We start from the raw sequence: 288,358 nt of genomic DNA, 5'->3' as shown, positions 1-288,358 counted from the left end.
GTCCTGCTCTGAGCAGGGGGATAGACTAGATACCTCCTGAGGTCCCTTCCAACCCTGATATTCTGTGATTGGACCCGGGGGCCCCGGTACCAGACTCCTGGAGCTAAAGGAGTAACTCCATCAGCTGGGAGCCAGTAGAAGGCTCTTAGGCCACTGGGGCTGGCCAGTAGGGAGAGACACGAACACACATGTCCTAGGAAAGGAACAAAGCATGAGCAGAGGAACCCCCAGCCTGACTTCTTGTGCAGCATCACGCCTCTTCCGAGGAGCCAGCTCCGTGCCACAGCTCAGGACGCTGCTGCCAGGTAACTACCGGGAACGGGTGCCCTGGCTCCACCTCGCACCATTGCCCCATGATGGAGACATGAATCAAGCCAACTCCCAGGGACATAAACAAACAAGAGGCTGGGGTGAAATCCCAGGTGATTCATGGGCCTCTCAGCCTTGACCCCATGAGCAGCAGCCGCTTGTCATTTGGCCGGCCGTGCCCAGGTTGCACAGGCTGCTTCAGGCTGGGGTTTGCCAGGACACCGTTGGCTCTGGTGGTTGGCCCTGGGTCTGATCCCCTGTTCGCCACATGGGCAGGGTGTGACTCCACACCCGAGCAGAGGAGATGGCTGGTCAGATCCAGGGGTGAGGCCTGTGTCTATAACCAGAGACTGGCCTGGCACAACCCTCCCTCCTCCCCCCACCCCCGGCTGGGATCTCAGCACCCAGCAGCACCATCTGAGGCCTGGATCTGAGCTCTAGGATGCCAGAGTCCACAGATCCCTCCCAGGGCTGTCGTTGGTTCCCCTCCCTTCCCCGGGGGGTGACTCACGAACCGATACCCGTTTATCAGCCAGCGGCTGCTTCCCAGCCCTCTGCTTGTTCTGTTTGTTGGTGACAGCAAACACCATTGCTAGGCAACGGGCCAGGAGGAGGTGGCAATGCAGAGGGAGAGGAGTGGGGGTCTCTGATCCCACCAGGAAGAAAGAGGCACCTGCCATTACCCGAGACCCCTGCCATTTCATGGGAGGGCGGGTTAGTTTAGGGCCCCGGCAAACCCCTAGCATTTGCTCATCAGGGCAATCTCCTGCTGCCCTTTGCCTTGCCACAGGTTTGCCCAGTGACAGGCGGGGGTGGGGGGCACTCAAACAGCATTTCGCTCGGCTCTGCCGGTGGCCTAGGCTGCTGCCAAGGAGAAGAACGAGCTCTCACTTACACAGCTTCTCCCTAGTCGATCTCAGAGGAAGGCAGGATCATCAGCCCCTTTTTACGAATGGGGAAAGTGAGGCACAGAGTGGGGCCATGACCTGCCTATGGCCATGGAAGAGAGTAAATGGGAGAGCTGGGTGCAGAACCTACAAAGCCAGCTTCCCACGGCCCAGCTCTGCTCACTAGAGCCCCACCTCTCCTGAGCTTAGCCTCTCCCTAGGCCCCCCCCCTTTGTACACCCCTCCCCTCCAGAGGGAAGGGGCTGCAGAACACAGGCAACGTATCTGGAGAAGGGACTCATGCAACAGTCGCCTTCTTGGCCGACTCCCCGGGGACCTCCGGTGCTAAAAGCACAAGCTGCTAAAGCTCGAGTCGCAGCTACGTAGCTGGGGGTGGGAAGAGCCTCATGGATGGGCCACGAAGGGGGCCTCTAGCCCACCCGTGGGTTCCAAACGCCACCTAGGTTCCCTCCCAGCTGATTCCACAGACCAAGCCATGCTGCACCGCAACCAGCACATTCCAGGGCCGGAGAGAAAACAAGAAAAATGAACTGAGAAGCAACCGTCTGGTGGCGCCCTGTGCTGGGCGGACTGGGAAGCACGTATACCCCGGCAGGGAGCTGCTGAGGCGCGTTTGCTGCTCCGCATGGCGCTCAGTGAGGGGTCTAAAATCCCCCCCCCCCGCAGCAGCAGAGCAGACCTTGCTTTCTCGCTGGCCCGGAGCGTTTCCATTTGTCGGGAGCCGATTTGCTCCTGCCAGGCTTTCGAAGTGGGGCTTGCAGCCCATGCTTGCCGGCACACGGCAGCCCTGCGAGGCCATTTTCCAATCACGGGTCAGTGGCTCCTGTGTGAAATGAGTCTAGAGGCTGAGCCCCCCCACATGCCTCCCACAAGCCTCCGGAGGCCTTTCCCACAGGGCAGCACTGCACCCCCTTTGCAGATCAACATGGGTGACGCTGCCTTGATGGGCCCGATTCTAGGCTCCCCGCTGGGCTGTAGGCAGGGGAGCCTAGGATATATGGTATACTGGTATATTTTTGATATTAAAATACTCTCTGGGAGCCCTTTTCACAAGCCTCCATCAGAATTAATATTTTCAAAAATGAAAACATTTGACATTGGTTTTTGAGTTGAAATGCTGATGCAGCCGTTGGTTCAGTGTTTTCTTTTCTTCGGGATCTTAACTATCACATCAATATAGTCCAGCAACCCAGCATCTTCCTCCAGAGGTGTGTTCACTCCCAAAAGGTCAGGGTGGGTGATCTTTTATCGGACCCACTTCTGGTGAGGAGAGAGACAAGCTTTCGAGCCCCCAGGAGCTCAGCTTCAGGTCGGGGAAAGGGGCTCTCAGCGAAATGCAAGGGGGGAGGGACGATCGCTTAGCATAAGTAGTTCAGAAGAGCTCCCAATGGTTCAGAAGCTGGTCTGTCTCCCCAACAGAAGTGGGTCCAAATAAAGATACGATCTTGTCTCTCTAATCTCCTGGGCCTCACGCGGCTCCAACAACACAGCGAACAAATCTAACCCGCTCAGTCCGTTGCACTCAGCTGTTTGTGGTGGCTCAGCCCAGTTCTGGGGCAAACCTCTCCCTCTAACTCTGTCCACTGCAGCATGTGGGGTTGTCTCTTGTTCTGAGGAGCATCTCCGCCTGCAGGGGAAAGACCAGGGCCACCACCTCAGCCAGGCCCCAAACCAGCCACTCCCCGTCTTGTTTTGGGTTGCACTCACACAGTCGTCTTCACAGCTGAGCCACGCAGACACACGCCTTTGGCACACACACCGTGTATCTGGTCTGCACTTCAAACGCTGCAGCAGTAGCTAGGTTGACAGGAGAATTCTCCCAGTGATCCGGTGCAGTCTACACCAAGAGTTAGGTTTTCCACCCCTACCCCCGAGCGACACAGCTATACCGACCCATTTCCTAGTGTAGAGCAGGCCTCAGACCCACACACCTTGTAACACCAGCTACCTACACTCAAAATAACACCTCTCGAGTTAGCCCAGCTCCCGTGAGAGCACGCTGTGAAATAATGCTCCAGCAGTCGCATTAACAGCAGAGTCCCGAGTTCGCATTAAAGTCGAGTCAGCTAAATCGGTTTCTTCAGCTGACTTGACTTCAGCTGCCAAGGGGACATCCACGTCAGCTGACCCAGGCTCAGTTTAAATGTATCCTTTGATTGCAAAGTAGGTGCATGTCCGTCCAAGCCTGCACTGCAAGAACGGATTTTAGGGAACTGATTGATCAAGCCATGCAAGTCTGTCTGGGGCTCACCCTCCGCTACCCCTGGGTGGCAGCCACCCTGCGGGGATCGGTATGAAACGATCATGACACATCCTTCCTGGTAGCTGTCTGAGAAGTGTCCCTCCTGAGGGGGAAACAGCAGCAGCCTCTAATCCCTTCCTCAAACTGTGTCGCAAAACAAACACACACCCCCTTGAATTAGCTGCAGTGAACTGTGGATGAGAAAAAGCAATCAAACCAAGTGTTTCAGGATATTTTGAGAATGAACAGACAAAATGATTTATTATATACTCATTGACTCCCTGTCCTATGCCTCAGCCAGCCACACAAAACAAACACACACACACACCCCCCAACTATACTGTCCTGTAGAATACTTGGACCGCTGACATGCTAAAAGAGTGATCCTCTATAGCAGGGGTTCTCAACCTTTTTCCTGCTGAGCCCCCTCCCCCACAACATGCTAGAAAACTCCATGGCAGGGGTGCCGGGACAGGAGGGGCCAGGAGGCCATGTCCCCCTTCCCCCCCCACTTTTTACTGGCCATAAGGGTGAGGGACAAGGGGAGGGGGCAGAGCGGAGTGAACAGGTGGGGAGCAGGGCCTCAGGGAAAGAGGAGTTGCAGGGGCTTGGGGAAAAGGGGAGGCACCATGGGGGTGGGGAATGGGGGGGTGGGGAGGAGAAGGGGCCACGGTTTGGGCGCCTGTAGCCCCCCACTTTCAGGGTGCTTCTGCCGCTCCTGCTCCACGGCCCACTTGTGCCACAAGAACTGGTTTTCTGCATATAAAAGCGAGAGCTGCCATTAGAGTGTAGCAAGCAGGGCAATTGCCCCGGGGGTCCCACGCCACAGGGGCCCCCACAAAGCTATGTTGCTCAGGCTGCGGCTTCAGTCCCAAATAGGGGGGCTCCAGGCCCTGGGCTTCAGCCCCATGCAGTGGGGCTCTGGCTTTCCGCCCTGGGCCTCAGCGAGACTAATGCTGACCCTGCTTGACAGACCCATGAAACAGACTCATGGCACCCCTGAGGGCCCCTGGTTGAGAACCAATGCTCTATAGAAGCATGACCTTGTCATGTGAACCCCATGTAAGTCTAGGAGTCATGCTAAGGGCATACAAGCAACACACATTTCCCATCAGACACTCATGTTAGCCACACTAAGAGCGTGAGAGCCACATACATGCCTCAGGTGTTGTCATGTGAACAACACACTTAGGTGACGTGAGTGACACAAACGCAGTCTGGTCCGCATGAAAGCCAGGCTGGCCACATGGCTTCTACCTATGAAAACCAGGGGATTCTCCCCAGTTGATCACTGGGGTCAGGGAGGAGGGCGCTGTTTGGGATACGCTCTTTGTACCACCCAAGACCCCAGCATCACCGTGATCCATTAACAGAGCTCTTTCCCTCCTCGTCCCCCCATCGCCAGCTGCCCCCATACTGTACCTACGTTGTTTTCCAGCTGGCTAATGTAAGTGATTACCGGCTCACCCGGGACGGTGACATGCTAATTGCCAAGTATGAGAAGAATGCTGGGCCTGGAAGCATGCACGCTGCATTCCGGCACGCAGCGAGATGGGCACGCTCCAGGGCAAAGGGTGTGGGGGAGGTTTGCCCATTGCAGCTGCTTCAGCTCCAGGAAGGCCAAGGGTCCCAGCTTAGAGTGAACCTGGCCCCCACGAGAGAGGGGTCCAGAGACATGTTTGGATCTGGAAGGGAATGTTCTCAGCATCTGCAGGGGCTTCCTACTCAGGAGTGGGGCTGGTGGTGCCGTCCTTTTGCTAACAAACTCTGGAGTCTGCATGAAACACTCGTGCAATGAGTGTTATGGTCTCAGCTCAGATTCTCAGGACAGAGCATTGCGGGGGATCTGGCCTAAGGTTCTGGCCACCCTGGGTACCAGGACAGACAGACCATCCCATGGCAGTGCCTGCAGGGAAAGGCTTCCCCAGCGGTGGAGCTGGCTTCCCTTGGGAGGTAAAGGTGCTCAGCTGGGCGGCTGGGAAGCCCCACAGAGTACCAGGCTGCCCTGGCCTGAACCCCTGAGCCGGTGGCAGTGGGTCCTGCTGACGAACTCTGCACCCCTCCACTCCCTTCCCAAATGCTGCAGGAGAGCTGGTGGCTACTGCTGCACCTGCCTGGCACCGAATCACCGTACAGCATGGCAAGGCTAGCACGCAAGAGACGGGCCATCTCCTGAACAGCAAGGGCTGTGGGTTGGCACTGAGGGGCAGGGCGGGCGTGGTGGTGTCCCCAGACTGTAGTAGCAGGGGCTGTGGGTCAGCACTGACGCCCCTAGACCTTGCTGAGAGCTCAGGCGACCTAAAGCATGAAGCGCGCATACCCATGTTCCCTGTCATCCTCACATTTCTGCCAACTCCGCTCACTCCCGTCCCGCAGCCCCCTTACCCTCACACAGGGCCGGCGCTTCCATTAGGCGACCCTAGGCGGTAGCCTAGGGCGCCAGGATTCAGGGGGTGGAATTTTGTGCGCTCCCCACGGGCTGGCTCTAGCCATCCAGGGCTGGCTCTAGCCATTTCACTGCTCCAAGCACGGCAGCACGCCGCGGGGGGGGTGCTTTGCCGCTTGCCTGTCCCGCGGCTCCGGTGGACCTCCTGCAGGCATGCCTGCGGATGCTCCACCAGAGCCGCGGGACCAGCGGACCCTCCGCAGGTATGTCTGTGGGAGGTTCACCAGAGCCGCCTGCCGCCCTCCCGGCAACCGGCAGAGGGCCCCCAGTGGCATGCCGCCCCAAGAAAGCGATTGGCGCGCTGGGGCCTGGAGCTGGCCCTTGTGCCACTGAAGAAGGACCTTCTGCCGACGTGCCGCTGAAAACAGTGGCAGGCAATTGAGCAGTTCAATGACTGCCGCTGTTGCTTCTACGGCATTTCGGTGGCGGGTCCTTCTTCAGCGGCACGATGGGAGTGGAACCAGAAGCTCCCGCGCGCCCTGTGTAGAGCGCACAAAATGCCACCCCCAGAATTCTGCCTAGAGCACAGCTCTTCCAGAACCCCTTGGCCCTACTGCGCAGCCCCTCACAGCTCCACCAGTGCCCCTCGGTCCCCTCGTCCTCACAGCTCTGCCAGCGCCCCTCGGCCCACCCCCCGCAGCCTCCTCGCCATCACAGCTCTGCCAGCACCCCTCGGCCCCTCCGCAGCCCCCTCGCCATCACAGCTCTGCCAGCGCCCCTCGGCCCCCCCCCCGCAACCCCCTCGCCATCACAGCTCTGCCAGTGCCCCTCGGCCCCCCCCCGCAACCCCCTCGCCATCACAGCTCTGCCAGTGCCCCTCGGCCCCCCCCGCAGCCCCCTCGCCATCACAGCTCTGCCAGTGCCCCTCGGCCCCCTCCGCAGCACCCTCGCCATCACAGCTCTGCCAGTGCCCCTTGGCCCCTCCACAGCCCCCTCGCCATCACAGCTCTGCCAGCGCCCCTCGGCCCCCCCCCGCAACCCCCTCGCCATCACAGCTCTGCCAGCACCCCTCGGCCCCTCCGCAGCCCCCTCGCCATCACAGCTCTGCCAGCGCCCCTCGGCCCCCCCCCGCAACCCCCTCGCCATCACAGCTCTGCCAGTGCCCCTCGGCCCCCCCCGCAGCCCCCTCGCCATCACAGCTCTGCCAGTGCCCCTCGGCCCCCTCCGCAGCCCCCTCGCCATCACAGCTCTGCCAGCGCCCCTCGGCCCCCCCCGCAACCCCCTCGCCATCACAGCTCTGCCAGTGCCCCTCGGCTCCCCCCGCAGCCCCCTCGCCATCACAGCTCTGCCAGTGCCCCTTGGCCCCGCCCTGCAGCCCCCTCACACTCAAGGCTCTGCCAGCACTGCTCGCTCCCGTCCCGCAGCCCCCTCGCCATCACAGCTCTGCCAGTGCCCCTCAGCCCCCCCGCAGCCCCCTCGCCATCACAGCTCTGCCAGTGCCCCTCGGCCCCCCCGCAGCCCCCTCGCCATCACAGCTCTGCCAGTGCCCCTTGGCCCCACCCTGCAGCCCCCTCACACTCAAGGCTCTGCCAGCACTGCTCGCTCCCGTCCCGCAGCCCCCTCGCCATCACAGCTCTGCCAGCACCCCTCGGCCCCCCCGCAGCCCCCTTGCCATCACAGCTCTGCCAGTGCCCCTCGGCCCCCCCGCAGCCCCCTTGCCATCACAGCTCTGCCAGTGCCCCTCGGCCCCCCCGCAGCCCCCTCGCCATCACAGCTCTGCCAGTGCCCCTCGGCCCCCCCGCAACCCCCTTGCCATCACAGCTCTGCCAGTGCCCCTCGGCCCCGCCCCGCAGCCCCCTCACCCTCCCAGCTCCGCCAACACCCCTCACTCCTGCCCCACTGCCCCCTCACCATCACAGCTCCGCCAACGCCCCTCACTCCCGCCCCACTGCCCCCTCACCATCACAGCTCCGCCAACGCCCCTCACTCCCGCCCCACTGCCCCCCGACCATCACAGCTCCGCCAACGCCCCTCACTCCCGCCCCACTGCCCCCTCACCATCATAGCTCTGCCAACGCCCCTCACTACCGCCCCACTGCCCCCTCATCATCACAGCTCCGCCAACGCCCCTCACTCCCGCCCCACTGCCCCCTAAAGCTCCTGCCCCACTGCCCCCTCACCATCACAGCTCCGCCAACGCCCCTCACTCCCGCCCCACTGCCCCCTCACCATCATAGCTCTGCCAACGCCCCTCACTCCCGCCCCTCACTCCCTCACCATCACAGCTCCGCCAGAGCCCCGCGGCCCCGCCCCGCGGCCCCCTCACCCTCAAGGCTCTGCCAGCGCCCCTCGCTCCCGTCCTGCAGACCCCTCGCCATCACAGCTCCACCCTGCCCCTCGGCCCCCTATCCCTCACCGCTCCACCAGAGCCCCTCACTCCTGCTCCGCAGCCCCCTCACCATCACAGCTCTGCCAACACCCGTCACTCCTGTCCCGCAGCCCCCTTACCCTCACAGCTCTGCCAACACCCCTCACTCCCGCCCCGCAACTCCCTCGCCATCACAGCTCCGCCAGAGCCCCTTGGCCCTGCCCCATGGCCCCCTCACCCTCACAGCTCCGCCAATGCCCCTCACTCCCGCCCCACGGCCCCTTCACCCTCACAGCTCCGCCAATGCCCCTCACTCCCGCCCCACGGCCCCTTCACCCTCACAGCTCTGCCAACACCCCTCACTCCCGCCCCGCAACTCCCTCGCCATCACAGCTCCGCCAGAGCCCCTGCCCCATGGCCCCCTCACCCTCACAGCTCCGCCAACGCCCCTCACTCCCACCCCACGGCCCCTTCACCCTCACAGCTCCGCCAACGCCCCTCACTCCCGCCCCACGGCCCCCTCACCCTCACAGCTCCGCCAACGCCCCTCACTCCCGCCCCACTGCCCCCTCACCATCATAGCTCTGCCAACGCCCCTCACTTCCGCCCCACTGCCCCCCGACCATCACAGCTCCGCCAACGCCCCTCACTACCGCCCCACTGCCCCCCGACCCTCACAGCTCCGCCAACGCCCCTCACTCCCGCCCCACTGCCCCCTCACCATCATAGCTCTGCCAACGCCCCTCACTTCCGCCCCACTGCCCCCCGACCATCACAGCTCCGCCAACGCCCCTCACTACCGCCCCACTGCCCCCTCACCCTCACAGCTCCGCCAACGCCCCTCACTACCGCCCCACTGCCCCCTCACCCTCACAGCTCCGCCAACGCCCCTCACTCCCGCCCCACTGCCCCCTCACCATCATAGCTCTGCCAACGCCCCTCACTCCCGCCCCACTGCCCCCCGACCATCACAGCTCCGCCAACGCCCCTCACTACCGCCCCACTGCCCCCTCACCCTCACAGCTCCGCCAACGCTCCTCACTCCCGCCCCACTGCCCCCTCACCATCATAGCTCTGCCAACACCCCTCACTCCCGCCCCACTGCCCCCTCACCATCATAGCTCTGCCAATGCCCCTCACTCCCGCCCCACTGCCCCCCGACCATCACAGCTCCGCCAACGCCCCTCACTCCCGCCCCACTGCCCCCTCACCCTCACAGCTCCGCCAACGCCCCTCACTCCCACCCCACTGCCCCCTCACCATCATAGCTCTGCCAACGCCCCTCACTACCGCCCCACTGCCCCCTCACCCTCACAGCTCCGCCAACGCCCCTCACTCCCACCTCACTGCCCCCTCACCATCACAGCTCCGCCAACGCCCCTCACTACCGCCCCACTGCCCCCTCACCATCATAGCTCTGCCAACACCCCTCACTCCCGCCCCACTGCCCCCTCACCATCATAGCTCTGCCAACGCCCCTCACTCCCGCCCCACTGCCCCCTAAAGCTCCCACCCCACTGCCCCCTCACCATCACAGCTCCGCCAACGCCCCTCACTACCGCCCCACTGCCCCCTCATCATCACAGCTCCGCCAACGCCCCTCACTCCCGCCCCACTGCCCCCTCATCATCACAGCTCCGCCAACGCCCCTCACTCCCGCCCCACGGCCCCTTCACCCTCACAGCTCCGCCAATGCCCCTCACTCCCGCCCCACGGCCCCCTTACCCTCACAGCTCTGCCAACACCCCTCACTCCCGCCCCGCAACTCCCTCGCCATCACAGCTCCGCCAGAGCCCCTGCCCCATGGCCCCCTCACCCTCACAGCTCCGCCAACGCCCCTCACTCCCGCCCCACTGCCCCCTCACCCTCACAGCTCCGCCAACGCCCCTCACTCCCGCCCCACGGCCCCTTCACCCTCACAGCTCCACCAACGCCCCTCACTCCCGCCCCACGGCCCCTTCACCCTCACAGCTCCGCCAACGCCCCTCACTCCCGCCCCATGGCCCCCTCACCCTCACAGCTCCGCCAACGCCCCTCACTCCCGCCCCACGGCCCCCTCACCCTCACAGCTCCGCCAACGCCCCTCACTCCCGCCCCATGGCCCCCTCACCCTCACAGCTCCGCCAACGCCCCTCACTCCCGCCCCACTGCCCCCTCACCCTCACAGCTCCGCCAACGCCCCTCACTCCCGCCCCACTGCCCCCTCACCATCACAGCTCCGCCAACGCCCCTCTCTCCCGCCCCACTGCCCCCTAAAGCTCCTGCCCCACTGCCCCTTCACCATCACAGCTCCGCCAGCTCTCTTTGGTCTTGCCCCCTCGCCATCACAGTTCTGCCAGCACCCCTCACTCCCGCCCCACGGCCCCCTCGCCATCACAGCTCCGGCAGCACCCCTCGTGCCCCGGGACCCCCTGCCCCTCCAGCCTGTTCGCCGTCCTCCTCTCCCCTCCCAGCAACATTCACACTCATGTGCTGGCACAACAATTGCACCGTGTCCTGGCAGCTGCATAAGGGTAGGTTACACTGGGCTCCTTTCCTATGGGCCGCTATCCAGCTGCCACCATCCTCCCCTTTTCCAAAGAGCCCTGTCAGCGTCGCTCGCATTCCTCACCAAGGATCAGCTCACAAGGCCCATCTCTAGGCTTTGATGTTGCAACCCGAGCCGGTTAATAGTATCCCTGTGTACATCTCGCTGGGCCCAGACGGCATAATTACCCTATCAACCAGCCCTCCCTGGCCTTACACAACCACCCCTGGACACATACCAGCACCAGCAGTCCACAGACCCGCCCTGTCTGCCACCACTGCAAGCTCCTCTTGCATGGATTCACTAGACTTCCTCCAGCCTGCCCCAGAGCCTTCCTCCTGTAGTCTTTCCTCCAGCACTATGGTCCCCAAAGTCCCTCCCACCACCAGATTCCTGGTCCTCCTCCATTTTTCTTTTTATGTCCCTATGTAACATACCGGCAACATGTGCATTACATTCCAATTTAGCATCTGGCCGCTGGAAGAGAGCAGCTTACTACTGCAGCTGGTTAATGGAGTTACTCCCATAGCTCAAACAGGAGAGGTCTGTGGCAATGATCCCAGGGTTGAGGCCCAGCTGCTGAGCCAGGTGGGGATTGGTAACACATGCACTACGGTTTATACCTAGAACACATTGACCACCAGTGAGTCCCTGGTCAGCTGCTCTGGAGGAGAGCAGAGAACAGTCCCTGCCTTGGTTAAGGGCCAGACCCTTACTAGATATGAAGAATATCTTAGTGCACAGATAGCCGTACTGACATCAATGAACTAAGGTGTATCACAATGCTGCCCTAGGATGGGGCTTTCAGAAGCATCTCAAGAGTTAGATGCCCAACTCCCTTAGGCACCATTGAAAATTCCACACAAAGGCTCCCATTTCTAAATGGATTTTAGGCCCATGTTGCAGCAGTCTGGACCCTAGGGTCGGAGTTGTTTGGGTTTGAGATGTTAGCTCGGACCCATCTCTGGTTTCAGGCCTAGCGGGAGCATGGCTGAAGCAGAGTCCCAGGCCTGAGTCTCTTGAGTCAAGACAAAGTAAAGCTTTGGGTAACGGGGGGAAGGCAGCGCGGAGGGGCGGAATCTCCCACCCACCAGGAAAAGAAAGAGCAGCTGAATCGTCTTCATTGGGACCCAACTCTAGTTGGCCCAGCCTCCCAGCCAAGCGGTCAGCGTCAGGCAGAGACCGTGCCAATTAAAATCAGACCTGAAATGGCTTAAAACAAAATCAAATCCCATTGTGAATCAGCGAGGCGAGAAACGGGACGCGGTGCTCCTTAGCATTTGCTCTGCTGCTGTGAATGTGAATTTGGCACCTCAGCTAGGCAAAGAGGAGGAGTGGAGAATTTTGCACATCAGTAAATCTGACTAAGCCCCTACCACCAGCCATGGGCTTCCACGTTCCGCAAGAGTTTTGCAGCTCTGGATGTTGCACTCTGTGGCATTCCCACGGCACCTTCTAGCAGAGGATCATTAGCACTTCAGCGTTACGGCAATGAGCTCGAAATAACAGCTGGTAAAACTAAGCAACAGAGCAGATGCACTAGCTTGATTTAAACCAGTTTAGTTAATTCAGTGCAACATGTGTGTGCAAACTCTCCTGCTGGTTTAAAACTGGTTTTCTCCCAGTGCAAGCTAATGTGATAGGAGAATTCACCTACAAAGCGGCACCAATTATAAAAATCTCACCTTTAGCTCAGCTGGTACAACTTTGCGCCTGGACTAGTCTACAATGGAATTGCAAAGGGCTATACAAATGCTAATGAAATAAGCCCAGGGCTGCCCAGAGGATTCAGGGTATCTGGGGCAAAGCAATTTCGGGGGCCCCTTCCATAAAAAAAAGTTGCAATACTACAGAATACTATATTCTCGTGGGGGCCCCTGCGGGGCCCAGGGTCTGGAGCAAATTGCCCCACTTGCCCTCCCCGCCATCCCAGGCAGGCCTGAATAAGCCACAACCCAAGCTGTGAAATGGGATCACCTTAGGACAGATGGGGACTTTCTGATTAACCAAAAAAATGCTACTTGGGGGGGCAACCCAAAACTATTTTCCCCTCCTCTGCTGTTTTGGCTTTGCCAGAAACCTGAAAAAAATCAGCTATTGGCACAGCTCTGCTGCAGAACAGAAATGGTCCGTGACTCAGTTTCTCTCCCCTGGAAAGCTGCGAGGACACTGATGGGATCTGAATCCTGTGATTGGGTAGCATCCACTCCTGAGGCCCTAATCTCACTTTCCTTTCTCCCGTCCCTCTGTTAAACCTTCTGAAGGACAGAGCCCAGGAATAACCAGCCAGCCACACGATATCTGGACAATACAGAAAGAAAGCATGCTCTCAACGGACTAAGGTAGAGAAGTGAATTTACTTGGGGGCAGACCGGGGCCCGGGATCCAAGCGCTCTGGACACAAGCTTGTTTGGGGCTGATCATTTCAAACACTAACACACACGTTCTTTGCCTCTCCAGCCTGGCCTTCGCCCCTTGGAGACTGGAGGCAGCAGTGGGGTTGAGCAGTTGCCCCCCAGGAACAGAGGCTGCCATGACAGTCACAGCAAAGCCTTTTCCACAAGGGTCATTTCTGCAGTGCAGCAATGCCCCCTGCTGGTGAAATGCAGGGACTGGCTGGGATTCAGGGGCACTCCCTTTGGCGAGGCTGGGTCAGGAGAAGGTTGCAAAGAGGCTGAGTTTTGCAAGTCCCAGAGGGCAGAGGCAAGGGCAGTGTTATCTAGCAGCTAGGGCAGGACACCTGGGTTCTCCTCCTGGCTCAGACATTGAGACAGGGCCAGAGGAAGCCACTTGCTCAAGGTGCAGGTTTCCCCACCTGTGTAAGGGGTTAGAGGAATCCTGCCCTTGCAGGCTGAGTGTTAACCCATTAATGACTGTCAAGGGAGAGTTGCTATGACTGTGCAGGAATCTTTCTACAGCATGTGTCCCAGCAGTTAGGGCCTGGGCCCTGTCACTATGTCCCATCACTGTGTGTGTAGGTCTGGCTTGGCCACCTGGCTGGAAAATTCCTGCCTTGGAGAGGAGGGCAGGGTTGCAGTGGAAAAGATGGGCAAAAGCTAGTTTTGCATCATGCTCAGAGATCTCAGAAAGGGCCAAGCTCAGGTTTGCAGGGGGTCAGGACAGAGCCTTGGAAACTTACAGACCCCATGACACAATCAGCTGACAGCAGCAGGGCTAGAGCGGAAAGCAGGTTCTGACCTTAGTGAGAACATCCACCTCCGGCAAATGCTACAGGGCAGATTCTCAGGTGCATCAGGAGGGGACCGGCAGGAAGCTGCTTACAGATCCTGGATTCTCTGCCTCAGCCCCAGAGCAGGTTAAAAAGCCAGGGGCCCCTGTTCCAATGGCCTCATCTGCTTACGGTCCCGTGGTGAGGATTTGCCAGCTGGGCACTGTGCTCCAGCCGCATCCTCTCTCCACCCTGGCGTGCCCCTGACACCAGGGGAGGTGCTGGCTCCAGAGAAGTGCCAAGCAAGGGGCTTGCAAGTAGCTCCCACTTTCTTGGCCTCACTCTGCTCCTCTGTCATTACCCCTTGGGTGAGCTGGTGCTTTGCAGGTATATAAAAGACACGAGGCTTGGCCCTCGCAGCTAATCACCTAAAGCCCCAATCCTGCTGTCACGGAGTATGGAGGAGTCCGGCCCTGCACCCCTCTTCCTGGGACTCACAGTGACTCTCAGCCAGCCAGTAAAACAGAAGGTTTATTGGACAACGGGAATCCAAGGGCTGCCCTGCTCTCCCGGAGTGGGGCAGCCGCCCCGCTACAGACACCAAGTAACTTTATTTTAAAAGTTACTAAAAATATTTAGCGAAACAAGAAATGATGGGCTGGCTTTAACCGGCTCTCCCTCGCTGTCGAGTGCGGGTGCGGCTTTCACTGTTCAGCCACAGGAGTTACTTCACATACCCGCGGGCTGCCATGACCAAACAAATGTCACGTCCGTTAACTGAGGCTATTTTAGTATTAAAGAAAGCGGGGGAGCCAATCAAACACAAGCCGACAGAATACAGGCACTGAACTGGCGACTTCCGTTACAATCGCAGCCATCTCTCTGAGGAGAGCTTAACGGCAATTATAGTGCGCAAGTAACGGCCTCTGGGGGCGCGTCTCTCTTGATAAGAGAGTGCCCAAGTCTGTTATGGCGAATCCATTCTTTCGTGTATCGTCAGTCAACTAAGCATGTTCACTGAAGGGCAACCGAATTTTGTTTCAGGGCTGGTGGACTTGCTGGTGATTAATAACTACCCAGCCAGATTAGAAGTGGCAAGGTAAGCAGTCTTAACAGCATCCAATGACACTGAAGCAAATGTTTAAATCCGTTGCTTAGAAGAAGCCATCGAAGGAGCTGTGTTTAAAACAGACCAATTACAAATCCTAAATCCAGCTTCATTCTCCTGAGTCTCTTTCCCAGTGTTTCAGCCCGTCTCCTCTCCAGGAATACACAGTACAACAGCATTCCAGAGTCCAACCCCATTGAAGTCTAACCTCTTTGTAGCATCTCAGTTAACTCCCTCTCACCAACCCACACTGAAGTCTTGGGGTGGTTTCTCTTGAGATGGTTTCTCTGCCTTAGCCACAAGCCCATCATTCCTTCCTCTGTCCTGCCACAATGAGCTGCTGCTAAAGTCAGCTAGCAGAACTAATCCCCCACCCTCCTAGGGCGGAGATCTCAAGTAGGGCTGGGCAGAGCTATCTGCACTGAAGGAAGGGATCCATCCTCAATCCAGTTTCCCAGCACAAATAACTTTCTTGGGTCCTGGCCACATGTGGCGTCTGACATTTGGGCCTTGGCAGAGCTTTGTTAGTGTATTTGTAGGATAGGGGTTTTACATTGCATGGTTGTTTAACACAGTGCAGCCAGAGGGTCATCTGGAGGGAAGGGACCCCATAAATGGGCACGTGGGGGCATGCAGAGCAGTGACTCACCAGCCAGCAACACCCCCCTTTGCGGCAGGGCCTGGCATTCCAGAATGTCCTCTGCTGATGTCCCTTCAAGACAGCTGCTCCAGCCCTGCATTGAGCCAGCTGCTTCTCCCTCCGGCCAGCAAATGTACAGCCCCTGTGTTCAGGGGGGGACAGGTTCCACCACCCAGCAATCCAATAACCTCCTGCCAGATCTTCAGCCCAGTTCTGGGCTCAGTTCCTTACACCCCTTGAATATGGGGACGTAGGTCTCACAAGCTTCCTCTGGGGCCAGTTCTAGGCCAGGGACCCTGAAGCAAGCCACTGCAGTCTGCTCCCTCAGGGTCCTGGCTGCCTCCCTGGACCACTTCCAACCTCACCCCGTCTCTAGGTCCTTTTCCCCAGCGCCTGCCTGGGCCTCATCCTCCACAGACCCTTCACTCCTTCCCAGAGCCCCTTCCTGCTCTTGGCCCACATGCTGCCTGTCAGGGCTTTCTCCCTGGAGGGCCAGCTCCTGTCTGCCTCTCCCCAGACTGTCAGCGTGTCCAGATCTGTCCATTCCCCAGCACTCCCATCAGCAGAGAGTCCTCAGATCAACTCACCTCCTACCTCCCCCTAGTCCCTTGGAATCCTTCCTTTATTAGCCACCAGCTCCCCTCAGCTGGGCCTGGCCCACCCTCTGGGTGCACTAATTGGCCTCCTGCTCCAGTTAATTCTTTCTCTGCCAGTGCGGAGTGTACGCCCCATCACCAGGCCCGCAGGGACATTCCCTCCCTCTGCTTCTGGGAGGGCAGAGTCACATCCGGAGGGGGCAAAAGCAGCCTCTTCATCCCGCCCTGAGACACTGGCAGGGCAGAGCCTGCAAGCTGAGGTGGGGAAGGGTTCAGGAGAGATGGCAGAGATCAGGGCAGCTCCCAAAGAGAACAAATACAACAAAGCAGCTTAAAGACTAACAAATGAATTTGGGCATAAGCTTTTGTGGGTAAAAAACCCACATCCCAAAGCGGACGTTTATCTGCTGCTTGTCACTGGGCTTTGTAACTTGGCTGCCCCGATGGATCCCGGCTGCTCCCAGATGCCCAAAGCAGCAGCAGCCTTAAAAGCCCAGATCCTCAAAGATATCTAGGTACCTAACTCCCATTGAAATCATGCACCTTTGCGGATCTGGGCTCAAGAATTTGTTTTCCAGCTGCACTTGGGTAGAAAGCGGCACTCCTTCCATTCAGCCATGGACCTCATCCAGTTCCCCCCGCTCAGGCTGGGGTTTAACTCAGTATGTTTCTAAAAAGCTTTGAGAGAGAAAGAGCAAATTATATTATCGGTCAGCACACCGGCTGTATGCCATGTTCCTATTGACCAGGTGTGCCTGGCAGCAGTAAAATGAATGCACATTGTTGCAACTGCTGTTCTACGTAGTGCCTGCCTGTCATTGACTGGCCTGGAGACAAAGCTGGGCAGGGCAGCTGCTAGTGCAGAGTGAGAGCTTCTACCATGCTTTGACCAACCTCGAGATTGCACTTGCTGGAGTTTCTAGTCTACAAAAATTAAAAGGCAGATCCTCATCTGGTGCAAATCCGCGTTGCTCCATTTAAGGCAGTGGGCCAGATCCCCAGCTGCTCTAAAGTGGCACAGCTCCGCTGGAGTCACCGGGGATTTTCACCAGCTGAGGATCTAAGGATTTTGTTAAGGAGAAGACAAGCTGGTGCTTTGCGATTCTTCAGCCCCCAAGGCAGTGCCGCCAGCCTCGTGAGTCCAGGTCCCCCCAAAACCACAAGATTGGCTTAAAAATAATGATTTTTTTAAAATAAACTTGACATTCTTTATCTTTGCCTTCTCCTTCCGGAGCTTTTAGGGTACATTGGGGTCACATTTCCATGCTTTCCTCCGCAGCCAGGCAGGCTGGAAGCTTACTGGGAACAAAGGAAAGCTGAGATTCCCCTGGCTCTGGGAGCTGGGGCTTTCAGAAAAACACCAAATATCACAAGACTCGCAGTGCTTGTCACGGACTCACTGATCGTGCCCACTCTTGGCCCTGTGCAGTTCGTAGGGGGTGCCCCTTTCAGTGAGACAGTCCTTCTCCGGGGTCCACTCTCTCTCGGGGTCAGGCCCCTCCACCTCCTAGAGCTGCACCTCTCTGAGCCTTAGCACGTCTGTCTCTGCCGTGGGCCCCCTCCGGGAGTCCACATCCTCTGGACCCCCTGGGCCTCTTCACCCCCAAAGGGGCTGATGCAACCCTGTTCTCTAGACCAGAGTGACTCTCAGCCAGCATAAAACAGGAGGGTTTATTGAGAGTTGAACACAGCACAGGAAACTCTCATGGCCTCAGGCCTGGCTTCTCACAATAACAGCACATCCCAGTCTCCCTGCATCCAGGTGGGCTCTGCCTGCTTCCCCTCGCCAGCCCCAGGCCCCCCTGCTTCCCAGCTGGGCCTCTGATATCCCCGGCCTCAAGCCCCATCTCTGTCCATTGTCTTCTCTCCAGGTAAACAGGGTCGTAAACAGGAAGGCCTGAGTCCCATCTCCTTGCAGCTCTCCTCTGGCTGGAACCGGCTGGTCAGGTCACTGGGGTCCTCTCTCTGCAGCCCTTTGTCCTTCCACTGGCCAGAACCGGTTGTGTCTCCTGGGCTGGGGTCCCGAGTCCCTCTCCGGTCCTCTGTAACAACAAACTCCCTCTCCCCTCACCTCGTTAAACCAGTAACACCCAGGTACATTGAGTTCCACCCCCTGTGCATGCAAACCCTGGAAAAGACTGAAAACCCCAAGAAAATCCCCCCACTTGGTCACAGTGCTGTAAAGGGAATTTCTCCCAACCTCTTGGGCCAGGTGATTTAGACCAGAAATATCATAAGCACAGACTATGCCTGAAAATCTCCAGTGCTGGTTGCTTCCAGGGGGTTGCCCATAATCCAAACTGAGGGGCGGGGAGAGTGCTGGTTGCTTAGTCCTGTCTTGACAGAGAGACCTTGGTACAAGCAAACAACCCCTTCTGCCTTCCCTAAGAGCCATCAAATTCAGCAAAGCTGCCCCACCATCACCCCCACAATCCCTGCCCCCAAGCGAATGCCAGAGCCGAGGGGTGATCCCAAGGCCGTCCTTACCCATAGGCAAAGTAGGCAGCTGCGTAGGGCAGCAGGAAATTTGGGGCACCCATATTTATCAGTGCACTGCGCAGCTGCGTGCCACTCCAGCCCCTGCTCCAGCTGTTCCCCAGGCCTCCACTCCAGCCCCACTCCCACTCCCCTGAAGATTGCAGCCAGGCCTGATCCTGCACTCACCGCATGGTAAGTGGAGCAACCCGGCCCCATCCTGCTCTGCTCCCCTGGTTCACAGCTGCAGGTCAACCCCCCCCCACACACACACACCCTTTGTGGAGCCCTGGGGGCTGCATAGGGCACCAAAATAGCTAGGATCAGCCTTGGGTGATCTGCACTCTTTGCCCTGGAAGCAGCAAAGTGCAGCTCACTGGGCAAGTGGGGGGAGTAGGAAGCAAACTCCAGCATCAAGCCCCCCCTCACTGAGACACCCCTGCCCCCTGGCCCTGGTCACTCAAGCCTCCCAGCCTGCATGCAGCCGATGGAGACATGTGTTAGTTCTGGGGCCCCTGCAAAGTGGTTCAGTCACAGCTCGGGGGGTGGGGGGGGCTGGTGTTACATTGTCAGGAGCCTGTTTGTAACCCCCCTCAGCATCACCGCCGACTCGGGGGTGGAGGCAGCGCCTGGGGTCAGGGCGAGGAGAAACAGGCCGGCCGTGCTGTCAGGGAGCCCAACAAGTGGGCTCCTCTCCACGGGCAGGGAAGGACAAAGCCCCCCCCTCGGCTTCCCAGCTCCAGCAAGCGCTGGCGGGGAGAGCAGCCAGGCGAGAGGGGAGGTGGCTAAAGCCCGGCTAATCCCCCAAGGAGCCCTGACTGGCAGAGAGCTGCCTTTTCTTCCCTTCTGTGTGTGCACGTCCGTCTGGCTCTCCTCCGCGCGCCGCGCCGCCTGCCTCCTCTTTCCCTGCGGCTCGCCGGAGACATTGCCACGGTCGCCTGCGAACTTGGGGAAGGGGGGAGCGGGGCAGGAGGAGTAACCGAGCACCAAGGAGGAAAAAAAATAAAACCGGGGGGGGCTTGGGAGGGGGAGCTGGGTCTTCTGTCCGCACCTCGGGCAGGCGGCGGAGCTGGCTTGGGAACAGACGAGCCGGGGAGAGAAGAGATGAGCCCCCAGCTGTCCAAGAGGTGGATGAAGAGAAGCCCCCCGTGATGGGGTCCTGCGTGTCCCAAGGTGAGTGCCATCCAGCGCGGAGGGAGGGCTGGGGCTGGGGGAGGGGAGAGAGAAGACGACTCGCACCTGCCACCCAAAGGCAGCTACTCTCTAGCCCAAGGATTGTTTACTTAGTGTCTGCCCCCCCCCCCGGGGGTGTCTGCCCATTCCCCGTCTTGCCAGCCAGCCCCTCGGATGCGCGTGGGGGGGGTGTTACTGAATATGACAGAGACTCAGGACAAGGAGTCAGGGAATGGTTTTCTTCTCTGCTAGCCGAGGGCTGTTGGCTGAGGGGGGGGGGTAGGGGTAGATCTGGGCAGGGGGCATTTAGCTTTTGCCTTTGCTACAAGACTCCCCTGGGACACTGGCTGGAGCTTCACTCGTGCACTGGGTAAAAGTCCCCATGCTCCAGGGCATAAACAGGACACTAACTGAGGCGGGTCAGGCAGAAACCGCCCCTAAAGGCAGGTTATTCCATCTGTGTTCACTAGGGGGCTTCTTGCACCTTTGTCTGAAACAGCTGTTTCCAGCCACTGTCTGGAGGGGGCCCTGGTCTGAGTGGCATAATGTTCCCAATCTCCCACTCCTGAACCCCAGCCTCCTGCATCTCGGTCAAGCCCCTTCGCGTCAGCCCTGGTCCCAGAGCAGCATCTGCCCTGCACAGCCAGGATGAGACAGAGACTCTGCCACGGCAGGTCCTGGCTTGCTGCATGCAGACAGCCAGGTACCTGTCTTCCAACCCCAGGGCAGCGACAACTTGCCACGTCTCTGGGACGGTCACTCCAGGAGGAGCAGGCAATAAAGGGAGGCATTTGGTGCTAAGTGGGAAGCCTGGGGGAAGTGAGCATCATCAAGCTAGAGGTCCCACTTGTTTGCACCAGTGTGAGTCTGCTGAGATTGGTGGGATTACTCCTGATTTACATCTGCATACACAGGATCAGAACCGGGCCCAGAATCTTTCCTGGGCATTGCCCCAGGGTGATTTCAGATGGTAAAACAGCCCTGAAGCAACCTGGGTAGAATCATAGAATATCAGGGTTGGAAGGGACCTCAGGAGGTAGCTAGTCCAACCCCCTGCTCAAAGCTGGCCCAATCCCCAGGCAGATTTTTACCCCAGTTCCCTAAATGGCCCCCTCAAGAATTAAACTCACAACCCTGGGTTTAGCAGGCCAATGCTCAAACCCCTGAGCTATGCCTCCCCCCTGTAGGGGTGATACAACAGGGGCAGCAGTGTTCTGCGTTCTAGTCCCAAAAACCCTGGCCAGTCCTCAGCTTCCATGGGCAGCCTGTATTGAATTCAGCCCAGAGAGTCGTATTTTCCCTTATAACAGAGGCTTTCATCCTAAAAGCTGCATTGCAAAGCAATTTGGAGTGATCGTTTCATCCCACGCCAAAAGGCAACCACCTCTAGGGTGCAGTGCACATCACCACGGAGGAGGGGACTATAGCCAGCTGCACGCTGGGACTAGCCTCCCTGTGCCAGTAAGAGCCAGTGGTGAAGACCTTGGGGCTTTGGGACTCCATAACGCACAAGGAAAGCAGGTGTTGGCATGTTTTCCCCATGTGTTACTGAGCTGCTTTTTAAAGTGCGTTGGGTGTTGGTGAAAGATTGGAGCCTATTTGGTGATTGGGACAGGTGGGCAGAACCCATCAAAGCAACGGAAGGCCCTCGGGTGAGGGAGGGGCCCCAGGCCCCAGAAATCAACTGAATACTGGGGACAACAAATTACCAAACCAGGATGGGGACACACCGCTGAGGACACCAGCACCCACCATGCTGAGAAGGAGGCCAAGGAGATAGTGGATGCTGCACATAGAAACCCCGCCTGGATGGACCAGGGACTGGAAAAAGGCTCCCACTGGCAGAGACGCCCCCCTGTCCAGCTCCCTGTTCCTGGACTGATGGACAATCACAGGGAGGTTGATGGGGAGGTCTTGGGCCCTTGTGGTACTGGGATGGGAATATGGTGACCAGACAGCAAATGTAAAAAATCGGGACAGGGGATGGGGGGTAATAGGAACCTATATAAGAAAAAGTCCCAAAAAATCAGGACTGTCCCTATAAAATCAGGACATCTGGTCACCCTAGATGGGAAGGGCTTAGAGGAAGAGGTGTGGGAGGAAGAGCAGCCAGGACAGGTGACAGGCCTGTACCAGTAGGGAATTCTGCTTAGCTACAACACCTGCACCGCAACGCCCTGCATCCTCTGCCAGCACTCCCTTGCCAAGCCAGAGGCAACGCTGGTGAGGGCAGGTACCACTCAGGGTCTTGGCTTCTCTCCTGGAGACTGCTGGGTGTGCAGGTGATAATTTAGGATGTGGAAATCAGTCTCATGGGAAAATTCACGCCACACCAGCCCTGAGATAGCACCAGCTTTTAAGTCAAGACTGACTTGATCTGAATTCAAACTAGAGATGAAAGGCCCGTTACAGAGTCCAGGAGACACTGGAGCCAAAACAGACCAGGGCCAGATTCTCCGGGGAGTGCCATAGGCCAGATTCTCCAAGCACATGGAGTTCTTTTGAAAATATGGCCCCGCGCTCACAGCTGGGCCTAGACAGGCCCTTGTCACGACACACATCACCTTACATCGCGAAGGCTGCATACCGATATCGGTCTAGCCCTGAGAGTGACACAGAAGTCAGCCATGCCTCCCCAGGAGCCATCATCAGTTTCCCTTGAGTCACGTACGATAGATGAATCGCTCGGGATCTTCACAGCCAAACGGGGCAGGTACAAACAGTCTGCAGGGCAGGGCTTGTCCATGGCTGTATGGCTTGGTCCTTCCTTTGCTTTCAGAGCAGCGAAGGGACAGCTTGCTGTTGGCTGCTGGCATGGTGCTGTCACACCAGGGTTCTTGATAGGGCCTCAGCTCCAGGTGGACCCAGGTGACAGGAACAAAGGGATCCACACTCGCACAGAGCCTCCCAGGAGCATCGTGAGGGGAAATCTGTAAATATCTGTGCGGCACTTAAGTGGTGTAAGTTTAAGGGAGACAGTGTGGCCTAGTAGCTAGAGTGCACTTCAGCATACCAGTGTTCTAATCCTGGCTCTGCTGGGTGACCTGTGGCAAGTCATTGCCACTTATCGTACCTCAATTTCCCTGCCTGTAAAATGGGGGCAATGCTACTGATCTCCTTTGAGATCCACATCTCTTGTGCTCTGTCAAGTTGCCTGGGGTGGGACACCCCTCAGAGCTCAAATCTCAGGTCACATTCATAGGATCTGAAGACAAAAACCAGCTTCGTCAAAATAATCCACTTTTTCAGTTGCTACGGGATTTCAGAAAATACAAATCGACCCAAATCAACACTGCCCCAAAGAAGGACAAAAAAAAGCCCACCCAATTTTGCTTTTACATTATCCCAAAACACCAACATTTTGCAATTCCTCTTAGTGGATGGTTGTTACAGACGCTTCTAATTTCACACCCACCCACATCAGAGCAGACGAATTAGATCTGGTGCAGTTCAACTCCAGGTGGGAGCTGGATATTTAAATGCTTCCACTCTATTTGGAAAGCTCTGGTTTCTCTTTTAACTAGATCCAGACACACTTTATATAGAGAGGGATGTGTGTGTGTGTGTGTGTGTGTGTGTGTGTGTGTGTACACAAAGACCTTGTACACACACACTTAAAAGCCTTCAGTGCTGCCGGAACCTGCAGAGGAGAGACTGCTTATGGAGAAGCAAAGCCTTTGAAATGCCCTAGGTTTGCACCAGACCCCATGGCACTGTGCATATACACCCCCTATACACTCAGTATACCTATCTGTAGAGAAGAGGAATTTTATTCTCTAAGGGCCTGAGCATCAGTCAGCCTGTGGCATCCTTCCCTAGATGTGGCCTTGTGAGGCTGGGCAGGAGTGGCACGCTCTACTTGTGTCTATGACTCACCACCCAGAACTGTCGGTTACACTCCATAATATTACTGTCTGCAGAGCCTATTAGGTGGAGGATGCCGACATGTGCCTTGCACTAGGGCTCTGCCCGCTGGGAGCCCGGGGGAAATTAGCTGCTGGGGAGAAGGTGTGGAAAGGGAGAGCTCTAGCAGGCTCATTATCACCTGCTGCAAGGCGCTGCTTGCAAAGGAGCCCTGAAAAGGGAACGGTGCTGCCCCCAGCATGGTGTTCTGAGCTCTGCCACCAGGAGCCAGGCTAGGCAGGGGCCTGAAGCTGGAAAAGAGACTTGGCATAAAATGTAAATAAGAGTCATAACACCCGCTTCTTAGCTGGCACTTTTCACCAATAGAGCTCCAGGCACTGCAGTCTCATTATCCCATTTTACAGATGGGGAAACTGAGGCACAGAGCAGGGCTGAGACTTGTCCGAATTCACCCAGCAGCAGAGCTTGGACTAGGGCCCAGGTCTCCAAAAGCCCAGTCCTGATTTCATGCTACCAGGCCAAACGGTTGAGAAATTCTCCCCTTCACTTTCCAGAGTGGGTTACGTTATCCCAGGATACTCTGCTCAGAGCCCGTCTCCAGGGGGGAGATTTCCTGTGTTTGTAGAGTGCTTAGCACAGTGGGGCCCTGTTCCATAGCTGGAGTTTCTATCTGCTGTGAAAATACAAATAATAAACATTAACAAAAACCCAATTCAGCTAAGCTGCTTAGAGAGTCCTTGTGTGGACCCTGTTTGCGGTGGTTCAAAGAGCCCTGATCTGTTCAGACTTCACCAATTTCCAGAGGACTGAACTGCTTTCAGGACCAAGGTGGTTTTGACCATTTGCATGCGGGAGCCATTCACAAGCGCTTTGCTCCAGCATCGATGGCTGCACAAGGTGTAGGGTGATGGAGAATCCCACCCTGTTCGCTTCAGGGACACAACCACGTTCAGCTCCAGTTCGCCCTGCACGAGCCAGCACGGAGTGAGCTGGATTCAATCCTACCTCCTGCATCATCGCCAGAGCTGGCCACTCTGTTCCCATCCACCCCAGCTGTGCAGACCCATGAAGACGAGGGGGCTGCCCAGGTGTAGAATTTGCCAGCTGATCCTTTGCAACTGGCAATGGTTGGGGAGAAGGATGAGAACCCCCAGCGTGACCCTCAGATCCTGGAGGAGTTTGCAGGTCCAGGAGCTAGAAAGGAGGTGCCTGAAATCAATAGAGGATTTGCCAAAGTACCTTTGAGGACAAATGAACATCACACCTCACAAAACCCTTTATATCCAGGCACATCTCTGAGCAGAATCACACTTGAAAGCTAATTTCCTCCATCCATTATATTCCTCCCCACTGTCAGGCAGCTGGGGTTATCAGAGTCAAAGCTGTGAAAGGGCTGCCTTGTCTGAGGGAGGACAAGGGCTTCCCACTGAGGAAGCTTGCAGGGTTTCAGCGGGGCAGGAGAGGGCCCTGAGTTGAAAGCAGGACCGAAGGGGCAGCGGGGCATGAGAATATGGTTTCCAGGAGGAAGTGCCAATGGCTTTTCAGGAACTGGGGATAAAATTCATAAAATCAGCAGTGAAAGGCAACGCGGCTGGCCATCGGGTTCTCAAAGGGGATGAGATTTTTAAGAATCTGAGGTAGGGTAACCAGATAGCAACTGTGAAAAAACGGGACAGGGGGTAGGGGGTAATAGGTGCCTATATAAGAAAAAGTCCCAAAAAACGGAACTGTCCCTTTAAAAATGGGACATCTGGTCAGCCTATGAGGCAGATGTTAAAATCAGATGGAAAACACAGAGGGCTGCAGGGCAGGATTTGCTTTGAACAGTGTCTTGGTGACTCTAGGGGCTTCACGCGTCATTGTAGCCTGGACCCCCGTGCCCTGGCCAAACCCCAGCACGGAGAGTTGTTCTAAGCCTCCCTACATTCCCTATGTGGAAGGGACATACGGGTTCTCGTACAGACCAAGGCCCTGTCTAGACTAGGGTCTGGAAGGTGTTCGCTAATGTGTTAACAACCTAATGTAGACAAGGCAATGTGCCTTCAACATGTGTTAAATGGGCTGAGTTAAAGCCTACCTGGCATGACCTAACGCCTTCCAGACCCATGTCTAGACAAGCCAAGACCTTCACTCTTGCACCCATGAGCTCCTGGCCCTGGTGCGTGTCATGCATATGGAAAGTGTTGTCAAACTTAGGGTATTTCGACCCCATAATCCAAGTGCGAATGCAGTGTAGGTAGAGGTACACGCACTCGCTTTGATCTGTCCAGCACGGCTGAAAATAGCCATGAAGATCATAGAATCATAGACTTTAAGGCCAGAAGGGACCATTATGATCATCTAGTCTGACCTCCTGGCCAACACAGTCAACAGAATCTCACCCACACACGCCTGTATTAAACCTGTGTCTGAGCCACTGAAGTCCTCAGATCATGGTTTAAAGATTTCAAGGTGCAGAGAACCTTCCAGCAAGTGACCCGTGCCCAATGCTGCAGAGGAAGGCAAAACCCCCCCAGGGCTTCTGCCAATCTGCCCTGGAGGAAAATTCCTTCCCAACCCCAAATATGGCAATCAGTTAAATGCTGAGCATGTGGGCAAGACTCACCAGCCAGCACCCAGGAAATAATTCTCTGTAGTAACTCAGATCCCACCTCATCTAACATCCCATCACAGGCCATTGGGCATATTTACTGCTAGTAGTCAGACAAATTAATTGCCAAAATTAGGCTGTCCCAACTTACCATCCCCTCCATAAACTTATCAAGCTTAGTCTTGAAGCCAGATATGTCTTTTGCCCCCATTGCTCCCCTTGGAAGGCTGTTCCAGAACTTCACTCTGATGGTTAGAAACCTTCATCTAATTTCAAGTCTAAACTTCCTGATGTCCAGTTTATATCCATTTGTTCTTGTGTCCACATTGGTACTGAGCTTAAATAATTCCTCTCCCTCCCTGGTATTTATTCCTCTGATATATTTAGAGAGAGCAATCATATATCCCCTCAGCCTTCTTTTGGTTAGGCTAAACAAGCCAAGCTCTTTGAGTCTCCTTTCCTAAGACAGATTTTCCATTCCTCGGATCATCCTAGTCCTTCTCTGAACCTGCTCCAGTTTGAATTCATCCTTCTTAAACATGGGAGACCAGAACTGCACACAGTATTCCAGATGGCATCTCACCAGTGCCTTGTATAACGATACTAACACCTCCTTATCTCTACTGGAAATACCTCGCCTGATGCATCCCAAGACCACATTAGCTTTTTTCACGGCCATATCACATTGGCGGTTCATTGTCATCCTGTGATCAAACAATACTCCGAGTTCCTTCTCCTCCTCTGTTACTTCCAACTGATGCGTCCCCAGCTTATAACAATAATTCTTGTTATTAATCCCTAAATGCAGGAGGGGCCTTGGCGCAGGCTGTACCAGCCTGTCGGAACCCTGGATACGCCCTCACATTTCAGGTCCATGCTGGCTAGACAAAGCTAGGGCGAGTATGCCTACTCCTGTGGCAGGGCCAACCTCAAAGGTTGAAAAATCAGGAGTTAGGCTCACCAGAAATCATGAGATTGGCTTTAAAATCATGAGATTATATAAAAATAATAGATCTGGGGCTCTTCTTATTTGCCTTCTGCTTTTTGAACTTTTAGGGGTCACATTTTGAAGCTTTTTCTGCAGCCATGACGGCAGGGCCGGCGCAACCCATTAGGAGACCTAGGCGGTCGCCTAGGGCACTGACATTTGGGGGGCGGCAACCGTGTCAGCCTAACATCCGGCCGCTGTGGTCGTTGGCGGTATTTTGGGGGCGGGACCTTCCACCGCCTCTGTCCGGGGAGCCATTTTGAGGGTGGGACCTTCCACCGCCTAGGACGCTAGAAAGGCTGCTGACGCTTCTGCATGAGGGCTAGAAACTGTCTTACGGGGCTGTTCCCAGTAGGAAGTCATGTGATGGGGGTGTAGGAATTTTGCAAGGCCCCACAGATCTGAAGTTCATCAGAGCAGAGAGCTTGTCATCTTGCATTGGCCTGCGGAGCATCAGGCATGGCGGTGGTGAGATAGAGATCATAACAGAGGCAGATGTGGAGAAGGTGCCCTCTGAGCAGGCTGGGGAGGAGTAGGGGACACCTTCCCCGAGCAGGTGGATGAGGGTGGAAGAGAACCAGGCCGTGGGCTCCCTTTTCCAAACTCAGCATGGTCAGCTGGCTCCCTCAGCAGCTCTGCTAGTTTCCCCTGCTGGGTAGCTGTGGCCCCACAACACTTTCTGAACATGCCACATGGGCTAGGAGCACAGGAACATGCTGTGGGGACTGTACCTCCTTAGCCGATCCTCTCCCTAGCAAACCCCTGGGAGGGCATGGCCTGCGTGGACAGAGGCAAAACTGGTTGTGCACTCAGACGTTGATGAGCACTGCTGGGGAAGGACAAGGCAGCACAAGTCCTTGCTCTATGCTAATGCTGAACCCAGACTGCTCCAAGGGGCCTTGTGAAGGGAGAAGGGGAAGTGGTTGTGGCCTTTTTGCTTCCTGAGGATGGATAAAGAAGGCTGGAAAAAGTCCATTTCCTAACTCTGTCCCTTTGAAATATCTGCTCATCTCTGGTTCTGCTGGAGAACTCCTTGGAGATCCTAGAGACAGAGGGTGTCAGCGCTCTTCAGTCTTAAATTCCAGCAGAGAAGGTGTCAGAGCTTTAGCAAAGACACTTCAGTTCCCAAGCGTTTGCCACGTGTTTGACTCAAATGCCTGTTTAACACAACGCAAACCCAAGAGGTTTAAAGAGTCTGAACAAAATCACCTCTCCCCCCCACCGCCTGCGAAGTTAATCAGCTTTTATTCGCATGACGCTCCTGAGGCTAGGGTCTGACCAGGTCTCCAACCAGCCCTAGGGTTGTCCTGGAAACCCAGAGTGGACAAGACCTGAATTTTGAATGCAAAGTAAGCACCAAAGAGAAAAAATCCAAAGCTGCCTTCCGGGACCTTGTGTGTTCATCCCAGCATGAAAGGGCCCAAGGGCCCAATTATATTTCCTAATGCAGGGCACCTAGAAGAGACAGCCCCAGCACAGGGGCTCTTGCTCATCTCTGTTACACTCCACCTCCCTGCCTGTCTTCCTGATCTTTTCCTGCTGCTTGCCTGGCCGTGCAATTTATTTTGTGGGCCACAAACACCACTGTGCCTGGCATTTCCCACGAAGGGCCCTCAACTTTAAAATGTGTTCTCCTCTTGGTCCAAATGACTCCAAATGCATTGATGTGCGGGGAATGCTGTAGCGTGCATGGGCTTTCTTGCCTTTGGGGATGGAACCAGGGACAGCTCTAGGCATTTCGCCGCCCCAAGCATGGCAGGCAGGCTGCCTTCGGCGGCTTGCCTGCAGAGGGTCCGCTGGTCCGACGACTTCAGCGGACCTCCCGCAACCGTGCCTGCGGGAGGTCCAGAAGTCGCGGGACCAGCGGACCCTCCGTAGGCATGCCGCCAAAGGCAGCCTGCCTGCCGCCCGTGCAGCGACCGGCAGAGCACCCCCCACAGCTTGCCTCCCCAAGCATGCGCTTGGCGTGCTGGGGCCTGAAGCCGCCCCTGGATGGAATTAGCAATGGCCAGGAGCTGTCTAAGTGGGCTTGGGTAATTCTCTTCTATTTGATTGCCCTGGCGTGTGGCTACACGGGTCGAAGTTGTATCTGATGTATCTGTTATATGGCCCAGGTGTGTCAATTGCTGTCCTAGCTCCCAAAGCTTTAAGGGCAGGTGTTTTCTCATCATCACCAGTCTGTGCACGCTATTAGGTTCATCAGGCAAACAGCCCAATTACCCCCATCCTGCACTCATTACCCCACCATTTTTATATTTGGATGCAGTAACTCTCCTTCAGCCATTATCGTGCTGTGTTCCAAACACATCCACCCTTTCTCCTGCGACATTTGCATTGATGTAGATAGTTGTGCCTGGTCTGGGATCTCTTCGTTGCTGATTCTGTCACCGGCACTGAAAGCTGCTTGGTTTGCACTAGAGGGACTTATTATTTTTCCAGGCCTTTGCTCCATACAGGACACGTAGAACATTGGTTCTAAGGATCTTGTGTTTGGCATTTTTGCTAATTGTGTTCAACTTCCACCTGTGCTGAGTTTTTCATTTGCTGTTCCGGTCTTTCCATCAAGCATGCAATCACCAGGAATGATGCCGCCCAGTTAAGTACATGTATTAATGGTTTTCAAGCCTAATTAAATAAAATAAGCCTATCAATTTGAATAATTATTATCAGCACTGAGGCAGCACCTAGGGGTCCAGCCCCATGGTGCTAGGTGCAGTACAAAACAGAACAAGCCAAAGTACAAACCGCCTGGTCAAGGGCTGGGATTACTAAAGAGCACTGCAGCAGGAGGGAGGGAGGTGGCCATTCCTGCCAAGGAACACTCCTGGCAGGTTGGGCCTCAGTTTCCCCAAATACTGACAAGCGGAATGTGAGGCCAAACCATTAATGTTTGTGGAGCACTGTGTGGCTGTCAGGTGGAAGGGGCCAGAGAGGAGCAGAGGGAATAGATAGACACAGTATTAAGTGGCATAGAAGCCACTGAGAGAGACTCTGGATGCCCACAATGGCATATTTTGATCCATAACTTAGGCCTGTGTAACAGGCTCCCTTCTCCACCCTTGGGATCACCCAAAGAGGCTGGATGCTTCCAAGTTTATAAGCACCTGTGTGTTATTTGTTGGATCTCCTCCACCAGTCCAGCAACGTGCCAGGGAAGTAAGCAGCCTCCTTCGCCCTCTCTCCAGAGATCTCAGGATCCTGTCTCCCACAGCTTCTGCCAGCCACCCCCCTTGCACTTCCTTCCTCGCCTTTACCTGTTGGCAGCTCGTATGTTGATTGCTCTCTTAAGCTCATCAGCCTCGTACCTAACCAAACCATTGAGCACCCATCCCCCTGTTAAATCCAGTCCAGTGGGGACTAGCTAGTGTCTCAGCGAGCAGAACGCTGGGTCTGCTCTCGGCTCCTAGCACTCTGTCACACTTAGTGGAAAATTTTTCACGTAAGCTGTTTTTGATGGAAAATTAGGTCTTCGACTAAACAAAATTTTTCACAACAAGTGTCTGCTTTCCTTGAAAAATGGTGACATTTCATCAAAAAGCTGAACACCTGAAAATCAAAATATTTCTATTGGAAATACTGCCCCAGTGCCCTATGGGAGTTGTAGTTTGGCTATTTCATGCCCTCATTCACCTCTGTGGGCCAAGTTCCCCATCAAACTACATATCCCATGAGGCACCAGAGCCATGGACTCCCATGATGCGCTGTGGTGGCACAGCAGGCGAGACCACGGTGTATCATGGGCGATGTAGTCTGGCTTAAGAGCTTGTCCTATAGACAAGAATGGGGACATGAGGCAGCTGAACTACAACTCCCGTGAGGCACCGCAGCACCATTTTCAAACTGAAAGTTTGGGGGTTCAATTTTGGGCCAAAAAGTTGAAATTTTCCATCTCTCCCATCCCCAATTTTCCAAGCCTCTCTTTTATAACTGCCCTGTAAATAGACAGCAAAGTAAGGTTACTAGGCCCAGCCCGTCTCTCTCTCTCAACCATCTCTTTTCTCCTTCAGCTGCAGAATTCTTCGCAAGTGCTCAGAAGGAATATTCCATCACCAGCCACCCACAGTGCCCTCCTTCCATCCGCCATGATAGTCAGCAAGTGCCCGCAGCTGCCCTGGAGAAAGACAACAGCAAGGTAACCAAAGACTCAGGCCCCCAGGACAATCATCACAAGTGCTACAGGGATATATGCAACATGTGTGTTGTGGCCCCTTCCAGTAGCTTGGCCTCAATGAGATGAACATGCAGCAGCAGCTGCTGCTGCTACCTAATGGAGTTCGCCTGCTCACTCCAAAGAGCTGTACCTTGCTGCTGAAGGACCTGGGTTCAAACCTTGCCTGTGAGGGTGGTTGTTATAACTGACTTCTAGTTGCTGTTTGGCAAACAAACCTTGACGCTTGTAATGGTCTGGTAGGGTGACCAGATGTCATGATTTTATAGGGACTGTGCCAATATTTGGGGCTTTTTCTTATATAGGTGCCTATTACCCCCCACCCCCTTCCTGATTTTTCACACTTGCTGTCTGGTTACCCAGGGCAGCGGGGATTTAAACATTTTCTGCAGCCCGAAAGGTCACTTTGAGAGTTCTCCTGGCAAGGAGTGCGGATGAATCAGGAATGGAAAACAGGCAAGGAAGCCACTCACTCATTCATGAGGGAGTATCAGCTATTATAGGCTGTTCAGTGGGCCATGTAACAGCAGCTTGGTGACTCAGACAAAGGCCAAGTGGCCAGGGATCTGTATTGCCTGTGCTTCTTGACAGCCTCTCCAGTAAGGCCAAGCACCAAATGGGCCATGTTATCAGGGACGGCTCCAGGCCCCAGCACGCCAAGCATGTGCTTGGGGCGGCATGCTGCGGGAGGCGCTTTGCCGGTCGCCGGGAGGGTGGCAGGCAGAGTGCCTTTGGCGGCATGCCTGCGGAGGGTCCGCTGGTCCCGCGGCTTCGGTGGACCCTCTGCAGGCACGCCTGCAGGAGGTCCACCGGAGCCACGGGACTGGCAAGCGGCAGAGTGTCTCCCGTGGCATGACGCTGTGCTTGGGGCGACAAAATGTCTAGAGCCTCCCCTGCATGTTATTATTATTATAACATCCAGGACCCCATTGTGCAAGGCTCTGTACAAACCCAGGACACAATGACAGGCCCTGTCCTAAGGAGCTGACAAGCTAAGCCATGGAGCCCTCCCCCAGGTCAGCACCAGCAGCACAATGTTACCTTGTGTGTGTGGCAGGGGAAGCTGCTGCTACCTGGCCAGCCCAGTGCTGGGTTCAGGGCTGTCCATCCAACACAATTCTATAAACAACCATGAAGGGGAGTTAGAGAGGTAGTGTTGTCTAGCAGCTAGGGCCCCTGCCTAGGAATCAGGATACCTGGGTTCTATTCCTCACTCTGCTACTAACCTGCTGCGTGACCTTGGGCAAATCACTGCCCTGCTCCGTGCCTCAGTTTCCCCATCTGTTAATGACCCTGACCTGCATTCGAGGAGTCAAGCACTATATCAGAGCTGAATAATACCGCTGGATACAGTCTCTCTATGCCAGGGAAGATGGTGCTGTAGGAAGAACAGCAGGAATGGTATAAAGCTTTCATTGGCTGGCGTTTAGGGCACTGTACAGATTATTCCAAACAGCCTCCAATCTAACCTCCACAGCAGGCAACCCCCGCATCCATTTATATGTTTTAGGAATTAAAAAAAAAATACATTTGTGCCTCAGTTTCCCGTGAGTAAAACAGAGACAATTACTCTGAGCTCCTTTGGGAAGAGCTGGGGGTTCAGCTGCCCCTCTCTGAGGGAGAGAACAAGCTAGAATCATCCAGGATGATGTCTCCTCCAGCTGGAACGCACATTTCCTGCTCCAAGTGCAGGCATACCCTCACTCCTGCATCCTGCTCACTAGGCCGCACTGCTGTCCCCCACACTTAGAGAATTCTGTAGCTTTGTGTCTTTCAGACAAGCTGTAGGAATAAAGAATTATCCACCTGCAAACCCCAGTCAAGGTTAAGGGGGAAAACAAGACAAAAGCAGAGACTTGCTGGAGTGGAGATGAAGGGAATGGGGAAAGGAGGGGAATGAACGAAAAAAAGCCAGGAGGAAGGAAAACAGAAGAAGAAGCCAGTGTGCTAGGTGCTGTACAGAGAAGACAAGCCCCAGCCCAGAGAGCTGCCTTGGGCTACAGGAATCTCAGTTTCCCCTCCACCCTGTGACCAATCTGCAGCAAAAGGGGGGCTGTGGCTGGGGAGCCCTGGGTTTGGCACCGGTTTTAATTCGTTTCCTCCCGTGTTTTAGGAAAACCAGATGGATTTCTGCTGGGACCCTGTGCAGGTCAGTGTGAGTTGGGTGGCCCTGGGGATACATTGCACTTCTACAGCCTGGGAACCTACGCTGAGCTCCTGGGAGAATGCAGGGCAGGCGTGGCTGAAGTGGTGCCCCCTAGTGGATGCATGTAGTGGTTGCTATGCAAGAAGCTGCGCTTTTGGGGCAGGGGTTGGCCAGGTTGGAAGTCCCTCGAAAACTGTGGCAAGTGGAGGGGATAGGTTCAAGGTGATCACATCAGCTGGCCTTTGCTCAGCTCCGGCGGGGATGGGGAGGCTGTGGTGGGCCACAAGGCCAGCACAGGGTCCTCACACTGAATGGGACCAGTGGGCTTTCATGGGACAGTGAGGTCCTGAAGACTCTTGCCATCTCGGGACTCTGTGCCAGCGGGTGTCGAACCAGCCCTGCAGACTGGGCACAGCCGGGAGGTACCTGACAGACACTGAGCATGTCCCCCCTCCCCAGCACACATCTCTGTGAGTTTTGTAGGATTGGCTCAGCAACAAAGATCAGTCTACTCACCCACCTGCAGGCTGGAAACTTGCTGCTTTATTTAACTGCATCATATCAGATCATGGGGGGGAGGAGCAGGGGACAGCTAAGCCAGACTAAGTCGGAAAGGAAGGGAGGTGTGGAGCATGGCTCCATCCCATAATACTCTGTGCAACTCAGTTAACCCCATGATGGCCACTTAACTACAGTTGCCCCTGGAGTTACCAGCATGGGAACTTCTGCAACCACCTTTGCAGCAGCAGAGCACACTAGACATGGTCCCACGAGCCCCCCTCACAAGTCTACAGCAAAATGCCACCCAGCCGTTGCATTTCATATCATGAGTCCTGAGTGCCCATGGGCTGCTGGGTCCTCTGGGGGCTCCCCCACCCTGGAGGCCCCCATCCTGGCCTGCATGGGTCCCCTCTCTTATACGTGGGGCTGGCTGAAGGTACTCGGCTCTCTCCCCGCTGACCCAGCCCATCTTGCCAGCCTTTGCGTCTCTCCTTCCTCTGCAGAAGTGTTTCAAGACATCCAGTGGGAATCTCTCCGATTCCAAATCTGGCTCCAGCGGTTACAACGTCACAGCCCTGGCAACCTCCTCTCTGGTGGGTAGGTAAAGACCATCCCCCCCTCCCGCCAGGCGCCGTCACCCCTGAGCCCCGGGTCGACATGACAGACTAGCACAGCCTCCCAGAGGAGCACTGGTGCAAAGATGCAGGACTGGGCAGCCAGGCCAGATTTCCAGCCGAGATCCCAGTGGGGGCTTCTCTGCCCCCCGTGTCGTTGGCAGGGGTGAATCCCGGCTTTCTGACGAAGCAATCATGGTGATTCAGATTCGCCTGAGGGGGTCTCCTCATTCTTCATTCAAATGGAGCAGGGGCCCGATCCCACCCCCACTGAGGGGATGTCCAGGGGCGCCCATACTCCCGCCGACCGGGCCTTGGGGTGGACAAGAGCCATGCCTTGGCTCCAGGGAACAGAAAGGGGATTCTTTAGCGAGGCTGTAGGATAAACACGGCCTCTCTGAGTCCCAGACGGGCTAACACAGCCCGCCCCGCCTCATCAGCGCATGGGCAGTCCCTAAGTCCTGATCGAAGGCTGATGAGACTAAAGGGTCCTTGGTTCTGGTAGGGGTAGGGCCACTGCTCGGCCTAGTGGTAGAGCCATCCAAATCCTCTGGTCAATGCCATCATGCCCGTCACATCTCAGATCTGCCCGTGGCTCTTGCAAGAAGCTAATGCTGCCCATGACAACAAGCAGCCTCACCCCCTAGGCCAGAGACCAGCGGGATCCCACAGGCCAGGCTGAGCGGCTCTAATTGCCTTGGTCCTGAAGCGGGAAGAGGAGGGAAGGGAGTTTATCTGCTTCCAGCAGCAGCCACATCCGTCCACCCCCCGCCCCCACCAGCTCGGGCGTAATTAATTGTGTGTGGTGGAGATTAATAAAGTGTTTGTTTCCATGGAAACCACCAGCCGGCTGGCCCTGCTGGCCTGATTCCCTTTTCTCCACAATGCTGGTTGTGCTGGAATAATGCCCGAGGCTGCCTGCCCAGGGCCCGGCTCCCAGAGCCGCCGCGGAGAAAGGGCCCCAGTGCCGGAGCAGGACGATTCTGCTCGGAGCACAGCATGGGGCGGGGGAAGGGGCAGACGTGGCTCTGGTCCATCGTCTCAGAGCATCACGAGAATCCATTTGTTTGCCTCCAAAGCCCTGTCCAGGCTCCCACCCAGCACTGCTGGTGCCCCTCAGTCCCAACCCACCTCCCCATCCTACTCAACAGCCATTCACGGAGCTGGTAGGGCAGTCGGACACAACACCTAGCTCTCTCCATGCCCAGCCAAGGGCAGCACCTGGATGGCGAGCTGTGGGTGAAGCTGGCCCAAGTGACTGAGAGGACACTGGTGGGAAGGGGAATCTAGCGTCTTCTCTGTCATCCCCCACTGCCGGGGACACTTGGCCTCAGGTGATTGCACAGCTCCCCCGGATGCTGTCAGAACCCCACCCCCATCTGCAGCTGGCCAGGAGATGATGCCCCATCCCACCAGACACACACTTGCCACAGGGACCTCTACATTCCCGACTTCTGGCCTGAACTCTGCAATTCATTGTATCTAGTAATGGAGCCACATGGCCCGTCAAAGCCCCAGATGATACAAAATACAGCAGTCCGTCTCCCTCCTGAACACAGAGTCTGGTTCAAGGTCTCCAGAGCCCTCCATGGGACTGGCCCTGGCTCCCTGGGAGATGCCCCTCCTGCCATGGCCTCCCGCCACGGCTGTGTTTCTCCATCATCAATTAGCACAACAGACAGAACCTGCTCAGGAGGTGACCCAGGGCAGACAGATTTGAGGGAACACGGCTCACCACTGGGGCGATGCAAGGGGTAGTACTGTGACCAGGGGTCAGGTCTTCAGGACCCAGAGCCCCTGGAAATCCCATGAGACCGTGGGGAGCATCCTACTGGCTTAGCAAGGGGAAAAAAACCACCGTGAAGTTTATGATAAAAATGGTAAAATAAGAGAAATGGTGATTTTTGGCAAGGCACCAGAAGCTAATGGTCAAGAGGAGCTGGAGAGCATGGGAGAGACGCTTCGCCTCTTCCTCTATCCACTTAGGGCTGGGCCAGCAGGTCTCCTAAACAACCAGGTCACACTAGAGAGACAGCAGCTGGAGGCGTTTATTATCTGCTCACCAATTCTGGGTGGGTCTATGGCCATTCAGGGCCATGGCCAATGCTTTAGCCATGCCCCTTCCTCAGATTTATAAAAGTGGCTGCTTTCTCAGCCATGGCTGCATACGAGGGGCAGCTCTTCCTGTTTGCCCTGCTGCAAGAGCTCCCGGCAGAGTCCGAAAGGCCTGGAAAACCAAACAGCCACCTAGTCCGAGCCCTGTGAGACCGAGTCAGCTGGCAAAGACCAGCCCCGAGCGTCTAACTGCAATGTAGACATTCCCTCGGGGGCTTCACTTGGCTTTGGAATCATCCCTGGGTGAGCTGTCCAAAATGTTAGCACCAGTAAATTGGGATCCAACCCAGGTCTGACTATCTGAAGATTGGCCCATATGTAATGATGAGTTTGAGGGGTCCCAATCCAGTCCCTAGTGAACTGGTGACCATCTTCCCAGCTGGCAATCAGCAAGAAGGCCATCGAATGGATGAGCCTTGGAGTCTGATTATCCCTCTGGCCCCAGAGGCAGATTCTCCAGGACAGGGCAGAGGTGTATGGTGCTGCTGCTGTTTCTGCTGTAGCTGTGCTGGGGTCAATGCTAACTTCACTCCTCCACCTCGGGTCCCACCCGCAGCGCTGCCAGTGCCCCTCAGTCCTGACCTGCAGCCCCCCCCCCGCTCCTCCACCTCGGGTCCTACCCGCAGCGCTGCTGGTGCCCCTCAATCCCAAACCAGGCAACATCTGATAAATATCGCTCTAGATTCCTGACCAGCTCCTTAGGGAAGGCCCAGCAGAAATCCAAGCCAGTTGCTGTAGGAGAGGATTGTGGTGAGTGGGGCTGGTTGGCTGGGGCCCACCCAGCATGGACATGATCACTCATGCAGGACGTTCCTTCAGCACCAAGTCTTGTTGCGTTGATCCCACTGGTCTGAATCCCACCCGCTTCAATCCAGCTCTTTCCGTCTCTGCTTTAGGGTTAGTCCAGACCATAAAGGACCACATCACCAAGCCCACCGCCATGGCTCGCGGCCGGGTGGCCCACCTCATCGAGTGGAAAGGCTGGAGCGCCCCCCAGGTGGGCTGCGAGCCGTGGCTGACGGAGGAAGAGCACTATTCCTACCTCACGGACGAGCTGAGGGAGGCACGCTTTGCAGCAGGTGGGTGGGCAGGGGGGAGCTGCCAGGCCAATGAGGCTGCAGGGGATAATCTGTGGTGGGCGAGGGGGGGCAGTGAATGCACGAGCAGCGACTCCGCTTGTGCAGCCGCGTGACGGAGCACTGCAAATGGCTGAGCACTGGGGCATCCCTTGGGGAGAATGGCAGGGAGCAGTGCCCGTTGTGACGAAGTGGGGCTGTTCTTAATGTTTCCTCTGAATACTGTGTGGAGGCCTCAGTTTCTGGCCAACACTATGGCTCCTGGCAACTAATGGCCCAGCCCTTCCCCCCTGCCAGGGGATGCTACAGGTGGGGGAGAACAAAGAGGTCAGGTGACCTCCTGGCCCCAGGAAAGGAGCTGAGCAGAGGAGAAGGGGCTGGAGGGGGTTTCAGTCTGGAGCTGGCTGGGGATGGGAAGTGAGTGCAGACGTGGGGGTCTGGCTCACTGCCCCCTAGAATGGACCCACCTGAGGGTACCTACAAGCTCTGTTTTAAACCGTATTCCTGTCATCTAATAAACCTCTGTTTTACTGGCTGGCTGAGAGTCACATCTGACTGCAAAGTGGGGGTGAAGGACCCTGTGGCTTCCCCAGGACCCCACCTGGGCGGACTCGCTGTAGGAAGCGCACGGAGGGGCATATGCTGAATGCTCCTAGGAGAGACCCAGGAGGTGAAGCCATGTGAGCTTCTTGCCCTGAAGACAGTCTGCTCCAAGGGAGAGGAGGCTCCCCAAAGTCCTGCCTGGCTTTGTAGGGAGCAGTTCTAGAGCATCACCCGGGGACTCCGTGACACCCATGCATTTGGCATGTCCCTTAGCTGTCTGCCAAACAGTAACCCATGCAGAGGACTCCTGGGCCTGACCCAGCTAGAGCTCCCTCAGCCTCGCTGCCATCCAGAGGATCCCAGCATTTTCCGTACTGTGATCCCCCATCACACCTTCCCTCCGAGCAGAGTGCTGGTCTCGGCTGGAGACAGGGCACTGGACTGGATGGAGCATGGCTGGATCCCCTCTGGGACCTCCTATGTCCCAGCGATAGAATTCTGCTGGTTTGCCGGGGACGAGCCAGACTCTTCTCCTGGGAACACTGGTGTTCATCCAGATTCGCTCTGATTTCAGTGCTGTCACTCCAGATTTAACTTGGTGTAGCCAGGTTCAGGACACAGTCCGCTATCAATCCCCTCCCTTTGTAACCTGTGTTTGGTTTCCCCCGGTCCTGCCCAGGGGTTGCTGAACAATTCGCCATCACCGAGGCCACCCTGAGTGCCTGGTCCTCACTAGACGACGAAGAAATGAATTATGGGGACAGCTCCCAGGAGATCGTACAGCTTCAAGGTACCTTCCCCATCCTCTCTGCCATGAGCAGCCCTGCAGGGCTCCTGATGCTCCCCAGCCCTTCCTGCATGTAACAGATTCAGGAAGATCCCTCGGGGCCATCCTTGCTGGTGTCCTGTATCAGTCAGGGATGGGTCCCTGGCTCCATGTCTGTCATCTTGTTCCAAGGGGGGTGTTTGGGCAGCTGGGGGCCATGCAGCACAGGGGCAGCCTTGCCACCCTCCTGCACTAGGCCAATGCTGCATCCCTGGGGGATCCCCTTCAGCAAGCCCCAGGTGACACCTGGAGCTGAGGGCAGGACTGGGGCCCTGGATGGACTGAGGACCCAGCAACTCCAGCTGGAGCCACAGGCGATCAGCACCTCAAGGAATCAGGTGTCTCAAGCTGGGCACCCAGGATTGGTGACCACTCCCGAAAGTATTGTCCTTGCCCATTCTCCGGGCCCTGCCAGCTGACAGCCGCCTGCCCTGCTGAGTCCCTAACATGCTCTTCCCCTCCCCGGCTTTGCTTTCAGACCTGGAGAGCATCTACCTGCAGGAGAAGCTGCTGCTGAGGCCCCAGGTGATAAGTAGCCCCAACCTAGAAGGCAGCCTGCCCGCCTGCTCCTCCTCCACACACACCTCCCCCATACCCTGGGTGCACTCCGGAGTGGACAGGTGGAATTCGCCCCACCCCTTCCCCGGGGCTCTCCCCTGCGGCTCCCCCCAGACCAGGAGCTCCCAGGCAGACAGCTTGGAGAAGGAGCAGGCCTGCGTGGGGAGAGAGCAGGAGAGCACGCGGCTCAGCAACTCCTTGCACTACGTGGACAGCAGCTCCCTCTCGGAGGACGAAGTGTTTTATAACTAGGTCCTCGACCCGGGACAGGAAGGGGGATGGGGCAGCCCTGAGGATGGAGCAAGGGGCCCTGCCAAGGTGGCTAGTTCCAGCTCTGGATGCTGCTGGGAGCAGGGATTAGAAGCCATCTACTGGTTGACACCAATAGCATCTCTCCGAATGGTGACCACTGGGGCAGTCTGGAGGGCTGGGGCTGCTGGGCCCTTTAGAGGCGGCATTCACTGGACTGGCGCCATTTGCACCAAAGTCTGGGGCTTGGATTGATTTTCCTTCAGCCAAGGCTGCTGAGCTGCGTTGAGGAGAATCGCTGCAAGACCAAGACCCATTCCTTCCCCCGGTGGGTTCCCCAAGGGCTGGGACAGCGGGGGAGCAGGGGAAGCATCCACATCCAAGCATGTTCAGTGTCCGTGCTTCAGCCAGCAGCCGGCCACCCGCAGCGCTCCCAGCTAGCCACGTGGGCGTGTGGTCTGTGTGCAAGCCGGCACCCACCGCCTTGCCTTCTTGTCTCCATGTAGTTCGGACGAGCTCCCAGCCAGCTTAACAGGGACGCGTCTCTGTGCTCCCCCCTGCAATTCCAGCTTGCTGCAGAGCTGCGTTCTCAAGCCACTCAGGGCCAGGGGCTTTGGTGTTTGGCTAGCGAGCAGCTGGAATGTACTAGGAAGTCACCCTGGTCTCTGAGGCTGGGTGTTTCAAAGGCGCCTAAGGGGGTTAGGTACCCAAATTCCATCGAGGCAGGCGGCTGAGGATGTCTAATTCCCATAAGCTCCTAAAGGCGGAAATGCTACAAACTCACTCAGTTTGGTACTTCCTCTCTACAGGACTGTAGTTAATTGCAAGGCCCAGCTGCCATGTGGATGCTAGTTATGTCCCTCAGCCACAGCCATGCCCCCTTACTGCGCTGCAGCCTTGGGTAGGGCCGGGCCACAGCTCAGTTTGAGGACCATGGTGACAACAGGGTCAACCTCAACTACACGCCAGGACCTACCTCCAGCCAGCCCCACCCCCCACCCTTGCTGTGCACAGCTGCCTGTGGTTCTCTGACCTCAATGCACAGGCCCTACAGCTGCCCCCACACACCCGGACACATACCTCCAGTTTGCAGAGGCAGGAGGAATGATACAAATGAGAAAAATCTCAGCTAGCCCACTGGGGAGAGGGGGAAGAGGGGAAAGGTAAATGTTATATTTTAATTGCAAAGACTTTGTATGTTGGCACCGCTACATCTGGCACCTTTGGCAGGTTCCCGCCCATCGCTCAGGGCAGGGGTTGCATCCCACGGGTTTTCCTCCCATGCAGGGGGCTTCTGTAAAGCAGGCAGCTGGCACGTGCAATGACTGTTGCTGCTGGGTGCCGCTGCCTCGCCTTAGGGCTGCTCCTAAGCCCACCTCCCTTCAGCCAGCCACTGCCCAGCCGGCAGAGCGGGCATCATGCCTGGCACTGTGTTTTGTCACCTAGCTGGTTCCTACTGTTGCGTGGAGACTGTGTGCACCTTGGCAACGCTTCCTGCGTCAGCGGGGGCAAGGGGAGCGGGTCCCCTGGGGGCTGCAACAGCTGTGACGCCTTTTCCCCGCTGCGTTCTGTGTCTCCAGAGAAATACAAAGGATCAAGAGCTCCGCCCCTGCCGGCCCTCATCTCTGATTTACTGCGCGCCGTGACTGGGAACAAGGGATTTCAAAGGAGGCCCCCCCCCCGGCTGTGTAGGCCACAACAGCCTGGCTGCTCTGGGGACAGGCAAGGGGTGGTGTGGCTCCTCGGGGCTCCTGGCTTACCCTGCACTCTTGCAGTTAGGGAGCGATTGCACAGTGAGGGCAGCACGTCATGTTACAGGAGAATTCAACGCAGGCAGGTCTGTGATGAACCCAGATGTACACGGCAGGAGCCAGGCCCTTTCACTGCCCGAAGCACAAGCCCCGAGCCCTTGAGCTCAAGGAGCATCTCTCCTAGGGCTTGCTAAGTAGCAGACTCTTGGGCCGCTGGGCCCGGCCCTGAGAGGGCGGCAGGCACTAAATTCAGGATGACGCATGCACATTTCACAGTGCAATAGACCCTGCAGCCTGGCCTGCCCTCTGCGCTGACAGTCTGTGGGCCAAGGTGTTTGTCCCTGGGTAGCTCTGTGTTATCATGTCTCCAGGGTGGGCAAGGGCTGCCAGCGGCTGGCAGGGTCCCTGGGCCAGAGAGGTCCAGGTGTTGCCCCTGCTCTCACAACCATGGCTTCTTGCGGGGGGAGCAGGAAGGGTGGGGGAGCTTTCAAATCCATTTCCATTTACAAAAAATAAGTGGGGAGACGCCTGCCAGTACCGCCCCCCTACTGCTGAGATCTCAGGGCCCCAGCGAGATCCCCTGTCCCACACTCTGCTGCGCGGGGGGGAAGGGGCTGCTCTCCCAGGCTCCGAATCGCTCACTTCAACGTCTTCGGATTTGCCAGGTCTTCAATCGCCTTCTTCATCTGGAAGAGAAAGCGGCAGGTGGGCAAGGCCGTGTCCCCACCTGGCTCCTTGCTCCTCCCTGCCCCGGGGACTCGATAGCCATTCAGTCACCTCCTCAACGCCCAGGATGGGTCCTGGAGCCTCTGGCCATCCCCCGCAGGCAGCTCTCCCCCAACCCTGAGTCCCAGCTGGCCCCAGCTCCTACCTCGCTCCGAGAGACGGCCCCGACGACCCTCCCCAAGGACGTGACGAAGACACGCTGCAGGTTCAGCAATTCAAACAGGTTGTGAGCCTGGAAGGGAAGGAGAGACCAGTGTGACATGGCAGGGCAGCGTCGCCCAGTTCTCGGCAGAGTCCTCCTGCCCCTCTGCACCCAATGGTTCCCTCTTCATATGGAGCTGGCAGGGCCCACACAAGCCTGGAGCTGCCCAGGGTAGCAGGGCCCTGGGCTTCCCCTATTGCATCCTTGTGTACCCTCCCCAGGCGAGTTCAGGGCATCCAGCCGCCTCTGCTGACAACAGTGCAGGGAGCAGCCCCTGCAGAGGACACGGAGCCCATGTAATAAAACAAATCCCGGCAGGAATCAGCACTTTGTAACGGGGGGGGCATGTTGGCAGCTGGCCCAGAGCCTTCCTGTCTCTCTTGCTGAAGCCGATCCATCTAGCTGGGTCTTTATACCACATTCATGCCGTGGTGACCCAAGCTCACATGGACAATCATCTGCACATGAAACAGACAAGCTCTCCAAGCAACCAATGCACCAGGTCTTAGCACGTGGCCGGTGCTCATCTCAGCCTGAACAGAGATGGTTAGACGGGACTAGTACAAAGGGCAGACAGCAGGAGGACAGATAGGGGGCAGGCACCAGGGCCACCCAGAGGATTCAGGGGGCCTGGGGTCTTTGGTGGCAGGGGGCCCCCGCTTCGGCGGTAATTCGGCGGTGGGGGGTCCTTCCGCTCCGGGACCCACCGCCAAAGTGCCCCAAAGACCCATGGCGGGGCCCACTGCCACCAAATTACCACCGAAACAGGACCCAGTACTTCAACGGCAGGTCCCACTTCGGGGGTAATTTGGCGGCGGGGGGGTCCTTCCGCCCTGGGACAGAAGGACCCCCTGCTGCCGAAGACCTGGAGTGGAAGAAGCTCCGGGGGCCCCAGAGTGAGTGAAGGATCCCGCTCCAGGGGCCCTGAAAAACTCTCGTGGGGGCCCCTGCAGGGCCTAGGGCAAATTGCCCCACTTCTCTCCCCCCCCCCCGCCCCGGGCGGTCCTGGCAGGCACAAACATGGCCTGGGGCTGTATTTCGATAGCCTTTGGAACCCCTGAATGGTTTGTCAGCTGCCGCCTCTGCTCAGCAGGTTCGGGCAAGGCAGGCGGCTCCCAGCAATCAGTCTGATCCTTGTTAGCCCCACCTCTCCTGCCAAGCCTGGCCTCTCCCCAGAGCCCTTCCTCCCAGGCCCTCTTCCTGCCCAGTTACCTGGTGCAGAGATGTCCAAGGTGACAGCTGGAGAGTTATTGGCTCGATGGCGCAGTCGTCCCCCAGCGTCCCGCTGGAGCAAGGCTGTCGGGGAAGACAGCGGGAGGTGGGCACTGACAGGCCGGAGGAGGCCATGGCAGTGGCACCACTTTCGTAGAGCACTCTCGGGGGCATTTCCCACCCACACCCTGCCTCCCACGGGGACAGGACTCGGTGAAGTGCCTTTGCGGTCGGATACCTTACGGATTGCCAGATGCTGCCCCTTTAAGAGTGTGGAGCCTCAGCAGTGGGCATGGTCTCAGCAGGACAACAGTGGTGATATTGGGGTAGGGTCGAACGCCCCCGCAAGCCTCTTGCCTGGGCCGGCGTCTCTGGGGATGTGGCCTCGGTGTCAGCACATCGTAGCCTGAGGCACTGAACCCCCCATTGCAGAAGGGGCTCTCCAAGGAGATACAGCTCCGGGAGGGCCACGGGTGCGACATGGAGCCATCCAATAGTCTCGGAAGGAAACTGGGACTGACCCATGGTGACCACCTGCCCTGCCCTCACTAGACTGGAGTGAGCACTCTAATGGACCGCACTGAACAATCCAGCCCGGGCTGCCGGGACTGAAGAGCCTCTCCCATCGCTCATGGGCTGAAGCGATGAGAAGGGAAGAGGCTCTAAGGTGGGGCTGACCGGACAGAGGGGACGACCTGCAACCTCTAGCCCAGGGATCGCACCAGTTCCCTCCCAGGTCTGGCCGGACACTGGTTCCCCAGCACCCACACCCTCTCTGTGCTAAGAGCTGCTGGCTGGAGGGGCTCTCCCAGGGCCGTATGCGCAGCAGGGGGATGAGTGCTCTGAACCTACCTTCTCACCTGGCTCCTGGGGGGATGGCTTGGCTTCATCGTGGGTGTGGAGATACCTGACCAGCTCAGTTCTTTGCACCATGCCCACCAGCATCAAAGACTCTAGGGGGGAAGGAGACAGGAGATGGGAGGAGCTGGAAGGGTAGCTCAGATCCCTCGCACCAGTTGAGCACTTCATGGTCCTGGGCCCAGGCTGATGGCACATCTCTGCCCACCATGGGGGCTGCATCCAGGGAGGCAGCTCCATGCCACGGGCTCTGTTAAGCCACAGATGCTCCTCTGCCAAGGTAAAGCTGCTCATGTCACCAGCTCGCTCCCACCCTTCTGGCCCGGGGCCCTAAGTAGCAAGGAGAAACGCCAGCCACATCAATAAAGAGAACCGCTCCAGGTGCTCCATCCCTTCCAGACTAGGAAGCGGGTCTGTCTCTCGCTGCCCAGGGCAGCAGGGCCCAGCTCCGGGGGAAAGGGAGAGGGGTGAGGAGAGGGAAGGAGAAACAGAGATGGCCATGGGCCTGGGGGACAGAGGGAAGTGGAAAGGCCAGCAGGACCCGTGGCCCCGTCTCCGGGCGCGGTGTGGCACGGTACCTGTGCTCTCCACAATGGGGTACTCCAGGTCATCGGTAGAGGTCACGACCCTGAGGACCTCTTCAAAGCTGGCGCCCTTGGCCAGGACTGCAAAGTGGGTGTTCATGAACTGGCAAGTGGTCACGCTGTAGGAGCTGGGGGTGGAAGGGCCGAGGGTCAGCCAGGGCAAAGGGGAGAGCGCTCTCCTCTGACCCAGCACCGAGGCCTCTGGACAACCATCACCACGGGGGGGGCCGGGGTAAGCCAGAGCCAGGAACCAAAGACTGATGCGGGGATCGCCGTGGGAGCTGAGGACCCTGTGGTTGATCTGTTAACCCACGGTGCACCAGGGCCCCTCTTCTGCCTCAGCTCTGTCTCTGTGCCAGGCGCTGCATTCGCTACCCAGCAGCGGTGGTGTGGGGCTGCATCCCCTCCGGCTCTAGCTGGCTGCCTAACCTGCCCCTCTTGCACCAGCGCCAACCCAGCGCCAGGCCAGTGGAGACGCCCGTCCGAGGGGCAGCAGGTGGCAGCAGCATCTCCCCAGGGGCTCACCCGATGTGTCGGCTCCTGATCCGGGGCAGATAGGGCAGTTTCTTCACGATGATGGTGCCGTCGTAGAAGGAGGGCTGAAACTTCTGGGCTATAGCATTGGCAACCAGCACAGCCAGGATGACGGGCAAGATATGGGTGATCTGCCCGGTCACTTCAAAGGCCAGCAGGGCAGTGGACAGGGTGTGTGTGACCGAGCCCGAAAACGCTGCTGCCCCTGACAGGAGGACAATACAAAGGGCAATTACTTGCCCAGCACCTGGGGCAGGAGGGGTGGGTCTGCCAGGGTGCTTGTGTCCAGCTCCAACATCCTCCTGCATTATTCTCGCTGGCTGTCATGCCATTCAAGCCATGGTGGAGTGGAGCTGTGTCCAGCTCGCAGCACACCAGGGCCTCGGAAAGGGAAAGGAATGGAGGAAGACACAAGGATCCTGGAGACCACCCCAGAAACATGGGGTGATACACTAAATTCTGGAGCCACCCTGCGAAGGCACCTACCACTGCAGCCTCATTCATTATTCGAAGCCTGTAGCCACACTCCTGAGTTGAGATCACGTGCTAGAGACTTACCGGCCAGCGCGTAGCCTCCCGGAGTGATGGTGTTAACTACGCCCTCCAACTGGATACCATGGGGGAAGAGAAAGGCGACCACTTCCCCCACCAAACGCCCGATTGCAGCACCTGGAAAAATGTTCACCGCTGGAATCCAGCCACTCTGATCTAAAGGTCAGGGACTCACGTTCCCACCCCCCAGTGGGCCCCTCTGGGTCAGAAGCGCAAATGCCCAGAACTTGTCGAGTGTACGTGCCACCGGAGCAGGAACCAAAGTTCCCAGGAGCCAGGGGTGGATCTTGCTGGTCTAAGCACTCGCTGCTTTCCCCTCTCTCCACCACCCTTCTGCAGAGCAAGCGCTCTGCATGTCGAGAGATCCCAGCAGCCTCCTCTGAGCGATAAAGGGCTGGTCCAATGGGCAGCCCTTATTCCCCGTTATGGTAATAAGGACAATCAAAGGGGCCAATCAGAAATGGGTGCAAAGGCAGGGCGAAGCGGTCTCACCGTATACAAAGAGCGGCATGAAGTACCCAGCTGGCATCGGCATGGTGGTGGCCAAGATCAGCATCCAGAACTTGAATGAACGAGAGAGCAGGAGCGAGTGAGATCCACCCACCTGCACCCACTCCAGTCATCCCTAGCCTGCGATGGTGTAGGGGGGTCCAGCCAGCAAACCAGTTTGCAGAGTCCTCCATCCAGCAGCAGGCTCTGCTCCATGCATACACCCAGCACATTACCAGACCCTCATCGCCCAGAGGTGACAGCTCTGCCAGGGGACCCAAAAGGAAGCCTTCCTCTGGACTGGCTAAGAGGAGCTGTGCTGAGCTGGTCTCAGCTGACCTAGCCAGACATTACATGGGAGATCTGGTTCTTCTGGCCCTCAAGTCCTTGCCAGAAGACACAGAGAGGGAACACTTCCCCTCCATCCAGTGCACATGGCACAACCTTGGAGCCCTCTGGTTACGCAGAGGTGCTGCCACCTTGTATCCCCTATCAGACTCCACTGGGTCCTTGACTTTCCTCTCCCATCTCTGCGCCATGAGGCTGCACGTTCTTGGCTTTCCCTGAACCTAGGGGGTGATCCAGCAAGGGGCTCCCGACTCCTCAGAGCACTGAGGTTCCTGTAGAATCAGACCCATGGTACCCAATCTCATGGAGACCTTGACAGGGCCGATACCTTCATCACCAGGAAAAGCGCCAGGCTGCCATAGATGGTGATGCTGGGCTCCCACCACTCAATCCACAGGTTTTCAGGGTCGACTTGAGGAGGCCTGGCCAGCGATGCGTTCTGGGACAGAAGGCCCCACGTCTGGTTGTCAAAGAGGGAGGTGAGGTGCTCCTTCATGCTGAGCTGGGAAAGAAGGAGACAGGTCTAAGCACTTCCCTGCACAGGAGGAGGAGATGCTGTGAATTACTATCATGTTCAGACACAGTCTGACTCTCTTGTCACCTGCACTGGCGTAAATCAGGAGTAGCTCCATAGATGGCCCCAGCCTGCTACACCTACCAGCTGTATTAAGCCTGGAACACCAGACTGAGGGAAAATACAGGCTTCAGGGGACTGCTGCCCTGCCAGAGGAATCTTGGGTGGGAGGCAGAGAGGACATAGGGTGTGGGTGAGGAGTCTGACAAGAGGAGCCAAGAGAGGTGCAGCCAAGCCTGAGGAGAGGGTTGGAGCTGGACTTTAGTGAGAAGATAACAGTTTACTTTGTTAGTAAAGCCAGACCCTAGGAAGGGGGGAGTTTGTATCTCCACAGTGTGGCCTGTCTTTCAGAGCTGGTTGGGAAAGGCCCCCCCTCTCCACCCTGGAGTGAGTGCTTAGATCCCCACTGGTCAGAGAACAGGCGAGGGGATCCTGAGATAGGCCAGTACTTACCCTGGATGCCATGAAGTGCCCCAGGCTGGGAGGGAATGTGATGGAGGCGAGCAGGAGGGCCACCAGGGAGGAATAAATGGGCTTGCTGAAAAAGGCAGATCAGTGACATGTAACATTACATGGCGACCCTGGAATAGGGCTCTCTGAACGACAGGGGAAAGGGAGGGGCAGGGAGATGGCAGGTCACACAGGCTGGGGTGCCAAGTTGCAATGGGCCCATGAATTCTCCCCTAGGGTGAAAAGCCAGCAAAGGTTCTGAGCAGGAGGGAGGTTTTCTTTCCATCCTGCAGCAGAGGAGGAGGAGGAGGAGACAAACCATCCCCTTGTGGGCAGCGCTGAAGCCGAGCATGCCAAGGATGCTCTTGGGGGCTGAGCCAAGGAACCATGACGGATCCGGTGGGAGATGACATCCAGCTCAGCATGGAGGGTGCGGAGGCTGGAGGGACAAGATGACAGGGCCAGGGCAGAGAAGATCTTCGGCCACACACGTGGCTTGCACGCCTCCCGTCCTGCTGCACTTTGGGAACAGCCCCCACTCCTGAGAGCGTCCTTCCCTCCAGAACACCTACTCTGTAGCCAGCAGCTTGGCGGTGATCATGTTCCTCCGGACGTATCCCAGGAGCCAGCGCTGACAGAAGAGATACGCACAGCTTAGAATCCCACAGATCCCCCTGCCGAGATAAGAGAACGAAAAACAGGAATTGCCCCCTACTTCTCCCCTGAGAGCAGCCTGCGTCCTCCAAGACAACCGGAGGTCTGCGCACGTGGTGATTTCATCACCAGACATATTCATGCCATAGCATAGAGAGACCATGAATGTAGCAATTCCCAGGTTTGGCTAGTGACTTTATCTACAGCACCTCCCAGCTCCTAATAGATTTCATCCTCACACCCCCGGTGCGGTAAGGCTCTGCTAGCATGTCCATTGTACAGATGGCAGAGTGTTGCCTCAGTAACTTGCCCACAGCGGCCGTTTGCAGGCCCCAGGGCAGCAAGCTCTCTACTGGACTGTCCCCCCTTCCTTGGAAAGTGACACCTCTGCACCGAACAAAAGAAAAAACAGACCAGACTGGACCTGCTCTTACCCGAGCACCATGAAGAAGAAGGTCTCTGGGAGATCAAATGGGAAATCAATCTTAAAATTGGTCTTGAATAGAGCAGTGATGGTTTCTGGGAGAAAGAGTCAGAAGTCATGACTACGGACCCCCAGGCCAATTCAACATGCACCCTCCAGTTCTATTAGCATTAGCCATGGGAGTGGTGGAAGCGCCCTAAAAGTGGGGGGGCTATAGGCATCCGGACCGTGACCCCATCCCTGCCTTGCCCCTTCCCCTGAGCCACTGGCCCCCTGTGTTCTGGTGTCCCTGATTAGCCAATAGGGAGCTGAGTGTATATCACAGATTCCGTCAGCGGCGGCAGCAGCCGGACTTTGCCAGCAGACTGGCCCGAGTGGTGCTGGGATGGGGACAAACCAGAGCCCAGCCTCCGTGGTGACATGATATTTACATCCCCACCTGTGCAGCAAAGAACAGTACCTGCTGACCCACAGCCCGGAAGAGCCCGCCCCACCAGTGGAAGATGATTCCCAGCCACATGTCGGGGGGATGCCACCAGCCCATGGATGGGTTCTCAGAGCACGGCTCTACCGTTAAGGCATCCGCCCAAGCCAGCCTGCAGTGTTGGGGGTTAGCCTGGCTGGCGGCTTTGGATTTCCATGTGGAGCTGGCATCTCACAGCCTCCCAAGACATGCTACAGCGCCCAGCACTTCCCCATCCCCCCTGATCGTTTCGGTGTGACTCAGACTCTGGCCTTTTCTTTGACGGTTTGAAGGCAAGGGGAGAAATGAGGTGACGTTTGATGCTCACAAAACTGCAGGAGACAGAAACACATCTGGAGCTCTGCAGTCTGCCACACATTCCTCTTCCCAGGCACCTCAGTCGTGACCTGCAGCTCCCCCATCTCAGCCCCCTGTTTCAGTCCACAGACATGGCTCTGCCGATGCAGCTCAGCCCTGACCTGTGGTGGCACCGACGGCGGCCAGTCGTGCCAAATGGCTGATGCTTTTATGTTGCGAACAAACAGCCGTTAGATCCTGGGCTGGCAGAGTCATTTCAGTTTCACTGCTGCAATATGAGCCTCATTTGGTCTGCCTGGAATGCTTTGGGCCAGCACGGCAGGTGGCTTTATCAACTGTTTTCAAGCAGGGCCATGTCTGAAATTGCACCGCCGGGGACCAGACCGTGGTTCTGTCAGCCGCATCCAGAACATAAAAGATGCATCATGCACTATTAACGAGCTGATCTTAGCAGGATATGGGACCAAAACTCAGCCTAGAGCCTGCTAGTCTGCTTTCAAAGACCAGTGTTTTTGCTGGATTGTTCTGACCTCAGTCAGGAGAAAGATGAATTCTTTTCTGGTCCAGGGTTTTGTTTAAAAAAAGAAATGCCGTTCTGCCTGAACAGAGCACCTTTCATCCTGAAGGACAGCAAGCACTCTGCCAACTACAGACTGCTTTACAAAGGAATCTTTCAACCACCATTAAAATGCAGCTACTTCTGGGGTTGGGCACAGCAGTTGTTTAACAGCATGTGACAAAAGCATACACACACACACCCCACTTTTGGGTAGGAAGAGAATACTGTATGCAAAGTGCAGGAGGTATATAGTAAGATAGAATGTAACTAGCTGAGATGAATTTGAGCCAGAATATCAGGTTTGTCCTTACGAGTTCTCTACGGTCCCTTCCCCTTGCTCCTTCCATTTTAAAAAGGACCCTTGTCCCTTAGATATTGCAGAGCTGGAACTAATATGATCCGCCTGATCTGACTGCCAGTGTGAATCAGCAGAATAACTCTGCACTAAGTATCTGTGGCTCCTGACACAACCTCGCAGCCAAGGTCTCACCTCCAAGTTCTGACCCAGCCAGATGCTGCTTATCTCATAGGCTCCCAACACACAGTGGTAGGACTGGAGGAGGGATATTTCAGTGATGGGGCAGCCCAGTTTTGCACACAGATACCCATGTGTGGTTTGACCTTCTCTTCACTCATGGGCTATCCCACCACTCCTTGTGCCCCTCTCCAATCACTCAGCTAGTGCTGGTCCTTGTACCTTGTTCACTGTTGAAGACGGCGAGCAGGCGGAACATGAAGGCTCCACAGGTGGCAGAGAAGAAGCCCCTCCAATAGTCCCTGACTGCGAAGTGGGATGACATCACCTCAATGCTGAACAGGACCCCTGGGGAAAGAGGTCTCAGGTTACTAGGGTGGCAAATGAGAGGCGAGAACTCGCCATAGGCATCTGAGCAGGCCCTGGGGGAGCTGGATGCCAGAGCAGACCCAGAATGAGCCAGGTGCTTGTGCCTCATCTCCTGGCAAACTCTCAAGCGCTTGTTAAATGCCCTGGGGAAAACGTACAGCAACAAGGGCCCAGGTCCTCACACCAGTAGTCTGGGCTATTCACAAAGAGACCACTTAGACTCCTCCACCTCCAGCACCACAAATGACAGTGTTACATCACGGAGAGGAGATACTGATCTTTGAAATGCAGAAGACTCCCTCAACCTGCTGCTGTGAGGCCACTGCCAATTTCATGGCTCAGTGCTGATGTTACAGAGCAAGGCCCTGTGCGCGCTGACCCTTGGAGACTTTATATTTGTTCTTTCTTTGTCATAAAGTGCCTTAGGCTGAGCAATACATAGCTGCTGTCAGCGTAGGGGGAAAACACAGCACTGGAGACATAGCAATGCAAGACGGGCTTGATTTAAAGCTCCATGGAGAGTCGTTCCATTGACATCAGAGGCCTTTGGAGCAGAGGTGGGATAGCTCCGAATCCACCCGGCATCTAGTGACAGAAATTCCAGCGGGGACATTGTTTCCGCCTACTGCTGCTGGAGAGCTCAGTTCTGAGCTTTTCTCCTCAAAGGACCCACATTAGCATTTGTCCTGTTGAAATTTAAAAGGGGTTTCACAGAAGCTAATACGCATAGAAACCCTAACTCATAAAACCCTAACCCTGGTTTTCCAGGTAGGGTCATCATGGTTTTGCCACCTGGTTTTCCTTCTTAGGGGACCTCTCACCTTCCTGGGAGCTCTCTTCTGGGTATTCCCATATGCAGTTCAGGGCAGACATCCCAATGCCTGTCTGTGCACCCAGCTTCCGCCAGGTGCCATTTTGTTCTGAGTTACTGACTCGCCACGGTAACAGGCTCAATTGCTATTCATTGAGCAATAGCAGAAAGGGTGTGAAGACAACAGGAGGTGAATTCCTACCTCCCAGCTGGGTCCAAAAGTGCTAGCTTTATAGGAAAGGTAGGAGGGAAATTGGCAAGGTGGGGTGGGGGTAAGGAGCACAAATGGGAACAGAGGGGGCAGAGCAGAGCCAGTTAGAGCGAGGGCTGTTGTATTGTTTGGCAAGACAAGGTTTTCAGCCCCAAAGAACAGAATTTGACCATGTGAGATCCTCTATTAGCTAGCACCAATAGAAGGCTGTTATCCTCTATGTCAGGGGTTCCCAAATGGTGGTCCGCATACCCCTGGGGGTACACAGGAGCTTTAATACTCGGTGCCAATTTGTTATATAAAACACGGTAGGTCATTTATTTCAAGATGTACCACCGAGGACACAGATACACAGTGACACTGATGTATAGAGCCCTCCCCTCCAATCACCATGCAGCGCGGGTTCAGTTGCCCAGCAACAGTCCAGTCTAACTGAGCTCAGAACTTCGGGGGGGTTGGCGGGTTCAGTTGTATACGTCACACTGTAACTATCTCTATTTGTAACAGTGAAATATGGACAGGTGGCTAAAGACAGGTGGTGTTAAGAAGAACACACAAAGTATCAGTGATGAGAAGGGGAAGGGGAAGCAGGCTGCTGGTGATAGCTCCGGCAGGGAGTCTGGGGGTAGCTCCGGCGGGGAGTAGAACACAATAAGAAAAGTTTGGGAACCTCTGCTCTGTGACCCAGCTGGCAGGGGGAGGCACCACATACTTCACCAGCATGTGACATGGTCCCCACCCCTGCTGCCCCCCAGGCTGGGCCAGTTGCACTCTTACCGCTAATAGGAGCCCCGAAGACAGTCGCGACTCCAACAGCAGCGGCTGCCACCAGCATCTCCATCTGCTTGCTCTTGTTCTGGAACGGAGACACACGCAGAGCAGGGTGGTTTGCCTCAGACTCTAGCACTCGCAGGGAGCCCCACTACGCTGCCAGCGGGGACCAGTCGATAAGGGCAACCCTGGGGAGAAGGGATCGGGGTGTCTGACCCCACCCACCGAGTCCCCTCTCCTCTCACCAGCAGGCGGCCACCCCATTTGCCACCTTACCTCATACTCCCCAACGACAGACGTTCGGATCTTTCCTAAATACGCTGCGATCATGCTGGAGAGATGCACAAAGGGGCCCTGGAGAGAGGAGGGGTTGAGTGCTCAGTGGTTTGCATGAAGAGCAGAGACTCACTAAAGAGCAGTGGCTTCCTTGGAGAGAAACGCCACAGCCCAGCTGAGCGAGGTGTAACCTGCTGACATCGGTGCAATGACAGCACGAGGTGTGGATCTGGCCCCAGCTGGTCACCTGAATTGCTTGGGATGAGAATACAGGCTGAAAAGCCCATGAGATCAGATGGTCTCAAGAGATTACCTCCTGCAGCAATGACCTAGCCAATCCCCCTACTGCCGCATAGATCAGCATTCAGTTCACATCTGCCAACAACAGGCAGTTACCCGAGGAACCAGGTCTAGAACCCTGCTCCTTCCGGCCCAAAGGGCACAGACTTCTGCTGCTTGAGCTGACGGAGAAGCACTCGCCTCTGTGCGTTCCAGCCACTAGACGGCACCATTGTCTTTAATGTGTGGAAGGAAAACTTGTGTTACAGGGGATTTCAGTTTAGGAGACATGCTGGAGGTCTCATGCAGCCAGTAGCAAAACATCATTCGAGTTTCTAAAGCTTATAGTTGATCATTTTCCTTCCATTTCCTAGGGGGAGATGTGGGGGCTGTATCTCAATCCTTGCTCTGCTGACCTCAGATCTGGACCACTAGTCAAACCCCCAGGTACAGCAATTTTCAGGTCAACCCAAGTAAACAGGCAGATTTTAGGTCACTTGGAAAAATCAGCTGTTAACAGCAAGCTGGTCTCAACCTTTAGTGCCACTGCCCCACTCTGATATGAGCTAATTCCCATCCGTCCGTCATTGCTGCTCAGCCACTGGACAGTTTCATTCTCCGTTTGTTTGCCGCTCAGAGAGGAGAGGCTCTTGAGCACTGTCATGGAGTCCCCGGGCAATACTCTGGAACTGCTCCTCACAAAGCCAGGCAGGACTTTGGGGAGCCTCCTCTCCCTTGGAGCAGACTATCTGCAGGGCAAGAAGCTCACACGGCTTCACCTCCTGGGTCTCTCCTTGGAGCATTCAGCATCCTCTGCCCCTCCGTGTGCTTCCCACAGCAAGCCCGCCCCAGCGGGGTCTTGGAGAAGCCACAGGGTCCTGCACCCCCACTTTGCAGTCAGACGTGACTCTCAGCCAGCCAGTAACACAGAGGTTTATTCGATGACAGGAATACCGTCTAAAACAGAACTTGTAGGTACAGTGAATGGGACCCTTCCGCCGGGTCCATTCTGGGGGGCAGTGAGCCAGACACCCACGTCTACACTTCACTCCTCATCCCCAGCCAGTTCCAGACTGACAACCCCCTCCAGCCCCTCCCTCTCTGCTGAGTTCCTTTCCCGGGCCAGGAGGTCACCTGACCTCTTTGTCTCCAACATCTTCAGCAGGCACCTTTTCAGAGAAGGGGCCTAGGCCATCAGTTGCTAGGAGACAGAGTGCCAGGCATTTAGGTGCACTGGCCCCTTGCTCTGCAGCAATCATACACCCTTATACTTACACCACCTAGATACTGAAGAACTGCATAGGGGACACTGAGGCACCAACACAGTATTCAGAGAAAACATTAAGAACATTCACAGTTTGTCTCAAGCATGTTACAGACACCCCGTTCTCAGACCCAGAACAGCCCTTGGGTTCTTTGCATATGTATCTGGAGATTCCCATCTCTCGCTGGACTTGGAATCTGTTGATGCAACCTGCCTGAAACTCGCCCTCAGATACCAGACAGCTAAAGATCACTCGGGTGCCCTGAATCAGGGTCAGATTCCCAGCTGGTATATATCAGCATCATCCCACTGATGTAAATTGATTTGCACCAGCTGTGGAGCTAGCCCTGCTTGGGACACCCCAGCACCTTTTGACTTCATCTCCCTCCCAAGATTTGGAAGTGTCCCTTGTAGGGAGCATAGGGCTCTCCTTTCTGTACTTCCTATACTATCCCCAATGGCCTACACCAGCCTGGTCCCTCAAGAGGAACCAGCAACCAAAATGTCTCCTCAGCCTCATTCAGCCACGAGACCGAGCAGGGGACACTTACAACTTTGCCGAGGAATATAGTGCTCCCACACGCGAGGGTGCAGGTCAGCCCCACCACTTTGGCTCCAAAGTTTTTAATGGCCAGGTACTCCTCCAGCATGACTCCGGTGAGAATGGTCTTGAGCTCCGGGATGCCAGAGCCTGGAGAAACACAAAAAAGTAGGCCACACCAGAATGCCAGCAAACCACTTGGTGAGCCAAGAGTTAACGGAGGTGAAGGCATTTGGTAGCAATGTCTGGATCTCCAGTTCTGGGATTCCACAGAGTCTCCAACCAGGAACCCAGTATCAACAAGGCCAAGGGGGTGTACTCTGAGTTCGGAACTTGCAATTCAAACCAGATGCCACTAGATCATCCAAAAGCAGAGAGATGCTCTGCTTCTACCCAAGGTGTCTTCCACATTTGTTGGGTTCCAGGGATAAAAAAAAAAACCCATCTGTTGCTTGCTATAGGGCAAAGACCTTTGTGCACACTTGACATTGAGAGCCAGTGAAAGGTTCCCTGTGGTCAGCCCTGGAGACAGAAGTCCTCTGTTTATCCACCGAGCCCATACAATGTGGAAAGTGGCAGCACAAACTTCCCATGCACAACCCGGCCAATGCCCTTCAATGCATCTGACCTGGGGCACGAGAGGGGAGTTCACTCTCCAGGCCCTTCCAGTCCTTGACCTGTCTGCTGTGATGGCCAACAAGGGACTCATTTAGTACTGACCACCATGGGATTTTTGTGATGTGCACATCTGTCTCCAGCTTTCTTCACTCTGCAGGCCACTCTCTAGGAGACAGACCTTCTGATGGACCATCTCCCAAACCATCACCCCAACCCCCCACTGCTTAGCTCTCAGAAGGTTTCATTCTGAAGACCCTCCCACCCAAAATGGAAGAACCATTGCATCTACTGCCCACTGGGCTGCACTGTCCCCATCATGATGTTGGTCAGCATGAGCCCGCAGTGCAACAGAAGAGCCACCCCTGAATCACTTGATATCAGGTGGGGTAGTCAATAGCTTGGGGCGTGACTCCAGAAGAGACACCAGGCTTGTAAGGAGCTATGGGACAAAGGGATGATTCTTATTCATAAGATGCCTCCTCTGTGACCTATGAGCCTCGTGTCTGAGCACGTCAGACTCACCTCCTGAGTGTGGAGTGATGCTCTGAGAGAAGCCAGTGGAGAAGGCGGACAGGGCAATCGGGTACATAGTCCAGGACAAGTACTTCAGCAGTAAGTGATCCCCGAGCTCTTGGTAAAGCCACTTGTGTGCTAGAAAACGAGTACAGCAGAGACGAAGGAAGTGATACAGCAAAATGGACCAGTGGCCTAGCGAGTGCAATATCCTGCCTCCCTCCGCAACACAACAGATCAGTTGTGCATCTGTTCTGATAGCCCACATACGACAGATCAGAACAGAGCGACGGTTCAACTATTCCAACTTCCCACCATTCTAGTTCATACCCCCAATGGCCCATCTATTCTGGGATTCCACCTCCTGCTGCACCATAACAGATCATTGGTCCATCTATTCCAGTTCACTCTCTCCAACAGTTCTCAGTGGCCAAGGGAAGATGTTAATCCCATTCAAACATCTAATTGTACAATAACAGCCCTTGGAGTAAGATGGGAAGATTCTTCCTGACCCCCATCTGACAATCTTCCTATGCCCAGAAGCATGAGGATTGGTAGTGCTTGTTTTTTTTCACCCCAGCTAGTGTAAACTTCAGATTCCATTCTAATTTATATGTGTCCAGTGCAATAGTGAATCTTACTAAGTTGTTTGCACCACTAATACCCTATGGCAGTGAGTTCCACGGGTTTATTACACAGTGTCTAACTCTTTGATTTTCTGAATGCTCTTCCTGCCTTTCGTTCAACACAGCCTCCAACTCTGCGTTCCCTGCAACATTACCCTACATAAAAAACATGACACCAAAACAAACTGGGGTGGGTTGTGATAGGACAGTCGAGGGGGAGGGGAAGAAGGACCAGCAAAGGGTGGGGTGGGAACAGTCTCTATGATGGGTTCGGCTGGCTGACGTGCTCTAAGCTTTTCCTGTTAAAATCAATGTCAGTGGCCTGAGAGGGTCTGTGGAAATAAGTCGTATACACGAGGCATCCTTCATCTGAACCCTCTTTCTATTGCCCTTTCTTGGGACCACATTCCACTCTCCTATCTGAAACCCAAATCCCTCTTTCCTCAGCGCTCTGCCCAGCTGCTGCCTTCCAGAAAACAGATGGGGGCTGCTCTGAACAGGCAGCTGAAGTAAGCAGGTCGCCGCGACACCTGGAGTTGGTTCGTGCCATCAGCTGCACAGCCAGCGTTGCTGGAATCTGCTCCAGACGGGCACAGAAATTCAGTCTGGGATCCCTCTCCCACTCTCTGTCCCCTTCTTCACGTGGAAGAACGAGAACAAAGTGGATTTCTGTCTCCACCTGGAATGGATTCCTTGGGGAGGAGAAAAGCCTCTTTTAGATTTCTGTGCCCACCTGGAGTGGATCATCCTGAGTGCACTCTGGGCGTGACAGTAATTAACAGAGATACACAGAGGAGCTCCCAGGATGCTGCCTGATCTAATGCGAACTCCACTAGGTGTCAATGTAACCTAAGGTTTCCCTCTGGGCCTGGACTCTGGCTTTGTGTATTTACCCGTCAGTGGGCTGCTAGGGTACTGCTGCAAATCCGTCTGATGGAACAGGGCAATTCTCGACTGCTTTCCAGCCACAGATCCCAGTGGGGAGGGTGCGGGGGGGTGTTGCTATTCCCATGCCGTGGAGGGGAGGGAGGGGGTAACTTGCCCAGGGTTATGCAGAGAGTCAGTGGCAGGAATAGAACCTGATGCTCTTGATTCCTAGTTCAGTGCCCTACCCACCCAACTCCTTTCCCTAAGCTTATGCTGTTTGTTCAGCCAGTGATACCCTGCACTGAATTCTGCCATCATCCCCATGGCACAGGCAATGAACCCCACAGAGACCAGCCAGGCCGGGAGCTTCCTCTCAAGTAATTTTGCAGTGGAGTCTTGTAAAACACCCCATGCACTCCCAGGACAGGCCATTGCCTTGGGGCTCCTACCTGCTGAGTAGGCAGGAGCAGCGCAGAGGGAATTCACTCCATGTCCAGAAAACTCCCACTGAGCAGCTTTAGCTGCAAGGATTATGGGGCATTCAGGAGAGGCATCCAATGGAACATTGCAAGCCAAGGTCTGGCCAGGAGCACCTGAGTACTAATCCCATCTCTGATCCTACCTCCTCCTGTGGCACAGGGCAAGTCACAGCCCCGCTACCTGCCTCAGTTTCCCCAGGCGGATAATCATTCTGCCCTACTCACTGTAGAGTCTGGGGTGCTTCATAGTATTCAGCTGAGAGAAAGCGATCACAACTGGCCAATAGTTACCGTTCGATACCCTGGAGACCGTGAAATCCATGGCGAAACTGATCAGCGCCATTATCACCCCCAGGAAAAAGAGGAAGTACCAGTCATCACCGACACGGAACAGCTGGCGCTTCACACACTCCAGGCAGCCTGCAGGGGGCACCAGTGGGACAGGGCGAGTCAGACACACTCTGCTGGGGCCAGGTAAATCACAAGTTACAAGGAGGGTCAGCTACACCCCACAGGGCATGAGTTTGATTGTTGCACGGCAACTCGTTCCTTTTGCAGAGGGACTGTGGCTAACCCAGTAAAAACACTGGCCCCAGATCAGGGCCCAGGCACCAGGAGAACTATTTGGGGGGGGTCGCTCTTTTCAGCCCCCTTGTAGACACAGGTTGCACATCACTCACAGGAGGAAAGTGAGCAGAGCTGGTCAGTAGCGCAGGGTCTGGCACTGAAGCAGAAAGTGATCATTTGTTCTGCACTCGGAGGAACAGGTTCCCGGAGGACGGGAGAAGCACAAAGACACTTTTTAACCAGCTCGGTTATCAACCAGGAAACAAAGTTCCTCTGGGGGGGCAGCTTCATTAAGGCTGAAATAGTCCACGAGTTCATTCCGAGATTCCTTTTCAGACCAGCTACTAACCCATCAGCTGGGTTTTGTTCTTCCGCAGCTCTCTATGCAGGCAAATGTCAGGGGAAAGGCAGGACAGACCGAAGGGGAACCTTAGACAAACCAGCTGGATGTTATTAAATACAGCTGACCTGCAGCCGTGGTGGATCAAACCCGGTGCAGTGATTCGGGGGCAGCCACTTGAAATCCAAGCCCAATGGCTTCGCTGTAGGAGCAGCCACGGAATAACATAGACAGACAGAGCAGGGTGACGTACACAAGCCCCTAGACAAGTACAGAGCATGGAGCAGGGGTTATTAGATCAAGCGTAGCAGAGAAAGGGCCACCGGCCTGCTGGGGCCTGGCTTTATTAACAGCAGGTTTCAGAGCAGCAGCCATGTTAGTCAGTATCCGCAAAAAGGACAGGAGTCCTTGTGGCCCCTTAGAGACTAACCAATTTATTTGAGCATAAGCTTTCGTGGGCTACAGCCCACTTCATCGGATGCATAGTGAGGAGATATATACACATACAGAGAACCTGAAAAGGTGGGAGTTGCCCAACCAACTCTAAGAGGCTAATTAATTAAGATGAACTGTTGTCAGCAGGAGAAAAAAAAAACTTTTGTCGTGATCATCAAGATGGCCCATTTCAGACAGTTTGACAAGAAGCCGTGAGGATATTTAACATGGCTGAGAAATTACACACATTGAATCTATTTCCCCCATGTTAAGTATCCTCACGGTTTCTTGTCAAACTGTCCTAAATGGGCCATCTTGATGATCACGACAAAAGTTTTTTTTTTATCTCCTGCTGAAAACAGTTCATCTTAATTAATTAGCCTTCTAGAGTTGGTTGGGCAACTCCCACCTTTTCAGGTTCTCTGTATGTGTCTCTCTCTCCTCACTATATGTTCCCTTCTATGCGTCCGATGAAGTGGGCCGTAGCCCACGAAAGCTGATGCTCAAATAAATTGGTTAGTCTCTAAGGTGCCACAAGTCCTCCTGTTATTAACAACGACACACCGTAGAGTGGGGGTGGGGGGTTAGGAACTGCAATGCTCCAGCCGGGAAGGTGCCTGTGGACCCACCCCAAAGGGGAATAGGTGTCACACTTGAGGGCCCACTGGCAGGGGAGAATGCTGCTTACTCACCATTTGGATTAGATGACCCAGAAGGCCTTCGACAGCTCTGCCACCCCTGCTGGGGTAGGAACATTTCCATCCATTTCGGCTCTTACCTCGGATTGTCCTGCGTGTTCTGGGCCAGGGCCTCCAGCTTTCTTCTAGCACTAGAATCCTCTCCGCCTCCTCCTGGGCAGCATGGTGCTCCCTCCGCACCCTCCAGGACCCTGCCATCGCCATGGGCCAGCGATGGCTCCGGGCCAGGAGTAGCAGGTCACTGCTGGTCCCTGTGCAAATGGGAGCAGCTTGCTGGTAAGAGGCAGTTCCGGGCTGCCTCACCATAGGGGGTTCTGGGCTACAGAGAGGCCCATGTTACAAAGGACAGCGCTAACCAGGGACCATTTCACTAGCAGCGACCATCAGGGCCTCCCAGAAGATTCAGGGGGCTTGGGCAGGGGCAAGTCTTCGGCGGCAATTCAGCAGCAGGTCCCTCTTGGAGGGAAGGACTTGCCACCGAATGCAGCCAAAGAACGAAGCCGCAGTGGTAGAGCAGCCTAAGTGCCACCGATTGCAGCTTTTTTTCCCCCCCTGCTGCTTGCGGTGTTTGTACTCATTGGGCGGCGCTCTGAGGCTTCGGCAGCACTTCAGCGGCGGGTCCTTCACTAGCTCCGAGTCTTCTGCTGCACTGAAGGATCCACCGCCAAAGACCAGGAGCAAGTGAAGGGCCCGCCGCCGTTGTGCTGCCGAAAACCCAAAGCGGCTTGTGGGGCCCCTGCAGGGCCCGGGGCCTGGGGCAACTTGCCCCCCCTCTGGGCGGCCCTGGCAACCATACAGCTTTGGCAAATGACAGGCTCAGCTGTCTTGGTCTGCATGTGCGGTGGGGACACCTACCTCCCACCAGCTGCTGCTTCCCCAACAACCCAGCCGTGGGGTACTTCTTTGCTGGGTCAGAAACAGCCTCCTCATGGACCCTAGGCTGGGATTTGATGTTACATGGCTGCAAATCCGTTCACTAACACCAGGGACACTGAGCCCTGGTCGCTCCCCTCCCCTCCCTGCTCCCCAAGCTTGCCTAGTCCCCTCTCCCCTCCTCCATCTGTCTTGCCTCTGTTGTGGTGAAAGCTTCTCCTCTGGCCCTCCCAAAATCCAGAACAGACTCCCTGTATGGCTGCCAACTCACTGACTCACCCCCTCCTTTCGTATCACGCCTGAAGACGGCATTGGCCCTGCCTGGAGCTCTTGAGACAAAGTCAGTGGGACTTCGGTCCTCCTTGGGGTGGCCTAATGCCCAGGGGTGAGTGTCTGGTCTACAATCTCGCTGGAGAGCGAGGGGTGATTTAGCTCTGCTGCGCAGTTTATAGGAAAGATCCTGCACCAGGTAAAGCCGCACTGTGCTAATAATAGCTGATGTTTGGCATCCAGCTGGAGTGAGCAGGTGATTAATGTGTTGACTGAGTGGGTGACCTTGAGCTGCTAATGGAGTGAGACCCAACAACAAGGAATAAATTCTCCCCCGCGCGCACCAGGCCCGTGAGGCCTCAGGGCATCCACGTGTTGTTCACGGGAGGCCAAGAAGGTCAAGTATAGGACAGGAGGTTATCAGACAATTCACGCTCAGCTCACAGCTAGGTTTGGATCCCAGGAGAGGCCCCGTGGCAAAGAGACACGATTCCCTCCAGGCATCCCGCCCCTGGCTCAGCTGCCCGGACCACCTGGGGATGGAGGCTGGAGCCAAACCTCTACCCCTTTCCTGCCCACTGTCCCAAGATGCGAGTGAGCAGGGTGTCACGGAGTCACCGGGCGATGCTCCGGAACTCCTCCCCACCAAGCCAGGCAGGACTTTGGGGAGCCTCCTCTCCCTTGGAGCAGACTTGTTGAGGGCAAGAAGCTCACACGTCTTCACCTCCTGGGTCTCTCCTTGGAGCATTCAGCATCCTCTGCCCCTCCGTGCACTTCCCACAACGAGTCCACCCCAGCGGGGTCCTGGGGAAGCCACCGGGTCCTGCACCCCCACTTTGCAGTCAGACGTGACTCTCAGCCAGCCAGTAAAACAGAGGTTTATTCAATGACAGGAACAGGGTCTAAAACAGAGCTTGTAGGTACAGAGAACCGGACCCCTCGGCCGGGTCCATTCTGGGGGTCAGTGAGCCAGACCCCCACGTCTGCCCTCAGCCAGCTCCAGACTAACAACCCCTCCCAGCCCCTCCTCTCTCCTCAGCCCCTTTCCCGGGCCAGGAGGTCACCTGATCCCTTTGTCTCCAACACCTTCAGCTGGCACCTTTGCAAGGGAGGGGCCCAGGCCATCAGTTGCTAGGAGACAGAGTGCCAGGCATTTAGGTGCACTGGCCCTTTGCTCTGCCAGATACTTAAGAACTGCCATGGGGACACTGAGGCACCAACACAGAGAAAACATTAAGAACTTTCCCAGTTCGTCAAACAGGGGCATCAAAACAATAAGTGTCGCTGATGTGTCAGGAGGAAGGGCTCTTCCCTCCGAGCCAGCCGGGTAGCCCTGCCATGCCCAAGGGGGGGTCTATGGTCTAAGATCAAATGAAACCAAAAGGCATTTAGGGCTGGATCCTGCCCATCCTCTGCCCCCCACTCACACAGAGCCCCCCCTGAAATCGACACGATGTAAGGTCATGATAAATGTGAGCAGGGCTGGCAGAATCCAGCTCTTAATGATCTTTTATGACAGGGACAGTAGTACCTGGCTAGAAACCATCCTGTTTCGGGTTGCGTTCCAGGAGGGCCTGGCTCTTGTATCAGCCAAACTGGGTTCACCTAATTCAGACCACTCGAGCCATCCCTGAGGATTCAGCCCCTGTAGTTTCACAGCACAGAATCCGCACGTGCAAGGACTTGCACCAACAAGGGTGCACTAACAATGAAGCCTCGGCATGGTGGGGGGGAAATGTACAGTGTGTGCCACGCTGCGACCCAGCAGCCAGGCCCTTCATTCCTGCTAGGCCCCAGGCTTGAAAGCAGGGGCAGTGGCTGCAGGAGTGGGCCGGGAGAGCCAGTAGTGAGGAGGAAAGGGGGCTTCGTGGTTAGCAGTGTGGTGGTTGGATAGGGGCTCTGATGGGCATGGGAACGGGGATCAGAGCGGGAATGGGAAGGAGTAGAGAGGAGTCTAGCTAGAGCTGACAGAAAAAACATTTTGATGCAACGTGTTCGGTGTCAACTGACTTTGTGACCAAATGGGAATTTTTCAGCAAAAGCTTCTGTGTTCATCAAATACTTTTGCCAAAAAACTGAAATCTGATTTTTTTTTTGTTTCCTGCAACAACAAAAAAATAAAATTTTCAGAGTTTGGGGTTGCTGAAAAATGAACGTTTTTTTCAGGTTTCAGTTTCTACGAGGAAATTTGTTTTGACAGAAAAAAGTGAAACATTTTGCAACTTTGTCAAAAATTTTCATGGAGAAGAAACATCTTTTCCCAAGGGGCTGTGATCAGAAGCCTTGTGACAGAGGATCTCACTGGGCCAGACCACGTGGACAGTCTAAGAGAGTCCAACGTGGGGAAGTGAATGTCTTCCAGCCCTTTCATCATGTAAGTTACACCGGCACAGACTCCTCTCCGAACCCGGCCCCCTGTCCCCAAGCTTTTCCATGCTGATCTGGACCTCTGCACTTTTCATGATTTGCCCATTGCCCATTCGTACCCTAAAGATGAGTCTTTCTTGGATGGGCCGGGGCAAGGAACCAGCAGACAGCACCAAAGACAGATGATACCTGTCCATGAAAAGAACAGGGAGCCCTGCGGGTGCCTGCTTTCAGCACTGCCATCTTCTCCAAGTCAGTCCTGCATAGGAGTTGTGGGGGACCAGCTGGTGGCCCTTGGAGATGCAGGAATGGGATTCCATCCCAGGAACTCAAAACAGCTTCCCTGCATTCTGCCATGAGCATTTCACTGATTCAGCAGATGTTCAGAGGCCTAGATTCGGCACTGGTATGGGCTGTGCTCCTTTCTGGGCAGGACAGGGGCAAAAGTGGTTGTCTGCCAGCTTTGTTGGCCCAGATTCTTGGCACAGCCATGACCCAGTTTGTTGTAAGTTTTTGCTGCTTTATTATTGGGCACCCATGTTAACACCCCCTGAAATTCATGGGGCATTTTGTCCCTCTAAGGGCTATTGCTTCAGGCTCTCTGCAGACTCAGACATCACTACACTGATAATACTCACTTCACCTTTCAAGGTTTTCTTCACATCCAGGACAGCTAGAGACTTACCGTTGTTTGTTTTAATGAAAGCCGAGATCCTCACATAGAAGACGGCACCTTCAAAAGCAGAGCTGGGTTGCTGACTAGGCACAATCTGGCTCCATTCAAGCTGGGGAAGAATTCCCAGGTAGCCAGTCATGCCATTTTTCCAGCTGCTTCATGCCACCCACTGGAGTAGAGCCCCCAGGCCCGGGCCAGAATCCAGCCCAAAGCCTCTCTGACTTGCATTGCTCACTAATGTGCTGAGGAACCTCAGTTTTGCTCCACAGAGAGGAAGGGAGTCTACAGAGAAGAACGAACCACAGAAAATCTGATTTCCTCCCAGCTTCCTGGAATAACTAACTAACAGGGCCGATGGCTACAGTGGCAAAGGAGCCCTCAGCTGCCAGCGTCTCCACCCAGCATGGGTGGCACAGAGGAAAGGGGCTGAGATTCTCAGCAGGTGTGAACTGATGCCACTCCATTGAAGTCCCTGGGGTGTGTCAGTTTGCACCAGCTGCGGAGCTGGCCCCTAGGCTAGTGTCTGACAGACAGCGTCACCACTGTGGGATTGAAACCACAGACTCAGAGCGTGTCTGCACTGGAGCTGGCAGGGCGAGTCCCAGACCAAGGTGACAGCCCTGCGCTGACTGAGCCAATGTAAGCGCGGCAGTCCAAGCAGCAGGAGGGACTGGCTGCCCCGAATACAGGCCTATGGGGTTCAGATGTGCTCATACTCATCCCACCCCTCCCACCACTATTTCTACGTTTTAGCATGCTAGCTCGATCAGACCTAGGATGGGCATGTTCTGGCAGCTGGGCATCTCACCCCAGCTCCGGGGTAGATGCAAGGGTGCCCATTGGGGGGGGGGAAAGGGGAGGGCAGAAGACCCCTGAGTTTCATTCAGGAGGTGTGCAAGCTCCCAGGTGGAGCTCTTAACTACAGCACAGAATTAGTGGAGAGGAGAGGTGCCTCTGGGACGGGGCCAGCATTTTGTTTACAAACAGAGGCCAGGTGATTAAGATAAGAAAGGGCTGGTGATTAAATGAAGGGTATGGACGTTTAGCCTGTAAAAGAGGAATCCTCTCGGGGGGAGAGGGAGGAGGGTTGTTTTAGAGAGAACACGGGCTGGGGGCTCAGAAAAAAATACAGCAAAGCACTGAGCCCAGCTTATATTCAGAAAAGGGGGAGATTGGGGGGCGTAGATGAAAAGAAGGGGTCAGACCCAGGGCAGGGCTAGCAGCATACAGAGAGGTTCCCACTCTACCTGTGGTATTTATGTGGTTTCATCACCATAGTATCTGAGGCTGCACCTCACAATATCTAACCTATTTCTCCTCCCAGCCCTTTGGCGAGGTCCAGCCATGCTGTTATCCCCACTGTACAGGTGGGGCACTGAGGTACACACATACTAAAGGCAGATTTTCAGAGGCATTTAGGCACCTAGTGAGATTTTCAAATGCACTTAGAAGGTTTGGTGCTTTGTAAACCCCACTAGATATCGAGCTGCATCTCTAGGTGCCTAAAAACCTTTGAAATTCTGTCCTTAAAGCACTGGCCTGGGGTCAGAGAGGAAGTTCATAGTGGGAATAGAACCCAGGTCTCTCAGGGCCAGCTCCCTGTACAGCAGACCAGCCTCTCTCTCTCTGCTACATGCTACAAAAAAAAGGCTCCCTGCTCAGAGCACTGCAGGACTCACCTGTGTGTGTCTCAGGACAGCTGCTGCCTCTGGAGTTCTGCATGAATCTGCCTCCCAGCCTCTGCCCTTGCACTGGCCCGATACCACTGCACCAGTCGCTGTCCCTCCTCCCCGCCCCACCCAGGCAGTTATCCCTAACAACACAGGAAAGATTTACAGTTGCTATTCAAAATGTCCTTGACAAGTCAACCGGAACCACCTGGGCTGGAGTCAGCGGGAGTAGACAGGGAGGGTTCGTCCCACTAGTGCCTGGAGCGCAGGAATTTTTTGACGATAGTTTTCCATCTCTAAACAATCGCTTCATCGAAACCAAAATGTCCCCAGGAAAGGGCCGATGTCGACCAATTTCCCGTTTCAAACACTCTGGGGGGAGGAGGTGTTTTCCATTTTAAAACTTCATTTTTTTCAGGTGAAAGTGACCTGATTCCATTTTTTGTTGTTGTTGTTTCGGATTTTTAGTTTGAGAAAATTTTCAAGATGAATTTTTTCATCCCACTTTGGGATTGGAAATTTTTTGGGCATCTCAAAAGTTCTTATGAGATGGGAAAATAATTTCCCCCCAGCTCTAGCTAGGAAGAGCCCAGGGAAAACTCTTGGTAATGTGGCCCCTTGCCTCCCGTCCAGATCCCCCACTGAAGCAAGGTCATCGAAAAGTCCTGACCCTGGCTCCGGTGGGGTTTCTTCCAATGTAACTAGGATGACTGACAATAGGGGATCTGCCGGGAGGCAAGAATCCAGACATATTCAGTGACGCTAATGTGACAGATAGCCATGCAATAGCAGTTCTGCCACAAGAGACACAGCTCAGCTCCCCCCTGAGTTCAGCTCAGTTCTCAGGGAGGTTTTTGCTTTGTTCTTGCCTCTTTAGCAGCAGCGTTCGAGGTGTATTAAAGAACCGACTTGGAGCAATGAAAAGGCAGGGGAGTCACTGCTGTAGTCAGTGTCTGCTTGCCGCAGGGGCTCAGCGCCTGTGAACATCAGGCCTTCAGTGTCTCAAGTCAGGGTCCCAAAACTCAGCCAGAAATCAATGACTCTTTTCGAACATATTGGCCCGAACCACTCTGTGCCTCAGTTTCCCCACAATACTAATCCACCTCGTGAGTTGTGAGGCTTCACTCATGCATTACAAAATGCTTTGAGTTTGCTCTGGAGTTCAAGTTATAACTTCTTATAATTCTACCTTAACCTGTCTACCTCAGGGAAAGGAAATCCACCTGTGCTGTCATCCCAAAGCACACCAGGAATCCAGCTCATGGCTCTTCCCCTGTCCATGTCTCAGTCACCATGTCTTTCCTCATGGATTCGCAACCCCCCCCCTTCATTCTGGCCAGAGGGGAGCGGGTTCCTGAGGAGGTTTGGTAACTTGGGGTCACAGTGTGGAAGGGTTGCTAGTCACTCACGAACCTCTTCCCACCTCCTCCCAGCATTCGGGGTTCCTTAACCTCAGTGCAGAGATCCCAAGGCTGGCCCCGGGCAGACGGCTCGGGTTTCCCAGTGAGCAGGGAGAAGTGGCAAGCAGCCCAATGGGAGGAACTGCAGCCCTTAATGAGAGGGCGCTGACTGACTCCAGGAGGAGAGAGAGTGCCGCCCCGCACAGGCGGAGGTCAGGCACCACCTGCAGTTCTGCCCCTGATCACAGCCGGGAGCGGCTGTCTCCACAGACGTGCAATGCCTAGTGCACCCCAGGGAGCGATGTGGGATCTGGACACCAGCAAAGCCCTGAGTGGAAACAGATGGCCCCAAGATATGGCGTCAACACCGAGCACCAGCCGACCCTGAAATGCAACAGCAGCTCTGGGCCCCAACAGGGCCTGCAGTTTGGGGACGCTCTACCAGGAGTTCTCAAACTTCACTGCAGCACAACCCGCTTCTGACAGCAAAAGTTACTACAGGATCCAGGAGGGGGGATTGAAACCTGAGCCCGCCAAGCCCCACCACCCTGGGAGAGAGGGAGTGAGCAGAGGAGAGAGGGGACCCAAAGCCCCACTGCCTCAGACAGGGGGCCTGTAACCCAAGCCCTGCTGCCCCGGACTGAAGCCCTCAGGCTCGGGCTTTGGCCCCGGGCCCCAGCAAGTCTAAGCCAGCCCTGGAGACCCCATTAAAATGGAGTTGTGACCACAGTTTGAGAACTGCTGCTCTAGACACCACTAAAGCCGACGCAGACTCTGGACCCCAGCAATTTGTGCCTGGAGACTATGGTGATGGGCCTTCTCCAAATACCCCAGAAAGATGTTCTCATGGTTCCCCTCTGAGAACCTGGTTGGAGCCTTCAGTCCCCAGCCCTGGCCTGGTGCTCCAGCCGGTACCTGTCACACCATCCTCTACCCCAGCACTCCAGCCAGTACCCAGCCCTGGCCCAGCGCTCCAGCCAGTACCCATAACACCACCCTGTACCCCAGTGCTCCAGCCAGTACCCATAACACCACCCTGTACCCCAGCACACCAACTGGTACCCGTCACACCACCCTGTACCCCAGTGCTCCAGTACCCGTCACACCACCCTGTACCCCAGCGCTCCAGCCAGTACCCAGCCGGTACGCGTCACACCACCCTGTACCCCAGCGCGCCAGCTGGTACCCGTCACACCACCCTGTACTCCAGCGTTCCAGTACCCGTCACACCACCCTGTACCCTAGCGCGCCAGCTGGTACCGAGCCCTGGCCTGGCGCTCCAGCCAGTACCCGTCACACCACCCTGTACCCCGGCGCTCCAGTACCCGTCACACCACCCTGTACCCCAGCGCTCCAGCCAGTACCCAGCTGGTACGCGTCACACCATCCTGTACCCCAGCGCTCCAGCCGGTACCTGTCACACCACCCTGTACCCCAGCGCTCCAGCCAGTACTCGTCACACCATCCTCTACCCCAGCACTCCAGCCGGTACCCGTCACACCACCCTGTACCCCAGCGCTGTGACTGGTACGCCGTCCCAGCCCTGGGAGGTGGGGGCAGTTAGTCCTGATTAATGCCAGAGACAGGAAGATCAGAATGAGGCCTCCTGACAAAATCTCTTGGATTTTGTTCTGGGTTTGTGCAGTACCGAGCCGCCTGGGGTCGTGGGCCATGGTTGGGGCGCCTGTGCAGGAGTCGCTCTCTCTCTCCCTTACACACACACACCCCACTCTCCCTGCCTCAGTACCTGGCAGGATGGATCTGAAACCCTGCAGCACTCAGGTGCATCACCCCCACCCACTCCTGCTGAATGCTGCAGTGTTTTACGAGGGGCTGCCAAGCAGAGTGTGAGATGGTGGACGTTCCTTATCCCAGCCTTTCAGACGCATCCACTCCTCAGGGGACTGGTGCCGGTTCTGTCAGTGGTGACCTGGGTGGGTTCAGACATCACTGGTTGTGTTTTGGGAGGTCAAATGGAGCCTGAATCTCAGCATCACTTGATCACGGAGCAAGACCATCAGTCAGCCCCAGATGTTCTCCAGCCTCAGTCTGGATTCACCCCAAACTCCCACAAACCAGGCAGTAAGTCTGGCCTCACCTTCAGCTCCATAAGGAAACCCAAGATGTGGGGGAGCTGGGCCTGGTTTCAGTTCCCGGGAAGGGACAGGCCTGAACCAGAACTCCAGATTTAAACCCACTGGGGGATCAGAATTTCACAGCCGGCCATTAACTGCGTAACAGGCTGAACAAAAAGCCCGGCTCAAACCTCGCCCTTTCCCCACAACGTCGGGGGGTTGGGAATACAGGCTTTTTCCCACATACGTCCACACTGCACATGCGCGATAGCAGGGCTTGAGCTCGCACGCTACAAAGAGCAGGGCAGACACAGCAGCTCAGCCTCTCGAGCCCAGTGGACTGCCTGGGCTCCAGCCTGAGCTCACATATCCACAGCGCTCTGGTTAGCACGCTAGCTCGTGCCCTGCTAGTGTGAGTCTGTGGACCCAGCTAGGAGGCTCACTCCCCGAGGCAGGGTAAACACCCCCCAAGTGACTTAGGAGCCCAGGTCCCATTTTCAAAAATGATTTAAGGCCAATTTTAAAGGTATTTGGGTGCCTAGAGATGCCTTAGGCACCCAGTGGGATTTTCAAAAGTGCCTAAGTAGTTCAGGTGCCTAATTCCCATAGGCCCCAAAATACCTTTGCAGACTTGGCCTTTGGGTCCTTTGGTGCCTAAGTCCCATGAGATTTAGGCTCCTAAGTCTCTAAGTGACTTTTGAAATGGGACTTAAGCTCCCAAGTCACTTCATCCTTTTTGAAAATCTGACCCCGGGACTACTCCAGAAGCAAGCCCATCAGTGGAGAGGACTTGTGATTTGTCACCATTATAAATCCATAGAGAGGACACAGACGCCATCTCACAGGCTTTCTGCTCCACAGGCTGTAGAGAACAGTCTGCAGGGCCTGGCGACGGGCTGGGCCAGGCCGGGCTGCGGGAGCTGTCAGCGCTGAGGCCTGGGTGAGATGGAGGAGAGGCAGAGCGCCGAATAGCAGCGCATGTGTCTGGGGGAAGAGGAGACGTAAGGAGAGGCAGAGCAGAGGGGAAGGGGAGGAGGGTATGTGGGGGGGTGAATGCTGGCCTCGGATTGTTCATCCAGGGCTGACACAAGGCAAAATATCCACAACAACCTGTGGCTCTGGCCCCCGCTGCAATTACTCAGCATCTGGATCTCCTTACGTCTCCCCTTCCCCCAGACACACGTGCTGCTATTCGGCGCTCAGCCCACAGCCCTGCTGCTGCCCAGCTTAAGGGCTCTCAGCATTCCCCCAGCTCGGCTGTGACATGCCTCCAGGCCTGGCTCATCACTCTGGGCAATGCACAGTCCCAGCACGGGGCAGACGCACATTCCAGCCCGCACATTTTAGCAGCATGGACATCAGCCGCATTCCTGGAGCGGATGCAGGGTAGGTCAGCAAGCCCTTTTACCAGGCTGAGAAATAAAACCTTAAATGGTTGAAGGATCAGCTAAGTGAAGGGCTGGGCAGACCCAAAGGGAGCCTGTCAGACGGCAGTGGGGGCAGGGGCTACACAAGCTCCCCTCTCCATACAACCCTCCCCGTGCACCCCAGTCCTGATTTGCCGCTCCCCCTCAGGCCTGATCTGCAGTAACTCCTGCTCATAATCCAGCCCTGAGCCCCCACACCATGCTCTGCTTATGACAGCCCCCCAGTATCTGTGGCTCCCCTGCCCCACAAATAGCCATAGTCTCTCTTGAGCAGAAAGAGACACTTCGGGAGGCAGTTTTGTGCTCCGGACAGTCTTCCCCTGGGGCTAAACTGGATGCTGTCAGCGTGGCCAGGAGAATGCACAGCACCATGTCCTGCAGCAAACAGCAGGGGCACCTCATCCCCGTGGCCAGCGCAACCATTACATAGACCGCCCCCAAAACCAGACAACCAGGGCGCTCAGCTCCTAGGAACAACCCCAGGCCATGCCAGGAGAGGGAGAGTCTCCCAAGCCTCCATCCCATGGAGATGGCTCATGACGCCGGCAAGGGATGCTGACATGAAGCGAAGTGGATGGAAAAGGCTTCTTCATGAGTGCCAGAACGAAACACTTCTGGAGGGTCAGGGCAGCCGACAGCCACGGCCTGCGAGGCGGAAGCTGCATGGTCTGTCCTGGGGGCACCATTGACCTTTCTGGGCCAGAAATCATCAGCCTTGAGAGTATGGCAAACCCAGTGGGGTGGAGGCCAAGGGCCGGAGCCAGGCCGCAGGCATAACCAGCGCAGCAGGGCCAGTCTCCCTGCCAAAAAGAGCGCCTTTGGTGAGGCGGCAGGCTCAGCTGTTTGGCTAGGGCAAGGACAGCAAAGGTCCCCCACTCACTGCTTTGAAGCATTAGGACCAAATTTAGTCTCTGGAGCCACCCTCACCAAGGAGGGGTTTGGCCCTAGGCGTTGACTAGATCCGGGCCCCACTGCTGCCGATTGGAGTTTTCACCCTGATTTCATGGAGCTCAGCTTTGGCCGCAACTGGGGAGCTGCACAGCTGGAAACGCTCTAAAAGCCCCAGATAGTACAGACATCTTGGGCCAAACGCTGCTCAAGGCCGTACCCCCGGCACATGCCTGATTCTCCACTGCCTTTTGTTCAGCACAGGGGTAAGTGACACTCCACAGCCATGCCAGCAGGTTGTAAGTCAGGGCAGAATCCAGCCCGTCGTCCCTCAGCAGGCTTTGCTCCCACCAAGTCACGCTCCAGCTTCCCTGCCTGATCATGCTGGTAGGAACACAGGAGTTGGCTCACCGGATCACCCCATGGTCCATCTAGTCCCTTGAGCTGTCTCTGTCAATAGCCAGCATAAGCTGCTTCAGAGGAAGGCTCAAGGAACACAGGATGAATATGGATTAACCTGCCTCTAGAGGAAGGTCCTTCCTGACTCCCGGCAGCTAAGTTTGGCTGATGCCTTGAAGCAGGACAGTTTTAAAGAAAAATCTTATCTTTTGTAGCCCATTATCTCTAGAAATGTCTGACACTAAACTCTTAGCGTCTGCAATGTCTTGTAGCAATGAGTTCCACAGATTAATTATATGTGGTGGAGGCAAGTGTTTGATCAGTTTTAAATGTATCGCCTTTCAATTTCAATGAATATCCCCTTGTTCTTGAGTTATGAGTAGAGATAAATAGAAGCAGCCAGTTTCTCTCTAAATTCTTCCCTGTTTCCATACCTCCATCACTTCCTTTCTTGCTGGGTTCCTCTCTTAACCAAACAGTCCCACTCTTTTCACTCTCTTCTCAGCCATTTTTCCCTGCCTCTAATCGTTCTCATTCCCCACCTCCAAGCTCCCTGTAATCCTGCTCTGTCCTTTCGGAGATGGGGTGACCAGCTCTGAACGCAGTGTTGCAGATGATAGCACCCCATTGATTAACAGAATGGCACTGTAGCCGGGGGGTGGAGGAGTCACCTTCTGGCTCATCGTAGCATTGGGCTTGTAGTAAGAGGGACACAACCAAAGAAAAATCTGGATTTCTAGATTGCCCTAAATCATCCAGTATATCAAAGCCCTAGATCAATGACACGTAGCCACCTCTGGGCTACTGCACAATGGGGGAGGAAGACATTTTATGTGAAGAAAGTAGGGCAAACGCACCTTGGGAGCAATTTGCAGACAGCACTTGGGATTCTCAGGTCTAAGAGCTGCAGAATAAAATTGCTTGGAATTTAGCAAATGTCCCTGCGAAGGGCTAAACTGGCCTTATTGAGACGTGAATTTATGATTATAAAGAACAGAGGGATTTACACCCTAAGGCTCTGCTCCCTCAGCCAAAGCATTTGAGAATGCCAAGGCAGTGAGTTAGATAGCACAGGCAAATATTGCCGCCATGCTGTGCTCTTCTGAGATGACTCTGACACCACTTCCCTGAGGTAGATTTAACAAGAGGGGATGTTGGCCAGGATCATGCCCTCGAGGGACTGTGAAGAGATCTTTAACTTCCACTGGCAGGTGACATACAAGGCAGGAATTGAGCAGCATATGGGTGGAGACCGGGTGGTCACCTCATCTGCCTACACCAGGCTGGTCTGTCAAACACAGGAAGTTCAGGGGATCTCACCAATGGAAAGATGGCTCCTTGGCTGTACAGGGCAGAGCAAATCAGGATGTGGGGTGAAGATGACTCAACCCACCAATGTCAGCTGATGTGAGTCCCCCCTCTTGCCACCGGATTCTTCAGTGGAGACATTTGGTCACCAATATCTAGCCAGAACAAAGTTTCATTGAGTGACTTGAGGACGCTGGTAACAATAATGTTGAGGAATAGGGTAATATCCCTTTAAATAACTTGTGAGCTGCATATAACTTACATACATATAAGTCACTGCATATAACTTACATGCATGTGTCCCATGGTAGCACATCCCCCGGCAGCCTTTCTAGCACCCCCCGTTCATGAGAGCTGCCCTCCAGCTGAGTGGTCTTTCGGATCCAGTCCCTCGCAGACATTACTGTGATACTGAAACCCCTATTCTTCACAGGGATAGTTTGATGATATAATTATGACATAGTTATGATGCATTTCATGCAAGATAAGTCACGTGAGACGTCATTGGAAAGGATACGATTTGCTGAATATGATTATCCTATTTGTATGCATGTATCATTTTTGTATTTGAAGGTATGAATATTGACCGTGTATCTATTTCCCTTGTAGCTAGTCCTGGGCAACGCCCACTAGACAAAAGACTTTCAATCTAGATGGCTGGCCGGGAAGGGCCTATTCGTATTAATGAGCTATTAGAACAATAGGCCTTAGGAGAAGCTTCCTGAGGATGCTCCAGACAGCCTCCAAGTAATGGCTGCTGTGACACTACAGGGACATATGACCAGGTCACCTAGTGCTGGACTCCATCTTGAGATGTCAGTATTTTTCCACTGCTGGCCTTGGAACCAAGCTTTGAAACAAAAGGGTCCCTCCCACCCTGTGCAAAAGCTATATAAGGCAGGGGAGTGACATCATCCTGGTTCTTCACAGACTCCTCCGCCCATGAAGACTCCTGGAAACACCTGAGGAACAAAGACTGAACTGGAGGAAGTGCTGGACCCAGGCTAAAGGGAGTTTTAGCCTGTAAATGGAACACCTGGGGATTCCAAGCTGTAAGCAAGCAGAGCTTACCCCTCAAGAATCCGCAGCCTGCTTCTATAATCACTTACGTTGAGAATTTGCTATGCATATCTGATCTATGTAGTATATTAAGCTTAGTTTGCATTTTTTTTGTTTATTTGCTAGGTAATCTGCTTTCATTTGCTATCCCTTATAATCATGGAAAATCCATCTTTTGTAGTTAAGAAACTTGTTTTTGCTTTATCTAAACCTAGTACGTGGGAGTCATAACTTGGGGCAGAAACCAGTTGCATATTCCTCTTCACACGGAGGGAGGGGGCAAATGTCACAGCTCATGCTGTACAGTTCTCTGTGCAGCACAAGACGGTATAATTTTGGGTCCAGAGGGGGTGCATGCCGGAGGAGCTGGGAAGTGCCGCAGCTGAAGCCTTCCTATGCAGGGGCTGGTCAGAGCGCCGGCATGTAACTGCAGCTGGGTGTGTCCCTACCTGTAAGTGTGCTGGTGAAAGTGCAGGCTGAAGCCTGAAGGGCTTGGCAGGTTGTTACAGCAGTACTGTGCAGAAGGGAGCCTAGGCTGGTGGATCGGGGGGCCCAGTGGTACCCCAGATCCAGGTGGCACCCTGGGGGGAACCCATCACTACTGCCAAGTCTTTTGGCACTCCCAAGTCATTTAGCACTCAGCACAGCCATCGTATTGTTCTTTCACCACCGGGAGGCTGGGATCTTTAGTCCACCTCCTCACAACGCCAGATGCCTGGGCCCTGAGACTGCCTCAGGGGAGTCCCAACCCTTGTTTCAAGGCCCTGGTGCACAGACCCTCTTCCCCGCTTTCAGCCCAAACTCTCCGTCAGGGTTTGTTGCCTGGTGCACTCTCAGCCCCTTGGCAGACCTAGATTCAGTCTCAGTCTCAGGCCTTCTTTCAGGATCTCTCACTATTTTGTTCCCAGGGCCTGCTGCCCCAGCTCTTCCCCACCCTAGCTCCTTCCCTACCTTGCAGCTCCATTTTCAGAGCTCCTTTATGCTCTCTCTACCTGCTCTAAATTCTCTCTTCTGGCCACACCTCCCCAGGAGCAGAAGCCTTCCAGCTGCTCCATAGCACCCCAGCATTAATCCATCCTCATTTTTGTGCCCCGGCTCATGCCAATTCCTTCCCCAACCCCATCCTGGGAGAAGGAGTCTAGCTCAGAAGGGGACTGAGTCGCTCTGGGACAATCATCAGGTTCATTTATGACCTAACTGTGCCTGTTCTTTTTGTTGGACAAGGAGCAAAAGGCAGCCAGTAATTTGCCCTTCCTGTTTACCCACTGCCTCTGGAAGGGGCCACTGCAGAGCCCAGACCTCCTCTCCACAATACTAACCTCACCTTGCACTGTACCCTGTGCATTTCCCAGGTGCTTAGGGACAAGCAAAGGCTGGCAGATGGGAAAAGTCGGATCATCAAGGAAAATGGTGCCAGAGCCTGGCTTCTATTCCCCTTGAAAATAACTGGGGAATATGCTGGGAAGAAGCAGCCCAGAGGAAACATTCAGCCTGCTGGGTAACCTTGAGCCAGTCCCATCCCCTTGCTGTGCCTCAGTTTCCCTTTCTAACACAGATAGCACTCACCTACCTCCCGTGAGGGGTGAGGTGCTTGCAGACCCTCAGACGAGAAAAGGGCATTATTAATGCAGCCCTGTGTCCCATCATCCCCCAGAATAAACATTACACTATGATGGCGCTACACATCCCTTTCCCATCAGAGCTCGCACGTATCGCTCCCCCCCACACACACTTTCTTTTTTTGGGCCATCAGCCCACAGCAGCCTGGTGCTGCCAGGAGCCAGCGAGAGCTACATTATCCAGGCCGGCTGGAATGCCAGCAATGAGATCAGATTCCTCCCCGCTGTGTTTGTTTGGAGCCCTGGTGGAGAGGAAAGTTTCCACGGCCGCCCAAGTGATGCAGAAGCACCTAAATTTAGCCTGATTTCAAGAGAGCTGGAAGGCAGCCTAGAACCTAACGGGGCTTTATAAGCCCATCAGCTGCCTCTGAGTCGTGCTGGCTCCATCCACCCAGCCTGCTATAAAGGGAACAGTGGCAGGGACACCCAGAACAAGCTCCGATTCCCATTTTCATCCAGGAGGAGAGAAGAGGATTCCCCCCCCCCACGCACCTGTGGTTGGTTGGTTGTTTCTCCTTCCCCCACCCTCCACAAGGCCCTGGAGGTGAATGAGCTTGAAATCTTCCTCTGCCTTCCGCTCGGAGCGCAGTTTCCACCAAAGCTCCTCGCCCACTCCCGCCCGGGATCAGCACATGGAGAAAGCCCGCGGGCTGTTCGGCGACGACTTCGGGAACTTCCTGAGGCCGCGCACCGAGCCCCTGGTGTTCCCAGGCAAGTTGCACCTGCCAGCGGGCGCGGCCCGAGATCTGGCAGCGTTGATTGTGCGCGGGACAGGAAGGGGGGGAAAGTGAGCAGTGGTGGTGGCTGGAAATCAAGGGTGTTCGTTGGCAGAGCGATCGGGTGGTTTCTTCTGTCTATAGGGGTAAAACTTGCTTCTACTGAACAACTGTCTAGTCTCCCAGTTGGTCTTGTGTGCATGTCCCTTAGCACTAAAGGGTTTTTTCCTCACCGCCATTCTTACCCCAGCTCCTGAAGAGTCACCATGAGGCTGGACCATGGGCTGGTGGAGGGAAGCTCCCGGCCCCTCTAGTTCCCTCCTCCCCCAGCAGGCTGGGCGGTAGGGAGCGGAGCAGGAGGGCCGAGTGTGGAAGAGCTCACAGACACGCCAGTCCCCAGCAAGAGGCACAACAGAGCAAGATGAACGAGGGGGCCTCTCACACCTACTCTATTGCCAGGTCTCCCAGCAGGGAGTGCTCTAGGGGAGGGCGCAGGAGCGAGGGCACAGGGAGGCGCTCACAGCCATTCACATCCCAGCTCAAGATGCTGGCTCTGGGGAGGCTCCCAACTTTTCCAGGCCTGCCGGGGGTGCTGTAGAGATCGGTAGGGCAGTGTAGGGGCGTTCAGAGACGCTGCAAGCCCAGCCTGTCCAAGCACAGGGAGCTGGACAGAACAACATGGAACAGCAACTGGGGAGTCATGACTCCTGCAGCCAGAGACCTGGGCTCCTAGGAGGAGTCAGCTGGTGGCGGGGCAGGGATGTCCTGACCTCCCAGCATGGAGGATGTTTCCTCTGGGCTGCTTCTTCCCAGCATATTCCCCAGTTATTTTCAAGGGGAAAAGCAGGAAGTCAGGCATGGGCAATGCCAGCTCTCGGGGAGGCTACTCGGAGCCACATGATGGACAGAAACTTTTCCATGCTCCCCAGCAGCGGATGTTCTAGGAGCACTGGTCATGGGGCTGTGCTGTAGGGTGTGGGGCAGGAGTGCAAACCGGGAAGAGCTCCCAGACACTCTAGTCCTGATGGAGGTGCTAGCCTATGAGAGGTTGGTGAGGGGCAGACCTACGTGTAAATGCATTAGCCGTGCAACTGCATTGAAGGAGACCCCAATGGGACATCAGAAGTTGGTTGGCTCAGGGGAAGAGGAAACACGACCCCTTCATTCCCCCAGGGATTGCCTTGACAGTGTCTGCAGAGCCTCCTAATCCTTGGTTTGCCACTTTTCATGTGGGAAAGAGATCGTGTCGCCCATGCTATGCTGGACTCAGCGAGACAAGGCATCTGGCCTTGCCTCCGGTTGCTGGGTGTTTGTATGGGACTCATGGGGGGATGCCCATTGAGTCAGAGTGCAGCTGGCAGCTGACAGACCCTGGGAACCTCCCAGTGTTTCTTGTAAGAGCATTGGGACAGCCCGAGCAGGTGTTCAATGGGACATCTGTTGGGAAATGGCAGGAATTGAGGCAGCCTTGGTTTCCATGGAGAATAGGGGGCTATCAGAGGAGAAGGGGTTGTTGTCTGAGACTATCTGGAGAACCACCTCTATGCCCTCACCAGCATGTCATGCCATCATGCCCCTGATTTCTCAGAGGATCTATATGGACAGGGAAGGGAGACAACAGAGAGAGCCAGAAGAATATAGAAGAAAACTTCTGCTCCCATCTCAGGGGCCCTCTGAAGTGTTTCAGTAGAGAAAGTCCATTAGGGGCAGGACAGACCAACTTTACGAAAAAGCATTTGGGGAGATTTATCTGGCTAAGTGTCCCCGACAGGCTTTGCAGGCACAAGGGACGTTTCCTTTGCCCAGATAGCCAATGAAAGCAAGTCTTGGAGCCAAAAGTCTTTTGTTCAAGAAACCAAAAAAAGCCATGTTGTGTGGAAACAGAAAGAGAGCCAATGTCACGTGACTTACCCAGGCAACCAATCCCACTGGGGCGCATTGACCTCTCTGCAGGGGTCTGTGCGTGACTCAAGCACATACGTGATCCTGCACAGGGGTGAAGTCCACCCCTACCACCGAACAGCATCGGGTCCAGGTGAACAATTCAGAGGCAAAGGGAAGGCTGGAAGTTCTCCACAAACTGTTTATTGGGTGATTTTTGCATAAAATGGACAAAACGGTAAAATTAGGGGTGCGACTGTGGGCAATTCACAGACAGGAAGGGGGGATGAGTGGTTTGCTGGGAACAGTTTGATTGAGTGAGGACAGACTCAGCCCCGGAAAACAGCTTTTTATTGCCTGACCAGATAACTGAGCACGGTGGGACTCCAGCTAACGACTGCAGCAGAACCGTCTCACAAGGGTTTTGTACAAGCATCACGGCTGAGCCTGGGCCCACCTGGCAGCCATCAGTTCCAGGGGTGCGGAAATAATGCCATTCACACACACACACACACACACACACACACACACACACACACACACACACACACACGACAAACAAAGCTGAGAACTGCAAACTCATCATAAGGCAGATCCTTGTGTTGAAAGCTGAGTTTGAAGCACAACATAGGAACAGAACTGCTGCCACTTACTCCAATACAAGTCCATTGTCTCCAATGGACTTATTCCAGATTTACACCAGTGGAAAGCGAAAGCAGAATCAGGCCCATTACACTGCACTATTCTGTAGTGGTGATCCTAAACAACCCAGCTTACAGCAGGTACCTGCCGCACAGCTGGGGCCACTGCTGTGGAGGATTGTGGCATTTCTTTTAGAGGGAAGTTCCCAGAGTAAAAACAGACTAAATTTGGGCAAAACTGGGGTTGGTGAAGGAAGGAAAGTGAGCTCGTTTCAATGTGCAACCCCTTGCTGAAGAGACCTTCAATGTCAAAGCAAGGGCAGAACCCACCAGCATTACCCTGGATTAGTTGCATCTGAAGGTTTGCAGCTCATGACTTTAGGAGGCAAGCAATGGAAAAACTAATACAAGGAAATAATGCATAATTAACCCATGGAACTCACCACCACAAGACTGTCATTACGGCTAACAGCTCAGTGGGATTCAAAAAGAGTTTAGGCATTTCTGTGGATTTGGGAACATTCAGCTACCTTAATGAGGATAAAAATGCATATGAAGAATACACTTATGCTCAGGGCCTTTGCCAACCACTAACTTGGTTCAGGAAGAACTTCCATGGATAGGTTACACCATAATTGTCCAATACAGGGTCTTACACCCCTCTCTGAAGCATCCTGTACTGGCCACGGTCAGACAGGCTACTGGCCCAGACGGACCCATTGGTCTGATTGTGGCCGTTCCCTTACTCCTATGTGAATCTGGTCATTGCAAATGCAGACAGACAGTTAGATGCATAACTGCCATCTTTGCTTGTGCAAATGCAATCACAGTAACTCTGTGCACAAATCAAGCACACAACTGCACAAGCAATTTTGCACATGTGCTGTTCAATGAGTCTCTTTGCACAAGCAGTTTTGAAAGTCAAGTCCTTGGTTTTCCAAGCATTCTTCCCCCCACTGCCATAAAGAGACATACATCTTTAATAATACTGACAATCAGAACCCTTTCCTGGTGAGTACAGGGCTCCAGGCTGGGGTTACCGACAAGGCAAGAGGGGTCCACTAATACTGATCCAAAATCCATAAAAACTCCCTCTGACTTCAGTGGGTTTGGGATCATGCCAATATCTAGTGGTGGAGGCAGGGAACCATCTTCCCTTGCTCCAGTCAAAGATAAGAAACCCTCCCAGATTTCCAGATCAGCCTGTACAGCTGCACACAGCAGCTCCTGATAAAGAGCTGGATTCCTGTGTCACCCTGGGGTGGGCCCTGATCCACCCCAGCCACAGGGAGAAATCCCTGCACAGGGATCAGGAGTGATTCACTTTGTTCTTTCCTCTCCCCGCAGCCCGGCCAGGGAACATGGGGAACATTAAGACCCTGGGGGACACCTACCAGTTTGCTGTGGACGTCAGCGACTTCTCCCCCGAGGACATCATTGTCACCACCTCCAACAACCAGATCGAGGTCCACGCGGAGAAGGTGAATGGCTCCACCACAGTGGCCTTCCATGTGCACAGGAGAACAGGCCTCTCCCTCAGCCCATAACGCTCCCTCTGCCCTGGGTAGAGCAGTCCCCTTGATGGAGTCTTGTGGGAGTCGTGGGCATGGTGGGCAGGACAAGACGGGGTACAGTCCGAGCCCCATGCCATGTGTTCAACCAAAATTCAGTGTCCCTGTCCCAAATCTCCACCCAAACCTCAGCCCCGAGCTCAGGCTGAGCCTGACTCTGTGCCACCACCATCACAACTCAAACCCAGCTGTAAACAAAGGGCCTCCCCCCAGGGCAACCCTGCAAGTGGCCCCTCACCCCAGTTTCCTTTCTGAGTCCCTACCAACTTGGCAGAAGCTTATCCTCTAGTCCCCCAATAGTGCAAACGATCCCTAACCCACAGTCCCGACCACCCCCAGCACATGTAGCCCTTAAAACCTTGCTTCATTCTCACCAGACTTCAGTATCTTCTGCCACACCTCCAGCCCTCTCCCAGGACCCTCACCCCAACCCTTCTTTCTGGGGTGCATCCCTGGTCTTCCCAGGGGAACCCCCCCCCCCCGCCTCTCTGCTGGGAGCATCCCTCGCTCCCCCTGGCCTTTTCAGTCCAGTTCTCCAGCAAGGAGACATCAGTGGGTAAGTCCCAATTGCCTCCCTGTCTTTGGCCCTCAGTTCCAGCTCCAAGCCAGCAGGTATCTCACTCTGCCTGCCTCCCACCCTGGCTCAGACCCCCTTGCTGCATTCCTGCCTTCTCCCTGAACCCACCCCCACCCGTCCCCGTCCCTCTCTCCCTCTCCCTCTCTCTCTCTCTAACAGCTCTTGTCTCCTGCCAGCCACCTGATTGGTCTTTTATAGCCCCCAGGTGCTGCCCCACCCTCTTCATTGGCCCAGTTGGGAACACGTGGCCTGGAACAGGATCCCTGAGTCCAGTTCCTTTAAATGGGCCTGTTACCCCCAGCTCTTCCCCTCCGTCTGAAACTGGCCCTGGCCATTTTTTGAGGCGTGACCATCTTGATCTTGGGGGATTTCAAGGCCAAGCTCTAGACCTGAGCCCTGCGGGTCTGGCTAAGCTCAGTTCAGTATCTGGGGCTCTGGGTGCTTGTCCCAGTGGAATCTTCTTGTTTTCACTTTTAACAGCTGGTCCTGTGGGCTTTGTTGGTCAGGTGACCATGCTGGGACACCTGTGCCCCTGCACCACCACCATGCCCCATCACGTCCCAGCACAGATCGCTGCCCCAGGATGGAGCAGGGCGACGTGCTGAGCGAGGGCTCTGCAGGAGATTCTGCAGCAGGCAGGGCAGGTTCTGTCCAGCATCTGGGACTCAGAGCTTGTGTTCGAAGCAGGCGCGCCCGGTCCTGGTCCACTTATGCCAGTGGGGCTGCATTGACTTCACTAGAGTGGCTGGCGATTTACATGTCTGCAAGACCAGAATCAGGCCTGACATATTACCCACCGGAGGAAGCATGGGAAAGCTGGGTCAGATCCTTCCCTTCCCACAGCTCCCTCTCTCTGCAGGTACTTTGGGAAGCCCAAGATTGCTCTGGCCTGTGCTGCACACACTGCCCCATTTGATCACTCTAGGGTGGCACCTGGCCCAAGATGGTAAACGCTGTTGTCGCCCCAAAGTCAAGTGCCACCCTTTTGTGGCAGCTGGAATGACAGCTCCCTTCTCTGTACCCTCTACCATCCCCGCCCCCGCCAGCACCTTTGGGGGCAGAGCGTGATGGGTACTAGGAGATGCCGTCCCAGAGCGAGTGCAGGCTGGCGTCTCTGTACCTGCTTTGGGAGTGCCAGAAGACCCAGGCATGGATCTCCTCTCACATATGCTGGTGTCATGCCGCTGACTTCAGGGAAGTGACTCCTGATTTAGAGGAGAATCCACCTGCCATCAGTTCTTTCCTTTCTTTAATCCCTCCCCAGCCACTCCAGGGTTTTCCTCCTGGCACATGGACCCCATTCCCAGGCCTGGATCATCCTTCCCACTGCAGCTTGCTGGAGCAGCTGCCAGGACCACCACCTTGTAGGGCTCCTGGACCACTCCAGAGTGCAGTTAGCAACAGGCCGGCTGGCTCAGGGGACTGTTACTGGGCTCCAGATCCTTTTGCCTGTCGCTGGTTTGCACTTGACGCAAGGTGCTGAACGCTAGTTTCACCTGATCCTTTTCATCCCATCAGACTCAGTTTCCTCACCCACCCCTTGGAGATCCTTCTCCACTCACGCCTCTCTTCTCTTCCCACTCTGGGCCTGGTGTCTTCTAGCATCCTGCCCTTTGGACGGCTGGTCTCACCTATTAGGCATCTTCTTTCCACTTCTTCAGAGTTCTCCCTTCTTCTCGCGGCCGTCTCCCTTCCCATCTCACCCTCAGTAGCCCTCACATCCGAGCTGATCTCACCTGTTCTCTTGGCTTTGTCCTAACTGCGGTTGTGAGCTGCCTTCGGGGCAAGGAGCATGTGGTATGGAGTGTGCGTAAGGCACCGGGTACAGGGCTGTGTCACTGATTAAATGGCAGTTTGGAGGCCATCATATGATATGAGTTTGATGGGTCTCGGGAAGGACCCTAAATCACACCACCGGCACTGACAGCTGAGACCACCACAGGATAGACCCCTAGACTATGCATGCTACCCTCTGCGCCCCAGAGGAAGTCCCTCTAGGGCAGCATCAAAGCACACTGGCAACAGGACACTACCAGGGAAACTTGCCCTGCGACTGCCCAGGAGATATACAGGGCATGAGGACAACATTCCCCAGCGCTGTCACCTCTCCCTGGTGCTAAATTCATTATGAGGCTGGCTGGTACGTACTGATCTTCTCTGCCATTCAAGGGCTCTGTGTTGCTTGTGTGCACCGACATCTGCTCGCTCCAAGGCCAGGTTCTGGGGACACTATGTTCTGGAGAGTATCCATGGAGATAAGGTGCACTGTGCTTTAACGATGTGCTCTTAATCACTCCAATGGGAGCTGCAGAGTGATGTAACCTTCCCCAGACTCTACTGTGCTTCCATTCGGACTGCAGCTCCAGCCTCCTGGTTTGGAAACGCCTCCGATGCACTCTCTGGGTGGGTGAGGGGAGAAAGGGAATACGCAGTTACTGCAGCAGGAGCCTTTTCCAGCAGGAGGCGCTGTCGTATATGTTGCAGGAGCTCTGGCTAGGAAGGAGCTCTCAGCTACTCCAGTCCCAGCCTCTCCCAGCAGGAGACACTGTAGAGCAGGGGTCGGCAACCTATGGCACGCGTGTCAAAGATGGCACGCGAGCCGATTTTTAATGGCACGCTGAAGCCTGCCGGGACTCCAGTGTGCCATTAAAAATCCTGCTGATGCGGCAAGCTGCAGGGTCCGTGCTCCCTGGCTGGAGCGCTGACCGAGCGCAGCAGGCCGCCGGCCCCTTTCCCCCCTTGCCCTGGAGCCCTGCCGCCACACGCGCAGCGCTCTGGGGGCCGGGGCTGCGTGCTCCTGCGGGGCAGCGTTTGGCTCCGTGGGGAGGGAAAACCGCTCCCCGCTCATCCAGAGCCCTGCAGCCCCACACACACCTCAGGCCCCTGCCCTGAGCCCTGTACCACCCAGCCCTCTGACTCCTTCACCCCCCCCATGACCCCAGCCCTGACTCTGGCACCCCCACACATACCCAGCCCCCCTACCCTGACACCTGCACTCCTTCACATGCCCCCAGCCCTCTTTCCTGACTCTTGCACCCTGCACATCCCCAGCCCCCCCACATCCCATGCACCCCACAGATCCCCACCCGCACCCTGAGGCCCAAACGGGAGCTCCTGCACTCCCACTCACATTCCCAGCTGCACCCCTCACACCACATGGGAGCTGACCAGGTAAATGCCTCCACACTCAAACCTCCTGCCCCAACCCTGAGCCCCCTCCCTCATTCTAGCTCCTGGCCAGACCCTTCACCCCCAGCCCTGTGCTCGGTCCACTCCCACCCTCAGCTCTGTGCAGAGAGAGGAAGAGAATGGCCCAGAAACAGGGAGAAGGTAGGTACCCACTGTATGTGGGCAGGGCCAGGACGCCAGACCAGCAGCGAGCTGAGCAGGTCTGGCAGCCAGGATCCCGGCTGGCAGGAGTCGGCAGCTGGAACCCCTGAGCAACAGCAGGCTGAGCCGCTCAGCCCACTGTCAGTCTGGGGTCCCGGCTGCCAGACCCTTCCCAGCTGGGGTCCCGGCCGCAGGCCCCACTCAGCCCACTGCTGGCCTAGGTGAACAGAACCCCAGACCAGCAGTGGGCTGAGCGGGCTGGCGGCGTAAGATCAACATTTTAATTTAATTTTAAATGAAGCTTCTTAAATATTTTGAAAACCTTGTTTATTTTACAATACAACACTAGTTTAGTTATATAATATATAGACTAGTAGAGAGAGAGAGAGACCTTCTAAAAAACATTAAGATGTATGACCGGCACGCGAAACCTTAAATTAGAGTGAATAAATGAAGACTCAGCACACTCCACTTCTGAAAGTTTGCCGACCCCTGCTGTAGAGAATGGTGCACAAGCACCGGGTATGGGGAGATTACAGCTACTGCCACCCAAGCCCCTTCCAGCAGGGGTCACTGTAAGGTAGGATGCAGTGGCTGTGCACAGGAGTACAATCAGCCCCATACAGCAGGAGGCGCTGTAGAGAGCATCTGGGGAGCTCACAACCACCCCAGTCTTAGCCTCTGCCCCTAGGAGGTGCTGTGAGCTACAGCTGCCCCACAGCCCTACCCCCTTTGACACACCCTACAGTGGTACCTCTTGCGAGAGGCTGGTTGCTTGAGCAGATGTGAGCTCCTCCGGGCCGAGAGCTCATACGCAACCGCTGAGGCTGCACGCAACCTGTGAGAGCAACGCCATCCGCTCCAAGAGGCATGTGTGGAGCTGGCCCGGCAGTGCCTCTGAAGACGCACAGACAGCCTTCCCCACAATAACAGGCCTTTGCTCATCTCCAGCACCTTCCATCTGTGCTCTCCAGCCAGGAACGAATATAGGGTTGCCAGGTGTCTGGTTTTTGATCGGAAAGCCCAGTTGAAAATGGCACCTGACAGTGTCCGGTCAGAAACACTGACTGGACACCGAAGTCTGGTTGCCGCTTGCAGGGGTGCCGGGATAGTTGAGGCCAAGCAGGCGGACAGACAGGCGCTGCAAGGGGATCGTGGCATAGAGCCAGGAGCACCAAGCGGCCGTGCCCTCCTCCTTTGCTCCACCGGTGTGCGCCCACGCCTCACACACTGCCGCCTCCAGTGGCTGCAGCAGCAGCACCGGGGATGCGCAGCAAGAGCACACGCCCAGGAGCAGCCCAGGCTCCACTCTCCCGTCCCCCCACCTGCTCCCACTGCTGCTCCTGCCGCGCGGCCCCTGGCGACCCCCGGGCAGCGACCCTGCCATGCCGCCGACAGCTCCCACCTTGCATGGGTGAGTAGCCAGGACAGGGCACCCCTCCCCATCCTTCGCACACCTGCTATGCCCACTGACCAGCATCTGGGGCAGCTCGCGGAGAAGGGGGTCCCTGCTCAGCCCCGGCAGGAGAATCCCTGCTCCCCTGGGTGGAGGGGCTCCGCCTGCTGCTTAATGGAGGAAGCAGGCTGCGAGCAGCATTTCACCTCACTGCTGACCCCCTCTGCCCCCCCTAGCCTAGAGCCGCTGTGCCCCAGCCAGCCCCTGCGTCTACAAAAGCCCCATGCGCCCTGCTTCCCCAGTGGGGCCACCTTGGCTCTGAGCCTCACCCCCCTTCCTGGGCCTGCACCCACCCCACCACACCCACCCCTTTGCACGGCCTAGGGCCAGCTCCCCTCTCCCTCATTCCCCAGGAGAAACATGGAGACCACAGTGCCCCACACCCAGATCCCAACACCCTGAAATTACCATGTGCTGTATCCTCGTCCCTGGTAGGTATATGTGGCGGGGGAGGGGGGTCATTGTGTCAGTGATGGAGTTTAGTTAAAGGTCTTTAACTTTTTTAGGAACCTTTGGGGGGGTGCTGGAGGTTTAGCTCAGAAGAGTCAGTATCCCCCCCTTCTCCCCACATTCTTCCCTCCCTCTCCCTCCTCCCTCAATGATATGTCTTAAAGAGGGTCCTAAATACCCACTGTCTTGTTGGGGTTATTACAGGACTGGCCCCCTTGGTCCTTTTCTCTGTCCAGCACAAAGACGAACGCTTCCCCTGATCTCAGTGTGATCTAGGAGAAGGGGGAAGAATGCACTTTTCAGCCAAACTGAAAACGCAGCCAGCAAAAGTCCATGTTTTGCTTTCCTTGTCCAGAGGGGAGCGGGGAAATCGGAGCAGGCTTCTATGGCTGAAATGCATTTGCAGGGTTCATATTTCATGGCACACAGTCCTTGTGAAGTAACGACCGGTATCCCGACTGTTCTCTGCCGAAGGCTTGTTATGGCACCAGGCTTTTCTATGCCAGCTCTGGTTCAGTGCAGGGGTCGGGATATCAGGAATGGTGATTATTGTGTAGTGGTGAGCAACTCCTTGACACTTCCCAAAGTCCCCTGATAAACATGAATATAAGTATTGCAGCAAATCTTCACCCCACGCCTGTCCTCAGACCATGTTGTAAGAGTGAACGAAGGGGTCAGAAACATGCCATTTTCTGCAATAATTCCTGCTTTGGTGTTTGGGTGTTTTTGTTTTGATTGGAGGGGAGAGGAGTGAGCAGGGCCGGGCATTTGGGGAGGGGAAGAGCCTCAGGGGGAGGGCACAGAGCAGGGGTTCCTGATTTTCAGAAATTGGAAAGTTGGCAACCCTCTGAATTAAGCTCCCAGGCCATCCCGGCAGCCAGTCAGTATTCGGTCCATTTGTCAGATGGGGGCACCAGAGCGCAGAGGGTGCATTGCGGCAGATCCAGGAACACGGCTCTGGCGTCATAACTCCATCTCCTTTAACCACTCCCTCCCTCCCCTGTCCAAGCCACTCAGGTGCCTCCCGCCAAACCTGGGGAGCAGGTAAATCTGATGAGAAAGCACAAGGAGCGGGAAGTGACTCACACAAGATCACAAGCAGGGAATGGCAGAGCCAGAACAGACAACTGTTTTCCCTGCTCTTCTCCTACTGTGCCCTAAAGAAGCAACCTCCTTTTGGCCCAGGGGCCACCTTCTTTCACCCATGGCCTGGGGCAAACAAAGAGCGCTGTGCCAGCCCGTGCTGTAGCCACCAGCATGACCCACCTCTGTTTCTTTCTCCCTTCCAGCTAGCCGCAGATGGGACCGTCATGAACACCTTCACCCACAAGTGCCAGCTGCCTGAAGACGTGAACCCCACTTCCGTCACCTCTGCCCTGGGCGTGGATGGCACCCTCACCGTCAAAGCCAGGCGGCACCCAGCCAAACACACAGAGCATGTCCAGCAGACCTTCCGGACTGAAATCAAAATCTGAGTGGCTGGCGCCGGGGGGTGAGGGGGGTGAGGCGGGGTGGGATATGGGGAAGCAGCTGGCCTGAGATGCCCTAGAAACGACTCTTTAAAGAGCAGCTGGGGCTTCTTTCAAAGCTTCAACAAAAGCAAGGGACATTGGGCCAAATTCTGATCACAGTCACACCAGGAGAGGGGCAAAGTCCTGGTCCCACTGAAGTCACTGGGGGCCAGATCCTGAGCTGATGTCCAGCAGTCTGACCCCATTGAAGTCATTTGACTGCAGCGAAGTCCGGGGAGCGATGCACATTTCTACCAGCTCAGGAGCTGGCCCCCGAGTTCTGCCATTGACTTCCAATCAGCCCCTACATCTGACTCTGATGAGAGAATGATTTAGTCCTGGCACCACTTAGGAGATTTGCCATGAACTTCAGTGAGAGCAGGATTTGGCCCTGGCTCCTCTGGATTTACACCAGCATAACTGAGATCAGGATCTGGTCCGATGGGCTTGTGCTGACGCGACTGGGAGGGAAGTTTAGTCCCCAGTGTGTAACCTAGATCCCTTGTCCCAGTGGGACCCAAACTCCTTCCAGGCTAGTAGGTGTAGCAGGTTGTCCCACCCTAGGGAAGTAGGCAGTGAGGTCCTGAGCTGACTGAGGGCCGAGCCCTCTGGAGGTTCAAATAACAATCTCTGTATAGAGAGATCCAGGCAGACCATTTTGGGCTAACATTTTATTCATTTATAAGACTAAATTCACTGGGCCTGATTCTTCTCTGACCCTGGTTTTACACCGCTGTAGCCCCACTGAATGGAGTTACTCCTGATCTACACCTGTGTGAGAGGAGACTCGAGAGCACTGACTTCAGCAGAGCTTACCCCAGGGATGGATTTGGCCTAATGAGAAGAACTCGCCAGTTTCATCCCTTGGACTGAGCTCTACCTGAGAGAGATGGAAGCAGAAGTGTTTCTGCACATAAGGTTTCTCCACCTTTCCCAGGAGACATCACCTGCTCTGTAAGTGGAAATCCACTGGGAGGGGTGATAGGAAGGAAGTCCTGGAGCAGCAGAGCTGTGCAGCAAGGGATGGAGGTAGAAGGGGAGAAGGACATTACATGATATCAGCATCAGGCTCTGTCACTCCCCTTCCTGTTTGGTTTGTAAGACACAAGATAAGACCAGCCAACAGTTGAATCCCTGGCAGAGTTTTAGGCACAGGGTCGCCACATTCATCTCTGGTGTAAACCAGTGGAACTCCCTAGGGAATCAATGTATTTGGCCCTGGAGGTTCTTTCATAGAACTATTACAATTCAACTCCACGCACGGAGTTTGCACAGCGAGAAAGTCAGAGCTTGTGGGTGAGAGCTAAATTGCTGGTGGGACTCTTGCTGAACAAAGAGCTTGGTCATTCTTGGGGCAGTGCTCCCTCTGGTGGTGAGGGGGAAAGACCTACTCAAGCATTTGTGTAACATAGATGGGGGAGGTCCCCAACTGTACCCTCGGATCCAAACACTCCTGAACTCTGGCGATGCTCAAATTCAAGTCTGAAGTTTGGGTTAGTCCACTCTCTTATACAGAATTTTACAGACACCAACCAAGCCTCACTGCAGCCCTGAGAGTTCGGTAAGTAGCACTGTGATCAGGTGCCAGACTTTAAGACCCTGTATTTAAGAGGCACAGAGCTAGTTTGCTGACTCACCATGGCAGCCAGAACAGGTAGGTCTCATTAGATACAGTTCAGGACTATAAAAAGCTCCAAGAAAACTAGAGACAGGAGGAAATCTGTAGGAACAGCTTGAGAGGGAGTCTGGGTTATGATTTATTTATATTTGTAAGTACAAGTGCTGCCTCAGGAATTGAGGGGCAAATCCCAGGAGGGTGAGTCTACCCAGAACCAGTAGTGTGAGTGCTGGGAGGGGAATCATTCCTGTTTATACAACCATTAATCCCGTTCTTCAAGGCACAAGAGTCAGAGCCGGGAACAGAACCTAGGAGCACCAGACAGCAGCCCCAGTGCCCAGCAATGGACTCAGGGTCACTGAAGAAGTCCAACATGGAGCATGTGTACAGAGGGCAGAGAAGAGAGAGGGGCAGAGACAGGCACGTGGAAAAGGACACCATTTGGCAGAGTCTAGGTTTGACAGCTCTAAATCCAATTGCAGCCAGGGCCCCACACAAAAGGCCGGGAGGAGCCCACGGGACCAGCTGAGCCCTAGTGACTCTTCCTCCCAGTGGGCCTGTGTCAGGCATGATCCATACACACACTGAATAAAGGGATGGAGCCGATCACACATGGGGCGAGGGGGAGGGGGTTGCCTTTCCCATTGACCCTATGCTGGAGTTATTCTGTATATAGATTGGTTTGGTTTGTTATAAATGATTGGTAACTCCTGACTGCCGCTTCCTCTTGGTTCATTGCTGTCGCTACCGTCTATCCCCGGAGAGCCTGGGGAACGGGGCAGAGCCGTGACACCCCCAGTGGCTGCCATCACAGTTTCTCCTGGGCTCCTCTACTCTCGGCCACCCCGTGCTAAGGAGCGGCCCCCCCGCTGTTCTCACGCACTGCGCTGGAAGCGTTTTCTCGTCAATCCAGCCATTCTCAGGACAGAGGCGTCCGGGTCTCCCTATCACCAAGGCACAGCTGGGTCCCTTCTCGCCGCTGCTCTGTGAGGGACATGTAAGGAGTGTGGGGAGCCTAAGCCCACTGGGGCTGCATCCATCACAAGCGCCCACCTGGGCACCCTCGACAGAGGGACCAGAGATCGAATGGGACATTGAGCCGGAACGTGGGGTCCTTGCAGAGCATCCATCAGAGCAGGGACCCTGCACTGCCATTGCCTCTCCCTGTTCTGGTCCGTCTCCAGCGCCAGCAAGCCCACATTCATTGATCGTTCAATGTCCTCTTTTCCCACATGCCTGGGCGTTCCTGGGCAGGCAGCCGGAGGGCTGGGCTCTGTTAGGAGTCAACGCCTTAAGGTTCTTGGGCAGGCAGCCGGAGGGCTGGGCTCTGTTAGGAGTCAACATCCTAAGCAGGCATCAGCAGCCAGGGCTGGCTCTGCAGCTGTCTTGGTTTGGGCTGACAAACCGGTTGTGCCACACGCTCCTGTGGCTGTTGGGGGCATCAGTACAGGGATCTGGCCGGCCCATAAGGAGGGTCAGGGGGTCATCACTGGCGGATTAGCTGGTTCCTTACAATCCCCTTGAGATGACCCCCCGGCTCGGGGCTCTCATGGCCATCACCAGGAGCTGCGGAACCCCAGGGAGTTTGGGGCTGATGATGGCCACAGAGCTGGACAAGCCTGGCCTGCACCTTGACAGAGCCACCTTTGCCAGTGGTGCCCCAGTGCCAGCCTCCACCATCACGGCATGTACTGTGTCCTGCCGGCTCGGCAGCATCCCACGGAGCCCCCTAGATCAAGGCACTGAACTCGCCTGTGGACTCCGCGGCTGAGTTTGATGGACAAAGTCTGTGCTGCCTGGGCATCCAGCCAGCACCCTCAAAACTCTCCAAGTCTTGTCTTACCTCCACTGAGCACACACCCCTGCACACGCACACTCACAGCACACAAACTGGCCTCAAATTCAGCCCACCATGGTGCCCTCGGGCGGAGCTGCTGGCTCAGAGCTCTCTGGGCTCTGGACATCAGTGCAGGGATGGTCCCAGGGCATCCCTATGGTGCCAGGAGGAGGGGTGTTGAGCTGATCCCCCAGCTCAGGTTTCAGATGCCCCAGTTACCATCCTTGAGTCATAACCTTCTGGCCAGTCGCTGTCTCCGCATCTCTGGCCATGCTCTGCCTCTCAGCAGTGCCTGGGGCTGGCTCGCTGGGGGCGGGGGGGCTCTCGCTGATCAGACAGCCTCAGGTGGCTGCAGCCACGGCACCCGTCGTGCCTGTTGCTGTGGGTGGCATTGGCAACTTGCTGCCCTCCATCCCTGCTGCCGTGCCCTGTCGAAAAGTTTATTCCCAGCGCGGGTGACTCATTCCTTCCCCTCCAGTCTATTTCCAAGCTCTTCACCTCAGCTGTTCGAATGGCTGGGACGCAGGCCCATCGGAGACACTGGAAGGTCAAACCCCACCCGATTCACCCAGGGGAGCAGCCGGGGCACCAGGAGCTGCAAATGGCTGTAACGCTGCCCCCACCCTCTGCAGAGAGCCCCCAGCTCCATGCTTGGACTCAGCCAGGGACGGGGGAGGAGGGGGGGAATAAACTCCCAGATTCAATCAGAGCAGCCTGGCTAACTAGTCTGAATTCCCTTGGTGGGATCCCCTCCCCCACCACACCCCCACCACTCCCCTGCGACCTTTCACCGCTGGCAGACGAGTCTTTCACCCCTGACTCCCATGTTGTCCCCCACCACCACTGCTGGAAATGTTGTGGGTGCTGAGAATTTCTCTTCTGCGAGATGTGCTCCTTGCCGGTTGCGATGAAGCAGCAGGGATCAGTAAAGCAGGGGGTTGGGGCTCCCAGGAGAGCCCCCAAGTCTCTTTTCAGCTGATACACTGGGCATCTTTCCCTCCTCCCCCGCCAATGCTTAATAGGGTGGATTAAGATGTCACGGCAATGGCTCCCAGCTTGAAACCGACATCTGACCAGAAATGGCCAAACCCTGACATGAGAACATCCCCACAAGCAGGGGCTGGTAGGGGGGAGGGCTGGACACTCGCTTCAAATCCCACCTTTCTCACAGGCTACTTGGATTTGGCCCCTTCCAGAGAGGGATCTTCAAGCTAACCCAGGTCTTCGCCTTGCTTTGCCCCAGGGTTTGCCCTGCTTGCCAGTTAAACAGGGCCTGGCCCCATAGGAGGTCTTAGCCAGCCAAATATCTCTTCCGCCTGGCCCCCTTCCACAGACAGATGGTTCCCAGTAAGCCAGTGTCTGGGCTCCCCCCTCAGACCACGGCATCTGGACTCCCGAGATCTAGCCATGCTGGCTGTAACCAGCCCTTGGGGTATAAGAATCAGGGTTAATTCCACACGTGGTCCTAAGAAGGACACAGACCCACCCCCAGCTGAGCTCTGGGCTGACATGGGACTGTAGGAAGCAGCACCAAAGAGCTATGCCAAGGGACCATGAGAGCTGTGCAGTGATGAGAGGGAGCTTCCCCCGCCCCCCAGGAGAGAGCCCAGCTTTAACTGTCCCGTCTCCTGGCCCCGTGGGCTCACTGGGTAAGAAGGAAGATAAACAATTTGCTTCCCTGGGTGGGCACCAGGCCTCCGTGCAATGCTGTTTGGGTCGGGCCATGTAAGGGGAAGGAGGCTGCTATAAACCTGTCGGTTATTTATAATCCGTGGGGCTGGACTGGCTCCCAGGAGAAAGGCAGAGATGGGCTCAGTTTGCAGGCCTGGATGACGAGCGAGGGGAAGGGGAAGCAGCCAGCCCAGGCGCAGCCAGAGGGATTAGAGCAGTGAGACACTCGGGCGGCACGTTCAATGATGTGGGCAGCCCTGGGACCCACTCCAAGGGAGCGCAGGGCACGCCTCGCTGCCAGGGCAGACGGCTCACTCCACCTTACGACCAGGGGATTTTACTCACAGGCAGCTAGTGGCGGGGCTGGAGGGGTCATTAGGCTCAGTGCTGGGAGCTGGGCCTCTCTCTGCTTTCAGTCACAAGTGCAATGAGTTTGGTGGTGCTCACAGCAATGTCTATCTCCGTCTATCTCCGCTCCAGCCTTCTGTTCATCTCCATGTCACCACAGAGCAAAGCCAGCTTCCCAAGCACCCTGCCCAGCCAGCTCTGCGCTGGAGGGACCCCTTCTACAGCTCCGGGGGGAGTTCTGTCTCTATGGCCCATTCAGTCCTTGGCCTCTTGACTTAGACTGTGGGCAAACGGGGCCAGTCGGTACCAACTGCGGGGTGCATTTTGTGAGGTGGATACCTGTACGGTATCAGAGGGGTAGCCATGTTAGTCTGGATCTGTAAAAGCAGCAAAGAATCCTATGGCACCTTATAGACTAACAGACATTTTGGAGCATGAGCTTTCGTGGGTGAATACCCACTTCATGCATCTGAGGAAGTGGGTATTCACCCACGAAAGCTCATGCTCCAAAACGTCTGTTAGTCTATAAGGTGCCACAGGATTCTTTGCTACCTGTACGGTAGGGACAAGAGCCAGGCAAGCTTTGGGATTGGTCCCCTGAGTCAAGCAGTGTTGTTCCTATTCTCTGAATGGATGAGCTGCTTTTTTACAAACTGCTTCCACCCAAAACAAAGTGAGTTTCCTGATGAACTGAATCTCAGCTCTGGGTGCAAAGTTCTCTGTTTGCAAACAGTCCTCCGAACACACACACATGCACACACACTCCCTGCCTCGCTCTAATTCAGGTTTATCTACACAGGGGCTTTTCTGCGGTTTCAGCTCCCGGTATAGCTGCACCAGTGCAAATGTAACCCACTGGTGAGTCTGTTAGTGTCCCCCCCTTATGTCCAGTCTCCCAAGGAGGAGTCCATTACAGCCCAGCTAGGGAATTTTAGCTCAAGCCGTAGCAGTTCGTGCTCTCAGCTGTGGAGGTTCCCGAACCTCCCTGGTGTGTCAGCCCCTACACAAAGCCCTAGTGTAAACAGGCCACTCTGGTTTCAAGCATGGCTAAGAGCACCAGCGCAAACTGCAGGCGCTTCGTCTGTTTGCATTTGGGGTTGGCCACCGATGGCTGAAATCCCCAGGACAGGCTGGACCTGGGACCAGTGCAACTCATTCCCGAAGATCACCAAACAGCCATCAGCTAACAATAGCTTTGGGTCCCTAGCACCTAGGAGGCAGAGGGTTGGATCCAGATTCGCTGGGGCTCTTCACAATCCCCATTGCTATTTATTATCCAGAGCCAAACCTTGTCCTTCAATAATGATGTGAAACCAAACCCTGGAACCAAACTTCCCCATTTGGACCCGCAGGGCCCGATTAGATTATTTGGCAGCAAGGCGTCCGTTCCAGGTTTTCCGTGGCACCAAAGGATCCCCGGTTCCGAAATGCTGCCGAAGACCCCTGGAGTGGGGCCGTCTTAGGCACAGGCACAGGGCCGTCTTCGGCGTGGGGCCCAATTCTGGGAAATCGGGTGAATCACCTTAAAACCGGCCCTGCCCATGGCCAACCTGGCCATCGACATTCTTGGCTTGCTGACCAGAGGGCACCCAGCGCTGCAACAGGACTGCCCAGCACCCTGGTGCCCGGTCACACACCGTGCCAGCAGCAGCGACAGTCAGCGTCTCCTTCTGTATCTTTCCTGTTTCCTCCATCCTGCTTCCTCGCTCTGCCTTTGGTCCTGCTTTGAGCAGGGGGTTGGACTAGATATCTCCTGAGGTCCCTCCCAACCCAGATATTCTGTGATTCTTTCACTCGCACACTCGGGCCAGATCCTCAGCTGGTGGAAAGCAGGGTGGCTCCATCGACTTTAGTGCAGCCCCTCAGTCCTGCCCTGCTCTTTCGCTGCCCTTCTCACTCTCTGAGCTAGCAGCTGAAAGTCAGGCCCAGAGCCTCTGCCTCCTGCCGTGTGTTCCCCATGTCTCTCTTCCCACCATCCCCAGCAGGGACCCAGCCATTCTGGCCTTTGTCAGCCTCAATTCCCAGCCTGAGACGCCACCCGGATTCCAGTCAGGCATGAGCCTACGAGACAGCAAATGGCTTTTCGATCCCTGGCTGGCTGAGTGCAGTTCAGACAGGACTCCGCCGCCATTCGGCAGCTACTGTGTTCCAGGACCGAGCGTCCCCGCCTTCAGTGATCCCCTGCAGCGAGGCAGAGAGGGCCTGACCCTGACCTCACTTACACAGCAGTAAATCAGGAGTGACGCCACTGACGTCAGCAGTGTCATACTGGTGTAGAACAGGAGCAGGAGTAGAATCGGCCCCCTGTTGCTTGCTGAGGTGAATACAGGGGGTGGCCTCTCCCTAAATACCCCCTAGAACATCAGCTCTCCTCTGTCCCACCTTTCCCCTGCGCAAATCAGTCTTTGCCAGCAGCCAGGCAGCCAGAAGGGCAGCCAGCCGCATGGAGATGGGTGTTTATTACAGTCCCGGCTGCCTGAGTCATTTCAGCCTGGGCTTTGGTTTCACAACCAGCCCAGTGAGCGGGGCAGGCAGAGCAGGCTAGGGCGTGTGAAAGGTCACAGGGGCAGCAGCGGCACAGAGCCAGAGGCCTTATTAGGGGTTCATCCTGCATGTGCTGAGCTACTGTGCACACCTGCACGGCTCGGCTACCGGGACGCACTTCAGCACATGGGCGCCTTCCTTTATACACCTGATGTCGGGGGCTCCCTGGGCACAATCCCCCTAAAAACCTCCCCAAAAAACAGCTCTGGCAAATCAGTGCTAATTAAGGAGTCTGGCCCAGGCAGGATTTTATGGGCTACTCCGATGAGTTTGCACTTGGGGGAAGGCAGGATATGGAGCAGATGGAGCTTTGGGGCCTGGCCCATTCACATCAAGGCAAATCCTACACCAGAGTAGATCAGGAGTGACTACAGGGAGCAGGGGCTGGCTCCAGGTCCTTTCCAACATGGTCAGTTCCCGCAGGATGTTCTCCCGATCAGGGGCGGCTCTAGACATTTTGCCACCCCAAGCATGGAGGGTCCGCTGGTCTCGCGGCTTCAGCGGACCTCCCACAGGCATGCCTGCAGGAGGTCTGCTGAAGCCACGGGACCAGCGGACCCTCTGCAGGCATGCCGCCGAAGGCACCCTGTCTGCCACCCTAGCGACGACCGGCAGAGTGCCCCCCGCGGCTTGCCGCCCCAAGCATGTGCTTGGAGTGCTGGTGCCTAGAGCCGCCCCTGCTCCTGATCTTGGACCTCTCAGGGAGCTCCAGCCTTCTGTTCACGTGGCTGATTATCTTTTGCTCTTCTGAGGGGGGTGCAGAGAGTTCCTGTAAGCTCCCCAAAACGTCGTCCCCTCCGGAGAGACGCCATCCGAAAAGAGGAAGTGCAAGGTGCTTGCATAAGGCGTTGGACTGACTCCAGGGGGTGAGGACTGGCTGGATTATCATGGAGCTGTGTATATAAACAGTGCCAGGCGGCTGTATTTTGTTCTGGGCAGAGGCTGTTTATAGTTACCACAAGCCTGGCAGGCCTGGTGTTGTGTTTATGAAGCTCTGTGATTAGTTCAGAGGTCGCTGTGTCCTCTCCGCTCGGGGAAGGGGAAACCAGCCCATGTCGGGGTGGGAGAACAGGACGGGATGACAGGACAGATGTAGCCAGGGAAATGACACATGGGGGGAGGCGAAAGCTGGTTGAGCCAGGTCGGAGGATCTTCAATTAATTAAATGAGTAGGTCGAAATGACGTCAACCCAGGGGCCCTGTGGTCCAGATATGACAGTGGGGGCACAATGAGACTCACAGGCCAAATGTGGTCCAATATGGTGATTAGTATTTAATAGCTGCCCTGGGATAGTGCTTAGAGGCTTCAGTCCAGGATTGTGACCCCATTGTGCTAGGCGCTGTACACACACGAAGGCAGTCCCTGCAGAGTGACCAGACAGCACATGTGAAAAATCGGGATGGGAGTGGGGGGTAATAGGAACCTATATAAGAAAAAGACCCCAAAATCAGGGCTGTCCCTATAAAATTAGGACATCTGGTCATGCTAAGTCCCTGTTTCAAAGGGCTAAAACGGGGCCCATTGCCCTTTAATCTGAAGGTGCAAGCTACAGACTACAGCTCCCAGGATGCACCATTCCAGCCATTCTGGGAGCGGGCCTCTCTGCAGGTAGCTCTCCGGCAGATCCATTTCATGCCACCCAGGTGCAGCCCTTGCTGACTCAGGCAAAGCTGGGCACCTCCTGGCATAAGCCCGGTTACCGGCAAGAGCTACTTTAGCACCCCCAGCAGAGGGCTGTGTTTCTGGAGCAGATGCTTGTGCATATCCTTCCCCATATGCAGCTCCTCCATTTATGTGGCTAGCGCCTGAGTCCCTAGGGTGTTCCTGGCTGCAGGGTCAGGCTGGGTTTCTGGACAGAGCAAGCGCCAGGGCCGATCCTCCATCATGTCACAGTTGCCTCTTGCCAACTGCAGTCCAGGCTGGGAAAGGCAAAAAAACACTAAGGGCAACGGAGTCAATCTCCATGGCTGGTAAAACAGTGACGCCTAGTGGCATCCAACCAGATGCGCATGCCCACGTCTAGAAAAAATAGACCATCTGATTGTGAATCCCTAGCAGATCCCTTTTCATCAGCAGAGCTCAAAGCCCTTCATGGAAACTGAGGCACAGAGCGGTGATGTGCCTTGCCCGAGGCCAACCAGCAGCACAGCGGCAGAACCAGGGTCCCAGGCAGTCCGGTGCTCTTTGCTCCAAGCCACACTAATGCTGGTGGAAAATGCTATGCTGACACCAAACCCCTTGCTCCCCACACACCGGGTCCAACCTTGACAGCAGCTGTGCAAGGCTCAGCCCTGGGTGCACTGATGCTTTAGGGTAGGCCAAGACCAGGCTGCTCCTAGGTTGACCACCTGCCTGTCCCTCATTTTAGGGGATGCCCTACTCTATACTTGGTGCTGAAAATAGCGTGTCAAGGGCTCGATGGGGCTCACTTTGTCTCCTACGTCAGCACTGTGACACAGCGTGATGGAGTAGGAACTGTCTGTGTGGGGGATGGGAGAGCAGGAGGTGACTTTAGGTGAAGGACAGGACCTGAGCCTGTAACCTGAGTCAGGCAGGTGGGAGGGGGAGTACACACCTTGGCCCCGGGGAAGCGGGACAAAGGGAGAGAGCCTGCTAGAGAGGGGTTGGTCAGTTTCAGTTTTGGGCTGGGTAGTGGAATTCAGGGTATCCTAAGCTGGGATCCAAGCACCCTGAACCCCTAGAAGGACTAGTTTGAGGGGTCCTGGTTGTGCCTACAAGCTCTGCTGTAACCTGCGTTCCTGTTGTCCAATAAACTTTCTGTTTTACTGGCTGGCTGAGAGTCACTGTGAGTCCCAGGAAGAGGGGTGCAGGGCCTGACTCCCCCATACTCCGTGACACACAGTCCATAGGATTTTGGCCCACAAATACAATAAAGTCAAACTTTATTTGTGTGAAACACCCGAGATGGCTGGGTCGTGATCAAACTTGGCTATCAAGGGAGGGGCTTCTGGGTAGGGTCTTGCCAACCCTCTCTGGAGTCAGGTACAGATGCTTGAGTCCTGTATCTCACCTGGTGCAAGACTCAAGAAGGGGTGGGTGGCAAAGTTACTGCATGCCACCTTCGCACTGCCCATGTTCTGGGGCCAGCCAAAGACCAGTTCAGTCCATCAGGAACCCAAGAACCTGGCCCATTATCTTTACATGCTGCTTTAACCAACTATGAAGGGCCTGGGGCCAGTTCCCCCTGCCCACCCTCTCATGTGACACAACATCTCTTAGCCACAGTGGCTAAGCCACTCGAGCTACCAGCCCCTTGGTGTGGCTGGAGACAGGAGTTCCTGATGAGGGGTTCTCAGCTCAGGAATTTGCTTCTTCCTGTCTGCCTGCCAGAGCTAGAATACAACTGACCTCCAGCGGCTGCTACTCTATTCTCCTAGGCTCTGTCTGGGGTAGCGTGGGGAGAGCCTGAGCCTGGGTGGGCTGCGAAAGCTCTGTGCATATCTCATGAGTTAGATTTGGTGCTGTATAGTAGCAGATGAAATGCCCACGTGGCTACTGCAGTGCCCAGTTCAAAACCAGCCGTTATATAACAATCCAACATTCTTCCGTCACCTTCCCCCGGCTAGGCGATGAAAGATGGAAGCGGGACCTTCCCCGATTCCCCCAGGTGAGGTTCCATCCTAAAAATGAAGAAACCACAAGGCTTTCCTCTCTCCCTCTCTGTTGTGTTCACGGCACACGCCCAGAGAAGTTAGAAAAAGACAATCAATACGAAACACTACTTTTACTCTTAGAATCAAGAACAATAACACACAGTAACCTAAATCAGAGAGAGACGAAGCAGGCTGCTCCCTTCGGGAGCGAGGCACAGCTCATTCCACCTTGTTCCAGACTGACTCTGATCACACACTTCCCTACAGAGCCCTCTAGCCTGCAAGCAGCACCAGGAACACCCACCGCCCCTCATCCACACACGCTCTCTTAAAGCGATAGCTTACAATTCCAATGCAGTCCTCAATACACCACTCTCCCCACACACGGCTTCTCCCTCGGCCCCAGTGAGTCACCTCTCTGCTCCCCCAGTTTGACTGGACACTGTTCCCACCTGAGCTCTATGTTACTTGAATTAGACAGGCAGAAACCTCAGTGGACCTGATATGATGGATAGGCCCAAAGCCATGTTACCCCCAAACTATCAGCCACCCAATGCACCCCTAGAGAAAAGCAGATTTAAACAGTTCCCAACCAGGCAAGTGTCACGGGGCCAGGAGCAGTGGGAGCAGGGCTGACCTGTCCAATAATAATCACACTTCTAAACTACTTTCCATCCAGGAATCTAGGAAAGAAAACTTTGGGAAGGTGTAATCCAACCTCTCCCTATGGAATCCACGATCCAGCCTCTCCCTTTATGCACTTTCTTTCTTGCCAGAAAGTATTTGCTATAGTGTTGCTATGGACAGTTAAGCCAGGTTTCTCCCCAGAGGTGGTTGCATTTCAGTGCTGGGTGACTTCTGTAATATCTCTCGTTTGTCAGATGTTTGGAGATCCTTTAGGAACAAAGACATAAACATACCCATGGTTCTACTGACTGGCCCAAGAATTCACATTTCTGCATTTGCCAATAACATGAGAACTGCTGACCTGGGGCAAAAAACTGGCCATCTAATCCCAGCCATCTCCTGGGAGGGAAGTTTATACCTATTGTCAGCCAGCGATTAGTTTACAAAGCATGAGGACTAATAGCCCCTGTCTTGTAGGTGTTACTCTTGGTCATAGAAGGGCCTGAGCCATTCTTAAATTTTACCGTGATATTAGCCTCAATAACGTCCCACAGAGGGTGAGTTCTGCAAGTCAGTTATACATTGCATTAAATAAGATTAAATTAAATTAAATTTTACTCATTGCCTGGATACTCTCAATTAGTTTGCCCAAAGACACACAGGGCTAAGTCCTTCAGAAAGTGTTTGACCATGCACCAAGGAGAGTGCTGTAGGGACCTGGAATCAGACCCCTCAGCTGCAGCATTACTCTTAGCACAACTCCTAACTTGGCATTGCTGGCGCATGGAGACAGGAGCCTTGCTTCTGAAGGACTCAGGTGCCTCCACAGAGGCTCCAGTGCCCTGCTGTGATGAAGCTGAGACTCGGGCTGGAGCGCAGGACATGTCCTCCTCACTTCCTTTGCTTTGGACAATCTGGCGGCCATAGACGGACATGTCACAGCAGAATATCACGTACGTCTCCATCCTGGGTCTGGAGGGGAAGCGGCTGAGAGGGTGCCTGTAGATGTTGCTGTCAGGCCATGCATTCAGCAGTTCCTTTCTCCCACTGGAACAGTCTACGAGGAAGGTCGGGTGCGTGAGGGATCCACTGTTTTCTCGTTTTGCAACCTGACACCAGCAGTTCTCCAGATCTAGAGGAGGGGAAAAGCATCAAATTAGAGGAGGAAATTGATGAGGAAGGAGATGAAATGTTGGCCTGTAAAGCTTACATGGGAGGAAGTTGGAGAAGCTGATCTGTGCAGATCAGACCAGAGGTACCTTTGCTTTTGTACTGACAGTGCCCGGCATTGGAAGAAATCCCAATTCTCTGGAAGGGGTGCCAACAGAATAAGACTGAGGCATGCTCCCTCCAAACTCCTCCAAAAGCACTTTGCAAACATTCCTTCGTTACCAGAGTTACCGACCCTTTGGGATATAGGTATCGTCCCCATTTGACCGAGAGGGAAACTGAGGCATAGAAGTGAAGTGACCTTCTGTTGTATGAATTTCAGTGGAATAAATGGGCCCACGGAGGCAAAGGTGTCAACGCGACCCTCTCACTGCCCAACATTAAACAGTTTAGACTGAGGATCAGGGTTTGGTAGGCAGAGATCTCGCCTGCTTAGTACTATGGTAAACACACCACCCAACAGCTCTGCGACCTTCTATTAAAGATACAGGAAACAGGAAAACACTGGGAATGCAAAGTGTGGACCAAGCCTTCATGGACACCACGTCCCTAGTCCCCTTTGCCGTTCGCTATAGACAGCCTGTGGAAGGGAAGACCCCTGGTCTGACGAGCTCGTAGATCTGACGGCAATAACTGTGCTTTTTGCAAAAAGGGGAAGACGCTCGCTGAGACGGGCTGGAGGTGGGGTTATTGGTGCTGTTGTTAAAGCTGGACACCATTTCCTGGAAGACAAAACAAGCCAAACACAGGGAGAGATGGGAGAGAAAAGAACAGTCAAGGGAGAAAAAGCAGCTTCTGTCTCTGGTGCTTTCACTTGCAGCCAGCTCACTGATGGAGAAACACAGGAATGGCACGTGGCCCTCTCAGCCCTCCGAGACCTGGCAAACTAGTCCTGGGGTCGGGCTGCTTAGGACATTGCTTTTAGCTGCCTTTTTCTGTTCACGGGCTCACAGCAGGATTGCAATATGTACAGTCTTGGCCGGCTAAGCCTGCCCTTTGTTAGAATGAAGGCAAAAGGAAAGAGAAAAACTAAAGTCGTAGAGGAAACGGACACGGGCTGACAACAACAAAGGGCTCGTCTTACGTAAAGCGCCCCAGCCGCACCTGTTCAGTTGCGCTGCTGCAGCCAATGGGAGAGCGTCTGCTGTTGGCGCAGTGAATCCACCTCCCCAAAGGGCAGGAGCTATGTCTGCAGGAGAAGCTCTCCCACCAACCCCTAGCGCTGTCTGCATGGAGTTAGGTCGGTGCAATTACGTCACTCAGGGGTGTGGCTTTTTCACAGCCCGAAGCAGTGTAGTTATACCCATGTCAGTCTGTCGTGCAGACCAGGCCACAGTCGCATGTCCGGGGGGTGTTTGAGACTCAGCGAGAGCCAGTAGAGGTGGTGATGTCGTCTGGGTCCCTCTCTTTGGCCTGGTCCAATGAGGGCATCTCTCAGGATCAAGACGACAAAGGCTCAATGGAGTCACAGTGGACGCGGGGGTCCCAGGAGACGCTGGGGGCAGCAGCTGTGAAGGGGAAGCATGCGCTTTCCCCTTTGGCCCGTCAGCAATTCTTGCCTTTGCTTCCCGATTTTTCTAGACTAGTTGTTTCTCGTGAGGACCCCAAAAGGGAGCAATGGAGAATAGCCCCATCCTCTCATTATTTTGTCAGCTAATTAGGCCTAATTTTTAGCACCCCACGTTTGCTCCATTGATTTCCAGTCCCATGTTCACCCAGCATGACTCTAACCCTGTCCCTGAATTATAGCAGGAGATCATTCCAATTAGACTAATCTAGTCTTTCCGTCTCCCTTTTTGCACCTTTCCCCCTCAACCTGTGTTCTTCTTGTGACACTTGCTGAACTTTTATCCACGTTCCCCCAGCCCTACAGGGCCCCATTATCTCTCGGGATCACACAGGGCAAAGTGGCAAAGTCAGGAATGGAACCCAGGAACCCCAAATCCCAGTCCCCCTGGCTCTAACCATTAGTCCCTGCTCCCTCCCAAAGCCGGAGTCCGGCTTTCCCTCCACAACGTAGTAACCCCTCTTCTAATTGTAACCTATGCTGACATCCTGTGCTCTGTGTGCCCCTCAAGTGGCTGGATCCTAGAGAGGCCTATCAGATTGTGCAGCCTTTGAGTAACCTAGAGGTGGGCCCTTTTGCTCAAACAGCAGAGCAGGGATCTTAAACTCAGACCACCACGAGGGCCACATGACGACTAGTACATAGGCCCAAGAGCCGCATCACTGACACCTTTTCATACAAAGAAACAAAAGCCCCCCACTCTGCCCCCGGCCTTGCCTCCATTCCACCCCTTCCATGGGGCCCCGTCCCTGCCCTGCTTCTTCCCAGCCCTGCCCCGCCCCCATTGCAACCCCTTTCCCAAAGTCCCCACCCCAATCCTGCCCCCTTCCTGCTCCAATTCCAACCCCTTCCCCAGATCCCTGCCTCAGCCCCGCCTCCTCCCCTGAGCGTGCTGCATCCCTGCTCCTCCCCCCTCCCTCCTGGGAAGTCCTAAGCGCCGCCAAACAGCTGTTTGGCAGCGGGAAGCGCTGGGAGGTAGGCAGAGGAGCGGGGATGCGGGGCGCTAGGAGCTTGGCTGCTGGTGGAGTCGGCGTCTATGGCGAGCCGCAGGAAATAACTCCACGGGCTGCATGCGACCCGTGGGCTGCGTGTTTGAGACCCCTGCAGCAGAGACTCCTGAGGTTTCAGGTTCAATTCCCACTGCAGCTAACCTCCCCAGGGCTGGTGCATTAGAGAGCCACTCAACTACCCTCACCTCCCTGAATCAATTTAAGGGGCCCCTCCTGCTGTAACCTCGAGTCCATGTGTTGGAGGGTGTCCCCAGGACCTCTGCTCATAGAAAGGGGACCCTCACCTCTGTGAGCTAGCAAATCAGATCCGCTGGCTCCCCCCAGGGCAGTGTTCTCATCTGCCTGTCATCTCCCATTCTTCTCCCCTCCAGCTATAGCCCTGGCCCTCTGCAGGAGCTCTGAGCACACTCAGCAAGCAAGCAGGACCCTGATCGAAGACAATGGCCCAAATCCCACTGATATAGATGGGAGCAAGCTGAGACCCGTGTTCCTTGCTCACCGAAACTGCCCTTCTCCACCTTCCACTTCCCCATCAGCTAGAAGTGTGGGCGTCCCCAGCCATTCTCAGAGTTTTACATCGTCTCTGGCCTGCTTGCCACTCACACTAAAGCCTGTTCAGCACCCTGTGTTAACAACAGGACATGGTAAGCCCCAGCTGGTAGATCTCTCCAGGGCGGGGTTGTGGCGGCATGAGGGAGAAGCTTGGCATGTTGCTGGGTGGATCCATGGATCAGGCACCTCTCCCCAGCGCTAGACGGCAGGACAATCCCAAGCTCCCACATAGGTCTGACTCTGATGTCACTCCAGAGGGGGGAGTTATGATACACTAATGTCCATGCATTTTTATAGGAGCAACTTCACAACCTCTGGATGGTGAGTGCATGTGAAAAACATTATACACTCTGTGCTCCTGTTGCACTTTCCACATTCAAAGCTCTTACCAACTAGTGAATCCTTACAGCCCCCCTCTGAGGCAGGTAAATAGATCAGCAATATTATCCCCATGCTACAGATGGGGAAACTGAGGCACAGAGCGGCAACACGGCAAGTCAGTGGCAGAGCTGCTCAGAGGTAGATGGCCTGGAGGATGGACTACTCCGGTGGCTAATGCTGGTGGAGCTGAACTGGTCTTCACAATAACAGGGGAGTTGTTGGGCTTAGTTCATTCACGCTCTTAAAGCACTTGGAGGGCCTAGGATGGAAAGTCCTAGAGAGGGCACAGCATGAGAGTGCAGGGACGCCGGGGGGGGGGAAGTGGGGCAATTTGCCCCGGGCCCCACCGGGGCCCCACGAGCCCTGGCCTTTGAATCCCTTCCCTGGCTACTCACCCGGTGGCAGGCACTTCACTCGCTCCGGGTTTTCGGCGGCGGGTCCTTCATTGCTGCCGAAGATGCAGAGCGACTGAAGGACCCGCTGCTCCCGAAGACCCGGAGCGAGTGAAGGACCCGCCGCTGCTGCCGCAGACTCGGAACGCCGCCCAGTGAGTACAAGAGCCACAGCGGGTGGCGCCTTTTTTTCTGTCCGCTCCCCCGCTTTCCCCAGGCCCCCTGAATCCTCTGGGCGGCCCTGTCAGAGTGTCATTATCATGCAAGGCACGTGTTGGCCCAGGCCCAGGAATTCCCTCATGGGCAGAACGGCCACTGCCGACTCTTCTTATTCTTGGTGCTGAGATGAGCCAAAAGGATCTTGGGGAATTGTGCATGTGCTGGGGGGGGAGTCACACATGGAGTGGGGGGCAACATTTCCTTCTTTTTTGTAGTTGACCGCATGTGTGAGGAAGAGTCATTGGGAAAACCTAAGGGATGAATTTAAACTGGTGCATAGGCGCCGACTCCGGGGGTGCTCCAACGTGGAAAAAAATGAGTGGGTGCTTAGCACCCACCGGCAGCCAGCTCCTCCACTCCCCCCCAGCCCCACCGATCAGCTTCTCCCTCTCCCTCCCAGCGCCTCCCACCCATCGCGGCCAGCTGTTCTGCAGCATGCAGAAGGTGCTGGGGAGATGGGGAGGAGCGGGGACGGGGCGCACTCAGGGGAGGGGGCAGAACTGGGCAGGAAGAGGCCAGGTGTGGGTAGGGCTTGGAAGAAGGGGTGGGGGCAGGACCTGGGGTGGGGCAGGAATGGGTACTTGGGGGAAGGAGACTGGTGGAGTGGGGACCTGGGGCAGAGGGGGTGTTCAGCAGCCCCAGGCCCAGAAGAAGCCAGCGCCTATGAACTGGTGGACAAGATTCTTGTTTCAGTACAAGAATGGCTCCCTCGGTGCCTATTCCCATGCAGATGAGCGGGGGGCGGTCCTACATGAGGGACTGACACACGCAGAGACTAAGTGACTTGCCCAAGGTCATACAGCAAGTCTATGACAGAGTGGGGAATAGAACCCAGGGCCCCCAACTCCTGGGCCGCTGGACCCATCTACCTCTCTTACACTTTAAGCCAGGTCAGTTTGGAACAGGTCAATGCTAAACCAAAATCAACCACTCCTACGAAAGATGAGCATCCACACAGTCTCCTCTTTATGCCCTCTCCCAGGAGTCCCAGTTTTTTGGGTTTCTTTTGCAAAACTGGGCATTGGTCCCATTTGCTCTTGCCAGCTGATCATCGGTTGTCAAGAGCAAAAGGGACAAATACCCAGTTTTGCCAAACAAGTGGGGCAGGGAGGAACGTTCAGAGGGGCAGGTGAGTGGCAACGCCAGTCCCACACAGTGAGGCTTGGGCAAGCAGTGATGCCAGGCGGCTCAGGCCAGCCCATAGGAGGTGAACGGGGGGGCTTGGGCAAGCCCCGTGCAGTGTCCTGTTTTCCCTTTGAGAAATATGGTCACCCTACCACACACCCTTCTGAACTGCTTTAATTTAGGTCAGTTTAAAAACCAATTTACGTTAAACCACTGACACTTGCTCATGTGGACAAGCTCTGCGGTGGGTGGGAGTACTCTGTGTGTACGGAGAGGGGAATACTGCACGTACAAAATGTAGATGTTCTGTATGCACAATCCATGGGGGCATGTGCTGTATGCGTGTCTGTCTCGTGTACTGTGTACAGAGTGCATGTATGTGTATTACAAATTTGGATGGATATATAGAGATATATATAGATATATATATATACACATATTCCAATCAAGTGGAGACTACACCATGCCCTAAGAAATGCCTCGTCAATGCATTTCATAATCCCTACCACTTTGGGTTTGTCAAACAACCGCCTAATAAACCCTCACAACCCTGCAGTCAGGTGGGTTGAGTCAGCAGCGGCATCCATATTTTACAGCTGGAGAAACTGAGGCACAGCACAGGGGAAAGACGCATCCAAGGTCACATGGGAAGCCAGTGACAAAGTCAGGATTAGAATCTAGGAGCCCCATGTGCTCAGACCACTATACCATGCTGCTTTTCCACACCGGCTACATTATACAGCAAGTGAACATATTTAACTGTTCATCAGACTCTGGGAACTCTGCCGCAGCCCATCTGCTTCTGCAGTGACATTCAGAACAAATCTAGGAACTGTCCCAAGAATTTTGAAATGTCCCCAGTTCCTTTTCTGGGCTAGACTGCTATGCCGATGTTGGAAGTTAGCGTAGAGCCCAAATATTGACCAGCTATGTGTGTTGAGCAGTGGCTAGACAAAGAGAGGGAAATGTTGCATTGTCTCTTACCTGGTCTGTCTTGCAGGGAATATTTCAAGCACATGGTCATGTGTGTTCTCCTTCTTCCTACAGGAGCTTTCAGAACCTGCCAAGGGAGCAGCCTCCACTCTCTGAGTTTATAGCACCCAAGCAGGGGACATCTGCATGCAGGAGCCAGCCCACTTCCAAGACACGCAATGGCTCTGCCAGCCCTGTCTGCATTGACTGGACTACATTATAATTAACCCAAGGAACGGTGGCTGAGACAAGAACCGGCAAGGGGCAGTTTAATGTTATCGATTTGTTTAGGGTATCATAAACCAGTTGTATGCAGACTGGCTGCTGCTTGGCCACCTAGGCACCAACACCTCATCCCTCCCTAATCTCTGACAAACAACCAGATGAAACCCAAAGCCCTTGGAGAAGCCCCTTATTCGGTCCCGCGACCTTGGTCTCTTTTCTTTATCAGGAGCAACATCACAAGCTGAAATTCAGCTGCAGATAAATAGGTGCCAGGCTCTCTCTCTTTGCAACACAGATTCACTGTTTTCCTTACAGACTTTGAAGACGAGGCTTTATAGGGGATGATAGAAAACATGGCCAGGACCCACTAGGATTGATAAAGGCAGCTGTGGAAATTTCTCACGCTAATAACATCCATAGCCCGAGCTAATCCAATAGAAGTGAGTGCACATACCCAGAGAGAGAAAGGGGCTAGAAACTTTTATAGTTATTTACTTTGACCGATGATTTAAGAAACTCCTGGTAAAATTAACTGGCCTCTATTGCCTACACTGAGCCAAATTCTGCTCTCAGTTAGACGTGGACAGTGATTTAGAACCCAGAGCAGAATTTGCCTCCGTCTATATTTAGCCGGATATTTCACAGCCCGATGACGACTTGAAGATATTACTGCTATGCGGGAATTTTGCAGCCTTCACTTTGCTTTACATGTAAGTTCATGGCTGCAGCAGGAATAGAAATCAGCTTCTCTGACTGTGGAAGCACAGGCTCCCAGGGCCGCCTTTAGCAAGTGCGGGGCCCGATTCGAACAGTTTCAATGGGGCCTCAGCAGGGATGACTAAAAAAAAAATAAAAAACCACGTAAAAAAACCACATGGGGCTTTGTACTCACCGGGCGGCGCTCCTAGTCTTCGGCGGAGAGTCCTTCGCTCACTCTGCGTCTTCGACGGCACTGAAGGACCTGCTGCTGAAGTGCCGCCGAAGACCCGGAGCACCGCCGGGTGAGTAAAAATTAAAAAGGAGCCTCTAGCCAGGGAAGGGATTCTCAGCCTCTTGCCCCCCCAGCAGCCCTGCCACTGGGCCCTCTTCAGTGCGGGGCCCGATTCGGGGGAATTGGTGGAATAGGCCTAAAGCCAGCCCTGCAGGCCCCTGCCACTTGAGTGAAAGGAGATTCACTGTGAGTAGGGGAGAGCAGATGAGACAAATCTGAGAAGTGCCTACTCCATCCGGTAGAGGACGATAACACACATACACGCTGCCCAGCTCTTTACACTAGGACGTGTAGGCGCAGAATGAAAACACTTGGTTACAAGTGTGAGTATAACCTCAGACATTCCATTCACACCTTTCACTGACAGATCAGGCCATTCTCTAAATAAAACCCATCCACCTCCAACAAGTAACCACATACAAATCACATCGATCGTGACCATACTATAACACTAATCCTTAGCTCTGACCTCAGCATCATATGTGTCTGCCGGGCATCCAACACTGATGAACTGTGTAATACGTTGTGACTCAGGCACTCCACATGGCAACAGATGGGGGACAGGGCACACAGTTATAAGTCTTTGTTTTGGGACTTGCCTGGGCATAGCCAGATGGCCATGCAGCCCGGGATCACCATCTTCATGCTATTTTGTCAAAGGGGACCAGGTGTGGTCTCTGCCGGACACTAAGAACTTGTCATGGTTATTGCGGGATGGATGTACAAAAAATATCCAAAGAGTTATGTGACCAGGTAGAACGCCGTGTTCCAAGCTGCTAGAAACTGGTCACCTGGGGCCGGGGGGTTCTCAGCACTCGCACAATCAGGAGAGAATAATTGACATCTTTCCACCCAGCCCAGCCCACTGCTAGAAAAGGTGCAGGCTCGGGCCTTTACAGAGCACAGAGAAGCCAAGTAAAAGCCCCTGAATAGAGGGACCAACAGGGCGAAGTGAAGTTAGTGACACAGCCTGGTTAGGAAAGGAGACAATGGGTCTGGAACTGAATAACAGGGGACAAGACGGCATCCATTACAGGGGTGACGCTCTGCCAGTCTGGGTGTCTCATGAAAAGGGGATTCCAGCTCCTTTGACTGGCCAAGTGCTAGACGGACTGACCAGTGGGTGAGAAATACCGTTAGACAGGAGAGAAATGTGGTAATAAGTCAGGGTCTAGCTGGCGTTTGATATTTTTCTTTTATCTGTAACCATGTTTCCAGTCCTTATCCTGGCCCCTGTATGAATCTCTGTCTGAAGCTTTGTCACATAAACTTTGCTTGGTTTTACTACAGCCACGTCTAAGTGCTGTGGGCTGAGAGCATTGAACTGGGGAAGCTGCTCCCCGGACAGCGCATCCGTGGGCACTGCGGGCAGCCAGAGGGTGAGGCACTGGGCACTCAAGTCTAATGAAGCAGGGATGTACAGACAGGTTGGAAGGATCTGTGCCCCAGGGCCAGAGCAGAACTCGGGGGGTGGGGATGGGGGTGGCTAACTATCTACATAGATTCAGCCCCAGGTTCTCTCTGCTCTGCACTTAGGCAGCCTAAGGGCTGGGGGGTGCCAAGTGCAGATGGAAAGAGCAGGGCTTGCAGAGCCCAGAGCGGGGCACTTGCGTTTCCAGCAGCCAGAAGTCTGGGGCGAGACTCTCCCAGTGGTCACAGACGAGGCTCCCTCGCGCTGTAAGACAGTGACAGTGATTCACCTTCGCGTAATAACCCCAGAAGTTTCTCATACAGGCAGAATGTTACTTTCACATGGGGATGTATGCGATCACATTTATTATTCAGTATGACTCGGGGTATGTCTACACCACAGCAGCTACAGTGGCACACCTATGGTGCTGCAGCCGCGCCGCTGTAGTGTAGACACTCGACCTGACCACATCACACAGGGCGTGAAATTTTTCACAGCTCTCAGCAATGTGATGAGGGTCACCCTAAGTTTGAAGTGTCCGCTAGGCCTCAGTGGGAGAATATTCTCCCCTTTAGGACTGTTGCTGTTTCTGCCCAGTGTTTCTTTGCTTTCCCCAGTTGCTGTCCTTGTATTTGGCTCAGACTACACAGCAAAAGCTGTGCACAGGCTAGCTTGAATCCACCTAGTCCAGGTAGCAATAGACAGCACAGTGTGGCTTGGCACAGGCCCTGGGTACATACTCAGCCCTCTAGCCTGTGCTGAGCTCTCTTCATTGCAGTTGTTACCCATGCTAGCCGGATTCCTGCTCCCTCTGCATTTACCCCCCTAATACCTATAGGGCTTGCTCCCCACTCTTCCCAGTTAGCCTCTGCTAAAAATGATCAGCAGTGAAATGGCTCATGCTGACAATTAGGATATTATCGCCCAACTGAGCCAGGGACGTTCAAACTCTCAGACTGGGGCAGGCACTCACTTTTGGAAGAGTTGCTGACCACGACTTGCAGAGCTCATAAATACATCAAGAGATCCAGCCTGATTTAAATAGTTTCAGCTAAGACTGAAGTTTTCAACTCATTCAAATGAATGGGGAGGCAGGGAGCAGACTTCCACCTCAAGTCAAGAGAACAGGTGAGGCCTATATTCAAACCATTGCTGCAGCTAATTGTTTGGCTAGACCTGGGTTAATTAACAGGGCTGCAGAACACCTGAAAGAAGAAGGAAAAACAAACAGATGACGGCAGCACCAGAAAGGATCGGAACACTGGAATAGGAACTTTGCTGGGTATGAGACATTAACAATCCTGTACATTTTTCCATTGGCAACTCCTGGGCTTGCCAGGGAAGGCTGAGGCAGGATACCGGGTATTGGGATGTCCCCAGCTGGGACAGCACTTGACTATGATCTAAAATTTAACCGGATGCACCCTCAAAGGGGATTTACTTCAAAATTTTTCCATCTTTAAATATATCTCCTGACAATCTGAAAGGGCTGATGTTACACTAAGAACCATATGCTTCCACAGGCCCCGTCCCTGCAAACATTTATGCATTCAGTTGCTCACATGTATGAAACTGGGATTCAACACAATTTAGCCAGTGTGATGCAGAACAAAACATCAGAGTAGGGTGACCAGATTTCCCCTTTTTAAAGGGACAGTCTCATTTTTCTTATATAGGCACCTGTTACCCCCCACTCCCGTCCCATTTTTTCACAGTTGCTCTCTGGTCACCCTACATCAGAGTTGTAAGCCACTCTCAGTGCTGCCGTGTTTAATTACACACAATCAGGGCAACCTAAAAATGTAACTTTTGCCCTTGATGCTAATTTGCGGTTATAATGTAAGCATCCAGAGGACACAAACCCAGCCTAAGGAGAGGAGCAGTCATGGCACTGTATCTGTTTTATTTCAACGCCAAACAATGTTAGGATAAGCCTCTGTTTGGTGTTGCAATAAGAAAGTGTGTTTTTAGTTCAAAAAAGACCTTCTGATCAGAGGCCGGCATGTTGCAAAGTTCACCTCTAAGGATCTTTATCTGCAGATGAGTAAATATCCTGCTCTTCCTGTCCACTTGACCCCTGCTAGATGCACTGCATGTCTCAAGATCCAGCTCGTTTCAGGATCCAAGCCTTGGAGGTGGGAGGGTCCCAGAGCTTAGGCTCCAGCCCAAGCCTGGAAGTCTACACAGCAATGAAACAGCCTCGCAGCCTGAGCCCCACAAGCCTGAGTCGCCTGGCATGGGCCAGTTGCATAGACTAGTCTAGTTGCTCCAGATCCAGAGTGGCCCTGAAGACATGGCATATCCTGACGCTTTCAGGGAAGTCCAGTTACTCATAGACTCATAGGTCAGAAGGGACCAATATGATCATCTAGTCTGACCTCCTGCACAAGGCAGGCCACCGAACCCTACCCATCCACTTTTATAACAACCCCTAACCCAGGACTGAATTATTGAAATCCTCAAAATTGGTTTGAAGACCTCAAGCTGCAGAGAATCCACCAGCAAGCGACCCATGCCCCACGCTGCAGGGGAAGGCGAAAAAACAGTTCAAGGTCTCTGTCCTGATAGTCAAAGCCCTGCATGCCTGATCCCTGAAAGATCACTTCTCCCTCCATGCCCACATAACGCTGTTACCAACTCTCACCGTTCTATTGAAAGTCTTGTGATATTTGGTGTTTCTTTCCTAAAGCCCCAGCTGCTGGAATCACGTGACAATCTCAGCTTCCCTTTCTAAAAGAGTGAGTGTCTAGCCTTCATGATTGCAAAGAAAAGCTTGAACATGTGACCTGAGTGCAGCCTCGAGCCCAGAAAGAAAAGAAAAAGAAAAATGTTCTTTTATTTTTTAAATACCTCGTGATTTTAAGCCAGCACATGGCTCTTCAGGGCCTGACTCATGATTTGTGAATGCCTGAGGCTGTTAATGCTGATGTCAGTTTGTCTGGTAGTCACAGTTTTAGCCTTTCCAGGCTAAGATCATGCCGGGAAGTGGCATGGCACAGAGGTGGCACAATGTTTCACCGGGGCACCCGTGCGCCGCATGGCCACAGTGTGTTGGGAGGCACAGCCCAGTCCCTCTGACCGTGGCTATGCTACAAAGCCAGGCCCCCGCCTGAGCCCACCCAGCTGCACTGTCTGTGCAATGCCCAGGTGCCTGCCTCCGTCTCACTGCACGGCACTGCCTCTAGTGTTTGCTGCTGCCTCTGGTGTCATGGCGCTGGCCCGGAGAAACACCACGTGATCCACAAGGCCCGCCGCTCGCTCTCAATGCCCCGCCCTGACGCTTCAGAACAGCGGCGCATGCGCTAGAGAGGCCTGTCAGCCGCCCGTGCTTCCACCGCTGTAGCTGCGCATGCGCCGGAAGCCGGAGCGCCATGGGGAGGGGGAGGTGAGACGCCGCCGCTTCCGCCCGTCTCCAAAATGGCGGCGCCCTTTGTCCGTTCCGTGTCAGTCTGAGCCCTGCTTGCCGAAATGTGACTCACCTGCGGGTCCCGGGATGGCAGGTAGCGGGGGCAGCCGGGGGGAGCCAGGGCAGCTCCAGGGGGCAGCCAGAGGGGGAGGGGAAGCCAGGGCAGGTGTAGCCATGGGGGAGGGGCAGCCCTGGTAGGAGTGAGGGGAGGGGGCATGTGTGGGGGGAGGGGGCACTTGGGGATGGGGGCAGCTATAGGGCAGGGGGGAGCTAGGGGAGATGGGGGGCAGGGTGTGTCTCCTGTAGGGGTGAGTGGGACCCACTCTGTGAGGTGGCCATTGCTGCTGGTCTGTAATAAAAGTAAAATCTTGATCTTAAATCTGCTGCCTCCATGTGAATCCCCCGGGCACGGCTGGATTTGGTCTCTCCACTACCCCTCCTTGCTCTGGGCTCCGCACCACTCTGCAGCTTCCCATTCAGGTTTACATCTTCTCACTCCCTGTGGCACCTGGGCCAAGACTGGAGTCTGTGTGGCGGGCCAAGGTTGGTGGGGGTCAGAGTGCAGGCAGTGGGCTCTGGCTGGCATAGCTGAACTCAGTCTGAGAAACTCTTACAGTGACCCCGAAGGGTGGAACCGTGGGCTGCGAGACAGCAATGTCTAGTTTAATCAGCATTTGAGTCTTACCTACTTTCTCCAGGATGCATCTGTCTACAACAGGAAATTTCTTATTCCAGAACAACTGTTCAGTTGCACTGATGTTCTCAGTGGTGTAAACGCAGGCATAGATCTGGCATAAGGGTCCTGACACAGCTAATCCGACTGAGGACACAGTGAGAGGAGACACCTTTGGCTAGTCTACCCTAGACTTTACACTGTTGGTAACACTGGTGCAGCTGCGCTGCTGCTGAAAACTGGGTAAGAAATTTCCTGCTGTGGACCAGACAACTGAATCTGCTTGTGAGGTTGTGCTCCTGCTTGCTCTTCTTTTCTTGCTGATGGTTCATTTGACACATTACCTCTGCAAGCCCAAGCAATGCATTCATCATGTTAAGCATTAGCGGGATCTTCTTTGTATTATATAAGATGTTTAACTGTTTGCCAAGTAAATCGGCAGCAGAATGGATTAGGACAACTGCCTTATAAGCGTCTGTGCAATGGACTTCTACCCAAGAATATATGTTTTGTTCTAATGGCAATACTGGAATTCCCAACATAATACCAATAATCCATGTGTATTATACACACACCCATTACATGCAATTGCAGTATCTGCCTTTCAAAGTGTAATTGATCTGTATCAACATTTCAAACCAATTGACATTTGCTTTGTCACTGTGTTCGTATGTCGGACACTTACTGCCCTCACTAAAACACCTAAAGTTAGTACAGCAGAGAGTAACTTGAGGGTTTGTTTAAAGGTGGAAAAAAAAGTTGTTAGTAGTTCAGTGCCTAGATACTGGAGAGAGTTGCTGTGGAAATATTTATCATGATATTATTTTGGTTAAATACATGAGCAGAGTGTGTATATTATAGTTAATATGGTGGTGTGTAGATCCAACATTACCGAATTTTAATATGAGCTCAGTATTATGGAATGTGACATATAATGCATGGCAGAATATGATCCACTAACACAGTTCTTTGCAAGGGATTGTTGGCCTAAACTGTGACCTTCCCAAATTTGTTGAGGGGTGGGGAGGGAAGGATGTCTCCAACACACAATGTGGTGTTCGTCCTCTGTTGTACCATACTTATCACTGTAGTAGCTGAGAGCCAGAAGTCACTCGGGAAAAGGAATTGGGCATCATTGTAGCAGGTCAAAAAAATCATCAGCTCAAGTCAATACACAGTAACAATCCAAAAAAGCAAGCCATATTAGGATGCATAAGGAATGGGGTAAAGAACAATACTGAAAAGATGATAAAGCAATTATGCAAATTCATAGCACACCATAACTTTGACTACTATGTTTGGTTTAGATTGCCCATGTTAAAGCTACTGCAGAAACAGAAGGCATCCAGTGACAGGCAACAAAAATGAGTACAATGTAGTTTATAGAGTAGATACATAAGAGGGGAGATGATGGTAAACAGAAAGTAAATCAGCTTCTCCTATTTACCCTTGCAGTACAAGAGTCAATAGACATTCAATGAAATTGAAAGGCAGCACATTTAAAAGTGATAAAAGGAAATAGTTTTTCACACAACATGTGATCAACCTGTGGAACTCATTGCCACTAGATAACATTGAGGGCAAGACATTAGGATTCAAACAAAGATTAAACATATATTGATGATAACATTTTCAATTACATTAGATACAATTAGAAATACTTAGAAGGGATGTGTAAATTCATGCATCAGGGTATAAGCCAGTCTTTTGCTGCTGAGGATCAGGAAGAAACATCTGTTGTTAGGATATTCCATATTTGTCCATTATGGAGATCTTATACCTTCCTCTGCAGCATCTGGCACTCGCCATTGTTGGAAACAGGATACTAGTCTAGAGAGACCACCAGATCAGAGCAGCATGGCAGTTTCTTCCTAGTGACTTGCATGTACCCCTAGCATTAATTAATTAGGTCAGTAACGTTCAAAGTCAAGGTTCCACATACAATCTGAAACATGACCCTGTATTAACACAACTGCACAGGGAAACCATCTCCTACAACACTCTGGGCATTGTCACAATTTCAGTGGGCACCACAATCCCATCACTGGTATACAAGGTCCACTGAAAACAGAGCCACATGTGGGAGACCCCAAATGAGAGACCACCTCAGCTCGTCTACTTGCAGGTGTCATCTGTGTATATCTCACTTAATCAGTTCCCTGCCACTGCAGGGGCCCTGGGCATTGGTGCATCTTGGTCCCTCCTGTTCTTTGCCTAATTCCACTTGTTGGGTTTCAGGTGCGGGTGCTGGGCGACGGTTAGTGGCCTGTGATATACAGGAGGTGAGGTCACACTAGATCAGTGGTTCACAAACTGGGGTTCGTGAAATGTTACAGGGGATCCTCGGGGGGTGGGGAAATTCCCTAATGGTGGACAGAGCTGTCCCTATGAACCGCAGGCAGCACAGGGCCAGCAGCCTGGAGCCCCTGGACTTCCAAGAGCTAAGCAGATCAAAGCAAGTGTATCTGTCACACTGAGGAGATTTAAACTTCGACTCCTTATAAGAAACGGAAAGGGAGGTGGATATTTTTTGCTGTTTTTAAAATTAAATAGGCAGCTAGTCGTGTTTTTAAAATGATTAGGAAGAGCAAGTTTAAGCTTTGTTGTAACGTGCGTTGTTTGCCTGGACTGCTCAAGACCTGAATGCTTGTGTAGGAGGAACTCTTTGATCTGGTTTCTCAAATACGTTCCTGCTGTTTCACATCTGATACTCCTTGATGAAACATAGGAGCCTTGTCTTATAACAGGCTTATTCAAAGTGATACAGGCCACGAAAGTGAGATCTTGGAAGAGTATTGCTGTCTTAATAAGATAATAAAAATACTGTAATGATAAATAGTAATAATAAATGGTGTGTAATAAGCATGTCATAAAAGCAAATTATATATTTCCAAGATCGTTGCTTTTATAATTTATACTCAAGTAAAGGAGAAAATCCCTGGAAATATTCATTTTTAGGAGGGGGTTTGCGAGATTTGACATTTTAGTGAAAGGGGTTCACAGGTTGTTAAAGTTTGGGAACCACTGCTCTAGATGATCTGGTAGTCCCATCTCGCCTTAAACTCTGACTCTAATGCTTTGTAGCACTGGCTTGTCTCTCGTTCCCCACTGGCAGTCACGAGGGTGGGGGGGGGGGCTCACGTGGCAAGCTTAATTTAAACTTAGCAGATTTATTTATCTTTGACTGTATGCCACAAATGCAGGTGTCTAGTACTGAGCTTTCCATCACTATGATTGATACAGTAATAAAAGACTTGACAGCAGTGTCAGAGGAAGACGAAAAGGGAAAACACTGATGTGATTTGAAGAGGGTGAGACTCAAAGGTTGCTATCATTCTAGTTTCTTAGCTCCATTAAACTCTGGGAATTGAGTTCCCTTGCTTTTTATTTTAGCCAGAGTGCCCAGATACCACTTTGATGGTCACATTATAGCTTGTGAATAGAACAGAGCCCTGGTAAAGGAATGTCACATATGCAGTCCACCTGTTTTCCTTTTTTAGGGAATAGATTGACTTTGGGGCAGTGGTTTTGTATTTTAAAATGCAACTTTTTGTTGAATCTTTCCAAGGTATGACATATAGCAGTCAGCTCTATTCTGTAGAAGAGGTTATGGATAGAGGCTTCCAAGAGGAATAGGCTCTCTGTCTTTGTATCTGAGCACTTGACTGTATTACCCTCACGACAGGGCTGTGAAATAGGAAAATGCTGTTGTTCCAATTTATTCATGGAGAGCTGAGCCTGCAGAGACTGAGTGACTTGCCCCCGGTCACACATGCAGAGCAGGGAATCACACACAAGTTACTCAAGTGCCAGGCTGGCACCCTAACCATTGGGCAGTCCTTCCTCTCACAATGTTAACGTATTTACTGTTGGGGGTGGAGCAATACAGTAGTAATTAAGCTGTATGAAGGAAATGAGACATCCATTTCACTGAGAGCAAGTGTGTTAATATGCTTGATATAATGTATGCCAATATTCCACTGTTCTGAGGTGGGTAGGATGGGTAAAAACATCACTATTTATAATGCAGCAGCAGCTGTTCTATTATCCCAGCGGCATCGTGTTCTATATGGTATTTGAATGGCATAGCCATAGAATAACACTAAGATGAAATGCAGTAAAGGAGAAATTGACCAAACCAAAGACTTCTTAGAGGCTGCATGACTCTGACGTGGACCAGAATTGACAGTGAGATCTGCCTTCTGCTTGAGGTGTCTGTGCCATTCTCTTCATCACACTGGTTACCTTCTTTCATTTTATCTAACAGTAGGAATGTGGGCTAATGTTCCGAAAAGATTCCCCCCCCCTCCCCGTGTAACTTTAAACTGAGCCTGTGTTATCAACATTAATAATCATTATGGCATCTGAGCTATGCCCTACATATCTGACAGTCATCACTTTCTAATATAAAGCAACATTAAAATTGCTTTTTGCTATTAATTGTGGGCCATTCTGTAATAATAATCATGGCTGATTTGAGTAATTGTTCCATTGGAAATGAACCCTACTGAGGAAACGTTCCCATCAACACTTCAGAGGGCAGCACGGTATAAAGCTTAAGTTGCAAGACTGGTAATTCAGAGACGTGGGTTCTAAGTCCTGTCTCTGCCACTGACTCTGTGACCTTGGGGAAGTCACTTAACCTCTCTGTGTGTCAGTGTCCTCATCTATAAAAATAGAGATCATGATACTCTCTTATGGAAAGTGTTCAGTGTTACTACGTGAATTATTGAAATATTGATCAAATGGGTTCTGTAATAGTCTGTAATGGGTTCTGATCTTTAGTTCTGCAACATTCAGTTCCCACTGGCCCTGAGCTCTGAATAATTTTAATGAGTGGTCTGTTTTGTTGTATTTTAATATTTTAAGACTTCAAAGAAAATATCTCCAGCCACATGGGGAAGGTGAATAATGGTGGTGGTGGTGGGGGGGGTGATGCCTTTTACCTAACCAAATATTTCAGTTATAATTTAAGTGAGTTATATAGGTCATCCCAACCGGAAGCCAGTAAAATCCTTCATACAACTCCACACCATCATGTACTTTGCATAGGCCACAGAGTTCACAGAAAAATGATTGCAGAAAAGTTTTAGAATTCCTGCAAATATATATATTGGGGCTATGTCTTGTATCCCTTCATTTATAAAGCCCAGGTACCCTAACTATCATGATTCCGGTTGTACGGGAATCAGAAACGGGGAAATTATAATGAAAATATGAAACATCTTTTAAAAATGACCTGAAATAACCCTTTGATACATACAAATGTCTTGATTTTAAAGTCCCATCTCTCAGCCTCCATTGAAACGGAGAACCCCTCCTTTTCCAGTGGTGCGCAGTTCCCATTTCCAGAACATAAGCCTCACTGGCTTTGAACTGCATATTGCTCATGCTGGGCTTTGGGTCAGGGTCGTTTTAGGAGGGAGCAGGGCTGTTGGTGAAGAAGGAATAAAAAAGGAAACGTCTTGGTGGCAAGTTTAAAAAAAAAATGGCAGCTGTTTGAAGCAGCTGAGGGTTTGGCTTGTTTGAAGTTCTCCCAAGGAAGGTGGTCAAAGTGCAGGTAAGGGAATGCTGTTTGTTACATGACTGTCATTACTACAGGGTGTATTATCGCTTGAACACTTTTGAAGTATCTGTTGATTTAAGGAAAGGCCAGTGCATTGCTTATGTTTAAAAATGGACATAGAGAAGATCCAAGACATTAGGAAATTGATTTTGTCAGAGAAACACCAGCAAGGGGCAGAATAAGAGACATCCAGAAAATTTAAGTACATCTCCTACTCTGTCAGGACCAGTTCTGAGAGTGTCTCAGAACGAGGGGTCTTGAGGGATGTAAGCATGATGGATCTTAGCAGTTTTAGTGGGATTCATTACTTTAGAAGAAAATATTGTGTGCTGTAACCTCACCTCAGGACTTCACTGTTTCTGATGGAAATTTCCACTCTTTGTAATGAGAACACCAGATTGATGGGTTTGGCGCATACTTGGCTCTATAATGATGAAAGGTTGAAGTGTGTCAAGCTAACATATTCTCAAAAAGGAGATAGCCCATGGTCTGGACACTATCTCTTTAAAGCAGTAACCAAAGGAGCTGTTACTGTATTGACAATCTGCGCGTTTATCTTTGTGAAAGGCTGATATATGGCTGTACAACCTGAGTGAATCTAAAAAACCTGGTTGCATGTCAGAGACAGAGGCTTTGTGAGTTTGAAAGCAGCTTGGGATATACTCCTAGTGGAGTATGGCAGGTACCAATGTGACGATCAGACTTGCACATATGACAGACGGCTGGCTAGAAAAGGGACGGTGAATTTATATTCGATACAGGAATACAGGCATCCCAAGTCTTCCACATAAACTCAGATGCCAGGTGCCATGTAAGAACCTCAGTAGACTAGAAAGGCAAATTCCCAGTTGCTCAGATGAGGGAAGTCTTGCAAAATTTCCTGTCCATGCAATTGCGCCAGCTCTCTCACAGCAGTGCCAGCAGAACCACAAAACTAACTAGTCTGCAGGGAAGCACGCTTCCAAGACTGCACTGAACCTTCTGAGCAAGTCAAAACAGCTCCCAGGTCAACCAAAAGGGGCCTTTTCAAGAGCTGCGTTTTGCTCTTTCTTCACGAAAGGGCTGGTGAATTTTATCTCAAAGATCTGGATGCTAGAGGCAGAATTGCTTTCCAGAAGAGGAGTAAGTTAGTTACAGGAAATACATGTTGATTAGATGCAGGATGATCTCTGGTTAAATCAGAGGACCAAGAGGCAGGAGACCTGGGCTTTATTGATGACTCTGCCACTTACTGTGTCACCATGGGCAAGTCACTTGAACTCCCAGTGCCTCAGTTGGTTTGTTTGTAAAATTCAGAGAACACACCGGACCCTCGCTAGAACGCGGGATTTGGGATCCATGCGCAGTAACGCGTTAATGCGGGGACCATGTTAAAATGAATTTCAATTAAAGTAATTAAATTTGGGATCCGTGGCCGCGACCGCGTTATATGCGAATTCATGCTATGTAGACGCGCGTTCTGGTGTGGGTCCGGTGTGCTTTCAGCGCTATTGTGAGACTTAGTTTACTAATGTTTGTAAAATACTTTGTGAGGCACAGATAAAAGGTGTTTTTACAGAAGTACAACATGGTGATGATGTTAGTATACGAGTAGGAGGGGCTAATGTAAATGGTGTTTGAAAGGAGTTAACTAAGTCTTTGGAGGAAAAATAGCTTCTGGTCTCTGCAACAAACGTGATAGAAAGTAAAAAGGCTTCTTTCTGTCTTGAAGTGTAATAAATGCATTAGGCTGGATTGGTACATCTCATCGCCTTGGCTCTTTGAAAGATGCATATGGGCCACTGATACTCCCTTGATTTCTTCTGGTGGATGCAAGCAGATTTTAGTGTCAGGTTTTTACAGCTTAATGCTAAGTGAAGGATTTTTTTATTCTTACTGAGCATCGCTGATCGCTTGTCATCCTGTTTCTGTAATTAGAACACATCTGGCTTTCGCTGCTCATTATCACTCTTGGTGATCGTTGACACTGTTACTTTAATAAATTTGTAAAAGTCCTGCTGCAAATTGCCATCCCGGGATCTCTGAAGATCTGAAAAAGGGACAGCTCAGTATTCATGTGAGGAAGACTCCAAGGTGATCATGAGAATCAAATTAACTTGATAGCACGGCACAGCTGATACATTTTAAATATGATGTTGTTGGCCCTAGACACAAAATGAAATGGCATTGCAAAATTTTGGCGCAAGCTAGACATTGTCAAAATGTATCCATGTCTTGATATCTGGGTCCATCCATTACAGTATAGTTTGTAAGTCAGGGGTGCCCCAGTTTTGTTCAGATGCAGGTCATTAAACTGCAGCTGCTTTCCTCAATATGCTAGCAAGCTCACAGAGACTAAATGATGGAGCAGGTGGGTGCTTGGACTACACTTTGTACTGGCTTCTAGTGATTAGTTCTGTCCTTCTGGCCCCGGCCTCTGTCTTGTGAATTTTTGGAGCCCTGGATTAGCAAACTAATAGCTTGTTCTGGCAAACTGCATCAGATGTAAACAGCAAGGATACTGGTTAGTCTTCAAAGCAGATTTCACGTGGAGGGCTTTGGTTCTGAAGAAGAAAGCAGGCCAAGCATGCTGTCGTGGTGTGGCCAAAGGATTCAATGAAGGGCGTTTCTGTACAGATGGAATTTTGTTAGCATTGAAACACAAGCGCTGTAAGAAAATAAGTCAGAGCCCACAGCAGTAACTGTATCTTCCTGGAAGAAAATATCCATTAACAGCAACTTTTGGATTGAATTTTAGTGTAGAAGCTGACTCCAGGGCTTCTAATTTGTCAGGAGGAAGAGCCTTCTTCTCTTGCTTTCCTCATGTACCCAAAGCTGTTACCTTAGGTGTTTTCCTAGTATTCCCCCAGCAGCAGGCCAACTTGCTACCATGGAAACTCATGACTACAGGATTGTGCTTTAAGTGAGAGGATTCTCTCTTACCTGCAGTTATTTGGGACTGTTCTGTACATATTTGGGACTAATATCAGGTGTCTCCTTGTAAATACAGCATGATCTTCATGGCATGTTATCAATATGCCAGGCTGTGGGTTGACTCAATCAACCCTGGCTACTGTGATCCCTTTTTATGCCTCCAGAGCACCCTGGGCGCTGGAGAAAGTGAGACTGTCCCATTGGATGGAGTCACACAACCCCACAATGGTCACGACTCCTTGATGTTATGTTGTGATGTCAGGCTACAACCTTCTCCAACTACTTTGTGGCTATCCAGTTCTGCTGGAACCACTGCCTTAAAATGATATCATATGAGCAATTGTCATCCAGCCAGATGGCCTCAGTGGGTGAGCATCCCATTTCTGTCTGTTTCTGAAATAAGTGAGTTTTCAACCCAGGTCTTGCACCAAGACCAACATACTGTCTTTGCTGTTGGTAACAATATTGGCCATCTGGAAAGGACTTTATCCTATCCTTCATTGCGTCTAGGGGAGGCCTAGTCTATACTAAAAAAATTAGGTCGAACCAGCTATGTCACTTGGGTGTGAAAAATCCGCACCCAAGCGAAGTAGTTAAACTGGCCTAACCCCTGGTGTAGACAATGCTAGGTTGATGGAAGAATTTGTCTATTGATTTACAGCCTCTTGGGGATGTGGATTAACTACACTGATGGTAGAACCCTCCCATCAGCATAGGTATTGTCTGCCCTGTACTGCTTCAGTGAATATCTGGGCCACTGTAGCATTTCAAGTGTAGACCAGCTCTTAGATTCTACAGCACAAAACTGTCCATTCAGGACTGTGACCGCTGCCTTGCTATCATTGGGATGTGTGTATACAGACACACACATTTTTGGGAAATGTGATCAAATTTTATGCAACCATTTTTGAATTAGTTTGGGTGTGAAAATGTACTCCCCCCCCACACACACACATTCTGATCAGAAATTTTGCGCTTGGGTAATTCTGAGCAGGAGTTAGAAACATTAAAGTTGGCTTCTTCTCTATATGTTCTAGAGACTCAGTTCTCTATACCAATCCTGCAAGCACGCACAAAGTATATACAAAATTTGTAAGCCCATTTTGAGCATGAAAAGGATGTTGTTGAATGTCATCTACCTCTTTCCATGGGGGTACTTTTTGCTCTTTGTGCATGATTTCCTATGGTTTCTCTAATTCTGTTGTAAGAGTTCTTCAGTTTAAAAAAACCTCACTTTCTGCCTCTCTCTTCTCCTTGCCTTTATTAACAGGGGTATGAATACAGGGTCTTTGAATAATTTTTTATTTATCCATATAGTTTAGTGTCTGTTCCTGCTGCTTATTCCGCATTTGAAACCATAAACCCTGTGTTTGTGACATTGTAATTAGCTGCTGTGCAGTGAGTCACAAAGGGAGGATTAGGATTTCAGGTGCAAATAAGCTGTGGGAGCTGGTGAGCTCTTGAGAACAGGTGTAGCTCTCTCTCCTGCAAATGGCCTGGATTTTTTCTTTTTTTTTTTTCTGAATGAGCGGATGAGTCACAGAGGGTCCTTTCAAGGTTTTCCTGTGGGGTCAGCTGCCCTTTTTTGTGCTTGAAATATTTTTAATGTTGATAAGGGCTGGAAGTCATGCAGGAAAGGATAGGGATTATGTCCTTGAAATTACACACACGCACATTTATATTATAATAGAAAACATGCCAATTTTGTAACTCAAAGTAAAGACTGTATCCTCTCAAAATCTCAGCTTATCTGTTTTTTTCTAAAAGAGCTCGGCTGATTCTAGCAGGAATTGTTTTGGGGAAGGTCTTTGACCTATGTTATACAGAAGATCAGACTAGATGATCACAGTGGTCCCTTCTGGACTTAGAATCTGTGAATCTATGCATCGTCCAGATAGTACATAAGAACAGCCATACTGGGTCAGACCAGTGGTCCATCTAGCCCAATATCTTGTCTTCTGACAGTGGCCAATGCCAGGTGCCCCAGAGGGAATGAACAGAACAGGGAATCATCAAGTGATCCATCCCATCACCCATTCCTAGCTTGTGGGACTCTGGGGCTACGGCCGCCCAGAGCGTGAAATTGCATCCCGGACCATCTTGGTTAATTGTCATTAATGGACCTATCCTGAAGTTATCTAACTCTTTTTTGAAGCCTGTTTTAGTCTTGGCCTTCACAACATCCCCTGGCAATGAGTTCCACGGGTTGACTGTGTGTTGAAGAAGTACTTTGTTATGTTTATTTTAAACCTGGTACCCATTAATTTCATCGAGTGACACCTGATTCTTATGTTATGTGAAGGAGTAAATTACACTTTCTTCTTCACTTTCTCTTTACCATTCACGATTTTATAGACCTCTATAATATCCTCCCTTAGTCGTGTCTTGTCCAAGTTGAACAGTTTCTGTCCTTTTAATCTCTCCTCATTCTGCCTTCTTATCTATCCCTTTCTGAATGGTTCTTAACATTCTGTTCACTTTTTAATTTTTGACTGCCACTGAGTGGACGTTTTCAGAGAACTATCCACAATGACTCCAAGATCTCCTTCTTGAGTGGTAACAGCCAATTTTGACCTCATCATTTTGTATGTATAGTTGGGATGATGTTTTCCCATGTGCTTTGCATTTATCAGCACTGAATTTCAGCTGCCATTTTATTGCCCAGTCACCTAGTTTAATGAGATCCCTTTGTACCTCTTCTTGGTCTGCTTTGGACTTCACTTTCTTGAGTAATTTTGTCTTGTCTGCAATTGTTACCACCTCACCGTTTACCCCTTTTTTCAGGTCATTTATTAATAAGTTGAACAGCACCAGTCCCAGTACAGATCCCTGGGGGACACCACTATTTACCTCTCTCCAGTGTGAAAACTAACCAGTTATTCCTCCCCTTTGTTTCCTCTTTTAACCAAGTATTGAACCATGAGAGAAACTTCTCTCCTTCCCCATGACTGCTTATGAAATCTACTGTATGAAATCTGTAAAGTCTGCTTTAAGGCCCCAGTCTTGTAATTGAGTCCACATGGACAGACCTTTGCACCTGTCTGGAGCCCAGTTAGCCCAGTCCCGCAGGCACAGGAGTCTGCCTGTGCAGATCCAATGGAAAGACTGAAGCTGAAATTTGCCGGTGCACTAAGATCTCTATATCATTCGGCTGTACTTAGCCTAGATGGAGTCTTCCTCCCTCACTACATTCCACTTTGCTGCAAGAGATGCTTTCAACAAGACTTACTTCCGCAGGTTATTTAAAGACAGGATGCCTTGCATACATTGCAGCACCAGCCTCCCAACCCCTATTCCTGGGCCACTTGGGATATCGCTATCAAGTGTTGTTTGTCTGCTCTTCAGTTGAATAATCAGTCAGGGCGGCTGCTCTTTAAAGCACACTGACTGCATGGGGCGGCTTGTTTGGGTTAAACCTTTCTCGTCTGTTTGGAATGGCCTGTGTAAAGATAGAGGATTCTTTTAGGGTAGGTGCAGGACCGGCGCTAGGGGTTTGAGCGCCCTAGGCAGACGGCAATTTGGCCGCCCCGCGCACTGGTCCCGCGACTGCGCTGGAGCTGCCGCAGTGGTGCCTGCAGACAGTCCGGTGCTCCGTGGCTCTGGTGGAGCTGCTGCAGTCACGCCTGCAGGAGGTTCACCGGAGCCGCGCGAGCAGCTGACCGTCCGCAGGCACGACTGCGGCAGCTCCACCGGAGCCGCCTGCTGCCCCCTCCGGCAAAACGGTGCCCACCATTTATTCTGACGCCCTAGGTGATTGCCCAGGCTGCCTAAATGGTAGCACCGGCCCTGGGTAGGTGGCCGTGTAGCCAAAGGCGTTCTAATGTGATCTGTGACCACCCCTCCTGTGAGATCCAGGTGGAGCTTCCCATGGGACTGTAGTCTCTATGAGCCTCACCTTCATATTGAAGATGAGGGCTTCTGCAGTCGGCTCTACTTTGTACCAAAGTGTCTCCTTGGGGTCCTGGTGTGTTCCTCAGTGGTTCCGGGTACCATGAGACACCTGGGGGTAGGTTTGCAGAAGTGCAGAGGACGCACAACTGGAGCTGTGCTTTGGCCTCCTAAAGTACTATAAAAATGCTGAGCACTCTGAAAAATCAGGCCCTGGGCATCATGAGTTGGTCACTTGACAATTTTGTCAAATAATATTTTAAAATGTGGCTGGATCTCAGTTCCTCAGCTGGATGATGACCCCCCCCCCCCATGCTCTCTGGAGTGTTGTGAAGATAAATTCTCTAACGTTTGTGAATTGCTCGGGTGGGGAGAGCACCATAGAAACACTAGGGAGGAAATCGGTCATTTTGTATTCAGTGCAAGGATGGCTGGTGTGCGTTAAATAACGTCTGGGGCCACACGTTGAACGAGGAGGATAAAAAAAAATATTGACTGATACACACAAGGTTGCAGAGACCACCTTAAATCGGGCATTTTCTAACTCCTTAATCTTTTGTCTGTCTATTTTTAGATGTAATCATAGAATGGAAGGGGATGAGGGAGGATACAGTACGTTCATGCAGTTACATAGGCTGCCTGGATGTACAATTTGACATGTGCTGAACTATTTAAAAGATATAAATAAATATTGGCAATCCCCGCTGGCCCCCCTCAAGCTGGGATCAGTTGATGTCCATGGGCTTCACAGCAGAAGTGGGGTTTGGGGAGGGATTTGAAGAGGGAAGAGAGTCGTGGCTTTATGTGCTAATTCAGGGAGAGTCCTGGGTGTAAGGGGCAGTACTAGGAAAGTGGGAGCCAGTGGTAACTGCAACATGGTGAAAACAGGCCAGGAGGGTGGTTTGATGTTAGCAGCTGCAATTGGATGGAGCCAAACTGGGTACAAGGAAGAGGTAACAGTAATGGAGGCTGATCAGTAGGACTTTCAGCTTTAAGTGTCTGTCTGTTTGGAAGGGCCAGGGGGCATGTTAGTAAATGTGATATTATAAATCAGTATTTAAAATTCCTTTTGACACTTCCTAGTGTTGCTCCTGCACCCACCAATAGGCCTTCGTTTGCAGGCCTCAACTAGCGAATTTCAGTCAGAAAACAGCACTCTCTTTTTGAAAGAAAACATGACAAAATAACAGAAGCAGATTTTATGCCAAACCAGGTTTAAAATAGAGCTGCAGCCTGCGACTTTGCAGGGAAATGGTTAATGGGGTGGGTCTGATACAATTGACCAGGGAGGCCCTAGCATTTGGCACACTTGATCATCCCACCAGCAGTGGCCAGCACTTCAGTTGGAGGCAAAAATTCTGAACAGCCTCCTCCTAACCTTGATTGTCCACTTAAAAATCTTTCCAAGAAGCACCTTCACGCTTTCTCCCACACTGGCCCTTGTGCATGGGAAGAGCTTCTGCAAGGCTGCCTGGGTGTCCCTCAGATCTCTCCTTAAAACACTTCTCTGCCGTGATTCCTACAACCCACTCGGCAGTATCATCTCACTGTTTCCTCGTATACTCCCATCTGTCTGTATCCACCTGTTTTCTGTAGTTTCATACTTTGGTGCAGGGACCTTCTCTTAGCTATGTGTGTGCACAGTGGAGCCCTGGCCTCCAGGTGCTCCTGCAATATGAATAATGCATAATAATAACCAAAAGTGCAGTGTGAGGCCTTCTTTCTTATGGGCTCAATGACTGACTGACTGACTGCCCAGTGGAGACTGAATTAGCTCGTCAGCCCTAACATTAGTTCCTCCAGATCAAGGCTGAGACCCGTGGGTGGAAGTGGGTCTGTGCTCTGCTTCAGTTTTAAGCACCGTCAGTCAGCGCTTGCGCACCATAAAATGATTTTAATAAAACGTCCCTGGCTCCAGCACCAAGCTCAAGCACAATAGCTGGAGGGACTGAGCGTAGGCTCTGATCAGCCAGGTGATTGAGCTTTCTCTCCTCAGCTATGGATTTCCCTCAGCACAGCAAGCAGGTCCTGGATCAGCTGAACCAACAGAGGCAGCTGGGCTTGCTGTGTGACTGCACCTTCGTGGTGGACGGCATTGACTTCAAGGCCCACAAGGCCGTGCTGGCAGCCTGCAGCGAGTACTTCAGGATGCTGTTTGTGGATCAGAAGGACGTGGTGCATCTCGACATCAGCAATGCAGCAGGTATGCAGGTGCGGCTCCTGGGAGAAGCCAAGGCTGCACTTGGGAGAGGAGCTATAGCCCTGAGATGGTAGGCCATATCCTCAGCAGGTGTAAATCACTGTGGTCTTCTTGAAGTCAGTGGTGCCACACCAATTCACACCAGCTGTGGCTCAGCCCCAAAGTGTGCAGAACCTCCTTGAAAACATTAGGGCGGGGGTGGGGATAGTAATGTTCCTCCTGAACGCTGGAGTTGCCAGACTGGATCAGACCCATGTTCATAGCCCAGTGTCCCATCTCTGACAGTGCCCAGCACCAGATGCCCCAGAGGAAGGTGCAGGAACCCTGAAGTAACAGAAGTGGGATAATCTGACCTCATTACGGTCTCCTCTTGATCCCTAATAGAGACTGGTTTAAACTCTGAAGCATAGTTTCTAGAACTTGGTTTGTATTAGAATCATAGAATATCAGGGTTGGAAGGGACCTCAGGAGGTATCTAATCCAACCCCCTGCTCAAAGAAGGACCAACACCAACTGAATCATCCCTGCAAGGGCTTTGCCAAGCCGGCCCTTAAAAACCTCTAAGGATGGAGATTCCACCACCTGTCTAGGTAACTCATTCCAGTGCTTCACCACCCTCTTAGTGAAAAAGTTTTTCCTAATATCCAAGTATTAACTGATATAAGTCTGCATATTCTTGATATCCGTGAGAAACGTTCACTCACTCTTTGAATCTTGCTAAGTTCTTGGCCTTAATGACCTCCTGTGGCAGGGAGTTCCACAGCCTCATTATATTTTGTGCAGCAAAGTATTTTTCCTTTGATCACTTTTGGACTTGCTACCTTTCAGTTTCATTGACTGTCCTCTTGTTCTTGTGTTATGGGACAGGGAGGATAGCAGCTCCTGCTCCTTCTTCTCCAAACCACTCATTGTTTTATATGATTTTATCATGACTCCTTTTATTCATTTCCTTATGTCTGCACTACAGAGACCATACCAGGCACCTATACTGGCATAGCCGCCTACAGTAGACACGGCCTACGCCAACAGAAGTTATTTTTGCGGATGCAGGGAACTCCCCCTCCCCGAATGACATTAGCTAGGTCTTCTTCCATCGACACTTCTGTGTCTACACTGAGTGGGATTGTTGGCATAGTTGTGCCAGTCAAGCATGTGGGTTTTCTCACACCCCTGACTGACACAGCTATGCTGAGTATCAGAGGGTAGCCGTGTTAGTCTGGATCTGTGCCACAGGATTCTTTGCTGCTTTTACAGCTATGCTGATACAACTTTTTAGTGTAGACCAAGCCTAAGGTAACAAGCCCTGTCTTCTCCATCTCTCTTCACAGAGACTGTTTTCATGCCCCTAATCATTCTCATCATCCTTCTCTGAACTTGTTTGCATTCTACAATATTATTTTCTAATGGGAGGACCAGTTCTGTGCACAGTATTCTAGAGGTGAGGGGTACCGTCAGTTCAGATCATGGCATTACAGTATTTTGTATATTATTCTCCATCCCATTCCCTATGCATCCTACCATCCTGTTTGATCTTTGACTGCAGCTGCTCATTGAGTAGAGGTCCCCATTGAATTGTCCTCAGTGATGCCCTGATTTCTTTCCTGAGCTGATCAATTTGTTTAGAACTCTGCTAAGTTCATGAACCTGTCAGGTTTAAATTTTTCCCTCCAATGTGCATTGCTTGGCATTGATCAACACTGAATTTTCTCTGCCATTGTATTGTCTATTCACCTACCTTCATTAAGCTCTGAAGTTTCTCTGTCTTCTCTTGGTTTGACTAACCTAAATGACTCTGTGCCTTCTGCAAAGGTTGCCTCCTCACTGATCATCTTTCCACCTCGTTTTCAGATCATTAATAAACATATTAAACAACTCAAGACCTAGTAGGAACCTAGAGGCACCTCACTGTTAATCTTTTATGATAGAAACTGGCCGTTTATCCCTATTCTTATTTATTTTCTGTCCATAGCCAGTTTTTGATCCATGACAATATCTTGCCTCTCCCTCCATGAATACTTAGCTCCTTCAGTAGTTTCTTGTGCAGAACCTTGTGAAAGGTCTTTTGAAAGTTGAAAGGATGTTCACAGGTTTCCGTAAACCGTTACCTTATTGACATGTTCAAAGAATTCTGACACATCAGTGAGATGAGATCCATCATATCATGATCTTCCCAATCTTCCATCTTTTTTGTTCTATTTTTAGTTATCCTTTCAACCAGTGTACTGGGTACAGGTGTAGGACTTGCTCGTCTGCTGTAATTCCCTGATTCACCCCTATGGCAGCTCAACAGCCGGCCAGATACAACCCGTTGGATGCCTGTGATCGAGATGTGGCCAGTACCCTGTACAGACACTCACCACTATAGAGATAGCTGTCTAACAATCATCTGAAAGGAAGAAGGAAACAATGATCCTGCCAACATATAGTATATGCCCAATACCTATTACTTCAGTATGTGTGGTTGGACAGATGTGCCTCGCGTCTAGAAGCTAATGGTCTTAGAGTAGAATGGGAGATTATCTATGCTCCGTAACTGCAACATACTTCCAATGTTTACCAGTAAGCAGTGGAAAGATTTGTATCGTTAATATTAGAAGAAGATGGATTAGTTGTCTTGCATTAGCACTTAAAGGCTCCCACCAAGATGCAGGGCCTGTTGTGCTAGGCTCTGTACCAGCACCGTCGTCAGAGACAGTTCCTGCTTCAGAGAACTTCCAGTCAAAACAGACAAGCCAAAGGAGGAGAGAATGGAAGTATTATTATCCTCATTTTACAAACAGGGCAATGATTCCCAGAGAGAGGAAGCGACTCACCCAAGGCCGCACAGGAAGTCTGTGGCAGAGCCAAGAACTTAACCCAGGTCTCCTGAACCAAAGCATCATCCTGCCTTGATCTGACATTCCCCAGGATACAATCTGGACTGCTGAGCCGCTGGGTCCCCTCAATTCTCCAATCTAGGGTGCCTTTTACACTGCTTCACTGTGAAAGCAACTTTTCCTGGTCTGCTCTCACGCAGGCTCTAGCATGTAAATTACTCCTGAATTGTATTGCAGAGTCACACCAGCATATTCCCAGTCCCAGACTTGTCCCCAGAAATGTACGTTTTATACTGCCTAGTTCTTTCCTTCCATGCAGTACAAGCTCATAGAAAGTCCGTCATTTCATAAATAGAAAACAATATGCACAAACCCTGGTATCTCAAATGGAGTTTCCTAAACACTTCAATCCAAACATGCACTGGTCTAGAGAAAACAATAAAACAAGTTTAACAACTACAGAAAGATAGATTTCAAGTGATTACAAGAAATGAGGCATAAAAGTTGGTATTGGATACAAAGAAATAAAAGGTAAAATGCAAGTAATACTTAACTTAACGAGTTAAGTGAATTCAATGCAAAAGGTTTCCCTCACCACATGCTCACAGCAGCCTGGCCGGATCCTTTCAGCCAGGACCATTCCCCCCACTTGATGCTTCCTTTTTCTTTCAAACGTTGTTGGTGCTGTGAGGAGAGATGAGAGGTGATTTGAGGTCTCTGTTCCTCATTTTTATATCTTTCCTCGTCTTTGAGAATCATCGCCAGCTGGGGTTCAGGCAACAGCTAGTCTGTTTGCACGGGAACCCCCAGCTGTTCTATTGCCAAGATGTAAACTTCTCACTCCCATCCTTCTTCTTGCCAAAGAATGGTTGTTTACCCAGGTGATGCTCCATTTGATTTTGTTGACACTTGGCTGAAGCATCAGTTTGCCTTTTGTCTCTGGTGAACTGGTTTGGGCTGCTTCCCTAGACTTGGAACATGTCTTATACAGTTACACCGTTGCCACATATGTTTTACCAGGACAATAATGTTCAGCAGATTATGAATTTTTGAATGATACCTCAGAAGGCATACTTTGTACAAAACGTATCATTGTTTATAAAAAGGATGAACATAAGGGTACAGACAGTCACACTCCCTGAGTTCCATGTCTTATTTATTTTTGCCTACAGAATTTTACCTTCCCCCACCCTCTTGTGCTAAACTAACACTAACAATGGCAACAGCTGGTTAAAGTATCATTATTTGTTAGTCTTACCTAGAAAGTAAGAATCTGGCATGGTTTGAATTAGGCTTTTCAGGGAGTTTTATAGCTGCATATAGGATACGTTGTTAAGGCCTTTGAATCAATGGGAGTTAGCCACCTAAACCTTTTTTAAAAATCTGGCCTTTAGTCACTAACGCATGTTCAACCTCTAAATTGTTGGCAACTTAGCTTGCTGTGAAAAAGGCCACTCATCTCCGGAGCCTTGATTTGTGTTTATTTTGTTTCTGGTCTGTTTTCTTGCAGGCCTTGGTCAGGTACTGGAGTTCATGTACACAGCCAAGCTCAGCCTGAGCCCAGAGAACGTGGAGGATGTACTAGCAGTTGCCGGTTTCCTCCAGATGCAGGAGATCGTCAATGCTTGCAATGCTTTGAAGTCTCTCACCGTGTCAGCTGAACCCAGTTCAGAAAGCCACGAGGTCCCTGAAGTGACCGGTAGGCAGCCCTCTTACCCCCTGGGGCTTCCTGTTCCCAATAGGAATATGTTCAAAAAGGCTCTTCTCAAGGGGCGCTGGTTTAGTCCAGATTTGATTGCTCTCTTTAGCGTGGATCTGTTGCTGAACTGTCCTTAAATCAGGCAGGAGCTAGCTAAACTTGGATTCATTCCCAGTTAGATGTTTTCTTTACTCTGATAAGCTGGCCTGGAGATTGTATTGAACTCACTGATTAGTCAGTCACTAAAGAACCATTTCCTTCCCAAAGAAATGTAAGGAAGGGGCAGGTGAGGTCACCCCATGCTGTGCATGTGGCCTGCGAAGCTGCAGAACATTGGCTCCCAGGCTCTGGGGGCAGCACTGCCAGTTTCCCAGGAGAAGAGCACAGCTGTACCTGGCAACGTCCATCTCCTGGTCAGTGGCTGCTCTGTCGCGTCAATGGCTCCAAATCCTAGTCTTGGTACTGCGAGACTTAGAGGACAGGGATTTGGGGCACTAAGATTGGTCAGACACATGCAGCACATTTCAGTATTGCAAGTCATGAGTTCTGGCTTAGATCTGTTCCCTCTAACTTACCCTCCCAAGATACAGATGAGGCTTGTGTATCTGTGTAACCCCATGGATGGCACCAGGCGTTATGTGTTTGCTACTAAATTTTTGTTTTCTTTTCTTGTCCCACTAGTAGTATGTGTTGATAGCATCTTCAGACAATTAGCGCCCTGGGTGCTATTGGCTGGCTTTTCTGACTGCTGTGTCCATTGTTTGGACTCTCAGAGAGGCCAGTGCGGAAGTTTTGGTTGCTTTGTCCATCTGTCGTCACCAAACGTGAAGGGAGTGTGGTTTGCTTGTGTGTGTTTCCCCTGCAGGGGATGAAAAAGCACCTGAAGAAGGTAAAGCAGCAGCAGCAGCGTTCGGTGGACTCGACAGAGCTGAGCAGGTCCCATCTGATAGACAAGAGGAGGAGCTGATGACGGAGGCCGCAGCAGAGCCAAAGGAGAAAGAGCCCGAGGAGGAGGACAGCAAGGAGACCAATGACCGAGCAGGTCAGCCTGAGGAGGGTTATGTATAGAAAGTGAAGGTAATTAAGCTTCCTGGCTTCATACCTTCACTTGTGTGGTGCTAGGCCTTGGGGCAGCCTTCTGCCTCCCCCAAACCCCTTAATCTCGCCTGATCCTTTCCACAGCCTCCATGTTCCCCCCACTCCCCGTTTCCTCACAGTACGTCTCAGCTGTCGCAGTGAATGGTTCTAATGTGCTCTTCTTTGTTTCTAGGTGCAGGTGACGCCGTACGGGAGGACCCCCACTCTGAGATGCCCACTAGCCAGCAGCCAGAGGATACTAGGCCCAGCATCGCCAGCCTGGCTGCAAAGTGCAGCTCCTCCCAGAGTTCAGAGCAAGGTGCGACCTGTAGCTGGCACGTGATGGGTCTTTGACAGTAACTTCCCTCCTTACATCCAGCTTTGTCGTCTCCACCTCCTTATGCACAGAGGAATAGCTCCAGACCCCAGGTTCCCCATTGCCACACCGCCACACTTGTCAAATGTTTCTGCCCTGGGTGTTTGGTTTCACCAGTGCAGGGCTCGCTGGTTCTTTCCCGGGCAGTTGGCTGGCTCGGCTCCACCGGGAACAGGCCTAAGTGGCGTACCACAGCAGGACGTGAAGTCGGAACGGGTGTCACTGTATGCTGTACAGCCCATGCTCTCGCAGCAGGCCATGAAACCTGCAGCCTGGGCCGTCCAAGTCATCAAGTACGTCAGGATTGCATTGCTCTGAGCTGCAAATAGCTGGAGCTGAAGTTGGGAATTTTAAGGGCTGTAGTTTTCGTTGGCGCAGGAGCTTACGTTTGCAAATCCAGGAACTGAGGATCATCCTGCTCGTTAGATCCAGCCTGTTTGAAAGCACGGGGCTTCCCTGGGTTTTGTATACATAAACCTAGATCCCTTTCATGCTGGCAGAAAGCGAATACCTCTAGAGGAGGAGGAAACCTACCCCTTTAGCATACCACAGCTGGGCAGGTGAGCCAGGCCGGAGGAGTCGTTGTGAAACGCCAGGGCCTGTTAGAAGCTACAAAGCAGCGTTTCGGTAGCTTTACTGAGGCACTTAGAGAAATTACAGTAACTCTAGACAACTTTTTCCAGTCAAGGGGTTGCAAATCCCAGTTCCCAAGCAACGAGAGACGCCCCATGTCCCAGGCAGCCCATTAGACCTGAATTATGTTGGGGACCCCAGATCTGTGGGGCCCTGTTCCCTGAGCCCTCTCTGCCTCACCAGCATGCAAACACCGGAGGGTTCCAACGTCTGTGCACGTCAGGAAGTGTACAGGGGTGGGGAAGGCTGGCTGGGTGGAAGCCCCAAACTCCTTGTGCACTGCTTCTTTAAATGCCGAACATGGCCCTTATCGTATTTTTAAGGTGTAGCAATTTCAGCAAGAAGTGACAGTTATATGGCCACGCAAATGGACATCTAATTGCATTTTTACCAGACACTCTGGGAGTAGGTGCTGAACAAAGGACAGGGCTGGAAACAGGAGCCTACTGTGTACAGAACAGGTTCCCCGCCAGGCAACAGCAATGCAAGCTCCCCAGGGCTGTCCTGCCAGCCTGCCCCTGCTCCCACCTGGGGGCATAGCTTGGTTTCCCATTCAGTCAGTGGAAGCTCTGCAAGGCAGTCGGTGGTGGGTTTAATGCTGTGAAAGCACCTGTCCAATGGGAACTAAACTGAGATCATCCAGCAGCCCTGCAGGGGGGAATCTTTCAGTCACTCCTGACCCTGCATCGGTGACCTAGAAGTGACAGGCCGAATCCCGTCACTGGTCCCTTAAGCCTGGGACCCATATTTAGGTTGAAAATTTTCCATCAAAACCTATTTTTGCCAAAAAAAAAAAAAAACCAACAGTTTGGCATCTAAACAAAATTTTGCACAAAAAGTGTCTGCTTTCCGTGGAAAATGTTGATGGGTTTTTTTGGTTTTTTTCATCAACCTGAATAGCTGAAAACCAAAATGTTTCAATTCTCAAATAAAACCATGGAGCATCATAGGAATTGTAGTTCAGGTGTCTCATACTCCCAGTCCCCCTCTCGGTTGGACTCCCCGGCCAGATTTCGTTTCCCCTGATGCTTTGTGGCCATGTGACTGCTAGGAGGCATCCCTCTCCCCTCCCTCAAGGCAGGGGCTGTGGCCCTTCAGGGCAGATGAAGTCTAAGTCGGGAGCCTGGCCTCTAGAGGAGGCTGGAAGCATACAGCGCAACGGCTGCCTTTCAGGTTTGAAATATTTTGGTTTTCAGCTGAAAAAATTCAGGTTTTGATTTTTTATTTTTTTTTGTTTCTTCCAAAAACTCAAAATTGCCCCTGGGGGAGTAACTCCCTTTTCCAAGCAGCTGTCCCATCTGGGTCTTTGTCTCCCAAGTGTGCAGGCTTCTTTTATTAACCATATGCAATGCCGCAGCAGGATTTTTGTCTCCCCCCTTTTATTCCTGGTTTTCAGCATCCCTCTGTCTCCTAAACCTGCAGAAATGGAGGTGGAGCTGGAGGGGAAGGAGGAAGAGGAGGAGACGACAGCGGAAGAAGAGGAGGAAGCTAAAATTCCAAAGGAAGAGAAGCCACGGTTGGAAAACGGAGACAACCCTGAGGATAATGAGTCAGGGGGCACAGACTCCGGGCAGGAGAACTCCGTGGAAGCCAGGCTGCTGCGATCAGGCACCTACAGCGACAGGACCGAGTCGAAAGCCTATGGCTCGGTGACTCACAAATGTGAGGTAAGGTGAGCACAGCTTCCTCCCGGGCCTCAGTTCCCCTGGACCTCGGCGAGGCTGGCTCTTTATCCTGTGCATCTTTGTCCGTAGGACTGCGGAAAGGAATTCACGCACACCGGTAACTTCAAGCGGCACATCCGGATCCACACCGGAGAAAAGCCTTTTTCTTGCAGGGAATGTAACAAAGCGTTCTCCGACCCGGCGGCCTGCAAAGCCCACGAGAAGACACACAGGTACAGCTTGCTGCCAACCGAAAACAACATGCCAGTGAGCGCCTGCTCTTCGCTGCAGCTGCCGGTCTGCTCTGCAGCCAGGTGTGGGAGCTGCAGCTCATGCAGACGGACCTGTGCTAGCTCCGATCTAGCTAGCTCAGTGAAAACAGACGTGTGGATGCTGTGCTGTGGGCTGCACAAGTCCCCCTGACGCCCCCCACGTACGTACTGGCTGTGTAGCCTGCACTGCTGCATCCTCACTTTTATTTTTATCGAGCCAGCTAGATTAACCCTAGCATGGGGGTGCCTGGATGGGCTGCAGATCCCATCTATGTGTGCCAGCAGCTGGGAGTTGGGGGATTGAGAGGACTTAGTAGGTGGAGTGAGGGGTTGCTAATGGAGTGAACTCCACTCCAGCCAGGTTGATGCACCCTCTCATTCGCCCCCTTGCCTGCTGTCCCCCCCCCCCCCCCCCCCCGTGGCAGCAGACGTCTGGCTGGGTGTAGTGCTTCTAAAGGGGTGAAGCCCCTCTGACCCAGGGAACAGCCCCTCCTTGCTGCTTGGCTACAGCAGAGCTCATCCATTGCTGCACACTGGAGTCCTAGTCTCTGGTGCTGATGTCTTGATGCTGGAGGTATTCCAGAACGTGCCTATGTTGACTCTCTAGGCAGGTGTCTTGTCTGAGGGTTGATCTTAGAGCTGCCAAAAGGAGAAGGATCAGAAATGTCTGTCCCGAACAGACAAGCTGCCTGGCTGCCGTGCGGAGTCCCTCAGTCCCTTCTGAATCCCTCTTTCAGCCCTCTGAAGCCCTACAGCTGTGAAGAGTGCGGCAAGAGCTACCGGCTCATCAGCCTGCTGAACCTCCACAAGAAGCGGCACACGGGAGAGGCCAAGTACCGGTGTGACGACTGCGGCAAGCTCTTCACCACCTCGGGCAACCTCAAACGGCACCAGCTGGTGCACAGCGGCGAAAAGCCCTACCAGTGTGACTACTGCGGGCGCTCCTTCTCCGATCCCACCTCCAAGATGCGCCACCTGGAGACCCACGATACAGACAAAGAGCACAAGTGTCCTCACTGCGACAAGAAATTCAATCAGGTGAGTGGATGGCAGCTGGGGAGCCCCTCTGACAGCTTGCTGGGACCTCCAGGGGCACCCCCAACACCTGTGGACAATAAACACCTCCGTGGCAGACTTGCTTGTCCTTCTGTCTGCCAGAGAAGTTGCTGGTTGGTTGCATTCACCAGCCTCGAACCCAGAGCTGCTAGAGGAAGGCCAGATTGGGGTCATCGAGTCTCTGGGCTGCATCTTCCTGTTGGTATGGGGTCTCATCCACAGCCCATGGGAAGGCTTCCATTGATTCTTCCATAGGCCTTGAGTCAGGCCCCTTGTGAAGTGGCAGATGGCAGCTGCAGGCTGCATTTCTGGGGCTGGACTCAAAGCACAGCCCCAGAGTCTCCAGTTCAGAGTTAGCACTTTGTCCTCCTCCTCCTCCTCAACATGCGACTAACACCTGGAAACGTTTTGCATTAGTTCTCTCCTTACTCCCCAAGAGCCCCTTCTCCCCTGTGAAGAGCCCAGGAAGATCTGGGGGGGCTATAACAGAGCCTGTCTCCTCCATGTCAAAGTCCTCCGTGGAGAACTAGAGAGCAGCCAGCTACTCTGGAGTAGGTCCCCCATCCAATCTCTGTTCTGCTCTGTACTGGTTCTCGGTGTCTGAGCACCTACATACTAGTCCTGTGAGAGGTTTGATTGTCTCCATTCTACAGATGGGGAAACTGAGGCACGGAGAGGGAGGTGACTGATTCACCCCCCGTGTCGCAGTGAGCCAGGAAGAGAATTCAGGTTTCCTGACTCCAACTCTTGTACTGTATCCCCGGGACCCCATTGCTTCGGAGCTCTAGAGACAAGGGGGTTGGGAGGAAAGGAAGTCAGCCTATGAGCCCTGATCGATTTGTCCTCGCGTTAGTAGCAGCTGGAAGGAGGCGTGTTACAGTGCAGCTTTGGGCAGAGGCTTTGTCTTGGCAGCATCTGGGGATGCCTTTCTCCATCTCACTCCTGAGGCTATCGCTGTCCGAGGCCGCAGCACCCTCTTCTCAGGAGAGCTGGAGCTGAACGTACGTCCCCGTCCCAGCTCCTGAACCACAAGACCAGATTTGCCGCATGTAGGCAGCACAGACCTAGGACAAAGCAGTGGCTGCTGCTGTGGCAGGACTGTGGTGGATGAACAGACTTCGCACGTCTGTGCTACACTAAGACATTGTCACTGAAATGCTGCTAGGGCTGCCAGGCGTCTGGTTTTCAGCCAGAACGCCCAGTCGAAAAGAGACCCTGGCGGCTTCAGTCAGCACCACTGACCAGCCATTAAAAGTCGGGTCGGCAGTGCAGTGGGGCTAAGGCAGGCTCCCTGCGGCTCCTGGAGGTGGCCAGTGTGTCCAACTCCTAGGCGCAGGGGCCAGAGAGCCTCTGCAGCTCCCATTGGCGGGGAACCATGGCCAATTGGATCTGTGGGGGCATCATCTAATTCACTGGCCGCTCCCGCCTAGATGCCAGACATGCCGGTCCCTTCCAGGAGCGGCCTGAGGTAAGCACTGCCCGGCCAGAACCTGCACCCCCTCCTGCACCCCAACCCCCTGCCCCAGCCCAGAGCCCCCTTCTGTACCCCAACCCTCTGCCCCAGCCCAGAGCCCCCTCCTGCACCGCAAACTCCTCATCCCCGGCATCACCCCGGAGACTACACCCCTAGTTGGAGCCTGCACCCCAACCCCCTGCCCCAGCCCAGAGCTCCCTCCTGTACCCCAAACTCCTCAGCCCCAGCCCAGAGACTACACTCCCAGCTGGAGCCCCTCCCCTCTCCCCCACACTCCAACCCTCTGAGCCAGCCTGGTGAAAGTGAGTGAGGGTGGGGGAGAGCGAGCGACCGGGGGGTGGGTGGGGGGAGATGGAGTGAACTAGGGGCAGGGCCTTAGGGAAAGGGCGGGGCAAGGGCAGGGCCTCTGGGAAGGGGCAGGGCAGGGGGAAAGGGTGTCTGGTTTTGTGTGATTAGAAAGTTGGCAGCCCTAAATGCTGCCCACCGGTGTGCGTCCAATACACATGGGACTGCCCACACAATCCCTCTGGTCCCCGAGGAGCAGCCGGCTGAGTGCAGCTGTTTTGTCTGCCTGCAGGTGGGGAACTTAAAGGCGCACTTGAAGATTCACATCGCGGACGGGCCGCTGAAGTGCCGGGAATGCGGCAAGCAGTTCACCACCTCAGGTACCACGGGGGGGACGCGTGGGCGGGTGGGTACAAGCGTGTCTGCTCTGGCTGTCCCATGGCATTTGCAGTCAGCACCACCTAGAGTAGAGGCCGCGGCTTTGCAGGCTTAGGCTGGGTTGGGAAGAAGATACTCAGCATGGGCACAGCATCCCTGAGGTGAAGATTTCCCGGGGGCACCCCCTGCTTGGACAGAAAGTGCTGCCCAGGTTGGCAAAAGGAACTTCTGGCACTGCTAGAAGCAAGCCCAGCTCCCCAGTAAGGGGGCAGAGGGACAGCTGGTGTCCTATTCTCTATCATCAACCCCAAGACTTCAAGGACCACGAGTTAGGCCCCAAAATATCATGAACTGGGCTTAAGACTCGCATGATTTAAACATAAGTAAATAATGAAATTGGTTGGTTCTTTGTCCTCAGGTGTCTGAGCCTTTAGGGAGTCACAGCCACAGGCTTTTCTCCATAGCCATGAAGGCTAGAAAATTCCTGTTTTTTTAAAAATGGAAGCTGAGAGTCTTGTGTAATCACCTGACTCCAGGAGCTGGGGCTTTAAGAAGAACACCAAATATGGCAAGACCTGTGCTGCCAACCTGAGAGCTGACAGTGCTGCCCATTAGCATTTAATACAGTGGAAGAGTGAAATCTAAAATCCTCAGAGACGCTGGGTGTTTCTAAAGCCACCGCTGGGGTCAGGCCACGTGAGTCACTTCTTGAGCTGAGCTGTTCCTGTCGCCCTAGATTGCTGTTTGCCAACGCAAAGCCCCCCTCATGGCATAGCACGGGTCCCTTGCCTCCTGCTGCATTGCGCGGGGCTGAGAGCATACTAGCCAGTGTGTATTTGTGTAACAGGCTAGAAATCCCGGGGCCTCCTGAATGTCGCACTCAGTAACTAAACAATACGCGGTCCTGTGGCCTCAGAAGTGGAGAGCTAAGGCAGCACGAGGCCACGGAAAATGCACCGCTCTCATTTGGTGATTTCTCACCGGCTCAGTGCAGACCGAGCGAGCCAGTCTGGAGGGGGTGGGGGGAGCGCTCATGCACGCACAGCCCTCTGGGCTACTGACTCCCCTTTGTCTGGCTCCTCCAAGGGAACTTGAAGAGGCACCTGCGGATCCACAGTGGAGAGAAGCCGTACGTGTGTGTGCATTGCCAGAGGCAGTTCGCGGACCCTGGCGCCCTGCAGCGGCATGTTCGTATTCACACAGGTAGGGGACCCCAGCCTGGGCCAGTGGGAGACCAGGCCCCGAGACCCCCATCCTCTTGCTCTGGGGGCTAGGCTCAGCAAAGCAAGCAGCAGGGCTGGGGATGGGCTGACTATGCAGGGCCATGTTCCTCTCGGACCTCTGCCAAGTACCATCAGTAGCTGCCAAGAGGCTTTGGTTTCGTGTGTATCTGTTGTGCAGCAAACAGTGGGGTCTCCTGTGTGCTTCCAGCTCTTCAGAACGCTCCCCCTCGCCCCACGCCAAGGGGCCTGTGCTTCCTGCCCCCAGGATTCCAGAGCGTGTGTATGTACTCGGCATAGCCCAGCGTAGTGGGACAGCTGTGCCCGGGTCCTTCGGAGAACTGGTCTGCTGCCCATCATCACAGTATTTGGGTGGCCTCTGTGTAAAATCAACAGCAAGAGCGAAGTCTCTGGTGGATTCTTGGGCTCTCTGACACTCACCTGGTTTTGGTGCCAGAGCTCTGCTTGGAAGAGGGAGCAGCCGACCTGCCTAGCGAGGCTGTAACTCACCAGAGCACAGACTGCTGGCGGCCGGGGGTCAGGCAAGTGGCATCAGAAACCGATGTGCTGAGTGTGACAGGAGTAGTACCACGCTGCTGATGAGCTGCAGAACAGTGCGGTTGGGACGGACATGCCCAGGGACTGAGACGTGTTCTCATCTTTATACCCCTCCTGCCACACACTGGCCCAGTCCTTTAACTCCTTAAAATGGCTCAAGATAATTAACTCCTAAGCAGCCTGCGAGGATTTACAAAGGGGTCTCACAAAACTGAGTGGCAAAATGGCAGATGAAATTCAGTGCTGATAAATGCAAAGTGATGCACATTGGAAAACATCTTCCCAACTATACATCCAAAATGCTGGGGTCTAAATTAGCTGTTAACCACTCAGGACAGAGATCGTGGAGTCATTGTGGATAGTTCTCTGAAGACATCCACTCAGTGTGCAGCGGCAGGCAAAAAAGCGAACAGAATATTAGAAAAGGGATAGATAATAAGTCAGAAAATATCATCATGGCTCTGTACATAATGGTACATCCAGGTCTGGAATACTGCATGCAGATGTGGTCACCTCAGCTCAAAAAAGAGATACTAGAATTGGAAAAGGTACAGAAAAGAGCAGCAAAAATGATTAGGGGTACGGAACAGCGTCCGTGTGAGGAGAGATTAAAAATACTGGGACTTTTCATCTTGGACAAGAGAGGACTAAGGGGGGATATGATTGAAGTCTATAAAATCATGACTGGCGTGGGGAAAAACGAAGAAGGAAGTGTTATTTACCACTCTCATAACACAAGAACCAGGGGTCACCCAATGAAATTTCTAGGCAGCAGGTTTAAAACAAACACAAGGCAGTATTTCTTCACACAGCGCACAGTCAACCTGTGGAACTCCTCGCCAGAGGATGTTGTGAAGGCCAAGACTATACCAGGGTTCAAAAAAGAACTAAAGTTCATGGAGGGTCCGTCCAACAATGGCTCTTAGCCAGGATGGGCAGGGATGGTGTCCCTAGCCTCTTTGCCAGATGCTGGGAATGGGGACGGGCTGGATGATTCCCTGCTCATTCACTAGATGATTCCCTGCTCTGTTCACTCCCTCTGGGGCACCTGGCATTGGCCACTGTCAGTAGACAAGATACTGGGCTAGATGGACCTTGGGTCTAACCCCGCCTGGCCGTTCTTACATTGTGCCATGTCTGAATGAGAGTTGGCTCTTCGGAGCAGCTCGTGTGTCTCCTCGGGCCTCCCAAGCACGTTTGAAGCGCCCATGTCTGTCCATCCCAGAGCTCTTCATTTCAGGCCCCTAGGGCTCAGGTGAGCTGCCTCTTTCCACCCACCTGGGAAAGGCCTGAAGCGGCAGAGCCCCCAGGATCTCTAGACGGCTGCCCCATGGCCATGTGTTGGGGTCAGTTGACTGGGGGAGCGGCCCACCAGCAACTGATCACTGGCCCTAGGCATGGGTGGGGCTGGTGGGGCTGGCTGCTGAGCTCTGCCCTTCTCTCCCCAGGCGAGAAGCCCTGCCAGTGCCTGATCTGTGGCAAGGCCTTCACGCAGGCCAGCTCCCTCATCGCCCACGTGCGCCAGCACACCGGAGAGAAGCCCTATGTGTGCGAGCGCTGCGGCAAGAGGTGAGACCCCGCCCCGCCCTCCTCCTGGGCTCCTGGCTGGGCCCCGCCTCCCTCCCAGACATCCAGCTGCCCAGGCAGTCCTGGATCTTAGCCCAGCAAATACAGGAATGGGGCCCCGTGGGATCGCCTGCTGCCCACATGTGCTCCTGCTTCCTGCCACCTGGGCCCCTCGCCTGCTGCCCAGGATCCAGATCTGCTGGCGGAGGGACAGTTACTTCGGTTGGTTTGGTGCTTTCTTTTCCTTATGGTCCCAGGGAGGAGCAGGGGTGTCTGGGGGAATCGCCAGTGAAGTACACGGGCTGCTGTGCCCAGCTGAGGATGATGGGCGGGTTCTGCCAGCCCAGTGCCAAAGGGACTGCTGCCATTCCCAGCGGGTGCCCGCAGAGGGGGAGATCAGAGCTCTGTGAGAGCTGGTCTCCTCTCAGCCCCGCTGGTGCCCCTGAGATCAGCTGGGGGGTGGGCTGCACATGGCCGGGGATGCTAGCTAAGGGGCTCTTAGCTCCCAGGGACTAACCTTCAGCACACTGCTCCTTGTACTGGGACACGTGATGCTTGGCACTGGACGAAGTGCAGAGCCGGTGGGGGAATTTTGCCATTTCTGGGCCTGACTGCGTGTGGTCAGAACGATTCTCTGTCCAGGGCTGGGGATTGTTACGATGGGGCTCCGCGTCTGGGGCCATTTGATGGGAGCCGAGCACATGAGCCTCTGCCGTCTCTTTCCAGTTTAAAGGGGCAGTACTGGCGGTGGGCAGCTGGGGGCACAAGGTGCCCACCTGCCGCATGCTCCCAGCTGGGCTGCACTGGGCCAGCTCAGTGAAGAAGCTGCAGGCTCTGAGCCAGGCCTTCTCTCTGCTTTCAGAGGAGGCCCATGCATCTGACCGATCTTGGACAGGGGCACCAGGCGCTCTGTGCTGGGGTCCTGTGACTGCACCCAGCTCCCTCCGCTCCCCCTTAACGGCCTCCCCCTTCCTCCCCACTAGGTTCGTCCAGTCCAGTCAGCTGGCCAACCACATCCGTCACCACGACAACATCCGACCACACAAATGCAACGTGTGCAACAAGGCCTTCGTGAATGTGGGCGACCTCTCCAAGCACATCATCATCCACACTGGTGGGTCCCGCATCTCCGTTCCGGCAAGCACAGCTTCTTCCCGCTCCTGGGAGCTGCTGGGCCCAGCAGCATGGAAATCCCATGGGGAGATACCATGGCTCAGAGCCGGGCACCTGCTGGGCTGGGCTGGGAGAGGGAGGGGAGGAGGATCTCGGCAGTCCTGCTCCTCACCCATGTTTGGGGTCTTGATTATCCTGTGCCCTTGAAACGACCCGGGCGTCCATCCAACAGGCTGTGACCGACCCCCAGGCCCTGCCCCTGAGCCGCTTCTGCTCCCCGCTCCTGTCGCGTTTCCCTGCAGAGCTAACCCAGGCCGGGGCTTGGTTCCGTGCAGGGGAGAAGCCGTTCCTCTGCGACAAGTGTGGCCGCGGCTTCAACCGCGTGGACAACCTGCGCTCCCACGTAAAAACCGTGCACCAGGGCAAGGCCGGCATCAAGATCCTGGAGCCGGAGGAAGGCGACGAGGTCAACATCGTCACCGTGGCCTCGGACGACATGGTCACCTTGGCCACGGAGGCGCTGGCAGCCACGGCGGTCACGCAGCTGACAGGTGAGCCTGGGAGTCTCCCTGCGCTGTTAGCAGAGCAGGAGCCGCCCTCTCTGCACTGGGTGTGGGGCAAGAGGGGCCTGCTGCTCCGAAGGGAAACCTCTCTGGGGCTTGCTGAGGCTCTCGCCTCCCCTGGGTCCCAAGCCCCTTCCCCTCCGTGGTCTCTAGCTCAAGTCTGCCACACTGCGTAGCATGGCTGGGGGTCGTTACTATCTGAACACAATGTAGGCAATGAATTTGGTGGAGTCCGGGTCCCATGGCCGCTGACACTAACTGCCTGCCTGTTGGCAGCCTCAGCAGCAGCCAGTCAGAAATGTGTGCCGAGCGAGTCCCCCTCTGGCTCCATGCTCGCCGGCATGGGGCAGGACACCTGTCTCTAGACCTGTAGGCCTGTCGCCTTCCACCAGCACTGCATGGAACAGGCACCTGTGGGTCCCAGCCCCTCTCTCCATGCCTGGCAGGGACTGGACTGTGCCTGGGGGGCCCTACCTGAGCCAAATCAGCCGGCAGCCTGGCCGGAGGGGTGGGGGCTGAGCCCCAAGGTTTGTTCAGGCCAAGTCACCCTCCTCCTTCCCTCCCCAAACTGCAGTGGTCCCCGTGACAGCCGCCGTGACGGCAGACGAGACCGAAGCACTTAAGGCCGAGATAACCAAGGCCGTGAAGCAGGTGCAGGAAGCAGGTGAGGAGCAGCTGAAAGGCTGCGCGCATGGGGGCTCCCCACTCCTGAGCCCACGGGGGGCATTTCCTGGCAACGTACCGATTGTTCCAAGGGGAGCAGACCTGGGGCCTGCTTCAGTCCCAGAGAGGAGACGCCGTACTCGTGGTCCAGTGGCGTTCTAGAAGCAGCCCAGACGTTTGGGGAGCATCCATCAGTGCAGCCTCCCCGCGCTGGCAGGGGTCTGCAGGGGCAGGTCCTGGCGGCTGGGTTGGCGTTGCTGCACTTCTAACTGATGCAGGGCTTAATTCTCCAGCACAGAGATGCCTGGTCCCTCTGCAACATCCTCCCACCTGCACCTCCAGCCCCGCACTGCACCCAGCTCGCTCCGGGAGACAGCCGGTTATTTCCCCATGGAGCTCAGCAAAGCGAAGGCAGCTGTTTGCAGAGCCCCACACGCGCAGTTAAAGGGATCGAGGGGCTCAGGGTCCTCCTGTCTGCTGGGCCCACGGGGATGGGGGCCGGAGCGGAGCAAGTTGGCACCTTCTGCCCTTGGAATCTAGGCCTGATGGTGATGAGGGCTGGGCGGCACCTTGGGCTGCACGGGATCCTCCCAGGGTTTTTAACAGGGGGGCAGGCTATGCAGCACTCCTGCTGTCCATGGCTTGTGGGGAACCCCGGCCTCTGGTTGATTGCATTTGAGCACACTCCTCAGCCCTCCCATCCCTGCTGTTTAGCCCATCCCGTGGGGACCGGGCTGAGTGGTTCCCTAGAGATTTCCTAGGGCTGTGGCCAGTCTAGTGTGTAAAGGACTCAGCCCTTGGGATCCCCCTTGCATGGGGATTGTTCCCTCTGGTGGGTGGATTTCTTCATGAGAGGGTCATGCTGTGTGTGAGCAGGAGCAGGGTCCCAGCTCTGGCTCCCAGGCATCTGTCTGGCTACACAGCCTTTGGGTGAGTCGCTTCCCCGCTTTGTTACAGACCCCAACACCCAGATCCTCTACGCCTGTGACTCCTGCGGGGAGAAGTTCCTGGATGCCAACAGCCTGGCCCAGCATGTGCGGATCCACACGGCGCAGGCCCTGGTGATGTTCCAGGCCGACACGGACTTTTACCAGCAGTACGGAGCCGCCGCCACGTGGCAGGCTGAGCAGGTGATCCAGTCAGGGGAGCTGCTCTTCCGAGCCCGCGACGGGACGGAGGTGCAGACCCCCATGGCTGAGGAGTGCCAGAACCCTGCAGAGTGAATGCGCAGCACCGGACCAGTCAGAACGCCCCCGGGAGTGGGACCCAGGAGAGGAGATGGATCATGCTACAGCATTTGGCTACTAATGGTCTGAAAAGGAAGTAGGAGCCCACATGGGGGCGCTGCCGAGTCAGCTGCTGGTCACATCCGGACCAGTTATTTAAAGACAGCTCCATGGAATGATGTAAAAATGTATTTCTGTAATGAGAGAATCCACACTAAGTTGTGTAATATCTAGAGAAAAATAAATCCCATTATTTTCTAAATCCTATTTAAAACCAATCCCCCGCCCCAGCCTCCTGGTGCTGTCTCTGCTTCCTGCCTTTTGCACTCAAACCTCCCCGAGCACTTGGGGCGAGCTGCAGAGCTCCCCTTCCAGCCTCGGGCTAAGCCAGGCGAACCCCGGGGGCGGGGCTGGGCCAGGGGCTGTGCTGCCCTCCTGAGCCTGCTGGATTTTACAGGGGGTTTCTGGCCCAACGAAGGGGGATCGTAGGGTGAGAACTATAGCAAAATCTCTCTGCTCGGGTGGTTAGAGTTGGCCGAGCTTCGCTGCAGCGTAGCTGGTGGGCTGGGGGAAGCTTACACAGCCTGAGAAGACCCTGGCCAGACCGAACTTCATCCCCATCTGCTGCCCACAAGCTCATTCGGTGCCATGACACTCCTGTGGAGCCCGTTTCAGGCCCATCCAAATCGACGGGCCATCTAGGAGAGCCCCTGCTGCTGCACCTTGGAATCATAGAAATGTGGAGCTGCGGGGGGAACCTCGATAGGCCACCCAGTTGAGCCCCTGCGCTGACACGGGACAAGTATCATCTAGAGCAGTGTTCTCGACCTCTTTACTGTTGCGGGCCAGGTACACAACCCTCTGTTATGTGGGCTGAAGCCACACTAAATATACCACCTGAGTGTCATAGGGGCCCCAGCTGTGTGCTGATTCGTACACGTGTGTCTAGCCCTGCGAACAGGGACGTGGGCAGGGCAGGGAGGGCGGATCACAAGGCAGTTAAAGGAGCAGGCTTAGCTGAGAGAGAGAACCAATGGAGAGGGGGAATCAGCAGTTGGGCTGGTCCCCTCCCTGTGCAGGTGCGTTCACTCTGGCCAGTGGCACTTGGTCAAGGACTCAGGGGCTAAGGCGAGGTACAGTGGGACAAGCAACCTGTTTGAGAGCCCAGGAAGGGGCGGGACGTTGTTATAGGATAACTCCGTTTGGGCGACTGCAGCGGGATCTCACTCCCCCGCTGGAGGGAGGACTGTGCTGTCTCCCTGGCCTGGTTCTAGGCTGTGTCCACCCTGGATATTGCCAGTTCTGAAACCTGCTCCTGTGCGAGCTGGCTCAGCACAGGGGGCCCAGGCAAGATTGGGCCCTGCAGCTGGGCCTCCTCTCCAGTTGCCCTTTGTGTCCCCAACATGGGCAGTGGCAGCGTTCGCTGCCTCCGCTTGGGCTCTGGGAGTTCATGGTGCAGGCCTATAGACCCAGCACCTTCCCCCAGTAGGATACCAGCACCCCCTACTCTGTGCCCACTGGCCACACTAATCCTTGATACCTACCTGCTCCCCAAGGGGCTCTGCCCAATCAGAGTGCAGCCCCCTGCAAACCCCCTCAGTGACGGGGTTCTGCCAGCCCCAGCTTTAACACTGCACAGCAAGTGTCTGTGGCTGGCTGGGAGCATTGAGCTGCTCTAAGGGAAGGTTTCTGCACAAACTCCACCGCTGGCCCTGGCAGCGAGAGGGAGACGTACATTCCCAGTGCAGCACTTCTCCCCTCGGGCCTGGACTCGAGCACAGGGACTGGCTCTGGTGTTTGTGCAGTGCAGAATGGGCTCTGGGTGCTGCTGCAGGGACATGTTAGCACCCTGCTCTCGGGCATAGCAGCATGGGGCCATTGTCTGGCACCTACAGGAGCACAGACACCAAGGGCAAAGTGTGACCCTGGCACCTTTGTAGCTTCCCATCCCCCACCTGGCTTGACCCAGCTGAGCTGGGCAGCTACTGTAGGAGGCTCAGGATCACGGGTGGGCAAAGCTGGGTTGGCGGCTGTCAGCATTTCAGCCTGGCCAGGCGGGCCTGTAACCACCCCCCAATACCAGTGCTGGCAGGGAGCAGTTTACCCCAAACAACTGACCTGCCTGTGGGCAACGTGTCAGTCACCAACCTACCAATGCATCTCTGCCAACAAATCCAGGCAGTCAGTGCTTGCAGTTCCGCATCCGGCCTGTAGGCTGCAGTGCAGCACATGCAATCCCACTGCTGGCTCCAACCTGAGAGAGGGGCTAAATCACAGGAACCTGATGCTACAACCACAACTCTGCAGGGGGGAGCAAAGGCTGCAGCAGCAGGGGGCTGCTGGTGGTCCAGGCACCCATGGGGACAGGCTGCAATGAAGAGAGCAGCCCTCGTGACATGCCTGGGGTTACTTGCACCAAGCTGTACATGGGGCTCTAGCCCCCGAGCTGGCCAGCAGCCTGTAGGACTGGCTGAAGCAGGCAGGGGCCTTGTCTGCCATGACCTGGGGCAGGAGCATGGTTTCACTGGTTGGCAGCAAAGGTAACAGCTGTTGCAGAGGTCAATCAGAGGTTGGGAGGGGTAGGTGCTAGGGGGCACTTGCCATTAAGGTGCTGGAGCCTGGCTGCAGAGATGTAGGAGGGGAAGTGTCAAGGCAAACTGGGCCTGTGGGACCTGGCTTGGCTGCTCTGCCACATGGGCGGCAACAGGCTAAGTCTGTGCGATGGGCTCTGGCCCGAGCGCCTCTCCTTGATTAATACGTTGAACCTCCCACCCAGGGGCAGATGTAGCCTGGAGAAGAGATGTGACTTACCCAGGAACACACAAGCTGGCCAGAGCAGAGCACAACAGTGGGCATGGGGGTTGCTGATGAAGCCCCCTAACCGCTGACTGCACCATTTGGCCTCCCTCTGCTGCAGGGCTACAGCAAGACACAGGAGGCTTATTAAGGGGGGATCCTGGGGAGGACCAGCTGTGGAAGAGTCTTTGACACATTAGGGAGCGTTACCATGCAGGGCTGACGTGCCCAGCCCCCTGTGTCAGTGCAGACAGAGGGAGCTGTCTTGTGGGTTATTTACACCAGGGCCCCTGAGCCGAGCTGCAACCCTGGACCTTTCTGGGGGCAGCGTTTCACTGCCTGGTACCTGGGCATGGTCCCTTGAAGGCAAAAGGTGGCTAACTGTTCAGCACTCTTGCTGCCGCAAAGGCCCGAGCTGCTCGAGGTGCCAGCTGGGGCAAAGCTTGTGGTGGGGGAGCCGGGCCCAAGCCCCAAACACTCCCTGATCCCAGCCAGCATCTCTGCCCAAGTCCCTTACAGCATGTTCACCGTCGCTCAGCTGGGGAAACTCCCCCTGCACTAGGGGGCAGTGACCCAGGCCAAGGCACATGCCCCCTGCTGGGGCACGGGGGAAGAGCAGGGCCAGTTCTGAGACACTCAGGGTCCTTCCCGCCCGCACATAACAGATGCAGCAACTCCCCTCAGGTCACCCCATGAGTCAGGGGCAGAGATGGGCCTAGGACCCCGCAGGGCCTGCCTCTCAGAGCCCTTCTCGCAGGGCTGGCCCAGCACGTGCCCTGGGTGAAGGGCCCTGCCCCCACACAGGCACTATGGTTATGGGCAGGGATGCAGCATTATCAGAAGATGGCACCAGCAGGAGCCAGGCCCAGGCTCAGGCTCGGCAAGGGGCAGCCTCTGCTTAAGCCCCTGGTATTTGTGCTTGGGCCCACTGCAAGCCAAAGGGATGTGCACCCCACCCCACCCTGCCCCCGGGGCCACGGGAACTGGCTGCAGCCCATGTTCAGAGCCCAGGGTGCTGATAGAAGTAGGGTGGGGCCAATAGGGGTGAAAGGCTGGAAGCCCAGAGGATCAGCCCTTCCACCCTCCGCTCTCTTGTGCCATGTCGGAAACCTGGCCATTTCCTAGCAATACAGGGCTTGGTTAAGCTGCTCCTGTTGGCTCCTACTGCTCAAACCCAGCTCCAGCGTGAGCTGACTCCTCTGAGCCAGAGCAGTGGCTGGCAACCAGACTCCCGAGGCCTCATCTCTTCTCCCAAGGCTCCGCCCCACCCCGCTCACTGGGTCTTCACCAGCACAGCCGAGGCCCCTGTCCATCACTTAGTCCAGTCATGACTGTCAGTCGTACAACAGGATGATGCCCAGGCCTGAGCCTGGCACCTGCTGCCACAAGCCACATGAGTAGCCTGGCCTTGAGGGTTCCCACCTTTGCCACCAATCGAAAAACGCAGCAATGGCCCCTGGACATGCAAGCCGAACCCCAGCCTGTCTGGGTGAAAAACTGGACAGGTGGCAATTCTACAGAGCCCCCCAGTCCATAACGCCCTAGAGCAGCTGATACTGACAGCCTTCACTCAACCCTCTTCCTTCCAGCAGAAATAGGATTTTTTTTAACATGGCAAACATGCACCACTACCCCCCCCACCCCTCTTTTCACAACTAGCTCCCAGCCCCGTCCCACCTCCTCCTAGTCAGGTCACAGGGCCCCGAGCACGCAGCCAGAACATCGCTGTCAGAGTAGGAGGGGGGGCTGCATTGCCAGGACTGGGAGCTATCAAAGACACAGCTTTAATTCAGCCCTGACGCATTAAGAGGGGGAGTAAAATCCCGCCTCATTCCAGCTATTCTAAAAAGCTGACCCAGGCACCCCAGGTAGGGCGGGTCATTCAAGAGCAGCTACAAGAAAGTATCAAGCAAGTGTGGGAATTAAGGCTTTGATAGTCTGTCTATATGGGCTGGGGAGAGACAGGGAAGGCAGCTTTGGAGACCAATCATGTCAGCACGACAAACAAATCACTTTGTACAGGTCAAAGGCCCCCACCTCATCCCCCAGCAGCACCGGCTGGTAGTTGTGGGTTATACATTTTGCAGCCTAAATAGCTTAGCCCGTTTTACAGACTAGTTCCAAGGCAGCAAGGGAGGCTGCTGTTCAGAGTATCGGCTGGGTGCTCTCACTCTCACCCTGCACGCAGGGCCAGGGGAAACACGGGCCCAAATCACCCCAACGCACAGCCGCCCAGAGCGCTGGGTTCAGACTGATCTCACTAAACCAATTGCCACAAGGCAGATCCGCAGAGCTACTGGATTGGCCCCTCCTCTTCCCTTTGGGATGCGCTGCTATTTCTAGACATTTAAATAGGGTGAGGGGGTTAGAGAGAAACCGAGGCAGATAGATCACTGCTCAGTGGATTTTTTGGGCACTTTCTGGCCAACTGGACCATTTCAAGCTAGACAGAAGGTTGATGACCCCCACATAACTTGAAATACAAATTTCCATTTAATTCCTGTGTAAAACTGACCCAAACCAGCCCAGGGATCACTGCCCAGGCGCTACTGCCGCGTGGGACAGGGAGAGCAAATGCCAGTGGCTGGGAGTTACACACCGACTGGTGGCAGGTGGGGTGAGCCCCTCTGCAAGGTGTGAGGGGAGGGGAGAGGAGGGGAGGTTATGTAATGTAACAGAAGGGGCCTTTTCTGTCTCTCCAGGTGAAATGTGCCCTGCTTCAGCCAATGTCTGCAGTTCCCCGAGCAGGGCCCCTCTCTCTCCTGTAGCAGTGCAGAGCCTAGCACAAGGGAGTCCTGGTCCCTGCTACTCCAATAGCCGTAAGAATCGCTGCAGTCACACAGGGTCCTGGATTTTCACAAGCGCCTCCTTCCCCTTTTCACAGGGCGCCCTAACAACCTCCTGCCAGCATCACAGCCAGACGAGATTCTTCCCAAGGCTTTCACTGAAAAGATCAAGCAGCTGGAACCAGGAAGAGACTGATTAGCAGCAAATCCCAGGGGGAGCCAATGCTCAGGGACCCACTGCTGCTTCAATGCAGCTCAGCGCAATCGGCTCTGACAGGGTCTGTTAAGGGATTGTGGGGGCCTGATCATGGCCCTGCTGTCCCTGAAAGCAGGGAAAAGCCAAGGGCCTTGTTTGAGAGACAGGGTCTCCAAGGCCCATCTAGGAGCTGTGACACTTCACCAGAGCAGTATCAGGAGAAATCTCACACTGCTGAGCAAGAGAAACAGCAGGCTGGGGCTAGATGTGACTGTGCCTGGGTTCAACCTGGTACATTTTAAACAGGGATCTCAAAGCACTTTATATCCACTACTCTCCATTGAGCAGGGCTTGCGCCCTCCCATTACCACACCCCCGCCCTGTAAGAAAGCACGTGGAATGGTGCACAGCATAGGACAGTAACTGTAAGAAGGGACATTCTGGGAGCAGCTCATGGTGTGAAACCAGGCCAGGAGTCAAAGCTTGTTCAGCAGAGGATAAGAACACAGTAGGAGCAGAGCCTTGCATTGCTGGATCACAATCAATCCACAGCGTGGCTGAAGGGGGCCAGCATGAGGCCTATGCCAGTGGGTTTAAGTGAGGCCTGGGCCTAGCTCCGGCCTAGGCCAGATGTGTGCGTGGCTGGCTCTGGGTGGCCGTTCTCAAACCCAAGGAGCTGGGACACCAGCCAACATGGCAAAGAGGAGCCGTTTTAAAAAAAGCAAAGAAGATTTTACATAAAAAAAAAAAACAGAAAATTCCCCCTTGAAGTGTTTTTGTATCTAATTTAGAGGATAAATTCAATCTTGAGATGGGAGACAAAGGAATTTTAACCCTGATGTAAACTTTGCCTTAGCTCCAGCTTCCATTATCAAACCCCTCCACGCCCCACCCCGTTGCCTCCCATCTGAACCACAGCACCAAACTGCAATTTCTCCAAATTCCTTTATAGGGATTATCTTGAATCAGGTTTTTTTTTTCCCTTGGGTGTGAGTTAAATCACAAATCACTGAGCCTGTGTGTGCAGGGAGCCAAGTCTCTGGCCATCTGTGCAGTCAGGGTCAAAGTCTCAGGTTCCTTCTTTTTCAAAGGAGAAACTGAATCCCAAGCCCGTGTGGCTGCTGGGTTTCAACAAACAAAACACCTTTAACTTCCTCTTTGCTCAGGCGCAGACCCAGGGGGAAGTCCCACACCGGCTTTGAGCAAATCAAGTCTTTGGAACCTTCACCTCAGAGTTAAAAACACGGCTGAACAGACTTTAAACAAACCCTTGTCATAGGCAGCGCTGTGGAGCCTCCCTCCCAGGAGATTAGAGGGACGAGGGGGGTGGAGTAAAATCTTTTATTGGACCCATTTCAGGTGGTGAGAGATGAGCTTTCCCTGCTGGAGCCTTGTCTGTCACCAACAGACATGGGATCAATGAAGTATCACCTCACCCGTCTTCTCTTTCCAGCATCGTAATGGCAGTTAAGGGGGCAGGGGATTTATTTTTTTTGTTTGTTTGTATACCAGCAAAAGCCCTAGGGCAGATGCAATTATACTGGTTTAAAAATCCTTTTACCAGTGTAGTTTATTTCATTCAGGGAATTGGTATATGCTAGAGCAGCAAAATCACGTATACGCTAAAAGCTGGCCAATATAGCTATAAAGCAAACGTCATAGCACGGACCAGGCCTCTCTTCCCTTTACCCCTCCATGCTGGCTTCCTGCAGATCTAGTGGCCTTCAGCTGTTTCTAGGTCCTTTGCGCCCCTGCCCAGAACTCGAGCTTGGAAACCTGGGGCCTTCTAAGTCACCCATGCTCTTGACTGCCACCTGGGCAGTGTAGCCAGGAGACAGCTGTCAGTCACATCACTGAATTCATGAATGGAAGCAGCTCAGCAGTTCAAGTCTGTGTGTAGAACAGAAGATTCCCCCAGCCCACAGCCTGGTTCAGTACTGCCCTGCAGCCTGCTGATCTTACACCCACTAGAGAGCCTAGGGAGAGGGAGCAATGTTTCTAAAACCAGGCTATTTATAAAATTAATTTCCAAGCCCATGGGGCACAAAGATCACATTAACATTTCTAAAGCCACATGACTACCAGCAAAACTCCAGCCGGGCCTCAGTCACCAGCACTCCAGCAGAGCCCCTCCATCGCAGGAAACATTCAGCGGTGTAACTTTTCCGAGCTCTCCGGCACCATCTGAGACATTTGATCATGCGCACATCAATTGAGAAGGCCCACACTAGATCCCTGATACACAGAAGTGCAAGAAAGCCCAACCTTCCCCTCTCTAACTAGAACACACGCCTTTAAGACCTCCTCAGTTTGCCGGCTCTTACTCACCCCCAAACACATTCTTCTAGGGGTGGCAGTAACACAACCAACAGGGTGAATGCCTCCTGTCACTGTGGGACTGTACACCCAAGCCAAACCACTCCTAAAGGCAGCCACGTCCAGCAGCTTGGATGCAGACAGCCACGGTTCTGGAATAACCTGTCTTAATAAATATCTGAAAGGCAACTCAGGGAAGGTGACAGGACACACCAATCTCTTAGGGATGCTCAGCTCTTCAAAGGTTGGCAAATATTTTTCTCCTCCATCTTACAGGAGAGGGAAACTGAGGCAGAAAAAGATTAAGAGGGCCAGTTTTCTCCCACAACGGGCCTTGCGTGAGTTATCCAAGCCCACACAAAGCCAGCAGCAGAATCAGGACTGGAATGATCTCAGGACACCCAGTCTTGGCCTTTGGCTGCTGAACTTCACTGCCTGCCATCATCTGTATGTCCCACAGCCCATAACGTTGAGTTTGGCTAGAGAAGAGAGATCACAGACCATCCAGGGCGTGTGGCAAATTCCCCACAGCCCCTCTCCCCTCTGCACAACAGATACTCCGCTTCCTTCTCGTTAAACCCAATTATGGTTAAACTGTGGTTAAACATAGTTAGCTCTCCTAAGACTGAAAATCTTCAGTCTCACTGAAGTCCCTGGGCTTTATAGAGGTATCGGATACAATTTAATAGCCTATAATGTACAGGTGAGACTGGGTGACCCAATGGTCCTTCCTGGCTTGAATGCTATGAAACCATAAATAAAAGGGCAGAATCTGCCCCAATTCTCAGCAAAGGTTTGATAGCAGCTTCTTCAGTGAGGTCTCCTGATTCCATTATCGTTACAGCACATTCATTAGTACATGATCAAGTCTAATAATTTCAACCAAACTAAGGCCCCACACCTATGAGTGCACCCAACAGGGCTATTCCGAAAGGATCAGAGCTTAGTGTTATCGAAGTGACTGAACAAGGGACGTTTCTCCTGTACATACACACGCAGTACATTGCATGGTAAGCTCTTCAGGCAGGAGGGGTCTGTATTTTGTGCCTTGTACTGTGTTAACACACTCAGTGCTTCACAGGTGTTACACAATTTGCAATGGATTATCCAGTTTTTGAACAGTGCGTGCCATTTGTGAGCTGCAGCCCTGCACAGTCTTGGGGGAATGAGCGAGCTACTGATAATAGTACAGAGTGAGTGCATTAGCGATGCCACAGTGGTGCTGCGAGAGTGAAAAGGGGCACTAGAAAGTGAATACTTGTCTGAACGTGTTTACCTGCTATTGTTACACACAAGACGACGACTCTTACAAACAGCACCCAATAAACTGGAGGGGAAAAAAACCCATACCTGTCTGCTTTCCTCCTGTTTGCTTTGTGCACGTGACAGCACTGTGTGTATGGTCACTTTGACTGCTTCTCCTGTATAGGCATCTGCCCCTGCTTGTGTGGGTCTTTTAGACAGTGACAAGGGGAGAGAGAAAGGATAAATCTGGAAGCAGAACTGAATATATCCAGTTCACACCCTTGCTGGACAATCTGAGCCGACAATCTGCAAATGGTTGGAGAGGACTACCTACACGCTGGCCTGTCTGTCTGCTTTGGTGGGCCAGATCATCTTGTGGATGTGTCACCCCTGCCTCGGACACCTCTGATTCTAGAGCACTTTCAGCAGGAGTAGCTGGGATTGTCTCATCTGCTAGCCTCCCACAGGGCTTGGCAGGGTCATCATTGCTTCGTCTGAGGAATAAGCCATCGCTTTATTCATTGGATCCCCAAATACTTTGATGAGGCTACACTCCCTTTAGCATGGGCATCTGCCTCCAGTTGCAAAGCCATCCATGCCGACAGGTAACAGCACATTGGAGCCCCTGACTCTTGCTGATTCCAGAAAAAGCATCCCAAGAAAAGTCAGAAGTAAGAGAGAGATGTTTCTGAGTAAGGCCCCCAAACAGAGGCATTTCCTGTATTTGAAGGATAGATTCAGACAGACCATCCGTACAGGCCAATACTGCTTAAGCCACGCACGTGTATACCGCAAGAGCTCTCAGGGATGTGAAGAAGGCCTTAACGTTTCTCCTGAGTGTTGTGTCCCATCTCCTGTCTACGTGGCCCTTTGGTATCGCCGTGTCCTTAACTAGGGACATCGATGTTGCACTGGCTTTAGGAAGGGAAACAAAATCTGATCAGGACTAGTGTACCGGGTGACACTTCTTAGCTACCTGGCTCATCGGCTTTCCTGGGGATTCCCAGTCTCTCCTTGATCACAGCCACCATGCCTGAGTCCAGAGGAATTGCAAGTTCCACGTTTTATCCGGAGGGATAATACTGAGTGGTGTCACTTCTCTTCTCAGCTGGCAGTTCTTCTTGGACCAAGAGGGTCCTCAAGAGGGGACTGTGAACTGGATACTCCCCTCTGAAGCATGAATTCAAAGAATGCCAACTGGAGTTTTTCCTCCGATTCCTCTTTTGAAAGTTGCCCCTCCTCCCAGCGAGAGACAGAGACAATCCTGGGCCTGCAGGTTCTGGATTTGTGCTTCATGCCCCTCCCTGAAGCATCAGAAGACACAAACAGATGGAGATGAACGACTTCTGTACCTAGGTTTAGCCTTCCTATATTCTCAGTCTTATTCTCTATCCCCCTTTAAATGATTCCTAACATCCTGTTTGCTTTTTTGACCGCCTCTGCGCACTGCGTGGACATCTTCAGAGAACTATCCACGATGACGCCGAGATCTTTTTCCTGAGTCGTTGTAGCTAAATTAGCCCCCCATCATATTGTATGTATAGTTGGGGTTATTTTTTCCAATGTGCATTACTTTACATTTATCCACATTAAATTTCATTTGCCATTTTGTTGCCCAATCACTTAATTTTGTGAGATCTTTTTGAAGTTCTTCACAATCTACTTTGGTCTTAACTATCTTGAGTAGTTTAGTATCATCTGCAAACTTTGCCACCTCACTGTTTACCCCTTTCTCCAGATCATTTATGAATAAATTGAATAGAATTGGTCCTAGGACTGACCCTTGGAGAACACCACTAGTTACCCCTCTCCATTCTGAGAATTTACCATTAATTCCTACCCTTTGTTCCCTGTCTTTTAACCAGTTCTCAATCCATGAAAGGACCTTCCCTTTTATCCCATGACAGCTTAATTTACTAAGAGCCTTTGGTGAGGGACCTTGTCAAAGGCTTTCTGGAAATCTAAGTACACTATGTCCACTGGATCCCCCTTGTCCACAAGTTCGTTGACCCCTTCAAAGAACTCTAAAAGATTAATAAGACACTTTTTCCCTTTACAGAAACCATGTTGACTATTGCTCAACAGTTTATGTTTTTCTATGTGTCTGACAATTTTATTCTTGACTATTGTTTCGACTAATTTGCCTGGTACCGACGTTAGACTTACCGGTCTGTAATTGCCAGGATCACCTCTAAAGCCCTTTTTAAATATTGGCGTTACATTAGCTAACTTCCAGTCATTGGGTACCGAAGCCGATTTAAAGGACAGGTTACAAACCTTAGTTAATAGTTCCGCAACTTCACATTTGAGTTCTTTCAGAACTCTTGGGTGAATGCCATCTGGTCCCAGTGACTTGTTAATGTTGAGTTTATCAATTAATTCCAAAACCTCCTCTAGTGGCACTTCAGTCGGACACAGTTCCTCAGATTTGTCACCTACAAAACCAGGCTCAGGTTTGGGAATCTCCCTAACATCCTCAGCCGTGAAGACCGAAGCAAAGAATCCATTTAGTTTCTCCGCAATGACTATCGTCTTTAAGCGCTCCTTTTGTATCTTGATCATCAAGGGGCCCTACTGGTTGTTTAGCAGGCTTCCTGCTTCTGATGTACTTAAACATTGTATTACCACCTTTGGAGATTTTGGCTAGCCGTTCTTCAAACTCCTCTTTGGCTTTTCTTATTACACTCTTGCACTTAAACTGGCAGTGTTTGTACTCCTTTCTATTTGCCTCACTAGGATTTGACTTCCACTTTTTAAAGGAAGTCTATCTTCTCGGGGTCTTTGCTTTTCCCATAAGGACATGGGGAAAAAACAGGAGCCCAATGATCATAGGAACTGGTACCTGTCTCTCCTTCCCCTACTTCTTCTCTTTACTTTGCCCCCTGGATGCTTGCTGTAAGATTCTCAAAAGATCTCTTGCTGGGAGAGCTCAGGGGATCTCTTAACTGTGGGGGGTACAACCAGATATCCTGGTCCTGACTCTTATGCTGTCCAGCACTGAATCCCTTGCCTGCACCTCCTGAGAGGAAGGCTTTGAACAAGTGTGCACAAAGGGACTATCCCTGGAGAAAAACTGCTGTCAGGTCTGTGTCCTGGTGGTAAATCCTATAATTCAACACTCTGACTCCTCTGCTCAGGTGAAAACTTCCCAGGGAGATCAAGCTCCAGAGGCGTGAAGTTCGGGAACAGCCTTCCAAGGGGAGCAGTGGGGGCACAAAACCTAACTGGCTTCAAGGCGGAGCTTGGTAAGTTTATGGAGATGAGTTTGCCTACAATGGCATGTAGCCGATCTGCGACTGCTAGTAGCAAATATCCCCAACGGCCAGTGATGGGAGGCTAGATGGGGACAGCTCTGAGTTACTACAGGTGGGTTTGTCCCAGGTGCTCCGGGTCTAACTGGTTGCCATATTTGGGGTCAGGAAGGAATTTTTCCTTGAGCCAGATCGACAGAGATCTGTTTTTTTTCTTGCCTTCCTCTGCAGCATACAGCACGGGTCACTTGCAGCTTTAAAACTAGTCATGATTTAAGGACTTCAGTGACTCAGCCAGAGCTTGGGGGTCTGTTACAGGAGTGGGTGGGTGAGGTTCTGTGGCCAGCAATGTGCAGGAGGTCGGACTACATGATCACGATGGTCCCTTCTGAACTTAGTTTATGAGTCTATATGCTGGAACTGAACACTGGAGAAGCCCCATGGCATTGGGCTCTGAGTCCTCTTCAGCCTTTTCTGCTTCTGAGGAGGAGAGGGAAGGACGGGAGGGCCTGTGGGGGCTACAGTTGCAGCCACATACGTGCACAGTGTGTGTGTGCATGTTGTCCCATCCCTCAGAAGGGGAGCCTGTCTCCCTCCCTTTGTTTTGGGAGAAGGAACTGAAGCCTGCTTCAGGACTCTGTGTTCCTGCAGGTCTGGGTCCAGATTTGCAGCTCCTAGTTTGGCAAAGGGACTCCAAGGTCCCTGGCCCACTGAGATGTGCAGGGCTCCTGATCACAGAACAGGCAGAGATCCCATCCAGGCACTCCCACAAATGGGGTAGAGCAGACAGCACACGTCTGTGCCTTTGCCTTCTCCTCCATGCTGCACTCTGTAAGGGACAGCAGGGCCACCAATGAGGTCTCAGCAGCAGAGAGGAACTGGACCCTCAAATCCTCAGCATGGGGAAGGCTAGAGAAGGCTAAATACAGCCCAAACCTCCTCCTTCTCTTTATACTGCTTTTGCTAGTAAGGTCCAATAAAACTTTCTGCAGCTGTTGAGGCACAAAAACCCAGCAGGCTCCTTAGTGTATCTGGCCATCCCTCTTCTATCAGTGACTTACAGGCCTGGTTCTGCCTTGCTAGCTGCATGCACAATAGTCCATCAGTTAACAAATCTGAGGCCCATGCAGATTTAAAAAACACCTCATTTTATAGGTGTGAAACTGAGGCACAGAGAGATTAGTTGTCTTGCCCAAGGTCACCTAAGAAACCTGCAGCAGAGCAGAGAATTGAAACAGGGTCTTCAGAGTCCCAGACTATCATCATAACCACAGGGCCATCCTTCCTCTCCTCTCCGTGAGCCAGGAAGCACCAAGCAGGATTTCAGACACAGGAAAAGACAAATTTTAAAAAGCTCAGTTAAAATGTATTCCTGTGCTGAATACTCATCGCCACCTGGTTATTGGGCAATTTAGCAAGTAAATCCATGCCTAACTCAAAGGAAAAGTAAGCTCCCTTTATCATTTTTAAGACAGACAAAGCTGGAGCAGGCAATGGCAGTCCCGTTCACATCTGTGGGCTGCTAACCACGTAGAGTGATCCTTTTCACGGCACTGCCTGCAATGCTCTCCACAGATTTTCCTTTTTAAACTGACAGTAAAACTGCAATGTTATTTCCATCATGAATTATTCTCCACCAGCACAAAGTTTAAAGGAAGACCCTAGCATTGAATGATGATCTCTTAGAGAATTACAGAGTTATCGAAAGACATTTGCAAAACTGCTTGCACAAGTTCTGTACTTCCATTATGTGGAGTTGCTGTCTCTCTCACACTGAGACTGCTGTCGGGAAGAGACTTCCCAGGAAGGACCTACTGATGCTAAGTAGGAATCAGAGAAGCTATGTCCCTATTAGAAAAGTATTGAAAATGGAAGTTTTTGTTGTTTTTTTTTAATTTGAGTTAACAGCTGTTTAACCATTTAAAACAGTGGTTCTCAAACTGGAGCCTCCGCTTGTGTAGGGAAAGCCCCTGGCAGGCCAGGCCGGTTTGTTTACCTGTCGGGGCCGCAGGTTCGGCCAATCACAGCTCCCACTGGCGATTGTCCACTGCTCCAGGCCAATGGGGGCTGCGTGAAGCCGCGGCCAGGACATCCCTCAGCCCGCGCCGCTTCCCGCCGCCCCCATTGGCTGGGAGCAGTGAACCGTAGCATGTGGGAGCTGCGATCGGCCGAACCTGCAGACCCGGGAGGTAAACAAAACGGCCCAGCCTGCCAGGGGCTTTCCCTACACAAGCAGCAGCCCCAGTTTGAGAACCACTGATTTAAAACATGGTCTAGGTTAATTTAACAGCTGGCTTTAAAGACTTGAATGCAGTTTGCAAAAGTTAACTAAAATATATTTTTAAACAGTTGCTTTAGATTGTTAAGGTGGCACCTTCCCTGCTTGATGGTTAAATACAATTAAACACTTTTTCTCTTAGTGCTTTCTTTTTAATAAATTGTCATGATTAAAATGTCTTTTATATCACACTGGAGTTTTCCTTTAACAAGACAGTTCAGGGGAGGTTCGTCACATTGGAGAGAATCCAAATGGGCAGTTTCTTACAGCTGGGTTGCAAATGGTTTCACAAATAGGAAGTCACATATAATTCTCATCACTGAAATCAGTTGCCCCAGCAGCCACTTTCCACTTAGGCGCTGATCCTGCAATCAGACGCAGCCCCCACCAACCCAGTGCAGTTGGATCCAATGGCAGGATCAGAACCTTCAGCATCAGCTATTTAAACCACTAAGGACTTTCCAGCTATAACTCCCGACACAAGTCTTCAAACGTATTTCAGTGATTTGTGTTCTGAAGACATACAAGGTACAGTTGCTTAAAACAATAAACCAAGGCTTTTCTTAGAATGTGCTCATTTGTGCTGTTGAAGGTTTTGTAGTTTATTCTGTGTATCAAAATTAAAAGTGCCTTCGACATTACCCAGAAAAGAACCAATACTTTGGAGTTTTACAAATCTTTCCACCACAAAAAACAAAGGCTAAAGTTCGATTTTATCTTTGATAAAATTATTTTTTTAAACAAGAGAAACTCACCAACAAAAAATAAAAATAAAACAAAGCTCCTATGTACAAACACACGGGAAACAGCCAATATCCACTGTAGGGGATGTGGCTTATTAGTAATGTTGGCCAAACTCAATCTCCTTGTGTTCTCTCTCCCCCTCCGGAGCAACTGATGGATCACATCCAGGCTCGACGTGTTTTGTATTTTTTAATAAAGTTTGTAATCCAATGGACACACAAAACAAAACTGCGCTGAGAAAACAGTTCCATAAATTAATAAGTGTTAGGGTAGGCGAGAAGAAGGAAGGAGGGTAACAAGTCTTTGTACAAGTGTATAACACTTCCACATATTGTGAGACAAGGGAAGGTAATGTTTAAATGAAGTGCACTTACAAATGAGTGACAATACAAAGTCTGAGTATGAAAATAAGATTTTCTCTGAAAACACATTTTTGGCACAGATTAAAAAAAAATGTATGTTGTGGGGATTTGTTTTTTTTAAAGTCAGTATTATATATATTTATATATATTATATATATATATTTATATATACACACACGCCCACTCAGTTCTGCATATCCCACCAGGAAGGAAAATAGCTCTCCCTTTGTTTTATTTTTTTTCAGTGTAAACTGTACATCCCAGATGAAGAGAAGATGACTGCAGCAGAGGAAAGTGGAGGAGAGGAAGGGTCACATCCAGAAAAAAAATAAAAAATAAAAAAAAAAAGTGTGAAATGATCCTTGACCCACAGATTTCAGCAGAAGTTCCCAGGTCCTGCGTTTAGTCCACAACGCATGTTAATGTGTGTCAAGACATCCATAACGTCACAGCATGTCTTCAACTGTGCAAAGGTCCAAGTCACTAATTTAGTGCAAAGGCAGTTCAGGTTCTTTTTTTTTTTTTCTTTTCTTTTTTGATAAAAAATATAGCCATCCTTTATTTTCCCCAAAAGGAGGCACAGAAACCCAATACCAGTCCGCCTGTTGAGTGCATCAGTTGTCCATAACCTAAAGCAATATGTAAACATACAAGGTAGCAGAACCACTACCCAGCAACAGTTTGATCGAGGCCGGTTAGGGCAGGAGGCTGGTAGTCTGGCAGCATTTTCTTGTGTTATTAATTTTTCTCTTTTTTTTGCTGCAGGGCCTTGGAAAAGTCAGTAACCAATAAACAGCTCATACCGATGCGATGACAATCATGAGGTGAGGAGAGATGTTGGAGATGCTGGCTAGGAGGTCTGGAGCTAGACGGGAGAGGTGGCTTTCAGAGAATTCGCAGGGTGGGAATATCTGCAGAACATAGGCAGGCTGGGAAAGAAAGAATGAAAAAACAGCTAGGAACCCCTGTATTTATTTGTTTTTCTATGAACTGATTGGACAATCACCCAGACAACTTATTTGGTGCCACAATGTGGAAATCCTACCGAACAATGCCAAATTTGGAAGGTGAACTGTGAATCACAAATAGTGTGACATAGAAAGACCACCACAAATGCCTCTTAAAAGCTTATATTAATTTTTTTAAAAGCCACGTTAAATGCAGTCCTTACTCCCCTCTCTTTGCTGGAACTTTAAAGGACCTAGGTAGCGATATCACGCAGTGATGTTACCTGAGCTGCAGCTTTTCATTCCTAAAACTGAGCTTCAGACATTCTAGGAATCCATATCACCCATCAGTCTTAGGCTGTCTTTACTAGCTGCATTGCTGGAACACTTCAGTGTAGACACTCACTACTGGGATGAGAGAGGTTATCCCATCACTGTAGTTAATCCACCTCACCAAGAAGTAGTTAGATCAATGGACGCATTCTTCCATCAACCTAGTGCTGGCTACACCAAGGGTAAGGTCAGCTTAATTACATCACTCCGAGGTTTGGATGTTTCACATCCCTGAGTGACATAGCTAGGTCGACCTCACTTTTCAGTGTAAACCTGACCTCAGTTGGTGGGGGATAGGGGAAAAGATGAAAGAAGCTGCAGCTTAAGGTTACAGAGCTTTATGTAAAGTGATCAAAAACTGGGAAACCGGTGGCAACATTTTCTAGTCAGAATAGTCACACAAAAGGGCATTTTTGGAAAGCGCATGCTCACACTGCTTCTGACACAGTAGCAACATGCGTTTCAGAGGGGAGGATTTTTTCCCAGTAACTTAATGTCTGACTTGGTTTATCATGAAACACTAAGCAAGTGTCATTAATATTCATTTTGAACAAAGGAGCAGCTTTGATAGTGTCTCCATTTATCTGACTTCCCTCTTCCACATCGTTCATCAAACTGAATACTCATTCCAACAGACTGTTTGTTCTTGTTAAACACAGAGCAAATCTAACGCAGTACAGCAATGTCTGGAACAAGCATTTTGTAGTTATACAAGACAAACTTTTTGATTTACGTAATGAAAAACATATTTCAGGTGTCCTGAAAAAAAGTTCCTGGGACATCCATGAAAAACAGGGAAGTGAGGACTTCAGATTTCTAATGTTCAAAAAGAGCAAAGATCACTTTTGTTTTTAAAAAGACAGAAATTTATAAATCAAAGCAGCAGCAAAGCACAAAACAAACTTTTTTCTTTTGTCTCAGCAGTTCACCATTAAAAATTAAATGATTTACTTTATTATATTTTCACCACAGAAATAAAAGGCTAGCATTCCACACGCTAATTCTTTTGAAGACACAAGCATGCACCTTGACACTAAACACAAAAGGATTTTTTTGGTTTATATCCCATAATTATATAATGGTATCATTTTAATTTCATTTTTAACTACAAAATTTCACTGTTTCCATGCAAATACCTGATTAGAGCCGGGGTTGGGAACATTGATGATTCCTGCAGCTTGTTTAGCCTGCAGGTAGCTGATGAATGCAGCCTTAAGTGACTCAGTCTGATTCACTACATCTTCCTGGTCTCGTCCACAAGGCAAGGCCAGTAACAGGCAGTAATCACTTTCCACCTGGGAAGAAAAGAGGACAATTAACAGTCAAGTGTTTGCTAGGGACATGCCTGTTCCTGACACATATTCATTATCTTTAAACCTTTACTGGAAAATCCTCTCTTTTAACTTCTCAGGAATTAATTGGCTGTGGGTGTTGCGAAAGGTCACTGTAGGCTTCTCAGCCAATTAAAAAAATAGGCGAAGAGATTATGGAAACTTCTCAGCTTCCAATGTACAAACATAACTTCCACTTCCCATGTTGCTTAGACACTTCTGAGCTAGTAAAAATCTGCTACATTGGCAAGAGACAGATTAGTTCAATTTTCTTTTAAGGGTCATGTCTGACAAGTCTGCTATTGACATTATACCTTTCCGTAGAGAGCACAGTAACACAAGAGCTGTATGATCCCAGATCGACACCACGCCCTCACCTGAACTAAGTGAAGACTAGACACCCATTCATGTTTGCATTTAATCCTTTATGCCAAAGGAGACATACTTGCCCCAGCAATATTTCAGAAGTCCCATCACTTACTGCAGACCCCAAAACAATATATTACCACGTACCATCATTCTGCGTGCCACACCCTCCAACTGCGAAGCCTCCAGTCGCATGCGCTGAGCAATTCGTAGGGGAGGTCCTCCTTCAGGTGCTGGTAGGGACCGGTGCGCCAAGACGTTGTTACCAGAGACAAAGTGGAGCTGAACTGCAGCTGTGTCATTCTTTAGAGCCAAAAGGCCCTGCCACACGATTGGGTATTTCTGAAAATAAAGGATGAAGAAATTTTAATACAAACAAATGAAGAAATAAAATAAAGATATAATGAAACACTGACAGGAACGTGCTTCTAGTATGCAAAGGTTATCTTAACTGTGAGGGAAATCACATCTGTGCTGCTCATATGCTTCTGGCACTGTCAGCAGCAATTATGACACCAAGTATAATGTTTTAAGAATGCAGTACATTTAACGCCTTCTCATAGTTGGTTCCCAGCAAGGACTGATTTTGGGCCACATCCTGCCAAATTATTAATACAACACTTATTTCTTCATAGTGATCAATGGCTCCATGTCTAGTTGGCAGCCGGTATCAAGCGGAGTGTCCCAAGGGTTGGTCCTGCGGCTGGTTTTGTTCAATATCTTCATTAATGATCTGGAGGATGGTGTGGACTGCACCCTCAGCAAGTTTGCAGAGGACACTAAACTGGGAAGAGTGGTAGATACACTGGAGGGTAAGGATAGGATACAGAGGGACCTAGACAAATTAGAGGATTGGGCCAAAAGAAACCTGATGCGGTTCAAGAACAAGTGCAGAGTCCTGCACTTTAGGATGGAAGAAACCGACCACCTAAGCAGCAGTTCTGCAGAAAAGGACCTAGGGGTTACAGTGGATGAGAAGTTGGGCATGAGTTGACAGTGTGCCCTTGTTGCCAAGGCGGCTAATAGCATTTTGGGCTTTATAAGTAGGGGCATTTCCAGCAGATCGAGAGACGTGATCATTCCCCTCTATTCGGCATTGGTGAGGCCTCATCTGGAGTACTGTGCCCAGTTTTGGGCCCCACACTACAAGAAAGATGTGGAAAAATTGGAAAGAGTCCAGCGGAGAGCAACAAAAATGACTGGGGGCTGGAACACATGTCTTATGAGGAGAGGCGGAAGGAACTGTGATTGTTTAGTCTGCAGAAGAGAAGAATGAGGGGGGGGATTTGATAGCTGCTTTCAACTACCTGAAAGAGGGTTCCAAAGAGGATGGATCTAGACTGTTCTCAGTGGTACCAGATGACAGAACAAGGAGTAATGGTCTCAAGTTGCAGTGACGGAGGTTTAGGTTGGATATTAGGAAAAACTTTTTCACTAGGAGGGTGGTGAAGCACTGGAATGGGTTCCCGAGGGAGGTGGTGGAATCTCTTTCCTTAGAGGTTTTTAAGATCAGGCTTGACAAAGCCCTGGCTGGTATGATTTAGTTGGAAATTGGTCCTGCTTTGAGCAGAGGGTTGAACATGACCTCCTGAGGTCCCTTCCAACCCTGATATTCTTTGATTCTAGGACAGTGGCCTTATAGACTCAGACTTTAAGGTCAGAAGGGACCATTATGATCATCTAGTCTGACCTCCTGCACAATGCAGGCCACACAATCTCACCCATCCACTTCTATAACAAACCCCTAACCTATATCTGAGTTATTGAAGTCCTCAAACTGTGGTTTGAAGATCTCAAGCTGCAGAGAATCCTCCAGCAAGTGACCTGTGCCCCATGCTGCAGAGGAAGGCAAAAAACCTCCAGGGCCTCTGCCAATCTGCGCTGGAGGGAAATTCCTTCCCGATCCCAAATATGGCAAATCAGTTAAACCCTGAGCATGTGTGCAAGACTCACCAGCCAGCACCCAGGAAAGAATTCTCTGTAGTAACTCAGATCCCATCCCATCACAGATCACTGGGCATACTTACCTCCTGATAATCAAAGATCAATTGCCAAATTAATTGCCAAAATTAAGCTATCCCATCATACCATCCTCCTGTCTGTCTATCCAAGGTCCCCATTACCTTAGTATCTGAGACCCAAATACTTTCATACATTTATCCTCATGTTATACTTAGGGAACTGAGGCATACAGAGACTAGGTGACTTGCCCTTGGTCAGACGGGAAGTCTGTGGCTGAGCAGGGACTTGAACCCGGATCTCTTGATTCCACATCACCATCCTTCCTCTACCCACCTCTCTCTCTCTCCTCTCCCCAGGCTCCAGAATCTAATATTTTTTTAAATAAATAATCTCCACCCTTCATGGTTTGCAAAGATAATATTCCAAATGTGAACAATTAGACTGTAGACAATCAAACATGAACTCAGACACACGGACTCTTCTCATTCATCTCAATAAGGTGGTAACTCTTATCACTGGAGTCTAAGAATATTCACGTAAATGCCAACATTGTTAACTATTTCACTAGTGATAAAAGCACCCAAGAAAGTAGAGGGATGGTCACATTATGAAGAGTTGCATTATCTAATGTGAATGGCACACAACATTTTGGTGTTACAAGTGGGAGGAGCTTGGCAGAATACAACCGCTTATTTTTCCCTTTGCCCTAGTCCTGGTTCAGACATAACGAAACATGCAGCAGACAGCAGCTCAAGAAGGAGAAAGAGAGATACTTACTGTTAGGAGCTGAACCATATCCACAGGTCTCTGAGAAACAGAGTGAGGAGATGGATCTTGTATTAGAGCAGACTGAGGTTCCGAGCGGGACAATGCCAGCCCCGGTGGGGCCCCAGGGCCTGAAGTTGTAGAGAGAAATAAAGATTGCTTCTGAACTGCCTGAGGCTGGTGTGGTGATGGAAGCTCCTGTTTCATTGAAATGGCAACAGGGGAAGGATAGGAAGTTTGGCCCGTATCTGCCTGTGCCCTCTGAAGATGTACATGAGGGTCTATCTGTGCTGCATGCCTATTTACAGTGGCGTGGTGGGTTTGTTCAGGTCCTGCTGCCTGTGACCCCTTGGAGTCCTGGGAAATCTGAGGAGTTTTGCTGCGCACCGGCTGACTGGGATGTGAGTGTTCACCTTCTGGCAGACCCTACAAAGCAATGATAGAAGAGAAAGGGAAAACTTTGGAGAATGCACAAATCTTTCTCATTTAACAATTAGACTGTTGGGAAACAGTCAAATGATTTCTCCTGCTTAAACCTTTCTAGACATCTTTTGGGTTCTCAGTATGGTCCCTATCACTGTAGTATGACTTCCTCACACCTGTTAATAAATTTATTCTCACCACAGTAATGGGAGTTCTCACCAGTATTTTATAGATGAAGGAGCAAAAGCACAGAGACTTTCAAACACAGATGGAATCTCAATCCAGACCCCCAATTCAGCGCCTCAAACTGCAGGACCACCCTTAACTACACCGTCAAGCCAACTAGGTATCGATATCTCACTCACTCCCATGCTGTTTGTCTGTATAATACAGTAATTACTGGAGAGGAAAATAGCTACAAGTGAATGAACTCAAACAATGTGCCAGCTTGCCTGTGTCGGGAATTGTTCCTCTCTTATATCACTACACCTAGGAATTTATAAATCCATTTCATGCACTCCCAGAATGGAGCCCTGTTGTGATAAAAAGAAAATAAATTAGGGGATTCTCCCCCTTAATTCCTTCCCAGGAGCTTCAAAAAGGTGTTCATCCCATATTTCTCAAACAAAAATAACTGATTTTTAGCATGGTAGTACTATAAAACAGAACCTTAAAGGCAGAGGGCAAAGTGCATGAGGAACAAGCCAAACTCATCCCAGTTATAACTCTCACTACAGTTAGATGCAACTGCATTAGGACTATATTTATCATAGCATGTTTTAAACTCAGGTAAAGGAAAACAAACAGAGGAAATCATCATTTTCTCACCTGAGATGGGGTCATACTCCTGGAAGGTAGACCAATTGGCGATGCTCCAGGGAACTGAGGATGACCAAGCTGGGCTGCTGTATGGTAATTTCTCATGTCACCATACACAGATCTATAATCATGAAAGGAACTCCCTGCAGGATGCATGATCTGTACTCCATGAGGTACAACCACAGGCTGTGTCAAAGGCAGTCCAGGAAGCTGGCTGCTGGCAGGGACGCTGAGGAGCCGGGGCTCACTGTGGGGAGAGTGCGCCATTTTGACTTCAGAAGACTTGGGCGCCTCTTTTCCCGGTTGTGGAGTCTTGCTGACTGGGGGGGTTTTCACAGACCCTTCTGGTGTTCTGGATTGTCTAGTTTCGGGGTGGTGGTCGCCCACTGCTGCCAAGTGTGGGTGCATCATCATCCTCACATCTCGAGGCACATTGTACTGGTCAAGTCTTATACCCGTAGCATGCATGCGATAATCTGTCTGCATTACTAACACGTCGGACTGTACAGGGGCTGACCCTCTACACACAGTATGATGGTAATGCATCTCATCTTCTGGGGGATGCTGAGACGATAACGGAGGCATGACTATGTCTCTTATTGGAGCTGGCTGAGGTGTGCTGGATCTTTGAGGTCTAATTTCTATCTGAGGTTGTAGAGCTGCTCTGGGAGAGTGGAGCGCTTCTGGGCGAATGCCATAGGGGATACCAGGCAAAGGAGGGGTATTCATTCTTACTTCACCTTGAGAAAGATGGCCAAGGGATACAGTCTGTGTTACACTATGAGGGGGCATTATAACAGACTGCTCAGGATGCATACTGGAGAGGTACTGAGGCACAGGAATTCCTGGAGCCAGCATGACAGAGGTGTTACTAGATAAAGCTGGAGATGAGGTGCTGCCAGGATGACAAGCCCTTGGAAATGGAGAGGGAGAATGCCCACTTGTACGTGGGGAATGTGGCTCCTGTTTTGTAACCCCCAAATGAGAAATAGCACGATCTGTTGGGGTGTTGGGTCCTGAGCTGACATGATTTGCTTCTGAATGCATTTTACCAGACAGGGAAGGGTGATGAGGACTGACCCCAGGGCTCAAGTTTGATGGCTGAAGAGCCTTAGTCTCCACTTTCAGAGCAGTCAGATCAGGAAGTTTTTTGTTGGCGGAAGCAACACTTTGAGAGAGTACCATCTGGTTGTGAACTAGTACAGGTGGAGTGTTTACAGTCTGGGAGAGGACTTTAACAGACCCTGACTGAGAAGCAGGAGTTTGGACAGAAAGGTGGCTTGATTCAGATTTCTCTAAGGTAGTGCGTTCTTGTTTAACGGAGGAGATCACAGGTGATGTATTGTAAGGTTGGGTTCCTAGTACCAAAGAATGGGTGGACACAGTCCCATATCCTGTGGGAGTTTGAGAACCTTTCGGTGCTGGTTGCGATGGAGTAATAGGTTCTTGTTTAATTTGTGACTTGGACACAGACTGCTGAAACTCTATATCAACAGCACTTGCAGGGGGAATCTGACTGATCTTTGCACTAATTCGTTGAGGGCCCTCTGTTTTCTGTCCTGAGTAACTCAAAAGTACAACACCCTCTGAAGTGTTTACTCGCAGACCTGGGCTGGATCCAGTTTCCACTGGCCTATCTTCAATAACAGACATAGATCCTGGATGAAACCTGCTGTTATCATTTGTGCTAGGTCTCTGCTTGTATTTTGGTGAAGGAGCATTAACTAACATGTCGGGTTTGGGGGACTTGCTTCATCAATGTTATCCTTGGAGTTTTCCTCTAGATCAACGCTATGGGGCATTCTGCTTATAACAGAAGTAGCTTTGGGGGCAATAACTGTACTTATTTTTTCTTTCTCACTGAAAACTGGCGCCTCTGCTACTGGGGGATCCAAAGAATTAGTGATAGGAACGGCTGGTTTTTCCTCTGACACTGGTTTTATGGCCTCTGCTGGAGGATGAGGAGGTGCCTCCTCCAAACGAGGTGCACTAACTGGCTCAGCAACAGAAGTTGTGACATGCGTAGTAGCAAGGCTACTTGCTGAAACATATTTGGGCTCCATAAGTATCTTCCTCAGAGTACTGGAGTTTGTATCAATATCAGATGCTTTAGTATCAGGGGGAAGAGCTGGTGGTGGGGTGGAACGAGCACGGGTGTCATCGTGTCTTACAATCCATTCTGTCACGTTGGTGGTGCAGGAATGGAGGGGGACTATCCCAGCTGGTGCAGGGGTGGGTAATTTTGCTGCAGTTGCAGAAGGAACTGAAGGAACGGTAATATTTGGAGCACTTGGTGGAGTAACAGGGGCATTTTCAATAGCTGACCGTAGCTTGAAACCAGTTTGGCTCACATCATCCACAGGAACAGGCTGGGAAGGTAGGTCCAGAGGAGCAGGAGCTTTAGGAGGGACGTTGCTCTCAGAAACAGCTTCATGAGAAATTCTCTCAGTGGTTGCAGCCTTGCTTGCATCAGTAATATTCAATTCAGTAGAAACCTGAACAGAGTTTTTATTTTGCTTTTCATCTTTCAAGGTTTCTTCCGGTTTTGCTTTAACTTCATTGGCATTAGGAGACTTACTTTGTACCCTTTCAGGCTCAAAAGCACTAACTTCGGTGGTATCCCCTTTCTTGCTCATGCTCCGTTTACGTCTTTGCCGGGTGGTCTTTTGGCGGCCTTTTTCCTTCCGAGAAACTTCCATTTCCTGTAAAGTTTCAGCTTCCTGTGCAGAATTTGAAGATTCACTGAAGCTCACTTCAGCCTCCTTATTTTCTGCCTCTACTGTTGATGGGGTAGTGCCAGTTACTTGTTGCACAGAGGGTCCAACAGCAGCATCTGTTTCCAAGATATTGTTAACTGCTTGATCAGTTTCAGGCTCCATTTCTTCCCCTAGGGGATGGTAACACCACTGGTTCTGCAGGTATCTCAGATTCTGATTCAGCAGCAGGATAAGTTGGAGGAGCAGGAAAGCTTTCTGTTTCTCCAGAAATATCATTTATGATGGATCCAATAGCTGCTGCCAGTTCTGTTTCACTAGCCTGATGTGCAGGTTTGTCTCCCTCCTCCTCCTGACGAACTTCGGACACGTCAGCTGCTTGTTCTTTGTAAGCAGCAACTGATGGTGTTTCAGTGAGCTTTGCAATGTTCTCCACAGCCTGTTCAAGTTCAATCTGCTTTGCTAACTGGGCAGCTTCCGGTGATTGGTTTGATTCATGCATAATTTCTTTTTCTGTTTCCTGGAATGGATCTCCTGGCTCATTCTTTACAAAATGGGGTGACAAATTGTCCTCTTTTTGTGGGCTTTTGATTTTTGCTGGTGATATTGCCACAGGCTCTGCTTCCTCTTCACTTGGTCGCAGGGCACCTTTGACTTCATCAACATTGAGACGTATTTCCACATTTTCAGACACAAGGATGCTTATCTACAACAGTCTTGGCATTCTAGATCTTCCTCGTTGGATTTAGTAGCTTTTTCTGGGGCATTTTTTTTCTCTACAATCTCAACTGTGGGGGTTTCTGGAAGATTTTTGTCCACATCAAGTTCTTTTCTGTCACGTTTCTGTTCGCTTGCTGCTGCTTCTTTCTCTGTAGTTTTTAATTTATTGCTGTTCTCACTAATATTTTGTTCTTGACCAGCTGTTTCAGTGGCCTCTTCAGATTCTACAGCGATATTTGCCTTCAGTTCATTTTTCCCTTTTTTCCCCTGCTGACTGCTTGCAGCTAATGAATGACCATGTGTTAGTTTTTGGGATCTAGGAGATCTCCATCCCTCTGCAGGTTTAGGGGTTTCCACTGTTTCTTTAGTCTCAGTCTCTTCTGCCTCTTGCTGTACCGGTTCTGTCTTAATAGGAGAGATTTCTTCCTCAGGCTTACGGCGTGATTTTGGAGGCCTTCCTCTTCTTGGTGTGGTAGGAACAGTTGTTACAGTCTCCTGCGGTTCCTTTTCTCCTCTTTTTCTGGTAGACCGAGTTACCTCTGCCGGATCCTTCACTGGAGATGGGCCTTCATTGTCTCCTGTGGTAGCATAAACGGATCTTACATTTCTGCGTCTCGTTCGACCTACTGGCAAACTTGGCTCTATGTTTTCTGGCTCTGTTGCAGCACTAGGAGATTTAGCAGCATTTCTTGACACTTTTTCTGCTTCTACTTTCAATTCTAAAAGTTTCTGTGCTTCTCCACGAGGAGAGCTTGATCTTTTAAGTTTTTCACGGTCAATCCTTTCACTCTTCCTTGTGACAGGTTTCTCTGTGATATTTGTTGTGGCCGACTGAACAGGAGTCTTGGAACGTTTATTTTTGTATGATTTTTTATCTTTTACAACAACCGGGGGTTCGACTTCCATGTCATTGTCAGAAACAGGCGGCGGAATCTCAGAAACTACCTCTGCTTTCTGACTTGCATTAGGATCGGTGTTAGCAGCAGGTAGGGCATTTTCCTCTTTAGGTTTGCTAGATTCATCAGACTTCTGAACCAATTTGGGAAGTGGTGGAATCAAGTGTGTGTTGTCAGGTTCTGGATCTACATTGATGTCTGTTTGTGAAAATGAAGCTCCCGGTGTAGGTGGCTTTGTATCCAAGTATGAAGGATGCTCTGTTGATATTGAGTCTTCCTCAGAAGCCAGAGTTGCAGGAATGACATCTTTATTGACTTCTATTACTGGAGGCAGTTCAAGTTGCTCAGGTGGTTCTACTTTGACAGGAGCAACAAGTTCAGGAAGAGGTTTTGGTTCTTCTGTTGTAGAAGCAAGTTCAGATGGCCTTTCTTCTCTTGCAGAAGTTATATCCACTACTATTTTTTCATTTGCTACCTTCTCAGATATGACTTGTGCTGATTCTTGAGGTACAACTGTGACTGAAGAAGGCCCAACAAATGATGATTTATGTTCTGGTTCTTTATTATCAGGAACAGTTTCTGGTGTCTTAGGCCGATTTTCTTTGTCTTCCTGCTTTTCCGCTTCTTTTGGTTTTTGATCTCTCTCTTTTTCTTTTTGCTGCATTCGGGTTAGCTCAATAAATCTACTGTGAAAAAGAACAACTGGCTCTTGCACCAACTCAGATGCACTGTTACTCCCATCAGAAGAAGTCTGTCTCCCATATATTCGACCAGAAATGAAGTCCAGGTCATCATCTTTTCTTTCTAAATGCTGTAGACGTTTAGAATCTTGTTCAAAGATTGAGCTATGTAAAAATCGAGAAGCAAACAATTCCTGTCTCTCTTGCTCCTCCTCTTTATGATCCTCTTTCTTATCATCTAGTTTTCCTTCTGAATCTGTCCTGATTTTTTTCTTTTTCATATACCAAGATGGAATAGGTCTTGGAGCAGAGTCAACTTTCTCTTTGTCTTTATTGTTTCTAAAACTAGCAAATCTTGAGTCCCAATCCAGAAAAGACCAGTTTTCTTCTCTAGATGAAGAGAGAGATTTCGCTCTTTCAAGCAAGGCTTTTGTGTCTGGTGTGATTGTCTTATCCAATGCAAAGGAGTAAAATTTGTTTCTTTCTAAAGACGTTGACAGCCTTTCCTCTCTTTCTCGGTCCCTTAATAAAAAAGATAACCTGGAACTCTCTAATAATGATGAGGCTTTAGGAGAGTGGGGTTTATTTTCATTGTCATCATCAGAATCTGACGGTACCTCCCCTGGTTCCAGGTCCCGTACAGACCGCTTTCGTATGCTGTCTCTTTTAACTATACTACTTGGGAAGCTAATATCAACTCTGCCAGGCTCTTGTTTCACTTGAGATTCCCATCGATTTGATTCATCTTCAGAACTAAGTACCGATAGCTTTATTTTGGCCATTTCTGCCATCTGCTCCCTTCTGCTGGAATCGTAGGGATTAAATTTTAGGGATTCCTCCCTCACAGTCATATTGGAATATGAAAGACCCTTTTCTTCTATTTTAGGTGATTCTTTGGTTTCTTTTAATGGAATGAGCCTTGGGGAATCTAGTGTGTCCTCCTCCTCCTGAAAAGGAAAGTGTCTGATACTAGGTGAACAGGCAGTCCTTTCAGAATCTTCACTCACCTGGCGAGAGCTTCTATAGTTCCTTTCTCTTTTAGTGCTAATTTCAAAATCAAAATGGTCAGTCTTTTTCTTTTTACTTGGTGGAGAGTCATCTGTGACATCTTGTGGGGGTTTGCCCACCTCATGAACCAGGCTACGCCTTTCATATTCATCTACTTCTTTTTTTGGACTGCCAAACTTCTCAGACTTTGCTATCTCCATTTCCATCTGCTGTTTTAATCTGCGACTTTGCTCCATTTGTTTTCTATAACTTTGTGTGTAATCAATGTCAATACCAATTTTCTCTTCTGTATCAGCTGACTGAGGTTTCTCATGGCCAAGTTTATGGTCAGGAATCTCGTCAGGAAGACCACAGAAATGTTTCTTCATGTCCTCTCTCTCTGTTCCTTGATCATCCAACAGCTGCATTTGTTTGTGCTGTGGTTTTACTGGATTAAGTTTTTTAGAAAGGATTTCTTGAGTTTCCACTGGTTCATCAACAGGCTCTCCTAGCCGAGGCTTGCAGTTTCTAAACGGGACGCAAGCCAATCCCAACGGAAACATTAGCAGGCTCCTGTGTATCTTTGGGGCTGGTAACAGTAATAAGTCTTTCCAGTTTAATTTTTTTAGATTCCCTTTTAAGCATCTCTTTCCTCAAGGGCTTTCTTTCCAATTCTCCTTCCCGTAACACTGTAACTTCTCTAGATGAAGTTGTCACATCAAGTTGCTTTTTCAAGACCATGCGTGCAGCATCTTCCTCGTCTTGGCTGCTTCTTTTAACTTCCAGTTTTTGCCTGTCAGGTTTCAAGTTTGCATCAGCAAAACGTCTTTTACGAGCCTCTAACTTGTCAAGATCTACTGCGTTTGCCCCTTCTGTAGTCTGCTCTGTCTTCAAGTGTTTCTTGGACTTCAATTTTCCCTCTTTATCAACTACTTCTACATGACTGGCAAGTACCTTCTCTTTTGGCACCTTAGTTCTAACAGGTTCCAGTTTAGACTGGTCAGATTTTGTTTGCTCAATTTGAGATGTCTGGACTTTTTGTTCAAGAAGTGGCGATTTAATAGTGTCATTATCAAGCTTTGCTCTCAGTTTCTCCAAGGTAGGCTGATCAATAACTTTCCCTTCCTTTTCTTTTACTCGAGTCAGCACCACACATGGCATTAGTTCCAGGCGGTTTTTGGCTGTCCCTTCTTTGTCAGCTCTCTCTTTACTCTGTTTACTATTGCCCTTTAATTTTTCAGGGCTGGGTTCTCTCTCATTTTCTTGGTCTGTTTCAGAAGACTGAGAGCTTGGTGAATGAATTTTTGCTTTTCGTTTTTGCTTATCAGTTTTATCCTTTTCTAGTTTTTCTGGCTTCTCTTTCCTCATCAAACGTTTGTCTTTGTCTATTCTCTCTTGGTCAAAAGCACGTTCTTTATCATTTTTCTCATTTTTTGCATAACGCTCTACACGCGTCTTGTCAAGTTTGTCATATCTTGGAGGAGAAAGTGAGCTGCAGCTCCCACTCCGATCTGAAGACCTGCTGTAGATCCTCCTTTCAGAATCACTCTGAAGCCTTTCTGATTGCGAGGGAGACGCTCCAGGGCTCTGTGGCCGTCTGGAGTGAGCTGGACTTTGACTGCGTTCAATTGGCCTCCTTTCATGATCTCTGTCCCGATCTGATTCAAACCGTTCTCTTTCCCTCTCTCTCTCTCGTTGTCTATAACTGTATTCCCTTATATCTTGTTCATAAGGATCTCCTCTGTAATCCCTGTATTCACGTGGATCATCATAATATCGTGGGTCATAGTAGTCTCCTTGATAAGGATCCCATTCTGCATAAAATTCTCTGCTTCGTGCAGGATATTCTCTCCTAGGATCTTCAGGATATGTCCCTGGAGTTCTAACAGTCTCATAGTAAGTACGGTCAGGCGCATATTCATAAGATCCTCTTCTTTCATCTCTGCCAAAAACAAGAACAATACAGTGGTTAGTTTTCCCTGTTAATCAAAGTGTTGAATTATGAAACTTTTCTACATGAAGAATTATTTTATGATAGTTTCTTTATTTCGTTCTATATCATGGCAGATAATCATAGCTGTACCGATCGATTTAACAACAATGAATAAGTGCATAGTCGATGAATGAATGTGTTAGTTATTTTGTTCATCAGGTAGCTTGGGTGAACATCTTTGAATCAATCCTATTATCGTGGGGGGGGAGGGTGTTTTTGTTTTTTAGAGCCAAATTAGTATTTACGTCCTTATTCAGGGAACAAATATAAACCAATTTGATGAAAAAGTGTACCCTGCAGAGCAAAAGCTTCACTGTATATATAAAGACCCTGCACTTTCAAAAGCTGCTATGAGAGAGCAGTAATTAGCTCTGAAAACATACATCAGATTAAATGTCAAGGTTTCCATCTCTCAACTAGTAACTTGTAACCAGTAAGAGGGAACTGTGTCAACACTGCAAAAATCCAAAAATCAGTAAGACAAGTTTCACGGCAGACAGGGGTTGTTTTTTTTTGAATCTTTGTTACATTAGAAGTACATGGAGTACTCTTATTCCCCAACCATTTAAAAGTATGTTTTACACCCTCTCTAGTGCTAAAAGTGGAATGTTTCTATCTTGTAAGAAGTATACAAAAAGAAAGACTACCCTTTACCCCCTAAAAGGAACACACACTTTCAATCTGCACAAGATTACAGAATATTATGAATTGCAACTGTCAGGAGACAGCTAACGGGGACAGGTGGAGTCATGCTAATGAGCTCGAGTTGACCACTGGAAGTTCAGGCCAAATTCATATAGTACCAAAACCTGTCTCTTTAAAATAAAAGAGTTAATCTGAAAAAAATGGCTACCCTTTGCACTGCAGACTGTCACCCAAGTGGGTTTGTCCAACTGGCAAAATGCATTATAAATGATAAATTGCTGAGCAATATGATAAACTGCATTTATCATATGCCTCAGATTGCCTCACTTGTACTTTGCCCCAACCCGTCTCCTTTGGGACAATGTCTAACTACTACAGTAGCTAAGGCAGCTTTGAGCACCTGTCATTTTAAAAAAGTCAAACTGACATAAAGATGTTCCCAAAGAACTTACACTTGCACAAGACCCAGAATGACCAATACACAAAAATTCTGAATCAACAACAGGTTTAGGGTCAAATATTTCATGACCCTGAAGACCTTAAAACAGGTACTTTGTTCTATTCAAAAGAAAATTCCCAGTTTTTCAAAAGGGGCACATATCACTCGCTTCTAGTCCTAGAAAGTTCTGATATGTGGGGCCTTGAAACTAACATTTTTATGTAGAAAAGTTATCTAAGGTATTTGCAGAATTTGATAAAATGTATACATTATAATTTCTCTCTCCCTGAGCCTTGTACACTCATAAAAGAAAGAAAACCTGGCTTTACAGCTAGAAGGATACAGTCCCAATCAAAATGTTTAGAAATTATCTATAGCATTTTAAAAAAGATTTTCTGTAAAATGGTGTGTAACATACAGATTATATAATAATGTGGTATATAGTTGTTACACAAAATGGTGTCCTGCATAATTTAAGTTGTGGCTTTATTATTCATGAGTAACACGCTCACCCCAACAGACCTATATGCTCCCTGGTTCACTGCGCCCAAGTAAAGATTATGTGAACATTCAAATCAGACATTGGTTTTGATAATGACAGCTGATTTTTTAAAGAAAGAAAGAAAGAAAGAACAGATGTCTAAGTTTCATCTTGTTCTAGAAAACCGTGTTCTAGTCAGAAATATTTCACAGCAAAGATCAGCTCAAATGGCATGTGTGTACTAAAAGACATCTGATGAATGCAATTCTCTTTTTCTAATTCAGTGTGGTTCAGCCAGAGGAAATTGTCACTGCCTGCCTGCTGGCAGATCACAATTCTTGGCAATGATTTGGGAACACACCAATTCATTTCCATTATGCAAATTATCATTTCCAATTTCCAAACTAATCTTCACTTTTTAAAAGCTGGCAACATTACATTTGTTATTTTGATCTAATTTTATCTAAAACAAGAGCAGCACGTTTTGAAATAATGTGTAGCTCAGTGTAAACGATACCATGCTGGACTCATTTACAAGAATTCAGAATCTTAACAAATAAGCCAGTTTTTAAAACAGTCATCAAAATTTACCAGCTCATTTACTTGCCCATCTTTTACCACAATCACTGGTAATGAAAAAATTGGTAGGTTTTTCAACGATCCAAAAACATTATGAGTGGAACTGTGTTAGGCTGCATTAAACCAGAGTCTAGAGAAATGAGTGACCCTTCTGCAACCCCATGTACAATCCTACACACCATGACAGATGCTATAGAAAAATATCTAAATAGAAGATACTTTTCATGACAAATAGCAAGAGAAATTGAAGTCCTGCTCAGAGCTTTTACTATTTTAGCAATACTAGAAATCATACTACTAGGGAAGTGGTGGGTCTGAGTGTAAACTTCAGTCAGATATTTTTCTAATCTATTGAGCTGAAAGTGATGTTAATAGTATATAAATTAACAAGCAACACGTGCTATTTTGAGAGTGGGGAGAGGAGTTACACAAAGCACTCTTTCCATTCCCTAGCTATTAATAGATGAAGCAGCAAATCAGCAGGGTAGCTGAGCATATATACAAACTAGCTGACCAAAAGTTTCAGTCAAATTTTTCACATACACCTTAATTTTAGTATGTGATGCAGTTCAGAGCCATAATCCATTGCTTGGCTTTTATCTGCCAATTTGTGTAGCTTAAGGCTGATCATTCACATCTGCAAAAAAGAGTTTAAAAAGCTAAAAATTAAAACTAAGATACATACAAAAAACTGCAGCACATTCCATAAGAGCACCTGTCTGTTTTAAAAGTATCATCTGTGTCAATTATGACCACAGAAAGCTTTCTGCACCAAGGTCAAACTGTAACAGTCACTTTTCAATGAAACTTACATCTTAAAAAGGAGGGAGAGTCAACAGGATAAAGAGTGTGCATGCTCTAGGGGGAGGAAGTAGGCTTGAGAGAGAATCTTTTATTTTAAAGATAACTTTAATTATAATTTGGGCATTATGTCCTGGAATTTTAACTACATTTAAAATCCTATTTGAAAAGCAAGAGAATGGAATCAATGTATTAGATACATGCCTTCTTTCTGCTAACATTTCATAGAAGTCTCTGATATCTTGACCTGTTTTCTCCATGGAATGATAAAATGCCAATTGACTCTCTCGGTTTGCAAAATCCACCTGAAAAATAAAGGGTAATACATGTTCAGTAAAAGAACTATTCCATTCTGACAGGTTTTCAATGTCTCCTGCAGTTCTTGAAGATGGAAGCAGAAGGGAAAGAATGGGTGACAATTAAAAAAAACCAGTCCTCAGGACTGGAATTACTCCTGCTGAGATAAAAGACCTTTCCCTTATTATAAGTGTGCTGCAAAGCACAACATATTTTTATGGAGCTACACAAATAAATTCTGGTCAGAATATTTTCTTTCAGCTAGTGAAGAAAATTCAACTGAAATAATTTTGTTTCAAGGAACAAAAGCAAAATTATTAAATAGTAATACCATCGCCAACACTTTGCAGTTATATAGTGCCTTTCGTCCCAGGATATCAAAGCACTTTACAAAGGTTGGATCAACCTTATTAATCCCCTTTACAGATGGGAGTATAAATGACTTGCCCAAGGTTATATAGAAAGGCAATGGCAAGGATGGGAACAGAATCTAGGAATCCTGACTCCCAGCTCTAATCATGACTTGCTGTTTCCCAACTGCTTGCTACAACACTGAGAAAATAATGGCACAATTTATGGGGGGGGGATAAAAATTAAGATTTAGAATGGGTTTGTCAAAATGCATTTGACACAATGCAACAGTTTTTACATTAAAAAGGAATTTTAAATCATCAGTTTAGAAGAAACTGGTATAACCACAGTAACAGAGCACAAACACACAATAAGGGTGTTTTTTGTTTCAAAATCACTAAGGAATAAGACCTACAAACACAAGATACAAAATCTTTAATGACCATATCTTTTATTCCATATAAAGGCTACTTATTATATTCAACCACCACACTTAGAAAACTATATAATGTATTCAAAACTTCTAACCACCACAAACATCAAATTTCTATATGAATACACCAGGTGAAAAATTAAGTGATTACCCACTCTTTAGGAGAGGAGGAAGGAGGAGGAGAAAGGTAATTCAGAGTTTGGGCTAAACACCCCAAACTCCTGGATTAGCTTGGTGCCTTTGTAGTATTGCTTCTCAGTCACTAGCAACAGATAATAATAATAATAATATTGACACTAACACCCAGAAGCTTAGAGATGCAAGTTCAGTGAGAAAAAATGACAGAATATTGGAGAAAGCCTTCTGAGTAACAGTTCAAAATGCCCTAACAGCTTAAGCCGAGTCTAAAACGTTAGTTTAACTCTGAGATTTAGGACCTATATGTCCCACTACATATTCTTTTGGCTAGCAATTTGCAAAATGCCAGCATTTTAAGGGGTAAGACCTGAATACAATTTTTTTTTTTTCCTTTTTTAGAGGTCATTCTGCACACCTTAATTTTATTCCCACCGATTTTCCTCCCCTTGGTCTCTTTTACAGCTGCTTGTGCATATTCAATTTCATTGTAGAGAACCAGGGCCATGCCTTTTAAGCGGTCAAACACCACCTGTAAAAAACAAAAAAACAAAACAAAAACCAAATAAGAGCCTCATCCACAGGACTTAATGTCAGTCCCAACAAAATCCTAAATCATGAGGACACCGGTAAGAAAATAATTTTTAATCAAGGAAAATTTTCAGGCTTTTTTTTAAATGAGACATGTTGTAATGAAGAGACAGTAAAAGAACAAGGGACTGCTTTGAATTGTGGATATTGTGGCTTGAGGTATATTATGCCTTTATTTTGTTTTTCTGTATTTTACTTGTATTATTTTCTTTGGTAACTGAGTATTGCTGTGTCATTGTTTACCTGAATATTTCTGAAAAAATTCCAATAAATTATAGGGGGGAAAAAAGGTAAGAGGAACATTAAATCACAAAATGAAAACAAACTGTATTGTTACAAACTGTAGCACTATTCTTCAGTTGCTATGTGCGCACAATTTAGAAACACTTGTTTGTCTTCGCGACCTACACATTCAAACAACAAAAGCTACATTAAAAGAATGTCAAAGCTGCAACAGGTACCCACAGAAATCTTGAGGAGTTATGGCCCCAGTCCTGCAAACGTTTACACAAGCTTAACTTTAAGCACATAAATAGTCCCACTGAAGTCAACTGGACAACAACTCACAAGCTTAAAGTTAAGCATGTGCTCAAATACCTACATGCAATGGAACCTGATAGTTCACAGTTCAAGTGTCCCACTATGTTGCACAACTATGACATTTTTATGTACCTTTTCTTGTATGAATTTCCGGTAGGTTTTTTTCTGAGTCATTTCTGGTCTATTTGGGAAAAAACATAATTATGTCTAATTATGTAATTAGCACGCATAAATATAATCACATAATTAGACTGCATTGTTCCAACATGAAACAACATCAGAATTCTAAACAAACTTTGTAGTGGGAAAGACTGCACTGCACAAGAGCAGCAGACTAGTTCTAAAGTTTGTTATCTCGGCTCATTCAAAATATCATCATCAAAATACCAAAAGCAACTAGTCTATGTTTTGGACCAACAGGCTGAAAAGCTACAGCACCTTGTAGGCCAAATTTCAACCCAGAGAGAAATTCTATGTCTGAGCTATAAAACCCTGGAAGCCAGGGTTGAAAGGACAGGATGTAAAGAGAGGAAGACAGTAAACGTCAAACCACACACCAAAGCCTCCCACCTACCTTTACCACAGGCCCGTATCGGCAGAAATGTCGAGTTAAATACTGATCCGTTACGTTTGTAGAAAGACCATCTAACCACACGCAGTTTGTAGGCATGCTCTTTCCAAAACCCAGCTGAACACAAAAGGGCAAAACTTCCATCAGTACAATTCACAATTATTAAACTAATTTAACAGAGCATGCCTAATTTAGAATTATCTGAAGAAAACTATTAATTTGTATAGTTTTTTTTTAAATTGGCATCTCACGCAGGTGCAAGCAACTCAAAATCATAAAAATAATTCTGCATGCTTAAATAAATACAACGTTCATTTAATATATATTTGGATTTTGTGCAAATTTAGTGTTTCTGAAAGGTGTCAGATTGACAGCTCTGGGGACTGAAATAATCTTCTTCTCCCCAGAACAGGTGCAGCACTGGCAGGAGCAGTACAATCTTCCAATACTGCCCCACCAAACACTGACCTGGATGGACTACCTTTAAAAATGAGAAGATAAATCAGCCTCCATGTCCATTCAATCCTTGGCCTCTCTGCTGCAATTGCCAATAAAGTTACCAAATAATATCTGTCGTGGTGGTGGTTGAAAATATCTAATCACTGTCTAATCTGACCTACAAAGTAGCAGCAAGAAAGGCAAAAGTAGTACAAAAAAAAAACACCCTTCACTTCCAGAGTCTGAGCTGACAAAGAATTACAGAACACTGAAAACAAAATTAACCAGAAGGATAATGCGTTTATAGGAGGATTTATTTACCTTGAGACGGTTATTTCCAAGGTATTCCCCATCCATCTTCTTAATTGCTTTACATACACTTGCAATATCACAGTACTGCAGGAACGCATACTGAGGAACTCCATTCACTTTCTTAATGTCAATATCCTGAAAAAAAAGCAGTTAATGCTCAGCAATATGCCAGCAAGTAAACAGACTCAGCTGTATAAACTAGATCTAAATGGATTTTTTCCCCTAAAACAAGCCATGTACCACAGCTACCATTGCCTAATTAACATTTTAGTCACAAAGATGATTTAAATATTAGCAGATAGCGAGGTGCATTGCTTTAACTGCTTCTCGTTCCAGTGGTATAACCAAATCCTTCTTGATGCAACAAAAAGCTCTTCACAATGAAATTTTAAAGCTAGAAAGGGAGGTTGCTGAACACTCAAAACGGTTAATGTGATCTATTGACAGAATAGCAGCTTTTGTTTGTTAATACTGTGTGAAACAGAGGTATTCAGAATCATAACAAACACAGAAATACAACTTAGTTTTCTCCTGGAAAGGCCTCAAGGGAAACAACCTGCCTCAAACCAATAGCTGGTTTGTGAGGGAAGAGCCAAACAGGCTTACTTTTCCAAATAAACTTAGTCCATCCACCCTGTTCCTATAAATAGACGACAATGCTGAATTATTCTCTTAAAACAAGTTGGCACCGATTAGATGAAGGCAGAAAAAGAAGAACTACATCCCACTGCTGACACATTACCCAAGAGACCTCAGGCATGTTAAAAAACTGGTGCAATCAAAGGAAAACAATTTATGTGTAACAAAACCTGGTTTTAATCAACATAAATAATAGCAGGTTCAGAACTGACATTTGGTCAACATTCAGGCTTACTATACTGGCATACATACTCAGTCTCAGAACAAACCCATCATATTATGATTCATTCCACGCTGAAAATAGAAGGTAGAGATTTGATCTGATTTTTTAAACAGCACAAGCTTCCTTTGTGAGCCATGTGCCAATGCTAGCACATTAATTTGAATATAAATGTCAAATGCTCAAGATAACTAATTTCATAGTTGATAAATTTAGAGACCCTCATCCTGAACCCTTAGAAACTAAGTAAAACTGGAAGAGATTTACTCAAGAATGGGAGTTCTACAGATGCAGCCTAATAATTACATGGAATACTAAAAAAGGACTACATTTCCACATGTCTAGAGTAGCGCTACTGCAGCCCTGGCAAATTGTATTTGTCCAGTCTCCTTTGGCAAGCAATTTATTTTGACAGGAGAATAAAACTTCATGTTTTTTCCTTATGCACTGAAAAGGGTAAAAAGCAAGTCTACTTTGAGCCTAGGCTGCTAAGTTTTCAGGACACTTTTGCAAGGTAGCATTGTTACTAGAGTTCTGGCCTGCTAGTAACGTTGAGAATATGGCACTATTTCACAGAAAACTACTTTACAAGACATCATAGATTCACAGACTCCAAGGTCACAAGCAATCATCTAGTCTCACCTCCTGTATAACACAGGCTATGGGACTTCCCCCCAAAAAAAATACCTAGAGCAGATCTTTTAGGAAAACATCCACTCTTGATTTTAAAAGTGTCAGTGATAGACACCACCACGAGCCTTTGTATGTTGCGTCAATGGTTAACTATTCTCACTGTAAAAAAAAGTTACTATTTGTCTAGCTTCAACTTCCAGCGGTGGATCATGTTAGACCTTTCTCTGCTAGACTGAAGAGCTCATTATTGAATATTTGTTCCACTGCAGGTACTTATAGACTAATCAAGTCACTCCTTAGCCTTCTCTTAGTTAAGTTACACAGACTGAGCTCATTGAACCTATCACTATAAAGAATGTTTTCTAACCCTTTAATCATTTTTGTGGCTCTTCTCTGAACCCTCCCAAATTTATTAACATCCTTCATGAACTGTGGACAAGAAAACTGGACATAATATTCCAGCAGTGGTCACACCAGTGCCATATACAGAGGTAAAATAACCTCTCTACTCTCACCTGATAAGCCTGCTTCTAAAACCAAGGATTGCATTAGCCCTTTTGGCTACAACATTGCACTAAGAACTCATGTTCAGATGATTATCTACTATGACCTTCACATCTTTTTCAATCACTACTTCCAGGATAGCATCTCCATCCTGTAACTATGGCCTACATTCTTTTTTCCTATATGCATACATTTAGCCATATTAAAAAGCACTGTCATTTTACATGCAATCTAGATTGCATATTATGAGTAACCTGTCCTCGTCATTATTTACCACTCCCCCAATTTTTGTTTCATCTGCAAACTTTATCAGTGATGATTTTATGTTTCATGCTACTATTATTGACTACCAACACTAATCTTTGTTTCCTCAGGGCAGCTCAAATGGCGTAACATGAAATTCTGCATCAGAAAAGGGTCTGAGCTATACAGTGTGCAGATTGATAAATCAGTCTTCAGAGTTTATAAAGTTGTTGCAATCCACAGAGCTGCCATGCAATCTCGCAATAAAATGTAAAGGCCTATTTGTGCATATCAGATAGAAAAAGTATGGCATTTTGCATAAGTATGAAATACACTCCTCCAAATCTGAAAGACTAATATCTCAAACGCCAGTAACTGAAATATTTCTAGACAGATTGAAAACAGTACTGAATGTACAGCAACAGGGTAACTAAAATAATGCTGTAAACAAAGTATGCTATCAATACAGAAAGTCTGATACTGCAGACCATATATAGTCTGTACTGTAGACGGATATTTGATTCATCAGGAAAATTTCTCTTAAATCTTAACATTGCCATTACTCTACAGAGAGTGCACAATGTGGGAGAAAGAAGGGAATTAATGTTCCTGTGACTGTCTCACTCAGATAAGCTTGTCAGTGAAAAGCCAAACTCCCTCATGTCATCACTAACCATTCTACTCATTGTCTCACTCTGCCCCATTGTTACAGAACAGGCTGATGACTGATTTCACAAGCTGCAGTTAAACCCTTTGTTTAAAAAAGAAAAAACAAAAACTAACTTTGTAACAGTAATACTGACATGAAAATAGAATTGAGCATATTTACATCCATGATGACCATTAATAACTTTTCTGCCGCACTCCTATCCTGCAGAATATCCTTAACCGTTTGTTGTAACTGCACCTAACATACTTCTTGTAACTGCACACAAGGGCCGTTTTCATCCCAAGGTTACTTCCTCTGCAATATAAGTGTGCTAAAACCACATCAAACTCGAAACAATGCCTCTGGAGTACATTCTGGCAAGAAAAATAACTTATGTCAATCAAATGATTGAATGAACTATATTTCACATGTTCAAAAAGTGATTAACATTACATTTTTAAATCATTCAATAATCTTATGTGCATTTTGTACTGAGACAATGGTCAGAAGTAACTTATACCAAAGAGAATTCACATACCACATCCTCCAAAGCGCTGAAAGATGTTGCGAAGATCATGATAAGTGGTTGTTTTTTCAAGGTTACCAATGAAAAGAGTTCTTGTTGCTTTCGGGTGAAATTCATCTATCCTTTCATCCAAAGGGCGAAACTCATTCTCACTTTCCGTTTCTAGACATCATAGAGATGAAAAGCATATTGTAATATACTGAGGTGTTCTCAGTTTCTTGGAAAACTATTTTTGGAATACTAGAAATTGTTTGAAGTGATATCACTGCCTCTCACAAAAATACAGTTGTGCCCTCTTAGATATCTGTGCACTCCACTGATGCCAGGAGTTTGAAATCTGTAAGTCATGCCACTGTACTAATGCCGAGGAAACGAGCCATAAGTTTTGATGCCCATAAGTTACGGCATTCTACCTTGCTGCTCCAGAAGTTTTATTCTTTTAACAAAATGTCTTCTACTACCAGGATTGAATTCAACAGGCTTCACTGTAGTCATGTATGTGTTCATCAGGTACATGGAAAAATGTTTTGATGGATCTATTTCTTTGACAATTAATTAAGTACAGTAGATTCCACTGCACTTGCTAAAGGCAAATAAATGAAAGCATAAACTTGTGTACCCAAAGTTATGGCTTTCATAAGTTGTATCATTTACTTCATATTTCTCGAGGCCTTAAGAAGTCTGTCCTCCTTTCACAGCAACACTTGCAATTTAAGGCAGAAAAGAAATCTGTGAGGATTCAAACACCCATATGAATTGTTCTGGCTGGGAGACAGCCAACTTCAAGTACTACTATCCAAATTCCATTTTGTACTGTACCCATCACCTTCTAACCCATGAAGTAATCATACTGTAGGCTTACTTAGTAAAATGAAGAGTTACACAGTTGGGGAAAGGGAGGCTAATGATATTTTTATGGAAAGGATACCTAAATGCCACACACCAATTAATTTATTAGAACATAGAAAGAAAATAATGTATCGAGAAACTACTCTAAAAATGTAACGCTCTTTTGCCAAGTTTGAACCAGACAAGTTATTCGTGTAACCAAAAACTGTTTATACTTCCTAGGAAGTTAAACATGTAGACAGGGGTCCCCCAACTGGTGCCCGCGGCGCCTTGGCACCTGCCGGGGCATCTAAGTGAGCTCGCATACTGGCTGGCGGAGGAGATCTGCTGGAAATGCCGCCGACAAGCTGCATCACCAGAGGCGTCGCCACTGGATGCAGCTGTTGGCGGCATTTCGGCAGTGACGCTTATTGACGTTGTCACTTCTTGGTGAGAATTTTGGCGAATGCTTGCCGCCGCCACGGTCCTCCATGGCTCATCGTCTGGTGTCTGCAAACGAAAAAGATTGGGGACCACTGAGGTAAGATATGCCTAAGAAGCATGGACTATGCTAACTAAACTATGCCCTACATTTTACTGTAGAGATGAGGATAGCAGGAACGCAATCTACTGGCCACTACAAATAACTATCTAACAAGGTAGGCTTCCTTCACGGAGGGTTTGCAGCTGTACAATTTTCTTCCTGTCTGAGTACCTAGAGTAGATCAATGGCATTCACTTTTCCTGCTGTTTGATTTATTCGTCATTTTACCAGTTAATTTAATTATAGCTTGCAGCAAGGCAGAGCAATTACAATGTTTCTTTTACTCAATTTGCTACCACCTTACAACAGTTACTGTATACGCACTACTCTTACAATGACTATATCCCGGAGGAAAATTAAGTTATCAACATATTTTCCCTTACCTGGTCCTATCCAGGCTGTCACTTCAATCTGCATTCCAAAGAATAATTTTCCTTTTGATGCATTCAGTGCTTTTTCCTGATCCTCCTGTTGTCGGAAGAACACCAGTCCATACCGCTCCTCGGAGGCCCCATGAATCTGCACTGATGTCACCTTTCCATATTTCTTGAACTCATGGAAAAGTCCATCCTTAAGGCTTGTATCTAAATCCACACACAAACAAGTAAAATACAAATATTATTTGCCAATATTATCAAAGCCACAAACAAGTTTTGATATTCTATCCAAATTGTGACTTCTGTTTTTATCTGACCTTCCGTTTTCACTGAAATTAAAATATATCTATCTAAAATGATTGTAAGTTAATTTTGCATATTTAGGAGCCCCCAACTGGCCCTCGTGTTTCTCTTTAGAATTGAGGCCCCACCCATGTAGATTTCCACATCACTGCAGCCAGTGAGGCAACCAATGGCTACCTGAAGAGGGTACAACTACCGCTAATGGCATCCGCCTAAGACAATGGGTATGGAGACATGTAAAATATTGTTTATTTCATTAACATCCTTGCTGTTCTCAATATGAGTGAGCAGATATTACTAAAAGCAATCCTGCAAAACTGGGTTGAATATATATCTATGAATACCACTGTTACATCACTTGTGCTAATCTTCTTGGAAAGACAATTGAGGTATGTGGGCTCATCCAGTGTTGGCAAAAACAACTGATCTGGGATTTCACAAGCTGCCTATGCATTTGAGAGGGAGAGTGAGAGGATGCTAAACAAAGGGCATTTTAGCAGACTACTCAGAATACCTTGATTTGCAACTCTCTTCCTTAGGATATATATTACTCAAACAAATACCTTCAAAGAACATTAAAATTGCAAAGTCAACCACTCAAATATCAGAAAATGCCAGAGATAAGGCTGTCTGTGCCACTTTAATTCAGCTTCCTTGTGCGTATGCATTAAGATATAGTCTGTAATCAAATACTATTTTTTCCACAGAATCCCTCCCTCATTCAGGCACAGGATGGATGGATGATCACTTAATGAGCAGCTATTCAATATTTCACTCCATCCTCTTTGCTGTGTGTGTGATCACATGCCTTATTTAATGTACACTATTCAAACCCCTCTCTGAATACAGAATTATTTCCTTGTGGGCTTTTCTATGGTGCTCATCATTAAAGAAAAAGGAATAATGGTCTTGAGTTGCAGTGAGGGAGCTTTATGTTGGATATTAGGAAAAACTTTTTCACTCAGAGAGGTGAAGCACTGGATGGCTTACGTAGGGAGGTGGTGGAATCTTCTTCTTTAGAGGTTTTCAAGGTCAGGCTTGACAAAACCCTGGGTGGGATGATTTAGTTGGGAATTGGTCCTGCTTTGAGCAGGGGGTTGGACTAGATACCTCCTGCGGTCCCTGCCAACCCTGATATTCTATGATTCCATGAAGGCAGCTGAGTGCTTGACAAACAATGAATGTATTTTCACAACAACTCTGTGAGGTAAGATGGTATTATTATGCTTTTACATATGAGGAACTATATACAATTGTCAGAGCTCACCGCTAATTTCCAGTGACCAATCTGAGATGCTTATATAGCCTGATTTTTCAGAGAATTTAGAACTTTATATCTTAAAAATACAGCTCCCAGTGACTTCAGTTGCAGCGATGAGTGGTCACAGCCACAGAGTTTCCAGCTGGCCAACCATAAAATGAGGAACACACAATTAGTGGCCACCCATGAAAAATATGCTTTACGCGACTGGCCCAGCAACACAGAGGAATTCTGACAGAAGCACTGATAGAATCTAGTTCTCCAGGGTAACATTCAGCTGCTCTAACCATGACACCATCTCCTCTCTTTCCCATTCACTATACACCTTCCAAATGCTGCAACATGAGGCGGGATCCTCAAGATTAACAGCTTCATTAACTAGGCAACCCCATATTCATTCCCAGAGCACCAGTCATCGTGTGCGCTGAATAATGCAAATGCCCTATGTGAAAAAAGTGTGATTTCTTGTTATTAAATGCTGAATGAATGCATACATAGGAAGCCAAATTAAGATGGTCCAAGCCTTCCTTCTCCAGGTTCCTTGCCCTGTCTATCCCTCTATCCCACTCCTTTGCATTTTAGTCAGTTTTCTTCCTCCTTCTCCATATTGCCTGGGGGCCAACAGCAGGAGCACTGAGAACAGAGAGCCTATCTGCTCTCAGTTCCAGTACACGGCATCACAGTGGCTCAGAGCAGCAGATAACAGCAATTGCAGAGAAAGTCCTGCTCAGCCAGTGAGGCCTTGGGCTGGTGCATGTTCAATACAAACAGAATCTTCAGAGAATTTAGCTGACAAACTCTAAAGTTTATTCAGCATACACATGCTGCAAATTTTTTTTTTCCAAAGGCTTATAACTTAGTCAAATTTAGGCAGTTTTTCCACAGAGATAGGAAAGGACACATCCCTGACACAAGGTCCTATAATGGGAAGTGTTGGGCAAACTTCTCTCTATGCTACCAGCTCTGCCTGTAGTAAGTTAGGCTATGTATCAGAGGGGTAGCTGTATTACTCTCTATCCAAAAAAACAACAAGGAGTCCGGTGGCACCTTTAGGACTGACAGATTTATTTGGGCATAAGCTGCCATGGGTAAAAAGCCCACTTCTTCAGATGCATCATGCCCAGATAAATCTGTTAGCTTTTAAGGTGACACTGGATTCCTCATTTTTATGTTAGGGCAGTAGTGTAGACATAGCCCAAGTTCCCGCTAAGTTGCACAGCCGTCTATTAAGCCCCGCGCAAGGGCTCAGAGCTGCAACGGAGAGTGGCGCCTCTCCCCACAGCCCCAGCATGGACTTGCCCAGGACTTGCCACGATTGGGGGGAGATGACCCCTCCCACAGCCTGGCCCAGTCCAGGCCTGCGGGAGCTGTCGAGGAGCGGCACCTTTTCCATGGGCAGGCCGTAGCTGCTGCAGCGAGAAAGGGCTGAGGGGAGTCCTCCCTGGCCCCACCCCTGAGCTCTGCCCTATCCCGCACCCTGAATCTCTCATCCCCAATCCCACCTCAGAACCCACACCCCCAGCCAGAGCCGTCATCCCCTCCGCACTCCAACCCTCTGCCTCCTTCCCATACTCCAACCTCCTCAGCCCCACCCACTCTCACCACATTAATTTTGTTATGTGCACTAATACGAAGGTGATGTGTCACTGCACCTCCATATTGGTGCACATAACAAAATTCATTCCACACATGGTCATAAAATATTAGACAGAACCTTGTTAGCAAAACTTCTGTTGCCTCAGAAGTATGAATATTCCGCCCCCCCCTCCCCCCCCCCCCAAGCACAGCACTATGTTGGCATAGCTTATGCTGCTCACAGGGGTGGTTTATTTAGGCTGCTGGTACAGCTCTCTCCCATCAGCATAGAGCATCTTCACCAGATGCACTACAGCGGTATTAGTATAGCTGTGCCACCGCAGCACTGTAGGTATTTTCATTTTCAATGATGCAAGGAGCAGATGGAATCCCGATATTCAAAGGCCATATAAAGATCACTCCATTGACTGGCCAGAGGCACTCAAATATATAATTTTTCATTCTGTTTAACATCTTACCCCTCTGAATCTCTACCTTCAACAGAATAATACTGAGTCTCCTGAATGTATCTTTGTTCAAGACTAAAGGTCTTTCATATATTATCTGACAATTTTATTATAACATTATTATAGCAATAACCTTGAAACTAAGTTTCCTAAACCATGGCTCATTAAACAGCACTTATATTTTCCCATGCAATATTAAATGATACTGGCAAATATTATTACAGAGGTTAATGAAATATTGCATTTACTTAATATCAGGTATGTATGACAAAGTCAATTTTTCTAATCAGCCTGCTCCCATCCCTCTTTTCTTCTTCCTTACTGACAACTCTGAAGAGACACTCTTTCACATATGGATTTTACCTGTTGAGCGCACTGGAAGATTTTGAACCTTGATCCCAAAACTTTTACGGGGCTCATCTTTCTCCAGAGATGGAAGCAGCTGGGATGTGGGTGCTGGAACTGCTGTAGACTGAACTGATCGTGCTGGAGACTCGTCACTGGAGCTGCTGCTGGAGTCACTGCTGTGAAAGGGGTAAAAGAAATAGCAACTCAGTGTGAAAAGGGAAACAGAATGAGCGGAGGCTGATTTATGTTTTTAATTTTAAAAACAGCTATCAGTTTATTCTTTTCTTTTTACTACTGAACAGTTATACATGCTCACCAAAGGCCATAAGTGCACACTACTGAGTACTAAGGGACTATTCACATCACACACCATCTCACAGCAGCACTCAAAAGCATGAAGACAGTAACTATTCATTTCCCATATATAAATTATGTTCTATTTTAAAATAGCAATTAATACCAAACTGTGCTAACGAAGAAAACTACTTGGAGTGGATTCTTTAAAAGTGTTTCCCTTTTCCGCTCTGATGCGGAAAACCCAGTTTCCCAAGCACACCCCTGCTTATACAAAGGAACTCATAATCATCTTCAAATAGTCTCTTACAAAATCCTCGGAGGAGACAGGGAGGAGATAGTCAAGGAAATAGAATATGGGTAAAATGTCAAATAGATCCTGTTAATTAAATCTTCTCCATTATGATGGAATGTAAGTGCAATACAAAGTTTCATCAGCTTAGGAGTTGTGTGGGAAGAATGAAAAAAACATACAGGTCTGCTGAGGCCTTAAAATCCCTTTCAGCATTCTCATGCATAAAAGGAAATGTTGTGGCATTGCCAGGTGCTTCCATCAATCTGAAAATTGGCTTAATAGTTTCTCCCCAATGTGGCAGCCACATCTTTAAAAAGATTCCCATCTCTAAACAGATGATACTGGAAACTAACATCCCTTGGAGAAAACTAATGCATGTTTTTGCGAACTGTTCGACAATTAGCTAAGTGTACGTGACCCACCAAACACTGTTCAAAGCCACTACACAGAAGCCTCCATCTCAAAAGTAAACTTTAGAGTAAAGGACTTTGGTTCCAAGAACAGGAATTGCACACCAGATCAAACCAGTAATCTATTTAGTCCAGTATCATGACTGACAGTGACTACTATTTGATGCTCCACAGAAGAGTGCAGGGAATCCTCCATAGTAGACAACTGTGTTAGAACTTGCTCACATTGGAGGGGTCTTCTTACTCCCTCTGGGTTGCTGGTTTATGCTCAAAACCAGGGATGGTCAAACTACGGCCCATGGGATCTGGGCCATGGGGTTGCCAGCCTTGCGGTATGGTAGGCCCTGGGCTGCTCTGGGAAGCGTCCGGCATCATGTCCCTGCAGACTCTGTGGAAGAGGAGGCAGAGGACTCCGCACGCTGCCCTCGCCTGCAGGCACCACCCCCAATGGGAGCTTCGGGGAGGTACCTACGGACAAGGGCAGCACATGGAGCCTTCTGTTCCCTCTCCCCCAGGGGCCACAGAGACTTGGTGACAAAGCGGCACAAGGCCAGGGCAGGCAGGGAGCGTGCCTGCCCTGGCCCCAGTGCACACTGCTGCCACCCCAGAATCATTCCAGGTAAGCGGCACCAGGCAGGAGCCTGCACCCCAAACCCCTCCTACACCCCAATCCCTTGCCATGAGCCCCCTCCCACACCCCAGCTCTCTACCTCAAACTCCCTCATACACTCTGCACCCTTCCTCTGCCCCAACCCCTTGCCCTGAGCCCCTTCAAACACACTGCAACCCCTCCCACACCTCAGTCCCCTGTCCCAGCCCTACATTCATGGCCCTGCAGGCAATTTCCCCACCAGATGTGACAAGAAGTTTGCTCACCCTTGCTCTAAAATAAAGCATGAGGTTTTATATCCCTGGGGAAAAATAATTCTATGTTCTCATTTTCTGCCAAACACTTAACTCCTTTTTCTGAATTTTGCTGAGCACTAAGTCAAAATAATATCTTCAGGTTAATGTATTATGTACAAAAGTACTTTAATCAGTTTTAAATTTGTTGCTTTTCAATTTCACTTACTATTCCTTTTTTTTATATTGTGAAAAATAATAAATAAGAGCAGGTTGTTAACCTTCTCTACACCATTAAAGCTCCAGTTAGGGCTGGGGTCCCATCTTGCTAGGCACCATACAAAACACAGAAGAGAGTCTCTGCCCCAAAGTGCTTAATTACAATTTAAAAGACAAGAACAAAAAACTTACCAGAAGTACACACCTTGTCAATTACTTTCTTCCCAGTTTTCCCTTTACAGAACAGCTCCCCACCCCTGCCAGCCTCCCATGTCTAGCAGCCAGCCAAACTTCTTCATAGTCCTTGCTCCTCCCAAGCATCCTCCTCCTACTCTCCCCTGGCTCCACAGCAAGACAGAGGGAATAATGAACTACCAAGAGTGCGTGAATGCCTGCTTGCAGCCACTTCCATTCCCTGTAATGGGAGTTATATCTCATGCTCATCCCCAGGGCATGTGGCCCATATGATCCAAGCCTTGATCCCCCAAGTGTCCCATTGATCAAAGGATTTCATTGAGGTATCCACAAGGATGCCCAGTCTTTTCCCAAGCAATGCATAGGACTAGTTAAAATTATTTCTTCCAGTGCACGTTACTTTGCACTTACAAGCCTCTGAATTTATATCCCTGAGCTGCCCATTCACCTAGCTTTGTTATGTCCCTCACAGGTTTCTCACCGTCTATACTAGTCTTGACTAAATGCAGTTTTTGCCACCTCACGATTTCATTCCCTTTTTTCAGACAATATATTAAAAAAAACTTCCTTACTAAAAATAAACCATGAGGCAACCCACTGGTAATCTTTTGCCCTGTGATCTTTTATTCCTTCTGTTTTTTAGTCAATTTCTAATTCATGACAACATTTTACCTCAAGCTTTTCCATCACAATGAAAACCTTTTGTGCAGTACCTTGGGGAAGAGAGGACACATAATTTGCACCATGCCAAGAGATTTCTATTAGTCTAAACAGGAATGCTGGTAATATCAATTATTAAGAAACAAATTGGCAAAAAGTGTGGAGAACTTCTTTGAAGGATGAGGCAGCACTTCTATTGTTCCTTTCTCGAAGTGAGAATGGTGAAAGATTTTCAATTTTCCTTCACAACTCCTAAGCTGTTAAAGCTCTGTATTATACTTCATTAAATCTTCCCCACGGTTAAACAGCACAATATTTTGCATTTTACACTTAACTCTACTAAAATTTTACCTGACTGATATGAGAGATACTTGTATTTTTTTAGGCATCAGAGTACAAAGTATTATCCACAATGATAGCACTTAACTCATACTTTATTATTCCTTTTTTGACTGTATTAGCCACATATAGCATTTTGGGATAGATTACTAAAATCAGAATGGTCTGTATTTAAACAAAGGTGTTCCATTAAGAGAAAGAACCTCAAGCACTCAGGATGCTGGGGCAGCCTTAGCAATAGAACTAATGTAAACACCTGGACAATAGAAGAATTTTTTCAGAGACGATGATCATGCCCACAAAACTTTTACTGATTTTGATGGAGCTGAGTATGCATCTTCCTCTGCAAATCAGACCCATTGGTCCTTAAAAATATATTGAAAAAGATAAACCCACCCATGTATAATCCTGAGACATGCCAGAAATGTAAGTTTTATATTCATTTCCTTGAGTTTTAAAGAGGAAAAAACACTAGAAAGGATCCAGTACCCAGACGATGGTGTATTTTGTTTTGGTTTTAAAGAGAAAGGGAGAATGAATGAATGTTTCCAGCTGAAGAAACACAGAGATAAGCATGGAAAACATTTGCATGCCTGAATTTTCAACCTCTGAGAATTGGGGTATGATGGAATGCTTAATTAAAGCTGTGTTCCAGGAGAGACATGGAAAACAACATTAAATTAAGGCATCTGATAGCAAATAATACATATAATCTCAAAAAGGAAAAAAACATATCCTTTTAAGCCATCCTTCAAAACTGAAAATGTGCTAGCTATATAGAGATGTGCCCTACGCAACTAAAATTAGAATTTGGCTGTTTGCTAAAAAACTAACAATATTTAAAATACCTTCTCATTGTCAGCTTAGAAATACAGGAATTTTACTAAGATTTCTTCCAACAAAACTTGTTTAATACCAGTAATTCACAGTTTTATATTTAAAGCAATTAGAAAAACAACTATTTCAGAAGCTAGGAAGTTTAATACAAGATGAAAACAGATGACCTTAAACAATCCTTCCCATCATGCTCGTTGACAAATTTTTCACAGTTAATCAGTGATTTGTGTCAAGCCAAAAAGAGAGAAAATGGTTTCAAAACTTATAATTTTGTTTTCCCCCCTCCGGCTATAATGCAAAAATCAGACTGTACATGTTTAATTTTTTCATAACTAAAATAAAAAATGCGCTCTTGCGCACAGCCTTTCCTCACGATAAGAAAAACTGCTCGTCAGCATCCATGTAGACTTACTGGGACATAATGCTACCAAAAAAGAATAGCCAATCTTTTGAAATGTGGTGGAGGTGGTCCTGTGCTGCAATCGTATTCATGGTGGGCAGACTTCTGCGCCCATACAGGACCCCACTGGCTTTATGGGATTCTGTCACTGTGTAATGGTCTAGCTGTGGGGATCGCATTACAGAATTGGAGGCCAAAACTTACTTGCATCACTGGTTTAAGCCTTTTTTTCTTGTTTAAAATTGTGAGGGGGAAATCCCAAGTCATATTACAGTATCATAACATATTCAGGTCTCACTCTGTTCTTTCAATGACTTGAGAGAAGGTTTACACCATCCTTTCCACGAAAATACCATCTTCTCAAGTAATAGTATTTTTTCAGTTCTGGCAACAAATTACAGAATTATACTATAATTTACATTTATATATGAAAAATGAATGCGCTTGAAAAAATGAACACACAGAAAGTTCTTCTCTTTGTACCCCAGCAAAAAGGAGATAAAAAAGAGACTCCAAATCAGTCAATGTAACACAGATACCTGCTGTTTCCTGTCAATGGCAGGCTGTGCTGAATCCAGGAATCTCACAACCTGCCATACCCTTTTGTAATTTTAAAATGTGGGACAATTGTCATTTCTGTGACTTGATTTCAGAACTCTGAGTCAGCTGTAACTGTGGTAGCTGCTGTTATTACAGCTACAGCAATGAGGAAACACTGCAGCCATTCATGTAAAATAAATTACAAAGAAGCATTAATGCACACTGAAGGCAACATACCAACAAACTTCAGGTTTTAAAATCGAGCCCCTCGTAGTCAGAATGGGTAAGAAACCCATCTGAAATCCTTTGTAATTTTTTTTCAGGGGGAAATTTATGCCAAATTGCAACACAATAAATATTAAAATGACTTACTTATAACTCCCTTTAGAAAGAGCTTATAAGCATAATTAGTAACTGATCCTTAACTCCTTTAGCAGTACTCGGACATTAAATTTTTCTCCAAAACTAACTGAAATCAGCAGCTCTGCTTAGATCAGTTAGAAGTCAATCAGCAGTCAGGATAAAGACTCTCTCTCCTTCAAAGATCTATTAAGGACAGTTAAGACAGGACAACCCTTATCAGCATGAAGCCCAGCTTACTAAATAGGTTATTCACTGTGCTTGGTGTCAGCAGAAGATTTCCAATTCTAGTCAGGAAATCACAAGTAGCTCGAACATGGAAACAATGTTTTCCTTCTTACCACATGACCAATGTTAAGTCGTGGCGACTATTTGCATGCAAAAAATATCTGCTAACGATTTACTCATATGCCACTGATTTCCACCATGAGGAAGTTTACCCCTTTTAATTCCCCTGATGATATACAACAGGGGTCAGCAACCTTTCAGAAGTGGTGAGCCGAGTCTTCATTTATTCACTCTAATTTAAGGTTTTGCGTGCCAGTAATACATTTTAACATTTTTAGAAGATCTCTTTCTATAAGTCTATATAGTATACCTACAACAACAGTTTAGTTATAAAGTAAATAATGTTTTAAAAAATGTTTAAGAAGCTTCATTTAAAATTAAATTAAAATGCAGAGCCCCTCAGACCGGTGGCCAGGGCCCAGGTAGTGTGAGGGCCACTGAAAATTAGCTCGCATGCCGCCTTCGGCACACATGCCACAAGTTGCCTACCCCTGATATACAACATGCTTTTGAAGAATTCTCAGTTGGCTCTATGGATCTAACATGGTAGACTGCAAGAGAATACTGCCAGAGAACTTGACATACAGTTCTGAAAAGTTTAATTTATTGCTTATAAAAATAAATGGTTACTGCTAAAGGGGTGAGGGAGAAAGGATACTGGTAACTGCAAAGGAAAAAATGTTCCCCATTGTTTAGTACTGCTGGCTCAGAGATTTGTCATATTCCATGCCAGAACTAGAGTAAGTCATCCCTTACACATTTTGTAAAGCACTCTGGGAACTTTTCTGGATGAAAAAGTATGTATTGAAATAGGCAGACAGATAAGTTATTCAGATTTCTTTTACTGCATACAAGAGGTCTAGTACTCTAGAAATGCACAATTTACACTACAATACACAAATTAAAATGACATTTAATCATCCCCACAAACAATAGCTCATCAAGCTCCTCCTTTCTCAGTGCCAGAATAAAGAGATACGCCTTTCTGCACATGCCAGCAAGGTCAACAAGCTCGGGTTATTTTGGACCAAAATAGGGAATACGTTCCAAAGCTGAGGGCCTCTCTAGTTCAAATGCCTCTGTTGATTATAACTGCCATACATATACTATTATAGATATTTGTGTATCTCCTGTACAAGTCTAGTAGGAGCCACTCCTTGAAACCTAACTGAACTCAGATCTATTGTTCTATTTAAGTCTCTCTCCAATAAACTGTAAAATGATTGAGTATAGGACTTGCAACAAGGCAAAACTCAGTCACCATTGGTCTCTAGTAACCCATGCTTCTGTTTCACCATAACCAGACAGAAATTATTACAACTAGATTTCAACTGTTGAAAAAAGTAGCTCCTGTAATCTCAAGAAGTGTGGTGTGGAGGTTTAACACGTCTCTTCTTCAGAGATGATTCACTTTGTTGTAACAACCCTGACCTAAATAAGAAAGAGGATCAGCTGGTGGTGGCTCTGTATATTACTAAATGCCCTGTAAGGCAACACTGGCACATGTCTAGGAATAACCTGCCCCTCAAGTCTGTGAGGAAGAATGGCTTTACTGGTTAAGATAAGAAGTCATTTAATCTAAACTGAATGACAGCAGAAATTGAGTCAACCTACTACTGATTCTCCTAACTGAGACCAAAATGTTAGACTCTCTTACTCTATTTTCAGATTAGAGGGTAATAGTTGAGGTAGGTTCAGCACATTAATGCACAATATATATTGTTTATTAAATAGAAGATCAGGGTTCAAACAACGTTGTAATGTGAGTACATAAAATTGATTTGGCATGTACAAATGTCTGGAGGACCCAGGATTTGAAATAGATGGGGTGCTACATCAAATCTTCTTTCCACATATTTCACTATGTCCACAATCTCGGCCTTACGGTACTTTAACATTTGTATTCAAAAGCATATTGAGATGCAAATATGACAGTCTCAGCATTCTCAGGTCTCTGAAAACTTGCCGCCCAAGGAATTTTGGTCTGTAAATGTCACACTTTATAAAATAATAAAGCACAGATGTACAAAATCTGAAAGAACTGAAAAAAATCAGACTGTGCATGAGCAGGGAATAATAATGCAACACCGATGCATTAAAAAAAATCATATGCTGCTCAAGGGCGAAAAAAATCATTAAAACAAATCTATAAAAATGCTACGATCACATAAGAGATAGTTATTAACCTTTTTGTAACTGTTGTTCTTTGAAATGTGTTGCACACATCCATTCTACGTTAAATGCACACCTGGTTTGCGCACAGTCACAATACATTTTTCCCTCAGTGGTACCCATCGGGCTGGCTCTAGTACCTTCTGGGGCCGCTTGCTTATAGCGCAGGATAAGGGGACCAGCTGACCTTGCACCCTCTCAGTACCTTCTTGCTGACTAGCTCCAACAGAGGGGAAGAAGGGTAGGTCATGGAATGGATATATGCAACATCTTGAAGAACAACAGTTACAGAAAGGTTAGTAAACATCTTTCCTTCTTTGAATGCTTGCAGAAGTCCATTCCACATTAGGTGAATCCCAAGCACTATCCTAAAAGGAAGGTTCATGAAGATGCGGATTGCAACACTGTCCTACCAAAGCCAGCATCATCCCTACCTTTGCTGGGTGATGACATGGTAGGAAGAAAAAGTATGTACCGACAACCAGGTCACCGCTGAGGAAGCTTATGCTCTCGTAGAATAGGCAGTCAGGATGGCAGGTGGTGGAACACCTGCCTGCTCATGGCATGTGTGAATGCAGGAAGTGATCAACGATGAAATTCTCTGAGCCAAAATGCGTAGGCCTTTCATCCTATCTGTTACTGCCACCAAGAGCTGCACGGATTTATGGAACAGCTTGGTCTTTCTGTATAGAAAGCTAAGGCATCCAGTGTGTGGAGACACTGCTCCCTCCCTATTCTTGTGCAGTTTTGGGAAGAAAACTAGCAGGAAAATAGCCTGATTACTATGAAACCATGTTCGGGAAGAACACAGGATGTTGTACCTTGTCCTTAAAAACACTGTGTATGGGGGTTCTGAAGTAAGGGCCCTGATCTCCGAGACCCTCCTGGCCAAGGTAATTGCTATCAGAAAGACAAGCTTCCAGGAAAAGTATGACATATATGACTGATGCTAAAGGCTCAAAGGGAATGCCCATGAGTCTTGTCAGGACCAGGTTTAATTCCCACAGGGTTCCCGGAATGGGTTCCAAGATCTTCCATTATAGCCCTTCTAAGCCCATAAGGAGGTAAATAGACATTTCATGTGAAAAAACTGACCGACCATCTACTGGAGGATGGAAAGCTGAGATGGCTCGTAGGTGTACTTTAACAGATGAAATAGCTAGGCCTTACTATTTCAGATAAAGCAGATATTCCAGCACAGTCTGGAGAGGTGGCTTAGTGGGTGAGAGGGTTCGATGGCATGATCCAATGGCGAAATGTTTCCACTTGGCAAAGTAGCTTCAGTAGATTGTTTCCTGCTGCCTAGCACAACCTGGCGGACTTGCTTCGAACAGGCCAGTTCCACAGGATTTAACCATGGAGCTTCCACGCGGCCAGGTGGCGGGCACTGAGGTTTGGGTGGAGCATTCAGCCATGATCTTGCAAGATCATGTTGGGGTGGGGTGGGCAACCTTGGGGTTGCTCCTGACAGGTCTAGTAATGTGTAGAACCAGTGTTGGGGGCTACAAGAATAACTCTCACCTTGTCCCACTTGACCTTTAGTAAGATTTTGTACCTGAGAGGAATGGGGCAGTGGGCAGAGGAAATGCATAGAACAGGTGCTTTTTCGAAGGGAATAGGAAGGAATCTGTGAGCAAGCCTGGGCTGTGGCCATACAGGGAGCAAAACTGATGACATTTCATGTTCTGCTTGGTCACAAACAGGTCTATGAGGGGAATCTCCCACTGCAGGAAAATGGTCCTTACTATATTGGAGCAAAGGGACACTTATTGTGAGAGGAGAAAGACCTGCGGAGGTGATCTGCCAGCTTGTCTGGGCTCCCAGAAGAGGAGAAGCTTCAAGGTGGATTGAGTGCTTCATGCAGAACTCGCACAAGTAAATGGCCTCTTGATACAGGGGAAGATCTGGCCCCTCCCTGCCTGCTCACATAAAACATGGCTGCCGTGTTGTCCGTAAGGACTCATACAAGCTTGCTGGCAATATGGGGTAAAAATGCCTGGCATGCTAAGCAGACCGCCCTGAGCTCTCTGACACTGATATGCAAGGAGAGCTCCTCCTGGAACCAAAGACCTTATGTCCTGAGATGCCCCAGGTGAGCCCCCAACCTAGCTTGGATGCATCTGAGATTAGGGATACCAACAGTGGATGTCTGACGAAGGGAATGCAAAAGCCTACCGACTGGGGATCCCTCCACCATTCAAGGGAGACAAGGACAGGAGCGGGAACCGTGAGCACCGAGTCTAAATGACGACAGTTCGTTAAATACACTAAGGCCAGCCAAGACTGTAGGGGTCTAAGGCAAAGTCCCAAATGCTGCACCACATATGTGTACGCAACCATATGATCCAATAGTCTTAGGCAGAAATGGGCTGTCATGACCAGGTGGGCCTTGACCTGCGAAATCAGTGACACCATTCTTCAGAAGTGGGCTTCCAAACAGGCTCAGTGGGAGGAAGACCCTGATCTGGGTAAAGTCAAGCACCACTCCAATAAACTCTATCCTCTGTACTAGGATGAGTGTTGACTTCTGCTCGTTTATCAGCAGGACAAGTGCTCAAAAGGTTGCTTGAATGAGATGGATGCTGGCTTTCTCCTGGGCCTGGGACCAGTCAGTCATCAAGGTAAGGGTATACTTGCACCCCTCAGCATCTCAGGAAGGCCCCGCTACCACCATGCATTTCACGAAGACCCATGGGACTGCTGGCAAGCCAAACGGGAGGATAGTAAACTGGTAGTGGGTCTGGTTAACAAACACGAGAAATCTTCTGTGACCTCGAAAAATGGAGATGTGGAAATTGACATATTTCAAATCGAGTCCCCTGGATCCAGGAAGGGAATGATGGAGGCCAGGGAGACCATGCGGAACTTCGGCTTTTTGAGATAACTGTTGAGGCAATGCAGGTCTAGGATAGGTCAAAGGGGGTCTACAACCTTCAGGATTAGGAAATAACAGGAGTAAAGCCATTTCCCCCTCAGATTCTGAGGTACCTCCTCCATGGCTCCTATCCCGAGGAGGGCTTACACCTCCTGGGATAAACATTGCTCATGAGAAGGGTCCCTGAAGAGGGACAGGGATGGGGGGTTGGAAGGAGGGGTGGAAATAAACTGAAGCATATAACCTTCCTCCACTGAACTCTGCACCCAACTGTCTTTGGTGATAAGGGATCATGCCAAGCTGAAGTGGGAGACGTGATCTGAAAACAGGTGAACAGGATCTGGTATAACGCCTTTGGGCGCCCCCATCCAAAGTTCTGCTTGGAGCCTCTTGAGTATTGGGAGGGCCAGGTAGCAATGGTAGCTATCTGACCAGATCCTGACAGGGTGGCAGAGCTGAGTAGCAGGCCGGTTGTTCAGGCCTGACGTGCTTCCTTGAAGGAACTCAGGGCAGAGACACCCAGGGACTTGAGGGTAGCTATGGAGTCCTTCAGATCATGGAGACTTGGGTCTGTTTGCTCTGAGGAGAGCAAAGCTCTCACAAAACAGAAAGTCCTAAAGGGACTGTTGAACCTCCAGCCGGTAGGCCCGAGGACTGGAGTCAAGAGCACCTTCACATGGCTACTGCCGATGTCATAGCTCTGGCTGACATATCCGCTGCACCCAGAGCAGCTTGAAGGGAAGCCCTGGCTATAGTCTTCCTTTCTTCCACCAGAGCAGAGAACTTCTGCTTGAGTTATTGGAAGAGCAAGTCAGTGAACTCTGACACAGAGTCCCAGACACTGAAATTGTACCTCACTAGCAATGCCTGCTGGTTGGAGATGCAGAACTGTAAGCCGCCAGTAGAATATACCTTTCTACCAAAAAGTGCAGCGTCTTTGAGTCTTTTGCCTTGGGGATTGCACCTTGCAGCCCCTGCCTGTCCCTTTCATTGGCCTACGAGACCACAAGGGACACGGGAGGGGGGTCAAAATATAGGTATTCATACCCCTTCACGGGAACAAAGTACTACTTCTCTGCCCTCTTCAAAGTGGGGGCAGAAAGGATGGTGTTTGCCACAGCGTTTTGATTGGATCCATGATGGCCTCATTGAGGGGTAGAGGCAACTTCGACGGGGCTACTACAGCTGAGATGTCAACCAGACTGTGGTAGGACTTTAACTACCTCCACTTCCAGCCATAGGTTTGAGGCCACTCTCTTCAATAGCTCCTGGTGAGCTTCGAAGTCATCCTGGGGCATTGAACTGCCCATCCTCAACACTGCCTCTTCTAGGGAGGAGGTGGTGGCACCACCCTGAACTGGCACATGGCCCTCCTCTCCTTCTGCACCAACTAGAACCCATAGTTCCAGGTCCTGAGGATCGGTACTGGGTTGGGTACCAGAGTCCAGATTGTGCCCCTGCTTCGTGCAACAGATGAGCCCTTCTCTCTGACACCACAGAGTAAGAATGGCCAGGAGGAGGGTCGGGCACTGGGGGAAAACCCCAGGGGTTCCAAAAAGGTGACTGTATTTCTATGGGCCAATGCCCACGGGGCCAGACACTCAGAGGCATAGGCACTGACGTTCTAATATGCCGGGGGTGATCATCACAGGCGGTAAGAAGGAAGTGAGAGGGTGCGGAGTTGGCCAGTCCTCTTATGATGTGCCATGAGCACGCGGCACTAAAGCCGACTGAACAGGGTAACACCAAGGGACAAATTTCCGGCGACTGTGCACGGGGCATGCATGCATCTGATGTGGAATGGGCATGTGCAAGTACTCGAAGAAGAAAACTGGGATACCCTCTATCCCTCATCTTTTCCTGTCTTCACAACTGTAAAGGAATCCTATAATAATCTCATGTTAGAGTGCTTCATAATTTGAAATCTAACTAAACAAACACAAACACCAGAAGAAACCGTGTTGATTTTTGGAATTTCTTGGTATTACTGAATCACCTAATGTATTCATTTCATTTTTTTAAATTAGTTGTCCCTTCCCTCATAGTCCCTGGTCAGAAGGCCCAGGTTGCGCTTGCCAGGCCAATAACTACAGTATTTTTAACCCCAGATTACTAGGATTTTACAATGTTATCTTTTAGTTTCATTCCAGGACAATATGAATTCCTATTATTAATTATATTGGTATGGTTAGGAAATACCAAAAATTAATTTAATCTGTCCCATGATTGTCTTCAGCCAACTGTTTAAGTGATGCTGATGGGAGAAAGGAAATCACTTCAAAGAATTTGCCACTTCCAAAAAATCTATCCATAAAGGCATCTGCCTAAAATTTCCAGATGGTTGAAAATGCAGCAGGCTATGTCTGCACTACAAAGCATATGTCAGCACAGTCTCCTATTGTAGATGCAGCCTACAGCGACATAAGCAGTTTTTCTACCAGTGTAGGAACACCTCTCTGAGCAACATTAGCTATGCTCTTCTGTCAGCATACCTGTATCTAAACTATGGGTTTTGTCTGCATAGCTATGTTGATATGGAGTAGGTGGGGTTTTTTTGGTGGTGGTAGTGGGATTTGTATTAATTTTCAAAGCTCTTTATAAGTGACTCAAGTTACCTGAGAAACCACTGCTGCAATCATGGCCTTTTAAAACATGTATGTTACTTGGGAACAAGGGAACTAACAAAGCTCAAAAATAAACAACTCCTTAAATCAGGAAAAAGAGCTCTCTCAACAGCTCACCACAACCACAGAACTCAATGCTAGGGAAACAACGAAGTAACGCTGAAGTTCACCACCATCCAAACAAAGTATCAACTCCACTTCTTGACTACTTTCCCACAGTTAAAGTAAACTCCCACCAACACATGGAGCAAAGAAAGGGGTGGAGGGGTGAGGGCAAGCAACAATCCTCCTCTTTCACCACTAACTTCAGTGGAAGCAGAATTAGACGAGGGGTGAGCACTTGTGAAAACCATCCTGTAAGTAAAATGTTCAAAAGTCTGAGGTACTTGGATATCCCAATAATGGGGAACACAAGATAAATAGATATGGTCTATGTAATTTCTAATATTCATAACTTTGATTTTCACTCACATAAAAAGTATTATGTAACTGTTGTTTCTAATATGAGTAAGTTAGAATAACAGCTCCTATTTCTGAATAACCACCATTGACCGATACACACTATGGCATTGCCTATACTAGCTTTAAAAAAATAATAATAAAATCTCACCATTACCCTACAAATATTTCCATATAGGTGCATCTCTATTGGTGCTTACTACACAGTGGAGCACTAGGGCAGACAGGCTGCTGGCAACTTAACCACCGTGTTTAAACCTGCTCTGAGCAGGGTTTACATGACAGATGGTGGTAGCTTGGCCCTACTGAAGTCTATAGCAAAACTCTCATTGACATCTATGGGACTAGGATTTCATTCTGTGTTTACAATGCTGATGGACTGATCTCCACTAGTGCTCTCATTCTCAGTTGCTCACATTGGTGATAATACAATGATGGGAAGTATTAAGAAAAATGCTTGCAAAGAAACAACATAATTCACAGGAGGGCGGCTCAATTTCATAGAATAAATTGCGTCTAGCCCCTCGGGTTGAAATGGCCATAAAACAGCAAAAAAACAACTTTTACCAACTATCTATGCACAACCTAAATTAATACTTCACAATTTCCACCTAAAAATGCATTAAATCTTCAAAATGATTCAAGTTCAACAGCCATGAGAGGCATGTATGTGTTATGATCCTTATTTTTTCAAATGGAAAAACTGAGGCAGAAAGAGGTTAAATGCCTTGCCTAAGGTCACTCAGAGTCAGTGAAAGCAGGAAGAGAAGTGATCTACCGTCTCTCACTCATGTGTTCTAATCTTTAGACCACAATCCCTTTAAGAAGAAAAGAAAGCAAAGTTCTGAGATAATGAAAAATACAACTCTGCAGTGCTTTCATTAAAAGATGAATTAATTTATTGTAAAAAGATGTGTTACAAGAAGAATTATGTACAAATTAGGGGATTGTTGCATTTTTTCAAAGAAAGACTATATAAAAAATTTCTGCTTTTAAGTATTTTATTGTCTGCTGAGTCAAGGAGTAAGTGGAATTTGAGGGAATTTTTTCCCCCTCTGTTCAAGTCAGTTCCCTGGAGAGCCAATATTTTTTAAAAAACAGTTCTAAAAACATTTTGGTTAAACTATATTGACTATGTCAAATATTATATTTTTGTCTAGAAGCACTCCTGATTATACTTCAGATGTTTACTGTACATATAAAAATACTTGCTCCCTGAAGAGCTCAAAAAGTGAACTTTATTACTGTATCATTTTAAAAACATCCTTTAGGTCTCTTAAAAATGCAGGATGTGATTCACCACTAAGATATTTCAGTCTTACGATGGTGTAGCTTCATTTCAATGTAAAACTGCAATAATGCAGGGGTGAATCAGGACTAAACACTGCAGAATAAATATTTATCTCCATCTTCACAATGCTGTGCTAATAACTAAACAAAATATCACTTGTTGAATTTCTAGTTTGCTAGGGTTTAATGTGATTTTGAAATCATGTATCCTCTCTGGCATAAACAAACAATTGTTCTTCAGATGGGAGTTGCATTTAAAACCAATGCCAAGATAAACAGCTGATAAACAAATGCCTCCTAAGTAAAATTTGGAACATGCAAAGGGCTTAATATAGAAATTCCATTTATGGTAGATATCACTTTGTGTAAGTTTAGCATGTCTAAAAATGGTAGTCTTTGTCAAAACATTGAAATGGAAAAGAAAAATGGACAAAGTAACTTTCATAATCACAATAAGAATTAATACATACGTAAGGGATATTTCTGACCCCAGAAACATGGGTTCTGATTCTCCATTGCCTTGCACCTTGTGCAGTCATTTAAACTAATGCAAAGCAAGTGTAAATCACTGCCATTCTGATTGGATTGCCTTTTATATCCGCTTTGCACTTATGAGGTCTGTCCAAGATGCTGAACAACAGAGAATCAAAAGTCTATAATGTTCAGTTCTATGGCCCTAATCTACATATAGTATAAAAGACAAGGATTGACGGGCAGTATGTTAGAGATTAATTTTCAATTTACGCCTGCAGAACTGATGGAACTACAAAGGAACACCTTTCCTAGAAGTCATTTGATTTTTATTTATTTTTTAAATCCGCAGCATGCTCAGAGATATATTTTTGAAAGGAACAAGCACAAATAATAAAGTATATCTTCAGGTAAAATTTAAAGTGGATAGAAGCATTTATATTTATGTAAGTGACACAAACAAAACATTCTTTAAGTGCTTAAGGCTTCAGGTAAACCAGGTAAAGAGCTTCACTCTGTCAAATTTCAAAACCCATATAAAGTGGAAAAAATTTAAGTTTTGCCTCATTTGATTAAGTAATAAAACACAGTATTGGCAACACCAAATGTTCAAAAACCCTAAGTCTTTTCTCAAATAGAGGGATCCCTTTCCAAAACGCTGTTATTTAACTTAACTCAGCAATATTGCTGTTGTGATTTATTGATGTAACCCTATGTTACCAATAGTACACAGTATTTTTAGGGGGGAGGGAACTTACAGACTTTTGTCTGTAAACTAAGTGGTAAATTCTGACCCACAGACCCAAGGATCTCTTGCCACAGCAAAACTAGAACAGTTCCATTTTACCAACTGGGAGTGGGAGGTGGGGGTCATGATTCAGAGCATACACACGAGAATTTAGAGAGAGGTGGGGCTTGTGTATCCACAGCTACACTGATTCAGTGGCTTTTCCTTCTCACTCTTCAAACGATATGGCACTGGTGGCATGGAGTTAGCAAAAGGTACTCAAGCCCTGAATATGAAGTAGGAGCCATGAAGAAGCTAAGCTGACACACTGTGGGCTATGGGATAGAAGGAGATTTCTTCCCCAACTTCCAAGGAATTCACAAGTCCAAAGACCACCTGCTCAGGCTATGAACTGGTACAGCATTTACAGCTTATGTAGAATAGACTTTAAAACATCTACTATATATTGCAGTAGGAAATATTTTACAAGTAAGACAGAATTAAAAATAATAATAAATTGATTTTAGCCTTCTTTTTCCATGTAATCTTTTTGATTTGTACAAATTAAGGGAAACCAGAACATATTAAAAAAAACTCGAGCCTTCTGAAGCTATCTTCAATACTTCTAATTAGTTACCACCTTCAGAGTATATTCCAGGTGATTTCCCCCTCAAAAAAAAAAATATCCAACATGCTGTTAATTTATACGTTTTAAAGAAGTGCCTGAGGAAATGGGTGATAAATTCCCTGACTTTGAAAGTGAAGAAGACCTCAAGAAGAGCTCTGTAGAGCTTGAAAACTTGACTCTTTCACCAGCAGAAGTTTATCCAGTAAAAGTTATTACACTTCACCCACTTGTCTCTCATGTACCCTCGGACCTACACAGCTACAACACCACTGCAAACAACCACTGTTTGTTTACCTTAGCTATATCAGGAATAATAAATCCGGTCTCCCCTATTTTTGCTCTAGGATTCCTTGCAGGACTAGAGAATCTGTCACAAAGAGAGCTTTATTAAATAACAGGAGCATGAATAATGCCAATTAACAAGAAACCCAGAGCTTTAAAAAGCATAGCTAAAAATCCCTTCTCAATTACTCAGATCTCAGACTCTTGTGATGACTGGAAACTTAATGTGGTTTTGACATCTATAGAGTCAGACAGAAAAAAAAAAGTTAAAGCAAAACCTAGTATTTCCAATATTAAAAAAAAAAATTAAAAATACTTTCACACCCTCTTTTTAAATCATAAAGATGCAAAAGGAGGGTAAAACTCCCCTTGTTCTCCTCTGCAGGTTCCCAGTATGAATGTTGAAACTTCATCCAGAGTCCAATATACAACAGAGTGGTACGCTTCCCTTCTGGGTTGCTAGAAGAGTTTCCAATGGTCGAAGAGCCCTTCTTCAACAGTCGCTTCCATCAATTTCTATGAAGTCAATTTCAGTTCAGCTGAATGTGGATACGCAAGAGTCCTTGTCTGAGAAGGTTCTTGTGAACTGACAAGAGGTTAACTTTCTTTCATCTGGATTAGTTTAAAAACAACATTCTCCAAGATCAATAGGATGCTATGGTAATACAAATACTAGATTTACCATGGCATCCTCTCTCTGATTTTTGTTTACTATTATCATCTTCAGGAGGAATGGAATAGGTGGAAAAGCAGAAAGATGCTCTTTGGGTCATGTCTGGACTGATGCTCATGTTATCAGAGCCGACGGATTCCTTCTCCTGCAGAAGGATGAATACACATCACCATTAGGTTTGCTCTGTGCACAGAAGAGTTTAGTACTCAGTCCCCATACAGCCGTAGTGTAGAACGGAAGCCTCCTCCTGACCATTGTAAATGCCAGATCTGACCAGAGCTCTAACCAGCTTGTGCTTTTTGATGCCCACGAGGAATTGGTTTTGGTCTTCTTACGTAGGTGGTTTCCCATCTGAGTAGATCCATGTCTGTTGGTTTAGACAACAAATCCTGCATGTTGATAGAGAGTTAAACTAGATTACCCTTGCAGTCCCATCAAACGCTATGATTTTATGTCCACAGTTATCATAATTCTCTCTACTTCCAGGAGAGAGCCTGCAGATAAACTTGTGGGGGAGTAGCCACAATTTGCAGGATGAGATTATGACCTGTATAACCATCACCTTTGTTGCTGATGTTGGAGATTATCTAAGGATGAAGAGGCAAGAGACATTTGAAGCAGTTTCATGGGGAACTGGAGCCCCATCAATACAAAAAACAAAACTTCCTGAACAGTCACATTAGATATCTATTGGTGACTACTAAATCATCCAAACAGTTGATATAATTATAATTATAATTGTCTCTCCTTGGAATTAAAGATTTTCTTCACTACTATGTTAGAAGACTCAAAAGGTGTTCTAATAATAAGACAATATAGTAATAAGGGGATTCTTTGAGGTGATGTTCAAGAATCTGCAAGTGGGCTGGTTGGTATTTGGTTTAGCTATCTTCTCCAAGTGGGATCAGACAAGCATGTAGAAGGGATGTGAATCCTCTTCTCTTTAATAGTTGCCAAAGATAAGAACTTTGTATGTGAAATGTGGAAAAATTTGAAGATTTTTTTGTGGATATCCATATTAAATTTCTTTCACATCTACTGAAATTAAGAAATCTGTGGGGAAAATGGCTAAAACAGAGTTTCCATGTGTAACTTGACCTTGCTGATTGTTTAAAGATCTGAGCTCCCGTATCATTCTGATCCCTTTTTGGGGGTGCACTACAAAAAATACAGCACAATCAATATCTGGCAGTGGTATCTTATTGGAAAAAGTGAGATGTTGCTTCTTTTGAACATTGTTGCTTTGGTTATTTTCTTGATATCTGAGATGTTAAGAATCTGCCCTAGGGGGACAAGGCTGTGATTTTCTACTGATGTTTATGTTGCAACCTCCACTCATAATGGTTGCATCAGTACACAGTTACTCAGAATTTTTCTGAGTGGAGGCAGATTTATTTGTGTAGGTCCCAAAGGTTTTCTTTTCCTCTACCATGGCTGGTTTCTCTCTGCAGAAATTGAGAGTGCTGTTAGTTCTGAAATGGCTGCCTATTCAAATAGGTTGGTCTGACATATTTTGTGTGATGTTCTGTAGGGAGTTATCTAGTGGCTCACTAAAAAGCTGTCCCACTAAATACTTTGATGCAATCATTAGTACTTTCATCACTTGAGAATTTCTGTTCGAGGAGCTAACTCAGATATGTCTTCTACAGCATGGTGACTTGAAGTAAGCTGCAAATCTGATTCAATGAAACATCCAATACGAAGAATAAAGCCTGTAAGATCTTTTAGGAGATGGTTTTCAGCTCCTTTTTCCATTGCAGGTTGATTGCCATCAGTTCATGTTCAGGCCAGAATAGCTTGAGGATAGCATGTTGTTTTTAAGATGAGCGCTGCAGCCTCACAGCCATGATTCACAGAGAATTTGACCTTCCTGTTCCCTAGTTCTTTAAGGAGGAAGTTCTCCTATGGAAGGTATTACAGTGCCTGACTAGGAATGTCCACTAGGGATTTAGGGAAATCAAAAAATTGTTTTCTTCTTGTGGCCAACACAGACTCTAAATTTGCTATTTTAATCCAAGATTTACAGGGATGTTCCATCTCTGTTTTAGTTGCACCATTTAAGGCAAGATGAACACGGAATTAGAATTTTCCCTTTAATTGTAATGGCTAGTATTTTCCAGGACGTTTTTAAGTAGGCCTTTCCTCTTTTTTTTTTTTTTAAATTCTTCCATATGACTATCAAGTGTGAACTACTATGCTGCCAACTCTTTCAAAAACTTCACAGCCTACCCTGCACTTCTTCCTTCTCCAGAGGGGATTATCCCTCCTGAAAGAGAAGGAAACAGAAGATGTTCTTTTACTTAGGTTGTTTTCCCCCCTCTCCCCCCCCCCACATCTAGATTTGGATTTCTTGTCTTGTTCTTTAGAAAAAGAATCAGAAGAACCAGATCTCCTCCTGCCTTTGAGTACTGATCCTGGAGAGCGATGATCCTCACTTACAGAGCACAGCAGAAGCTCTTCATCATGCAAGTGAGACCTCTGTTAATTATCTCCTTTTTCTTGGCCTTGTCCAGATCCTTTGTGCAAGAGCTCTTGGACAGAAACTTGAAGCCAGAGGACTGTAGTAAAAATAGTAATAAAACGAACCCATGTGCTCAACATACCATGTGTAGGAATACTATTCCAGGAGCTTTATGATTCATAGCAGGACGTTTCCATTCCATGGCTTGAACAGACAGATAAACATGGGACCTGTAACTCACTACATGTGCAGCTCCAACGAAGGCAGTGGTGGAAGCTGTAGCACAGACAGAGCTCAATTGCTTTGGCCATTGTAGCAGAATTACTGTAAAGGTGGCAGCTATAAAGGATAGAACTGAAGAAAGAGGAATTGCTTACCCCCTATAAGACAGCCAGAATTTGCAGACTGCCGAACTCCATATCAGATACCATTTCCCACTTCTTTAGAACAGCTGCTGCCTGCAGGTGAGCAAGAAGTGGTGTCTTACTGAGGCACTAACCTTTGTGGTGCTTCCTCTTAGAGAAAGGGGGAAGACCAATGAAGATGAAGGAATCTCATGTGAAGGGCCTAGATGATATGGCTGGGGGCTTAACTATCAGGAACACTGTCCAAGCCTCAAATTTGCTGAGCAAGAAACGTGTCCCAAAGACGTCTAAATTCCTGACAGTCCTCAGAGCCAAATAAATAGGTCTATCTCCAACACAAGGATGCCCTCAGTGTGTGTGTGTGTGTGTGTGTGTATATATATACACATTTTTATTATATATATATATATATATATATATATATATATATATATATATATATAAAAATTTTAATAAGGTATACATAAAAACTTGGGACCCCCTAAACAATGCATCTGTTAAACTCCAAACTTGAAATTTAGTAAGAAAAGGCTCAGCACAAAGAGAAGTCTGGTTCTGCCTGTATGCAACCCTTTGGGGGCAAAAAATTCTGGGAATGTTTTTTGAAAAGGAGCCTTAAGTCCCAACAGGAGCTATAAAGTTCTAGTCTCTGTTACCAAGTACAGGAGCAGAAGGGAAACCCAGTGTAAAGACTGATGGCATGAATAAGATAAACTTCCACAGTTACAGATTTAGAAAGTGACAGACAGAGATAATAAAAACAGAGCTAACACTTAGCGTAACACACCCAAACTGAGTTTGTAACAACCCATTTTTTAAACTACAGAAAGTGTCCACTCCCTTCTGAAATCATAACTAATCCAAGCAGAGAATATTGAGAATATGCACACTAACGTAAATTTAAACACAAAAAAAGACCACAGTAAGGATGACTTAAACAAACAATATGAATAACTTAAAGGTGATCTATGCTTTTATCAATTCAGAAAAGTCCTAAAATGTTTTTCAAAAGAGAGAAGCCAGTGCTAGATTATATAAGATCATTTGTATTCCTTTGCAACTGTGTGTTGGCAGCTTTCCACTACTACTGGGGGTTACCATAAAGCAATAGGGCAAAGTGCTTTGACGTTGTCCCTTTTTTGTGGTTTATATTGTGCTATGTTTATAACTTGCACGTCTATAAATTCGGGAAGTTCTTCTCTTGTCAAGAGTCTGCTTTTGGTCAGATGTGAAAGAGATACTTTGTTTATTTAACACCGAGAATGCTAGATAACCAAGAGACATTTCAAACAAAAATAAAATAATCCATTATAATTAGAAGTCTGATACAAATGTACAGATTTCAGTATTGTTACCATACTTAAATTTTATTACACAGCTTTACCTGCAAATATTAACATTTCACAGTACAATGATGATGCTTTATTTGAATGGTATAGTCATTACAATTCTCATAGGATGCTAAAATACCTAGGCATAACAAGGATATGTTTAATGCAAAATTTCATCTTTAGTTCTGAAGTTCCTTGCTTTTGAGTTAAATCAGACCCTCAAGTTTTTTAAATAGGGTTTTGTAAAAAACTGAAAGGTATTCAGTTTATTTTTTAAAAACTAATTTTTAAAATTAATTGCTTCCAAGCCAAAAATGTGTATAGGAAATTTTTAGTTCAAAGCACGAATTTAACAGCAACATTTAAACCCTAACAAAAATAAGGGAACTGATTAAAAAAAATTTTACTCGGACAACTACACAGGCCCTACTGTGGCAACTATAATTAATTTCTGATGTTCTAATTACACATTCAACACACTGCAATGCGCATACAACATATGACAGAAGGAAAATTTCTGTGAGAAGGGGGTTTAAAAGTTTAACTTTTTCATTCAAAAAGAAGGTAGAGTGGGAGGCTTCTGAAATAAACCGCTGCTTATTTTTGTATCCCACATTCATCACTGCTGTATCTAAAATGCCACCTTCCCAGTAACATATCCGGGTTAACTGGCTACCATTTCACTTAGCATTTGGAAGCACATCCCTTCCCCCACAATGCAAATCACAAGACTCCTGCCTGTCACATGGCTGGAACCCTGCTGGCTCTTTCCCTGTCCTTCCCCCTCCTGCTCTGCAGAAGCTAGGCAGGAGGAGGAAGCACAGCTCACATACAACTCTGGGAGGTGGCATTCAGCCAAATCAAACTGGATGATTCCAGTTCAGACTGGTTCTGGAGACACAAACAAGCAGTTCCTTGCTTCCCCAATCCCCACTATTCAGATGCAGCAAATTCTCTCAGTGTACAATCCTCTTTGCTTATATACTCCGAAAACTGCTATCTGACTTGTTCTCATTTTATTCCCAGAAAAATCACATTAAATCTGAACAGCTCCCCTAAAGTGCATATTAAAAGAGTGGGTCATTCCCAACACATATATACCTTTTTTTAAACCCCTCCTCCTCCCACATGCACTGAAGTAACCAGTTCAAGCAATTCTAGCAAAGCTTCATATGAACTCCATCAAAGAGTTTTGATTGCAAATATACCTTTGGGAGGTTTAAACCTAGAGAAACAATTAAAATGGGGTTGTTTTTTTTAAATCACACATGAAGATGTGTCACATATGGGTAATGATGCAGAACATTATCACCTAACAGCTAAATAAAGGCTGCACTATATAAGAATAAATGTCACCAATCCCCAGGATAACAAATCCAAATGCTGTTTACTCAAACACTTGAACATCAATAATATACTCTTTGCAATGCAAGTGATTAATACTGCTGTATTTCTGACCAAAAACGCCCCGAAGTAGCTACACCATTTTGCTGACTAGTTCACAGTAGGGTATAAACACAATAAATTATACTGCCCCTGGAAAGTGTTAGGCAACTAAAAGAAGCAGACTTTCAGAAAAAGGTAAAACTTATTATGCAATATTTTTAATTGATAACTCTAAAGGGATTCAGATGAACTAATACAATATGTTTTCTCCTCTCTTCTCTATAAACAGAGAATAGTTTTAGTGTTCACATTTATGTATTTCTGAAGAAGAGAGAAATAGTTATCACTCTCATACGATGAAATGGCTAATAGGCTTATCCTGGTTTCTATCCCAGAGAATAAGCCTAAACCTCAACATTTAGCCTATGTCTACATTAGGGAGCTTACAGAGGTACAGCTGTACCAATGCAATTGTGCCACTGTAAGATGTTTCGTATAGCCACTCTATGTCGACAGGAGAACTCTCCCCCATCAGCATAATTAAACCATCCCCAATAAGTGGGGGCAGCTATGCCAGAGAAAGAGCTTTGCACACCACCACTTATGTGGATGAAATTTATGTCACTCAGGGGAATGGTTCTCTCACACCCTTGAGCAACATAAATTTTGCTGACCTAAGTGATAGTGTAGCCATGGCCTTAGAATTAGTTTACCAGCTAGGAGATCATATAATGGTCACGTAATGTATTTTGCATATTTCAACATCAGCATTACTGACCATCTGTGTGAAAAAATTAATTTGTTACTCTCCAAGGTGCCACAAGTACTCCTCATTGATATATATGATTTACACAAAAACAAACTATTATGTGTACACACACACGTACACACATAAAATACATATATACACATAGACTTACACAGACTACAGGCAGGAAATTTTCATACGGCTTTAAAAGAAGGAAGAGATGTCTTGCTCTCTGTATTTCTGTCTCTCAAGAGCAAGACTTCTCTTCCTTCTTTAAAGCCATCTGAAAAATTTCTGCCTGTAGTCAATTTGGAGAAACATGATATACTCCCGAGGGTGACATTTTTTAAGAGGATGATCTGGTTATATTTAGATTAGATGTAGCACAGACACAGAAACATGAACAAAAGCACAAGAAAGAACAAAATGAGACTGTTGACTGCTACAAAACTAAGGACACTGGAGTTGGATTTCTTATAGTTAATTTTTTTTTTCATAATTCACATTTCCTAAGTCTAAGAGAACATCAAAGTAGTATATGGCTTTATCTGAACAAAACGGTGAAGATTAGAAGTTTTCATCCCGCGGATAATTACTGCCTTTGCTATAAATACTCAAAATGAATTTTAATTATTAAAAAAAATTCTCTGTCCCACCACTATAAAAATATTCACTAAATTAATGTAAAGAGCCATAACCTACTTTTCATATATTTATAAAAAGAGATACAAAGTACCAATCAGGTGAACTCTTCATTCCAGTAAAGTTCTTCATTGCATATGACTTATCTGTATGGAATTCTTTTACTCACTGATCACCATGACCAGCCCAAAAGTATCCAAGTATCTACATTCACAGTTAGCCTAAATCCCAAATAATTTTTCAACTGTCCCATGCAGAGACATCTCCTAACCCACTCAAAAATCCTAAGTCCCATTTTAAAATCAATGATTGTCTGCTAGCTAGCAGACAAACTCTAAGCAGAAGTGAAGGAGGAGGGGACAATGATAGGGAAAAGTTGGTATTATGGAATGAAACTAAATTTGCTAATTTCTACTTTTATCAAAAGGAACAAAACAGAATGTATTCTAGACTCCATGCTCCCAGGAAAGGTTTAACTTTTTGTTGCACTTATTTTTCCAGCAATTAAAATGCACTAGTTCTTGTGGTTCTTTTTTGTATATTTTGTGTGAAAGAATCATAATACTAATGCTTTTATCTTCTATAGTTTCTGTTGCTGTAGGAAAAGGAACTTCACTACTGATTAATTCAAGTAATTTTTTTAGTGATCTCTAACTAATCTATAAATTACCTATTACAACTTTGGGAACACCTTGTAAATAGCATAATACTCAAATTCACTTTCAGACACTAAGTAGAATTTCTTGCAGTACATTTCATTCAGTGCTGCAAAAAAGCTCTACAAATGCTTTTTGAGAATGAATATAACTACTTTGCATATACGCTGAGTCTGATGCTATAATATTTGGACAGGAGCTTGCACTTTATGGTGCAAATCACAGCTAATTATGCAACTAGCTAGTAAACCAAAAAAACACAACCCTACCTTGAACTTAAAAACCAAACATCCTTCCCATTCTTTTTTTTTTTTTACAAGAAACTCTAGTTACTTTGTGTGTGCACACAAAATTCAGAATTTCTCTTACTTTTTTAGTCTCTGCCATGAAAGCCCCCGTACTGAATTGAAGTATCATAGGAGATCTAAAACACTTCTGTCCTCAATGCCATGTGCTTCAAGATGTTGCTGAATGAAGATTTTTAAGTTAATGACAAAACACATGCAGCTACAAGAAATGTGCTAACTCATTTGACTTCATAAAATTACTATCTTTTTTTTTAAATAAAACAAAAACCTGTGAATCATTCAGAGATTTTCACATAAATCAGCTTTCCTCTCTGATATTCTGAGAGAGAATAATGTCCTTTTATATTCTAATTTTCTCATTTGCAGATTCTCATCACAAAACCCCAAAGAAAGCATCCAACAATAACAAAAGACCTCTTAAAATAAATACATAAAACGAAGCTCAACTGAAGTGGAATTCAACGCACTCCAAACCTATGTAAGACAAAGGTTTGCTTACATTTCCAGACTATGCAGAGCATCTTTCCTCACAACACTGTCCAATTAGGGAAAATCTTCTAATCTTATATATGACCCCTTGCTATGGTTTATGTCTTTTAAAGAACGAAACTAAAATACACCGTAATTATTTTGATTCAGTTATTTTTCTGCTCATTTTTCCATGGTAGCTTACAGAAAACTGCCTAAACCCAGATTTTTTTTTAAGTGCTCAGCATTCAGTAGTTCCCAAAATTTGACCCTAAATACTTACATTTGGGTCTAGGAGTGACATGCTGCTGTACAAAAATACAGTTTACTTCACAACTGACAATGGAAAAAAGTGAGACAGACATGAAAAAGAGGCTTGAGGGAGAGAATTATCTTGGGCACCATTGGTGATTTTCACTACTTACAGCCAATCAACCACAGAATTCATAGTGTTTCTGTAAATTCCAAAACATTTTTAAAATCTTTCACTAATGACCAAGCCATAAAAGGATCTCAAGTATTCCAAAAGCACTGAGACACTCTACTACAGTTTCAGAGCTCATTTAATTTCTGAGTCAACCAATGGCATCTATGTTTATTGCAGGAGAAATTCTGCCTTTATTTACATCCCTAAATCCCACTGAAAACAATGTGAAATGCATTTGGAACTTGGTAAACAATTCTATAGATTATACAAACCATAACAGGATGCTTTTCATTCTCCATAGCTCTGCATTGTTAACAGGAATAAAAAAGTAACATGAGGTCTAGTGAGTAAGAAGGTGCTTTTTCTTTTTAAAAAAAGTAGTTATTCTTGAAATTAATGTTATGATGTAATGTACGTGTTTTATGATGCAAACGATATGTTTATTATTTTATATTCCATAGTTTGTAAAGTGTTTAAAAGCATTGTGCATTTCTTCAGGATGAAAGGCACTATCTGTAAAACTTACTAGTACTTACTTCATTGAGTCTGAAATCACTGCTTTGGTTAATAAGATCAAAACATTGAAATTTCTCTTTTCCAAAGACTCATCTAATCTTGCAACATTAAGATAAAAGTTACATGGAAAATGAACTACCAAAACATAACTGATATTGATAGTTTCTTTTTAAATGTCACTTTGTTCCACTGGGGCAATATTTAGTGTTGTGAATTTCTGAGTTCTTCACTCCACGTTGGAGATTTTAATATCTCACAGCACTCTTATCCTGTATATGCAGGTGAGCTGGGCTTCTGCTTTTTCTTTTCTTTATAATGGATAAAGCCTATGCAAAAGCACAGATATTTTTCTTCCTTACATTTTAAGCCTAAGAGATATCAGGCATGTCACATTTGATCTTCTCTGAGAGGTCTCAGTGATGATTATTTCAAGTTCTAACATGTCTGAAGGTGTTAAATCTTTAACAAAATGTTTCCTTTATTTAAAATGTTAATTTGTCACTGAAAAATAGGAGATAGGATATTAAGTGAGGCTGTTTTTATGGTTGGCTTGTCTCTTTCTCTTCTTAATTGCTCTTGTGATGTCACCATTTCACTAATTCTCCACTCATCATAGTCTTCCAGCCTAGATAAGACCTGAATTTCTAAATTAAAAAACAGCAAAAAAAACTCCTTAAAAATAAGTAATTAGAAGAATAAAAGGAAAGAAACCTTCTTGGGGCCTTTTCATACATCATAAAGAAGCCAAAAGGAGCAGAAACTCAGTTGTTTTCTTTCCCTTTGCAGGTTCCCTTCAAAATCATTCCATCTTCTGGAATGAGTTCAAACAATTGTTTGATGAGAGTAATTATTTTGATAGTGAGTAACCAGTTGTAAGATTCTGTTCACTAAGAGACGATCAGATTATCTAAATTAATATTAGTCATAGTGAATTTCTTAAAAATAAGAGTTTTCAGTATTTTTCTTTTGGAAAGTAATTGGTCAGCAAGAGAAATATTTTCAGCTCTGAAAACCTGCCCTACTTACTCATCAACTGAACTCTTTACCGAACAGTTCAGTTACATTTTGCATTACCATTGTTGTGGAATCCGTCACTGAAGGATTTTAAGAACGGGCTAGACAATCATCAGTCAGGGACTGTCTAGGTACATTTGGTCATGCTTCAGCACAGAAGGATAGACGTATTAGATGACCTCTCAGGGTCCTTTCCAGCCCTACTTTTCTATTAGGCTGTTAAGTCTCTAAATCCATTTACAGTGTTTATCACAATTCAAGGTGAATGAGAATGAGGTCAACAGGATATTTCAGTTGGTTGAAATAAATTCAGCTCCTTGATAGGTTTGTTTACTCTAATTTTGACCACATACACTTTATAGTGCAATACTGAAACAGCAGAAATATTGAAGCAATCATCATGCAGTTGACTATATGAGGCCCTAGGAATTGAATATTAAAGATTTTTTGACATGCAAACTCTTCTAGAAGTGTAAGGTTTTCTTGTCAAGAAATTGATAAAACTTCTCAAAGTAATAGCAAAGGGTTGTAGTGACATCTCATTAGTAGGACTTTATTTTTACATAGTATACTACAGAAAATTCACTAGTATTTGGAAGAATCAGTAACTACTACACTCGTCTAATAACAGAAGTCTGTTTTACGATGCATTGTCCTTATGTTTCATGCCTGTTCACTCCTACATTCATGCACAAAATTCAGAATAATTCGTAGTGGGTCTCCCCAGATATTACTGGGGATTAGTACCACATTTTGATAGCTGAGGTTTTTGTTCCTCATGTTTGCTTACTACAGATGCTGTCTGGAGAAAAGGATTACTATATTGTAGCAATTTTCTTCACACCGAGCTGATCACTGTTTGGTTTCATTTAACAATGCATCCATGATAACCAAAAGCTGTTAACCTACCTGTCGCTGCTGGTACTACTGCTGCTGCTGATTGAATCACTACTTGACGATCTACTCCTAGAGCCGCTGCCACTAGGGGACCTTGTGGGTCTAGATGCTTGGCTAGCCAGCCTCTGGGGAGACTGGGTCCTAGACTGGGACGAATGTGGTGACCGACTCCTGCTGTGCTGGTAATTCCGTTCTGGCCTTCTGCCTCGTACCTCCCGCGTAATATCATCCCTGTAGATATCCCTGTGTACCACACTGGGCAATGTAAACTGCTCCCGGGCCCTAGGTTCATAACGGGGGTCATGAGCATCAAAACGGTTTGGACTTCGACTCCGGGAAGTATAATAGAGCCCATGTTGTAATGTCCGCTCTCGAGGGTCTCTATAGTAATCCTGATCGTAATGTCTTGTCCGATCAAATCCTCCCGTCCCCCGTTCATGGTGTCCATAGGCACTATGTTCATAAGCACGCTCCCTGTTATCTGAAGCCCTGCATTTATAAGGGGGAAAAATATTTAATAAATCAGACAAGGGTAAGCAAAACAAAAAGCAAGTCATGCAAACATTTACTTCAGCACTGACTTTATTTTTGCAGCTGGTTCTCCACTAAACAGCAATAACCTATTAAGCAAACACTGACACACTTAAACATTTTACTTGACTCCAAAGTTATATTTATACACAGTAGAGATGAGCAATCATTTTGCTTTAATCATAAATTGGGCTTTCATGACCAGTTTCCTTCAAAGCAGAATGTATCAATTTTTTTCACATTTTAATGTGGAATTTGAATTATTTTATTTTTAAGTAAGTCTTTATACTTTTAAGTTAAACCATTTTTTCCCTGCATCCATCGTCTAGTTTTTTAAACTGTGTTAATGAATTTTAACATTTATTTTCCACCTTATTATTATGTTTCTGCAGAAATATTGTTACAAATTAGGCTATAGCCATGAAAGCCTCAATGCAAAGCATGACCCAGAAGAAAGAAGCTGCTTTCAAAAGGGGTTATATCTAAGGTCCTAATTCATTCATGATATTGTGGACATGGCAGATTCAGCAAAATTAGGCTTCCACTGCAATTTTCTTTTAAATTCACTTACTCTGCAGTCCCTAAATTTGCATACATGTTAAGGTTTAAACTACACACTTGTTCCCCAATTAGTACATTAAATGATCTTGGAGTGTTTTGGATAGGGCGTTTAACCAGGGTGGGGTGAGCAGGGCAGCCACCCATGGTGCAAAGGGGGGGAGGGGAGAAAGACGGGGCAGAAAAAAAAACAGTAGGGGCTAGAGCAGCACAGACATAAGGGGGGCATTACCATGCCCCCTGCAGGGCTCTGCCCTTACCAGTTTCTTTCCTCATTTTTCCACTCTCTGCCCCTTCCCTCCCCACCCCCAGTGGCTTGCCCGCCCTCGTTACAGCCCTGTAGTTGTAGCAAATTGTCTGGTTATCAAAAAATTCATAGGTATAATATAACAGTTGAGAGTTTATATCGTTCCAACAATTTCTTCTCAAACAAATAGGTCTAATGTGGCTTTTCCAAATTGCTGCTGTTAATAAAGGCCCAGTATTACTTTTCTACAATTGTCCATGTTCTGTTCACAAATCAGCCACAATTATTTGAAGATCATTCCGGGATTCAGATTGGATCTTAGTTATCTCCCTCAGAGAAACCCAGAAAATTAGATTCTTCTTCAAAACGTTTCCATCCTCATTACAAGGAGTTTTGAAATTATCAGACTTCTACACCTAAAGTCCTGGGTATGTTGCTCCTCCTAAACAAATATTTTGATTGTTAATATCAGAAAAATAAACTGCTAAATCTCAAGGATAACTGTCAAAGAGGATGGAGGTCCCAAAAAGGATTAAAACCCCACATGAAGAGAGAGAAATTAAATTTGCTGGGTATGTTTGTTAAGATTTTCAATTTGTTATTGCTGTCAAAGGATTTATATATCCTCCCTATGTCACTGAAACACATTGGCTTAAAGTAGCTAAGGCCCATTCTGTGTTTCAATATTAAAAACATTTTGTACATCACTGGAGGACAGTTCTATGTTCTAAGAATGTTAGCGTGCGATCTCAAATAAGGGTCTAGTTTAGTCAGGTACCAGGATGGTAGGTCTTCAAGACATGTCTACAATATGACAGATTAAGAATGATAGAGAACACATCAAATGTTTGAAAAACATTTTTACAATTATAAATATGCCAGTGTCTAGGTTAACTTCAAAATCTAAGTATCCATTTTATGAGGGACATTTTAACCTCTCCTCTCTAAGCTTCTCAGATTCTTCCTGGAAAACCAATTAATTATCAATTCCCTGGATCTTAATAACCCAACTCACTCCATAGTTCCTCTTCTTCTGTCGCATCATAGGATTTGTCTTCTATCAAAAATCGGGAAATATTTCAGTTTTTTCAAAACTAGTAGCTGGATTAGAATCTTCTTTGATGAATATCTTCAAAAGTTACCTCAGTAATTTACAAATATGCCCTACAGAAGCACTGGATCCATAATCCCTACAGTATATCCATCCTATGTTTCTTACACTCTGCCTCACCTTAAGGTTGCATACCAGTAAGTGCCTACCTAGACTGCATTTTTTCCTCCCAACTCTCTTTAAAAAAAGCTAACCACACTAACAAAATGTAAAATAAAATTCCAATAATTTCTGTCCTATTTAAAATTCATTACATATTCTACTTCCTTATCTTTTGCTTGTAACTATGGCATTAGAAAACAATTTCAAGGCCTAACAAATAAGAGTTTCTCTTTCTTTCCCCCTTTTGAAGGAACAAGATCAACAATTTTATCAATGATTGCATTTAGCATCCTATCAAATGTTAGCTAGTGAAAGACAACTTAATGATGTAACAGAAAAAGCAATACGGCTAGAAGGTTACTGTTATAGCTGACATAAAAGAACAAAGTCCTTATCCATTAAAAGGACACAGAAGACAGACACAAGAGCTAGCAGAGCTGAACATCTAATGGCTACAGTGCTTTTCTGATTTATCTATTAGTATAAAGAACTACTGGAGTTAGTGGAAAGAGAGGGTTTGACTTGGGTTAGGAGAGGGGCTAATATACACAGGGCAGGGCATACCAACCTTTTCCAAGTGTGGAAACACGACCTATATTCCCAATTAAATCTAGGGAGAGAACTGTGAACATAACTTCCCCAATTTTGGCCCCTCTTATAGGGGTAATCCACCTTCTTAATGGGTAAGGGTGTCAAATGATATTTTAGATGAACCAACAAGAAAAAAAATCTGAGTGACAAGATAAAAAAAATCCACAGGAAGTAGTCCCAAACTGAAACCATAACTCTGAAACCCCCAGACTTCTTTCTTGAGACAGTTGACACTTAGAAATGCATCCATTATTTTAATTTCCGGCCCTAAGTCTGAATCAAGTAGCTGGTAGAAGTACACCCAATGTATGAGGGAATGCATCATGGCTGGCCACCCGGTATCCTCTATCCACCTTTGTAACCATCCAGCCCAGTCAATTTTGATTGATGTATCCACAAACTGATTATTAGCACCATGTCCTTAAAACTAAAGTACCTTTAACTGTGCGGTAGCAAATGGCTTTTTAAGATACTAGATAATAATCCACTCCCCTTGGCTGTACATCATCATACACATCTTGGCTGTATACCATCCCATAAATTCAAGGCAGTGGTTCTTATTCCAGTACTTTTAGAAGGACTATAATTTCCAAATTTTAGAAATGTCCATTTTTTTTTTGACAATACCATCAGGAAGAATAATCCCAATAACCTGGAACTGATGTAGATCCAAACTGGAAACATCAAAAGCTGCTTTCAATCTTCTTCATCCAATATGTATTTCCATGCCTAAATGTTGTTTGTAGAATCCAAGATGCTGCATCACTGAAGTCTACTAGAAATTTTTGGTGACAATCCAATTAATATACAAACTGTATACAGTAAAAACTGAGGACTATGCATCAAGCTTTCAAATCTTATTTTCTAGTATTCCAAAGATACTCCATGTAGAACTTGTGCTGCAGCAATATAGCTCCATCTGGTAGCAGTGATACATCCGAGAAAGGCCTTAATTTTATCCAAAAAATGGAATCATTACTTCTAGAAGAATAACTCCAATATCGAGGCTGGCCACAGGAAATCTTCCATCTTAAGATCACCTTATTTCAAGAGTAGATATCCAACCAGCTGCAGAAAACATCCTCTATGGATCCACAAGATACCAGCCACTGGGATAGGAATCACTTCCGTTTCCAACCCAAAACAGGAAACACAGATAATTCCCAAAATTTTAAATCCATCTGGGGGCCCTATATATGAGTTTGCCTTTCTCACCATATCAAATACAAAATACCTGCCTAGAGAAACCTTGGAACTTACCCATCAAGTCTCCGCTCATAACGTCCTTCCCGTGCATGAAGTGATGGTGGGGGGCCATAAGTGGGCCCCCCTCCACCTCCTCTGAACCCAGAAACCTCTCTACTACGGGATGCTATGGAAACTGTATCATCCAATCCCCGAGCAGCACTCGGAATGGTTCCTGGTTCATTATAATCCGTCCGTAGGTCTCTATCTCCCATTTTGTTGACAGAGTTGTGTGCCTTCTGTGCACTTTTGATGTCCACAAAATCCACAAAGGCCGCCACCCCACCTTCTGACCCCCTTTTGGGGAGAATTTTGACACTTTCGACACGTCCATATCTGCAAAAAAAACAAAGCAAAATAAATAGATTAATGCTAATAGTGAAGTGTAAAAAAATACATATTCAAACAATTGAGTCTTCTAAATAGTAAGTAACTAATTTCAAAATAAGGATTTGGGTTTTCTTCTAGGCAGATGTTTAAGAGGAAAATTACCATTTGTACTTTCAACAACTATTTTCAGGCTTCTTTCCATTTTGATCTGAGAAGCATTTCTGGTTATGCTACCAAGAGATCCATCTTAATAGACTATATTCCCAAACAACATCCTGAGAAGCATTTCTGGTTAAGGTGGATCTCTTGGTAGCCTTACAGACTATATTCCCAAACAACAACATCCTAAGAAATAAAAAGGCATTTATAGCTACAATGGTACTCCTAGTTTTTACTCTGATTTGACAATCTCGACATAATTAGCCTTATAAAACTGTCAAAATAATTATAAATTAAAAAGTTGCAACACTAAGAAAAAACTTGACACAGCTATTTTACTACTCTGACCTAAATTTAATTAATTCAGTGTTAAAACAACGTTGCTAATTCTGATACTGACTTCTGATTTCAAATTTATTTATTTACAATAGCTTCTTAGTTCACTTGTAACGTGTGACTCACAAATGCACCTCTGGACTATGCTACTAGAATTCAACTTTAAACTCTCCATTATGAAACAGTAACACACTAGTTACATTCCTGAAAGCTTTTAAGAAATACTAAGCAGTGTGGTGTCACATATGTTCTGATGTTAAGTAACTGCAACACTGTATAAGTTGTAACCATGGCTTATTAATAAGAGCAAGGATTTAATGAATTATGGATATGAATTCAACTCCTTGCAAAAAACTACAAGCAACATACAAGGATTTGTATAAACTGATACAAACAAAATTAAAAAAAAAAACCTGGAAGATGAAGAGTATCTTGTGTTAAATGTTTTTGAAACAGTTTAGAGGCACTATGTATGCCAAGCTCCACGTTAAAATTTTGAACAGCCAATTCACTCAGTCAAGAAGTTTCTAAAAAGCAGATAATGGCATTTTATTGCATACGTTCATTAGTTACAAAAAATAAAACACTTCCAAAATATAAAATGCAGAATTTGGAAGCTCTTGACAAACTGGGTTGGAACATGTAAGAGAAAGTGTAAGACATTTATAAATTGTAAAGAGAAGAATATTACAAAAATTAGTAATACTGATTCATGAGGATACAGTAAGTTGCTACAAAATTTGTGATAAAAAAAGGTAAAATTAGACACAGTTAAACGTTAAGCAATTATCAAAGCTGTTCTCAGCTACTTGCTCCAGGAGGAAAAAGAGGTCACAATCAATAGCAAGCATATCATGGGTGAAGATTATTTCAGGAGCTATGTTTGACTGCGTTACATGCACGACTTTCATTAATAGTTTAAACAACATTGCAAAAGCTACTCCATGAGTGGACTTTCTAACCAAATGCTATCTACATCTAGATGGAGATTCCATCTTCCTCGGTTTCACACAGTACCAAACATACTGTTCACTCTTCAGTAAATAATATATGCAGCTAACAAAAGCATCTTTAAAATTAAGTGAACATGGCTTGTTGAATATAAAAGCCTTAGGCAGCACTGTAAATGAAAAGCAGCATAGAGACAGAATTTAGGGTATGTCTACACTGCCCAGATTACAACGCGTCCGCGGCAGTGCCAATGCTGTAAAATGGGCAGTGTAGTCACACTTTATCACCAGGGTAGAGCTCTCCCAGCGATGATGATTAAAAAAAAAAAAACAAAAAACAGCCTCCAGCAAGCAGTGGCAGCTTTACGATAAAGCACTGTCTACACTGGTGCTTTTCAGCACTAAAGCTTTTGTTTCTCAGCAGATGTTTTTCACACCCCTGAATGACTAAAGTTTTAGTGCTGAAAGTGGCAGTGTAGACACAGACTGAGTGTGAAAGTAGAGGTTACAGTGTCTGGCACTTTAAAAAACAAATACAGGTACTACCATTTGCCTTAAATTAAAAAGAGAAAGTAGAACAGTCTGTACCTTGATGTTCATCCCTTTTATAAGACTATGATTAAGTTTTGTACAAAGTATGCCTTATGAGGTATCATTTGAAAACTCTATATGCTGATCATTATTGTTCTGGTAAAATGTGTGTATGTAAAGTTATAAAATTCTACTTTATGACATTATTGAGACATAGTCCAAGTTTAGAAAAGCATCCACAAACCAGTTCCTCAGAGACAAAAGGCAAACTGATGCCTCAGCTAGGTGTCGGCAAAATCAAAGGGACCACCAGCTGGTTTAATGGCCATTCTTCAGCAGGAAAAAGGGTTACAGAGTGAGAAATTTACACCTTGGCAAACAAACAGCCAGAGGTTCCTATTCCCACAATCTTTGTCTCCTGAACCCCCAGTGAAGAGGATTCTCAAAGAATAAGAATAAATTCTCAAACTATAAGAATGAGGGTCAGACCTCAAGTTATGTCTCTGCTTCTCTATTTACCCACATGACATCAACAAGATCTGAAGAACAAAGGAGCGGTGGCAAATTAATGATTTTGCTGCCCCTAGGCCCTGAAATAATTGCTGCCCCCCGCCCCAGCCCTGCAATGACTCCACTCTTTCCCCACCCCCATTCCAACCCCTTCCCCAAAGTCCCTGCCCCAACTCCGCACCCTCCCTGTCCCTACTGGATACCTTCCCCAAATCCCCACTCTGGTCCCGCCTCTTCCCCCAGTGCACCGCATCCTCTCTCTCCCCCCCCCCGCAAAACATGTTTCACGGCGCAAGCGCTGGAAGGGAGGGGAGCAGGATGCGGTGGCACGCTCGCAGAGGAGGCAGAGGTGAGCTGTTACTACACTAGTGGGGCGAGGTCAACCTAAGATATTCAACTTCAGCTACGCAAATAGGGTAGCTGAAGTCAGCGTATCTTAGGTTGACTTATCTGGCCGTGAGGACAATAGCGAGTCGACCGCTGCCACTCCCCCATCCACTCCGTTTCCACCTCTTGTCAGCTGGAGTTCCGGAGTTGACGGGGAGCGCGTTCAGGGATCGATTTATCGCATCTAGACAAGACACGATAAATCGATCCTCGATAGATTGGTCGCTACCGACCAATCCAGCGGGTAGTGAAGAACTGCCCATAAATTTGCTGCCCCTGCAAATTTGTCGGCCTAGGCGATAATATGCCACTGCAAAGGAGGCAGCACTGAACTGGAGGGGGGAAGAGTCTGACTGAAAGGATTTCAGTCAGTAAGACCGCTAGAACATGTGGTGAGAGACCTTTGCTTTTAATTCACTTAGCTTGTCAATTTAGATATTAGTTGCATTTTGCTTTTCATCATCTTATACAAATTCTAACTTTTATGCCTCATTACTTGTAATCACTTAAAATCTATTTGTAGTTAACAAACTTGTGTTATTTAAACCAGTGTTTAAACTCCATTTGAGATAACAGGATTTGTGCATATAATTTTCTATTAATAAAATGACAGACTTTATACGCGCTTGTGTTGTAGCGGCCAGCCCTCTCCTGGACAAGAGGCGCATTTCTGAGGAAAAGTCTGGGACTGGGAATTTGCTGGTGCTCCTCTGCAGAGTAATCCAAAAGTGGTTGGCCACAGCAATCATACAACATAGCTGGGAGTAATTTACATGCTAGATATTGTCTGAGCAGATCAGGAATGGTTGCTCTCACAGCGTAAAAAGCACCATCGGTCGGAGAACTGAGGGAACACAGCTGTTCAACAGTCCAGACTGCACCCTGGGGGTATTCCAGATATGAATATTACAATTTAAAAGCACTTTAGAAAAACCCTCAGAAGGTTATACCAAGATCACTAGAAAAATTGCACTGGAATAAATTCTCAATCCACAATTTTCGCTCTGAATTTTTCTGCATTTACAGAATATTCAAAGGCTACTGACAGAAGGAGAGGCTTCTAAAAGTTTCCCCATCAGCTCAGATGAGGTTGTGATAGGCTGGATAGTTATATTAGGACTTGCATTTAAAACAATATTTGCAGAGACCAGAAGAAATAGGAATATTGTAGAGAAATAGCGAGGGGGATGATAAGAACGTACAAAGAAACAAGATGTGTAAGAGTAAAGAGGAGAGGATGGAAGGAAAAAAGTAAGCAGAGGCCCTTTGGGTAAAGTGAGATTAACTGTCCTCATGGTCATTTATGGTAATCTAAGTATTTACTAGTGTGACTGAAATACATCTCTGATTCCCACCAGAATATTTTAAAAAATAAAACAACTGGTCCCCTACAAGCCTAAAAAAGGAAAAGATGAGAAAGAACTGAGTGTTTCAATTTTGTTTTCCTTTGAGTCTCTATGAATTCAGAGTGTAGTACCTAGTGTATCAATTTGCATTTTTATTTTCTCAACATTTACAAATCCAAATTTGACAGCGTTTTTCCATACTTTGTTTTTAGCAACAACTGAATCATGAACTCCTCACAAAAAAATCCTAAAGACCTTTGAGAGTCCAATTATATATAGCCTAGCTAACAATGTGGTAGTGCCATCTGTCAGTTACATTTCACACAAGTGCTCTTAAAATACTGGTTTCCACTTACTAGCCTGACAAACTTTTTATTTTCCCATTTTGCTAGTTATGGCACTTCCAAGTTTATAAAAAACTGGATTAAAAAATATCCAGGAGCTGTTTGTAATCACCATAGTATAAACTGAGATCCAGTAATCTACCAAATGTTCACCTATGCCTCTATTTAAGCTATGGGAGAACAAGAAGTGCAGTACATGCCGTACATCAACAGAATTTGATCCTCGTGCACCAAAACAAGCAAAGCAATACTATGTCTTTTATACCTAAATCCCAATTTATCTATTAGCAAGTTTTATGTTAAAAATTACATGCTCACACGACAATTTGCTTGACAAATTGTTTTAATTCTTGTGTAAAAAACTACCTTGAGTACTGTGAAATGCAGAATCATAATTTTATTTATTTCAAACAAAAAAATACTCTGTTCGATCTTTAAATTTCTAATATAAAATACAACAGGAGATTTACTGCAATACTTTTAAATAGTCTGGTTGATAATACAACCAATCTTTGCTGAATGCCTGAAATCATTTTCCTTGCATGTTAGAGGAACAGATATCTTCACTGTACAAAAACCCAGGGATTTTCCCCGTGGGCTGTTTAGGCAGGCAAATGCATGAGCAATTTAAATTACTCTGGTATCCTACTTCTACGGTAGAAATAGTCCTAAATAATCCAACTTTAATTGAGATGATTCGTTTTAATCTCTTTATCTAGATGCTAAAATGTATATGCGGCTTTAGTTTGCTGCACTACAGCCTTGACATGCAATGGGGATGATCCATAATAGTCGCCTTTCTTGGAGGGTAAGTGTCCAGAGCCAGCTGCTGACACAGGAAGATTTACATTTTCCTTGCCCCAATGCGGTCTGTGCCCTTTGATTACACACACATCCTATAGCACCCCATCGTGAGGATTAATTTGTCTAGTGATCCGAACCAGCCCCACCCATTGGCTGCTCTCCGAGCTGCTCCTCTCTTTGCAGTTGTTGATAGAAGGGGAACCGCATTGCTCTATGCTATTTGATCCTAAAGGGAGAGGAGGGGAGATCTGCAATGCTGCTTCACAAGACAGGTTACTGCAGCAAAACAATACATTACAAGAAAATGAGACTTTCTAGAGTGCTGGGGGAGGAGAAGCAGTACTAAGGATACATTTCAATACTGTGATCGCAAGTTAATGCAAGATGGCGGGAGATACACTGCAAGGAGCAGCTGCAGAGGAAACAAGGACTTTGAGTGCTGCAACCTTTGTCCACAATCGGAAGGGCTGGGAAGAGGGGACAAGAGGACAACAAAAGCCATCACGACCTTCGGTAACGTTGGCAGAGGGGCTCCTCTGAAACCTTTAGGTCATGTATTTATATCTATGCGTCAGTCCTTTCCAAGAAGCGTGTTTCACAATCACTGGCAGTCAGAACAGAAAACAAAGAAGATCGTTTGCTGTGCTCTAACTCTACCAACCCTAAAGAAAACAAGGCTTTTTATTGCCTCTTCCTATGTCTACCTCATGCTGATTAATCATTACCTACCAATGTGCAGACAGGCAGTTATTAATCTCGCTATACAATGCAGCATTTCAGTGACTCGCAGCAGGAACTATTATTGTTTATTGATTATTCTGGAAAGAAGAATGCAGAGGTCATATCTTTCTCTGTCTGGAGAAGCAAACCAGAGTTATAAAATACAGAGATGGACGAGACCTATTAGGTCACTGAGTGCCCCTCGCTGTCAGTTCAGGATTGCAACAAGGGGCTGTAAACAAGTGTGATGTCTTTTTTCCTTTTTAAACTGCTAGATCATTATTGTTCAGTCCGACTAAGCTACACTTACACTGATCCATCTTTTCAAACATGGAAAAGGAATTATTTAAACTCTGTTTTTTCATTGTAGAGCAGGCATCTCTATAATCAAGCAACTGAAACCTTTCTGGGCTCTCGGTATGGCTGCTGTGCGGTGCACGTTTCTCCGACCCTCAACCCCATTTTCCCCTCCCCCCGCATCTCTCCCTCACATACAGGCAAACAATGGACAGTCTGGGAAACACTTCCCTCCACCAATCCAAAGCCAGCTTCTCTCCTCCTCCCTAGGACCAACGTGTCACTGAGACAAAGCCCTGCTGACTAGGGGAGGAGATAGAACAGACAAGGCAGCAGTTTGTCAAAGTCATCTCTTCCTGAACGACTTCAAGTAAATCAGTACCAAGGAAATTAAAAAGCTAAAGGCTATAGCTATTGCTGGGTCATAAGGGTACCTTTGCATGGCTGATGTTTTTGACTGCAACAATTTGCCACTTGGATTCACCACAAATTAGATATTTATCACAACTATTCACTCTTTTGAACAGTTTCAGCTATTCCTTAAGTAATTTTTTTTTTTAAACACAGGGCTATTGTAAAGGAGTTGGATGGTAAAAGACTTTTTAAAAAAATATTTTAAATTTGGTTTTACTCATATAAATTAGTTAGGATCTCAAATCTTTTTATTACCTTTATTTCAGGCAAATTCTGCTTTAAGAAACAGGAGGCAAAGAATTGGTTTTTACTGACAATTCAAATTTTTTCAGGAATTATACATATTATAGAAATAAAATGTCTTGTCTCCCCTTGTTCCCTTAATTGGTGTAATCTCAAGAGGAGCTCCCAGCAAGTCCTCCAGCCCCCTATGCCGATATTTTCAACACTGCAAAATTGTGTAATTTCAATCCCAGGTGCAGAAAAGCCTCTTTACATTTTTGCTTCAATCTCATTATCAGTTAGCATAATAAAATCCTATTTACAGTAACAAGACAACAGCAAACAAAAAACTAATTTATCATTTCCGTTTGTTTCTGCAACAGTAGATTCTGACAGTGACACATCATAAGATGTGATATTACAGCAGGACACCTCCACATCTGAAATTCATTTGTCAGGTACAAAGCAAAAAGCCAAATACCTTCAGCCTCCTGAGAAGTGCAGCTGTTCTACCTGTGCAATGCCCAAACTCTCCCTCTTTTAATTATTATTATGTAACTGAAGGACACAGGTCCTGACTTGTTAGAGTGCTCACACAGTCTGAAGCTTTGTTGGCCAATCATATTCTTCTTTTCCTGCTGATATTTTTTATAATAAAATAACATGAACTGATATAATCATTATCCAGATGACTAGATCTGCCTGACTCATTTTATAACTTTAAACTAGTCCAAAAATTAGATGCCAGAGACTATTCTAAATCTGTGCTCTCTCTTTCATATTAAGCAAAACTTTTCTGGCTAAAGGCACAGCAATGGAAAATATACACATACTAAATTGTAACACAGGCTTCTATAATCATTCCTATAGGGTTTTTTAGCTAGCCTAGCAGAGCTTTTTTAACCCAGAGCTTCTATTCACTTGAGTTCTAGAGTATTCCGCTATTCAGGACACATCAGTTTTATACTCCTAAATCCTTTGAGACATTTTCTGCCTAGCAGGACAATAAGGAACTAGTGCTGGTCAATGTAATGCTTCTTATATGCCAGAGGAATAACAGAATTTCCAGTTGAATCACTGCACACCCTAGCCTAGTCTATAACATAGTACATATTCAGGAATCACTTAGACAACAGCTGTCACTAACAAATCCAAAGGAAATAGTGCTTAAAAGATTTAACTATGGTTTAAAAGTCTAACAATGTAGATGGGACAAAACCATCTTCTGCACCATTACATGAATGGTACAAAAAACTGTCTTGTCAACACAATCAGTAAAGGTTTTCAACACTCACTGCTGAAGACAGAGGCCATGTGACTACAAGATGAAGGGACTTAGGGTATGTGTAACAATGTAAAAAATAATAATACTGCAGCAAGTCTCAGAGCATGGGTCAATTAATTTGGACTCATTAAGGGTCTAAAAAGAGCAGTGTAGACGTTCCAGGTGGGTCTGAACCCAGATTTGGAGAACCTCCCCACTCACCAAATTTCCAAGCCTGGGCTCCAACTCCAGCAGGAATGTCTACACTGCTATTTTTACCCCATAGTGCTAGCCCAAGTCAATATGGGCTCTGAGATCGGGGGGAGAAAAGAGAATGTCAGTGTAGATGTGACTTGTGTCTGTATAGGGTCTAGCACTACATGGCCATGACCTTGATTTGGGCCTTTGGGCATTATAATATAAATATGAAATAAAAATACACAACAGAATAAAAAGTAATAACATGTCTGACCTGATGCTTGTGTATATTTTTATCTTCGTCTGTATTAATCACTGCATGCATTTACTTGTCCTACATATCTCAATGTATTTTTCCATTTGTAATTATTTTCTGCATCAACAGTTATATTATGCCAAAAGTGGTACGAAACTTACAAAACCCTGCACACATTTATTATCACCCTGAGACCAGAGCAGCATCAGAAATAAAAATCTTGTGAATTCCACTCTGCTAAGTCCGGTGCTCCCCTTGAAATCTGACAAAATGTTTGGTAATGCACTGATAGGAAAGAAAAGAGAGGAGAGCTTATAAATAGATACAGAAAAAGAACTGAAGCAAATCTGAAACAAACAGAAGCTTGAAAGAGACACTGATAGAAATACCAGAAAACACTGAACCTGAAAAAAAACCTTTACAAATACAGATACAAAAAGCAGCAAACAGAAGAAAACGAACTCTAAAATAATCAAGATGACTTTAAAAAAAAAAAAAAGGTGGAAAAGTTAAAAATGGTAAAAAAGGAAGGAAAAAAATTTTAGATGGTTTTACAAGATTTTCAGGGTAGGGAGAAGCAAGATCATATAAAAATATTTTAAAAATTGAGCGTACTTCCTTTCCACCCCAGAAGTGGCTGCATTTCAGTGGCGTGGAAGCAATTTATATACAGACACGCCCCGGGTTACGCAAACCCACACTTATGGAAATAGTTGTGTTTTTTTTCTCCACATAATGGTCGGGTATACATTTCCAACTTATGCAAAATTCAAGTTACGCAAGGCGTCCCGGAACAGAACGCTTGTGTAATTCGGGGAGCGTCTGTAGTAATAATAGATACATATAGACTGCGTAACACTTAAGGATACTTTGAGATGAAAGATGGCATGAAAATAAATGCGTCAAGTTTAGTTTGTGTTTCCCAGGGCCCAAACAAAAAAGTTTACCTTTAAGATAGAGTAGCCTGGGTGGCAAATAGTCAACAAAAATATAACCTTGGTCCCCCATCCTTTGCAGGCTAATCAGGTTATTGGTGTAAAATTCAAAAACAGGCAGAAAAAATAAAAAAAGCTTCAACTATAAATGCCCTAATTTACAAACTCCATAATTCACGAGAAAAATGGCACACGCGCTCTCCTTCTTAGTAAGGATTTAATAACTCATGCTGTAATAAGATCTCCTATTATTAAGGCCTCATTACTCTATCAAATTACTCACCATACTATGCTATGAAGTTTCTAGTTGCAATCTAATAATTAAGGTTGAGTTTTGCATTGAAGTACATCAAGTACTATATATGTCAAACGAACAAGATACATACTGTAGATTCTGCTTTTAATTGTATCCTTCTCTATTCGCAAAGGATGTCTTTATCAGAGATATACTACTGTGTACATGGGAATTCATTGTACAAAGAGTCTAAATGATCAGAGGGAATTCACTGGACTACAACACTAAACAACCAGGTTAAACCAAAAGAAAAATGGGAAAATGTAAGTAGTTCTGTCACTTCTCTTGAAGCTTCTCTGACCACTGGAGGTTGCCCAAAGCCTTGGCCCACATAAGCCGTATGTCTGTCCCACTGGTTCTTCTAGGTTTAAGAGTTGAACCTCTTTCTAGAGCTCCTTCCCTATTAAGCCTCTATACGCAAAGTATTGTGCAGAGCTCTACAGACAACACTATATAAAGATAAGTGCCGTTATGCAGTTTCCATTAGCCTGGTAGAAAAAACAGCCCAACAAAATACCTCTGCATTTTTACACTGGGACATCTCAAATTACGTAGAAGGAGAAGGAAGAGGTTAAGAATTCTTTTCCTGCTAGAATCAGCTTTTCCTTGGTCTCCAAATTAATGTTGCAGTGCATATTCATAATTGTTAATCTTACCCTAACCAACCTGAAAACTGATGTTAGGAATACAAAGTGCAGGTTATTAAATACAAAAGGACTGACTGCTGAGTTTTACAGTTAAAGCCTGCATAAAACTTTAATTGGCACTTTCATTAGACCAACAGGATATTTTACATTTCTTTGCACCACACAATCGCCAACTTTTCAATTTTCAGAGAACCCCAAATTAAGGTGGCTGGTTTTAGCTGTGCAACTCTTTAAGTGTTTGTAACTGGTGAATAGCTACAGTACACTCCATCAGATATTTTGGAAATTGAATGAAATATGCTTATCTGGTTTCGAACAAATGGAAATCCAAACTTTTCCATTTTAAACATGAGGCCTAAAATTAGTTTTCTGCTTTACTTCAAATTGAGACTTGCAGTGAAAAATATTTCCAAGGTATTTTCATTCATAAGGGGAAAAAACCAACAAGTTAATCAGAACTACGTTCCCAAGCTTGTAAATATATAAATTTTAACAATTCAATTCTGTCTACATTATCAGAGATACAAAACTGAATTCACTACATCCACTAAAAAGTACATTTCAAGCCAAGTTTAAACAAACGTTCAAAGAAAGGTAACCTGATGAACTCAGCTGCTAATCATTACTGCACTGCCACTCAAAACAACCTCAGAGACTGTTATAATTTAACAAATTAGATCTCAAACGCTGATTTACAAATACAGAAACTTACATAGGGCTGCTGAACCCGCCAAGCAGCTGAACTTAAAAGAAGCCAAGAGCAGTATTTACTATAAACATCTCTATCCGAATTTGAATTACTACAGGCCTGATCCAAAGTCCACTGAAGTCAATAGGTGACTTTCCACTGAATTCAATGACCTTCGGATCAGGTTCTATATTGGTTCTTGGCATCGCAGAAATACCAAAAATAGCTTGATTTAGTGACTACTTGTAGCAGACTGCTAACCTCATTCATGGTGCTGTCCCTTCAAGATTAATCTGACTACTTTGGAAGTGCTGAAAATATCTTTAATGTAACCATTTCTGCTTACTGCAATTATCAAATGATACCCTTTGATATCCTTGATTTGATCTACTGTACAAGTTTTTATTATCTTTTGAAATTTAACAAAACACTGCAGGATTGAAGTGATATTAAGACATTCTTGTAAAATAAACATAGATGTTAAGAGGCAAGCAACTCGCAAGGCCAGTTTATACCACTGATCCAAATACTGTATCTTTCTCAACACCAAGTCCAAAGTGGAGCTGATTTCTGGACCAACACTTTGTAAAGAGAAACTTGGGAGTAAAGTAAAGGTAAGAGTCCACCAATAATTTGTGGAGTACTTGCTGTCTGGTTCTGTAGAGCAGATTGGTCTCATGGTGCTGGCTTTCCATGTTTTCAAGATGGTACATCACATTAAAGACAGCCAAAATATATATCAAATGCTTTTCTAATATTACTTTTCCCTGTAAGCAGCTATAGTTGCCATAGGGATGTTAAAGCAATTGTGAGTGAGAAGGGAGGTGGTCTGCATGATTATGAATGGGAGAGTTCTCTTTAGATCCAGTTCACACTATGCAAAAGTTTGAGAAATTCTGTATTAGCTTCATCAGCACACCATGCAAGAATTAAAGCCACTGACATCATGGGAACACTAGCATCCTGATTTTACTACGAGAACAGACAGTATGAAGGCAATGATTCAGAGAAGTCCTTTAATTATCCCACTCCTACTGTTTTCCAGTAGCAGTGCTTCTGGATAGCAATATTCTTCCAGCTCTGCTTCTCCAAAATTTGTTTACAGAGACTTTTATTGAGCTTCCAGCCCCCAGGGTGGATAAATATTAATGATTATTTAAATAAAGAAAAACTTTTATTTAAATTGATGTTTATTTTGTTAAGTTATAAAAAACTTGTTTTACAAATAAACTTGCTTAAAATGAAATCTGATTTTAATACAAAAAATAAGGCCTAAAATTATAAACTCTTAAAACATTTAAACAAAAAAAATAAATCCATAAGTCCATGAGCCTGTATCAAAAAACTTGAGTTAAAGGCTACTTTTCTATATAAAGAAAGAATCAGGGAAAAAACATCCAACTTTTGAGGACAAGCTTTACCAATTCGCACAATAGCTCGTGTACTGTATTAAGGGCTTACTCTGGTTCAATAAAAATATTAAACATACAAAACATATAAATTCCAGTTACCATCCTAATGCAGCTTGACACAAATCATGAGCAAAAAGTTAATCCAGTAAATAAGCAATATATTCACCACCATTTTCTAACATACTAAAAATGAAAAATTTATAGAATCTGAAAACATTAAACTATATAATTGCTTGAATATATACTTATAGTGTACCTTCCTAGGTAGTAAAAAGATGTACCAAATATAATGTGAAGGCTCTTAGTTGTAAATCAACATGTTTTAATGCTTATCTCAACCAACGAGAATGCATTTTTCTTTAGGAATTAAGTACAAATGGAAAAGTTAATTTAAAAAAAAATTATTTAAATCAAGGCTTTCAATTTGGCGATTTAAATCTCCCTGATTTAAATGAATCCACCCTGCCAGCCCTAAGCAAAAAAACAGCAGTTCTTGAGGGTGTTCTCATTAGTAGTACTTCTCCCAGCAAGCATGATGCTTCAGGGAGCCCTCAACTTCAACAGTAGCAACCATTAAAGAATCAGTTTATGAAAACTATTAAGGTGATTTATGTGACGAACTGAATTTTTAATATAGCTTCCCCACTTTTATCTTAATCCAGCTAATTAGCCATATGCACTCTTCCCAAAGTGCTCATGGGACATATAAAGGTTGCATAGAGCCAGAGGAGGAATTTAGCAAAGTCTTGTATCAGGCCAGATGGGCAAGTCATCCATTTCTTCGGTTTTCATTTTCAGCTTGAACTGTCTCAGAATGTATCATTCTGTAACCTTATTGACACCATGGCTATCAATGGTTGGTTGTTTGGGGGTTGTTTTCTGTGGGAAATCTCTCAACTTTGGCTATCAACAGTAAGCATACTAAGGAGTCAGGGCACATGTGTTTTTACCATCATGTCAGTGGAAACACCTGTCCGCTGTCCACACCAGCACACCATCAGCAGAGGTGCACTGATGGAAGATGATAAAAACACAGCATAGACAGTCAATGGTACTTTTTGTACCTGGGTTATCCAAGAATGACATGCTAAATACTTTTGACACCCTACACAGTAAATCTTTGCTGAACTTTGTTTTCATTTTTGCTTTACAATTCTCATTTAACATATTTCAGGAGATGTATTAGGAACACTGCAAAGTCAGCACAAGAAAGGTTTTAGTTTTACTTCTGTTACAAAGTCATCTTTTTGATGGGGTGGAAAGCTTTTAGAAATATGATTATACATAAGGGAAGTAAAATGATCAAGTATATGGATAGAACAGCGAATGTTTTTACACTGTTTGATGTAATGTTTTTACATGGTGGTGTGGGGAAAAGGAACATAGTTCTTTAAGAGCCAGGACATAGAATATTAAGGTTGGAAGGGAATTTAGGAGATCATCTAATCCAACCCCCTGCTCAAAGCAGGACCAATCCCCAACTTTTTTTTTTTTTTTTTTGCCCCAGATCCCTAAATGGCCTGTTAAGGATTGAACTCTCAACCCTGGGTTTAGCAGGCCAATGCTCAAACCACTGAGCTATCCCTCCCCCATCTTCCTATGCCATACATAAATGCAATTTGCTCTGATGGAAGAAACCAAGGCAGCAAGAATATGCAACTGGGCAAACAGGGATGGGCCTCTGTACTCACTGCCCTCCATTACATACATATGAAACACTAATCAAAGTTGTACACGCCTCCAAGAGCGGAACTTGGCTCAATATATTTAAGTAATAATCTTAAATAATGCATCCGACGAAGTGGGTATTCACCCACGAAAGCTCATGCTCCAATACGTCTGTTAGTCCATAAGGTGCCACATACCATGCCATCCTTACTTCTGCGCTGCTGATGGTGGCAGCTCTGCTTTCAAAACTGGGCTCCCAGCCAGCAGCAGCCACTCTCCAGCTGCTCAGCTCTAAAGGTACTGCTGCCACCAGCAGCAGTGAAGTAGTAAGGGTAGCAGTACTGCAACGCCTCCTACAATAACCTTGAGACCACCTCACAAGTACTTTTTGGGTCAGGACCTCTACAATTACAACACAGTGAAATTTCAGATTTAAATAGTTGAAATCATGAAATTTACTATTTTTAAAATCCTACGGCCATGAAATTGACCAAAATGGACACTGGACTTGGTAGGGTCCTAGCTATAGGGAAGATTTCACATGGACCTACTAAAATAATTTCTTCCCAGAAATTGCTCATTGGTGTTGAGAGGTTACCCATTCCTGTTATCTTTGTAAAGTGGTCTTTATAGAAAAAGTTATCAACCAACTGCCTTGTAACCAAAATAGTTTGGGAGCCTCTGTGCCATTTCTTAAGTAGGAAGAGGTGCAATGATTCACAGGACTTGCAGGCGTAGTCACAAATTCTGGAAGTTCATCTTCTCCTGAAATTTCACAATTTTCAATTCAAAGAGGAAAACTTCCCCTATCACCCTGAAACTTAAAGAGTTATTTCTCAGTTCACAGCCACTGTGTGCTAGGTAGTTTTGGAAATCGCACCTAAATATGTGATTATGAGCCTATTTAAGTAGGATTTTCAAAACAACCCAAGGAACTTAAAAGCACAAGTCCCATGGACTGCTAACTGCAAACCTAAGTGGAAGAGGAGGAAAGCTGAAATACTTTAACCAGGCTATACTGACTTATGAATATTCAATCAGAAGGTAGTTTGCCAGTATAATACAGGCTAGTTGCCTATCAATTTTGTTTGAGTTGGTGTTGGTCTCACAGTAAGAAGATAAATGAGGACTTTTACATGTCTTTTGTAGCATGGATGAGCAGTTTAAATCTGAAACTTCTTAGAAAACATTATGTAAAATCTGAAATTCTACAAATTATAATCAAGTACAAAACATCCATGGTTGTCATTTACAACTATAGAACAGGAAGAAAGAGTAGCATAATTAAAATACTATGTTGATTCAAATAGTTATTTTTCCTAAAATTCTTTTTATCCACCCTGCGGTGGAGACATTAATATTAGCTCAATCATATTTGATTGGAAGCTATATATTTTTTACCTATCTAGAGGGAATGGATCTCTCACTCAAATTCACACCACTCCAAAACCAACATATGCTAAATGAAATTATAAATTTGAAATCACTGGTGCTTTTTGAAGAAGCTAAAGGAGGATCCATTTCAGAAAGGAGAACTTATTTGATACGCATAATACTAAATGATGAAAACCCACCTGGCATCCAGATCTGACTCCAAATTATGTATGGGGGAGGGGATAGCTCAGTGGTTTGAGTATGGGCCTGCTAAACCCAGGGTTGTGAGTTCAATCCTTGAGGTGGCCACTTCGGGATGTGGGGCAAAATCAGTACTTGGTCCTGCTAGTGAAGGCAGGGGGCTGGACTCGATGACCCTTCAGGGTCCCTTCCAGTTCTAGGACACAGGTGTATCTCCATATATTTATTTTTTTAATATGCCTACCATCATCCTCCCAAACTCACGGACATGAGGTCCCTACAACCAATTTGGTACAGTCTCCATCTATGGATATAGGGAAGTAAACCCATTTGGTGTAGTAGGTGATATTGGAGATCAATTATTATTCTGCCAAAACAGTTCTGCCACTCTTCTGGCTTTGAAATGGTTTATGCTGAGCAGTTCCAATATTGCGCTGATAAGATTTAGACGTTCATGCTTTGTGTCTAGGCTCACATTTAGTACATCACATCAAAAATAAGACCAAGAAAGTTTTAGCATTAGTTTACAAAATTAAAATATTTTTCAAAGTTGTTATACTGTTATATATACACTGTTATACTGTTCCTTTTTTTAAAAAAATGCAAACAACAGCATCGTTTCCTTTGCCTTTAACATAAAAGTTTATATTGGGGTAGGCAACCTATGGCACGTGTGCCGAAGGCAGCACGAGAGCTGATTTGCAGTGGCACTCACACTGCCCAGGTCCTGGCCACCAGTCCAGGGAACTCTGCATTTTAATTTAATTTTAAATGAAGCTTCTTAAACATTTTAAAAACCTTATTTACTTTACATACAACAATAGTTTAGTTATATATATTATAGATTTATAGAAAGAGACCTTCTAAAAATGTTAAAATGCATTACTGGCACGTGAAACCTTAAATTAGAGTGAATAAATGAAGACTCGGCACACCACTTCTGAAAGGTTGCCGACTCCTGGTTTATATGGCTAATATAGTTGATGAAGGCTCTTGGATTATGTGAAAGTCAAATGCCATGTTGCCTACATTGTGAGCTTTTGTAGCTAGTTTTTAAGAGAATAAAGAAACACTTTTCCAATTCAAGCACACTAAATATTTCATGGTTCCCCACTCAATGTATGCACAAGGTGCCTCGGGTGGCACATGACCAGGATTCAACACCAAATCTGGTCCACTGGTTGGATCATTAGCTTCCCCGGCTTGAGCCAGGTCACAACCTACCTTTAGGTTGACACTGAAGAGTTGGGTCCTTGGTAATGTAGGAGTCTGAGAAAAGTATAGCAGAAGCCAACAATATAATTTTACACAACAACGCACATCTCCAAGAGTTCTGTTTTATGAAATATGTTTCAGATTAGTTCATACACACTGTCTTCATAATAATGATTGTATTCAGTTACCAGGTTAGTTTCTAGTTGTCCTTTTACTTTGGTACACGGGAGTTTATTCTTTAAAAAGAAGCAAATATCTACAATGGTCAGTGATGGGACACTACAGAATTCTTTCCCAGATGTCTGGCTGTTGGGTCTTGCCCACATGCTCAGGGTCTAACTGTTCGCCATATTTGGGGTTGGGAAGGAATTTTCCTCCAGGTCAGATTGGCAGAAATCCTGGAGGTCACTTGCAGATTTAAACTAGTAAATGGTGGATCCTCTGTAATTTAAGGTCTTTAAACCATGATTTGAGGACTTCAGTAACTCAGCCAGACGTTATTTGTCTATTACAGGAATGGGTGGCTGAGGTTCTATGGCCTGCAATGTGCAGGTCAGACTAGATGATCATGATGGTCCTTTTTGACCTTGAAGTCTATGAGTACTGGACTAACAAATAGCTTGCTACTCATCCATGTGGGCACAAATGATACTGCGAGGTGTGACACTGAGCAGATCAAGAGTGACTACAGGGCTCTGGGAGTACGGGTTAAGGAGTTTGGAGCACAGGTGGTATTCTCTTCGATTCTTCCTGTTGAAGGTAGGGGTCCGGGCAGAGACAGATGCATCGTGGAGGTGAATGCCTGGTTGCGAAGATGGCGTCGCCAGGAGGGCTTTGGCTTCCTCGACCACGGGATGCTATTCGAGGAAGGACTGCTAGGAACAGATGGCGTTCACCTTTCGAAGAGGGGAAAGGCCTTATTTGCGCACAGACTGGCTAACCTAGTAAGGAGGGCTTTAAACTAAGTTCGACGGGGACAGGTGAGCAAAGCCCACAGGTAAGTGGGGAACAAGACCTGGGAGATGGGTTGGAAACAGGAGGGAACATGGGCTATAATGGCAGAGAGGAAGGAGGGTCAGGGCAAAGCTGGGAGGCAAGATCAAACCAGTATCTTAGATGCCTATATACAAATGCAAGAAGTATGGGTAATAAGCAGGAAGAACTGGAAGTACTAATAAATAAATAAATACAACTATGATATTATTGGCATTACTGAAACTTGGTGGGATAATACACACGACTGGAATGTTGGTGTGGATGGGTATAGTTTGCTCAGGAAGGATAGACAGGGGAAAAAGGGAGGAGGTGTTGCCTTATATATTAAAAACATACAGACTTGGACTGAGGTGGAGATGGACATAGGAGACGGAAGTGTGGAGAGTCTCTGGGTTAGGCTAAAAGGGGTAAAAAACACGGGTGATGTCGTGCTGGGAGTCTTCCACCTGATTAGGTGGCCTGTAGTAGAGGTGGATGAGGCTTTTTTCAAACAACTAACAAAATCATCCAAAGCCCAAGATTTGGTGGTGATGGGGGACTTCAACTATCCAGATATATGTTGGGAAAATAACACCGAGGGGCATAGACTATCTAATAAGTTCCTGGACTGCATTGCAGACAACTTTTTATTTCAGAAAGTTGAAAAAGCTACTAGGGGGGAAGCTGTTCTAGACTTGATTTTAACAAATAAGGAGGAACTTGTTGAGAATTTGAAAGTAGAAGGAAGCTTGAGTGAAAGTGATCATGAAATCATAGAATTTGCAATTCTAAGGAAGGGTAGAAGGGAGTACAGCAGAATAGAGACAATGGATTTCAGGAAGGCGGATTTTGGTAAGCTCAGAGAGCTGATAGGTAAGGTCCCATGGGAATTAAGACTGAGGGGAAAAACAACTGAGGAAAGTTGGCAGTTTTTCCAAAGGGACACTATTAAGGGCCCAAAAGCAAGTTATTCCGATGGTTAGGAAAGATAGAAAATGTGGCAAAAGACCACCTTGGCTTAACCACGAGATCTTGCGTGACCTACAAAATAAAAAGGCGTCATATAAAAAATGGAAACTAGGTCAGATTACAAAGGATGAATATAGGCAAATAACACAGGAATGCAGAGGCAAGATTAGAAAAGCAAAGGCACAAAATGAACTCAAACTAGCTATGGGAATAAAGGGAAACAAGACGACTTTTTATCAATACATTAGAAGCAAGAGGAAGACCAAGGACAGGGTAGGCCCACTGCTCAATGAGGAGGGGGAAACAGTAATGGGAGACTTGGAAATGGCAGAGATGCTTAATGACTTCTTTGTTTCAGTCTTCACTGAGAAGTCTGAAGGAATGTCTAGTATAGTGAATGCTTACGGGAAGAGGGTAGGTTTAGAAGAGAAAATAAAAAAAGAGCAAGTAAAAAATCACTTAGAAAAGTTAGATGCCTGCAAGTCACCAGGGCCTGATGAAATGCATCCTAGAATACTCAAGGAGTTAATAGAAGAGGTATCTGAGCCTCTAGCTATTATCTTTGGGAAATCATGGGAGACGGGGGAAGATTCCAGAAGACTGGAAGGGGGCAAATATAGTGCCCATCTATAAAATGGGAAATAAAAACAACCCAGGAAACTACAGACCAGTTAGTTTAACTTCTGTGCCAGGGAAAATAATGGAGCAGGTGATTAAAGAAATCATCTGCAAACACTTGGAAGGTGGTAAGGTGACAGGGAATAGCCAGCATGGATTTGTAAAGAACAAATCGTGTCAAACTAATCTGATAGCGTTCTTTGATAGGATAACGAGCCTTGTGGATAAGGGAGAAGCGGTGGATGTGATATACCTAGACTTTAGTAAGGCATCTGATACAGTCTCGCATGATATTCTTATAGATAAACTAGGAAAGTACAATTTAGATGGGGCTACTATAAGGTGGGTGCATAACTGGCTGGATAACCGTACTCAGAGAGTAGTTGTTAATGGCTCCCAATCCTGCTGGAAAGGTATAACAAGTGGGGTTCCGCAGGGGTCTGTTTTGGGACCGGTTCTGTTCAATATCTTCATCAATGATTTAGATGTTGGCATAGAAAGTACGCTTATTAAGTTCGCGGACGATACCAAACTGGGAGGGATTGCAACTGCTCTGGAGGACAGGGTCAAAATTCAAAATGATCTGAACAAATTGGAGAAATGGTCTGAGGTAAACAGGATGAAGTTCAATAAAGATAAATGCAAAGTGCTCCACCTAGGAAGGAACAATCAGTTTCACACATACAGAATGGGAAGAGACTGTCTAGGAAGGAGTATGGCAGAAAGAGATTTAGGGGTCATAGTAGACCACAAGCTTAATATGAGTCAACAGTGTGATACTGTTGCAAAAAAAGCAAACATGATTCTGGGATGCATTAACAGGTGTGCTGTAAACAAGACACGAGAAGTCATTCTTCCGCTTTACTCTGTGCTGGTTAGGCCTCAACTGGAGTATTGTGTCCAGTTCTGGGCACCGCATTTCAAGAAAGATGTGGAGAAATTGGAGAGGGTCCAGAGAAGAGCAACGAGAATGATTAAAGGTCTTGAGAACATGACCTATGAAGGAAGGCTGAAGGAATTGGGTTTGTTTAGTTTGGAGAAGAAAAGACTGAGAGGGGACATGATAGCAGTTTTCAGGTATCTAAAAGGGTGTCATCAGGAGGAGGGAGAAAACTTGTTCACCTTAGCCTCCAATGATAGAACAAGAAGCAATGGGCTTAAACTGCAGCAAGGGAGATTTAGGTTGGACATTAGGAAAAAGTTCCTAACTGTCAGGGTAGTTAAACACTGGAATAGATTGCCTGGGGAAGTTGTGGAATCTCCATCTCTGGAGATATTTAAGAGTAGGTTAGATAAATGTCTATTAGGGATGGTCTAGACAGTATTTGGTCCTGCTATGAGGGCAGGGGACTGGACTTGATGACCTCTCGAGGTCCCTTCCAGTCCTAGAGTCTATGAGTAAGACTTTAATGTTGTGTTGTGTTTTTAAGGACAACTATGTTTTGATTTGTTATATGGAGAGGTCTCTCTTTAAAAGTTTACATTTTTATTCCTTCATTCCAAGATTTTATATAACGTGCTGCAATTATAGAGTACAGTAGATTGAATAAAAACCATCAAAATATTGAAGCTGTGACACTATTAGCACATCAAGTAAAGTAGCACTACCGCTAAGATATCACTGTAAAACAGCATTAATGAAGTTTTGGTCAGAGTAGGGGAGCCCAATATTATTGATAACCACCCACAGAAGATTGAGTATACTTCAAACAAACAAGGAGGTGAAACACTTTTGTAGTCCCACTATTATCGCAGTATGATCATTAGGTTTTAAAGATGACAAGCAAGCTATTTGTTAGTCCAGTTTACAAAATAGTGACCTTTGTCTAAAGCTAACCATTTACAATGACCAACAGTACAACACAAAGATCTTGTGAATGTAAGCCATTAACCAGTTGTACAATATTTGATTTCCCAGCTTCAGCATCACATTTCCCAAGAGTTTTAAATTGGCATGCTGAAGAGGTGGCTAAACAAATCAGATTACAGTGATTAAATAATTATATTTTCTAATTTATTCCTTATTTCACTGTTTAAATATTTTCCTTTTTCTTCAATTGTCATCTGAGAACACCATGAAAGCTCACAATTAATCTCCCTCCAATGAAGAATGCACTAAATAACCAATAAGACAGATTTTGCTAGTTGGCACTGGGGAGCAAAAACAAAACTCAACCAACAAAGCACCAGCGTCACAAGGCAGCTTCTGAAAGTCTCAGTTCCAAACTCCTCCTCCTTGAATGAAGCAATCTGCTCTTCACTACAGTGTTGAAAGATAGCAGAGAAGAGACAGAAATATCTGTACAACTTTGTTCTGACATTTCCCCACTTCCTCAAGGATTCACCAGGAAATAATCTTTTTAAATTGATTATTTCTACTTTGGAAGTGGATTTAATTAAGCCAGTCCTGGGTTGCTGGGAAAACATGAAGGTGCTACAGCTATATGGATATATAATCATCTGAACCCTGGATGGATGCCACTTATGCTAAATAATCTGTTCCAGCTTGTATGACAGTGTGACACTTGTATCTGGGTCACTGAGTAAGTTTTCCAAACCTGAAAAAAAGGTCAGTGTAAGTGCAAAAGCTTGTCTCTCTCACCAACAAAAGTTGGCCCAACAAAATAAATTATCTCACATATCTTCTCTATTTCTTAGAGACAACAGTTGCACATTCTTAGGGAGCACACGGATATCTAGATGGCTAGGATACAGACAGGTTTCTTGGAAATGGAGTATGGCCTCCTGTAATGCTGAAAGTCCCTAGGTCTCCTGGCATATACCCTACTCCTCAAGCATAAATTATGCTCGTCACAGTACTCTATCAGATGTTAGTTGAGTTTTCAATATTAAAAGAAATGTCCATGTGCACTCATGGACCAACTCTCTTTACATGCTCTCTGACGTGGTTTAAGTAGATGGGTTACCTTATACTATATTACTGACAACCTAGCACTCTTCTTTGTTATATTCTTTCTTTTTCTGGTAGAATCAGTGGTAGTGCAGGAAGTCACTGACCACCTCAATGCAATCCAAAAATGTAAGATTATATAGTCAAGAATCTGGAATAATCCGTTATCACTGAGAGAAATAGATGCCTGTTTCTCTAAAATATTTAATGTAGTTCTAGGTTACTAAAATCTTATGTTTGACTTAGATTTTCCCCCTCCCTGCATGTTTAGATCATCCATGTAACTGTTGGTTACTGCTCCTTTAGTGTTCACTTCAAACTGAATGCGTTCACTAACACATGGTAAGAAAACACTATTTCTACAGTGCATCTTCAATAAAAAGCAAGGTGCATTCTTACCTTGTGTTAGCCAACATGTGTTAACTAATCCATGGTAAAAATCATACACACAAATGTTTGTAGCTGCCACATGTGGTAGCAGCTTGAAGTAAACACTGCAAACTACTTTGCTTTCACTAGGATTTTCCCTTGTGTTTATTACTTGTTAGTGGACAAGGTAAGAACTCACTTTTTTCCCCCTTAGTGGAGCCAAGGCCCACATATGAATTCACCTTAGGATGACAGGGTCACATGCCCAAAGAGCTTTACATGAGTTTACATTGCATGTAAAATTACATGGCATCAGGATTCTGTTTGCACTGCAACATTAAAACTTTCAAGTAAATAATATTTCACTATCTTAAGTTGAAGAATGGATTTAATATCGGTGCCTCTCCCAAGACCTCAAAATTATGATGAAATCATTTCCATAAAACACAAATCAGCATGATAATGAATATTTAAGAAAGGATCCAAACGGAATCAGAGTCCAACAATTATCCCAACGGAACCAAAATTTAGCAGTTAAATATGATCTAAACCAGTGCTCTTCACTATTTTTGAAGCGGGGGCAACTTTGAAGCAGCTGGAAAATTCACACATCATAAGCTATTGAAGAACATCCCTGAAATGACTAAGTCTTCGGGAAGAGGTCGGTGGTTGCAGACAGAACCACTTGACAATATGCCTAGCAACTCCATCACAGAAACCTAAAAGGATATTTAGAAATCAGTCCTCATGGCCTTCAGGGGATCAAGCTTAGTTAGGAACAAATGCACAGCAGAAGTAGTTTAGGAGATTAAGTCAAAATGATAAAGAAACAGGAGAAACTCCACTGGCACCAGTAACACTGACTGCCTCATAGATATAGTCAAATGAGGTTTCATTCAACACTTAAGGCATATACACTGCAGCAGAACATCTGGCAAAGATGCTCCATGCCAATGGGAGACAACTCTTTCCTCGGCATAATAAAATCACCTACGTGACTGGTAGAAGCAGCTATATCGGCGGGAGAAGCTCTCCCACTGACAAAGCGCTATCCATACCACCACTTACATCAGTGTGACTTATGTCGCTTGGGGGGTTGTTTATTCACACCTCAAAGCCACAAATTCTGATGACTTAGCCTTAGCAATGGGAAAAGCCTATTTGAGAAAAAGTAGGTCTTGTGGTTTAAGCCATCGGACTGAGACTCACGAGAGCTGGGTTCAACTCAACTCAGAGGTTTCCTGAGTGATCTTGAGAAGTCATTTAATCTCTCAGCTCCTCACCTGAAAAATGGGAATACTATTTCCTCTCTCACACCTTTTTCTCCATCTTCTCTATCTATATTTTAAATTCTTTTTATTTGGGACTGTCTTACTATGCGTATGTACAGTGCTCAACAAAAGTGGGCCCTGATATTGACCAGACACTCCAGGCACTACTGTAATAAAATATATCCTATCTTTAGCTTTATTCCCCCCTCCCTGCACCCCAAGAAAGACCACCTTTAAAATATGCTTCAGCACTTACTTTAAAATGCACTTAATGGCTGCTTTCAACAAAGAAATATAGCCATAAACCACTCACAAGTTTCACTGCTGATGTGGGGATTGTTAATGAAATATGAAAGCACTTTTACTTGTTTGAAGTTAAAAACAAGCCACAAAATTCTATGTTATTTCATTCAAAATAAGAGAACATAATCAGAATTCACCATGACCCTCTTTTATTAAAAAAAAAAATAAAATCCCCAAATATTAAGCCTGGAAAGGAATGTTCAGTTTTATTTTGAATATACAGTTGATTTAGTGAGGTCATCTTTATGTTTACATTTGAACTGATGTACCAAAGTACCATTGCTAATTATAAGTAACAAAACTTGTTTTGCAGACCTGAGAACATAGTACTTTGGTTTCATGGTTGGAGAATTTTACTAGGAAAACTATTACTACTACTATTATTATTGGCCCAATCCTGCTCTCATTTAAATCAATAGCAAAGACTGCCAATGCTATGTTCAGAAAAGCATCTACGTTAAAAATAATGGTAGTTTCTTACTCAACAGTTCTGATCCCTGTACACATTCCAGATCATATCTGCTTGGCATTCTGACAAAGCAAAGTTTGCTCTGGTTAGCAGTACAGAGCCAATACAGCCATTGGAGACCACACTGGATTCTATTCTGCCCCTTACACCATTCACAGAATTGTTGATCAACTTCAACTGTATAATCTTTATTTACCAGTGGCAACTCATAAGCCATAAAGCACACAACTTGACTCTATGTTACGCTAGAATGAGTTTGCACTATTTGCCAGTAGAAAATTTTTATTTATTTATTTATTTTTGTAAACTGAACAAAATGAGATATGGAAGTAAATGAAAACAAACATGGAATCTCCACAATGCCCCTTTTACAGACTGACTCTTCAAAGTGTAACCATATTTCAAAGGACATGAATTGTTAAATAATAGATTCTATTTCCACCTTGCCCTCCACATGAAGTGAAGACAACCTGAAGCCAAAGAACACAAGGTTTCTAAAACGTGCTTAGAACAACATTAACAGTTATGTAAAATATTTGCATTAGGCCTTTTTTGAGCTGTAACTTTAAGAACTACAATATAAATAGTATTTGTGTTTCTTTAAACTCACAATATTGGCTCGGAGAACATCTTCCCATTGCCCAGGCTAATATTTCCCACACAATAAAGAAGTGTGCATATCAAAATAACATGACCCCTAATGATTTCAAGAGTCTCATTGGTCTTTTCCATTTAAAATGCAAACAGTTAAGGCAAAGCAACAGGTCTTTGCATAACCAAAGGGAAAAAACAGGGAGAAAGCATGGAAGAGTGGCATTTGTGCTATGGACAAATGTTACTATATTTAGTCTCCTTGTTCTGCAAGCTGCTGGGCATCTGTTTCAGTAATGGTGAATGATTTTTTTCTATCACTCAAGAGTGCAATAATCTGGGTTCATTTTAATTATTGCAATGAAGAAACACCTTCACTCACAGCTAAATATTCTGTTTTAATGAAGACTGAATTCCAGCATCAGAGATCATAACATGAAATATACTATTTTAAGAACAAGCTTCCCTGATTTCCTGTGCTAGTTTAAAGCCTTGAAAGAGTTTAAAGAAAAGGTCTGAGATACAATGGAAAATGAAATGTAATCAGTCAGTAATTGTATATTTTGAAGCCTATATGAAAAATACACAAATACAGTGTGTGCACACATAAGCTGGCCCAAATATTTTTAAATTCGCAAATGGTAATTTATCAGCAACCTCTTCAAAACAGCAAGATAGAAATATGCTTTGAAAAAAAGATTTTACAGACATTCTGTGCACAGAAGTCAACCATCAGTCACAATTCTTGACAACTCCACTATTCTCCTCCAATTTAAGACAAGCATTTACCAAAGAATATTGCTTCAATTTATGCAAAAGAAAACTGAATTTTAAAAGAGTAGTACAGATAAAATATTGGAAGAAACTGCTGCTACAAAGCATTTATATTTATGCCTAGATAAACCTCTTCCAAAATATGAAGAAAGAGACTGCAAACCAAAGTGAGCAAAATTTCCCTAAGTTACAATTAATAAAAATGAAAGTCTCTCCCACTCAGTACACCTACTGTGTCTTCTTAAAACTAGCCATTTCAGTTACAGTACAGTATTGAAAATAAATATTTAGCATGAGATTGTAATTGCAAAAAAGATTTAATTTACACATATGCTTATATATGAAAATGGCAATATATTTCAACTGGAAAAACTAGTATAAATACTGGTACACTGAAATTACATATATAACTGACATTGGCTATTCCTTGGCTGTATCCAATATTTATTATAGTGATATATTTTTGACAAATTCTCTTTTCTGCTTCTGTAACTACAACTTTGTAATATGCTCTGTCAGCTTCTTTGCATATTCTTTCCTGTTCTCAGACTGGGGGATGGGTGGGAACTTGATTTAGCCAAGATCAGCTAAATCTGAAAAGAGCTCCAAACTAAAGAGCCTATCTTTCCAAGAAGCCAACCTTATACATTACATATCCAAGCTCAGGCAGCTGCCTTTCACATGTATATGTCCAGCAAAGCTAAGCTCCTGCCACAATAAAACAAGACTGCAATACAATTATTGGGTAACTTGTCCCTTCCCCCACTCAGCTAACCAACATACAAAGAAAGGCTTGCTCTACTGTGCACATACAGTACCCTTGATGATCCCGCTGCTAACTGAAACTTCATTCAAGATATTTTAAGCAACAAAATATTTAGTAATTTAGAGAGCTAAAAACAGCTCAAAACAATGTACGGTATTAAATAAAAATATTAAACTAATACCTATATCAGTGGCCAAATGTTTAGACTTTCACACCCCTATTACTGATTTGGAGGGTGTGTGTACACACATATATAAATGCATGGTTTGGGAGTGGGATTTTTGTTTTTAAGAACCAGCTAAAAATCTAAATTGTAAAGAAAACTCAAGTTGTGCAGAAATGAAAGGTTTTGCCTAAGCTATGTGCATTTCCTTCCAAAACCAATGATCAAAATTCAGAAAGGTAAAAACAAAAAAAGTAATTAATTCAGATCCTGCCATTTTCCTGATCGATCTCTAAGCAACAGTACCATGGCAACTTTTTCCTGCTTTAAAAATGTCATGAAAAAAGGAAAAATATCAGAATGCCAAATTTTCAATTTTATTTGAGTACTCCTCATCTTTGCTATTTAAATTAAATCATGCTTGGAACTAAGTTTTAGAATATACACTCTAGAGTAACCCATGTGTTTATTTATTCCCTGATCACCTACATAACTAAAATTATGGTTAATACAGACTCACTCTACCATGAAGATCAAAGTAAATGTTCTGTGTATAAGCCTTAATGATAGGAATATGAACTTCTGATTAATATTATCAACGTAATTAATGATCAGGGTTCCAAAGGCAGAGAGGTGTTGTTTTCTTTAGTTTCATGCAATGTTAACAGATCTGTATGGCTGAATTTCCTCCCTGCTCTGAGTAACTATCATGCTCCTATCTAGTTTTAAACCATTTCCAATTCATTTTGTGACCCGTCCTATCACACAATTTATACTCCTCATACAATCCAAATGTGAACACTATGTAAGTATGAATATATCAGGAATGAGCCTCTACCAAACCATCTAGTTGGTGCCTAAAAAGACGCAAAGGGACTCCTTTATAGATCACATCTTTGTGCACACACACACACACAGTACACACCATGAACTCTACTCATTTCCTGACAGTCTAAGGTGTGCAAAGGAAAATAAAAGTAAGTCTTGCAACTAAATGCAGTTATGATCAGGGAGCCTAGCGAAGTCTCTTGCTACGCAGCTCCTGCTGCTGCCTCCTTTTGCAGTTTCCCCACCTCCTTCTGTGCAGTAGGAGATCTGCTCTGCTCTTTCCCACATAAACTGAGTCCTAGCCGCCATTTTAGAAAGTCATTCACACAAGCCAGACCGCTGCACCATCCACCACTTGAAAAGAAATCTCTCTTTGAATGTTTCCTCCTTCCCTTTCCCTGCCTCTGCACTATAAAAGGGACACACCAAAAAGCAAGCAAATGCTCTCTTGGATAGACAGAGTTGCCAAGGCTAGCAGCATGTCACTGATCAGCAAATGCTGCAATGCACGTGTTTGCACGTTTGTGCATGTGAATTTCCCATCCACTGAAAACAGTGCAATGACAAGACAGACATATCTTACGGGGAAGATGACTGAGAGCAAAATACTAACACAAATCATTTTACATATATCCACTCCAGCAACATGCATTAAATCTGCTCATTCTCTATAAATTCAATATTTCATATACAAGGATTTTAAGGGTAGCAAGTGGGGAAAGCCCAGCTAACAATTCTTACTAAATAACTCTACCTAATTCCTGATTCAAATCACAATCTCTTGCTTTATTCACGTCCTAGTTTAAAATAATGGGGGACTGATCACAAATGGGCGCACGCGCACACACACTATGCCTAGTTTAAGTGGTTATGAATGAGCTTACTATTCACAAACCCTGCTTTACATGCAGACATGGATGCTTCCAAGATGAAGATTTAATATCGAAGATCAAGCAACAACGAAAATAATCTTCCATTAAAAAAGCCATAGGGCAGCTCTCCTGCTCCTTCTTCCATTTCCCTGTCGAAGCTCCTCATGTGTTAGTAACCAAGTCTATTTTTCCCATGGTGACTCACTATTAAGGACGCTCTGTAATATTCCTACACTAAGCAGTAGTAAGGAAGATTAAAAAGAAGTTTAAGAACCCTTTTGGAGTGTGAGAATAGACCCAATCCAGGCTATTTATAATGCACATCTAGAACTTATTTCTTTTTTCCTTATTACTCTTTTAACAAGGTTCTAGTGCAGTTTGTTAACCTTATAATGACACTTCCAAAAAGCACTGTTTAATCTTCCACCCACTAAATGTAATCCCTCAAAACAGATAAAACAAACTATTTGGTTAAATACCACTAAGACCAGACAGATGAACACAAACCTTTTTTTAAGCTTTCATATTTTAAGAGAAAAATATGAAGAGGTGAGGAAAAATACAAAAGCATGCAAACTACTGTTCCATTATGGCCTATGTGATTGGGGTTATAGAATATATATAGTGAGAGAATATGGAATTTATAAATGTAAAAAACAATACCAGCTCTGAAGAGCTCTGTGTAAGCTTGACCCTTTCGCCAACAGAAGTTGGTCCAATAAGAGGTATTACCTCACCCACCTTGTCTCTCTAAAACAATACCAGTCCACATTCCAGTATTATAAATTCCAGAACACTGTTTCTTAGTGAAAGGATCCACTGGGAGTTGGCTTCTTCAAGCATTTCTGTGATCTTCAGTTTCACCTTTGTATTTCCAAGCACTTAAGCTCCCACCATTCACTTTACAAACCTCTTAGTTAATTTCATTATAAAGCATCTAACCAAAGATGCAAGGGGGTTACAGTCACTTGCTCACACCTGAGTGCATGGTATCCAGCTACCTTCAGTAATGGAATGGGTTGATATGAAGAAAAAAAAATGTAAAACAAAAACCCTCTTCATTTAAACACTGAGAAAGGATTTTTAAAACCATGGCACCAAGAAGGAAGATGAGCAGCCTCTGAGAGTAAAAATTGTTTCCAACATAATTGTACCTCACAAAATATCCCATCCACGTAGAAAATAGCGAACTCCCTCTTTTCATCTGGCTTTTCCATCCATGAGTGTTTCTGCTCCTGCTAGTCCTTGGCTCTGCGAGGCTCCAATATTTCTCCATGAAGCTCCTTCCGCATTATAAACCTCCAGGATTTTATTGTACAGGAGACCACAAAGATCTTCACCGCGGTGCAGGGACGCGTATAGGTATTTTTGTTCTCCTCTGACACCCACAACCCCCCCCCGCACCCCTTCTCGCCTGGGATCAGAGCGATTTCCACACACAGTCCATGGGGGTGAGTATCCGCAGGAGTTGCTATGATACCCTGAGACAGATTTTCCCATCCCTTCACCGCTGGCTCCATGCTGGGTGAGGGGAAGCCATAGAAGATCCTGTTTTCTCCAAGCTCCCGGGCTATCCTGGGGCAGCGGGGGGCATGCACAGACCGTGCCCCCTCCCGTAACAGCTCCGTGCCCAGGAAGGGGGGGAGCCACACGCAGATCCCCCCCCCCAGCTCATACACTGGGGACGCAGCGCGCACAGACCCTGGCGGAGAACCCCCTTTGCGCTCCCCCCCAGATGAGGGGCCCCCCATGAGCAGCGCCCCCCCCCCGTTCACTCACCGCTTGAAGTGCTCGATGATCTTCTCCTCGCGCACGTTCTCCGGTAAGTTGCCCACCCAGAGGTGCCTGGTTTCCCGGACCATGCTGCGCCGCGCCGGCCCCCCCGCGCCCCGGCCCGTGCCCTAGTGCCAGGAGCTGCCTCCCCTCGCGGCGGCGGCGGCGGACACCATCCCTCGGGGCCCCTGCTGCGGGCCGGCGGGCTGCGGCTCCCCTCCTGGCTCCCCTCAGCGGCGGCGGCAGCGCGGCGCCCCCTCCCCCTCGCGCTCTCTCGCGCTCTGTGGCGGCTCCGCTCTCCCCGCTCCCTCTCACACCGCCGCCAAGCCCGGCGCAGGCGCACTCCCGGCCTGAGGGGGGGGGAGGGAAGGGAAAGGAGAGGGGAGCGCTTGCTCCCAACGCCCTGGGCCGCCAGCCTCCCGGCCTCACTGCGCACGCGCCCAGCTAGAATGACTCGTTTTCCTCACGCCACTGCGCCTGCGCCAAAAAAAGGGGGGGGAGATGGGAGTGAGGCGTCCGGTCCCTTCCCTTCCCGGTCCCATTGGAGTCAATAGGGAGCACGTTGTGCCATTGAGTTCAATAGAGACAGGGGGGCATGGCCCTTGGGAGCGGAACTGGGGCCACGGACCCTCTTTGCACCATATGGTTGGCTGCACTTAGGGGGGCAGGGAGTCTGCTTAACCCTTCATGCCTTGGTGCCTTCCCTCCTGCAGCATCCCACCCCACCCCACCCCAGCTGGGTCTCCAGTGCCCCGGCCCAGCACAGGGAAATTAAGAGTCTGGAGTTCCTGGAGAAGAGCTCTGTGTCGCTACAGAGCGCCTCCTCCTTCGCAGAAGCCGGACCAATAAAAGATATTACCTCACCCACCTTGCCTCTTGAATTTGCTCGCACCCACAAAGCCCTTGGGGCAAACGCTGATCTCAGAAATGCCAGTGTAAAGCCGGGGATACTCCATGGAAATGGATCGAGTTATTCAGCATTTCCACCAGTGTAACAGCACGGCGTCAGGCCCTTTTTTATACAGCTAGGAATTAAATTAACACCACACACAGCAGCCAGTCTCTGACTAGAGAGTAGAAAAGTGATAGCAGTACATGGTGCTTCAATACCAGCCTGATATGTACCATACAAATACCGTAAATAGAGTACAAATAAATCAGATTTTCATCCCAGGTGACATCTTAAATTAGAGTTAGGTATCATTGGACAGGATCATACCCAAACTGCTACTTTGAGCAGGGGGTTGAACTAGATGACCCAAGGTCCCTTCCAACCCTGATAATCTATGATCCTCTAGTCCAGCATGTTGTCTGACAGTGGCCAGTACCAGATGTTTCAGAGGAAGATGAAACATTCCTGCTCTAGGCAAAAGTGGGATAATCTGTCCCTCATGTTAGGTCTCATCCTGATCTGACAGAGATCGGCTTAATCCCTAAAGCATGAGGTTTCAAATTACACATATTTTAAAATATTTACATAGCAACTTTCTCCCCCAAAGGCACTATACAGTAATAATCCTGTGCAACATTACTGTCAATCACATTGTGTTCTAAAATTGTGCCTCACTAGAGGTGTAGATAATTAGAACTGCCATATTGGGTCAGACCAAAGGTCCACCTGACCCAGTATCCTGTCTTCCAGCAGTGGCCAATGCCAGGTGCCCCAGAGGGAATGAACAATTCGTATAGTCTTAGATCCCATTCATAACTGGATCTTTACAGAAGACCTTTGCACAGACCTACCCCACCACAACAACTTCAAAGGAATTGCACGGGCTCCAGGATCCACCCATGGAGATGTTATTGGAGGATCAGGGCCATAAGAATCTACCCAGCCCTAAGTGTCTTACATTCTCTCTTTAAAATATGCACGCAATACATATAAGCAAATTTAAATTTACCTCAGTTTAATTACATTGAATATTCCATATGTAAGCCAGCACAAGTTCATTTTATATTAGATAAGTGTGATTTCTATGTTACACTCTATTTTACAATTTATAGCTCTGGTCGTCTCTATCAGCATCACATGCAGCCACTACTACTATATACAAACTCTTCTGGGGTTAGAGGGGAGTTGACGACCAATCAGCACCTCTCACAGAAGTGGGAGGGAGAAGAAATGTTAGCAAAGGACATCATAGAGTAGATTCTTATGCAAACTGCCACAGGATCTTTAGTACTGAATCCTGCAAGCACCCAATCCTGGGAACTACTTGCAAGAGTAAAGGTTACTCACATGCTTAACTGTTTACAGGATTAGGCCCCTAGTGTTTACACAGATTAGACAGGACCTTGTTTTTAAAAGGTCTCATCTAAATGAGCCACATTTAGCAACAAGAAGGAAGAGCAGAATCAACCCTGCCAGGATATGAAGCTATGGTTCCAGGGAGTCTAGTAGATATTAAACACTCGTTGCTTATAAGGCCACTGTACTATCCCTTCCAGCATCTCATCCCAGCCTCTCCTTGGAAAGCAGCTTTTTAACAGCTGTGAGGGAAACTGGGTGCGATTTCGCACTCAGAGAAGGTTATTCATTTAACAAAGAGCAACAATACAGATTTATCAACAGCAAGATCCAGCCATCTCCCCTTTCCAGGGGTGCTGGAACAATTTTTATAGGGGGGGTACTGATGCTGGAAGCCATGGAAACCATGTATTTGGTGTTTGTTATTTCTACTTCATGCCGGGGGGGATGGCAGCACCGCTAATTCCAGCACCACTGCCCCTTTCCACATAGAATCAAATTGTTTCATAGGAGTTTGGAAGAAGAGATGCTCAAGTTATTATTTTGCATTCAAACCCCACCAAGTGACCCAGTTTGAGGTTAGGGTAAAACTGAACACACATCCAGAGACGGCATTTCTTTTGGAGCCACATAAGCCTGGTTAGCTGCTTATACCACAAAGAAAAGACTAATATTTCAATGTATTTTCTTTGGCCAAAGCCTCCTGTTTGCTGACAATGCTTTTCTCTTGATTGAAACCATATTCTTATTTGCTGGGATGAGCAAAGCTCAACTGCACTGTATTCATATTCAGTCCATGCTTGTTAATATCCATTGAGCACCCAGTGATGTACTGAACACAAATTAAGAAGGTCCCTGCCCCAATGAGCTCACAATCTTTTCATTTAACTTTATATCTCAAAGGCTTTTACTGGCTTAGAAGTTATTCCCCCCACCCAAGAGTTAAGTAAGACCCCCTTCGCACCCCCACTTACAAACATTTACTCAAGCCATGTGCATCTAAGCATTCAGAATGTTAAAGCAACAAAAGAGATTACCAGCTCTCTTCAGTGATATGTTCACCATGGCGGTTTCTTCTCCATGGAATTGGGTTTTAGATTTTGTCCAGCTACTTGTAAAGCAGAAATACACAGAGCAATTGTTATAAATAAGCATTTACAGTATATAGCATTTTATACCTTTAAAAAGCTCTACAAATGTCCATTCCAGGATAAATGGTAAAAGATTCCAAGTGTTACAGTGAAGTTGGTTATTCTTATGCAGTTTTCCCAAATTGTGATTTTCCCCTTCCAGTTCAGAATGCAGTTTTCAACTACGATGCTGCCTATTCCTCCCCTACCTTCACACAAGAGTTCCGAGGGGCAAGACCAAGGTTATGCCTACACTTTAACCATTACAGCGACGCTGTAAACACCCCCTACAGCAACAGAAGGGGTTCTTCCATCACCATAGTTAACCTACCTCCCTGAGAGGCGGTAGCTAGGTTGATGGAAGAATTCTTCCATCGACCTAGCACTGTTTACATCTGGGGTTAGGTCAGCTTAACTACGTCATATAGAGGTGTGTATTTTTCACACCCCTGGATTGACTTAATTTTGTAGCGTAGATATCGCCTGTAAAAGGAGCGTCACTAACGGCTGGTCTACACTGAAAACTGAAATCAGCATAGCTATGTCTCTCAAGGGTGTGGATTCCCACATGTTATGGGCAAAGAAGGGTGTCTACAGATTAGAAGCATCTAAAAACAAAAGCAAGTCAACCAACTCTATTCAGCCAGTGGTGGAAAGGGAAATGACTTAAGTCATGTTATTTAAAGGCCTAATCATCACAACAAGCAGTAGGGATGGTATGTAGCCATGTATGTGTACCTGGGGTAAAATCTTGGACTGTTCAACACTTTAACCTGATTGTGGGGAAACAGTTCCTGTCTACACTAAGACTACATAATATTGTGACAACGGCATAATAACTGAATCCCCTAACTCTGCTATACCACAGTTGTAACATATGCAGGACTTCAATAAAGGCTGGAGAGAGGATGAGGGAAAAAAAAACAAAAAACAAAAAACAAACCACAGATTGGTCCTGAGGTTCAGGACTGCATCTAAGGCAGAGGTCAGTCATACTCCAGAAAAAGCTCCAGCATTAGAGACATGACAACAAATTCACCCCTGGCATAACTCTACTGGCTTCAATAGAGTGCTCCAGGGATTAATTTGGCCTGCATAGCCTGACAGCAATCAAACTCTCACACAAACTTTAATGGATTACAGTTGGCACCATAATTGATGCTAGCAAGACTGACCTGGTCTCCATTGTTCCAAAATGCATGGAATTCAGTGCACATTGGAAGGAACCATTTAAATGACATGTACACACTAATGGGTTCTGAAGTACACTTAACCTCTCAAGAAAATGATCCAGGAGCCCTTGTGGACAACTCAGTGAAAACATCTGCTCAGTGCACTGTAACAGTCATAAGGGAATAACATGTCAGGCCGCATATTAACAAGGGAGATGTACAAGACAATGTTTCATTCTTAGCCTGAACAGTTTGTTCAAGTTCATCTCAAGAAGAGAGATGCAGAAAGCAGAAAGGTCAAAAAGAAGAACGACAACAATTAGAGCCATGGGAAGAGATGCTTCCACACAAGGACATATTCAAAAGTCTGGAACTATATAGTTTGGAAATCAGGAGAGTAAGAAAATATTCTTAGAAGTAGATGAAGTAACAAATAGACGAGAGAAGGTCGATTAGGCACCATTATTTATGCTTTCCCCAACCCCAAAATAAAAGGCCACCCTATGTAATTAAGAGGTAATACTGACCAGGGCCGGCTCCAGGCCCCAGCACACCAAGCGCGTGCTTGGGGCGGCATGCTGTGGGGGGCGTTCTGCCTGTTGCCATTAGGGCAGCACGCGGCTCCGGTAGACCTCCCGCAGGCGTCCCTGTGGAGGGTCCGCTGGTCCCGCGGCTCCGGTGGAGCATCTGCAGGCACATCTGCGGGAGGTCCACCGGAACCGTGGGACCAGCGGACCCTCCACAGCCACGTCTGCGGGAGATCCACCAGAGCCACAGGACCTGCAAGTGGCAGAGCGCCCCCCGCAGCGTGCCGCCGTGCTTGGGGCAGCGAAATGGCTAGTGCCGGCCCTGATACTGACAATGATTAAGCAGGTATAGAAGGGGTAGTCGTGTTAGTCTGGATCTGTAAAAAGTGACAAAGAGTCCTGTGTCACCTTATAGACTAACAGAAGTATTGGAGCATAAGCTTCATGGGTACCCACTTTGTCAGATGTGGTTAAGCAGTTCACAGTTTTATGCAACATATTAACCAATGTGAGGAACTTATAGCCACACAGGTTATGGCGGCAAGAAGTTCGTCCATTTCAAAAACAGATTTGACAGTGAATAAGAACAGCAACTGCAGTTACGCTTATTAAAATGATCACTTCCTGTACTGTTATTTCAGGGCATTTCAGGATTATCAGTCATTCTGTATTTCAGTCCTCCAGACGATAAAGTAAATGCACAGTTAGGCGCATCAGGGGGCAGATGTTATGCCTTCCTCTGAAGCAGACATTGGCCAAATGTCAGAGTCTGTATAATAGATTAGATGGAACATTGGTCACATCCAGTGAGGTAATTATTATTATATTCTACCAGTGATCGTAAGTAACAGGCTTCTGTGCTTATTACACAGTCATGATCTGTTATGGTGGCTGAAGTATTCTCAGGAATACTTGCTATAGAAATTCACTAAAACATCTCTTAATTTGAGTCTTCGGATTACATCTGCCATCTTGCTAATAAATCAATATTTCATATAATATTCCTGCCTGTTGACTATATATATTCATTAGTGACAATGGCAATAAGGGAGTTGAATAATCAGATTGGCAACCAGATTATATATCTGGTTGTAATAATGTTCTGGATTATTGCAAGAACTTTATAATTTAAATAAAACGCTCAGTGTTTAAGCAATGATGATTTTCTTTTAATTCATGAGTGAGGATTAATACAGTTTTTAGTATTTGGCTTCTCATACTGCTGAAATCGGGGATTCGTTAATATTTTTATAGTGCTATAAACATGAAGTTCAGAGCCAGATCCCAGTTTAGGTGAAGGGTTAGGACCTGATATTTTGGTTCATCCTATCTTAAAGCCATCAGTGCTCTGTCCTCCAAGTTTGGATCTGACTCCAGATCCAAAGTTTAGAGATGCTGGATCTAAGTTATTCCACCGCCCCCAAGGCCTATCTTTAATTATCACCACCACTGATGATATGAAAATGGTGGCCACCAACAAGAGGGTCAATATATGTCAATTTTGGCAAACACTATTGTTGATTGCACTCCACAGTTTATACCAAATCTATCAAGAGAAGTGCTTCTAAACATAGATTTTCAGACCACTACAATGAATAAAATAGATACTGCTTGCCTCCAGCAGCAAAGTTTAAAGTGATTGACACCTAAGAATGCTGTATCAATTAATGGACTGAAAAAAACTGCTGCTGGATATTGTGATAATATATTTTTCTAACAATTATTAAAATTAATAGTTTTCAGACCATGGCCAAAGTGTTTCAGGAAAAAGTACCGTTGAACTATGTTAATAGTGGATGTGAAATAAATCAGATTTCAACATAGTTCCTACTGGACATCCCAAATGACACTCTTTTGGAGATGTCAGCAGAGCAGCATAGAGATTAGAATCATAGAAATGTAAGGCTGAATGGGACTTTGAGAGCTCATCTAGTCCAGCTCCCTGTGCTAAGACAGGACCAAATATACCTAAACCCTCCCTGACAGGGGTTGTCTAACCTGCTCTTAAAAACCTCCAATGATGAGCATTCTACAAACTCCCTTAGCAATCTATTCCAGTACACAACTATCCTTATGATTAGGAAAACCTTTCACAACTATCCTTATAACTAAAATCATCTAACCCAAATCTCCCTTGCTACAGATTACGCTGATTACTTCTTGTTCTACCTTCACTGGACATGGAGAACAATTGATCACCATCCTTTTTATAACAACTCCTCACATATACTGGGTCCCCCCTAAGTCTTTTCTCAAGACTAAAAACATCTACTTTTTTTAAAACCTTTGCTCATAGGTCAGATTTTCTAAACCTTTAATCATTGTAGTTGTTCTGCTCTGGACTCTCTTCTATTTGTCCATAATTTTCTTAAAGTCTGTTTCCCAAAACTGGACAAGCTACTCCAGCTGAGCCTCACCACTGACACGCAGAACAGCACAATTACTTCTCATGTCTTACATATGACCAACCCGTTAATACACCCCAGAATGATAATAGCCTTTTTTTTCACAACCGTGTCACACTGTTGGCTCGTATTCCATTTGTGGCCCACTATAACCCACAGAGCCATTTCTGCAGATTGAACTACACAGTTCTTGCTCATGTTGCAAAGGTGGCTCACAGGTGAGTCACACTGAAGTCCCCTACCAGCCTAGCCAATCTCCAAAGCTGCAAAAAAAACAGCATCTTTCACAAATGCTAGTGGCACCTCAAAAATAAATAATTATTGTCAAAGCAAGATCCCACAGGATTCAAATAAATGCATGGGGACTGTACAGGATAGGCAGATTTCTACATTGGATTTTTAATTCTGTTTCCCTATAGTCAATACAGCAGAAAAACTGCCACGTACGGGGCCCACTCTTGCACATCCTTACATCACTATGGAGCGTCACTGAGCAAAATGATGCTGGCTTCCTTCTCACACTGATCAACTTGCAGGATATGGGTTAGGGTATGAAATACACTGTCCAAAGCTCCGAATCAAAGTTTTGTGTCTTCTGATGCTGCTTTTCTTTCAGCCCCACCATTTTGAAAGGATGTGGAGAAACTTTTTTTTTTAATGGAACCTTTTTTATTTTACAAATATCCTTGCTTTTGCTTTTACAGAAATCTGATATTTTCAAAAAGAGAAGGCGGTGGTAAGTCCAATTTAAAAATGTTTTGCAAGTCGCCTTTAACACAAAATACACAGCGTCAAGACTTGATCAGAAGCTGGAAGCTACAAAGTACTGCTCTATGTACTGTTGTGGGCAATGTCTACACTCGGAGGGCTTTGCTCATCTAGGTATACTTGCATATAAGGTATACTTGTATACTATACCAGCAAACACTCTTACTCTGGATGCAGGAATACTGTGCTTTTTACCTATATATGACCCTGATTCAACAGGGTACTTAAGAATGTGAGCAGTCCCATTAAAATCAGTGGGATTATTCACCTATTTAAAGTTAACCTTGTGCTCAAGTACGATGCTGAACTGGCATCTATGCTGGTATGTTTAGAGGACCCTCCACTTGTAATCCCTGAAGGCTGCGTATTTGTTTCATGTGGCACAATGCTGACAACTGCATTTGTAAATTAACGGCTGCAAAGACAAAACAAGAGCCCTAGCCAGTGGGAGATTTTAAAAGGAAATTATATTCTTTACCATTACATGTATTTTTGTGCACAGCACTACTGGAGATGCAGACCAGTATCAAAGGATATTTATATAGATAGTTTAAAATATATATGAAAATATATTTAATATGCGGAAGACCGTTCTTTTTATTTTTGCAAGTTATAAGAAGTCAGGTTTTGGGTCAAATCTACTGCAATCTAGAAAAATAAAATTCAGCAGCTTCTCCTTTAAAATTGGGAGTGACCCTTGTTTAAGCTATCCAAAAAAATGTAATTTGTTAGCAGAATATTGTAAACCAATTACAGCAGGCACCGTGAGCCTGCATACAGTTGCTATGGTTTGTAAGTTTCCACTCTTGGTAACACAAGATCTTTGATGTTAGGAAGTGACTGTATTTTAAAAACATGGTAGGGCCGGAAAAGCTTAAATTTAAAAAAATTAACACCCTAGCACAATGTTAGACCTCAGGCCTGCATCTGAGATGTGCTGGTGGAGCTCCATTGGCATCAATGGCTTTGAGCAGGTAAAGAGGTCCCCTCCCATGTGAATCAGATTAATCTGATGACCAGAAAATAAATAAATAAGGCTTACTGCCAATGTAGACTGTAAACTCTTTGGAGGCAGGGAGCATCTTTTTGTTCAGTATTTATACAGCACGTGGCACAATTAAAAGGACATCTAGGTGCTTTGATAATACACAGTTATTTTTGCCATAGCACATACAGTAAAACTAAAAACATTTACACACTTGTACACACTTCTGTGTACACATAACCATACACTTTGAAAAAATATCATGGAAAAGAAAGTGGGAATTACTAATCCACAGGATAGTTCCATCCTATTCCTCTGTAAAAGGCCATGAAAATAGAGTGCTTCCCTCCTAAACCCCAAACAAGCTTGCATTCCGGTAGTTCTCTTAAGCAGTAACTGGTAAGGAAGATAAAACCTTCTGTGGGTTCCTGTGGCCCCAGTGAAATGTACGGTTACACCATTAGACGATAATTCATGACAGTCACATTAACTAAAGACTTATTCCAGCTTCAATACCCTCTAGATCACTCTGTGTTTACACTACTTGCAGGGAATATCACAGGCTGTGGAATGGAAGGTACACAAATGTCATATGCCTGCAAAAAAGGCAAAGGATCTCACTTTATCAGCCACTACTGTGATGCTTCAATATACTATGGGAGCAGGGGAGGAAATCAATTACAGCAAATTGCAGAGCTGTGCAGCCAGACTAGAAAGATTGCATTTGGTGGGCACTGCCTAGCAGAGAAGGGAATTTGGTAGATGCATAGAGGCACATTAGTACACCTCTACCTCAATATAACGCTGTCCTTGGGAGCCAAAAATCTTAGCACATTATAAGTGAAACCGTGTTATATTGAACTTGCTTTGATCCATCAGAGTGCGCAGCCCCTCCCCAACTGCTTTACTGCATTATATCCAAATTCGTGTTATAGCAGGTAGCATTATATCGAAGTAGCGGTGTACTTACAGCATGGTTGAATGCAAAATTGTGGTAAGCCACAAACAAGACAGTAAAGGGGTAATATTTGGAATACACAAATACATAAATAAAAATCCATAATTTTTTAATCTACAAGCAGACACCTAAACATCTTTTCTTGAGAAAGAAGGGTCATTGTATGGAACAAACTAATAACTTTCCAATTTCCAGGATACAGAAACACAGTAACATGCCTTGTTCCCATAAGCACCATTAAACAAATGTAGGTTATATCCCCCAACTCCCATCACCAACATGAAAAATTCCCCTTCTGGCCAAGTAAATACCATTGCCGCTATCTTGCTGTAGCTCAGAAGTACAGCTGTGCCATGGCCTTGCTATTTAATTTGGGAATGTACTTCCCTGTTCCATTAGGGGCAGAGATAATAATACTTACCCATTTCCCAGGGAGGACTGTGAAGCTTAATTCATGAATGTTTGTAAAGTGCTTTGAGAACCTCCCAGGAAAGGTAGCATAAAACTGTAAAGCATTAGTCAAGTGGAGCAGTCACAGCTACTATAAGGGCTTGTTTGAATCTGGGGCAATTTTAGCCATGCTGCAAACCCAAAGCTCATCAGAGAGGAGGTTTGTAAACCACATACTATCAAAGCTGTCATTGCAAGAGCAAGATGCTCTTGAAAAAAACCAGCTCTTAAAAACAAATCTCAACTGTGGGAGTCTCCCTGCCCCAGTGACTGAGAACCAGCAGCTCTGGGCCCTTGAGCCCAGGGAAAAGCAGGGCACAATCTGGGCCGCTGTGCCTGCCTCAGATCCCACTGCTGCAAAGCCTGCCTCATTCATCTCCATCCGGAGCCAGCGCCCCTTTTAACTTTAAAAAGCTTGTGATTTGCAAACACCTCCAAGTTATGGTGAAAGCTGGCGCGGGGGTGGGGCAAAGAACTTGAAAATAGCCTGCGCCTTTGATCTACTAGCAAAGCCTGGGGGAGGAATACTCATCAGCTGTTCACATGTGGGGGGGGGGCCTTTGTGAGCATGCGTAGACATGTACCGCCTCCTCCTCTCATTGCTACAGGAGCAAGCACGCCTGCTCCACTATGCGGCAAAGGCTGGGCTGTGGTCTGCTGTGTGTTAACCCTCCCCCCTCCTGGTCCAAGCCAGGGAGGTGTCGTAGGGCTTTGCAGCTGCTTTAGAAACTTCTGGAATAAGCGGCCAAGCAGGGGAGAGGAGAGAAACCTTTACACTCACAGAGGAGCAAAGCACTAGAGCACATAGTGAAAGGGACAGAAATGCACCAGGATCTAAGGCACCTCTCTCCATGCAGAATAATGTGCACAAGTCTCACCAGTGTCTTTTGCATCCTGGCTTGGTTGTTTTTCAGCCTCCTTATAAAATAAACTCCCAAACAAAAACAAAGCACAAAAAATGGGGGTGTTTGGAGCTCTAAATGGTGGAGTAAAGGAACTGATCCTTCCTGCTGGACCTACAGAAAATCCTTGTCATTTAAGTTTGTTGAACTAATTGGTCCTCTCTTTTCGTTACACTGAATGGTTGGGTGCTTTGTCTGAGCTGGAGTATATTTGACTGCATTTGCAGCTTCAGTTATGATTTTTTTTTCTTTTTGTTCTGTTGGTTGCTTTTTTGGTTTCGTAATTTAAAAAGTCCTCCCCAAATATCCCAAGGAAAATCTGCATCTCTGTGGAACACATTAAAAAAAATAAGGCACAAACTTCCACCATGGATTCTTAAAATGAGATGGGTTTTTTTTATTATTTCATTTTTTTGGTGATGGCATTTTTTCTTCTGCTTGTAGGATATGTTGTAGTAGAAAGCCAATGGAGGAATGCAAAGGTAATACGTGTATCTATATATACATACAGAAATCAAACATATATATCGGCCAGAAAATTACAATATTTATATTAATAACTAAATCTTAGTGTTTTAGGTGCGTTCTTTTTTTTTTTTTTTACTTATAGAGTGTAATCAGTCCCAGGAAGAAAGAATATTAATATAGAGAAATATAGTATCTGTATGGGCCTAAAACTATAATGATAGGGATAAACAGCATTTTAGGTATGTATTTTTTAACAAAGAAGGGGCTATGTTATACTGTAGGCTGTAGCAAAATATCTTGCAGAAACCAAGTAAAAAATAAGCATATACAGTGAGTGGGCTGCATTTAACAATTAAGTATTTTAGTGTATGGGGTATTTTTACAGGATAATTGTATCTGATCATATTAGGTACATAATTTTAATTAACAACTGGAGGGCAGACTGTAGCATGTAGAAATCCCTGCAGAAATAACTATATAACCATACAGGCTTTCTTTTATGATCCCAAATCTGTGCTTCTATTAATGACAGCATTGTATAGGGTGTGTTTTCCAGATAGTAGTAAAAGCCCTGTGCAGAAAAGGAAGAAAAGGTAGGAACAGAAGCGTTCGTGGGCCAAACCCTCTGCAGTTACTGGAGTCAGTCAGTCAGCACTGGCAATCTTGCGGGATGTGATTTTAAACGGAGAAGGGAGCAGATTAGAAGGAGCCTCTGCAGAAAATATAATAAAGCTGCTCCCAGATGGGACAGAAAAGCGACTGATCCTGGGGCTGGCAGCAGCCCATTGGTAATGTGGGGCCAGGCAGCAATCTCTGGGACAAGCCTCGGGGGGGGGAAGCTAAGGGTTAGCTCAATTGAACTTATATCTGGGCCCCCCCCTGCAATCCTGAGACAGGAATGGAGGTTTCTGGGCATTTTAGGAGTGGGGCAGATTTCAGCCTGATTCCAACCCAATGTGCATTTGTCAGTGCAACAGACAGCTGGGGGGCACTGCCCTCCCTGCATTAGGTGTGGTTTATACCCCCTCAGCCTGGGCCCTCTTGTTCTCCTTCCCTTCCCCTGCCCTGTCTTCCCCTTTCTTCCCTCTCCCTGCTGGGCGCCATTTTGTCGCCTCTGGAAGCCTCGTTGTGGGCGAGGCGAGCGGCCATTTTGTGGAGAGCTGCCGCCGGGAAGCGGCGGCTCGTCCCGTTGGGCTGCAGTACCGCGGAGTTGCCACAGAGAGGGGCGTGGGGGCGCTGTTGCGCTTGGTTTGCCAGCTCCCCCTCCCCCCACCGCTTGTGGCGTGCTTGTGAAAACACAGAGGTGGGGGAGGGGCAGACTCCTGGCTTCTGCCTGGTTAATGTCCAGGGGGGTTGAGAGCCTTTGACCCAAACTGTAAAGCCTGTATATGATGGAGACCACTTCATGCCAGGGGGTGCAGCAGCTCCCCTAGTTCCAGCACCTGTGGGGGCTGCACAGATAACTGATGTGTGCTCTAAAATAGAGGGGGGAAGGAGGCATCTGCCATGTTGCAGGGCAGTGGCACTGATGGCTCTGTGAAATTGCCATAGGCACAAAGGACTCCAGTCTGGAGCCCAGCCTAGGTACACTGTGTGCCCTGCTAGCTTAGCCGGGGATAAAGCAGCCCACAGAACAATACAAAGGAGATGAGACTATATTCACTCCTTAGCAGGCAGGGAGAATTTAGAGGCCCGGAGAACTCATTTATGTATTTATTGGTGGGGGATCTTCCCCCCTTTTTCCTCCTTGCATCAATAAATCACTGGGGGTTATAACCCAGCATAATAAAGCTGCTGCCATGAACTGTAAAATAAAAGGTCGGTCTGAAGAGCATTGTGTTTTTTCACTGAATTAAAAAAAATAAAGCGAGTAGATGCTCACTGAGCTGTACTCACATAAAATAAAATGACTTGAGCTGCTTGAATGCAGCTAAGAGCTAATATCATTCATCGGCCACACAGAAATGAGCCTGCAGTATGGTGTAATCATTCTGAGATTATGAAATAAAGGGGTTTTCAAAGGCTAGGATATTAAATGTCAAACCCCTCTCTCTCACGCCTGCGCTATGCGTCTATTTTCAGGAGGTTTGTTTTTTTTGGTAACCTTGTCTATAATTTGCAGCCGAGTAATATGCTTGCATAACAGACTGCATCGATTTAGCTGTGGTATTGAAACCAGTACTCTATAACATCACATTACTGTGTGTTCAGGTGACATTCGTGGTTAGACATTTACCATTCCCGAATCCGCCTCTTCCTGCAGGTTCAACCTCTATCATTTTTTGAAAAGGGAAATATTGAAAAGCAGGATTTTGTATTTTTACATTGCAATTGTACAAACCAGCAAGGCAGGGAAAAGGAAGGTTAGAGCTTCTGTGTTCACTTTTAACTCAGGATGTTTGTGGTCCTTCTCCCTCCTAACAGCAAGATGAAGCTGCCTTAATTTTTGACAGTCCCCACGTGGGATAGGGTGACCAGATGTCCCGGTTTTATAGGGACAGTCCCAATTTGTGGGTCTTTTTCTTATATAGGCTCCTATTACCCTCCACCCCCGTTCCAATTTTTCACACTTGCTGCCTGGTCACCCTAATGTGGGAGGACATTTTGAAACAATGCGAGGGAGAAGCACAATCGTTATGCTGAAGCAAAAATGACTGACTGTTGGGGGAGGGTGGATTCTGCAGACATCTATCTAGATTACAGTTGGGCTTGACACAACCAGACAAAGGACACATTCTCAGGGCTGCGCTTTTTGTTTTTATGCTGTGTTTGAGGCCTGTAACACTAAGAAGCCTCACAAACTGAGAAGCTGAGATGAATGAAGGTTAGATCATTACAAATTCCTTTTGGGTGGGAAGCCTAGGTGCTAGATTTAGAATCGCATGCCAAATTCAGCAAAGCTGGCATTGCAAAACGTGCAATCTCTCACTGCACTGATAATTGGGCCAGAGGGAAGATTCACTCTTTGGAAGGGAGATAGTATTTCTGCCTGTGCTCTCCCTCAGGTTTTCTTTGGCTTTAATTTCAATCCATTGCACCATTAGAAACTCCAGCAGTGAGAACTTGTACATTGAACTGCTGTTTCAGTGGACTCGCCAGATACCATGGCCTTTCCCGTTTTTAGCCGGCAACACTCACTGTTAATGCTCCCCTGGCACCTCTACACCACTCCTGTAGGTAGAGTGGCCAGTTTGCCTCACTCCCCTGTTGCAATTTCCACCCACAGACCTGAGTTACTGAGTCACTGGCATAAGTCACCACTGACTTTATCCCTTTGTGGTATAATTCTGCAAAGCAGATTTCCATTACAAACAGCACTTGAAAGTAAATGATTAAAATGGAAAGAATTTTAAGAATGTGACTTGCTCTCTACTGTTTATTCTTTGTCTGCTTTTCACCTTTCTCTCACTGATAGAAGCAAGGTAGGCGGTTTCTAGACAATTTCCCTTACCGGTTCTGCTCCATTAGCACAGTGGTGCTGAAATGTTGGCGTTGCAGAAGCCCCCGGAGAACATTTATTTGGTACAAAAAATCCTTTTTCCACTGGACTTTTCTTAAAAAGTTCATTTAATTTTAAATGTCAATTATTGGATGTTGATTGAAAAGCTCTTTTAAAAACATTTGTGCCAAGTTTGATCAGCCTTTGTCCCTCCAGTGATAGGGTAGCTACAGTAAAGGTCAGTTCATGCTGCTGGAACAGTACCAGTAGCAAATGCAATTAATGCAGTCCTGCACAGACCCAGGGGTCCGTCCGCAGTCTGCAACACCAAAACATTTAATACCACAGGGCTGATCCTGGTCCCATGCAAGCCAGTGGAAGTTTTTTCACTGATCACACCCTCAGTATTAAGCTGGAGTTGAATATTTGTTATTTTCTTCTGCTTGGAGAAAAATAAACAAGGTTTATAGATTCCTTCCTCTTATGGTTGAGTTTGGGATGAGGGAAGAAGGGGGCCCGGCACTGGAAACATTGCCAAAATGACAGCGGCCAATAACAGGTTTGCCTATGTAATGCCTTAATTTCTGGCGTTCTAAATTGCCCTGACAATCTCTGCTCCTCATCCTGGATCTGGGCAAGCGAACCCCAGTGACTTAAATGGGGCTTTGTGTGGGATTTGAGGAGGGTCCACCAGCATGTATCCAGTTTCAGGATCAGGGCATCTCTTGTGATCCAGGTGCACTTATTTTTTTCATTGCAAACTATCAGTTATTGCAAAGGAGTGTTGTGGATGAGAAGGAATGTGCATGGTAAACCTTGCCCTTTTGAAGGCATTCACAGCAGGCTGTGTAAGCTACACCAGTGTCATAGTCACGGCCTTGTGGACTCTGCAGCACACGCAGACCAAATTCCATGGCCGCAGCCCCTAAATTCCACAGCATCAGCAGTCTCCTCTCTATTCTGCAGTTAATTTATTCCAGCACTGTGAAATTCCCAGCCCTCCCTTCCTCCTCCGTACAAACACGCACAGCTGTGGCCCAGCTGGAACCACTCGGAGATGAGCCCTTTGTGGATGTTTTTCAACACTGACTGTTTGGAAGGGTGGGTTTTTGTGCTGTGAGCAGCCTAGCCCTGCACCCCAGGCCTCAGCTCCCAAGAGGAAGCTCAAGACTTCTCCTGTTCATCCAGGAAGGGGGAAGCTTGTAGCCAACTTCAGCAGTTCACCTCCCTGGCCGTCTGGACCTTGGTTACTGTATTGTTCTCCGAGGTGGCCTACACTGCTGGCTCCCTCTGCACCTTGGACTCAGCTCTGGCTCCCTCATCCCTGCTGCCTGGCTCCATGGAACTGTGCATGCTCTGAATCCACTCCGTTTCCCATTCTTGGGGAAGCTGGTGAGCAATCGGCAGGCAAGGAGACACAAAGCGAAATGACGGGTGCTTCAAATCCCACAGCAGAAATGCTGACTCCTGCAGAATCTTGGGAAAATGTCAGATTCTACAGCTGAGAAATTCCGGTGTTCACAGAGGCGGATTAAGGTTTACTGGGGCCTCGGGCACAAGGAACGTTTGCCCTCCCACCCTGGGGGCCGAGGGGTGCCGTGCGCTGGGAGGACAGGAGGCCCCCCCATTCCTGCCCACTTTTTAACATGGGCATAGTAGCCTTGGGCAGGCGCATAGCAGGGCCTGCACTTTGTGGTGGGGTGATCAGGTCCCCTGCCGCAAGGCACAGACCCTGCTAGTGGTGCCAGCCTCTTCCCGGTGGGGGGGATGAAGTGGGCCTTAGCCACCACTCACCTTGGGGCCCCTCCCCCTGCTCATCATCTTCCGCTGAGGCTCCGCCCCCTGCCAGGCCAGAAGCCGGAGCCAGGCCATGGTAAGAGCCACCCAGGGAGTCCGAGCCTCTGTAGTGAGTCCTGGACCCTCCAGCTACCCCCCTGCTCATGCTGCTACACAGGTCTCAGCTCTTCTGCTGTGGCCCCCAAATTGGTTGGGGCCCCCTGGGCCTGTGTGTTAATCCGCCACTGGATGTCCATGGGACTCCGACTGAGATGAATATAGCAGGTCACACCTCTCAGGGCTGTTGTTTCAGGCTCTCCGCAGACTCAGGCAGGTGCCACATTGGTTTACACAACTCAGTTCACATTTTCAAGGTAATCTCTGCAATCCAAAGGGCGAGAAAGTCAAACCAAGAAAGCAAGCTCAGGTTCTCGAACCCAGGTCTGCAGCAAAGTGTAAATGCCACGGCCAATTCCCCAGCATTGCAGAGCACACAGAGCCCTGAAAACAGCGTTCAGGATCACAGTCCTGTACAGTATGCACATGCTGGAAGATGTTAGACCCCCATCCTGCAAAAACGTACACACTGGCTTAACTTTCTGTGTCTCAGTCATCCCATTGAACAAGGCAGTGCCAAGCTGTGGAGGGGGCCAAGGGGGAGCTGTTGGAGAGCATGGCTAGGCGAGAACAATCAGAAAAGGGGGAATTGAGCTGGTGTCAGCCCAACAGACTTTGGCATCCCAGAGGTGAGGCCATGATGGTGCCACTCCCACCCTTGTTGCAATCTCTGGATCCAGGGCTGTGCAGGGGTGACTCCCCTTCCTCTCAGGGGCCCCTAGGCCATATGTGCTTGAGGAATTAGGATATTCTAGGAAGGAGCCAACCCCAGGGACAGACAAATGCCCAAGCTGGCAGGAGCAGACCCAGAGGCAGGGCAAGTGAGGGGGGCACAGGGAAGAGGATGCAGCACTGGGGGGAGATGCTGCAGGGGGGCTCTCAGACACTCAAGATGTCATCAGGCTGGATATCCTCTCCCTAGTGCTGGTGGGCTGTTTGCACGGACCCTTCCTGAAGTTCCTGCCCTACTCAGCCTCACTCCCCCTGCCCGGCATGTTGCCCATTCCCTCTTCTCCCCCTTCTTCCCTTCAATGCCCCCGGCCTCTCCCTTTGTCTCTCTGGTTAGTTAATCCGCCCCGTCACCTCCCAAAAAATCAAATCAATTAATAACCCACCAAGTGCCCTGCAAAAAAAAAAAAATCACAACACTGATTTTCTGTTTGCAAAATGTCATTGCTCGATCTGCTTGTATGCACTGTCCCTTTCCCCTGCCACCCGTTATCCATCTACTCTTCTGCATTTGTACAGCGCCTAGCGCTATGGGAGCTTCATTTTCAGTTGGTCCCTAGGCACTACTGTAATATAAATAGTACAGAATAATAATAAAGGACTTTTCTGAACTGAGGCTTAGCGGAAGCAGCCAGCTTTTCAGAAGTCCTCAGCAGCACCTACTGGTCCTGATCTGAAGCCAGTGGAGTCAATGGAAAGACTCCCATTAATTTAAAAGAACAATGGATACCTCTGGGTTATGAGCACCGTTGAAAAACGGGCCAATTCATTTCGGGGCATGGGCAGGGTGGGGGTTGGGTGCTTTTGAAAATCTGGGCCTAAGCGCTTAGGCTGCTGTATGCTTTCTCTGAATCATCATCAAATCTTTAAAAGGAGCCAAAGAAAGGGAAGGGGAACTGCTCCAGATAAGATGATGAACGGGTCGCAGGTCACACTCAGCTGTGTTCACATATTTTAATTTAATTTTCAACGTTGGATTGATATTACTTCACCCGGATAGCTTGCAGACCGGATACCTGTCTTCCATTAAACCTCCAACAGGGCTAGAGCAAACAAGGAAGCAGCTGAAAGAAAAGTACTGGGGAGTGAAGAAGCAGTTAGAGTAAATGAATTCTCCTGTTGATGTTAAATAAACCTGCTGGCAGGTTGCATGGCTTTCGGGTTTGTCCGGATCAAATGCAAATGGTTTGGTCTTTGATGCAACAGAGAGGACCGGTGGGTTGTCCACATGCAGGTAAAATGTTTGCTAAGCCACGTGAACCAGTCCATCACTCCACCCTGATTACTGTGCCATGCTGCATGGATTTCTCTAATGAGGCCCACGGGATTTCTTGTGGGAATGATGCAATGCGGAGCTACTGTGACTATTCTGCCTAGAGGGGTTTGCACAGCTGCAGTTTCATGGTCATCTCTAATCCTTAGTTCCAGTTTGGGATTCCAAGGCACTTCAAAGGCTTATTTTAACATGTGCTGCTTCTGCTTCATGTTGCCATCCCTTATGGAACCCTTACTTTCATTCAGTATTCACACTGCTCAAGAGATGTGACCCACTTCCCCCAGGAAGATTACAAAGCTTTTTAATGTAAGGGGAGGAACATGATTAGAAGGGACCTCAGGAGATCTAGTCCAACCCCCTGCTCAAAGCAGGACCAATTCCCAAATGGCCCCCCTCAAGGATTGAGCTCACAACCCTGGGTTTAGCAGGCCAATGCTCAACCCACTGAGCTAACCCTCCTAAAGCCTTTCCACTTTCCCATTGCTGGCATTAAAAAACCTTTGTGGGGTGAAAGTCAGACCCTGTTGAAGTCTTTGGGAGTTTTGCCGTTGACTTCAACGGGGCCACGATTTCATCCTTGGATTTCTCTTCCAGATAACAAGAGCTTTGGAGTCTGATCCTCCATAATGCTGCACCTCATGCAGTCGTTTACAGCCCTGGAAAGAGTGGCACAGCAGAATGGTAGCATTTTGCAGAGCTGTAACAAGGTGCCGGGCAATGGAGAATCCCTAGAGCTGTGCGTTTAATTGGCCTTTGTGGATTCAAAAAAGATCATACTGTATATTAAAACTAGATTTATCAATAGTATATAAAGGGTTAATAATAATTATTAATAATAAGGATTAATAACTATTAGACGCATGAAAAGTATGTTTTATAGTTACAAGCACAGCCGTACAAGGTGCTACACATATGGTTGTTGGCAGTGGTGTTGTAGCTGCATTGGTCTCAGGATATGAGAGAGACAAATTGGTAGTGGTAATATCTTTTATTGGATCAACTTCTGTTGGAGAAAGAGACAAACTTTGGAGCCACACAAAGCTCTTCTTCAGGTCTGGGAAAGGCAACCCGAGTGCCAGATCTACATACAAAGTAGGACAGATTGTTTAGCATAAAGGGGTAACGTTGCAGGAGACCATGTAAAATGCTGTGCGTCTCTGCACCACAATCACAGGAGAAAGGGGGGTTAATGGGTTACAAACGGTTGTAATGGGTTGCTGCTGAGTCCATGATTTTTAGAGTGTAGCAGAGTTGTATTTAAGCTCCCAGGCTGATCTTTTGAAGTTGTTGAGCAGGTTTGCTTTGAAGAGGAGGACTGACCGATCAGATACGGACTGATTATTTTGTGAAAAGCGTCTGCCCAGGGGGGATAGGGCATTTTTGCCTTTTATCGTTTTTCTCATGTGAGTTCATTTGAGAGCATTCATTTGAGGTGCAAGACCTGCAGACATATCTCCCCTGCTACGATGATCAACACCTCCATAACACGCCCCTCAAGAGCCATGGGTCCTTGTAGCGGGGTGGTTACCCACTCCTGCCCTGAGGGTTTTAAAACAGCCCTGGAGGAGGGCTGTGGGAGGAGAAAAGCAGTGAGGCTGCTTGGAGTGGGGGGCGGGAGAACAGCCTCAGCTGGGGCCCGCTCCCCAATCAGGGCCCAGATGGCTCTATAAAGGCTTGAGCCAGGAGTAAAGGCAGATAGTCTCCTGTAGCTGTGGACGGAGATGGGCCTGGAAGTGGAGCAGGGCTGGGGGAAGGCCAAGGGAGCTGGGGAGCTCCAGCCTGGAAACCCCTCAGGCTGTGGCCTAGTATAAGGCCAAACAGGGTTGTAGGGGACAGACCAAGGCTAGACAGAGGCAGCAGGCCCAAACCCCACTTGCCAGTGATGAGTGGCGTACACTGCAGTCTGCCCCAGGGAATGGGGGCTAAGTTGGTGACTGGCAGTAGTCCTACACATGGCTGTCATGACATGTGATGTACCTCACCCAGGGCCTCAAATGCCCCAACATGCATGTGGGTGAAACCAGCCAATCCCTAAACTCTCAAATGAACTCACACGGAAACATGGTTAAATACAATGCACCTATCACTTGTGGGTGAGCACTTCTCACAATCCCTCTGTATTGTCCTCAAAGGAACAACACTGGCACAACACCGTCAAAAGACAAGCCTGTGAGCTTAAATTCATAACTCTGCTATACTCTAGTCTAAAACAACATGGACTCAACCAGAGACATTGGCTTTATGGCTCATTACAACAATTTGTACTAAACCTCCTATGCCCTATGAGTGCACAGGTGCTAATTACCCACTTCATTTTAAGTGGTCTCCTGCAACATGTAAATACCCTGTTGTGGTTAACACCCTCTCCCACCTTGTATTTAGCTGTAACACTCAGGTTACCTTTCCCAGACCTGAAGAAGAGCCCTGTGAAGTTGGAAAGCTCGTCTCTTTCACCAGCAGATGCTGGTCCAAAACAGATATTACCTCCCCCACCTTGTCTCACTTATGTATGGTTATAAGTCATTGTTGTAAGCAATCTACTGACCTGTTGGGCTTGCTGATTAACCAAGTATTAAAACATCTATTCATAATAATGTATTAAGTCTTAATTAACTATTTATAAATGTACATTTAATATATAGCATGATCCAGAAAAGACCACTTAAAGGGACCCTGTCAACTTGAAGACTAATTTTTTTTGAAGAGTAAAAAATTCAAAGGATTATCCAGTGCTCTACCTGCCTCTGAGTCTTGCCAGGTTTTTAGTTTTACAATAATTTCCCAATTCATTCTTTCCCCTCCCTCTCTTGTTGCTGTGTGAAAGACTCACACAAACAACCAAGGGACTCTGAACATGCAGGGGCAACAGTGCAACTTGATTCTACATAAAGCGGTGAAATGCATAAAGAAAACATGGGGAAAAAAGGGAATATTAGAGGGGGAAAATGGTCTATTACAGTCATTTTAAGTGTGATTTGGAACAACAGAAGGTAAAAAGATTCCGATAGAGGTGTGATAGCTTTGATAATATGCAGAAATCAAACTGACAGCTGTCTGTCTTCTCCATAATTTAATACACAGTACATAAGATAATAGAGAGAGGCTGCCAGAAAAATCACTCATCTGTGTACATAACCAGTGCTTGGGATGCAGTTTATGGTTATGTACTTCAGAAGAGAATAACGTATGCTTTCGCTGACCCCTGGTGGCTAGGAAAATAATTCAGAGTGGATCAAAACAAAAATGCACTTTAAAAACAAAACCCCCTTTTTCCACAATTAAACAGCACCTTTCCCCCTGAAAAGCTCAGAGAGAAAACTCTAAGCCTACAATCCATAGTGCTGGAACAATTTTTATAGTGGAGGTGCCGAGAGCCATTGAACCAAACTGTAAACCCACATATGATGGAAACCACTTCAAGCAGCACCACTAGTTCCTGTTTTGGAATCTGATATTCTATTCTGTTCTATAAGGTCTTATCCCACCCGCATCGCCACAGTATCAAAGCAGGTTCCCATTGTACATTAAGGTTATGTCTACACCACACAAAAAACCCTCAGCAAGTCTCAGAGCCCAGGTCAACTGATGGGCTCCCAGGGCTCACGCTGCGGTGTAGACGTTCATGCTCAGGCTGGAGCCTTGGTTCCAATACCCTCCCCCTGTCGCTGGGTTTCAGAGGCCAGGCTCCAGCTTAAATGGCTATTTTAAGTCCCAAGGTGCCAGTCCTGGAAGCCTGAGTCAGTTGACCCAGGCTCTGAGACTCACTGGCACAGGTTATTTTTTTGCTGTGCGGTTTGCATGCTACTATCATCTGTGCTGTGTGGTTTGTTTGTGCTCATTGTCTCCCCAAGGGGGAGAATTGTGTATGCAGTGGAGTGTTTTGGTGTGGTAGGTTGGGGTTGTTTTTTTTAATGGCCGGACTGATCTGTGCGATATTGGAGAAGGCAGGTTGGAGGAGCGTGCCTTGCACTTGAAATGGAATGGGAGGTGGTTCGGGTTGGTCCTTAGTTACTGGTGGAGTTTGTTCAACAGTCTCGGACCAGCCCCCAAGAAAGCACCATCTCCTGCACAGACAACCTTTACCCTGATGGTAAAAGTTCCATTGTACCTGACGAATGGCACTGTTGACCATGGGTCCTCATCCTAGTGCTTTAGGTCCTTTTAAATATGCTAGGCCCAGGCCATTTTGGGCTGAGAGAGAGGGACCACAAGCTGGACTTGCTATAGGAAGCCAGAGAACAGAGGACAGGTCTGATGTGCTTGTAGTACCTCCTGACATTGCTAACGAGTCATGCAAGCATCTCCAAAGCCACGTTTGTGAGAGCTCTCACCACTGTGCGTGAAAGAAAAGTCACTGAGACCAAGCAGTCCGCCCCGAGACAGGAATTGGAAGGAGGAGATTTACGGTAATGCTTTAGCTTTGACCAGGTTTGGAACATACCAGTAAGCGTAAATGCTTTGGAGCAAGGATTGTCTTCGCACCTCGCATAACGGGGCCACGGCTGAAGCTCATAGGTTCTAGTACAATATATAAATAATAATATGTTCTTTGATACGGCAGCACAATTTACTGCACCCTACACATGAATCTATAGCAGTCTAGTTACAGGTTACCACAGCTGGACTCGATACGTACAATTTCAGAGCACAAATTTTGAGTTCTCCAGCTGCACCATTTGCAAGCAATGAATCCAATCAAAGTTCAGCTGGCATCTAAATAAATGTAGTTTAGCGTTTGTTTCTTGAAAGACCAGTGTCAGTAAGGAGAACATAGTAGCCTGCATACCAGTATCTAATTAAACCCATTATTAGTGAGAGGTAGAAAAGATGCCCTGGCTACGGACGGTAACTTCCCAGGGGGACTGTGGTGAGGACCACACTATAGATTTATAGATAAATGAAGAGGGATAAACTTTGAAGGCCGGGTTAATAAAAAAAGAAACACCAAACACACATGGAATACAAATCTAGCCATAATCCGGGGCAGATGCCTAGTTAGTGTAAACAGTCAGAAGTCTATTGGAGTGACAACAGTTCACACCAACTGAGAGCTGCCCCGTGCACTTACATATAGCCAAGTATTACCACCCTGACTCAGGTGGCTGAGACTTACTAGTGGAAGAGGTCCATAGACCTCAATGGGCCCACTCAGGGAGGTTTTTTTGAGGGTGGGGTGGGGGAGGTGATTTCCATAACAAAGTCCCAGGAGGTGTTACCAGATTTGCCTGTTACTTTGGGGTATGCTCATTTATTAGGGTTATTCTGCTGGGTGTGTGTTCTGTAATTCTATCAATGTACTGCTTGTGTCACTTGTGTTCTCACACAGAGCTCTATCCTGCAAGTTCCCTCCCAATGGAGCTACCCTGCAGGACCTAGGTTCCCCAGGGCTGAGTTCGTCCAGCCCCAGAATCAGACGAACACACACACACACAAACAGAGCGTGTCTGAGAGGACCGGATTAATCAGCACTCCCAAACTGACCCCCTTATATGTCCCTGGACTCAGCAGGCTGGGTTGAGCAGCACTTCCACGCCGCCACCCTCATGTGCCCCAGGTTCAGCACGTCCCTATTCCCACTTCCATGTTACACTTGTTCTGGCAGTAACCCACTTGATGAGCAAACCCCACAGAACTCTTGGGCACCACAGGGATCTTTAGCTGAGGTACCAGGAGCGTTGCTGCAGAGCAAATGAGGAAATCAAAAACACTCACAAGGGGGGGAGAGAGAGAGAAACAACCAGATTAACCACAAAAGTTATTTATTGCCAGGTAATAACCATAGATGAGCCAAACTTACCAAATTTAAATTAGATTTAATATTATTATAAAAGTCAGGTTTAGAAAACAATAATTGATCACACAAGTCAGGGTCAGAAGGCTACACCTCGAGAGCACGAGAGCTGGGTTCTCTCCACTCCATGAAGCTTGAATTGATTGGAGTCCCAGGTGGGATCTGGTGGTGCTAGCTGAGGGTCTGGAGTGCGGGAGACAGGCAGAGCCCCCAGCACGATCAGTCAGGAGAAGATGAAGTCCCAACGGAACTGATGCAGATTTTGGATCCCGGCATCAGAACACTTACTAGAGTGTGGGTTGGGGTTTTTGTAGGGAAAGAACAATGGTTCAAGGAAGAACATTATATCTGTTTATGGGTAAACTGATAGCTCAAGGGAGGATACCAAAGTTGGTTTGTTCAGGCTAGCCAATAGGAACGGATTATTCCTGGCTATGGGTGGTGTTCCTTCCCGGGAGCTCACACTGCAATGAGGCAGTGTCAGTATTTTGGATACTAATAATGGATTTATTACTAGAACTGGTCTGATAACTACTGTCATGGAGTGTGGGGAAGTCAGGGCCTGCACCCTCTGCTGCCTGCGATTCACCGTGACGCTCAGCCAGCCAGTAAAACAGAAGGTTTATTAGACGACAGGAACACAGTCTAATACAGAGCTTGTAGGTGTAGAAAACGACCCTCAGTCAGGTCCACCTTGGCGGGAGGGTGTGCGTGTGTGTGTGAAGCCCGGACCCAGCTTCTGGGCCTCCCCCTGTCTTCCCCAGCCAACTCCAAAACTGAAACTCTTTCCAGCCCCTCCTCTGGCCTTTATTTCTTTTCTCTTTGTTTTCCCAACACCTTCAGTTGGCACCTTGCAGGGGAGGGGCCAAGGCCATCAGTTGCCAGGAGACAGGGTGTCGGCCATTGTCTGTGCAGATGGCATCACACCTGCCTAGGGCTCTGCAACAATCACACCCCCTTCTCCCACCACCTAGATACTTAAGAACTGCATAGGGGAAACTGAGGCACTAACACAGTATTCAGAGAAAACATTAAGAACATTCCCAGTTCGTCACAACTACTGAGCTGGGTGTGTGCAGGCGTGGGCTCATTAACAGCTGGAGCAGAGATCTCCCATCATGCAGTGCTTCCCTGCCTTTCTGGTTCCAGAGTTCCATGCGGTTCTTGCCTTGGGAATCTCTGTCCTCCATTCTGTAGGCTAATTGCGACACCTCCTTGTCCCATCTTCGATGCAAACGAGGCTACGTGAGTTTCCTTAATCCTGTGACCCTTGTCTGGAGGGGTTTAGGTTAATGCCTTTTCATTAAGTCTTTTTTCTGACTGGCTCTGGTTCAAGCAGAGGCCGGGGCTGAGGCTGTCCTTTGTGAGTCAGACAGGCGGGGTACTGCTCCCTGGTTCCCCAAGAACACAGAGCTGACAAGTAACAGAGGGTAGGACAAGATTAAAGAGAACGTGCACATGAAATAGAAACCGGGGCTGGGCCATTTTCCTTTTTTAACTTCTTTGCAACAAAGCGCATGAAGGGGGAACTCCAAAGCCACATTTCTGAGGCTGCTGCCCTCTCCCCGCTCATGTGTTCTTCCTGCAAAATCCACCCAGACAAGGTTCAACAGCTCTGATTTGTAATTGTTAAAAAAAATCAAATGCGTCTCAGGTGCTCCCTGCAAAGCTGAAAAGTCCACAGCCCTTGATGTTTTTCTTGGCAAGTCACCACCCACATCTCAGTACGCACCATTCCTTGCGTGATGCAAGCCTTGAACTAACCTTTGTGAATCACACTGCCCGGGAATTATCCTTTCGCTTGTGTTTTGTAACACTCTGCCCTTTTGCCCAAAGGCGCGGGGTCTTGTGCAGCGCTCAGCGTGCTCTCAGCAGCAGGGCTGGGATTGCTGGCATGGACAGGGCTCTGGGTAGCTGCTGGTATTTTCAACACTGGGTCAATTAACCCCATCCATAGAGAGTCTGAACAACACAGGGCTGAAAATCCCAGGAGTCTCTGATACCTGGCACACACTAGGGTTCTCCCTCTGCCTGGCTCCTGTGAGGCCCATCCCACAGAGCCAGAACTCCAGGTCACCTCTCTCCTAGGTCTTCCCTGCCAAACTCCTCCTTATACATGCTCCAAGTGCAACAAAGGTGGGCCTGATAGAGCTCTTGGGCTCCAGTTAACCCCCTCTTGGCCCGGGTGGGGTTCAGACCTGCCAGTGTCACCTCATTGTATTTTCACTTTTTGCCTTGGTTTATTTTCCCAGTTACTGGTTTTCCTTTTATGTCCATGAGCGAACGGCAGCTTCTAGTGGGGAATTGCAGACAGCTTAGCGGACGTGCCTGAGCTTGCTTGCAGCCGCTTGCTTGATTCCGAGCAGCTTTTAAAAGTGACTCTTCCCCCAAATCATGGCACTTAAGTCTGCGAGGGCTGGTGACTCTGACACTTGGGGAGGGTAGCAGGGGAAATTTTCTCTGCAAAGCAGCAGTTAGCGTTCTCTCTTTGCAATTAGATCCCTAGGGCACGGGGGCTGTTCTGTAACCCTTTGTCCTTTTTTCAGCCCAGCACGATAACCTTGGGGAGGCGTGGGGGGAAACAGTGATTGTACCCACTGGGCTGCCTCATTTAGGAGTTTGCAGGGGTAGGGGAATCAGTAGGATCCATGTCTCGGATCCCCCCCCCCCTTTTTTTTTTTTTTTTTGATATGGCAGACTGCAAAAGGGTTTTTTTTCAGGCAGAAAAACATGTTGGATATTGGGGACTGTGCTGCAAAAATGGACTTTCTCCAACATTTCCCTTTTTCCCTTCAGTAAGTTCCCTTTTTTCCTCTGTGCTGGCTTGTGATGGTACCACACAGTGACCTCATGAGGGCCCCCTCCCTTGCAGGTTACCCCTAGCTGAGTGAGCCAGACCAAGCTTCCATGAACTGTGAATTCAAAAATCCATGGTATGTAAAAGTGGGGACAGTGTATTCAGTTCAGCTAAAACTTCCAGGTCTAAAATGCACTCGCCTCCGAATCCAGGGACCTTGCCAAAGAATCAATGTACTGCTTGCTGCTGCTCATGCAGTTTCTGACCTGTGTTGCTCTTAGGGTGACCAGGTATCTGGTTTTTGACCAGAACTCCTGATCGAAAAGGGACCCTGCAGTGCTGCAGGTCTCAGGCAGGCCAGTCCCTACCTGTCCTGGCACCTCTCTGTGCCCTGGAAGTGACCAGCTAGGCAGAAGACCACAGGGCTCCATGCACTGCC

General features: G+C 48.1%; 5 protein-coding genes across 6 annotated transcripts; 3 read left to right on the top strand and 2 right to left on the bottom strand.

Annotated features, from left to right (window-relative positions):
* Positions 1–19,439: 19,439 nt before the first annotated feature.
* On the top strand, positions 19,440–42,106 carry FAM131C (family with sequence similarity 131 member C). Its single transcript, XM_030537766.1, has 7 exons — positions 19,440–19,901; positions 31,351–31,475; positions 33,625–33,660; positions 34,662–34,755; positions 37,784–37,966; positions 39,186–39,296; positions 39,811–42,106. Exons 1-7 carry the CDS (start codon positions 19,880–19,882, stop codon positions 40,140–40,142), a joined length of 903 nt encoding a protein of 300 aa, XP_030393626.1. The 5' UTR covers positions 19,440–19,879; the 3' UTR covers positions 40,143–42,106.
* A 139-nt stretch (positions 42,107–42,245) lies between these two features.
* On the bottom strand, positions 42,246–66,920 carry LOC115636981 (chloride channel protein ClC-Kb-like). Its single transcript, XM_030537765.1, has 21 exons — positions 66,843–66,920; positions 65,173–65,272; positions 61,058–61,228; positions 59,229–59,357; positions 56,975–57,103; positions 55,845–55,984; positions 53,751–53,828; positions 53,481–53,559; positions 51,535–51,660; positions 49,508–49,592; positions 48,992–49,093; positions 48,423–48,507; positions 47,724–47,897; positions 47,051–47,120; positions 46,565–46,675; positions 45,998–46,211; positions 45,467–45,600; positions 44,883–44,983; positions 44,031–44,114; positions 42,762–42,848; positions 42,246–42,576 (listed from the first exon to the last, which is right to left on the bottom strand). The coding sequence occupies exons 3-21, from the start codon at positions 61,179–61,181 to the stop codon at positions 42,529–42,531; spliced, it is 2,100 nt and encodes a 699-aa protein (XP_030393625.1). The 5' UTR covers positions 61,182–61,228; positions 65,173–65,272; positions 66,843–66,920; the 3' UTR covers positions 42,246–42,528.
* A 10,450-nt stretch (positions 66,921–77,370) lies between these two features.
* HSPB7 (heat shock protein family B (small) member 7) lies at positions 77,371–91,473 on the top strand. The gene is made up of 3 exons (XM_030537702.1): positions 77,371–77,719; positions 81,594–81,727; positions 88,920–91,473. Exons 1-3 carry the CDS (start codon positions 77,557–77,559, stop codon positions 89,103–89,105), a joined length of 483 nt encoding a protein of 160 aa, XP_030393562.1. The 5' UTR covers positions 77,371–77,556; the 3' UTR covers positions 89,106–91,473.
* Positions 91,474–114,760: 23,287 nt separating this feature from the next.
* Positions 114,761–148,975, top strand: ZBTB17 (zinc finger and BTB domain containing 17). Of its 2 annotated transcripts, XM_030537599.1 has the most exons (15): positions 114,761–114,916; positions 129,859–130,065; positions 134,389–134,577; positions 135,443–135,619; positions 135,848–135,973; positions 138,086–138,330; positions 138,418–138,560; positions 139,337–139,637; positions 141,707–141,794; positions 142,879–142,995; positions 145,019–145,139; positions 146,120–146,250; positions 146,585–146,800; positions 147,387–147,476; positions 148,433–148,975. In XM_030537599.1, the coding sequence occupies exons 1-15, from the start codon at positions 114,766–114,768 to the stop codon at positions 148,696–148,698; spliced, it is 2,568 nt and encodes an 855-aa protein (XP_030393459.1). In that variant the 5' UTR covers positions 114,761–114,765; the 3' UTR covers positions 148,699–148,975. The 2 variants fall into 2 exon arrangements, with proteins under 2 accessions (XP_030393459.1, XP_030393461.1); XM_030537601.1 differs by lacking the exon at positions 129,859–130,065.
* A 15,508-nt stretch (positions 148,976–164,483) lies between these two features.
* SPEN (spen family transcriptional repressor) lies at positions 164,484–260,120 on the bottom strand. The gene is given in 20 exon segments (XM_030537891.1): positions 164,484–165,604; positions 167,092–167,250; positions 167,800–167,994; positions 170,392–170,805; positions 171,631–173,352; positions 173,355–174,494; positions 174,526–175,076; positions 175,079–178,133; positions 178,135–179,560; positions 182,761–182,861; positions 184,191–184,304; positions 185,478–185,591; positions 186,234–186,359; positions 189,423–189,427; positions 189,651–189,800; positions 191,394–191,594; positions 195,357–195,517; positions 224,454–224,930; positions 228,842–229,162; positions 259,988–260,120. Coding segments are annotated over 20 exon segments (10,647 nt in total). The 5' UTR covers positions 260,071–260,120; the 3' UTR covers positions 164,484–165,472.
* Positions 260,121–288,358: the final 28,238 nt, after the last annotated feature.

Source organism: Gopherus evgoodei, chromosome 18 (assembly GCF_007399415.2).
Source record: "Gopherus evgoodei ecotype Sinaloan lineage chromosome 18, rGopEvg1_v1.p, whole genome shotgun sequence".
NCBI lineage: Eukaryota > Metazoa > Chordata > Testudines > Testudinidae > Gopherus > Gopherus evgoodei.
This window is presented reverse-complemented; position numbering and strand designations above follow the sequence as displayed.

Bases quoted from the DNA above. Each gene is read 5' to 3' on its own strand.
- FAM131C (XM_030537766.1), top strand. From the start codon at position 19,880: ATGGGGTCCTGCGTGTCCCAAG. The intron at 37,967-39,185 runs GTGGGTGGGCAG...GGTCCTGCCCAG, and splicing joins GGAGGCACGCTTTGCAGCAG to GGGTTGCTGAACAATTCGCC. The intron at 39,297-39,810 runs GTACCTTCCCCA...CTTTGCTTTCAG, and splicing joins GGAGATCGTACAGCTTCAAG to ACCTGGAGAGCATCTACCTG.
- LOC115636981 (XM_030537765.1), bottom strand. From the start codon at position 61,181: ATGGCGATGGCAGGGTCCTGGAGGGTGCGGAGGGAGCACCATGCTGCC. The intron at 51,661-53,480 runs GTAAGAGTGCAA...CTCTTTCCCCAG, and splicing joins CTTCGGGGCTCCTATTAGCG to GGGTCCTGTTCAGCATTGAG. The intron at 42,849-44,030 runs GTAACTGGGCAG...CTTCCCTTCCAG, and splicing joins CTTGGACATCTCTGCACCAG to GCTCACAACCTGTTTGAATT.
- HSPB7 (XM_030537702.1), top strand. From the start codon at position 77,557: ATGAGCTTGAAATCTTCCTCTGCCTTCCGCTCGGAGCGCAGTTTCCAC. The intron at 77,720-81,593 runs GCAAGTTGCACC...CTCTCCCCGCAG, and splicing joins CGAGCCCCTGGTGTTCCCAG to CCCGGCCAGGGAACATGGGG. The intron at 81,728-88,919 runs GTGAATGGCTCC...TCTCCCTTCCAG, and splicing joins TCGAGGTCCACGCGGAGAAG to CTAGCCGCAGATGGGACCGT.
- ZBTB17 (XM_030537599.1), top strand. From the start codon at position 114,766: ATGCGCCGGAAGCCGGAGCGCCATGGGGAGGGGGAGGTGAGACGCCGC. The intron at 138,561-139,336 runs GTACAGCTTGCT...TCCCTCTTTCAG, and splicing joins GCCCACGAGAAGACACACAG to CCCTCTGAAGCCCTACAGCT. The intron at 139,638-141,706 runs GTGAGTGGATGG...GTCTGCCTGCAG, and splicing joins GCGACAAGAAATTCAATCAG to GTGGGGAACTTAAAGGCGCA.